General features: G+C 37.8%; 1 protein-coding gene across 4 annotated transcripts; it reads left to right on the forward strand.

Moving 5' to 3' along the window:
- The first annotated feature begins 20,894 nt into the window (after nt 1–20,894).
- Nucleotides 20,895–242,941, forward strand: PAG1 (phosphoprotein membrane anchor with glycosphingolipid microdomains 1). 4 transcript variants are annotated; one of them, XM_078153352.1, is made up of 11 exons: nt 20,895–20,981; nt 59,756–59,800; nt 89,747–89,805; nt 156,515–156,588; nt 161,256–161,294; nt 203,604–203,813; nt 205,695–205,746; nt 213,645–213,741; nt 215,235–215,842; nt 227,281–227,340; nt 237,330–242,941. In XM_078153352.1, exons 6-11 carry the CDS (start codon nt 203,689–203,691, stop codon nt 237,675–237,677), a joined length of 1,290 nt encoding a protein of 429 aa, XP_078009478.1. In that variant the 5' UTR covers nt 20,895–20,981; nt 59,756–59,800; nt 89,747–89,805; nt 156,515–156,588; nt 161,256–161,294; nt 203,604–203,688; the 3' UTR covers nt 237,678–242,941. The 4 variants fall into 4 exon arrangements, with proteins under 4 accessions (XP_078009478.1, XP_078009479.1, XP_020831859.1 ...); XM_078153353.1 differs by having other exon boundaries at nt 156,520–156,588; XM_020976200.2 differs by lacking the exon at nt 161,256–161,294.
- Nucleotides 242,942–263,667: the final 20,726 nt, after the last annotated feature.

A 263,667-nucleotide genomic window follows, 5' to 3' on the forward strand; every position in this document is an offset into this window, starting at 1 on the left:
GTGTGGGCTCCTCAAAAGAATGTACAGTCTTTGACAACAACTCCAGAAGAAAAGACCCAAAATTGTTTAAAGAATCCTTGCAATGAAGGGAAATCTTTCCAAGGTGTCTGCTCTGGAGGGGATGTCTGTGTTTGTACCTGCACACTGTGCATCCATGGAGGCCTACATGTAGGAATGAAGATGCAGATATAGATCCGTGTGTTCCTGTCGGAAGCAGGGAGACTGCAGTGGGACATGGGACTTTTCAAAGTGTGAATTCTGGTATAAGAAGCACTAAAACTTCAGCATAATATGCTAGTTGAAGGATCCAGAGGAATTAGAGGTTTAAGCAAAAGACTAACAAATCAGCAGTCATAAGTCTGCATTTGCCAGTAATGAGCAGTCTAAATAATCTTAGGAGGTATTTGGTCTCCCAATTCATTTTTCTCATCTATAAAAATGAGAAACTTGAAGTGGCCCAGGGGGCTAGGATAAAAGGAGTCACATTTTAATCTATGAACATTATATTTTGTTTTTCCTCAGCTGTCTGTAATTTCAATTCATTATCATAAATATTATTAATTATTATGAAATAATAATGTCAGTGTCTGATTGGTTAAATGAGTGGAACTAATGCAGCATGAGGAGACATCAATTGCATATGACGCCTAGGATGTCAGTAGAAGTCATAGCAGCTTTAGGGCTGAGGACAGATATAGGAGACAAATAAATCCCTGGGATCTGGGCCTCATCCCTCCATTTATCTCTCATGAGTAAGAATAGAACAGAAAAATGCTTTGGCTTCTACTTAGGAAAATGAGGTGGAGATGGGTGAGAAAGGGAACTAAAGAAGGAATTTGCAATGGACACAGAATCCCCTATTTCTGGCTACTTTTTCCTGCACAGAATATTTTTGTGCTGTGAATTGCTATGACACTATTCATCCCTAATCTGGAGGAGCCCTGCTCCTCTGACTTCTCCCCACTCTACCCCCATAAAATAATGTAAGCTCTAGGGACACCTTCAAAATTTAAGATAGTTCAAAAATGGTTGACAAAGTCCAGACCACCTGAGATCCATTGTTAGACAAAACAGATTTGATCTGAACTCTCAAGACAGCCCTAGAAGATACCACTACGTCTGGAAGTTAATTAGAGTTAGCCCAAGAACTCATTGGATCACTAAGGCCCAGAGCTGACAAAATCAGACAACCTAGAGGTACATGAATACAGACCTGCAAAACCAGAGGATTCTTTGGAACTGATGTGATCTCTGTGAGCCAGGGACAAAGTCCTACTTGTCCAGGGAGCCACTGAACACATATAGTGCTAAGGGTCCCAAGGATAGTGGCAGAGATCTTCCATTGACAAGGTCAAGACCAGAAATTACAAGAGGGATGATAAGAGCATATAAGCCAGAGATGGCTAGCACCTGATATCAGGGAATCTGAGCAGAAGGTTCATCTCTTGGTATGTGGTCTCTCTGAATCAAGTAGCAGCCTTTCATCTTAGTGTTTGCCAAGTTACTTAAACTACTGGAAGCCTGAATCAATCAATCAATTCCTTGGGGAATTCACTGCTGAGGAGAATGAAATAATCAATCTGCAGTTATTTATTGACCCTATTATATGCTCAGTACAAGGCTAAATAAGCTTTCATGTTTCCAATCAACATAGGAGAGGAAGATTTAAAGCACTTTAAAATTATTCCTGTGGCCCAGTACAAGTTATAGAAATAAGTAGTCTCTAAAATAAAGTATAGCAAGAGAAGCGCTTGTGAAAGCCTAGTCCTTATGAGCATGTACAGCATATAATGTCTGATACAACTCCTTTTGTGGACTTTAGGGTATGAATAGATATTCTGACTGTTTCCTCTCTACTTACCACGCGGGCAAAGAGGGACTTTTTTAATTGGCTGCTGAATCAGAAGTGGATGTACATACAAAAAATAACCAAACAAACAAGCATTAACCAGGACAAATTAAGCTCTTCATTGTGATCAAAGGGAAGACAAGCTATAAGCCTTTGAGTGAGGAAAGAGTCCTTGGGTCCTTATTTCCCTGGCTGTTACTTCTGTCTCTGTTATCTATTCTTTCCAGCTCTTAGGAGCAGGAGTATTGAAGATGAGACATTTGTGACCTTAGAAGTTTCAAACGCCAAGAAGTCATTACTAGAGTTTACTCACAGCCAAGTCTAATAAGGCATTAGTGACCTGCTTAACAAACACACCACCAGAGCTTCAGGAAATGGAGGCTATACCAGGATTTACTAGCAGCCAAACCTGGTGAAATGTCAAAGAGCTTCTTGGCCCAACTTAGCAGCAGGTAGAGAGCATCTAAGACAGTATGCCCTGTAATAAGGAAGTGACAGGTGGTGGCATTTGAAAGTGAATTTTGGAGACAGAAGCTTTATAGCAACTACTTTAACTTTGAGTCTAGTCTTCCCAGGGGCAGAGGTGATACAGAGAAGAAGGTGCCCCCCTATTGGATTTCTGTTCTTGATTTATCTTCTCAGTAATTATCTCTTTGTAAAAGCTAATAGTTTTTAATTGGTTAAATGATAATGGGGGACTAATCACTGGGTGAACCAATGATATGAAGATAACTATAACTGATAGTGGGGAAAACACACTGTAATGGGGCCTTGAGCCAGTGGCCTTAAATAAAGATACTCGGACCCTTCAAGTTTAATCCTAGAATGCTGAGGTGGGGAGATGCAGCCAGCCCTCTAGAGATGTGATGTGGTGGTGGTACAAGTCAGAATTGGGATAAGAACCCCCAGAGTCTAAACAGGTCTACAAAAGGTTACAGTATAATCAACAAAGCAAGCACTGTATCTATTTAGATACGCAACTAATAATTTCTGAAGCTCATCATTTAGAGGTAGCCGGGGTGAGGAGTGCTTGACATGGGGCTAGAGAGACCTAAGTTCAAATCCTGTCTCTGACACTGACTGTGTAACTATGGGTAAATCATTTAACTTCTCTGTGCTATAGTGTCCTTATCTGAAATATGTAAATCATATGACAAACTTTCAAATGCCAAATAAATGTCAGTTATTAAATTAGAGAAAGTATACTGAGCATCCTATCTGTTACCTTCATCTAAAATGATTTGTTACATAGGGTACTGAGTCAAATTTATAAAAAGTAAGAGCCATTCTCTAACTGATAAATGGTCAAAAGATGTGAATGGGCAGAATTCAGAAGAAGAAATCAAAGCTATCTATAGTCATAAGAAAAAATACTCTGAATTACTATTGATTAAAGAAACACAAATTAGAATAACTCTGAGGTACCACCTCATACCTATCAGAAATGACAAATGCTGGAGGGGATAAGGGAAAATAGATACATTAATAAACTGTTGGTAGAATTGTGAACTGGTCCAACCATTCTGGAGAACAATATAGTACTATGCCCAAAGGGCTATTAAACTGTGCATACTCTTTGATCCAGCAATATCACTACTAGCTCTGTACCCCAAAGAAATAAAAAATTGTGTACTCTAGGAGCTAACAGTCTAAACTTGATAACACATATTCATGGGCCTGTTTTCTAAAGCAAGTAGGATAAGATTTTATACATCTGGTGCCCTATACATATTCAACTATAACCAAAGATTAAAATTCCTTTCATTTATTCATACTTACTTACTGGGCTAGACATTCTGTGGGGATCTTAAAACCTAGTTGATATTTTTTTTAAATTACATAAATAGCTGCAACATAAAACAGTATGTATTAAGTGCAGACTGAGACTACAGGCAAGTGCACAAAGGGTGATCAGGAAAACCTTCATGGAAGAGGTGAGAATGGAACTGGACATTGAAAGATAGACATGGAAGACTGGGGTCATTCTAAATTTAGAGAATGGAATTAGAAAATTTAAGAAGGCAGGAAAAGATAAAATATGTTTAGACATCCTTGAGTAATCCACTTTGGCCAGAGCAAAAGTTTTATGTAGGAGTGTAATGAAAGACGGGACTCGCCTGTTTGTCATTAATTTCAGACTTTATAAAAATCTGTTTCTATTGAGAAGTCTAATTCTACGTTTTCCAAAAAATATTTGCATGATTCTATATTTTTTTTTAAATGTACACAAAACAACTTTTTGTGAATTTTCTTGTTAGTGGTTTTAATAACAGATATCCTACTCTCAGATGGAATGTCAGACAAATCTGAAAGCCAAGGTGGCAGTAAGGTGATATATCAGACAAAAGGTTGACCTGGGTGAAGAAGATCTGGGTTTGAAGCCCATCTCTCATTGGCTAGCTGTGTGACTATATCATGTCTTTAATATCTCTGAGTTTCAATTTCCTCATCTGTTAAGTTGGCACAGTAATACCTATAGTATTTTGAGGCTCAAATAAAATAGTCAACTAACATTTTGTTAAGTACCTGCCATTTAGCAGGAACTATAGCAAGTCCTGGGAATATAAAGAAGGATAAAAGGAAGTCCCTGATGTCAATGAGTTCACAGTCTAATAGAAGAGATAATATGTAAACTATGTACAAATAAGATACAGACAGAATAAATTGGGGGTAGTAAAGTGCTAAGATTAAGGAAAATTGGGCAAGGGTTCTTACAGAAGATAAAACTTTAGCTGAGACTTATAGGAAGCCACAGAAGCTAGGACAAAGAAAATTCCTGGGATGAGGAACAGCCAATGAAAATGCCAAGAACTAGGAAATGGAGTGTCATTTGTGAAATATAGCAAGTAGGCCAGTGCATCTGGATCACCAAGTTTGTGGAGAGGAGTAAGATATAAGATGACTAGAAAGGTGACAAAAGGCCAAGTTATGAAGGGCTATAAAAACCAAACAGAGGATTTAATCTTTGATCCCAGAGGTGATAGGGAGCCACTGGATTTTATTGCATAGGAGGGGTAACATGGTCAGATATGCATTTTAGGAAGATCAAATAGACTGCTGAATGGGGAGGACAGACTAAAGTGTGGAGAGATTTGAGGTAGGAAGATAAACCGGCATGCTATTATAATTAGTTCAGGTGTGAGGTGATGAGTCCTTGGGCCAAGATGATAGAAAGTCATAGGAGAGAAAGGGGCCTTATACTAGAGATGTTTCATAGGACTTGTTATCTGATTGCACATAGGGTAAATCTTTACCATATAGATATTGTTGTTGTTGTTGTTCAGTTGTGTCCAACTCTTTGTGACCCCATTTGAGGTTTTCCTGGCAAAGAAACTGGAGAGGTTTGCCATTTCCTTCTCTAGCTCATTTTACAGATGAGGCAAACAAGGTTAAGTGACTTGTTGAGGGTCACACATCTAGTAAGTGTCTAAGGCCACCTTTGAACTCAGGTCTTCCTGACTCCAGGACCCATGCTCTATCCACTGTACCACTTAGCTGCCCATATAGATGTCATCTATATTTATTATTGGGATCACACTTTGAGATACTGATTTGAAATATGTACCAGGGAAGATTGAAATTCTAAAGTGCTATTATTGGTTCCATCTACCAAAATGCTAATTTTCTGGCACTACCGCCATTTGTACATATAAACTAAAAGAATCATGCTTCTTTGTTCTTTTATAGCCAAGAGAAATTATGTTCCCATGACTTCAGACAGTTGTTATGCCTTTTTCTGACTTCTGCCTCTTACGTATTAGGCTCCTGCAGATCATTACCAATATCAACATCTGGCACTGCTTGCTTTCCTGTCAAATGAAGTGCTTCAATTTCCTCTATTTCTTCAGTAACAGGAAATACCATTTGTGCTTTGGTGGAATTTAGGATTAAACATTTCTAAAAGCAACTGTTGTTTTTATAAGACATCTTGAAGTGATGATTTATTTTGTGTACTCTTTTGCCTGTAAATTCTTCTCTCCATCTGAACTGAACCAAAACCTCTCTGCCTTTCTTTCTTCCATCCAGTCCTATTTCTTGATTATCTAATGCATATAAGGCATCCTGCTGGGTAAAAATCATCTCTAGCACCCAAATGCCAATGGCTTCTGGTTACTGTTCATCTGGGGCAGGAGGTACTGTCAAGTATACGGGAGGCTCAGCCAGCCCCTCACTCACATCATATTATCACTACTTCTTTCCGTAATAGTTATGCTCCACCTGTTAAGAATGACTCTTCTTACAACACCACTAATGTGAAAATACGTTTAATAGGAATGTAAACGTATAGCCTATATCAGATTGTGTTCCATTGCAGAGGATGGTGGGGAGGAAGGGGGAGAAAAATTTTAAACTCAAAAGCATATGGAAGTGATTATTGATAAATCAAAATAAATTAATAAAATTCTAAAAATAAATAAATAAAAAGAATGACTCTTGCCCATGTAAGAACTTAATAAATGTTTGTTGATTTGAATTGACTGTATTTCTATGTGAAGGCAAATGTCCAAAAAATAATGATTAGGTGACAGACAGTATAATATAGTGGAAAGAGTATGGGATCCAGGGTCATAGGAATTAGATTCAAATCCTGACTCTGCTACTTACTTAAACTTCTCTGGGCCTCAGTTTCCTCATCTATAAAATAGTTCAATCAATGAGTTAATAAACATTTATTAAATGACTTCTACGTACCAGCACAAGGCTAAGTGTTGAGGATACAAAAAGAGGCAAAAGACAGTCACTGCCCTCAAGAAGCTCACAGTCTAATGAGGGAGACAAACACATACATTCAAGCAAGCCATATATAGGATAAATAGGAAATAACTAACAGAAGGTAGACAATAGAATTAAAAGAGGCTGGAGAAGGCTTTCTGTAGAAGGTGGGAATTCAGTTGGGACTTAAAGGGAAGCCAGGAGGCAGAGATGAAGAGGGCAACCATTCCACTTGGCGGACAATCAGACGAAAATGTTTGGAGCTGAGAGAGATGGAGTGCCTTGTTCTTGGAACAGCCAAGAGATCAGCGTGTCACTGTATCTAGAGTATGTGGTGAGGAATAAAGTGTAAGAAGACTACAAAAGTAGGTGAAGGTTAGTTTATAAAGGGAATTGAACACGAAACAGAGCATGTTATATTTGTTCCTTGAGGTAATACAGAGCCATTGGAGTTTATTGTGTGGAGGCGATAGGAGGTGACATGATCAAATCCGCACTTTAGGAATTCTCTTTAGTGGCTGAATGGATGGATTGGAGCAGGGAGAGACTTGAGGCAGGCAGACCTACCCAGCAGGCTACTGGAACAGTCCAGGCAGGACATGATGAGAACCTGTACCTTAGTGGTAGCAGTGTCAGAGGAAAGAAGGGTATTTATTTGAGAGATGTTGCAAAAGTAATCTTTGGGAGGTTGCTTCCAAAAGAAAACTGGCTACTATTAATATGTAGAACACTCTTCCTTCTTAGAAGTACACAGTAGTGATGGATATCACAGATACTATTTCCACCCTTATGGTTACTAATATTCTAGTCACTAAATGAGATAGTTTATGTAAAGCAGGTGTTCTGTAAAATTTGGATTCAGTCAAAGACTGGACTTAAGGATCTAGATGGCCACATGTGGCCTCAAGGCCACAAGTTCCCCACCCTTGAAAAGCATTCTGAAGTTGAATATACCAATTATTGATATTATTATTACCATTAATACCACTAATATAGTGAGAAGACAATGCTCACTGCTGAATACAACCATAGAAATCCTGTTTCCCATTCTTTAATCCACCAATAAGCATTCATCAGGCATGTGTCAGGCACCATGTTAGGTGCTGGGGATACAAGTAGAAAGAATAAAACAATTTCCTACTCTCAAGGAGCTAACACTCTAATGGAGAAGGTTATACCAAGAAATGCCCTACTCTTCACATAGAAAGCAGTATTTTTTTCATAGAGTAATAGGATTTAGAACTGGAAGGAACCTTAGACATTATCGAATCCTCTTGTCCTTAGTCCACTCTGTCTCTAATATCAGGGAACATTTTCTGGTAGGTAATAAAAGGCAGGAGGCTCTAGACAACCATGACCAGCAAAATCTCTATTTAGAGGCATACCTCATTTTATTGTGCTTCGTTTTATTGCACTTTGCAGATATTGAGTTTGTTTGGTTTGGTTTTTTGTTTTTTGTTTTTACAAATTGAAGGTTTGTGGCAACCCTGCATGGAGCAAGTCTATTGGTACCATTTTTCCAGCATGTGCTCACATCATATCTCTGTTACATTTTGGTAATTCTCACAATATTTCAAACATTTTCCATCATTATTGTATCTTATGGTGATCTATGATCAGTGATCTTTGATGTTAAATTGTTTTGGGGTGCCCATATAAGATAGCAAACTTAATTGCTAAGTTGTGTGTGTGTGTGTTCTTACCGCTCCACAGACCAGTTATTCCTCATCTCTTTCCCTCTCCTGGAGTCTCCCTATTCCCTGAGACAAAACAATATTGAAATTAAGCCAATTAATAACCCTGCAATGGCCTCTAAGTGTTTCAGTAAAAAGAATCATCAATGGATGTGGTAGACTTCATCGTTGTCTTATTTTATGAAATTGCCACAGCCATCCCAACCTTTAGCAACCATCACCCTGATCAGTCAGCAGCCATCAACATCAAGGCAAGACCCTCCACCAGCAAAAAGATTACAACTTACTGAAGGCTCAGATGATGGTTAGCATGTTTTAGCAATAAAATATTTTAAAAATTAAGGTGTACTCATTTTTAGATGTAATACTGTTGCACACTTTAATAGTCTACAGCATACTATAAACATAACTTTTACATGGACTGGGAAACCAAAAAATTCATGTGACTGGCTTTATTGCAATATTCACAATTGTGCTGGTCTGAAACCAAACCTACAATATATCTGAGGTATGCCCTATGCTTTGGGGAGGCATAGAGGAGCAGAGATGGAAGAAAGAACTGAGTGAGGAATGTAGGAAAGCCACCACTGTCTTTATTGCTAAAGATCGTTGCCACAAAAGTAGCACATGTTACTGGAAGAATAGTGTCAATCATACTAATGCTTTAGAATGAACTAGGGTGGTGATGAAAACTATGAACAATAAAAAGGGGTTTTTAGCTATATTGGGAAAAGAGGAGATTCAAAGAATGGATAGAGCCATTGCTCAGGGTGGATCAGATGATGATAATGGATAATAGATAAATGAATTCAATCAACATTCATCCATTTATTTATTTGTTTGTTTGTTTTTTTAGGCAATTGGGGTTAAGTGACTTGCCGAGAGTCACACAGCTAGTAAGTGTCAAGTGTTTGGTCTGAGGCTGGATTTGAACTCAGGTCCTCCTGACTTCAGGGCCAGTGCTCTATCCACTGCGCCACCTAGCTGCCCCTCAATCAACATTTATTAAGCACCAACTGTGTACCAGCTATGAGCAGTTAGGTGGTGTAGTAGATAGAGCACTGGACTTGGAGCTGTGTGATCCTGTTTATATCACTTAACCCCTATTTGCTTCAGTTTCTCATCTGTAAAATGGGGACACACTGGAGAAGGAAATGGCAAATAACTCCAGTATCTTTGCCAAGAAAACCCCACGGAAAGAAGTCAATGAGGTCACATGGACATGACTCAACAAAAACAGCAACTCATGCCAGGCCCTGTGTTAAATAATGGGGATACAAATAAAATAAAGATAGTTCCTGCCCTCAAGGACCTTACCATCTATCAGGAGAACTACACACACAAAAGAAAGCTGAAAACAGGAAAGAGGGTAAGTTGTTATATGGCATCAAAACCCAGCAGAGATATTGATAGGGAGTGGAAGGTTTGGGGAGGCGTTTAATGTTCTACTCCCACCCCTACCCCCAATCAGAGGGGAGGGGCCACTGAGGAATTGACAAGCTGTTGAATATCAAAAACTGAGTCTATCAGCACGATGAGATTTCAGGTGATCAGCTTATCCTGAGTTAGACACAATGTTCCATGGATAAATAAACGGATAAAACTTTAGAGTTGATTCCATTTATTTGCAGTTTTCTTTTTCCCTGTCAAATAAAATTATGTTTGGAATGGAAAGTATAGAACAAAATGGCTAATAGCAATGTTAATATTCAAGGTAAATAAGGAGACACATAGCACCGGCTCTCCTTTATAAGCTCAAGTCATTGGTTCAGATGAACTCCATCCTAGGATAATGAAAGACCTTGAAGATATGCTGGCTGAGCCACTTTCAATTATCTCTGAAAAAGGATATAGAATGAAAGAAGTACTACAGAACTAAAGGAAGGCAGACACTCTACATCAATGAAAAAAAGAAGTTTCCAAAATATAGGTTGGTGTGCTTCTTTGATTCCTAGCAAAACTCCAGAATGAATTATTAATGAGCTAGTTAGTGAATATCTAAAAAAGGAAGTATTAATCACAAAGAGCAATGTGGCTTCATTAAAAATAAGTCATTGAAAGCTTGCAGGTCCCCTGCCTGAGCAGTCCCTGAGATCCTGGAATAAAATAATACTCACTATCCCAAGAAAGCAGTTAGAAGACCAACCCAGACATTCCCTGCAGAAGTATGCAGAACGCAGCCCTAACCTAAAGCTTGAAAGCAGCAAGTAACTTGGAAGAATGAGCAAACCAAAAAAGAACACCATAAAAAGCTATTATGATGACAGGGATATTCAAGACAAACCCAGAAGAATAGAATGATTTCCAAAATAGCCATAAGCAAAGCCTTAAAGAAAAACATGGTTTGGGTACAAGTTCAAGCACAATTCCTGAAACAAAGCAAGAGGTTAGGATGGGTTTTTTTTAGTTGAAAATTTTTTTTTTTTATGAATGAAATAAGAGTGCTAGAAGGGGGGAGATGGAAAAGAACTGAGAGTTATGGAAGAAAGAATTGGAAAGGGAATTAACATTTTCTGTTTTTAGGCAACTGGGGTTGTGACTTGCGTTAAGTGTTTGGTCTGAGGCTGGATTTGAACTCAGGTCCTCCTGACTTCAGGGCCAGTGCTTTATCCACTGTGCCAGCTAGCTGCCTTGGGAACTAACATTTTCAACCAAAAATTTCAAAACCTTGCACAAGCAATAAATTCTCTGAAAAATAGAATAGACTAAAGAGAAGAGAATGACAAGAAAAAACAAGAAAAACAAAGTCAAAAGACTTGAAAATAGGAGAAAATGTAAAGTACTTCATAGCAAATCAACCAACCTGGAAAACAGATTTAGGAAAGTCATTTAAGAGTCACTATATAGAGGCAGCTAGGGGGTGCAGTGGATAGAGCACTGACTCTGGAGTCAAAAGGACCTGGGTTCAAATCCTGCCTCAGACACATAACTCTTACTAGCTGTGTGACTTTGGGCAAGTCACTCAACCTCCATTGTCTTGCAAAAAAAAAAAAAGAACCACTGTACTGCCTTGAAGGCATAACCAAACAAAGGAGCCTAGATAGTTTAAGAAAAAATTGTCCAAATCTTTTTAGAATCAGAAGACAAAGTGGCAATAGAAAGAATTCACCAGACATCTCCTGAAAGAAACTAAAATGAAAACTCCCAGGAGGATTTAGCCAAATTCCAGGGTTTCCAGGACAAAGAAAAAAAAGTACTTAAAGCATCTCAAAACAAAGAATTCAAGTACCAAGGAACCACAGTTAGGATGATGCTATATTTAGTAGTGACCATCATGAAAGAGTGAAAAGTTTCGAATTCAGAAGGATATAGGCTTATTCAAATAGAACAACTTACCCAGAAAAATTGAATATAATCATGGTGGGGGTGGGGAGAGGAATAGACCTTTGATGAAATAGAAAAATTTTAAACCTTTTTGATGAAAAGACCAGAGATGCATAGAAAATTTGAAATTCAAAAACAAGAGTCAAAAGAAATAAAAAAGGAAAATATGAACAATCATAACAAGCTAAACAAAGGTAAACTGTTTATTTTCTAATATGAGGGAGATGATTAATATGTCCCCTCTGAACATTATCATCATCAAAGGTCATAAGAGTCTAATTAGACAGAAGACTTGGAAGTGGTTCTCTTATGTCTTGATGATCTTAAGACAGAAAAGGAGGGGAAGAGGAGAGTGAGAAGGAGAGAGTAAGGATGGAGAAAATTATTTCATATAGTGAGGGTGCTTACAAACAAGGAAGGAGTGAGTGGAGATGGTAGCCCTTGAACCTTATTTTCATCTGTTCCAGTCAAAGGAAGGAGGAATACACACACAGAGTTATGTCCAGAAATATACTTCACTAAACAAGGAAAAGGGAGAGAGAGGAGACAAAGGAAAGGGTAGGATAGATTAACAGAGGGGTTAGTCCTAGGCAAAACAAAGAATACATAAAAATATTTAGAGCAATATTTAGGTGGCAAGGAATTAAAAATGCAGAGGGTCCTCATTACTTGGGAAATGACTGAACAAGTTGTGGTATATAAATGTGATGAAATATTATTATGCTATAAAAATGATGAAGGAGACAATTTCAGAGAAATCTGAGATGACTTGTATTAACTGATACACAGTGAAGTGAGCAGAACCAGAAATTTATATAATGACAGTATTGTAAAGACAAACATATTTGAAATACTTTGGAATTTTAATCAGTGTAATTCCAGATGTCTCATGATGAATCATGCTACCCACCTCCTGATAGGACTTATAGTGCAGATGGAGCCATAGATAGGTAGATAGATAGATAGATAGATAGATAGATAGATAGATAGATAGATAGATTGATAGATTGATAGATATTTTGGACAGGGTGAAATGTGGGAATTTGTTTTCCTTGATTATATGTGTTCGTAAAAGCATTTTGTTTTTCTTTCTTACTTAATTAGAGAGGGGAGGTAGAAGGGAGATTTTTGCTGATTGAAAAAAAATTCATTAAAAAAAGTATGCCAGACTTTTAAAAACTGGATAAAAGACTGATAGATCTTATAACTCAGTTAAATAACATAGACTTTAATTTGATTTCAGTTAAGTATGTGACTAAATCTCTTCTGTTATTTTTGTGACTAAAATAGGGAGATCTTGACTAGGTAATAGTATAGCCAAAGAAATCATGACACTGGTTGGATGGCTAGACCCAAGAAATAGTCACTAATAGGGTGATGTCACCTTGGAAGTAGTCTCATATGAAGTACCCCAGGAATGTGTGCTTGGCCATATGCCAAGACAATATTTTTATCAGTGACTTGGATAAATGCACAGATGGTATGCTTGTCAAATTTTAAGATGACACAGAGCTGGAAAGAATAGCCAAAACATAGGATGACATAGTCAGCATTGAAAAAAATCTGGACTCTAACTCTTTTGAAAAAGATCTTCTGCATTCCCAGAATTATCTTACCCAACATTCTATGATGGTTCTTGTTGTTGTTGTTGTTTTGTTTTATTTTTAAGGAAGTCTTCAGGAATTGGTATGCAGTGCAGAACCATAATTGTCTTAGGAGATTCCCCATGCTTTGGAAGAACCTAAGAAGATCTCAGTCCTGGGGCCCCTCCCTTCCTCTGAATGGAGAGGGTAAAGGGTAGACATCAGACAGGTTCTCCCAGACCTTCTCTTTAAGGAGTGGGCCCAGGGCAGACACCTTGTCATTTCTCATCAGGCTAAAATGCTTCATCATGTTCTTTTATCGAGTACTCTCCCCTCCCTCTCCAACCTTTTCGGCTTCTTTTTTATTTATTGTCTTTCTTTGTATCCCAGTACTCAGAACAGTGCCTAGAACACATAGGCAGTTAATAAATGTTTATTGACCAGTGACTATTATTTATTGACTAATATGGGATTTAATAAGGATTAATGCAGAGTCTTACACGTCTTTAAAAAAAAAAGTCTTACACGGTCTTAAAAAAATTCACTTCACAAGTCCAAGATGGAGTAGTTGTGTGGGCAGCAATTTGTATGAAAGCAATTGTGGGGTTTTAGAGGACTGAAAGCTCAATAGAAGTGAAGAGCATGATAAGGCAATTTAAAAAGCTAATGGTATCTACTAGGTCTGTATCCCAATGTGAGCCAAAAAAAAAGGGGGGAAAGGACTTATTTGTACAAAAATATTTATAGTAGCTCTTTTTGTTGTGGCAAAGAATTGGAAATTGAGGGGACACCCATTAATCGGGGAATGGCTGAACAAGTTGTGGCATATAGCAGGATGATTTCAGAAAAACCCGGAAAGACTTACATGAATGGCTACAAAGTGAAGTGAGCAGAACCAGGACAACACTGTACAAAGTAACAGTAATATTGTGCCACAATCAACTGTGAATGACTTGGCTGTTGTCAGCATTACAATGATCTAAGACAATTCCAAAGGACTCACAATGAAAAATGTTATCCACCTCCAGAGAAAGAACTGTCAGAGTCTGAATGCCGATTGAAGCACAGTATTTTTCACTTTCTTTAGTGTATGTGTGTGTATGTATGTGAGTGTGTGTATTAGTCTGTTTTCTTTCATAACATGACTAACATGGAAACATGTTTTGCATGATTACACATCTATAACCTATATCAAATTGCTTGCTGTCTTAGGAAAGGAGAAAAGGAGGAAGGGAAAGATGGAGGGAGAGGATTTGGAACTCACAATTAAAAAAAATGAATGTTAAAATTTTTTTTACTTATAATTGGGAAAGAAATAAAATATCATCAGAAAAAGAAAGAGAAAGAAAGAAGGAGAAAAGCTAAGGGTAGCTACAGTAAGAGGGGCAAAGCTTCCAGGAACAAGAGGTGTAGTACTTCTGTGATTTGTCCTGATCTTGCATCTCCAACATCTCTATATCTCATGTCCATAGTACCACATTTTAGATAGCTAAAGAATGTCCAAAGGAGGGCATCTGGGATCATGAAAAGATTCTTGGTTGAGAGATTTGGAGCTGAAAGGGACGTGAGCTGCCATCTAGCCCATTTTACAGCTTCATTTTACAGATTAGATAACTGTGGTCCAAAGTGGCAAGATACTATGCCCAAGGGCACACACAGAGTAAGAAACAGAGCCAGAGTGTGACTCTATCCCCAATCTAGTGAATCTACATTACCACTCTACCTCTCCTTATGCTATCTCAGGATTAGTTGACCGTAAAGGGAATGTTTAACATCGAAGAAAGAAGACTATAGTTACATGACAGCTAACATCAAGTATTTGAAAGGCTGTGATGTGCAGGAGTATTAATTTGTTCTGTTTGGTCCCAGAGGGCAGAAGCAGTGGGTGGAATTTTGCAAGAAAAACTCCCTAACAGTTAATAGCTCTCCAAAAATGAAATGGGAGTAGCGGATTCCTCCTTCACAGAAGGTCTTCAGACAAAGGCTGAACGATCAATTGTTATGTATGTATGTTCAGGTATAGGTTGAACTGGATGACCTCTGAGGTCCCTTCTACCTCAGATTCTGCGATTCTCTGTCTACTGGTGATCCAGAGATGCTAGCACTCACTAGCGTTCTCACTCAAATCTCCTTTCTTCATCAGCTTCTTTACCTCAATCTCAGCACTTTTCTCACTCCCTGATCTTTTCCCATCTGCTGCTTAAGACTACAAATGGTGTTTGATTAACAGAGCATAGCATTTTCTCTGATTACCATTTAAAGGACAAGTTTATATTAATGATGTTATTGTGTGAAATAGCAAAGCTAGAAGAATTAAAACTGAATTTGAGAAGAGCTCTCCCAATAGCTCTAGTAGAAATATCTCCCTCTTTCCTTTTTTTTAAACTTCATATTTCAAGAATCCATGATTTTACTGACTGGTCATTCCCTCCATTGATGCAAATTGCCACCCTTCACTGCTTTATTGGCTATTCTTTTTGAGTTGTTATGGCCACAGATATTAATCCCCTATTGGCCAAGTTATTGACAAACCTCTCATCCCTAAGCTAGAATGACAGAGGGGTCGGTTTTAGGGCTCACAAAAATTCAGCATGCCCAGAAAAAAACTCCAGAGTATAGCTGGAATCGGGTTAACAATGGTCTACACAGCCATGTTAAACTCAACTAGTAACACATCCCTGCCAGTGGCATATTGACTTAGAAAATCACAATTTAACATTATGTTCTATTGTGTTTTTATTTATTTTGTTAAATGTTTCCCAATAACATTTTAATTTTGTTCCAGCTCTCAGAAAGAGAACTTGTTTGACATCTCTAGTCTATAAGAGATAAACCAGATACCAAAAACCTGTAGGATGTAACCTTTCAACTTTAGAACTGCCACCTTGGTAACCATGCTGTCTTGAATGATGAGTGCTTTAGTTCTAGCCAACCCCCAAACATAATTCACTTGCACCTTAGAGATATTCTTGCCTTCCAGCATATACTCATTTCCTTTCATCCTTGCTTTCCAGTTTTCAAACTATAATCAAATCAATATTGCAACTGCTTATGATTTCATTCACCACGCTGGCAAATTTTCAAACCAAGCTACTCATTCAAAGTGGTTTCCCTATTAGAATACAAACTCAGTGAAGGCAAGGACTTTCTTGTTTTTATATTTCTCTACCCAGTGCTTAACACAATGATCAAGCATATAGTGAGCTCTGGGTACTATTTCACTCTTCCATGTAGGCATGCATTTGTTGTAGGACCTATTCTCAAAACCTTCCAAAGCTTGGAATCTTCTGGTGTCTTTAAGAACCTAGGTCACCTACATGCCAAGATGAAATACTGACGTAGGGTTTTCATGAAAGAGTCCTTTTAAAATGGCTATGGAGGAGATCTTATCCTGAACATTCCTATCTTGAGTGATGTCAGGATGTGTGGGGTTAATAGGGCAATGGACAAGGGCAATTTTCATACTTTAATCTGTAGTACAAAGGTACCACCTCTTTCTACTTTTACAGCTGATCTACCCAGCTCCCATAATTCCTTTCTCTCGGTTGGAAGCTCCTAAACTGTCAGGTTCTAAAGCCCTGATTTTTCATTTCAGTGCACTATGTGGTCACAGGACATTAGGAAGCTTTACCTTGATCTCTCTGAAATGCCTTCTCTCAAGGGAATACTAACGACTGAGTTTTGACAGAGAAGGAAGGCTCCTTCCTGCCCTTTTAAAAACTAGATCCGAGTATGCTTTATACTAAAAACAATAGCAGACTTCAAGTTATAAATTTTAATTTTAAATAGCATCTTGATATACTGTTATTGCCAGATACCAACTAGAAAATCCCGGAAGGGATTATGAAACAAAAGTTAGAAGCCTATGGGGTTAGGGATAGTGCTGGGCCCTGTGATTTCATTAGTATGGAGAGCTCCAAAGTGAAGAAATTCCCTCCACTAATGTAGGTCAGCACCTTCCCTCCAACTTATAGTCTTAGAGAATTATTGAGAGTTTAAGTGACTTGCCCAGGATCAGACAGACATTAGAGTGGACTGCATTGGGTAGGTGAAACATTTACAATATTCTAGTTTTTTAAAATCCATATGAGTTTATTAGCTTCCGATGCATTATATTTTGGTACTGATAGATTTAATTCTCAATATACACATAGGGCAGCTATATGGTACAGTGGGTAGAGTTCAGGGCCTTGAGTCAGGAAGACCTGAGTTCAAATGTGGCCTTAGATTAGACACTTACTAGCTATGTGACCCTGGGCAAGTCACTTAAACCTGTTTGCCTCAGTTTCCTCATCTATAAAATGAACTAGAGAAGAAAATGGCAAATCACTTCGCTATCTTTGCCAAGAAAACACTAAGTGGACCCTCAGAGAGTCAGATACAACTGAAACAACTGAACAACAAGTAAACTGACCACTCCCAACTTAGAAATATTCAACCTAAGAATAATTTAAGAAAGGATGCTGCCAGAAGTCTTGCCCTCTTACTAGTGTTTTATTTTTTTTAGCTGCTGACAATGGAGTCCAAATCTAGCCCCACCCTCACCACCTACCAAGGCTGCTCTAACTAAAGGTGCTGCCGCCAGACTTCTCTTCACCTGACTCAAATTAATTTATCTACCTCCCTGACCCTGGAAGCCTCTTCCAACACTACCTTGGGAGCCAGAGCCAATATTTAGAGGGGTTCATCAGACTCAGGGTTGAGGAATAAAAAGGGTTTGATATTGAGAGATTAGGTTTAAAGTTTTTGTAGGCTAGTCTGGGAACCTAACCATCATTTATAACCCTGTTTCTATGGGAAACTACATTCCAATCAACCACTTTACTAGAACACAACCCATTCATAAGTTGTGGACTGTCTGTATTATTATAAGAGGAATTGTGTTTTCTGCCTATTTCAAAAAATTCTCTCCTAAAGATTAAAGATCAAATTTGTTGTATAGCTTTCACTCTGTACTTACATGAAAAGCAAACTTGAATAAATTTTCCCCACGAAACAAGTTGAAATTATAATTTTAAATATTTTTATTTGTGAATTTACTTTCCATGCCTTCTCCTCCCATCTCTGCTTTTGGGTCTCTGCATATATTAGCTGCTTACCCATAGTAGAAAATAGCCATAGAACTCATAGATTTTCAGAGGAAAGAAACTTTCTAAGTGAGAAGTCTGGACAAATTATAACTTACAATTCCAAAGAAAGAAACACCGGGTCAAATACTTTTAAATTTAGCAATAATTCTACCATTCTCTGCTGAAATAAAAAAGTTTAATATAATCCATCTTTTATTTGGTCTTTTTTGAGTAGGCAGGGAATAGTTTAAATGGAGACCTCAGCACATGGAGAATTGAAGACATCACAAACAAGAGCTTTAAAGAACTTGAATATGAGTAGAATCTCAACCGGAAATAAGTCTGCTTTTCTGGCCTATAAGGAATATAGGCCTTGGAAAAAACTGTGGCTATTATCCCTTCCTTTCGGTAGGGTAAGATTTTAATGATGGTAATAATAATATATTAATAATGACAGTTTTCACTATAAATCACTTTCATATACATTAGATACAATAGCATTGTAAGGCAGAAAGTACAAGTGTTAATACCCAAATTTTGCAGACAATGAAACTGAAGATCAGAGAGGTCATGGGAACATAGAGAGATTCAGAGCTGGAAAGGCCTTTTGAGGTCACTGAGTCCAACTACCTCATTTTTCAGATGAGGAAAGTGATTCTCACAGAAGTTAAATTACTTGCTCAAGGGTACATAGGCGGAAGACCTAGGATTATGAATCCAGGTCCTTAGGAACCAAATTCAAAACTCATTCTAATTCACAATGCTGCTTCTTATAGGATGAGATTCACTTGAAGGTCACATAGATAGCTGGGAGGTAGACAGGAGTTCTAGATGCAGAACTAGATAAGACTTTAATGATGCCCAAATGCCTCATTTGAGGCAGCTAGGTGGTACGGTGGACAAAGTGATGGGCCTGGAGTCAGGAAGACTCGTCTTCCTGAGTCCAAATATGACCTCAGACACTTATTAGCTGTGTGACTCTGGGTAAATCACTTAACCCTTTTTGCCTCAGTTTTTGTTGAGAAAACCCTACATAGGGTCACAGAGAGTCGGACATGACGACGACAACAACAATAACAAAATGCCTCATTTTACAAATGAAGAAATTGAGACCCAAAGGTGTTAGGTAACTTTCCCAGAAGAGAAGAGAGGTAGCCAAGACTGGGACTATTATAACATGAATAGCAATTTTTAGAGCTATCCCTTTTCTGAATGTGATCACATTTCAAAACTAGCTATTTTGTGAGTTTAGTGTCCATGATATTGGCTTAAAATACAATTACACTGGGTTGCCATAATTATGTTTTATATAATTTGAGCCTGGTACTCCTGAATTCAGTTTAATTTAATTCAACCAACATTTGTTAAATGCGATTATTTTAATGGCACTATGTTAGGTGCTGGGAACCATAAGAGGAGAAACTGTGGTGCAGAGGAAAGAGATCTACTTGGTATCAAGAGGTTTTAGGTTTAAATCCCAATTCTTCCATTTACTTTTCTGTTGGTGTGTCCTTGGGCAAGTCACTTGACTTCAGTTTCCTCATCTATAAAATGAGAGGGTTGCACTAGGTGGCTTCTAAATTCTCTTCCAGCTCTACCTTCCAGGAGTTTACATTCTACTTGGGGAGGTGATACTATGTAAACACCTGAGTTCTGCTGTGAATAGGTAAAGGGAGACTTTGAGGATGCAGAAAACATTTTCACTTGGGACTATAAGGGAAGACTTCATGGAGGAGGTTTTTAGCAGCAGGTTAAATGGAGATCTTGGACGTCTCTTACAGGTTCTGAAAAAGTAAATCTCTTGTAAACCTTAAAACACTATGTAAACGTGAGTTAATCTATTCGGTATCAGTCGTTTCTATATTATTTCTGCTAGATAATGGGCTTCAAATGTCTTTTTTGGTCTAGCCTGGGAACGTAGCCACCACTTTAAGCGTATTTTCCTTGGAAAATGTAAACAAAAGAACTTTGGGACACAGCCTTAGGTTGGAGGTCCCCCCCCCCCGCGCTGAGCAGAGGGCTCAGCTCTTCCACCGCACCCCGCCCTCCAGCCTCCTTTCCCTCCCTCCCTCCTGCACTCAGTGACGTGCCGCAATGGCCTCTATCACACAGGCTCTGGGGGAACATGCGCACTGCCGCCACTTGTTTCTCAGCTAGCTCGAGCTCGCCGCCGCTCTTGTCAGTCTCCGCTGTGCGGGTCAGCGAGCGGACTGCATGGGCTGTAGTGCCCCCTCGGGAATGTGACTGACCCGCGCCTGGGAGGCTTGGCGGTTTGGCTGTGCGTCTTCCACGCCTCTGCCTTTCCTCTTCTCCCTTTCCTTTAAAAAAAAAAAAGACAGAAAGAAAGAAAGAAAAGAAAACCCAGCAAGTTCCATCAGACTGGAAACACACTCCAGCGGCTCGCACGACCGTGCAGCTTCTTGGCAGGCGACGGCGGTGGCACCAGTAGGAGTCGCCGGGAGCTGCTCGGGGTCGCGTGTCGGTCCAGAGGAACCCCGCAGCCCTGGCCGCTGCTTGCTGCTCCACTGTAGGCTGTGGCTCCGGAACCCGTGCCCCGATCCGAGGCTGCGGACCGCGCCAGCCGCTTTCTTCCACCATCTACACTGCAACCACTGTCTCCTCCTGCGCTCCTGCTCCAGCTTCTGCTCCGACACAGCCGGGCTGGGCTGGAGCCAGGCTCTGCAATCCCAGCTGCCACCCTAGAGCCTAGGCTGGGGCCGCTGCTGCAGCCAAAGGCGTCAGGATCCCAGTAAGTTGAATACAGTTTTTCTGAAGTTGAATTAAGGGGGCGGGGGACAGGGGGAGGAGAAACTGAGAAGCAATGCTGGTTTTGCGTGTTTGTTTTTGTGGGGTGGGGGGGAGGACGGAGAGAATCGTTCTGGGTGCTTGGAGGAATTGGCTTATGGCCCCCCTCTTTCTCTTCAGCAGTGTTTCTGGGTTAGCTGCAGCTTGGGTTTGAGGGGTGGAAAGCGAGCCCCTACCTTCACCTGCACATAGAAAGGAGGAAGAGTGTCGGGTAACTGGTTGGGGTGGGTGGGCTACTTACTGGGTGACAACCCTTGAACCTCTGACGAAGGCACCAGTTGGAAGCGTGCTCCAAGAGGACAGGTGCTCTGATGGTATTTCGCCTCTTGCTAACTGCACATTCCAAACATCTTGAGTATATGTGTGTGTGTGTGTGTGTGTGTGTGTGTGTGTGTGTGTGTGTGTGTGTATGTATGTGTGTGTGTGTGTCCCCGTGTCCGTGTCCGTGTCCTAGGTTGATGTTGTGTCTCATGTCAAGTCTGCACTGGAGTTGATTTCTGTGGGTTTCGGTCAGGCTGGGACTGCAATGGACCCGTGTCTTTTGCGTGAAGAGAGCCAAGAGGAAAAGCTGTTTTTTCCAGGTCACTGGTCTGCATATTTTTACCTCAGCTCTCATTACTGAGGGGCAGAAGTTGTTAGCGTTTCTAGAATCGGAAACAGATCCCTTTAGGGGGAAAATAGATTTACATACAAATCCAACACTTCACTTTGGAGGTGGCAAGGGAAGAAATATTAAAAGAAGCAGCTATAGACACATGTTTATATGTAACTTTGGGCATTCAGGGGAAATTGACAAAGGGCAAGGATTCAAATTAAGAGGACTCAATGACTTTACCTTAGCTGTCATTTTTGATGTGAGGAAAAAAGTGAAGTCTGTCTCTGAGCGCGTGCAATAACTCCCTCTCTCACTGCAGTGTCTGCAGCTTTGGGGCTCCCTTCTATTTGGTTAACATCCAACTTCATCAGTATTTAATGCAAATGCTGACATGCTATAGGAGCCTGCAGTTTGAATCATAGTGCACTTTTCAAATTGAAAAGCCTTCTCTTAATAGAATAGCACGGAAGGAAGAGCTGAGTCTATTTTCAAAGCAGCACGAGGAATCAGATGCATAAATCACTTTTGAAAATCAGATAGACAGTGTACCCGCCTTCTAAGACTTTCTCTTATGTTTTTTACAAAAAGTGGAAAACATGCTTGCCAGACAGTTGTTGAGCCTGAAAGTTAAGTGTACTGATGGGCCTAATTAACTTAATAAACAGAGAGAATGATTTATAGGTAGCTGAACTGTAGTACTTTGAAGCATAGAACTCTTTAACCTTTCTTTCTCATCTGTCCCCCAGAGGATTCCTTTTAAACATAGCAATATATCATTATTGGTGTTTAATTCTTTAGTTGATTAAATTTATAAGAGAAGTCGATTTTGAAATTCAGCATTACTGAGAGACTATTAGACAGTGACAGTTGAAAAAGATTAAAGAAACCATTTTAGGGTGTATCTGATTTAGAAGTCATTGAAAACACTATGCAGAATTGATCTCATTCCAATGTCAGAATATTTTTCTTAATTTGGACTTAAGATAAAAGGAATTAATTCCATTATAAACCTACGCATGTGCTAACACACATAACTAGACATTCAAGTGAGAAAAAGGTACATTTTATTTAAGGTATTTTGTTACACAAAACTCTTGTTCTGAGTTCTATGTATGCATATGTTGTCTAATGGAGTAGATTTTTTTTTTACACCTTAAGGCAAATTATCAATTTTTAATTTTTTTTATAGTGTTATTTTTAAAAGTGCTATGGTTAGTCCCTGGCCACTTATTTGAAAATATCCTGGCTTCCCTCTTTTAAACAGCTACATATTTTAATTTCTTAGGATATTTAATATTAATGGAAAGCAAAAACTTACAATTTATGATAGTATAATATATCCTCTTTCAATTAAAATTTTTTTTATGTGTATCATTATGTTAGAAAATATGTTTGTAAATGGGATATGTTATGGGTCTTTGATGACTGGTAGAGGTAGCAAGAATTGTTCAGCAAATTGTTATTTTTCCTGTGTGGGCATAACACTACAGATCTTTTCCCTACCTTTGTAAATACAGCTGAAATGACTTGCTACAGATCCCAAGCCACAAAAATCCATCAAATTTACCCATTTATCTTTTTTAAAAAAAATCTTTATATCTTCAACGTCACCAGTTTTTTGTATCTTGCATCATAGTGTAAATTAAGAATATTTCTCCTTTACATAAAATAACGGTTAGTTTGCATTCCAAAGTCTCTTTAAGAATGTATAATTTTCTTGTGTTTTGCTTAAACACCTCCATGCTCTAGTAAACTTCATTAAGTAGTCTTCTAGAGATTGAAAATGGGTTGTGTGTACAGTGATTGTAACGCGTATCTTTTTACTATCTCCAGAATCCTGATATGCAGTTGGGTGGAGCAGTGGATTGGGCACTAGGCATGGACTCAGAAAGTTGTTGAGTTGTTTCAGTTGTGTTTGGCTTATCCATGACCCTATTTGGGCTTTTCTTGGCAAAGATGCTGGATTGGTTTGCCATTTCCTTCTCCAGCACATTTTTATAAATGAAGAACTGAGACAAACAATTGAGGAAACTGAGGCAAACAGGGTCAAGTGACTTGCCCACAGTCACACAGCTGGTAAGTGTCTCAGGCTAGATTTGAACTCAAGTCCTCCTGACTCCAGGGCCAGTGCTCTATCCACTGTCCCCATGGTATTCAAGAAAACCTGAGTTTAAATTCCACCTCAGACACTTATTAGCTGTGTTCCCCTGAGCAAGTCACTTTGCCTCTGTCTGCCTCAGTTTCCTCAACTATAAAACAGGGATAATAATGGCAAATACCTCATAGGGTTGTAAGGATCAAATGAGATATTTGTAAAGCACTTAGCACTTGTAGCTTTATAAATGCTTGTCTCTTCCTCCCACTGACGTATGAGGGACACAGGCAATTGAGTTCATGTAAACTCTGCCTTTTCATTAACTAAGATATTTTATAAAATATAATCAAGGCATCCAAGGCCTATGTTTATCCCCATGCTCCTGGAAACACCTGGCCCCTACCTTCAAGGAGCTTACTAGTTCAGGGAATAAAAGAAAAGTAAATGTCATCTGGGCAACTGGGTGGCATAGTGGATAGAGTGCAGCTGGGTCTGGAGGCAGGAAGAGTATTCCCCCCCACCACCACCACAATAGTATTTTATTTTTTCCAGTTATATGTAAAAATAGTTTTCATCCTTCACTTTTATAAGACTTTGAGTTTCAAATTTTTCCTCCCTCTCCAAGACAACAAGCAATCTGATATAGACTATACATGTACAATCATGTTAAACACTTCCACATTAATCATGTTGTGAAAGAAGAATCAGAAGGAGGAAAAACCATGAGAAAGAAAAAACAAAACAAAAAAAAGTGAAAATAGTATGCTTCGATCTGCATTCAGACTCCATAGTTCTTTCTCTGGATACGGATAGCATTTTCCATCGTGAGCCTTTTGGAATTGGCTTAGATCATTGTTTTGCTGAGAAAAGCCAAATCTGTCATAGCTGATCATCCTACAGTGTTGCTGTTACTGTGTACAGTGTTCTTCTGGTTCTGCTCACTTCACTCAGTATCAGTTCATGTAAATCTTTCCAGGTTTTTCTGAAATCCACCTGCTCATCATTTCTTATAGCACAGTAGTATTCCATTACACTGATATACCACAACTTGTTTTAAGCCATTCCCCAACTGATGGGCATCACCTCAATTTCTAATTCTTTGCCACCACAAAAAGCTGCTATAAATATTTTTGTGTATGTGGGTCATTTCCTGTTTTTTATGATCTCCTTGGGATACAGACCTAGTAGTGGTATTGTGGATCAAAGGGTATGTACAGTTTTATAGCCCTTTGGGCATAGTTCCAAATTGCTCTCCAGAATGGTTGGATCAGTTCATAACTCCACCAACAATGCATTAGTGGTCCAGTTTTCCCACATCTTCTCCAACATTTATCATTTCCTTTTCTGTTGTGTTAGCCAATCTGATAGGTATGAGGTGGTACCTCTGAGTTTTTTTAATTTGCATTTCTCTAATCAATAGTGATTTAGAGCATCTTTTCATATGACTGTAGATAGCTTTAATTTCTTCATCTGAAAACTGCCTGTTCATGTCCTTTGACCATTAATTAATTGGGAGGAAGACTCATTTTCCTCAATTCAAATCTAACCTCAGACACTAGTTGTGTGACCCTGGGCAAGTCACTTAATCCTGTTTGCCTCAGTTTCCTCTTCTGTAAAATCATCTGGAGAGGGAAATGGCAAACTATTCCAGTATCTCTGCCAAAACACCACTACCACCACAAATAGGGGTCAAGAACAGTTGGAAACAACTGAAAAAAACTTGACCAACAACAAAATAAATGTTATATCCTCTGTTTTGAAAGTGTCTGTCCTTTTGAAGGTAGGAGAGATCACCTTTAGTGGGTGGAAATCATCAAAGATTTTATAAAGGTAACATTTGACCTGGGCTTTAAGGACTGGCTATGGTTTTGTCAAGCAGAGGTGGGAAAGAGTGTCATGGGTGAGATGAATAGCATAAGTAATGTGCAGAGATAAGAAAATAGAAGGAGTATAATCTAATGTGATTGAAGGATAGGATACATATAGAAGATTAGAAAATAAATTATGCAACGTAAGTTTGAAGGGTCTTGAATACTAGGCCAAGGAATTAAATGTTTTTGTGAAAAAGAATGATCTGATCAGGCCTGTGCTTCAGAGGAGTCATCTGGACATAGTATAGTGGAGAGTATAGGGAAAGAAGGTAGATTTGATAAAAATCAAGGTAACACAGGGGCAACCAGGTGGCACAGTGGAGAGAGGGCCAGCCAGGGAGTCAGGAGGACTTGAATTAAAATTTGGTCTGAAACATATACTAGCTTTGTGACCCTGGGCAAGTCACTTAACCTCAGTTGACTCCAAAAAGGAAAAAAGGGAAAAAAATCAAGGCAATGTGGTGCCAGGGAAGCCTAAAGGAAAGAATTCCAAGGAGGGGATAGTTCATCATAGTGTCACTGAGAGGGTAAGAAGGATGAGGACTTAGCAAACGCGATTGGATTTAGGCCAACTTTAAGGTCTCAGTTTCAGTCAAATGGTGGAACAGAAGAAGCCAGAATGCAAGGGTTTAAAGTTTTAAGAAATTTGGTTAATGAAAGGAGGAAGAGTGATTGGTAGACATAGATGAATAAGTAGCATTAAAGAAAATTTGTTTTTCCTGGTTACAAATTATTTAGACCAGGTAGGATTATGTACCTGAAACCATGGGGCAGAGACCTGCCATCCAGGTCCCAGGCAAATTAGGAAAAAAAGAGCTATGGACAGTTTTCTTAGGGTAACTTGAGTATAAAGGAAGGCTAAAGTCATCCGGCCTCTAATGTCTTGAGATGCCTTAATTCTGTGAAACCATCACTTTTGGGGACTTTGCTGCCAAGGTAGATCTTTTAGCTACATAGCATTTTATAAATTTCAAAACAATTTTACTTTATTATTTCATCTGAACTTAATAATATAACCCTATAAGCTACTTAGAATGCAGCATTTTATCTTTATTTTATAGATTAAAAAATCTGGGCATAGTCACAGGTAGCATCTAGGCCGCAGGCTCCCCACCCGTGCGTAGATAAGTGGTGGTGTGTCTAAAGTGAAGCAGCTAGTTAAACACTGAGCTGGCCCTAAAATTTGAGACGGATGAGACCTGAGTGAAAATCCTGCCTCAGATACATACGAGTTGTATAAACTTGGGCGGGTCATTTACATTTCTCAGATGCATCTGTAAAATGGAGATAACAGCACTTATCTCCTGGTTATTGTGAGGATCAAATGATATAATTTATATAAAACACTCTGTAAAACTTAGAGCACTATATACATGTTAGCTACATTTTTGTTATTGTTAATTGTTAGTCAAGTGTTCATCCATTAGAATCTAGTGACTGGACAAACTGGAAGTGTCTGAGGATTAATTTTTGGCTGCTGCTACGTTGGCCAATGGAAGACAAGTTGATTAGAGAAGTCTAGTGATTGCAGAGCCTGAACTATGTATTCTCTGTGTCTTAGGCAAGATCTGAAAAAGCTCTTTTCTACTAACCTTCCCCATTTCTGCTGTATTTTAATAGGTGCAGTTTTAAAAATGGAAATTTTCATCCTTCTTTATAATACAGTTGACTAGATTTACAAGAAATGCCTAAGTACAATGAACAGTGGAATTTATTGCTGTTAAATTTTTGTTTACTCATCAATTTTTTTCTTGCCCTCTCCCCACCTCTTTACCTCCTTCTTTGTACATAGAGTGTCCTAAACTATTGCTCACTTTATGTACCACTAGATTCAACTGCAGATGGTGGCATGACAAGTTTCCTGTTCACAAACAGCAGTTGGTACCACTGTACAAAAACTTATTATCTACATCTTTTAGGGAAAGAAGATATCAAGATTAGGAGGCTCAACCAACTTAAAAAAGGAAACCACATACTAGTTTTGTGAAACAGGAAATATAAATCCTTCAAATGATAGTGGAGCCATGGGGTGTTTATCTCTATGAGGGTAAATGTATGCATCATAGTAACATGTTTATAAAGGAAATGAGAAGCACAGAAATCTGATTTTTCTTAGATGATTAAAAAATGAATTTTATTTTTAAAAGCTTAAAAAAAAGGCAACAGTAAATATTGAGAAAATCACTCATCCCCTCACCCTGTGCTCCCCTTTCCTCAGGGAATAGCACGTTATTAACAACAATGTCATCTGTCATTCCCAAGGAGAATCTTTTTTTTTTTAAGAAGATTTAATGCATAAATCTGAAAGAATGATCAATGATGATCATCTGTTTTGAATTGTGTTGTTCTGGAGTAAAAATGTTTCATTAAAACCCCCATCTCTCCCCACCCCCCATTTCCAATTCCCATCGTGACAGTGACAACTAGGGGATTTAAAGCCTTGTGGGGAACCTTTCCAAAATGTATGTTCTAATTTTTTTTCTCTTGATATCTGATCAGTGGCAAAATGTGTTGATTTTAGTGATGTTATATTTGGACTTGTCTTAATGGAATCTTCATTTTTCCCTGTGCTTATAAGATGTTGTTTTATGGAACTCTGGTATATTTGTTATAAGTAACCCATTGAGGTACATGGAATAAGCTCAGAGAATTGGGAGATGTTTTTTGTTGGCATAGACTCAAAATATATCCCATCTGAAACCCCTTCAGTGCTGTGAAGGGACCAATTCTTCACACACAAAAAAATTCTGAATATTAATTAGCAACATTTTATTTTCATTCTACCCTCTGGCCTTTCACCTTGTTTGGTGAACTGAGGACAGTCTATACTTGCCACACCCAGTGTTCTTTTGCATTTGACCAAGCACCTTCCTTTCAGTTTGCTTAAAATATTAAAGGATGAATCACCGCTGACGTTTGTAACATTTTAGTTCTGAGGAAGACCAATGTTTTTTTAAAATAAACTGCATGGATTTGTGTTGTGTGTAATACAAACTAACAAACATGACTTTATTCACTTTTTTGAATGCCCCAATGTAAAATATTTTGTTAAATGATCAATTTATCATTTAAAGAAAGCAAAAACATATGTCATAGGTAGGATTTTAACTTAGTTCTACATAAGAACATAAGAGCTAGAAGAAACGTCAGAGCTCATCTTTTTGAGTTGTACAAAGAAGGAAACAGACTTAGAAAAGCCATGTGAGCTGCCCAAGGCCACACAGCATGACCAAAGTGGTCAGATTCTCTCTTCATTATGTAACTTGAAGTCACCTTAACTCTCTGAGTTTTGGGTCCGAATGACTTTATTGATAAAATGAGGGAGTTGAATTTGATAAGGTAGATGATGCTGAGTCAGACACAGCATTCATATCCATATCGTCTTACTCCAAATCTATTACTCTTTCGGCCAACACATACTTAATATACAGAAATGCTTTCTAGCAATTAGAGCTCTCCAAAAATAGAATGAGTTGGCTGGGTAGGAGTCAGTTTACTTGTGTTGAAGTGGCAGCTAGATGAATGAATGCCCACTTGTGGGGTAGGTATTTATGCAGCAAGTAGGGTTGGACCACAAGTCCTTTCCAGTTCTGAGGCACTGGGCTTCCCTAGACTGTGAACTCTTTGAGAACAGGAATTGACTGTTTTTTATCTTTCTTTGTATCCCTAGCTCTTAGCACTGTGCCTTAGGCACTTAATAAGGGTTTATTGACTGACTATTTGACTGCCACTGGGTGAGGTCTTAGCAAAGGGAAAAAACAATTACAACCAAACTAAAACAGGTCATTAAGGTAGCTGGGTGACTGACATAGGAGACAGCTGATAGTTTACACAATTAATAGCTGTGGATTTGAGGTAGATGAGAGAGATCAGGAAATAATAGCTTTAAATGAAAATAAATTTACCGTAAAAATCCTTGAAAGCCAGTGAAAAGCAGAATATGATTATGAAGTAAATAGGAGCAGTTGGAGAGAGGTGAATTTGAAAGCTTGAAAGATAGCAAAAGAGAAATTTTAGAATTCATATTTCTGGTATCCACATAGATTATGTAGAAATTTTTTTAAAGTTATTTATCATTATACATGAAATTATAATTTATTAGGGAATGGGTTTTTGTTTTCTCCTTGATGGTGGTGGATATTACTAGAGCTCCTGGGAAAACAAGAAGACCACCTGGAACCTTGCTAGGCAACAGATGGCCCATAGCTTTTGAATATATTGAATAAAATCTTTAGTGTCATAGCATTTGTGTGGCATCTCTAAGATGGACTTCATGAATGATTGATTAAAAATGTGATTTTTATCATAATAAATGAATAAGCTTTGATTTTGCTACAGGGGCTTTACAAATAATCATAAAATAGAAATAAGACTGGGTTGGTTTTTTTTGTTTGTGTTTGTTTTTTCGGTGTATGTAACCAGTCATCACTTTATAGCTATACCATGTCTCTTTTAAGACAATGAAACTAAGATTATTTTTGTGGAATACACACATATACAAAGAGAGGGTGAAGGTAGATTAGTTGTGTGTGTGTGTTGTTTTTTTTCAATGGTCAAGTTAAAGTACCACACTGTAGAAATTAAGTGTTGGCAGGGATCCAAAAATCAGCATTATGCAACAAGTTATTTATGCAGATGTCAGTGATTACATTTCTATAGCCGTCATTTGCACAAGTAATTGCTGATAATTTTACAGTAGTCAGAAAAGTCTTAGGATTTCTGAAACTACCCCTTTTACTTATTTTCATAGCTAAAAAAAAAAAGAAATCCCTTTGATTTATGAGCCAAGTGAATAAAATAATGGTGAAAAAGTGTGATGGAATAACTTCTTCATGTCGTTTAGATGCATTATCTAGATTAATGAGTCTGGAAGGAGTGCAATAGAAGGAGTGGTGCATGATACCACTGACCCTGGAGGCAGTGTGGTTTGGAAATGGTTGGGAAGTGACATGGAGGTCTGGTTCTAGGGAAGACAGAGTAAAAGCTTTCAGACCCCAGGGACCCAGGGACAGAATCCGGGTGGTTAAGTTGGAGGGTGTTGAGGAGGACAGCTGGAGCAGAGGCAGTAGGGTCTGGAAATGGCAGAGTTTCTCATCAGTGTGGGTACTCTCTTCAGTGATGCTGATCCCTACCTATCCATGTTGTTTTATTCTGTGTAACTCTTATCCGTGTCCTATCACAAATCTGTCACGAAGGATCCAATCAATATGCCTCAGGCCTTTCTCTAGTTCTTTAGACATTGTAGGGATACCAATGGACACTCACAAGGCAGGCAAGCCATCCTAGCAGAAGCCAGGCACTGTATGGGAGAGATAGGAGGGAGCAGATGCCAGGCCAGACAAACCACCATTTCCATTACCACCACCTTGACCACTGTCTCCTCCTTAGATTCTGATGGAGACAGACCAGGGCCCTGTATTCAAGAGCCTTTGGAATAGTAATTCTTCCATCTCAGTGTCTGCAGCCATCATCTTGGGAAGCAACCCACTGGGAGACACAGCCTGGCAAATGCTCCTGCAGGTACTACAGCCTCATCTGTTGAAGACCAAGAAAAGAAAGCTCTTGTTACAGAAGTTTTTGGTTATTATCAAATAGTTCAATATCGGAAACTTGGATGATTTTATCAGTGGAAGTGACATTAAAGAAGAGGCATTAACATCTGGTTTGCTGATGAGCTATAAGGACTATGACATAATTTCCATTTGACTTGCAACTGAGAGTTTCCATATATGTTATCTCCCATCTAGAACATGGGCTCTCTGAGTGCAGGGACTGTTCTACTATATTGTTTATATCTTTAGGCTTGGCATAGTACTTTACATATAGTAAGCAATTAATACATGCTTTATTCATTCATTCATTTACTCAGTGGACTCTGTCGAGGTTACTTACTTGTTGGGACAGCTAGGTGTCAAAGTGGATAGAATGACAGGCCTTGAGTCAAGAATACTCATCTTCCTGAGTTCAAATGTAGCCTCGGACATTTACTAGTTGTATGACCCTGGGCAGATCACTTAACCTTGTTTGCTTCGGTTTTTTTAATTTGTAAAATGAGCTGGAGAAGGAAATAACAAATCATTCCAGTATCTTTACCAAGAAAACCCCAAAAAGGGTCATGAAGGGCTAGCCACAACTAAAATAACTAACCAACAACAAATTTACCTGTTATTCCTCCCTCTTAGCATATGACTGGTTAATCTTTCTTCTCATTTTAGTTTTCTTTCCAAAATATAAATCTTCAATATTTTACAAACTATATAAGCATTATCATCATAACTTTTGTGATATGTGGGACTTATCATCATAACTTTTATAATATGTGAGACTTTATCATATAATTCTTGGGATGGTTTTTGAATTACTGAAATGGGTGGTCAAATGAAGAATCTGTCATGTTGTCTCTTTTAAATTATTCTTCTCTGTAAGATTAATGATTTGGCTTTCTTTCTTATCTGTGTAATCAGCTGTGTCTATTTATCTGTCTATCCATCATGTTACCTATAAACCTACAAAATACATCGAGAAGCTAAAGAATTATGTTAAGTCGTGTAAAATAAGTGAGTTCCAAATCTCTCTATAGAAGCCGTATGTCATAATATTTGTATACGTATACATGGTATCTATACAGAGGGATGTAAAACCAATATAAAATTAGTTCTTCATAAGTCAAAGATCAGTTTCTTAATTGAACCAGTTTTTATCTTCTCAATTTTAATACCCTTGAAGTAGCCTGATTTCATTATATCTGAGGCTGTATATGAACAATATTAATAAATTAATGAAATTATGGCTATATTTATAGATACTCTAAAAATATGGTCCATACTAGTATATTCTAGCTCTCCAGAAGGTAACTAGGAAGCTTGTCAAATGAATATTTCCAGATGAAAGCAATTTCTAAGAAGTTGCATGTGCTAGTGCTTATCCCTAAATCTCAATTTCAGGCTTGACAAGGCCAATTTTGCATTTTACCTTCAGTAAGAATATTGAATATAGGTGTCTTTGGACATAGCTTGGCTCTGCCTGGCTTGGTCTTTTGTCCTGGTTGTTGCTTTTGTTTAGAAAAAAATAAATTCACAGAACAAATGAAGGGAATTTATCACTTGACTCACTCCTGGATTATTCCAATAGCTTGACAAAGTGCAGTCACCAGTGTGTAGTCAGTCCCTTTTTCCTTAGTCTGTTTTAGTCTGTTCTGCACACACCACCAGACTCCAGATCGCTCTTCCCTAAATGTCTCTTGCATTAGATGTCTACTAAGCAAAAATCTTCAGTTCCATCTTGTTGCCTACAGCCTCTTTAGGGTTGTATTCGAGGCCCTCCATGACCTGTTTCTTTTCCCAACTACATCTGTGACTTATCATCGCCAGCAAGAACCGTGTACTCCAGCTAAGACGATATGCTCACTCCTCACCCCAAGATGCATCAGAATGATCTTCCTAAAGCGCAGGTCTGACTGTGTCACCTCCCTACCCCAATGTCTGTCTTCCCTCTAGGAACAAATACAAAATCCTGTTTGGTGTCCAGAGCCCTACGTGACTCTCCCCTCTTCCCCCTTCCAGTCATCTTACTCCTTAACCTTGTCCATATACTCTGTGATCCAGGGACAATGGGCTCCTTGCTGTTCCTCAAACAAGACCATCCAGTTCCTGACAATGGATGTTTTCACTGCCTGTTCTCTCTCCTCATCTCTGCCTACTGGCTTCCCTGGCTTCCTCCAAGTCCTAGCCGAAATCCTACCTTCTACAAGAAACTTCCCAATACCCCTTCATTCTAGTGTCTCCTTTTTGTTAATTATTTCCAATTTATCCTGAATATAGTTTGTTTATACATATTTTTTTTGAATATATCATCTCTCCCATTAGACTGTGAGCTCCTTGAGAGCAGGGACTGACTGTCTTTTGTTTTTCTTTGTATTTTCTTTGTGTTCTCAGAACTTAGCGCAGTGCCTGGAATATAGTAGGGGCTTAATAAATGTTAATTGACTGATTACTATATTTATTCCTACTTGTGGACTTTTTATTAAATTGGTCCTCCCTTTTGGAAGACCCTTACTACTCAAATGCATATTCAGGGTCTACCCAACTGGAACTCCACCTCTTCCCTAAAGCCTTATAATGGAAAATTTTAGCTGGGATGATGCCTTAGAGTTCATCTTGGGTGGGGAACCTGTGGCCTCAAGGCCACATATGCCCCTTTAGGTCCTCAGGTGTGGCCCTTTGAATCCAAACTTCACAGAACAAATTCCCTTAATCCAATCTTCTTATTTTATTGGTCAAGACACTTGGGTCTTAGGAGGTTAAGACATTTAGGAGATTAAATGAGTTATCCAAAGTAACATAGCTAATGTGGAAAGAGCATAGGATTGGATGTCAGAGGACTGGGGTTCAAATCCTGGTGATTAAGTTTAACTACTTGTAAGTCACTTTCCCTTTCTGAGTCTGTTTGCTCATCAGTAATATGAGGGAGCCTGTCTTTCTCTAAATCCTATAATCTTGTTTTAGCAGAACTGGCTTTAGAATCTCTCCCAAACACACAATTCAGGACTGTCCCCTGCTATATCATTTCACTCCATATTTTTCTTTTTAGTCTATAGCATTTATTATTTGTTGTCACCAGACGTTTCCTCACATACTTACTTGACTTGTAAGTATGACTCAAGTTCAGATGTGGCCTTAGACACTTGCTGAGTGACTCTGGGTAAGTCCCTTAGTCCCTGTCTACCTCTGTCTCCTTATCTGTAATATGGGAATAATGATAACACCTGCCCATAGAGTTGTTGTGAGGATCAAATGAGATAGTACTTGTAAAACTCTTTGCACACGTTAAAGCACTATCAACATCATCATCATCATCATTAACATATGTTCTTGAGACATCTTTTTAACTTGACTACGGGCTCTCCCTAGACATGGGCAGGGACAGCTAGGGTGGCAGAGTTGATAGAGCACCAGTAGAACACCAGACTCTATTTCATGAGTTCAAATCTAGCCTCAGAAACTTACTAGCTGTGTGACCCTGGGCAAGTCACTTATCTCTGTTTGCCTCAATTTCTCATATGTAAAATGAAGTGAAGAAGGAAGTGGCAAAATCTGAAATGATTCAACAACAACAAAAGATATGGGCAGCCTTATTTAGTGTGGTTTAATGGAAGATGCCTGAAATTTGAAGTCAGAAGACTTTGATTTGAACCCCAGCTCTGAGACTAGCCCTGTGATTGAACAAGTCATGCTCTCTTTAACCCTTTATTTCCTCAACCTGTAAAATATCATTAATAATACTTGCACTGCTTTCCTTACAAGTTTGTTGTGAGGAAAGAGCTTTATAAAACCTTAAAGTACCGTTATTAATGAAAATTCTTATACTTGCTACCTCTCACAGCTTCTAGGACATTGCTGTACATACAAGTAGATGTTCAGTGAGTATTTGTTGAGTAAATAATAAGATTTTCCTATTTCTGTATAGGTCAGAAGAAGTAGGCAGAGCTGGGTCTAGGGTTTCATTGGTGAACATAATTCTGGGTAAAGAAACTCCCTTTATCCATGAGAATCAACTGTTCAACAGCACATAATCTACACAGTTGCCTTGGGGCATTTAGAAATTAAATGACTTGCCCAGGATTACCCAGCCAAACACTGGATCAATTAACTAGCATTAATTAATGCCTTTTATGGGCCAGGCACTTGCTAGGCACTGGAGACACATAGATAAAAGTGAAATAATTCCTGTCATCAAGTTTACAATCTATAGGACCATAGATCTATGGCTGGAAGGGACCTCAGAGGCCATCTGGTACAGCTCCATCTTTTTGCAGATGAGGAAACTGAAGCCCAGGCAAGATTTAAACCATTGGCCTGTGGCAGCTTAGTGGCACAATGGATAAGGCCCTGGAATCAGGAAGGCCTGAGTTTAAATCCAGCCACAGACGATAGCTTTGTAACCCTAATAAAGTCAATTAACCTCTGTCTTCCTCAGTTTTTTTTAATCTATAAAATAGGGTAACAATAGCACCTACTTCCCAGGGTTATTCTGAGAGTCAAATCAGATCAAATTTATAAAGCAGTTTGCAAAATCTCAAAGTTCTATATAAATGCTCCTCTTTATTTATTGGTTTGTTTGTTTGTTTGTTTATCCATCCCTTTATCTATCTATCTATCTATCTATCTATCTATCTATCTATCTATCTATCTATCTATTTATTTATTAATAGTAATAGTCCACTGTTAAGGATGACACAAGTTCAAATATAGCCTTAGACACTTACTTGCTCAACGACTGTGGGTAAGTCCCTTAGTCCCTGTCTACCTCAGTTTCCTTATCTGTAATATGGGATTAATAATAACACCTGCCCATAGAATTGTTGGGAGGATCAAATGAGATAGTACTTGTAAAACTCTTTGCATACTTTCAAGCACTATCGACATCATCATCATCATTAACATATGTTCTTGAGACATCTTTTTAAATTGACTACAAGCTCTCCCTAGACATGGGCAAGGACAGCTAGGTTGGCAGAGTAGATAGAGCACCAGGTCTGGAGTCAGGAAAACTCAGCTTCATGAGTTCAAATCTGACCTCAGATTTTCCAATGTTACAAGTCTAATAAAGACAACACTATATATACAGGTGTATAAAAAAAATAAATGAGATGATTTTATAAGATTAGGAAAGGTTTCATGTAGAAGGTGGGGTCTGAACTGAGCCTTATAAGAAACAATGGATTCTAAAAGGCAGGGGTAAGGAGAGATGAGTGCTATATGAGAGGAGTACTGAGAAAGCTAATTTAACTAGACCATGATACATGTGAAGGACAATAATATGTAATAAGGCTGGAATGTTAGGAATAGATTAGGTTGTAGAAAGAAAAAAGCCTTAATTGTCCAATAAAAACACTTGTATTTCATACTTGATGGTAATAGGGTGCCCCTGGAGTTTATTGAGTAAGGGAGCTGACAAGATTAGATCTGAGTTTGTATGTCAGAGACTAAACTTGAACTTGGGTTTTCCTGACTCTAAGGCAGCTGTTTCTCTCTGCTGTATATGTGTGTATATGAAGTATGCTAATAAAATAATAAGGCTGATTTCTTTCAAAAATAGCTCTCGTTTTAAAAAGTCTCTGATATCTCACTGTAGCAGCTAGATGGCTATTCAATCCAGAAAGACTCATCTTTTTGAGTACAAATCTGGCCTCAGACACTTGCTAGCTGTGTGACCCTGGACAAGTCACTTAACCATATTTGCCTCAGTTTCCTCATCTATAAAATAAGCTGGAGAAGGAAATGGCAAACCATTCCAGAATCTTTGCCAAGAAAACCCCAAATGGGATCATAGAGTCGGTAGACTGAAATGACTAAACAACAGCAATAAATAACTCCCTATTGTTAATAGGATAAATTGTATACTGATTAATGTCATTTAAAGTCTTCTGATACAACCTCAACCCAAAAATCTCAATTCTTTTCTTTTTTTTTTAAGTCTCATTTCCTTACAGTTACATTGTATATATAATGGTAAAGTAAAAACAGATTAATCATTCAACGTGCATTTCAGTGCCAATTGTGTGAATAAGAAAATTAAATAACATACGAAACAAGACAATATATGACATAAATTCATTGTGTGTTTTATAGACTTTTATGTATGCATTTATATGTTGGAGAAACTCATCCAATGAAGTGAAGATTTATTGGGCTGCCAGATGCCCCGTGCATCTTTGTTTCAGCCAAATGCAAATATGCTAATCCATGACATGTTGTTAGCATTCTGTTGACTTGATTTGACATTACTGCACTGCTTACTACCAAGGTGGATAATTAAACTGCATTTCACACTAATCTTTGCAAGAGAGGAGATTTCATTATCAGGTGCTATATTATCTTCATCCTTTTTTTTTTTAAAGCAAACCCCCAGGTTTGTTTTCCTTTTCTTGTTTACAATTCATATTCTTAAGATATTTTTAATTTCAGCAGAAAACATGATACAACTGGATAATCATCAGTAATTTTTGAATATTGAATTATGTTCCTGTATTTGAGAGGTGACTGAAAGTGCTATTAATGACTATTGTACATATTCTTTTTCTTTTCCTTTCAGTGAATTTTATATTTCCTGCTTCATATTTAGTCCTGAGCCTGTCAAAATTCAACGGCTTTGTTTTTTTTCTGGTTGATATGTACAAGACAGGCTCATGACTATACACATGTTATCATCCATGCAAATTCATTCACTGCTTTATTTTCATCTGTCAGTAAAGATTGTGACAGATATATAAATAGCAGCTTTTTCTCTAAGACACCAAATTTAAAATATTAAGAAAAAAATGAATTGATATTGCTTTTAGGTATTAATTATTTAGAGATTTGATGTTAGAGCAGTATGAGCAGAAGCTTCTCAAATGTATTTTCCTAAGGCAAGATCTAAAATGAAAAAAAATTCAGATGATCACAGAATCATGGAATTAGAACTGGAGGGGACCTTAGACATCATGTGGTGCAACTTCCTCATTTTTGTATTTGAGGAAACTAAGGCCACAGACCCTAGAGTTTTGCCTAATGTCACACAGGTATAGGATTCCAACCCATGCCCTCTGACTCAAATCAGTACATTATCCTTCCTTCACACTATTCTGCTGCCATTATCTCTCTTTAAAAAATCATATTTTTATTTATTTTGTTAAATATTTCCCAATTATATGTAAACAAATTTTTTAACATTCATTAAAAAAATTTTTTTGAGTTCCAAATTTTCTCCCTCTCTCTTGCCCCTCCCCCACCCATTATTATGGCAAGCAATATGGCATTAATTTTACATTCCACTGTCTCTTGAAGATGGTTTCTTTACGTGGCTCCCCCTTTTTCCCCCCACTAGATTTTAGAATAACTTTGCCCAGGGTCAACAATTATGGTTTTATTTTTGCATGGCTTATTTTTACATTACAGCCTGAATGATTCTATGGCTAATGTGCAATTGACATAAGGAATTTTGGTGCCCGGCTTAAAAGTGTTCACTCTGAATAGTTGAGTCGAAAATCGCCTTCAAGGAATTATGCTGGGTAGTTTAGAAAAGGACAGCAACCATGCCACAGTGACTGAGAATAAAACAAAGCACTGTAGCATAAAACTCCCATTTGGTTGAATGGTTTCTGTCTACCATAGTTCTTAACCTTTCAGACTGGCTGACTTATTTGTTAATAGTAGCATGTCAGCCCCTGGATTTATTATACAACTTTCCTTTTAATAAATAATAACATTTTCAAAATTGTTGTTCTCCATAGCATTTATAATAAACAGCTCTGGGCTGACAGTGAGCATTCTTATCTCATACTGTTTCGTAGCCACAGGCCATTTGGCATTTGGATACTCTTCTTATGTATTTTCACAGCATCACATATCCTGAAAACAGTCAGCCCTGGATTAGAATAAACTCTCTTCTTCCACATTAAGTATTGAGAGAATTTTTTTCCCCTTTCTGCTTTTCTCTTACCTTTCTCCCCTTTCCTCTAATGGAGTTGCTGGTTGTAAGGACCTCCAGTCTGATGTTCTGGGCAGCTAGTCATAGGCATTTCCTGTTATAGATGGTTGTGTTAGCTCCAGGGAGTAATAACTTCAGTAGCAATGTATGAAATGTGCCCATATCATTGTTGCCTGTATTAGATTGCAAATAATCACATGGCAAGAAGGGTATCTATTTCACTCAACTTGTGCCTTACCCAACATATAGTGGAGTGGGAGAGACAGATGAATTCTTGATAAGAGGTTTTGGTGATGATAAAACAAACATGGCTTTAGTTCTGATCTAACAGCCAAACTCTGACACAGGGATGGATTTGGAAAGGATAATTGCTCTCTGGCCAGATGTAAAACTGAGCTGTTTGTGGGTAAAATTAACCCAGTCCCTTGAGAACAAAAGGGATGAGTAGTTATTTATCTTTGTCCATTTCAGTTGGAAATTGTTATAATCTCAGAAAAGAAGCAAAGGAAGACACCTCTCATAAATTGTTCTTTGGAGGTTTGTAAAGAATACCAAAACTCTTGTGAAATTAAGAAGTCAACTTTTTAATGAGTTAAAATGTAACCAACTTTTTCATTCATTCTCTGCATACTTACTGAGCGTATAAAGTATTTGTACTGTTTGTTATTATGTAAAAGTGTAAAATATGCACAGGTATATTATACAATATACATGTATGTATACACATACATACTTATGGATATACATAGATATAGATAGAGAGAGATATGAAGCACCATCCAATTTTTGTCTTAACTGTACCATACACACAATATATCCTTGGTTATCTATGTCTTTTTTTTCTAAACTTCTGTATTACCTAAGATTTTAAAAATGTGAAAAAGTAGGTGTGGGGGAGGGAAGAGAAATCTATGTTAGACTTCTTTTTGAGTATTTTCTCTTTTATTTCAGTAAATATTGATTAAATACCTGCTATTGAAATAAATTCTGGAGATTTCAAAAACTAAGTTTAGCTAAGACAAGGTCTCCTTATGGATATTAGTTTTTCTTCATTCACCAGAATTGTTGTAGTCCTATGACTCAGTTTATCAGATTGAGAGATGGTATAGGAGAGCCTGGATTTGGACTTAGGAAGAACTATGTGAATCCTGCTTCTGGCAGTTATTAGCTGTCAGGTGCTTTTGGGGTTTCTCACTTCTTTCCTGGTGTTCATATTTGTGGAGGAAAGGAAAGGAAAGGAAAAGAAAGGAAATAAATATTTATATAGTGCCTGTTAGGTGCCAAGCACTGTGGTAAGCACTTTAAAGATATTATCTTATTTGATTGTCCCGTTAACAACCCTGGGATACAGGTATTATTATTAGTTTACAATTGATTAATAATTAAATTGTTAATTTAATTGACTAACAGATTAAAAGACTTGCCCAGAGTTACACAGGTAGTAAGTGTCTGAGGCTGGATTTAAACTCACGTTTTCCTGACTCCAGTCCCCATATGCCATCTAGCAGCCTACCATACATATATTTTATGTCACAAAATAATAGCTGCCATTTATATATTCCTTTACAGTTTGCAAAGTACTTTACAACCTCATAACAACCCTCAGAGGTAGGTACCCTAGGCATCATTCCCATTTTATAGGATAAGACAATTGAGGCTTAGAAGTCAAGTGACTGTCAAGGGTTGTTCAAACATTGAGTTTCTGAGGCAGCGTGTGGATGCTCAAGAGCATCCAGAGAAGTTTTGATCAAATTCCAGCAGAAGTGAAGAATGATAAATGGCTACTCATCTCTTTTGATCTCAAAGGACAAGGGTAGTTTTACCCATAAATAGCTAAGTTTTACCTCTGGCCAGAGAGCAATTTATCTTTTCCAGATCTCTCCTTGTCTCAAACTCAAAACCTTTATTTTTCCATCTATTGCCAAGTGCAGGGCTCTTTCCACTACAGCACCAACCCAAACCTAAACAGGAATCCCTTTGGTAAATATACTGGACAAGGGTCATCCAGTCTCTGTTTTAAGATCTCCAGTGAAGGTGAACCCACTCTCCACTGAGGCAGCCATCACACTACACACCACAGAAACATCAGACAGTCGTTCTTCGAGGATTCCTGTATCTTGCTATGGGCACTGCCAGTCACTGCCACTCTACCATCCTCCTACGTGTACCCCCAAATAACATACTCTTACTTAGAAGAGACCACAGAGGTCTCTTCTAATCCCCAGTCTAATCTCTACCAGAACAAGAATATCCTCTACTCCCTCTCTGACGAGGCAGCTAAGTTCAGCAAGACCAGAGTTCAAATCTGGCCTCAGACACTTACTAGCTCTGTGACCCTGGGCAAGTCACTTAGCCCTGTTTGCGTCAGTATCTTCATCTGGAAAATGAGCTGGAGAAAGAAATGGCAAACCACTCCAGTATCTTTGCCAAGAGTACCCCAAAATGGGGTCGTGAAGAGTTGGACATGACTGAAATGACTCAATAATGACACAAAAGCCTAAGTTTCCTTACCTTTAAAGATGGAATTAATAATGGTACCTATCTTGTCTGGTTTTTGTGAGGATCAAATGAGATAGCTCTGTGACAGTTAAAGGTTTATATAAAGGTTAACTGTTATGGCTATTATGTCAATTCTACTTGAAAAGCTCTAATAATGGAGGCCTTCTATCATGTTTTTGACAACTCTGATTGTTAGAAAATTTTCCCACTGCTCCTTGTTCGGCCCACAGGGGCCAAGTGTAAGTCTCCTCCCAATTCATGTTACATTACTTCGAATACTAGTTTTTGTCTCCCCTTGAGACTTCTTCAGCTTAAACGTTCTTTAATAGATCGTCATAAGGCATGGTCCCCAGGCCTCTCTCATCTTCCTCATCACCCTTCACTGGATGACCCTCCTTGCTGGCCTTCACATAAGCCATTACATCTGCATTCTCCATGCTTTGGAACATTCCTTCATCACTTCTGCTTCTTGGAATCTCTGATTTCCTTCAAAACTTAGCTTAAGTGCCACCTTCTACTTATAGCCTTTCCAGATCTCCCCAGCAGCTGGTGCCCCCAAACAATTTTGTATGGCAGTGATTAATAAATGCTTGTTGACTGTATAAAACTGCATGTGCACACATCTTCTTTGTTAGACCATTAGCTTTTTAAAGCAAGGGCAGATTCCATTTATCTTTGTATTCCTAGCACCTATTACAGTGCCTGGCATATAGTAGGTAATGAATAAATGCTTCTTCATTGGTTGGTTGGACAGGGTTACCGTACAGATGAGCTGGGTTAATAACGGAGGAGAGATAGTATTTAAGAATTAGTGGATGGGTAAGCGCTATATTCATATAACCAAGGCGTGCATGAGTTAGGGCTAATAATCCTGCATTATGATTTCAGAAAGCTTTCCTAGTGTTAATTTTGCAAACCCCTTTATTCTCTTACTCTAAATCTGTAGCTATAGCCCATAACTCCCCAGAGCTACCTGGAAAAATCACATTACACCCCCTTCACACACACACACACACACACACACACACACACACACACACACACACACACACACACACACACACACACACTCCCCATCCCCCGCAAAGTGCATTTTTGTCTCAGGTGCCACTCATCTTGGCTTCTCTGCCCATTCACCTACCTCTCTGGGTAGCCCCAATCCTTTTTGATACATAGATTCTTCTTTCCCAGGTTTTCTAACTGTTCTGATTTACTTTGATACACCCCACAATCACAGGACAGTTCCTTCTCTACAGTGTGCTTCCCACTTCCCTGCAATTCAGTTTTGGAAGACCAAATTTCTTGCTAGTGATTTAGGACTTCATGGGATAATAGATTTAGAACTGCAAGGCTTTTTAAGAATCATGTAGTCCAATACTTTAATTTTACAGTTGAAGCAACAGAGACTCATAGATGTTAAGTGACTTGACCATAGTCACATAGGAGCCAGAGCTGGGATTTGAACTCAGGTCCTCCAACTCCAAATTCATAATTCTTTCCACTGCATCACCCTGTTTTCTCTACTTTTCTTCTTTTAGAATGTATTTTCCCAAGTTTGTAAAACCTCTCTGTCCTTAGGAGTTTCTTAGTTCTGAAAAAGCTGACCTCTTAGGTATCTCAACCAGTCAGTCTTGACCATCTCCTCTTAACCTTTCATTGTCTTTGAAATTGTCTTTTGTCTCTTAGTACATAGCTACCTTGACCAAAAATTCGACTCCTGGACCTAGGCCTTCTCTTGGAGAATGAAGCAACACATGTTTCTCTAATTACTGAATATTTTAAAAATTAAATATTAAATTCAGTAAACCTTCTTAAAGCACCTATTGTCCTGGGTATTGTGTATCTACTGGAGATAGAGAAAAAAATGAAACCAGCCCTGACTACAAGGACTGTGTGTGTATTTGTCTGTTATGTGTATGTGTGTGTGTGTGTGTGTGTGTGTATTTTTTGTTGTTGTTGTTAGGGATGGGGTGGGGGGAGAATACAACAGGAACACAGATTAGTGGGCAGCTAGGTGGCAAAGGGAATAGTGTGCTGGGCCTGGGGTCAGAAAGACTTTTCTTCCTGAGTTCAAATCTGGTCTCAGATACTTACTAGCTGTGTGACCTTGGGTAAGTCACTTAACCCTGTTTGCTTCAGTTTTCTCATCTGTAAAAGGAGCCACTTTCACCTATGGTTCCAAGAAACTGTAGCATGCTCAGAGGCCACACGTTGGTAAAACCATCTCAGCAGGCAGGCTAAACCAGATTGAGAGTAATCCCTAACCTGTAGGCCTCAAACCCTTTGGTGAGTTGGGGGATGTCTATCCCAAGCATGTGAAGACTCGTCCTGGGAGAATGGGTGGACGAGAACAGTCTGTTTCGTGAAGGCAGGTGAAGCAGGCTCTGTGGAGCTAAGCTTAGGGCTTGGTGAGACAGTGAGGACACCAAGGTCACCCACTGCATCCCAGGTCATTGCCAGTCATCTTGACTTTTGTCTTACCACTGGACTTTGATGACTGTGGAAGAGAGCATGAAGCTGAGGACTTTGTGCAACTCTGCCTCACTAAAATACAATTCATGCATGAGTCAAGACATCACTCCATGATGTCATTGGTCCTCTTTGAAAACAAAGGATAAACAACAATGAAATGAGTTGGTGGAGAAGGAAATGGCAAACCACTCCAGTTATTTCTGCCAAGAAAACCCCAAATGCGGTAACAAAGAGCTGGTCATGACTGAAACGACTGGACAACAGCCACACACACATAAGTGAATAAAAGTGTACACAGAATAATACAAAGACATTTCAAGCAGCAGAGAGTGCCAATATTTGGGAGAATCTGGAAGGGCTTCCTGTGGGAGATGAACTGTGCTTTCATGGAAGTTAAGGATTCTTAGTGGCTGAGTAATGCATCCCAGACATGGAGTGTGAGGAAGGAGTAAGAGGGAAACCATCCATCTGCAAAGGCACCCAATCAGGAGAGGGAATATTGTGTACAAGATATAGCTAGTAAGTCTGTTTGAAGGAACATACAAATGGAATGTGAATGGTTATGGAAAGGACAGTTACAGAAATGTGAAACAGAGGACAGTATCCAGTCAGCTAGCATTCATTAAGCACCTACTGTGTACTATGCACTGTTCTAAGCATGGAAACTTTAAAAATTCCTTGCTTTTATTCTGTTACTTTGTTTGAGCTACTCAGCTGGTATGGCCTTTGTAGGTTCTGATTCATTCCCATTAAGTCCCTTTCCTCTGTGTATACCCAGCCCATGTCAGAAAACTTCACAATGGAGACACACTCATAGGACTAGCTAAAAGGTTATGATTTTTCTTCACAATTTAAATTTGATATGTTTTCTGCAGCCTAACATTTCCATACCTACCCCCACTACCCAATTTTTGGAGCACATTTTCAACAAAAGCCTTTTTTTCTTATCCCACTCATTAGCATTCTTTCATCAGCCATTCTAGAAATACATTTAAGGTTTCAAAGGAGAAGTTTTCAATAAAATGAAATATCCTCTGTCCCCAGGACAGGTGGGATAGTCGTCCTTGTACAAATGCTATGTAGGACAGAATTTTACAGCAGGAGTGGGGAGGAGTGATTAGGGACTCAAACTGAACTCTTAACAGATGTGTGGTTTTCTTTTATTCAAAATACATCTTACATGTCTCTGAATTCTTATCCTGAACATTAAAGAATTCAGGAGCTGGGCAAAGATTCATTTGGCTGGCCTCTTAACAAGGTTCTTTCCCTTAGTCTTTATGCAGTCAAAACTCCCTGTCACTTCAATGAGAGTTGTGCCTGCAGGCCTGTTGGATTGGATCCATTGTTAGACAGCTTCTGAAGGACCTGAAAAGAGGAATAATAACGGGAGTGATTTGAAAATAAGGTTTCTCAAGTCTAGAGAATCTGTTGCTTTAGTGCCTGGACAGATTTTGTTCTTAAAGACAATTGTTTTATTTTTATTGGTTGTTAGGAAACATATAACACAGATCTTTTTATTTAAAAAAAATTCCCTATGCGAACTGCTTTGGGTATTAATGTTAAGTAGTCATTCACCAAGCACTTAGGGTGTACAAGGTACACGGTGTACCTTATTGGGCACATGGGCGTTCCTTACTCTAAGGAAATCCAATAGGTGAGAATCTCAGTATGTAAAAAAGTTCTTTATAGCTATAAGGAAGTATGCTATGTAACTATGAGTCATTACACAAAAGATTTTAGGGACTGCTCTTGATTTTTCAAAAGGATTCACCACAGCAGTGCTTTTAATAGCAAATTTCCCTCTGTACACTTAAAATAGGATTCATTATCCAAAAATTCTGTTTAAGTGCCAGGCTTCCAGGAGTACAGCTTTGGCATAAATTAACCTTGCAACTTGCCAGGCTTGCACAGGTGACATACTGTCAGATCCAGGTTGTCATCCTGATGGGTCACGTTAGGGGTCGCCAGGAACTAGAGACCAGATAGAGGCCCAGAGACAGATAAGTCAGTCAGTGGGTGTCAGAGACCATTCGGTGGGTGGATCCAAAGAAGCAGGTCCTGGGCAATCAAGAGGTCTGGCCGTAGGCAAATGGAGGTCCCGGCAAGCTAGCTGACCATGGGTCAGTCCAGCCAATAGGCAGAGGTGCAGGTAAGGAGTGAAGTTGGTAACAGGAAAATTGAGAAGAAGGTAAAAGGGGACCCAGTCAGAAGGACTGAAATTCAGGAGTAGGATTTGCAATGTAGACCAGTTGTTTGGCTTAATAACCAAAATCATCACACTGATAAACTAACCTTCCTCATTAAGATACTGATTTAAGAGATGTACACCAAACATTCTCTGAAGATGAGCTCTTGAGACTCTTCCTTTTTCTGGAGAAGGAGATACCAGCTATGTATAAGACTGGCTAGAAATATGTTTCAGGCTGCGTCTCTGAAGAGAAACCAGTTGCTATGGTTTTTGAGAAAAGCTGAATTGATTCAAATAGCTGACTACTATGTTTTCAAAATAAGGAGTTGCTTAGCTGAATTCACCTACTTTTTGCTATTTCTTCTCAGATGCATGCATAGGTTTGACCACCTTACTATTGTTTGACCACCAAATTTACCTGTTGTGATCATAAAATGATAATGTGCAAAAAACATTCTAAACCCTTGATGCCCTAGATAAGTATAAGTAGTGGTTGTATTTATTCCTGTTGATACTCTGTGTTCATGATTCTCCTAGAATGTAAGCTTCTTGAGGGCAAAGGCTGTTTTTTGTTTGTTTTGGGTGTTCATATCGCCAGTGCTTGTCATAACACCTTGCGTGTGCGTGGTGTGAATGAATGCATGTTGAATTGAATTTAATTAACAACGAGGTGGGTAAGGTATGATTCAAAACTGAAATATCTGACAGACTCCTGCACAGGAGGTCAGGTTGCAGTTACTGGAACTAGGTTAAAGGGATGACTATTAATGCTGAATTGATACTGAGTCAGTAATGCAGTTATTAGCCTGATTACTTGAGGTAGGGGATGTCTTATTCCTCCTGCCTAAGTAAGTAGATTGGTCCCAGAATCCTTGGCAAAGCTGGACTTCTAAGTGGGGTTTAAGTGGTCCCAGTTTGGGAGGTTAGAGGAATGTAGGAAAAGGAAATTAAGCAATTTGTTATTCACACAAATTTGCTCGTTATTAAAGTTGTCCTTTTTTGTTTACTTATTTTTCAATTCTTGTCTTGTTTTGCAAGGCAATTGGGGTTAAGTGACTTGCCCAGGGTCACTTAGCTAGTCAGTGTCTGATGATGGATTTGAACTCAGGTCCTTTTGACTAAAGGGCCAGTGCTTCATCCACTGGTGCCACCTAACTGCCCCCTTATTTTTCAATTCTTAGCATAAATTGCTGTGTAGCCACGGCATAAGCAAGTAAGCTACGTTGAGTGCTTTAAACCAATGTCATCTAGTAGAAGAATTTCAAGTCAAAAGATCTGATCCTTCCATGCCCAAACTAGTAGTGCCCCCTTCCTCCCTATCATGTGCATATTCACATGTGTTTGTGTATGTATATGTATATGTGTATATGTATATATGTGTGTATATACATTACTTATATACATATAGTCCCCCCCCCAGACACTTGAGATAAAGAACCACTGATTTTTTTTTTGTATCCCCACCAGTGCCTAGCTGTTTCATGTGTAAATGGCCATGTTGGCGCTACCTAAATCCTGGAAACCATTCAGGTCCTTTCAAAATCCTTGAGCAAAACAGAAGTAACAAGACTGTACCACAGAAGGGACGAGTTCTGCTGCCTTTCAGATCATCAGAATAAAAGCCTCAAAACTAAATGTTTCACAAATGTGTTCTGATGCATTTGGGGCTTTTTTTTGTTCCACTTTCACAAGACATAGGTACTATATAAATTTGAATTGCTAAAAATAGCCTTCTTCTAGAGAATGTCTTATACTTAAGCTGATTTTGAATCATAAGAGGCGATTCTCTGGATGTGGGCAGTTTTGGCACATGGCCATTTCATTATTAATTCAAGTGCCTATCACAGTGCCTTACACAGACTTCAGTAACAAGGACCTGTGGTTTCAGCAGCGTGGGTATTTCCCCCACCCATAGAGTTGACAACTCTTCCATACTTTAGTTAGTGGATATTTGGTGTAGCCATAAACAATCATAACCTGTTGGCCAGCCTTCTCATGCTGAGCCTCTCCAAACTGTGATATGCTGATTCCTAGTACATTGTCAGTCCTTTTTTCAAGTCCTGTTAAGCTTGGTCCATACTTCTAGACATATATAGCCTTCGAGATCTCAGTCATCTCCACACTGAAGATTAGATTAGGTTTTAAATGCAATTTCACAAATATTTTCTTCTGTGAGCGAGGCACTTTCCTAATAATAGCTGGGTATAGAATAGGAAGGACAAAAACATAGATTTCCCCTGTATAAGCCCCTTGTTGAATTGAAACATAAAACAGAAGGGAGAATATTTTGACTTTTGTAGAAAATTCTTTAAAAAAGAAGCTTTTAAAAATCTTACCTCACAAAAAGGTGTCAAACTGAGACCGTAGCCAACCACAATAGAACATTTATTTAGCCCTTAATATGTGAAAAGCATTTGTATGTGTTTAATAGTAAAGTGTCTTAAATAACATTAATAGGTATTTTTAGTTCTCATCTTATTGCATCCAGTAACGTCTTTTAAAAAAGCAACACTGAACATATGGATGTTAGAATTGATAAATAGATAAACTGTTTATTAAGTGTAATTAAGTGCTAGGCACTCTGCTAAACCGTAAGGATACAAGTAGAAGCAAGCAAGACTGCCTTCCAGGAACTTACTTTCTAAGGGGAGGAAGGGAGAACATTTAAAGGGCAGGTAGAGACCTGGTTTCAGGCAGGATACGGTGAAAGCTCATCTATCAGCACCAAATGACTGAGAATCAGAGTCTGGGACTGGGGGAGTATAAAGGGAGGTGTTTTAAGGAGGAGCAGGGTGAGGGTGAGGCACAAGGGATGGAGAATTGCAGATGATGGCCCATGTGCAGGTAGAATGATGAAGAGATGATTAGGAAGAAGGATTGAAACTTCTGTGACTGGTAGATTTTTTCTAGGCTTCTTTCACTCTAGCCATGCAACTTTTAAAAGAACACTAGTGAGATACCATGACATCTTTTACTAATACCTATTCCAATGTTGTAGTGGAAAGTACACATGTCTGGGAGTCACAAAGACTTGGATTCAAGCCCTGGCTCTGCCCATAATAGCTGTGGCACCTTGAGCAGGTCACTCTACCTCTATGGGCTTCAGTTTCCTCATCTATAAAAAGTGGCAAATGTGATTATGTCTGGAAGGTCCCTCCAGTTCTACCATTCTGTGAGCTTGAACATTCTATAGAGTTGCTCCAAGGCAAGCCCGTTTTGAAAAATACTGATTTTTCTTTATTGTAGCTTTTCAATGGAGGCTTTTTTAACAAGAAGATTATAAATGATATTCTTGGTTAAGTGTAAGTTGAGCTAGAGGTGCCTTCTGATGTCTCTGAGACCCTGTGATAGTGAGTCTCATTTTGATCATCAGAAAATTTTTCCTTATAGTCAATTTAATTCCTTCATTTTGTATTTTAAGCCCATTTCTTCTTGGTCTGTCTTTAAAGAATGAGGAAGAGCTGATCACTTTATTCTGTGTAAAAAGCCCTTCGTGCCTTAAAGATATAAAACCACTTCCTCTGTCTTCTCTTTTCCATTTTTAGTAGTCTCAGTGAGATTTTTTTCTGACTCTTGTAACATGTTCCTGTCTTTCATCTAAATATGCTCTGAGTTTCCCAAATCCCTAGATTTTTGAGGTTGAAAGTTTTGATCCACCTATATTTACCACTGTGTTTCATGCCTGAAATGAATAAATGTTCAGGAATACGTACTTTAAATGAGGCAGCATCATGCCTTCATCATCTCTCACCTGGATTATTGCAACAGGCCTAATCCATCTCCCAGCCTCATGACTCTCACCATTCTACATCAACCTCAACATTGCTGCCAAAGTCATTTTCCTTAAGCACAAATCTGTCCGTGTGATTCCCCTGTGCAGTCAAGTCCAGTGGCTTTCTGTTGCCCCTTGTGATAAAATATAAACCCCTCTACTTTTTTTTTGGTGAGGCAATCAGGGTTAAGTGACTTGCCTAGGGTCACACAGGTAGTAAGTGCCAAGTGTGTGAGGTCAAATTTGAACTCAGGTTCTCCTGATTTCAGGGCTGATGCTCTATCCACTGGGCCACCTAGGTACCCCAAACCCCTCTACTTTTAAAGCCCTTCACAATCTGTCCTTGGCCTATCTTTCCAACCTCATTGGGTATTACTCCTCCTCCAAACTGGCCTATTTGTTCCTTACACAGGATGATCTATCACTCTCATTTCCATACCTTTGTCCCTGGCTGTCCTAGATTCCTACAATGATTTCCTCCTTACCTCTTCCATCTAGGATCCCTCTTTTTTTTTTTTTTTTTGGTGAGGCAATTGGGATTAAGTGACTTGCCCAGGGACACACAGCTGGTAAGTATCATGTGTCTGAGGCCAGATTTGAACTCAGGGTCTCTTGACTCAAGGGCCGGTGCTCTATCCACTGCGCCACCTAACTGTCCCAAGGGTCCTTCTTTTAAGATGCAACCCAAACACCATCTTCTTGAGAAGGCTTTCTAGTTCCCCTCAACTGTTAGCCCCCTGCCCCAACTTCCTTGTATTTGACTACTTTGTACATATTTGTATTTATTTCCTTTATTATTATTTTAGATAAATTTAAAAATGCATTTTTTTGTTTTCCTCATTAGAATGTAAGTTTCATTATATTGTTTCGTTCAGTCATACTTTCCCCCAGCACATAATTAGGTTCTTAATAAATGTTTGTCGATTGATTAGTTGTTGATTGATTAATTGTTGTTGGATAGTGCATATATGGCCAGTATGGCATAGCAGGAAGACCTGGAATTTAAGTACCTCCTTAGACACATAGTTGATTTGATAGTGATTTGTGACCCTAGAACATTGACTTAATTTTTCGGTGCTTGAGGTAACTCCCTGATTTTAAGTTGCAGAGATGACAATAATAATAATCATAATAATAACTAGCACTTAGTAGTAGCTGCTGTGTGCCAGGCACTGTGCTAAGTGCTATAAAATATTATCTCATTTGATCCTCATAGCCAACCTGGGAGGTAGGTACTATTATCCCCATTTTACACTTGAGGAAACTGAGGCAAACAAGTTAAGTGAGATGATGCTGACCTACATTGATAAAGGAAGTTTCCTTATCTTGGGGTTACCCTATTAGTGAAGTCATACTCCCAGTCCTTATCCTTGTCCCTATGTATTTTTTAATTGGCATGGTGGATAGAATGCTACAGTTGAAGACTAGAAGACCTAGGTTCAAATTCCGCCTTAGAAAGTTACTCTCTTTGTGACTTTTGGCAAATTATTTAACCTTTCCCAACACAAGGAGGCTAGTGACAAAAAGAGAGGATTCATATATACACAAATATTGATAAGCAGCAGTTTTTTGTAAGTAGCAATGTACTGGAAACAAAGTAGATATCCATCACTTAGGGGAATAACTAACAAATTGTGGAACCTAAATGTAATGGAATATTACTGTAGTATACAAAATGGTGAATATGATAAATTCAGAAGTATGGGAAGACCTATGTGAATTGGTGCAAAGTGAAGTAAGCAGAACCAAGAAAACCACATACATGATGACTACAAGAATGTAAATGAAAACAACAGAAGCATTGAAAGTGAATGTGGTGAAATTATAATGGCCAACCTTGGTTCCAAAGAAGTATGAGCCGGCATTCTCCCAGCCTTTTTGTAGAGGTGGAGGTCTATGATATGGAATGTTGCATTTAAAGTCAGATGGGTGTGTGTGTGGGGGGGTGAGATTTGTTATCTTTTCCCCTGCTTTTTTTTGTAATCTTTGTTTAAAAGGATAGCTTTTGGAGAGGAGGAAGGAAAATAAATACATTGGGAAATGTGCAAAAAGAAAGCATATCAGCAAAAATGAGGAAGGAGGAAAGGAGTGGGAAGGAAGGAAAGAAGAAAGGAAGGAAAGAAAAGAGGGAAAGGAGTGAGGGAGATCCTCTTTTAAAGTCTAATTCACTTCATTCTGCCATATGGTTTTCAGGTTTTTTCTTTAACAATTATGTGTCTTAATTTTCCTTTATATCTCTAGTAAATTCTTAAAAAGAGAAAGATCTTTCCGGTTCTCATCTTGCCCTTTTCCCAATTTAAGTTTAAGATCACCAGTAGACCTAGAAACCAAAGTTTTATTTCATGCAGAAAATTGGAATGCTTTCAAGTGCCATGAATCATTTATTTCTTAAGTGGTTCTTAAATTGTTGGTGGCTAACAGGATGTTAAAGTAGGGAAGGAGAGGAACTGAGTTGAAAAGTATCCCAGTAATCAGAAGATTTTATTTAAATCTTGGCTTAGAAACACATTGGCTTAGAATACCTACTCTCCTTAAATCTGAATGTAGTTTCTGCTAAGGTTATATCCTTTCTTTTTGGTTGTAGTTATTGCCATGATTTTTGACACCTCTCTAGGAATCTTCATTATAGATTGTATCCCCGTTGTCTAGCCAATGATGAAGTTACCATAATATCAAAAAGAGAAGCGAGGCTTTCTAAAAATTGTATGGGAAAGGAAGAGAAAGGGAAAAGGGCAAAACATTTCACACCCATCCACATGGTGTGCGGTGCTCTTCATTGTGACTACATATATAAAACTAGGTGGCTGTATGGATAGAATACTTGGCCTGGAGTCAAGAAGACTCCTCTTCCTGAGTTCAAATCCGGCTTCAGACACTTCCTAGCTGTGTGACCCTGGGCAAGTTACTTAACCCTGTTTGCCAAGAAAACTGCAAATGAGGTCACGAAGAGTCGGGCATGACTGAAAAACAACTGACTTTAAATCAATTCCAGGAGACCTGGCTTCTAGCTCTGGTTCTAACACTATCCGTGTGGCTTTGGGAAAGTCACTTACCCACTGTGGGTATCAGTAAAATGAAAGTGTTGGTAATCTTTCAGTTCCTTTTCAGGGCTAAATTTTTGTTACTCCGGTTAGGCATCTACTCTGACAGTTAATCACTAATGGAGGGATTCTGTGCTTGTCCAGAAGTATGAGTGAAGTGGAGAATCAGTGAAAAGAATGTTTTCTCTTCCCCATCCTTATTCTGGACACATTATCATACAGGCCGAGATGAAGCAGATCTTGGGTTTATATTACATACTTTGATTGTTACTGGCTTTTGTTGCTGTTCAGTCAGGTTGGATTCTATCGTGACCCCATTTGGGGTTTTCTTGGCAAAGATACTAGAGTGGTTTGCCATTTCCTTCACCAGTTCATTTTACAGATAAGGAAACTGAGGTAGAGTTAAGTGACTTGTCCCACAGCTTGTAAATGTCAGATCTTCTTCAACTCCAGAGCCAGCACTCCATCCACTGAGCCACCTAGCTGCCCTGCTGTCACTGGCTAGAGTGAAACAAAGTTTTCGTAGGGTCATAGAAGATGAGAGAGAATTAATTCTGAAATTGGTACCATTGGCAGATGTAGATTCTAGAGATTGCTATGATAGACTGCTTGTCCAGAAAGGCTATTTTATGTCATGCCTTCCTAGTGAAACATTTGCTTAGATTAGTGTCAGATGTTTTATTCATGGCTCATTAGAAATGTTTCGAAGTGGTCCTCAGCCTTGCCCTGGAGAGTCCTGAGGAGGAGTGATCATTCTCATATGATCTTACATGTAGAGATGGAAGGGACAGGCCTTCTGAGACAACTCCCTCATTCTGTAGATCAGAAAATTCAGAGCCAAAGTTTATTTGATTTGCCCAAGGTGACACAAATAATAACTATTAGACATCTACTTTTCTCCCTGATTTCAACTCCTGGGAACAAGACGCCCCTCCTAGGTTAAGCTGGTCACCTCTAATATCATCACCATGCTTCTTAACTCAGGCCTTGACTGATACTGCCTCCCCTCAGCCTCTTCTCCCTTCTGATTGTAAGGGTGGAGAGCAGAGTAACAAACTCCTACCAATGCCTTCCTTTCTAGAGGGCAGAAACTGGACTTTTGGGCTCACTCCACTCTGCCTATGCTGTTCTGCCTGGTTTCAACTCTAAGGAACAAAATTCCTTAGCATAGTGCCTGGCACATAATAGGCACTTAATACATGTTTATTGGATCTGATTTGTAGGACTTTTACCTAAATCTTCTGACTTGAAATCCAGTGCTCTTTTCCTTATGCTATGTGCGTCAGTCTTAGTAGTCTTAGGTGAAGAGTATATAGAAGAGGTGACACAGCTAAGTGTGCAGTGGATAGAGTTCTAGGCTTGGAGTCAGGAAGACCTGAGTTCAAATTTGACTCCGAGAGCTGTGTGACACTGGGCAAGTTACTTAACCCTGCTTGTCTCAGTTTCCTCATCTGTAAAATGAGCTGGACAAAGAAAAAGCAAACTACTCTAGTATCTTTGCTAAGAAAATCCCAAATGGGGTCATAAAGAGTTAAACATGACTGAACAACAACATATGGAAGAGAAAGACTTTGGTGTATATATGTGTATACGCACATACATACACATACACAGAGATATACCTTGAGATCAGAGTTTCTTAACCTGGAGTCCATGAACTTTTAAAAATTTTTTGTTAGGGGTATTTCAGTATAATTGGTTTCCTTTGTAAACTCAGCCTTTTTATTTTATTCATTTAAAAACAATATTCTGAGGAGATTATAGGCTTTATTAGGCTCCTCTTAAAGGGTTCCATAATACACAAAAAAGTTTAGGAACCCTTACACATTTTTTTTCTTTTAAAATAAATTCTAGCTAGCTCACTCCCTCCTTTGCACCAGCCAGCTGCCCTGTCACTGCCGATCTGCCCATAGCCCAGAAAAGTCACCTGTGGTCAGCTCTGAAGAGGGCTCTGCAATTAGCTCTGTTGTTTATCCACAGTTGCATCTGACAGTGCTATTAAGCCTTATCCTCTGCTGCTAGGTTTAGTTTCCTATTCTCTGGGGATGTTTTTCGTCAGTACACACCACTGAAACACTCATTCATGAACAGCAATTTGTTTATGGTGATAAAATAAAAAAAAACCCTACAAAAAGAAATTGGTAATGGAGAGTCTTACTGAATGATGAAAGCATTGCAGGATCACGTATCCCCTTGACCTAGCCAAACCCTGCACTCACCAACTAATGATGGCAAAACACAGAAAATCATCACTGCCAAATGGTGATCTAGTAGAATTAAAAAACTTAGTAAATAGGGCCTTATTTGTCAGAAGACTGGAGTTTGGTGTCAGAGCGTTAGATTTTGGCCAAACTAATAGTTACTATTGCATTTGTCAAGTTAGAGATTCAGGCTCGATATTGAAATGCTAGTCAGAAAAAATGAATATGCAAGATATGCATTATCTCAAAAGGCACAGTACCATTCTCCAAACTCCAGTGGAGAATGGAAAACATATAAAAATGGTTGTTCATCAGTTCTCTTTTTTGAAGTGATACCTTTTTTCGTCTACGGGCTTTTGGAACTGTCTTTGTGATCACTGTGTTGATTGGAGTAGCTAAGTCTTTCATAGTTAATTATCCCTACAATATTGCTGTTACTGTGTGCAGTGGTCTCCTGGTTCTGCTCACTTCACCTTGTATCAGTTCATATAAGTCTGCCCAGCTTTTTCTGAAACAATCCTGCTCCTCATTTCTTATAGCACAATACTATTCCATCACAATCATATGTCATCACTTGTTCAGTCATTCCGAATTGATGGGCATCCCCTCAATTTCCAATTCTTTGCCACTACAAAAAGAGCTGCTATAAATATTTTCGTACAAATAAGTCCTCCCCTCCTTTTTTAAAATCCCTTTGGGATACAGACCTAGTAGGTACCATTAACTTTTCAAATTGCCATATCATGCTGTTGACTTCATTGAACTTTCACTCCTCTAAAACTCCATAATTGCTTTCATACAAATTGCTGTCTATCCACACAGCTACTCCATTTTGGATTTGTGAAGTGGATTTTTTTTAAGACTGTATGAGATTTTGCATTTATTCTTTTTTTTTCATTTATTCTTATTAAGTCCCATAGTAGTCAATAAATAATAGCCAGTGGTCAATAAATATGTATTAAGTGCCTATTGTATTCCATCACAGTCATATATCACAACTCGTTCAGCCATTCCCCAATTGATGGGTATCCCCTCAATTTCCAATTCTTTGCCACTACAAAAAAAGAGTTGCTGTAAATATTTTTGTACATTTTCCCTTTTCTTTAATCTCTACCTAGTAGTGGTATTGCTGGGTCAAATGGTTTAAATAGTTTTATAGCCCTTCGGGCTATGTATATAGTTCCAAATTGTTCTCCAGAATGGTTGGACTAGTTCACCAACAGTGCATTAATGTCCCAATTTTTGCACATCCCCTCTGTTTGTGATTTTTTTCTGTCACGTGAGCCAATCTGACAGGTATAAGGTGATATCTCAGAGTTGTTTTAGTTTTCATTTCTCTAATCAGTGATTCAGAGCATTTTTATGTGACTATTGATAACTTTGATTTCTTCTTCTGAAAACTGTTTATATCTTTTGACCATTTATCAATGGGGGAATTTTTATAAATTTGGCTTATTTCCCCATGTATTTGAGAAATGAGGCTTTTATCAGAGAAATTTGCTGCAAAAATATTTTCCCCCAGTTTTCTGTTTCCCTCCTAATTTGGCTGTATTAGTTTTGTTTCTGCAAAAGCCTTTTAATTTCACATAATAGGAATAACCTATCTTATTTCTCATAATCCTCTCCATCTCTTATTTGGTCATAAACTCTTTCCTTATCCGTTGATCTGGCAGGTACGTTTTTCCATGTTCCCCTAATTTACTTGTAATATCACCCTTTATATCTAAATCAGTTATCCATTTTGATCTTATCTTGGTATATGGTATGAAATGTTAGTCTAAGCCTAGTTTCTGCCAAACTGCTTATTAGTTTTCCCAGCAGTTTTTGTCAGATGTTGAGTTCTTACTCCCAAAGCTTGGATCTTTGGGTTTATCACATGCTAGATTACTATGATCACTTACTACTATGTAAATTATATACCTAATATATTCCTCTGATCCCCTCTGTTTCTTAGCCAGCACCAAATTGCTTTGATGATTACCATTTTGTAATATAATTTGAAATCTGGAACTGCTAGGGCCGACTTCCTTCACATTTTTTTTCATCGATTCTCTTGATATTCTTCCAGATGAATTTTGTTACTATTTTTTCTAGCTCTACAAAATAATTCTTTGGTAGTTTAATTGGTATGGCATTGAAGAAGTAAATTAATTTAGGTAGAATTATGCTTTTTATTATATTGGCTAGGCCTACCATGTCCAATTAATATTTTTTCTAATTGTTTAGATCTATCTTTATTTGTGTTTAAAGTGTTTATATAGCCCCTGGGTTTTTCTTTGCAGATAAACTTCCAGGCATTTTATTTTGTCTACAGTTGTTTCGAATAGAATTTCTATTTTTTCCTGCTCGTTTTGTTGGTAGGATATAGAAATGCAAATGATTTATATGGGTCCTTATCTCATATTAAAGAAAAAAAAATGTTCTAATTAAGTGAATTAGCACAGATTGAATGAGTAAGACTGCATTCTTCAATTTCTGGAGTGAAAGATTGAGGCTGGAAGTTAAGCTGTACTTATTTTCACAAAGAGTAAATTTTGCAGAGAGGTTTTCATACATTCCAAAGAGCACAAAGCCTTATCAGTTACCGTAACATTACAGCTTGTAGAGTAAAGCCAGATGCAGAATATAGTCAAAGGAAGGGGACATCAAAGACGAAGCAGCTGGTTCACTCTGAATTAGTTTGGGCCTTCAAGGTCAAGCACATTCAATTAAAAACAAAAACAGAGAAGACCTCCTGGCTTAAAATAACATTAGGATTTCTCATAGTCGCTTGTCTCCTCAAAGTAAAACTTACTGCTCAATTAAGAATTAGAAATTTTTACGTCTTTATCATTTGTTGTGAAGTCGATACTTTGTATGTAAGTATGAGACTTTCTATTTTTCCCCTTTGAGTTTATTCTTATTAGATTAAGCCCAGTTCTCTGGCTTTTTAAAATCCTTTTGGATCCTGATTCCATTCTTTTTAAAGAAGGAAATCAGCCTGCACATTGAGAAACCATTTAATTGTGGCAAAAATATGAACATCACACATTCTATATAAGTCATTGCCCAATTATCTGTGTTCTCCACATGTACTGGAAGTGAAATCCTCAGAACTTCTGTGGCAGACTAGTTGTGGAGGTCTTAAACTCCTGAAATTGTCCCTCTCCTCACCTCCTTAGTGCCCCATTAGCATCCATACAGCCATACTCCTTTTTCTGTCCCTTGTGTTATTTACATCTTACCTTATCTCAGCAATTTGTCTTGTCTTATTTCCTTTGTCTTATTAACTACCTTTGCCTGTTCTATCTCTTCTGCTCCTTCTTTTTCTTCTCCTTCAGGTCCTTCTGGGTATCATTTGTGCCTTCCTGTTCTCTTCACATCCCTCTCCTTGTATTTTCTTTCTCCTCCTCAAGTCCGCTCATTTCTACCCCAAAATTCAATCTCAGATCTTTCTTTAAAATTCCAAAATCCTCCAAATCATCTTTCCAGTTATTTTTCCCATTCTCGTAACTTTAGCTCAAGCCTTCTCCTCCTGTTCCTTCTCACATATGATCTTCTCTGTAGGAAGCTAGAAGGAGACTTCTTTAATCATATATGTGTATGTATATATATATATATATATATATATATATATATATATATATATACACACACACACACATATACTTACATATGTATGTATGTATATATATTTATCTTGTTAACTAGTCATGTTTTTTTAAACCCATTTGATAAAGTATAGATTTTAAAAGTTACATTTACACCAAAAGACTTCTTTATGGGTCAGGGGAGGGGTCAGCCTAGATAATTACCTCATGATATTAAAAAGACTTCAATAAAAGGACTTCCAGGAAATGAGTTAGTCCTCTACCATGAGTACTCTAGAATTGAGTTCACTTTCCCCTAGACCCTCTATGTACTGGTAGACAAATATGTCAGAAACTTTGAGGGGAATGTTGGTATCAACTGAACCAACTACATCACTATAATAAATACCTTGTCCTAGTAGCTAATTAAGTCTGGCTTACTAATTGACATCAACTTGCAATTGTGGTGGTAAGCGTGCCAGTCGGGGCTCACGGGCTACTAGAAAGGACAACTCCAGCCCTTTAAGGTTAACTTGAGGATGCTAAGGGAACCTTGTAGCCAGCCTCCAGTGATCCAACCTGCCAGGGCAAATGGAAGTTTGGGATAGTTGCCTCAGAGCATGTGCTACACTCCTATTTTAGATAGTCAAGAATGGTTTTTGGCTTTATCGCTTCCTTAGTTTTCCTTTTACTTTGAATTGAGAATAGGCATTTGAAGAAAATTTTTCTAGCTATTTCACAGTTCTTGTTGTGAATTATTTATGACTTGGATCATGGATACTTCCTTCCCAGATTGCATCTAGTGTAATAGAATGGTATGATTTGCCTTAAATTGTCAGTCTTCTATTCACTGTTTCTCTTACTGTGATTTACCTTCTCCCCTCCCCTCCCCTCCCATCTTAGCTAAAAAAGAGAATACCAACATTATTTATTTTTTACTTACAGATGATCTGGATATGCAGCTTTTGAAAATGGCATACTACAACTGAGGTACAGTTTTCTTTGGGTTGGTTTCAATCGAACTCAGTAACTTGTCTCTTTCTCTTTTAAGTTAGAACTAAATTGAACATAAAATTCATCTTTATGACTTTTTTTAGGAACATATATATTGAATTTATTACTTGTAATAATATATTAAATTTTTAAAATTATACGTTTGAAAAGTAAGCTGTACAGTTTCATGTATAGTTCTCTTTTTTGTTCAATGTATGTGGAAATGCTTGTTTTATTTGGTGTTTGTGAAGTTCAGAATTTTTTAAATATTCCTCTTTTTAAAAGGTATTGATTGTACTCTCCTGTTCCTCTTACCACTTTAATGGTCTTTTTGTGCTTCTTCATCACCTTCTCTTCCTTCAGTCTCAAAACTTTATTCTCAGACTTCTTGTCTTTCCTCTCTATTATTTCTCATTTGGTTATAGCACTTAGCACAGTGCTGACCCATAGTAGGAGCTTAATAAGTGTTTATTGATTGATTGGTGCTATTTTCCAATCCCATCCAGTCAGTACTTTTAAGCAGATGACTCCCAAATCTACATTTCCAATTTATGACCCATTTTTGTGGAAGTCTTTACTTATGTTTTTATTTTAAGAGAACTTTTCCTTTTAAGTCTGTAAGGAAAATAAGGCATGGGAACATTTTCAATAAAGAAAACTAAATACAACTGCTCTCAGATATGACTTATCTGTTAAACATCTGATTTGCAAGAGATTTTATGTAATTTTAAACAAATCCATTTTGTAATTAGTAGGGATTATCTCTGTGCATTCCCTAGTGAAATGTCCCAAATGAATATCCATCTAGCTATTTGAATTATTATTGAACTTAACAGTATATAGACTTAAGATAATTATTTTTCAAATAAAGTAATAAATTTTGTACATGCTTAATATCAATTAAATGTGAATTTTGCCAGTATTTGTTTTGAATATTAATAAACAATCAAGTGATATTTAGCCATGTGTTAAACTGAAAACACTTATTAAAAACATTTTAAAGCTAACATATTCTCTTAAACTGTCAGTGTTGTTTTAGAAAATGAATTACAAGCTATATGGTATGTGTGATATACAAATGTTGACTAAATCATTCAGGATTATATAGATAGATATCCTTCAGCTGTCTATGTAGAGATATAATACATAGTTGATTTATCCAATGAGCAGCAGAGAGAAAAATTGCATGATGAACTAAAGTTTTGTGTTTAAAATCAAATTATCTCTTAAACTGTTTGCTCTTCTGTATAGTTTAATCTAGGGTCATGTTGGAATAGTGTTTAAATGAGAGATTCTTTTTGGGGGGGGGAGGCGGTCAGGCAGTGGGGTTAAGTGATTTGCCCAGGGTCACACAGCTAGTACGTGTTATGTGTCTGAGGCCGGATTTGAACTTTGATACTTCTGAATCCAGGGCTGGTGCTCGATAGAGTGGATACACTGAGCCACCTAGCTGCCCCTAAATGAGAGATTCTTAACCTGTGGTTGAAAAACTTTTAAAAAAATTTATAACTGTGTTTCAGTTTTGTTGATTTCTTTTGTAATCTTATGTATTTTATTTTATATATTTAAAAAACATTTTGAGAAGGGGTCCCTAAGTTTTACCAGACTGCAAAGGATTCCATGTCACCAAAAAGGCTAGGAATGGTTAGAAAGAACTACTTTCATATTCTCTTAATTTAAATGTCAAATTACTTTTGTTTCTGTGACTTTTTATTGCTTCAAGCCAGATGGTTTGACTTGGGCTCTTTTCCAAGGTCTGGTCTCAACCATTTCCCCCAAGCCTTTCCAATCATTCCACCTGAGAAATCCAATTAGTAGTCATAGCCATTGCCACTAACCTACTGAACATATTTAATTTAAATACTTGAAAGTCATAGTGGGAGAAGGACAGGATTTGAAGTAAGTCAATAAGCATTTAAGTGCTTAGTATATGCCAGATATTGTGCTAAACTCTGGGAATAAAAATAAAAACAGACAGTTCCTGTCCTGAAGGAGCATGCCCCCTGAAAAGGGGAAGAGGGCAATCTGGGGAGAAATGAATTCATACCTGACCTGGGAACTTTCCTTGAGATGGAGTTTCTGGGAAGAACCAAGTAATCAGAGGAAAAGGTATCAGAGTGGCCCAAATTACTTCACTGTGAGAAGGATGGGTCAGAGTGAACTTTCAGGGTGAGGACGCAGCTGCGTCCTGTGGAGAAAGGCCAGAGAGTCAGCAGTGGAGTCTGGAGAGAACCTGATTGAATCCCAGCTTTGCTCTTTGATGCCCTCTTGACTTTAAACAGATCACTTTGTCTTTTTGGGCCTGGGTTTCCTCATCACAAAATGAGTAAATTAAACTAGATAACCTTTCCAGCTCTGAATCTATGCTCCCATGATGTGGATCTAATAAATTAGTTGGTTTTGTTAAAAGATCTAATTTTACATTGGTATCTAATTTTGGAAAGTAGCTGGCCTTTGGGAATAAAAAAAATCATAAAAACAGTCCATCATCTTTATCATCATCATAACAACTAGAATTTTTATAGCGCTTTAAGGTTAGCAAAGTGCTTTACAAGTATTAGCTCATTTTATCCTCAGGAACCTTGGGAAGTAGGTGCTATTACCATCCCCATTTTACTGATGAGAACATTGAGGCAGACAAAGGTTAAGTGACTTGCATGGGGTCACACAGCTAGTAGAGGTCTGCGGTCAAATCTGAACTTAGATCTTCCCTTCTCCAGGTTATCAGCCTTCTATCCATTGCATGACCTAACGACCACCTAGTCTTTGAATAATTTTTGTGAACTGCTTCTGAGAAAGGCCACTTTAACATATGTAGTGTTAGTTGTAATGAGCTTTTAAAGTAAATGAAACAATCACACCACAATCTGAGGCTATCGTGTAGGAATATGCCAGGATGTTCTCTACCTAGCTCGTATCAGCTTGCAAGAGCAGATCACTAAATTTTCATTATAAACATTTACATCTCAGAAATTGGCAAATGTTGCAAATCATGGCTTTGTTTCTTTTGTTGATTGTCTAGACTTAAGAAAGTTAATGTTAAGAATGCAGATTAGACTTTAAAAATGTGTCATATATACTTTTTTCCCCCAGAGGCCTAGTTAAACATTTACCAGCACACCCCTGGAACTTGGGATTTGAGGAGGTGTTCCATAAGATGAATATAACATAATACTGAAGTATCTTCCAAGAAGTACATACTTCAAAGCAGTACACATGTTGCTAAAGTATTTGTTTACGTTAGGAATACAATAGGGAACCCTGTTTTCAGTCACAGACCAGAAACCAGCATTTCTTTCACTGACTTAGAATATACCACATTTGTGACTTTAAGGCATCAGGGAATGATACTCATTCCTTCTGTTGTTGTTGAGTCATTTTACTTACATCCAACTCTTTGTGACCCCATTTTGCAGTTTTCTTGGAATGTTTACCATTTCCTTCTCTAGGTCATTTTACAGATGAGGAAACTGAGGCAAAACAGGTTAAGTGATTTGCCTAAGGTCACACAGCTAGTAAGTATCTGAGGCCAAATTTGAACTCAGGACTTCTTGACTCTAGGGCTAGCACTCTACCCATTGTGCCATGCAACTGCCCCTTATTCCTTCTATTGACTCTAATAACTTTTTGACTTCTCTGCAGCCATTGACACTATTAGTCACTTTCTTCTGCATGCTTTCTCCTTTCTAATGTTTTCATGATATTGCTCTCTCCTGATTCTCTTCCTACCTGTCTGATCTCTGCTTAATCTCCTTTGGGAGAATCTTCATCTAGGTCCTACTTACTATGGTTATCCCCCAAGGCTCTGTTCTTGATCCTTCTCTTTCTCTATTCTGTTATTGATTCATGAGCTTTCATTGGTTCAGTTATCTCTATGCAGATGATTCACAGATCTGTTTAGTCCTAACCTCTCCCCTGGGTTCCAGTCTCACATCAACAACTTCCTCTTGTACATCTTGAACTAGATGTCCCACAGACATCTTTAAATTAACATGTCCAAAGTAAATTTTGTTATATCCTTCTCCGTTGCCCTCCCCTCTTTCTAATTTATTTCTAACCTCTAATTATTTATTAAATAATATTTTATTTTTCCCCCAATTATGTGTTAAAACCATTTAAAACTTTTTTTATAGTTTTGAGTTCCAAATTCTATCCCTACCTCCTTTCTTTCCCCCCTTCCTAAGATGGTAAGCAATCTAATGTAGGTTATACATGTACAATCATGTAAAATATTTTCATATTAGTCATTTTGTACAAGAAGACTTGAAAGAAAGAAACGAAGAAGAAAAAAAGTAGTATGCTTCAGTTTGTATTCAGACTATCAGTTCTTTGTCTGGAGGTGGACACCATCTTTCCTCATAATCTTTTGGATTTGTCTGAGATCATTTTATTGCTGAGAATGGCTAAGTCATTCACAGTTCTTCATAGTACAATATTGATATTATACTGTGTACAATGTTCTCCTGGTTCTGCTCACTTCACTTTGCATCAGTTCATTGTAAGTTCTTCTAGGTTTTTCTGAAATCATCCTACTTGTCATTTCTCATAGCACAATAATATTCTTTCACAATCGTATACCATAACTTGTTCAGCCATTCCCCAATTGATGGGCATCCCCTCAATTTCCAGTTCTTTGTCACCACAAAAAAGGCTGCTACAAATGTTTTTGTACACATACAAAATGTACACTACAGATATTTTGTAGGTATATTGGTATTTGCTTATTCTCCCCATTAGAATGTGAGATCCTTAAAAGCAGGGATAGTGTTCTTCCCTTCTGTGTATCTCCAGTGCTTAGCACAGTACTTGGCACTTGGTGAACACTTAATAAACAACTGCCTTAGTCACCCCCTCCAAAATCACGGTGGAGTGATTCCTACAGGCCAACACTGCAATCCAAATCCAACCAATGCAATGCAAATTCTAAAAAATGGTATTTCAACCCTTTAGGACCAACTGAAGTGAGAGCTGAATGGCCACCGTAAAAACCCTCACTCACACTTTTCTATTCTTTACTCTTACATCATTTAAGAGACACAACACATGTCTCCAGTCTCTCAGATAACTTGGGAAGACTTCTGGGCTCTTTTTTGGTGGGGAGGGGCTGAGAGAATATGTGCTAAGTGGCTGAACCCTCATTGCTGTGTACTCTAGCTCAGTTGCCCTTACCATTCAGTCACCAGAATTGCTAGACTCTTACTTTAAGGGAACTTATCTCCCAAGAATTATTCTTTTTTTTTTTTTGAGGTAATTGGGATTGAGTGACTTGCCCAGGGTCATACAGCTAGTAAGTATCATGTGTCTAAGGTCAAATTTGAACTTAGGTCCTCCTGACTCCAGGGCCAGTGCTCTATCCACTGAGCCACCTAGGTGCCCCCAAGAATTATTCTTATACCAGACCGAGGCAACATTGTCAATCCCTTAAGTATCTGGCACATTAATATTGACTGCATCTAAGAGCTAACTGTAGCTCCAACATTTGAGGATACAGATGAATGAAATGAAATGTGGAATTTTAAGATTCCATTTAGTATTACCCTTTCATTTTAATATGTTTGAGGGATTATCAAGGATTATTAAGGGGAATAACATGGATGATGAGCCAGCAGAGAGCTGGAGGAGGATCATAGATAAGAAAAGGAAAATGAGGGGAGAGTAGTGTCATGAAAATCTAGAGAAGAGAATATCTGGAGGTACAGGTGGTGAGCAGTATTAAGTTCAGCAGAGAAGTCACGAAGGATGAGGACTGAGAAAAGACTATGGCAATAAAGAGCCTATTGGTAACTGGAGCGAGTCGTTTTAGTTGAGTGATGATGTTAGAAGCCAAGTGACAAAAAGTTGAGCAGTGAGTGAGGAGAGCAAATAGAGGCAGCAAATGTTGTCAGCTTAGAAAGGGGAGAGATGTAGAGGATGATAGCTTGAGGCGGAGTGGTCAGTTCTAGTGAAGACTGATCCAAGGCAATCCCCAAGGTCTCATGATGTGAAATGCTGTCCATCTCCAGAAGATGAACTGATGGTGTCTGAATACAGACTGGACTATTTTTCTTTTTTTTTTTTTAGTTCAAGTTTTCTTCCACAAAATGACTAATATGGAAAGTTTTACATGATTGTACATGTATAAATAACCTAATATCTGATTGCTTACCATCTCAGGGTGGGAAGCATAGATTTTGAAAAAATCAAAACGTAACAATTTTAAACATTCTTTGGTTCTTTTTTTAAACCAACAAATGTTAAAAGTTGTTTTTACATGTAATTGGAGGGAAAATAAAATATTATTTAAAAAAAGATGGGTGAGACTTCAGTATGTTTGAAGGCAGTAGGGAACGAACCAGTAGATAGGAGGGGCTTCAAGATTCTGGAAGAGTGGAAGGATGATTGAAATTGCAACCTGCTGGAGAAGATAGAAGGGGGGTAGGATCGAGCTCCTGTGTAGAGGTTGGTGTTTGTAAGGAGAAAGTCCACCTTTGTAAGAGACTGAGGGAAAAGACTAAAGAATGGGGGGTAAAGTCAAAGGATGAAGAGAAAAGGAGCAAAGAAAGCACACACATCGGATAACTTAAATTTTCTCAGTAAAGTAAAAGGCAAGGTAAAAAGCTGAAAGACAGAGGAGAGCAAGATCTCTAGGATGCTTGAGGAGGAAAGAGAAGGTTTAGAATCATTTCTTTGGAGAATGAGATAGGGATTCAATTAGGGAGGAATAAAAAGAATGCCTTACAGCCATGAAGGCCCAATTGAAGTTGGATTATATGAATTTATAATGTGTACAGTCAGCCCAGTTGTGAACCTCGTTCAGCAGAATCCAAGTAGAAGCTGAGGGACTGATGAGAATAATCTAGGGCTCAAGTTTGGCAAGAGATGAATGGAAATAGGACAAGATGGCAAGGGGTTCAACATCATAGAACAGGGTAGAGTTGAAATGGCTAACAACAGTGTCTAGATTGGAAAGGGCAAGACTAATGCCTCAGTAACCTCAGGAAAAAAGGAATTAGAGGTCTCCTTAAGGGAAAAGTTAAGGAAGGGTGAGGCATAGAGAAAGGTGGAATGATAGGAAGTTATAGTCAGAGAATCTAGAGTTTCTAATTAAGGAAATGGAGCCCTGTGGGTATGGATGAGATCCAGCATGTAACCATCCCTATATGTGGTTGAAGTGGACTGAAGGAGTAGGTAATGGGATTTGAATTTGAGGAATCGGGGGTTTTAAAGAGTTATTAAAGAGAATTAGGGGATTAATGTGAAGTTCCCTAGTATAAAACTGGGAGCTGAGGAGGAGAGGAAGATGGTGATCTGGGTAACAGAACTCCTTGAAAAAGGAGGGATAATAACTAGGTGAGGGTATACAACAGCTATCATGATTTGAATTGGGTGGAGGTTTTTGATTGAATATACTTCGGAGAAGAAGAGATTGGTGAGAGATGGAGGAAAAGGGCAGTTGGAAACAACGAATATTTGGCTCTCCTTTCAGGACCAATGTATCTGGGTTGGATCAGAAGATACAGACAGTGATGGAGAACGTATTTGGGGAGGCAGCATCATTCACTCCGTGAGGGCTAGTAGTAGCAAATGCTGATTATGCTCCCTCTAGATTTTCTTAGAGGGGAAGAGCACTCACCAAATATCAGTAATTATTTCTTTACACAAAGCTGGTGAATTCCTGCATTGAGCTCAGGTCAAGATGGCAACATTAAGGTCACGTGTAATCTGAAAAGTAAATAGAGGGGCTGATCCATGTGAGAATAAAACAACAGCCTGACTGTTTCATGGGTATCCTCATGATAGTTAGGAATCAAGCAAAAGGCCTCCAGCGTGTGGAATAAATCTTTTATGGATGATTTGTGGAAGGAGTTAGTAGATAAGCATCACTTAAGCAGAGAATTCCTAGCTGAGTTCAGTGGAAGGGTGAGTACTCACAGCGAGATTATAGATCAAGCTGAGTAAAATGGCAACCAGTTCTAGCCTTGTTTGATCATTTAATATATTTAGACTGGGTTTCCATACAGAGAGAAAACTCATTTTTGGAGCCTGAGATGTAGGTTGAAGTTTGAGAGATCTAAATTTTTCATCTCAAGGTATGATGACAGTTTGGGTTCACTTTCCTATTCCATAAAATGAAGTTATTTATCCATTAGGATGGTCATGAAAAAATTGAGTTGAATTGTGCAATAGCAAGCAATATGGCGACTTTGTGTCACTAGAAAGAAGATTTGAGCATGGCTATAGAATGAGATGGATTTTCTTCAAAAGAAATTATGGGATAATGCAATCCCTTTTGGGAGTGTTAAAGACTATATCAAAGATAGGATTTAAATATGAGTGTAATTTAAATGGCATGTTTTCATACCATGGCAAGGTTTTGCTACTTTATGAAGTTTTTTGACAGTGAAATATTTATAATCTTAGAGTCTGTTTAGTCCTGCCTTGTCATTTTAAGGTGTTTTGAAGGTTATTATAACTGAAGAACAAAGAAGTCTGAAGGCCAATTTATTTGAAATGGGTAGTGCTCTTCTATTATAAATCATAAGCCAGAAGGCTTAAATTTTATAGGAAAACTGATGTGGGTTAGATATAAGGAAGAAATTACTGACAAGGAGCATTAAAGCTAATTCCTACCTTCTCAGATTGCTTTTAAAATGGTTCAGCCTGAGAACAGGAGGATGGACTAGATAATCTTTTAATTTCCCTTCCTACCAATGAGTTAAGTAGAAAGTATGCCCTAGTTCTGTTGCTAGATGGCTCATAAGAATCTGCGGGATTAAAATGCGATAGTGACTGGTTTGTTTTCTTTAATAAAAGCAGTTTATCATAGATAGGTCTAGAAAAGGTCCTGAAACAGTCAAGTAAGTCAGCCCAGTCCTATATTAAGGTTTAGGGTTTTTTTTCCCCAAGATTCAGAGATTCCAATCAAGCTCACCATACTGTCAGTGATTCCACCTTATTACTACAATATAATATTAACACAATCAGTACAAAATATTATAATATGACACAAATCATACAGAAGTCTTACTGCTGCCCAACAAAACAAAGTCTAGACTTTAAGGAGACTGCCTTTTCAGGCAGCCACAGCTGGGCCAGTGCCATGAGGGAGAAATAGGGCTGTTTGATCAATCTTTTTTTTTTTTCAAACAAAGGGAAAATATTGATATCCTCCTGTAATCTTGTGCAGTCTGCTTTTGTTTGCTGATTCCCTTGTGTCAAGATCTACTACTGAGTTTTTTGTTTTTATACCCAAATTAAAGGTGGTTTCTCAATAAGTTAAGAGATCATTTTTGTGTTTAGGAGTACAAAATGAACTGTCTTGTAATTCTAGTAATGGGTTTAGTTGATCCCATAATTCAATATATCTTTTCATTTTTGTAATACCTTTCTAAGTTGATATCTCATTTTCTATGCTTGCTTATCGCTGGGCTGGTAGTTTTCTTTCCAGGATTTTTTTTTTTTCCTGCTGAATTGACTGTGATTCAAGCTGTTTGATTAAACTGAATTCAGCTAAATCTCCAGAATGGTGTGTGAAGCCTTATTTTACATTTCATTGAGTACTGTACCATTCAGTTTCCTTCTGTACACCAGAGAACAAGAATGTGTGTATATAAACCAAATTAAATCTGTAGTGTTGAACTTACTTCTTATTAGAAAGTTTTTTGGAAAGCTGAACATTTTGAGCTCTGGGGTAATGGAATAGACTCCCTTGTATGAATAGTGAAGTGCATGTGATCATAGATTTAGAGGTAACAGGTCACTTTCTGTCACTTAGGACAGACCGTGAGAAGTTGGATGAATACATGCATGCTATAGAGAGGAAATAATAATAATAATAATATTAATAGATGATAGCTAGCATTTATAAAGTGCTTTAAAGTTTTCAAAGCTCCTTAACATATATTATTTCACTTGATCCTCAACCCAACGAAGTAGGTACTATTATTATCATCCCTATTTTACAGATAAAGAAACAGAGTCTGACTGGGGTCATACAACTAGTGTCTGAGGCAGAATTTGAGGATAGGCCTTCCTGATTCCAAGTCCAGCACTCTATCCACTGCTCCATTTAACTGCCTATTAGTTATCACTTTGGGGGATGGACTAGATGATAAGGGTCCCTTCCAGCTATAGCAACTTTTGATTCTATATATGCAATTTCAGATTGGTGGTAAATGTAAGCTATTTTTTTTTCTAGCCAACTCCTAACCATGTTAATGTTCCTTGTGTGTTGAAATGTGCCTTGCTCTTTATTCCTATTTACATACTTATTGGTTTCTACTATCCACTGGAAGATTCAATTGGAATTTCCTTTTTTTCTCTAATTAAAATCACTCTTATTTGACTATGTGACTGTGACACCACAGTCCACATTCATTTGGATCAAAGAAATTTTATTGAAAGCAGCTGACTTTATCAAATGATTTGGGATATGCTTTCATTTACTTTATTTCAATTACTCCTAGCTTAGGTCTTAGAGACCCCAATTTTCCATTTCCTTGAACATAAAAGGACTGACTGAAAATAGATTATGTAATAAGAGCATCATGTCTACCTGACGGAGTTTCTGAAATTGGTATCCTCTTAACTCTCCAGAGGGGGTAATTAAGTGGATAACACTTTTACAGATGTGCATGAACACAACACACACACATACACACACACACACACACACACACACACACACACACACACACGGACAATTCATTATCAAGATCTTGTCAAAGGAGTGTGCCTTGTTGTTCTTTTAAAATCTAAAACCTTACCTAGAAAGACAGCAGATGCCTTCAGGACAATGGGTGAAAAAGCTATAAACTGCAATCTAAGCCTCAAGCCCCAGAAGATGGTAGCAAAACATCCAACATAAACAGCATTTTAAAGCCCCCATTGTTTTTTCCATCCTTAAAATGTCTGGAACTAAGGAGCTAACTAACATTATTAAGTGGTTATTTTTGGCAAATAGATAAATCTGATTGTTTGCAAGACGGTGATTTCCTTGTGGACTGAATGTCACGAAGCGATTCTTGGGTTTATTCTCAAAGATTTGAAATTCATTTAGTGAAGAATTTTTGCTGATACCTTGGTGGTGTTCATGGGGAGAAAAAACAAAATGCGGCTTTCTTTTCATTCTTAGTTCTGTCACCACTTGTTGAAAAGGAGAGAAAAGTGGTATACTTATGAGTTTTTATCTTGGGGTTTAGCTAAGTAGCCTGAAAACATGGTTTCAGAGTCAAATGGTAGGACATTCAATGCCATTACAGCATGAAAATTCAGAAAGAGATGGAATAGAATTTGTCATAGTGGCATGACCTTAGCTGAATAATTAGTTCTACTCTATTTGAATGGGTTCTGTGATAGGAACAAAACTGATGGTGTCTGATGGTTAATTTTCCTAGCAGTAGTAAAATAAATAAAATACATGTATATATCACAACGTCATTATTTTAACGCCTCATCTCATTTAGTCCTCATAACAACCTTGTGTGTTATTCAAGTTATTTGACTTCTTCAAGACTCAGTTTCCTCATCTGCAAAACAAGGGCATTAATAGTACCTGCCTCACAGTGTTATTGTGAGGATCAAATGAGGCGATACAGATAAAAGTGCCTTAAAAATTTTTAAGTACAGTATAAATGTTAGCTATTTTTCTTAAGCCAAGTGTTGATGGGAAATTTTCTTTGGGAACTTTAAGGGTTTTTTGGTTTGTTTATTTTTTTGCAACTAGGTGGCACAGTAGATAGAGCACTGGACCTGGAGTCAAAAAGAACTCATTTGAAATCTGGCCTCATACGTGACTCTAGGCAAATCACTTAACCTTTGTCTGCCTCAGTTTCCTGATCTGTAGGTTGCAGATAATAATAGCACTTACCTTCCAAGGTTGTTTTGGGGTAAAATGGTATTGTATTTGTAAAGTGCTTTTTTAACTTTAAAATGCTGAATGTTTGTCAGCTATGGTCATCATCATTTGAATAATATGGGTATTTTTGTCTCTATTTTCTAAATAAGCAATTGAGATTTGCCTAGCTAGATTTTAGCTGGCTGAGATTCTAGCTAGCTAGAAAGTAACCATTTTAGTCATGTCCGACTCTTCTGTGACCCTATGGGTTTTTCTTGACAAAGACTCTGGAGTGGTTTGACATTTCCTTCTCCAGTTCATTTTACAAATGAGTAAACTGAGGCAAACAGAGTTACAGGTCCTAGACTGAATTTGAATTCAGGTCTTCTTGACTCCAGACCTGATGTTCTATCCAAGTGCCACCTACTGTCCAAAAGAAAGTAGTTTAGCTAGGTTGCAAATCCAGGTCTTTGGGCTCCACATCTGTGGCTCTAAATCCAAGCACTTCCACTTTGGAAAGGCCAGTATGGTTTACCTTAGTGATAGGAGCACGAATGCCCGGGAAGAAATTTGGATGGTCTTCAGGAAGACACTACAATAACACAAATCCTTTGTCTGTGGCTTCCTTTTTGATAGAGGGCTAGGGGTGGATTGCCTCCCTTTTTATTAAAACGTGGCTACCGAGTCCTGTACAACTGGACACCAGGTGATTGAACACTACCAAGGTCTTACCAGAATTGGGAGTTAGTACCTTAGCATGCCTACCAAAGGCCCAGGCAGTGAGGCCCTGGCCTCGGGCATGGAAAGGAAAGGGGAACATAGGAAATAGAAGGCATAAAAAGACAAAGCTGCATATAACTGCCAACCCCTCTCTTAGGGAGGTCTTTCCTCTTTCTCATCGGTTTTACTTGGTACAATAGCTAGCATTTATATAACACTTTGAGGTTACAAAGCACTTTGCAGATGTTACCTCATATGATCCTCAAAACCACCCTGTGGTCTAGGAACTACTCTTATCCCCATTTTACAGATGAAGAAACTGAAGGCGAGACATGTTAAGTGACTTATCTGAGGCAGGATTGAGCTTAGGTCTTCCTGACTCCAGGTCTGGCACACTGTCCAATGAGCCACCAGATTGCCTAGATATCTGTGTCAAAGCATAAGGACATTCTCTTACGTTGAGGAAGGTGCCTGAAAAGGCACCTGGAGCCTTGGGACGTAATTTAGGCACTTTGATTTGAGGCCTAAAAAAGGATAGCCACAGAGACTTAGGTATATGGGGTTTCATACATAAATATCAAGAAAGGAGGGCTTTTAGATAGTTAGCTTACAAAGCCCATTTTCTGTTAAAACATTTTTGTGACTCTCAAATGGTCTGCTTGCTTCAGGTTTAGTTTTCTTTCTTTCCATGTGAGATAGAAGGGAAAGCACAGCTTTGACCTATTCGACTCTTGGGGGAAGGGAACAACAAAGAGGTGTCTTGGCAACTTTTTTTTTTCCAGAGTAGAGAAAATAAGTAGTTTTCTTCTTGATTCTCACAAGGGTTGGTGAGCAAATAGTTTGATTTAAATTAAATTGAGTTTAAATTAAGTTTAAAATACTTATTTTACAAATGTGGCATCCTTAATAATAGATTTGAATATAATTGCAGTTGTGTACACTAATTAAATTTTTTCTTTAGTAGACATGAAATTAGGGCTTTCTGACCTCACTGTATAAATTCATTTATTTATCTATTTGTTTGTTTTTTTAGGCAATTGGGGTTAAGTGATTTGCCCAGGGTCACACAACTAAGTAAGTGTCAAATGTTTGGTCTGAGGCTGGATTTGAACTCAGGTCCTCCTGACTTCAGGGCTGGTGCTCTATCCACTGAACCACCTAGTTCCCCCGACTGCATAAATTTATGAAAAAATAATATACAAACCATGTTATGAACTGGAGGACACTGGTGCCTCAAAGTTTCCTCCAAACTGGCCATAGATGTACATTAGCCACTTTCACGTGTCATAGTTTATTAACTATGTATGCAGGCTCCATCCGTTATAGTCTAAAAGCTTTGTTTCTGAGTCAGCTATTGAAACTCAATGCATTTTCCTCACAAAAACAATGTAAATTGTGGTTGTTTCTTCTGTATAGTACTATAATAGCAAACTGTCATTTATAGCAGTGTTTCCATCACAGGGAAATGGATATTTAGGTTAGAAATGTTTAAAACCTAAAAGGTGGTTGGGAAGTGGGGGTGAGTTGGAGTGGGATGTGGGGGCAACTCCTGCAGTTACAAACACCTGGTGGCTACTCTGTAGGGAGAAGGGCTCTGCAGGGTGAAACCTGGTTAGGGAGGTTTGAGATAAGCAATAGGAATGGTGGAAGCAGGGTGGAGTATAGAAATTAAGATCAGTGAAAAGACAAGACTAGGGCTTTGATGTTTCTGACAAGTGGTGGTTGGAAGAGGATCTTTCTCCCCACCCTTAAATGGACTGAAGAAGTCAAAAGTGAAGTGGTGGAAAGAGGATGGGAGGATCAAGGCATGGATGGGATCAGAGCTGAGGTCTATAGAGACAAGAGAAGAGAATGTCAAGGAATAAGGGAGTAAAATCTCTATTGGGTGAGGCAAAGTGAATTCTCACCACCATTCCCAGTTGTTCCTTGGTATACAAGGACCATATATTGTCTGCCATTTAAGTTGGTTGACCATCTGTACTCTTTACTTTTCTGCTCTTTGTCAATGACTTAGATAAAGGCATAGTTGATGTGCTTGTCAAATTTACAGGTGGCGCAAAGTAGGAAGGATAGCTAGCACTCTGAATGACAAAATCCAAAAAGATTTCAATAGGCTAGAACAATGGACTGAATTTAATAAGATGAAAATTAATATGGGTAAAAACATGAAGTCCTAACAGGTTTTTTTTTTAAACCTTCCGTTTCTCAAGTATAACATAGAGGAGGCATAGCTAGACAGTATTTCAACAGAAAAAGGTATAAGGACTTCAGTGGATTTTAACCACTATGGATCACCCTTAGACTGCATGGACAGTCATAGTGTCCAGAGTGATGATGGTCCCACTTAATTCTGTCCTGGGTAGACCACATATTCAGCAACTTGAATGCATTTAAAATGACTAGAATGGTGAAAGGGCTGAGAATGATGACATGAGGATACCTTTAAAAATTGGAGCTGTTTAGTGTATTTCTATAGCTGTAGAGAGACATAGCAGCTATCTTCAAGTATCTAAAGATTTGTCACGTAGAAGAGGAATTTGTCTTACTATGCTTGGCCTCAGAAGGTGGAATTAGAAGTGACAGGAGAAAATTACAGAGGAGCAGATTTAGTACACCTAACTGCAATTATATTCAAATCCAGTATTAAGGGTACGACATTTGTAAAATAAATGTTCTAAGCCACTTAATTTCTTGACATAAGGAAAATTTATCCCAAAGTAGGACAAAATGCCCAGGGAAGATAGTGTTTCCTCCCTTACTTGGAATCTTCAAGACGTTCATCTTGTTGGGGATGCTGTCAAGGGAATTCTTAGTCAGGTGTGGGGTGAAATAGATGGTCTCTGAAGCACCTTCCAACTCTGCTATTATATGAATCTATTAGTGAAATTAAGATGTCTCACGTAGGAAGACATTCGTATAAGTAAATCTGCCCACTCTAGTTCCTCAAAACCTTAGCACCACCTTTTAACCAACCCACTATTACCTGCCTCTCATTTCTATCATCAGTCTAATCTTAATATCCTTCATGGTATGACAAGGTTACCTAGGTCTTCTCTTAATAATGCCCTCTTGTAGTAGAAAGAATATTGGATTTTGAGTCAGAAGGGCTTGGTTTACATCTTTGCTTTGCCACTTACTGTATGACTGTAGGAAAGTTGCAATCTTGTTAGGCACCTACTGTGCATATAACATGTCATAGGCACTGGGAAAACTACAAAATTTAGCTAATAGTCTCTGTTTTTGTGGAGCTCAAAATTGAATTGGAGACAAGAAATAAACAAGTATCTAATACTTAATCTGTCATGATAAGTGCATGAGAATTGATGTAAAGAATGTTTTGCAAGTTCTGAGGAAGGAAAGTAGCTATCAACAGTTGGGATGTGGCATAGTGGGAATGTGGCATTGGAGTTAGGCTCTGAAGGGTGGGTAGCAATTCAACAGGGCAAGGGGAGGAAATTCCAGGGTTTGAGAATAACATGCAAAAAGCCATAGTAGCCCCTAGTTTGTATTATAAAGTAGTATCAGACATAGGAAGGGGAGAAGGTTAACAAAAACATTTTTTAGAGCACCCCATACATCCAGTTCACCCCAATTACACCCCAAGTAATTGATTAATAAATACTTGTTGACTGACTAATAGCATATACCTTCCAGAGCTGTAAGGATCAAATGACACATGTGTACTATTTTGCAATTATTATCATTATTTATTATCCCATGTATCTAACTTTTCCAGGGAGTGATACATCATTCCATGCACCATATTTACGTTTCTTGGGTACTTACACAGCTTACTGTCATTTATAAGACTGGGAAGATAAGCTTTGGAAGCCATAACCCTGAACAGATAACATAACATGAGAATCAGAAAGGTAAAATGTTTTTAGGAACTCCTAAACTCTGGAAGCCAATGTAGACATTGTTTTTAAGTATATTAAAGCATGAGAAGACTTAAAACCATTTATTGCAGGAATTTTAGTAGCAGAATCCAGACAAAGACCTCAAGGAGTAGCTCTGATGGTGGGAGTTTTAGGCACTGCATCAGATCAGGCTGGTTGGTCCCTCTGCCTTTTTTTTTTTTAATCTTTTGTGTTGGAGGACATCACATAAATCGAATCATGTAGGCCACTGCCTTAAGCATTGAAGTAGCCCCCAGTTACTGTTTGATGCTGTTCAGACAACCTGGAAGTGTTGAAGCAAAGACTGGGTGACCATTAGTCTAGCACATTGAAGGGAAGAGTCTTATTGGGCAGTAGTCCTTTACCCGCCACCAGTTCTGCAACAGTGGATTATGGCCCTTTAAATGATTGCAAACTAATGTGAAAAATGGTTGTGACTTAGGCAATTACACTTGACAGCCAAATTTCCTAGACTGTGTATATATTCTAAATGTATTAAGGAATAGTTAGAAGTTGTCATCCATTGCTCTCTCCTATTAAAACGAACATACATTCTAAATGTATATCCAGTCATTTTGGAAAAGGGACAAGGGAGAATCATTTTGAAGGGTTATGGATATAATGAGTTGAAGTTCAAAATGATATTGCTCTTATTTCCAGTGTTAACTTTGAAAAAGATAAACAGATGTTCTGCATCATTACTGGTACCAATATAGGAGGTGAATTAATGTGTGTCTGTCACACTGGAATAAAAATAATGTGTGTGTATGCACCAAAAAAAAGGATTTTTTCTTAAAAGATTCAGATGTGTCATTAAAAATTCTTTGTTTCAAATGATATGTGGATCTGACTTTTTTTTGAACTCAGTATCCTGAAGGATATGAATTATATCTTTTTAATTTGACTTGTAATTGCTTGCAGCATAGTACCATCTGCACTTGGATGCTTAATACCTTTTATGTACCATTAATGATGTCAGGGAATAAAGTAAAATTCAGCCTGGCTTCCATTCACCGGACATCTGGTTTGCATTCTGCAGCTAAATATTTATTAATACTCCCATCTGCAAAGCATGTGTGAATTTTTCAGATCTCTTATACCATCAAGAGTAGCACTTATTTTTCACACATTTTTCAAGGTACAGAGGTGAAATACTCTTTTAATGGGATATATTATTATATATCATATAAAATATATATTATATATACACATATGTGTATATATATAGAATAATAAAGTGATAGAATTTTAGAGCTAAAAGGGAGATCATCTGGGTTTCACTTTTTCATCTTTCAGTACAAATAAATAAAATCTAGTGCCCAAGGTCCCACTGTTAGTAAGTATCAGAGCTGAGCTTTGAACTCAGGTCCTCTGGGTTAAATCCAGTGTTTTTTCTACATGCCACAAAAATAGTAATGGCTAACAAATATGTAGAGCTTCAAGACTTACACTGCATGTTGGGTATGCTATTTCCTTTGATCTGCATTTTAATTCTGAGTTAGGTTGTGTAGGTGTGGAAACTAGGACTCAAAGAAGTTAAGTGACTTGTCTAAGATCACACAGCTAGTGAGGGGGTAAATCCAGGACTCAGTCCCATTCCCTTTTGATGTTGTCATAGCTGCCCTTCCAATTGTGGCCACCATATATAAAGAGTTCCATGTTGTATGACTTAGAATTTCAGAAGCCTTGGTTTCAGCTTCATAGGACTTTGAACTAGACACAGTAAATCTTCAAAATTGCAGGCAGATGAGATGGCAAATCGTTGGATGATTAATGTTCATATACATCCAGAGCATTTTATTCAGTTAGAAATCAAAATAAAAATGTATTGTGCAGACACGTTATTTTGGGGAGTGTGTGTGTGTGTGTGTGTGTGTGTGTGTGTGTGTGTGACACACACATATAGGGAGATATATTTCTTTCACCATATTTAGGTCATCTTGCAAGAGTTGCTTCACATTTTGCTTGAACATAAGTGGTATTTAAAAACAAAACTAAACAGAAAACAGATGAGATTAGTGTTTGAAGTTTTTGTTGATGTTTCTTTATTTTGTTTTGGTTTTGCTCTCATCTGCCTATTAAGGGGGAAAAAATGTGACCTTGTCATAATATAACACACCTGTCTGAGTCATAGGCAAAGAATTTTAATGTCTTGCGGCACTCTTTGTCTCCTTTATTACTTGCCATAAAGTTATATCTCTAGACTATCTGCAGTGTACACATAATTCCAGAATGATTCATTGATTCTTCTCCATAGCACTTTGTTCTGAAAAGCTCTAAGGGTTTGTCACATTTACCTGGTTATTGTTATTATTATCAATAATTGCAATAGTAACAATTCACATTTTTATAGCATTTTAAGATTTTCAAAGTAGTTCTCTCCCCATAACCCTGTGAGAACGATAGGGCAAGTATTATTTTCTCCATTTTACAGATAAGGAAACTGATGATCTGGGAAGTAAAGTCACTTATTTGTAGTCACATAGCTAACAAGTTTTCTGAGGCAGAATTGAAACCCTGACAGGAAATTCAGTATCCTGACTCCAAGTCCTATAATTTATCTATTGTACCATATAGCCCTGAAATATATTTTGCAGGGATAAATACTGTTATTCCCAAATTCTAGCTGGTTAAGTTATATCTTAGGTTCTAAATTGATTGTACATAAAGGAAATCATTAGAAACCGTTTTGAGCAATTGTATGCTAATAACACCTACAACATAGAGGAAATAGATGAATGCTTACAAAAATGTAAACTCCAGATTAGTAGAAGAAATAGACTAAGCAACCAATATCAGAAAAATAAATTGAATAAGCCCTAAATGAACTGCCAAAGAAAAGAAGTACCAGGACCAGATGGATTCTATCAACACTCAAAGGAGGAATTAATTCAATAATACACAAACTATTTGCAATAAGAAAAGAAGGAACACTTCTAATTTCTATGCTATAAATGTGGTCTTAATACCTAAATCAAGGAGAGACAATGCAGAAAAAGAGAATTGTAGACCAATATCACTAATAAATATTAATTCAAAAGTTTTAAATAGAATATTAACAAATAATTAAAACAGCATATTAGAAAGATTGTACATTTTGACCAGTTTGGTTTATACCAAGAATTCCAGGTTAATTCAACATAGGGAAGAGTATGTGTATAATAAACCATGTTAATAATGTAAATAATAAAAACATGTAATTATATCAATAGATTATGAAGAGATTTTTGACAAAATCTAACACTTATTCCTATTAAAACTCAAGTAATCATAGGAATAAAAGAAATGTTCTCTTTGGACAAAATCTAACACTCATTTCTATTAAAAAAAAACAACTCTAGGAATTGTAGGAATAAATGGACTTTTCCTGTCAGTTTGGCATTCAGAGTTCTTCGTAACCACCCTCCCTACCACGTACTCTGATACAGTGACACTTGCCTCCTTGCTCTTTTTTGAAATGGACACTTTGTCTCTCAGCTTCAGGTATTTTCACTGGCTTCCCCTTGCCTAGAATGTTCTCCTTCCACTTCTCCACCTCTTGACTTCCTTGGCTTCCTTCAAGTTCCAGCTAAAAATCTCACTTTCTATGGGAAGCCTTCCCCAATCCTTTTTAATTCCATTACCTTTCCTCTGTTGATTATTTCCTATTTATCCTGTATATATCTTGTTTGGACATAGTTGTTTGTATGTTGTCTCCCCCATTAGGTTGTGAGCTCCTCAAGGTCAGAGTCTTTTGCCTTTTTTTATCCCCAGCACTGTGTCTGGCATATAGTAGGCACTTAATAAATTCTTATTGACTGACTTAGCTTTCTTTGATATTGTAAATAATATTTTATCAGTGCAAGAGTAAACATTAGTTGTAATGGAGAAAAGTAAGAAGACTTTCCAGTAAGATCAGAGGTAAAGCAAGGATGGCTCTTATCACCAGTACTGTTTAACATAGTACCAGAAATGCTCGATATAGCAGTAAGACAAGAAAAAGAAAACAAAGGAATAACAATAGGCAGAGAGAAAACAAAATTATCACTTTTTGTAGATTTTATGTTGGTGTGTTTAGAAAACTTTATAGAGTCAAATAAAACTAATTGAAATAATAACTTCAGCAAAATTGCAAGATATAAGATAAATCCACAGCATTCCTATATATGACCAACAAAACGCAGTCAAAAGAGCTAGAAAGATAAATTCCATTCAAAATAATTACAGAAATTACATAATGCTTGGGGATGTATCTTCCAAGAGAAAAATAGACATAAATAAGTGGAGAAACATTCATTACTGATGGGTAGGTTGATCCAATATAATAAAAATTACAGTACTATGAAAATTAATTTACTTATTTCATGCTGTACCAATCAGATTCCCAAAACTAGGGGGAATATTCATATGGAGGAACAAAAAGTCCAGAGTCTCAAAGGTAATGGGGGGGTAGAAAGGAAGGGAAGAGCTATCAGTACCAGATCTTACATTTTACTGTAAAACAATTATCATTAAAATGATTTGACCCTGTTTAAAAAAAAAAAGAAAAAAGTTTGATCAGTGGAATAGGTTACACTTAGAATATGTGGAAACAAACAAAGATGGTAATATAATGTCTGATAAACCCAAAGACTCCAGTTACTGGAGGAAAGACTTACTATTTGACAGAAACTACTATGAAAACTGTACAACAGTCCGGCAGAAACTAGATTTAAATCAACACCTTACATCACATTCTTAGATAACCTCCAAATGGATATATCATATATAAAAAGTTATATCATAAAGAAATTAGAGGAGCAAGGAAGAAATTACCTTTCAAATCTATGGATAGGGGAAAATCCATGAATAAACAAGTGATAAGGAGGATCACACAGGATAAAATACATAGTTTTGATCACATAAAATTTAAAAAGTTTTCCACACTCAAATCTAATATAGTAAAAATTAGAAGGAAAACTGTGAAAAAAAATCCTTGCAACAAGTTCCTTTGATAAAGATCTCATTTCCACAACACATAAAAAACAGATTCAAATTTAAGACTGAGAGCCATTCTCCCACAAACAAATGTCAACGGATATAATAAACAGAATTTTCAAAAAAAGAGATCCAGGCTATCAATTTTTAAAATCTCGTTAAAAGTTCTGAATTACTAATAATTAGACAAATACAAACAAACCTTGAGGTTCCACCTTATACCTATCAGACAAGCAAAGACTACAAAAAAGGAAAATGACGAATGTTAGGGGATTATAGGAAAACGGGTACACTGGTGGAGCCGTACATTGGCCCAACCATGTGGGAAAGCAGTTTGGAACCATGCCCAGAACATACCCTTTGATCCAGCTATACCACGACTAGGCCTGTATCCCAGAGAGATCAACGAGAGAGGAAAAGGATTTATACATACAATAATATTTTTAGGAGCTCTTTTCATAGTGGCCAAAAATTGAAACAGGATGTTACTCTCCCATGCGAAATGATGAAATGGACAATTTGAGAAGAAACTGGGCAGACCTTCATGAACTGATGCAGAGCAAAACAAGCAGAGCTAGGAGAATAATTTATATAATGATAACAACAATAAAGAGGGGGGAAAACGCCTTTGAAAGACTTTATAATTATCAGTATGAAACATGCCACTCATTTTCTGACAGAGAGATAATGAATTTAAAATACCAAAAGAGAGATACTGGTTTTTTTGGACATGGTTAATTGGGAATTAGTTTTGCCAGAATATGTGGATGCATTTTGAGATTTTTCAAAAAAAATTTGCTTAATAATAAAAATAGCCAATATTTATATAGTGCTTACTATGTGCAGGCACTATACTTAAGCATTGTATAATTATTATCTATGGAGAGAAGGTAGTGGGAGGAACAGATTAATTTTTTTTAAAGTTCTTATTAATAATAAAAAAAAGTTCTAAGCTGACTTCCTAAGTCATATGGTAAGGGTTGTCCCATTTATTGTCTGCTGTTTTATTATCGGAAGCAAACACAGGTCAATGGATTTTAGTTACTAGTTTTCATTAAACCAAGCCACCACTCATCTATTTATGGGTACTCATAATGACTTTCCAGGCTGTTTTTTCACAGTTGTCTCCCTGGTCAACTATTTAGCAAAATTATAGTGGAATATTTTTTCCAGATGGACTAAATGTGATTACTCATTCAAGTTCAGAATAGGAGTGGCAGTCACCAAATTATATATGCATCATTTCGAGCTACTGAAACCAATGTTTAAATATCAAATGACCTTCCACAATCTGTTAATATTTGTATGGATGATGTTTACAAAAGTGTTGTCTTGGGGCAGCTAGGTGGTGCGGTGTATAGAAGTCAGGAGGACCTGAGTTCAAATCCAGCCTCAGACCAAACACTTGACACTTACTAGCTGTGTGACCCTAGGCAAGTCACTTAACCCCAATTACCCAAAGGAAAAAAACAAACAAACAAAAGAATGTTCACAGAAAAGAGGCTAATAAACTTATTTTTTTAAAAAAGTGTTGTCATAGACACAACAAATATATTCTATTCCCTTCTCCATTAGCAGATTGCATATATGGTATATGGTAATATTTTCTTTATGTATTTGAGCAGAAATGATTTGGCATGCCTAATATTTCTATAAACTGTTTAGGGTAATGTAATAATAGAAGAAAAAACATCTAAATGTGCTGGTATTTCTATACAGTTTCACATGTGAGTGTTTGTGAAAGACTGTGCTAGGTGGTACTATGGATAGAGCACCAGACCTAGAGTCAGGAAGATTCATCTTCCTGAGTTTAAATCTGGCCTCAGACACTTACTATTTGTGTGACCCTGGGCAAGTCACTTAACTCTGTTTACCTCAGTTTCTTCATCTGTAAAATGAGCTGGAGAAGGAAATGGCAAACCACTCCAGTATCTTGTAAGAAAACCCCAAATAGGGTCACAAAGAGTCGACATACTGAACAACTATGTTGATGAGGCACTCTGCCATAGGTGATAAAAGATCTGGCTTCCAAGTCAGGAAAACCTTGATAAAATACTGTCTCTGACTCAATCTTGCTATGTGACCCAGAGCAAGTCATTTAATCTCTCATCTGCCCTAGGCAACTGTCTTAACACTGTTAGCAACAGACCTAGTGCTAACCTGCACATTGATAGGAGTTTTTCTGTACCAAGAAATCTAAGGGCCAGTTATTCTCCTATCCAATGATTATGTCTGCAGTAACAAAAAAATACACTTGATTTATTTAAAACGAAGCCCATTCCCAAGGCAAAGCCTAAATTCATTAAGTTCAGTTCCCTTTTTTTCACCATGCAGTGTCACAGAGAGCTGCCAATGTTTTCTTACTTTTATTAAGTTGACTGTGGAACAGAAGCAAAGACAATAAACAGACATACAAGCGTGTACTCCGTGGAGTGATTTGTAGATAATTTGGTGGGCAGTTAAACTTTAAATGTGTGACACCACTATAGATTTTTTATTTTTGCATCTGCATGCTATTATAGTTAAGTTAAACTTAAATGTGTGATACCACTATGAATTTTCTAAAAAATTTGCATCTGTATGCTATAATAGAAATTTATCTGTATGTAGTAATCTGCTTGCTGAATTTTGGGCACTGAATTATGTAAAAAAATTAATTTGTCACTGCACTCGGTGAAGGGATAGAAGAATTAAAAGAATTCTAACCTACTTTGTATTCCATCCATGCGGTTGTTTCAGGGAAGGTTAGAATGTGTTTTTAGAAAGCCATGTTGGATGCCCTTTGTGAAATATCTAGAGTTGTATTCAATGCCTTTTTGAACAGATGGGGCCAAAGAAGATTCCTGTTGTTCCTTGGGTCCTCAATGTGTACCCAGCTTATTTACAGTGTTACCAAGCCACCCAATCTTTTTCAGACACCAGTGGATAATATGGCTGCCATAAGTGAAACACATTTTGCACATGATCCCTCACATCATCCTGCTTCAGGGATGCTTGATTTTTAAAACTATATGAGCACATGGCACCTTTTTTTCTTTGCTTTTACCAAAACAGAAGTAACCTAAATTATTTTGGTTATTTGGTTTTCCAAATCTGCTCACTCCCAGCAAAGTGAATGAATGAATGCATGAGGTCTGGTATGGTTGACCCTGGGTTTGTTTGGAAATTAAGGTATCATCAGAGTTACTATACTGTACCTCTAAGCTTTTGGGGAAAAAGGTTTGAGGAGATATGAAACAAGCACACAGAGTGGGGAAGCTTCAATGGTGACTAAACTACTGCCTAGAAAATGGAGTTGTGATTTCTGAACTCCTGTCTCCAGGCTATCCCACCCCCAACTTGTAAGAGTGGCCTGCAATTGTGACAATGCTTGGGGCTTTTAAATAAACTGGGTTTAGAACTAGGGAAAGGGAAGGAAGTATAAAAAGCAGAAATAACTGAGAAATAGCCTTTTTACCCCAAACTATTTCATCACATACTACTATAAGACTAAAAATAAGTTTATACACTGCCTAAAATCCCACAAATTAGAGGCAAATTTCCTTTAACCATATATTCTCTTTTAAAAAGGCAAATTCTAGAAATGTAAACTTTGCGTCATTCCTACCACAGTGTGAATTAGTTTAGTTAGATTGCTTTTTTCCTAATACATAACAGATTAACTGAGTAGAAGGGAAGAAAAATTTTGATTTTTGGGTTGGCAGTTACTCAAGATGGGGTTTATGACAGCATAAGAACATTAGGTTTCTGAAATCTTGCTTCTGACAGTTGTTACCTTGAGCAGCACATTTAATTTCTGTGCCTCATTTTCCTCATCCAAGAGATGTTTGGGCTGTATGATCTTTAAGGTCCTTTCAGATTCTAAATCTTATCGTTCTGTGTAGTAACAGTAAATAGAAAGGGAGGTGGAAGGGTCTTAAAAGCAAATTTGGATTATTTTGAAATTCTATTGCAGGAAAGGCAGAACAGGAAAGTAAATATTTATGGCCACAGCTTCCTCCCCACCTCCACCTCCACTCCTGCTTTTGTTACTTCTCCATAGTTCCTTTTGTAGCTCCAAGGTTCCTTCCACATCCAGTACCCCTGGGCCCCATCTCTTCAAATCTCTCCCATTTCACCTCCTCCATCACCCCAAAGGTTTAATTGCTATTCAATGAAATGTACAGGCGATTGAGTGTTCCTTTCAAATGTAGGTGAATGTTACTTTAGTAGTTTTCGTAACCAAAGACCCATCATTTTCATCTTTATGTCTTTTCCTTTGGGTGCTTTTTTTTTTAAAGTTAAGGTGTAGGTGAAAGGAGGGATGGCTGCATTGAAAGGAAGACTTTCAACCACCTGTTTCTCATTGTTTCTAGAAGTAAAAATCCTCAGAAATCCTTAAAGGATAGAGGGGAGAGAAGCTGTCAAAATACATTCTGTCCTGTAATAGGTAAGGGAGTGGGTGAAGAAACCTGGGTCAGAAGTAACAGGTGGTGACAGCATAAGAAGAAGGCAGCAGGTTAACCCTTGAGTTACTCAGAAGAAAAGAGGAGTACCATGAAAGATTACGCTGACATTTTTCCTAGGAGGATCAAACTGGTAAGGAGACACAATGCCCTTCCTCCTCCCGATTGGGTTGATACCCTTTACGATAGAGGTTTTAACCATTTTTCCTATTGTGGATCCCTTTGGTAAAGCCTACAGACCCCTTCTTAGAATAAAATAAAATATATGGAATTTTAAAAGGAAATAAATTTTGATATACGTGTGTGTGTGTGTGTGTGTGTGTGTGTGTGTCCTATTCGAGTTGATGCATTCCCTGAAATCTATCAAGGGTGTGAGATTCATGGACCCCAGTATAATATCATACACATAATACTATAGAATCTACACTGTGTACAATAGTTTCTATGACAAAACGTATCAAAGTTCCCCTTTGGGATGCCAAAAGCTACATCTCTGTCCACTGCAGCCCTGTCAATAGAATGAGGGGCTATTCTACCTGTTCCACCTCCTCATTAATGGGAATAGAGACACCTCTTATTTCAACAATTCACATTTCTCCAGCTCTTTAAAGGATTCTTAGATCACTGGTGGTAATTCACAAGGCCTAGGTTCTAGATGAGCAGTCCCTGGGGAGAAGCAGGCATGAGGGTTCTCATTTAGAGTCAGCGTAAGCATTTATTGATAGCCTGCTGTGTGCCTGGCACCATGCTGGGAAATGATGATCCAAAGACAAAAAAATGAAAGTCTGTCCCCTCAAGGAGCTTATATTCAGTGAAGTTCTGAACAGTCATTTCAGAAACAGTCTTCTAGAGCACATCTCACATTGGTGTTAAAGACTGCCTATGTGGACATGTGTAAGTCAGCAGGTGTCTGTGCTAGGAAGCTTCTTGCTTGGGTACCACGTCAACTTTTCCTTAATTTTTTTTTAATGACAGTGTTTTCTCTTATTTCTCTTTCTAAGAAAAACTTTTCTGTCTGTACTTTTAAAATATTGACATTTAGAAACAGCAATGAAAACTGTTGATTTATAGTAGTATAAGAAAATCTATACCAGTTATTATGTGTTTTTGACCTATTTAGCTCTTTGTGTGTGGGTATAGGGGAGGGGGTGGAGGTATGTGGCATGTCTTTTATTTCATACAGTACAAGAATTAGCAGAATCACTACCATGGAATTGATGTTTGGGGATTATCTTTCCAAAACAATGAATTAGAGTTGCTATTGGAAAATTAAACCATTATAGATAATGTAACCTTTTTTTTAAAGTAGGAAACCCATTCAAAGGAAATCTAGTTAGTATGTCCCAAGATAGAGGGATAAAATAACAAATGAGTGGGATAAATGTATGAACAGACATAGAAGCTATTAATGTAGTTAGGGATGGACTTTCAAATCCACTGTAGCAGTTTGGGGACTTAAAGGATGTTTCACAAAGGAATCAGACCAGCCAGTCCTTATATGTAATGATACGTTTTAGCTATATAATGATATATAATGACCTATGTAACTATCTAATGACAAGTTTTAGCTCTCACAAGGGAAAGTTTAAAGCTTGATAAGACAGTCAGGGAGAGATAAGGATGGGGCAGCAATGTGTACACTATGTAGCAGGGCATCTCACACTCCCGCATCAGAACAAGAGAAAGGAAGCCATATAGTCATTTACCAACCAGGCAAAAATGTTGGATTTTAGAGGGAAGAAGAGGAACAGGAACAGGAGTATGATGGTAAATGTTTAATAACCAGCTCCTCCCAATAACTAAAAGTGAATGATGCACTTTAAGTTTAATCTATAATAGTAGCATTTTCTCCAATACTTTGTTAAGTCTAGACAATGAACAAGACAATAAATTAAGCCCTGATTGTAGTGTTTGCTGCAAGTTTCAGAGGTGTAAATGCTCATAATGAAAATTTAATAATTTACCAGTAGTTGGTTCCAACACATCCCTGGGTAGGAGTCGTGCTCAGGAAAGACTGATTGATTTTCCATCTCTGATATTACAGGAAGGAATATGCCAGGGATTAGCCCCCCCAAAAAGCATTAACTATGAAATGTTCCATCAGTTTTCAGAAAAGATCAAGGAAAAAAACACATTTAAATCTGAAACAGTCTGCCACAATTGAGATTTGGCCTAAAAAGCCAGAAGGGTTTTTTGAGCTACCATAGCCATATTTAATAACTGTAGCTCATATTTCCATTACACTTTCCCCAAGACAACCCCGACAGAGGGTGCTCAGATACTCAAATGGATCTGTGATCTCATTATTTGGAGGGCTCCTTCCAACAAGACACTGTAATCTATCCATGCCTCCCTGTGATTTTTGTCCAAGTATTCCCAAAAGTTTGCCACAGAGGAATACAACCAACATGTTAAAATCCTTCCATGATTTCTTTCAATATCACAAAGGTATCAGCGTATGGGGTGTTCAAGAAGGACTAGTACCTGTTTCAGGGCTGCTCATCCAACTTTGGAGTCTATCTGTCACCCAGCTCTCACTTGTGGCTCCAAGAAGTTGTAGCATGTGCAGAGGCCACACTCCAGTAAAGCCATCTTTAACCGGCTGAGGGTAACAGACAGGACTCAAACATGTTGGTGAATAAGAGAGATGCCTACCCCTCCCCCACACCCCACCCCCAGCATCTGGCAGAATGGGCGAATGAGAACAATTTGTTCCAGTGGCCATGAAAGTTGCTGAAGCAGGCACTGTGGAGCACTTAGAGCCTGGTCAATCATCAAAGTCACCAAGGTCACCCTCTGCACCCCCAGGCATTACCAGTCATCCTGACTTTTGTCTTGCCACTGGACTTCAATGACTCTGGAAGACAGAGTGAGGCTGATGACTCAGTGCAACTTTGCCTCACTTAAATCCAATTCATGCTCAAGTCGACACTACCCTGTGATGTCATTGGTCCTCTTCAGCAATGAAGGATGAACAACTACAATCCTTGACATTAAGGATGAACAGCATCGGTGGATCACTGTGGCTGTCTGTTATGTATCACTCACTGAGCAGCCCATCATATTTTATGGTCATCCAGTTAATTCTTTAACGAGTCATTTACTGTTATTCTTCAGAGTTCCTCATTGGTCATGGGTCGTAGTTGGGTCATATTCACCATGTACCTTCCTGTTGCCCTCTGTTTGATACACGTCTTTAGTTCTTTGGAGGCAGTGCTGTCCCACAGGTCACTTCCATATAACAATACTGATAAAACATTGGTGTTGGGAAGATGAGCCTTTGCTTTCACAGAAAGCTTGGGGTCAGTAAAATGTGCTCAGCAGTTTCTCAAAAGCAATCTGACAGAGCAACTAGGTGGCACAGTGAATAGAGCACTGGCCCTGGAGTCAGGAGGACCTGATTTCAAATCCAGATTTACTAGCTGTGTGGCCATGGGCAAGTCACTTTATCCTGATTGCCTGCTTCTCCCCTACCCCCTCTCCAAAAAAAAAAAAAGCAATCTCACCCTTGCTTCATTTTCTTTTCCATTCTAGACCTACCTGGCTCATTGCCCATCTACATTGTCCTGGACCTGCATACTATTGGACAAGCTCTATAGGGAGCCTATCCAAAAGCATGTTGAAACCTGGGCAGTAAATATTCTTCATTCACTTGCTGGGTAGACAGGTAGTACAAATATTATTATCCCCATTTCACAGATTAGAAGCTAAGTCTAAGAAGGGGAAATGACTTGCCCATGGATACACAGTTAAGTGTGAGAGCTAGGAATCAAACCCAGGACTGCTGACTCTGAAGTCCCCCCACTCTCAGTTGCCCAGTATTGCTTCTAAAATATTAATTATTGATATAGCATTTGGTTTTTGAAACTTCAGTGTTTATTTCTTTGACTATCTCAATATTAATATACGTACATATAGCTCTATGAATATAAGAAAATGTTTCTGTTTTTGTCCTTTAATGTTCCTACTTAAATTCCAAAAGTAACCATAGTTTTCTTTAATGTTGCTGTTAACTCTGTCAGAGTTTCAATCACTTTTTCCCATGTAGCATTTATCAGTTCCGCACATTCAGGATTGTGACAGATTTTTTCTTGTGTTTTTACTCCAGATGATGCCTTCCTTCTATTACAGATGAATACAATGTGAACTTGGCAAAGAGGCTTCCAGGTAATTAAGCAGCATTTTCTTTAAGGCTGGCTGGCTTTTAACCTAATTTTATATGCTGATATCAATAATTGATGCTGAGACATTGACCTGGGCTAGGTTGAGTTTTTTGTGATTAGAGGCAGTTCTAAAAGTCTTTGTGCAGTTTTAAACTTTAATAAAACTTTAATAGATTAAAATTACACTAAGACTTTAGGAATATCTTCTACAGGGAAAGTACTGCTCCTTATTCTCAACTAAATCATAAGTGTATCAAGAAAAATGGCACATGGCTTGAGATATCTCCGTTATACTTGTAGTAGGGGGGAAAAGTTCATTTCAAGGAAAAAAAAGTTCCCCAGCTTTTATAAACCAGAATTGGGTAAATGCATCTTCCAAAACTAAGGATCTTTTGCAGCTGCTTTAGGGCTCAGCTTCTCTAAGCCTATAATCTATTACTCTACAATCCATGCTTTTGTTCCAGCTCTGAGCCAGTAAATTTTCTAAATGCTCCATGATTTTTTTCCTGGTAGCCCCTGTGTCACTGGTAAGGGGTAGTGGGTGATGCAACAGAGGCAGCTGGTGCTGCAGTGCATAGAGTGTTGGGCCTGGAGTCAAGAAGACCAGAGCTCAGTTCTGACCTCAGACATTTAATAGCTATTTGCCTTTGGGCAAGTCATTTAACTTCTTTTTGCCTTAGGTAATAAGAGCAGTTACCTCCCAGGGTTGATGTGAGTACCAAATGAGATATATTGGTAAAAATTAGTTATCACAGTGCCTGGCACATAGTAAACATTATATAAATGTTAGCTGCAGTTGGTTTTATCATCATTATATTATTTATCAAGCCCTTATCATGTACTAGATCATTGTTAAGCACTGGGGACATAAAGAAAAGCAAAAAACACAATCCTCGTCCTCTCAATTTTGCTTCTTGGGAAAACTTGGAGTTACTGAAAATGATACAAGTATCTCTTTCCCCAGAAAGGTATTGATATGTCACCAATTGGCTACAAAATTAAAGGGGAATTTTGAGGGAGTTTTGTGGAAGCTGTGGAGGACACTCAAAGGCCAGGAGATGACACAAAAAAAAGTTTAGAAACTCAGAAATGCATAAGATATGTATTGTATAATATCAACACCCCCTAAAATAAAAAGAAAAAAATTCAAACTTCTCTGACATGAAGGGAGGGCCAAAAAATTTTAGGCGAATTTTCCATGAGGTGGGAGGGCACTGTGTCCTTAACCCCCACAATGCAGAAGGGATAACTGCTGTTTGCTTAGATATAGCTTATAGTAGACATTTCTGTAAGATTCAACTTTCTTTTTTTTCATGCAGTGAAATGCAGATTTTCTGTTAGGGAGGAGCTTGGCTTGGTGACAAATTACTTCTCCCCTCCCCCTCCCCCACCCCATTCCTCAGGGGGCAAGGATGATATTTATTTTCCAGAATCCTTTGGAAAATGAAGGATGAATAAGATCTATTCTACTGTTAGGACCTGTACTGTACTAACAAACATTTATCAATTAATGGCCTCACTTTTGTCAATATCTTCTTAGTAAGCCTTTCAGTTTTGTTACTCAAAACTCTTATTTCAACTGGAAAACAAAAATGTCCACTTAAAATTGGCCTGTCTCCAGCTACTTTGAAAGCACTGAGAAATGGATTAGTATTCCAGGGAGTTTCTCTCTCAAGTACTCCAAAGACTTAACTTGAGCTTGTGAGATCAGATAAGACTTTCTCAAACAGCTATGCACCTTGACTTTGGTTAATATGCACACGATAAAGCACTGTGGGAGTGCTTGGGGGATCGTAGCAGGTTGGCAGTTTCTTTGAAAGGTGGAAGACAAGGCCTGGGAAGGTGTGTGTCAGCTCTGTCATTTTACATAGTACTTTCAAACAGAGTTCCTCTGCCTTTCCCTCGTAGAGCCTCTGCATTTTCCTTTTTCTTTTGAGAGCAGCCTCATAACATGCAAAACAAACTCTGGCCAACATTGTTAGGCTTGGTTAAATTGTGGGAATGTTTTTATTCAGGCAAATGCACTTTGCCCTCTAAACGAAATTATGAAACCACTGTTTTGAGAAAGATTTTGAAGGTCACAATGTAATGTAATGTATGGTTTTGGGAATGTGACAATTCCCTCAACTAAGTTAAAGGAGAATAAGATTTTAGACAGGGAAGATTAAGCAGTGAAACAGCAACTGCTTACTCTAATAGGTTAGCTGTAGAAAGAAATGAATTCAGTTCTTGTAACTTGGCTTATACTTGTTTTTAAAGCCTGTGTTAAATGACTGAGTCTTCATTGTTAGATACACAAGTTGGGAATGGAGTGTATATTCAAATAATGTTGCTAGCAGACCAGGATCATTGAAAAAAATACAGTTTGAAAATACATGTATACTTATATTGGTTATACAGTTATCACATTTGACTAGCCCGATTTAATTCTGATGTGTATCAAGTCTGATTTGGACTAACACATGTATGGTTTCCTTCCCTTCAGTAGCCTGAAAAATCACAGTGTATATAGTAGGGAGAGAGGGTGGGTTGTTATTGGATGGGAGCAGGAGAGGTCTAATAAAATGAATTGAAAACATTGGACAAGGAAGAGGCTAAGATGGGGTTGATTCCTTCAGCATGATAGATGTTCGTATTCCAGCATCACAACAAAGGCCTCTATAAGGATCTCTTCCTGTATTGAGTGGGAGATTGAACTTGACCTCCAAGGTCCCTGTTAACTCTCTGTGATAGGGTCTATTGACACATTCTCAAAGAGGCTAACTGATGTCTCTTTGAAGATTTTTAGGACCTGTAGCTACTAATGTGGGGTACTCTTTCTATCTTCAAAGTTAATTATAATCACGGATATACCAAGCAAATTGCATCAAACTCTACAATATTATTTGGCCTGACCTTTTAAAAATTCTTTTACATTTTAAATTTTTGTTACATTTTGAATTCCAATCTGTCTCCCTTCCTCCTTCCCTCCAAACCCACACTAGAGAAGGCTAGCATTTGGCACAGATGTAGATGTGAAACCGTACGGTATACACATCCATATCAGTCACCACCTCCTATGGGAAACTGTTCTGACCTGACTTCCTCTAGTCAGACTTCCATCTCCTAAGTTATTTATTTATTTATTTTGCGAGGCAGTTGGGGTTTAGTGACTTGCCCAGGGTCACACAGCTAGTAAGTGTTATGTGTCTGAGGCTGGATTTGAACTCAGGTCCTCCTGAGTGCTCTATTTACTGCGCCACCTAGCTGCCCCCCTAAGTTATCTTGAATATATGTTCCTTGAAGGCAGAGACTGTTTTTCATTTTCTTTTTGTATCCCAAGCACCTAATAATGCCTTGAACACTGTTGCTGTTGAGTTGTTTCAGTAGTGTCCGACTTCATGATCCCATTTTGGTTTTGTTGTTGTTGTTGTTGTTTTGGCAGAGATACTGGAGCTCTTTACCATTTCCTTCTCCAGCTCATTTTACAGATGAGGAAACTGAGGCAAACAGGGTTAAGTGACTTGCCCAGAGTCACACAACTAGTAAGTAGCTGAGGCTAGATTTGAACTCAGGAAGATGAGTCTTCCTCTAGGCCAGTCACTCTGTGCACTATGGTGCCACTTAGCTGCCAAGAGTGATGTCATGAGATCATGATTATGATCTCATCTTCAAAAAAGAGGTGGAAAGGGAAGAATATGGATGCAGAAAGAGTAATTTGGAGGGCACCGGTGGGTTTTCTATTGTCTTACGCTCTTATTGTGTAGCGTCCTTTCGTTGCTACTACTTATCAAAAAATAGATACAAAACTGTAAGATTTCAGGGGCTTCTGCAATTAGGCTATAACATGTTAATTATACTTCCAAACCTTTAATGACTCCATTCTGCGTAAACTTGGTTCCCAGAAATAAAAGACTAGTTAACTCTCTCCAGTTATTCTCAGCACTAGATTTACTCCAAGAATACTGGCTCCATGATGAATCCAGACTGTGTGTATGTTACGTGCACCCATTTAAAAGATTTACAAACCTCAAATGTTCAAGACCCGAGTGACCCACACCTATTAAACTGCATCATCTAATTGCTTTTCCGGATTTGAAAGGAAGGAGTACATCTGGCATGAATTTTCACATTCTTTTTACAGAGAAAATCTTGTAAAATAGGGCACTGTCCTTTAATTAAACCTGCCCTCTGAGTTGTTAAGAAATTCTTTTTTCCTCTGCAGGAGTAACTCTTTCCTCTTGGGATCTCAGTGTACTCTTTCAGGCACATTCTTGCTTGCCCTTTGAGGTCACAGTTCTACTAAATTCAGCTGCTTATCCTCCCTTATCCTGCCTTTAAACAGCCTGCCTTTTGTTTGTCCCTTTAGGCAGAAGGACCAACTTTGTGTAAATCTAGAGAAGTCTACCTTCTGTTATTCTGTATTCCCTTCTCTGTTAGCAGTTTTTTTTTATATAGGAAGAAATGTTGTATGTTTCTAGCAATCAGAGATTAAAAAAAAATTTAGCTCAACTCCTCTGGTTTCAGAGATTGCTTTTGCTTTCATCTTAACTTTCTGAAAATTTGGTTCAATTCAATAAGCATTTTTTAAGCACCTACTGTTTGCAGAACGTTGAGCTATGTGCTAGATATACAAGGTATAAAATGAAATAGTCCCTGTCTCAAGAAGCATAATAACAACACTCAGTGGTTTTTCTGAGTTTCTGTGGCATGTTTATTATTTAACCCAGAGTCGTTCCTATTAAACAAAGAACCTAGAAAAGTTAATTTCAATTACTTTAAAGTAATTCAAAGTATGAAAAATTTTTTCCTACTTAATTGTGGCTATTTCCTTGAGCAGTGCCTACAAAAAGGCATAGTGACTAGATTTGGGGTAAGGAAGGCCCCGGGTCAAATCTTGTCTCTGGTACTTACTAGCTGTGTTACAATGGGCAAGTCATGACACCTCTCAGTTTCAGTTTTTCCACCTGTAAAATGAGAGTAATGGTACTTGCAACACCTACTCTATGAGATTATTGTGAGGCTAAAATTAGAATGTGTATAAAGCAAATTGCACATCTTAAAGCATTATATAAATTTCAGTTATTAAAATATTAACATTCCATATGGATTGCAGGAAAGCATAGCCATGCCCAAAAGTACATGACACCTTACTTCCTCTTGTTATTCGCTAATACTATTTTAAACTATGCTTTGTACCAATAGAGATTGTATTTGGTATTCATTGCCTGGTCTTAATTGAAAGTAATTCTGATTATACTACACAGTTAAGGACAGTCCATAATTTTTGTTTGACAGCTTAAACTTCTGTGATACCTTCCATATTAACCCAGCTCCAAGATTTTAAATTGGAGAGAAAATGCCAGTCTCCACTGGTGGAGAAATTCTCTCACTGGAAGTTCCCTCTGCTGATGAAATCAGAGATCCTGTTCCAAAGAAAAAAAATGTGTCAGGGGAAGGTGACCAAGATGAAGAGGACACTTAAAACTTCTCAGATCTTTAAAGGAGATCTCTCTACTTCTCCCAAGGAAGAACAAATATGACCTGTTATAGAATCAGGATGTCTAGTGAGATAGCATGTACATTCCAGATAGCTAAACCAAATTCAACAAATAAATGTATCTCTTGCAAAGATAATGGTAACAAAAATAGCAGAACTGAATTATCTGAATAGCTGGAAGAAAAGAGAATAAAATCCATTCTTAATTTTAACCAGCTCTAGAAAGAATTGCAAGAGTTCAGACCTTCTGGAGTGGTTTTGCAATAAGAAGGTTACTGCAGGGCATGTCAGAACTTAGCAACTGTGTTGATTGTGAAAATAGGTTTAGATTGCACCAAAGTCTAAGGTGATGGCAGAGCCTGCCGAAGTCATTCATTTACTCTGCTTTTTTCTCACTTTTGATCTCTGGCTCTCAAAGCACAGGGAGATAGTTTCAGAATAAGACAGTGGTTTTATTTTACAAGTCAGTCAGTTGTAATAGCCCCCAGCTTTACAGTCCAGATGTGCCCTGAAAGAAGTCCAAGAATAGCAAGTGAAAAATAGCTCATAGCATGTTTTCTGTGGTGCAGATATTATTTAGAAATTTCGTAAACAGTCATCAACTGAGTCCTGTGCACCCAGTCCAAGTCTTTATATTTCACAGAATAATGTGCACACACTGAAGACCCAGAGTGGCAAAGTAATAGAATGCTGAGCGCTCTCAGATACCTTAAGTTAGATTTATTGGGAAAACAAATAACTTAGTTTTGTACTTAAGATTGCTTAGTACTTAGGAGATAAGAAGTCACACAGTCAAAGTATAATGCATGCTGGATGTATATTGATTTTTTTTTCTTTTAGATCAATGTTTCCCTAGAGCATAGTATTACTTATTCATAAATCAGAGGTGGTGCCTGACAGGGAGTTACACCAGTGTAAATCTGTGGTCTAGATACAATAAGACCTTATGTGAGAATCCTAGAAATCGATGGTCTGATGCTAGAGAGCAACATCTTAATCCTGGACAAATGCATAAGCCTTGTCTCAGTATTAAAAAGGAGAATTTGCCAATGTATTGAACATTCAGTTTTTTTGGGGAGGTGGGGTAGTTTCCATTTTCTTTTTCAGATGGTTTGGAAGAATTGTTTAAATGGGAAGCTAATAAAACAAGATTGTCAGTAAAGGAGCAAGTTGGCTATAATAGCCACTGTGCGGACCATTAGCTCAGATCGCATGCTGATAACCACTCTGTCAACTTGTCTCCCAGAGGATATAGTAGACCTCTTATCTGTTTTCTATGTCTTTGCTGATTAGTGTGTCATTTGATAGTGTGTAGAGCTGAATGTAAAGTTGAAAGCTGTCACTACATGACTGTTGGAAGATCATACGCTATTTGTATAGACCCTCAGAATTGGAATAGACCTCAGAGTTCGTGTAGCCCAACCTGATAATCCTGTGCATAAATTCTTTCCTTAAGGCAGCTAGGTGGCACATTCGATGGAGCGCTCAGTCTGGAGTCAGGAAGACTTGAGTTCAAATGTGGCTTCAGACAGTTACCAGCTGTGTGATGCTGGGCACGTCACTTTACCTCCAACTTCCTCAATTGTAAAATGGGCATAAAAAGAGTACCTACTTGCCGGGATTATTGTGAACATCAAATAAGATAATTTTAATTTAAAAATTAAAATGTTTCATGTAGTACTTGGCACATAGTTTGTTTTGCTTGTTGGCCGTTCAGTTGTATCCAACTCTTTGTGACTCCATTTGGGGTTTTCTTGGCAAAGATATTGGAGTGGTTTGCCATTTCCTTCTCCAGCTCAAGGATTTCCCCAGAGATATTTCAGAGCTAGAACAATAGATTTTGGTTACTAATTTTTTGGATGTGCAAAGGAGAGAAGAAAGATGGAGTTGAAGAAGATATCCAAGAAACTGAAAATAGTTGTCAATAGGGGCCAGAAGTTGTCAAAGGAAAATTAAGAGAAATGAGTAGGTTTGCAAGGGGTGGTGATGAGTTCAGTTTTAGACATGCACAATCTGATGGGCTGGCAGGGCATCTGAGTGGAGATGTCCAGCAGCAAGTTGGGAATTCAGGTTGAAAGCCTGGCAGAGAAGTTCGGGTACACAAATGCAGATGCTGGACATAGAGATAATACCTGAAATTGTGTGAGGTTTTCTAGGGTGAATTTAGAGGGCCGTATAAAGCACCAAAATCAGGGCCTTAAGGAATAGAATTAGTTGGCAAACAAGAAGAGGAAGCCAAGTAGAGAAAATCAGAGGGCTAGTCAGAAGAAGAAAGAGAAGCAGAAGGTTACCACGTGACAAAAGCCAAGAGAAGACAGTGTGGAGAGGAAGAGTGGTAGTTCCCTTCTACCTTTCTAGTCTTCTTGTACTTTATCCTGCTTATTTGAATCCTACATTCCAACCACACTGGCCAAACACATGACTCTGGTCTCCATGCCTTGACAATGCCCCTCTCCTCCATCCCTGGAATGTACTCCCTCCTTACCCCTGCTCCTCCACATCTTTGTTTTCCCACCTTCTCTTCACACCCTGCTGCTGAGACTTCCTTTTCCCAAACGATCCCTACTCTGTATGTATTTTGTTTGCACTTAGTCGTTTACATGTTGTCACCCCCATGAGAATGTAAGGATCAGTTTTTGCCATTATTTGTATCTCTAATACTTGGCACAGGGCTAGCATAGAGTAAAGGCTTATTAAGGGCTTGGTTGATTAATGGCCAGGGGTGTCAAATGCTTCAGAGAAGTATTAGCTGACCTTGGAAAGGTGGTTTTAATAGGGTATTGGAATAGAAGCCACATTGCAAGGAGTCAGTGTGTATAAGAGTGCTAGAAAAGTGGAAATAGCAAAAGTAGAATACTTACTTTTATAAATGTTGCCTTTTTTATGCCACAGTCATTACTCGTAACCCCCTAATAAGATCTTTTCCACATGCCCCATATCAAAACAATCCCAGAGTATCACATTGGGCAGCATATCCCACGTTCTGCTCCCATACTATATCTAATAGGAGAAGGAATCTTTTTCAAAGGATCATAAATTCAAAGCAGAAAGAAAACTTAGGAGCATTGAGTCCAACTCCCTAATTTTACACAGAAAACTGAGGCACAGAGAAGTTAAATGGACCACATTGATAGTAAGTATGTGAGGCAGTATTTGAACCCACATCTTTTGACTTCATGTCCAGCACCATAACCAGGACACCACACTCTCCAGAACTAAGCTTGTTCATTGCAGTTGATCTGATTTCAACAGTCTTTAATAGTATTTTCATTTACAAAATCTTAGTCATTGTGTATATTGTTTAGACTAATCTTGATATGATATGGCTTAATGTGGAAATATGTTTTACATGATTTCACATGTATAATTGATATCATATTGCTTGCCTTCTCAGTGGGTGAAGGAGGGAGAAAATTTGGAACTCAAATGTTAAAAATAAATAATAAATTTTTGGAAAGGTAAAAAAAATTAAAATAAAAATTTGACATGGAAAGAACTAGAATGGTACCATGAAAAAGAACACCAAGTCTGTTGTCAGGGAACCTGGACTCAAATCCTTGCTCAACTATTTACTGTGTGACTTTGAGCAAGGATCAGTTTCCTCATCTGTAAAATGAAGGAATTGGACTCTCGTGACTTCCATAGTTCCTCCCTGTTTTAAATCTTTGATCCTTTGGAAGAAAAAGAGAGATGAAATGTCAGCTTGAGGAGGTAACAAAGCTGAGGGAAGGTTGTTGGTTTTGGGGTTTTTTTTTTAAGTATGTTTGTAGGTGATCAGGGAAGGAGAGAGAGAGAAAGGCTGCAGTTAGAAGAAAACAGGATGACTTCTAGGAATGGACACTTATAAGAAAGAACATTAATTAATAGCTGGCACTTGTATAGATACATATATTATCCTTATAACAAATCCATTTTGGGGTTGCTATATAAGTATTATCAGGGCAGATAGGTGGTGCAGTAGATATAGTGCCGAGCCTGGAGTCACATCTTCCTGACTTCATATCTAGCCTCAGACACTTAATAGCTGTGTGACCCTGGGCAAGTCACTTAACCCTGTTTTCCCCAGTTTCCTCATCTGCAAAATGAGTCAGAGAAGGAAATGGCAAACCACTCCAGCACCTTTGCCAAGAAAACACCAAAAGGGATCTCTAAGAGTCAGACATGACTGAAAAACGACTGAACAACAACATAAGTAATATCCTCGTTTTACAGGTGAGGAAACTGAAGCTCAAAGAAGTTACTTGACTTTACCCAAAGTCACACAGCCAGTAAATTATTTCAGCCTCAATCTCTTTTGGTTCCCAAGTTCAGTGTTCTTTTCCAGTTACACCATGTAATGATGGTGGATGGCCTTGGTGAAGAGGAGGTCATGTGTTCCTCTGAGAATTAAGAAAAGGATGGAGAAATATGGGAAGATACTGAGTAGTTTGGTGAGGAGAGGGTTGGAACCAAGAACCTTGATTTCAAATGCCCAAGGGTTGCAACAGCCACATATGTAGAACTCACTAAGAATTCAATAATAGGGTGATGGAATAGTAGGGGGCCTAGCCCCACACAGATCTGTGCTATCAGTTAGTAGTAGAGTCATTCACCACAGCTATGTCCAAAGTTTTCTATGACTTTGTCCACAGCAGTGTTCCATAGATCAGGGATAGGAATGTAATACCAAAGGTCAAAGGGGTGAGGAATTCAGTTTCTATGTTTCATATACAAATAGACACATACCTAAACACAACTAACATGCACATGCATCCTGTTCCTTACTAAACTTTTCATTATTCCACCCCTACCTTTGGATACAGGTGATTACACCAAAACAATTGTTATGCAGTAGAAAACACATTCTCAGCAACCTCAATTGAAGCCTGTTCACCAGAGGTGACATTACAGTCTTCAGCTCAACTCTTTTTTTTGTTTTCTTTTTAAAATTTTTCTTTTTTAAATTAATTTATTTTTAGTTTTTAGCATTCACTTTTATAACATTTTGAGTTCTAAAATTTTCCCCCTCCCCCCTCCCCAAGACAACATGCAATCTGATATAGGTTATACATGTGCAATCGTATTAAACATATTTCCACATTAGTCATGTTGTGAAAGAAGAATCAGAACAAAAGGGAAAAACCATGAGAAAGAAAAAAAAACAAAAAAAGAGAAAATAGTATGCTTTGATTGGCATTCAGACTCCATAGTTCTTTGTCTGGATGTGGATAGCATTTTCCATCATGAGTCTTTTGGAGTTGGCTTAGATCATTGCTGAGAAGAGCAAAGTCTATCCAAGTCGGTCATCAAACAGTGTTGTTACTATGTACAGTGTTCTCCTGGTTCTACTCACTTTACTCAGCATCAGTTCATGCATGTCTTTACAGATTATTCTGAAGTCCACTTGCTCATCATTTCTTATGGAACAATAGTATTTCATTACATTCATATACCACAATTTGCTCAGCCATTCCCCAGTTGATGGGCATCCCCTCAATTTCCAATTCTTTGCCACCACAAAAACAGCTGCTATAAATATTTTCGTACTTGTGGGCCCTTTTCCCTTTTTTATGATCTCTTTAGGAAAGACCTAGAAGTGGCATTGCTGGATCAAAGAGTATGCACAGTTTTATAGCCTTTTGTGCATAGTTCCAAATTGCTTTCCAGAATGGTTGGATCATTTCACACCTCCACCAACAATGCATTAGTGTTCCAATTTGTAGCTCAACTCTTGATCTGGGTATATCCAAAAACTGATGGCAGTGGGCCACTCAAAGCAAATACCCTGTGACAAGGTACAGTGTGATCACTGCAGTAGCACCACTCTTAGAAGTACACATTATATCTTTTCCTTGCCCTTTCTCATTAAGACCACAAGTTCCTTGGGGGCAGAGCCTATAGCTGGTCTATCCTTGGTGACCAACAACATAGCTTGCACACAATAAGTGCTTGATAAATATTTATTGAACGAATTGGAGCCATATGCCTACAGACTGGTGAGACTAACAGTTCCTGAGGGTTCCTTTACCCATCCTCATTGTATCCTCTTAGAAGTTGTGCTACTTCTCTATTTAGGGCAAGCATGTTTCATCCTTTGGGTTTTTGAGCCTTACGTGAGAAATCTGCAGTGAATGATTTTTAATACACCAGTGAAATAAATAAACACATAAATAAATAAATAAATATATAAAGTGAATTCCCTAACGAACAGGACATTATGATATTTATTCAGCAGGAACTTCCATACTGCTTGCATTTTATTTTTCAAATTTAGTACTTCAACTGTTTTTATATTTCAGAGTGTTGGGTGACATTTTCTATAAAGCAGACTATAAAATCATTTTTTTTTTAGTTTGACAAGTAATTGGGATGAGCAGCTCTTTTGCTCGTCTGATCAAAACACAGCTCTGAAAGTCTGTCGACAATGCAAAAAATCCAAGGAGTATATTTCAAGCTTGTTAATGTATTTCCAGACATAATTATTAACCAAAGAAGAATATCTGTTTTCAAGATCATTATTAACCATGGAGAAATGCTATTCTTGGGTTCATCATGTGTGAACAGGCAGAAATCATTATGCATTTTAGAGAGGTTCATGACAGTGCAAAGGATTAGAATTAAATTGTGACCTCTGCTTTTGACTTAAAACTGTAAACATCTTGGTTACTCTTGAGGAACATAAAGACAGTTAATAGTATCGTTTTCCAAATAGATTACTAGAGAATTAAAATTCCATTAAAAAAAACAACAACAACATTTGTGCTATAGTAAAACAAATGCCAAGATCAAAGACACTCAGCCACTGGGTAAATGTTATCTCTACTAATCCTTTTACATTTCAAAGCTAATTTATCAGTACTTCAGTCTTCTGTACTTATTAACAGCAGAATTCAAAATTAATGAGGAAAAAGGAATATTGAATTGTTGTTCTGAGCTTTAAAATTAAAATGAGAGAAACACCTGGACTTTGAGTCAAAGCATTCAGAAGACCACCCCTATCACTTTCTAGCTATGTCATTTTGGGTAAGTCACGTAGCCTCTACGGGCCTCAGTTCCCTTATCTATAAAACAAGGGCTTCGTATTAAACAATCTCTTAATTCTCCATCCAGCTCTAAGATTTTATTCTGAGTAAGAATGATAATGCATTTGTCATATATGTGATCTTTGAACAAAGCAGGAAGGATGGTAATTTTGTATTCTAGTTTGATCCTCAAATGAGGCCCTGACTGAAGAACATTGAATTTTAAAATGTTAATGATGAGTGGCTACAAACCGACGTCAGAAATCAGGTGTCTCCCCTCAAAATAGAACCATGTCATGAAAGCGCAGGGGTTTTTTGTATCCAGCCCTCCAGCATTCCTAAATTCTGCCTTCCAAGAGCTATTTCCAGGTAGATGAAACCCTTTAATTCTTGACCTATCTGATGGAGAGAGATAATGTTATATCTGCTGTGTTGATTACATTGATTCCTGGTGTGCAATAAAAGGGCTTTTTTTGTTTGGAGGGGAGTGAAAGAGAGCAGTCCGTTAGAGTTAAGCATGGTATAGCATAAAAAAGTCAGATTCAGAGTCAAAGGATCTGAGCTCAAATTCGGGCTATGCACTGGACAAGTTACTTATTTCTTCATCTGCAAATTAAAAGGTTTGGACTGGCTAGATAATCTTTAAGGGTCTTTCTACTTCCAAGTCCTTGATCCTGGGAATAGTGTTCCACAAGGGCACAGATGTGAGCAGTAATAGTAATTATTATTATTATTATTAGAACTGGCACTTATATAAGTGTATATTATCTAAGGTTTGCGAAGAACTTTGTATATAATATTTTGTTTGATCTTCACAAAAACCCTATTAGATTGGTGCTTTTATTACCCGTGGGGTAGCTAAGGGGTGCCTGGAGTCAGGAAAACCTGAGTTCAAATCCAGCTTCAGACACTTAGTAGTTGTGTGAGCCTGGGCAAGGCACTTGACCCTGTTTGCCTCAGTTTCCTCATCTGTAAAATGTGCTGAGGAGGGAAATGACAAATCACTTCAGTATCTTTACCGAGAAAACCCCAAATGGGGTTTTAAGCAACAACAACAGCAAATTACTCCATGTTACAGATGAAGAGACTGAGGCCTGAGGCTAAGCAACTTGCTCCACATCACACAGTACCTGTCTGAGGTGGGATTAGAATTCTAAACTCTCTGATTGAACACTCTGTCTACTATTCCTGGATGTTCTTTCAGTCCTTTATAAAACTCCTTTTGATTTGATTAAATAAGGCCAAAAATATGAGTTGTTTTACATACCTTTTTGAACTTTGTTGTATTCTCTTCAACATTAAGACTAAAATCTGACAGTCTTGGGAAAACATCCACAATTTATTAGCCTCCCTTTTTCGCCTGCCTTTCCTTCCTGCCTTCCTTTCTTCCTTTCTTCTTCATGGGGTATTATATTCTCACTGGCCAGTGCTCTCTCTGCCCAAAGGAATGTAAAATTTGATCACTGAAACTTTGCGAGATATCTTGGGGTTTACAAGGCTAGATTTTTTTCTTAAGCACCATGCTTTTAACCCAAATCTCTCTGGCTCTCATTGATTGGCCAACAACAGGTCCCAGGCCAAGCCCCACTTGGTCATTGTTTGGTCCCTGATTAGCTCAGAGTGAATATAAATAGCAATTGTTTTTGTTTTGGCCAGAAACCCTGAGAGTCTTCCCCTCCCAGATTGGTTTTGGGGTTTTATTTTTGACTAGGTAAAAGAGGCCATTCTTTGCCTCGTTTCTTACCTAGCCTTAATCACTGAATGGGTGTTGCCTCAGTCAAACTGAGACCTGTTAAAGACCTTAGCTTAAAAAGGCCAGTGTCTCCCACCGCATTTGGGGCCATTTCCAGTTGTCCTAATCTATATCTGGCCACTGGACCCAGATAGCTCAGGAGGAAAAAGTGAGGCTAGTGACTTTGCACAGCCCTCCCTCACTTAAATCCAATTCGCTTGCTTGTCAGTGGCATAACCTCCCTGATGTCGTGGTTCTCTTAGAGAATGAAAGACAAACAAGCCTACTGTTTCTCTCTAGGCAACTCAGTGGCACAGTGGATAGAGTACAAGTCCTGGAGTTGGGAGGACCTGAGTTCAAATATGGCCTCAGATACTTACTAGTTGTGTGACCCTGGGGAAGTCAATTAACCCTGTTTGCCTCAATTTCCTCATCTGTAAAATGAGCTGGAGAAGGAAATGGTAGGAAGAGTCTGAAGCTACTGAAAATGACTAAACAACAACTACACCTAAGAATTAGGGAGAGAATAGTAGATAATAGCTTATTGTCTCCCATTGATTCTCATTAAAACCAGTAGTCCTTTTTGAGGCTCCTTTAACAGCTTTTCAGAGGATTAGAGAGGGTTTTATTTTTGGTGGGATTTTTCAGATCCTCACTAATAATAGCCATAGACCCCTACTCTTTCCAAATTCATGGCAGAAAATCTTGTTTTAAATGCTGTTCTTTAATAGCATTTTTTTCCAATTACATGTAAAGACAATTTTTAACCTTCATTTTTAAAATTTTTGAGTTCCGTATTTTCTCCCTCCCTCCCCTACTAAGACGGTGAGCAATTTAATATGGGTTATATATGTACAAGCATGTAAAACATATTTCCATATTATTCATGTTGTGAAAGAAAAAGGCCAAAAGTAAAGAACCACACACAAAAAAGAAAATTAATATATTTTGATCTGCATTCAGCCTCTAACAGTTCTTTCTCTGCGTATGGCTAGTATTTTCCATCATGAGTCCTTTGAAATTGTCTTGGATCATGAGAAGTGCTAAGCTGTTCATAGTTGATTATCACACAGTGTTGCTGTTACTGTGTACTGTGTTCTGGTTCTACTCACTTCACTTTGCATCAGTTCCTGTAAGCCTTTCCAGGTTTTCTGAAATCTGCCTCCTCACCATTTCTTACATCGTAATAGTATTCTATCACCATCTTAAATCATGTGTTCAGCCATTCTACAATTGATGCGCATCCCCTCAGTTTCCAATTCTTTGCCACCACAGAAAGCTGCTATAAATATTTTTGTACATGGAGATCCTCGAAAACCCTTTTAATAATGAATTTAACTTCTATCAGGCATTAGAATTAGGATAATGAAACTTGTCTACCAGCCCTTGGTACGTTGGTATGTTTAAAATCAAGTAACAGCATCTGGATTATAGCAAGTTGCTAGTTTCCTAGATGTGACCTCAGTGTTGCCTTTTCATTATAAGGTGGTATACTGAAAGTGTTGGACTTGTCATCCAATGTCAAGTCCCAAATCCGCTGCTTACCAGATATGTTAACCTTGGTCAGGCTCTTTAACCACTCCTCCATGGTTGCTTAATCTCCAAAAATCTGTACTACCCATCTCATAGGAATTTTGAGGGGATCAAAAAAGCTCATGAATGTAATGGTTCCCACAGTTATTAGGGCACCTTCTCCTCAGACTACCTTGCATTTTTTTGGAATGCATTCTGTTTACCCCCATGTGTGGATATGTCTTCCAGTTTACCACATTTATTACTTTGTATAATTTTTTTTTCAACCAAAACTGTATCTGAGCAGTGTGGGTTTATTGGTGTGTTGTTCCATTAGTAATCAGTTCATGTTCCACTGCTCCCAGCCAGTGTTTATGAGCTTAAAAAAAAAAAAGCAGAGGTTTTTCAGTAAGCTATTAGGCCGTTCAGTAATGGAATTCAGCAACTTCAGTCCTTGCTCTCTTCATTCAACTTCACCTCCCTCTATTCATTTATGTTTCTAATTAGAAAACAAATTCTCTTCAATTTATATTTGTTTCTCATGGTCATAATGAGAGTGGATCAAATGGGGTTTATCCCAGGATTCTCCTCTTCCCCCCAAAACATCCCGGTTTTCTCTAAAGTGATTATCTTTTGATCCTTCTCTTTGGTGCTGCTCATGAATCTGGCATATGCAGCTTATTCCTTTGAAGATGAGAAAAATGTTTTCAGTGTTGTATACAATAAACATCAAGCTTTCATCAGTGTTTTATGATATCCTATGAGTTCTTATGAAGGAGCCCCCTCAGTGTTTAAATAGTTGCGTGAAATTCATAGCGTGGTACTTTTAAAACAGGTTTGTTTTTTAATATACAAGAATAAAAAGTTGATGTTGAAATAAGACCCTCTTTAATATTTTTATTACTGTTTCTATAGAAATTATAATAGATGAATGTTTTTGCTATTACCCATTATGAATAAGCAGAGATATTTTTGTTTGTGCAATTTTTTTTATTCACTTGATATTAAATATCATTTAAATTATTTAAAAATACCAATATTTTTTATTTAAACTTGGTTTCAAATAAAATGATATGTTTATTTTTGGTAATGGATGTTCACATTCACCCATTTGCTTAGTTTCTAAAATAGATACTAGATTACCGAGAGGTAGTATCTTGGTCTGCAAAGAGCATTGGCCTAATAGTCAGGAGATCTGGGTTCTAGTCTTCCCTCTGCCACTAAATCTGACTTTGGGTGAATCAGTTAGTTTGCTGACCCTTAGTTCCCTTAGTCTGCAAAGTAAAGGTACTATTCCCTAGCAGACTATTGTGAGGATTGAATGAGAATATTTCTACTCATGTAGGAGGAGGAAGGATTAGAATTACTCTGCTTGTCTAGGATGGATGATATTTAGAAGGCCCAAAAATCGGATTGTTCAACTTGGAAGAGATGTTAGAAATCACCTAGTTAAATACCTTCCTTTTCTGGATGTGGTGGAAGCAAGGTTTAAAAAAGCCAAATATATCCAGATTCATGTGGATAATAGAGTTGGGACTAAAGCTTTGAACCCAAAGTCTAATGCTCACTGCAGTAGGTCACACTTGGGCACAATTTCACACAACATATATAGTATTAATTAGAAGACAGAAGATTTTTAGCTCAATCTAAGGGAAAACTTTCTAGCAATTAGAGCTGTATGAAAATGAAATAAACTGCTCAAAGGAGTAGTGAGCTCTCAGTCACTGGAAAAGCCATAAGATGGGGCTGTGACTCAGTGTCCACTAGTTGGGTGTATTATAGATGGGTTTAATAATTTGGTTAGGGTTTGGATTAGAAAATCTCAGATATTCCATAGAACTCTGGAAGCTCACATTTATATGATACTTTACGATTTTCAAAAGTAAAATGCTTTGAGAATTGTAAAGTATAATGATGAATCTGTGTGGAGAGTTTCAACCCTAATTTGCTTTAATGGCGCAAAGAAGAAAGATATTTATAAATAAATGTTTTAAAAACCAAATAGAAAATAGAAACTATGTATTTTGTATACTGAATAAAAAAGCAGTGACAAATTTAACCCAAATCTCTCTCTCTCTCTCTCTCTCTCTCTCTCTCTCTCTCTCTCTCTCTCTCTCACACACACACACACACACACACACTCTCTCTCTCTCTCTCTGTCTGTCTCTCCTAGAAAGACCTACGATGAAATAGTATATCTAATTTTCCAGAATGTTGCTCCCTTTGTACAGTACATTTAATTTATTGTCATTTCAATTGAGAAAACTCAAAGAAAAATAAATATTAAAGTGCTTGTTTCCCAGAAATAATATACTTCAACAATTATGTATGAATATATACTTTTCAGTAAGAATGATAATAAAAGATAATTGCATATGTTGGAGGCAGCTCTAAATCCAGCACTCTCTTAGTTCAGGTTTGATGTTAGGAAGAAATAAGGTGCTCACAGGTCATTAAAGAGTTAACAAAAGGAGGTTTACTCTGCCCTAACACAACAAGAATCTGTGATAAGAATACAGTGGCACTTAGCTTTTTGGGACGCGCGCACACACACACACACACACACACACACACACACACACACACACACCCTCTTCATCTTCATATGGAAATGTATCTGGCCATAGTTTAGGTGAAGGACATGCTGATTTGAGTGATCTTTAGAAATCCACCAAGCAGGATCTCCAACTGCATGTGGGTAGGACTTTTAATGCCCTTAGGTTACCAAAAGCTATGCCAGGGAAACAAAGGCCAATTGGAGGACCCTGTCTCCTTTTAGAGAAAACTAAACCATGTGATAAGAAAGAAGGAGAAGGGGCACACCTGTCTAATGTTGTGGGGAAATACTGGTAAATATTAATCCTATCACACTATGCATATAATAATACATTTGCTGTATACAGATAAATGGAAATTTGGCTTATGACAGAAGGCTTTTGATATTAACTGCTTTGGAAATTGGATTGGAGTGTATATCACATAAAACACATGCTCAGATATGCTGTAAATTTAATGACAGGGCTCTGTTGAAATGAGTTCTTGTGGTTTGTGAGGAAGAAAATCAATCTGTTTATGCTGTTTCATTTTTTTCTGTCCTAACTCAATATGCAGTTAAATTTAGTCTGAAAGGTCACAGTGTATGGTGGGCATTAACCTCACCCTAATCCTGCTCATGATGGTACCACTAAGAATAGTTCATTAAGTCACACTCTTCAGTTATAATCCTAAATTGTTTAAGGGCTTATATTATCTCCACTCCATGGATATGATTATGTGTATACATATGATTACATTTAATAAGACATCATCAATGAACAGTGGAATTCTTTTGTGTTGTGTAATGCATTGTGATGGATGATTAAGAATCCTTCCTCTGAGGAGGGCTTAGACTAGGTGAAGAAATAAACTGCAGGCTAAAGCCTCAGAATTTTAGAGATCACCCAACCTTTGGTCTCAAACCCAAATACCTATTTGTTTTTAGTTGATAGCACTAAAGCACCTTATGATTTCCCAAATGTTATGTAATCTACTTTTCTTCCTGCTGTTCATTTTCCAGCTTAGATTCATGACTGTTCTTAGTGTCTCTCCAAGGGATATGGGCTGATCTGACTAGCTCTGTGAGCTGAATATCATAAACTACATATCATAGTTTACACAGTGGGCATTCTTCATCCACATGGTTTTTCCTTTATGAATAGTTATATTAAACTTCTGCAAGTGATTATGAATCTCATTTAAGAGGCCCTACAGTAATCTGATGGTTGTTGTTCATTTGTTTTGGGGTCTGACTCTTCCTGACCCCATTTTTTGTTGTTTTTGGCAAAGATAATGGAGTGGTTTGCTCATTTTACAGATGAGGAAACTGAGGCAAACAGAGTTAAGTGATTTGCCTAGGACCTGAGTAAATGTCTGAGGCCGGATTTGAACTTAGGTCTTCCCAACTCCAGGCCTAGTATTCTACCCACTGTACCACCAAGCTGCCCACAGATAGTCTGGGGTTAGATATATGAGTGTTCTTCACAAACAAGATTCTTTGAAGTATTTTAATATATATTAGAAATCCCTTTTCAATTTTGATTCTGTATAGCACATCCTTTATGACAGGGAAAACACCTTTCGAGAATTTATGTCTTTTTTATGCCAGGGGCTTGATGTTAATAATCAGAGGATTATAAAACAAAATTTGTTGTCTTTCAAGGAGCCTTGTATGACTTAACATGAATAGAGAATACCTTGTGGGAAGAAAGCATTTAAGCATTTTTCTCTGCTAAAATATAGGTGTTGGGATTTTTTAATAGTCAGCAGATAACAAGCTGAGTGGGACCTTGTGTTTTCCAAGCCTTTCAGTCATTTGACTATAAATATATGGTGTGCAGCAAAATAATATTTTCAGAAGTCTTCATGTTCCCTTCTCATACCTTCATCAAAGACGCCTCCAATTACACGTGTAGGTTATTCTTAAAGATTTGGTAGACGGGAATGTAGGCAAACAGCTTATCTGCATAAAACAAACCCATCTTTTAAATACCAATATTCCTCTGATGATACTATGATTCACAAGAGATGACAATCTGCAAGTATCAGAATTGCAGATCATTCAAGGGCAATGGAGATAAACATGGCAAGTATGACTGCAGCATGTTACCAGGGAAGCATTGTGCACAAGTGTAAAAGATATCATCAAAGTATGACCAGAAAAGGCGATGGAGTCATCATGGAAGAGGAGCCAAAGTCCCAGATGGAACCTATGTGCTTAATTGGTACCCACCCCTATTATGTCAAGATTATGCCTCAGGCATAAAGAGTATAGACTTACTATGGAGGACTTAAAACAGAGGTTCCCAAACTTATTTGGCCTACCACCCCCCTTAAACAAAAAAATTACTCAGCACCCCCCTTTATAGTTTTTTTTGAAAATTGCCATCATTTAAAAAATACAAGATAGATATAGATATATATATATATATACATATATATATGTGAAATTATGAATCTTAAATTTAATAATTTACTCTAAATTTGTGGGGTTTTTCCTGCATTGAAATTTTGATGATGCAGTCGTGACATGTAACCATACAGTATCATATTGTAAATAAGTCATTACATGCACATATTCCTGCCAGTTCATGCTGGACTTCCGACAGTGCATAGCACACTCACCTGCCAACACTCACTTGTTAAGACAGTCAGTAATCTTGACCACTAATTGGTTATAATTTGCATTTTGTGTGTTTATTTGGAAGATAATGTAATCACTACGACTTTAACTCTGTTACACAACAGATGAAACATGTATGAATGGTTTTTCAGAATTTTCTTATCTTCTCTTCCTTATGCACTGCCCCCTTATTTGTATTCAATGTCTCCCAATTGTACCTGTGGCTACTACTGCCCCCGCCCTGGATCATTCCAGCCCCCACCCTGCCCTGGGGGCAGTATCACCCACTTTAGAAACATAGGAGGGTGACATAGGTAAGAGTAATTGTGAGGTGAGAGGTATGGGTGGATGGTGCTCGCTGCACTGTTGAAAGGGCTGCCCCCACATCAGTGATGTTCCATATAAATCCAGGTGTTTTGTAACTAATTGTTCCCACTTTGTTGTTCAGTTGTTTTACAATTGTGGCTGACTCTTCTTGACCCCATTTGGGATTTTTTTGGCAAAGATACTGGAATGGTTTGCTATTTCCTTCTCCAGTGCATTTTATAGGTGAGGAAACTGAGGCAAACAGGGTTAAGTGACTTGTCCAGGGTGATACAGTTGTCTGAGGTGAGATTTGAACTCAGGAAGATGAGCCTTCCTGACTCCAGGCCCAGCACTCTATGCACTGAGCGACTTAACTGTCCCTACTTCCCACTGTTCCCACTACTACTGTTTAAATCTTTGCTTCTCACAGATACTTTAAATGTAAATTTTGGCCTAACAAAGGAACAGAGTGTCATCTGGTCTACCTTGAAGCCCTATGTGACCTTCAGATTCTAGGTTTCTACCTAGTAGAAACTACCTAGGTATCTCTACCTAGTATTTGGCACAAAGTAAACATTAAATAATGCTCACTGACTGACTCACTGCTTTATTCCATATGGAGAAAAAGGTGAATACTGGGACAAAAGAATAGGCTAAGGGCCCAATGTATAGTTAACTACCATGAATGTTACGGGAGTTAGAAAAAGAAAGAATACCACGAACTGAAGTAGGATTTTTCACTAACTACATAAAACTGTAGCTGGGCCTGAAAATATTGTACTTTAAAATTCAAACTCAACAAATGTGTATTAAGCTCTCACTATGCATAAGGCTCTGTGCTAGATGCTGGCAGTATAAAGATAAAGTTTTACTTTAAACTCCTTATGGGGAGGAACTAGTACAAGGATGATACTGGGCAGGACACAAGGGCAAGGAAAGGACAGATCAATTCAATTCAGCTTAACAAATAACTTAGTAAGTACCTATAGTCAAGGCATGTTCTATGCTAAATAATGGGGATACCAAAAAAAAAAAAGTCTTCCCACAAGAAGCTTACGTTCTACTGGGTGGGTGGGTGGGGGGTTGGTTACAATATGTTCTTAGTCAGTTAAATGCAACATATATAAAAAATAAATAGAAAGTAATTTTAGGAGGAGCAGTGTATGGTATGACCAGGAAAGGGCTCTATAACAGGTCTTTTCATGTAATTTAAGAAAGGAGAGATTTCTTTGAGCAGAATGAGGTAAGACATGTAGCAGCCAGAGTTGTTCCTTGTATTTAAGAGGACTTCAATGGGGAGAGATATAAAGATGTCCAGGGAAGGTCACTGTGGTCCAGGCAGGGCAGGAATAGCCTTTGTGAAAGCATGGAAGTGGAGAGAGCAGAATGAAATGTGGTCATTTGAATGGAACATAGAATGAAAAGAATGAGAGTGAAATGAAAGTGAAGAAATCGGTTGGAACTAGATTGTAGATGATCTTGCTTTCTAGGCTAGGACTTCATGATTTATCCTATAAGCAATAAGAATCTAATGAAGGTTTTTGAGCAGTAGAATAAATCACCCAATTGTACCTAATATATTCCAATGTACCTAATAATATTCCTAATACATTCCCTTTACCTCAAGGATCAATTATACACTCCTTTGTTTGACATTGAAACTCTTTACAACATGGTCTCATCCTCCTTTTACAACCTTATTATGTATTATTCTCCTCCACATCATCCATGCAAAATAGTTTACATTTATAATATCCCATATTATCATTTCTTATTTTTCCTAATATCAACTCAAGGAGATTCCCTCTAGGAATTTGTAATTTAAGTCTTACATTATATGTTATCTCTCACAGTGGGTGGCATAATATTGGCCACACAGTAGGTATTTAATCAACACTTGTTGAATGGATTTTGAAAGTATATCTGGAGACCATGGACCTAAATCAGAAATTTTGTATGTGCCAGAGTCATTATATATGCTTTATTGCATTTTAGAAACATAACACTCTAATACACCAATGGATTTATGGTCTCACTGATGTGGGTGTTCTTTCAAATGATGCAGGTCACAGTCTGTCCACACATATCCACATTGAGTGACTCTTGTCCATGTTTTCGTTCTAATTCATCATAATGGGTTCACCCACCTTTCTCATGTTCTCTTCATTTTGTGCAGATACCTGTGTAGCATGCAGGCTGTCTATGGGTCGTCAGCCTTTAGTCTCGCTACATGGAGAGGCTATCATTTTTCCAGGTCATACATTTAGGCCACTTTTCCTGTATAAGTCCTCATTTGCAGTGGGTTACAGCTTGCTTATGCCCACTCTGCAATTCTCCATCATTATTTGAGGGAGCTTCAATTTCAGTTCTTTGGAACCTGCAGTAAGTACTCAATGACTCAACCTATATAACATGACTGTTTCAGAGGGGGAATATGATTAAGAACAACACTAATTCTGCATGTTTGTTTTCCCTTCTACCAACAATAATCTTTCTCATCTACCGTCCGTTTTCCGTAATGTTTCACAAATGAGTTTATATTCTAAAGCACTTCTGGCCTTAGCTGCTTGGCAAGGAGATGAAGTATCTGCTGGCTAAGGAGGTTTCTGGGCCCCTATCCTTCCCTAGCTTTGCAGTATCTTCTTTAGGAAATGGTGATCATTTTAGTCAATGTCCTGAACTTTCTCCACATCCAATTTTTTAGTATTAACAGCTTGTCCAACTTATAGCTAACATTTATATGATGTCATAAGGTTTTAAAGTACTTCACATGTATAATCATCTCATTTGAGCTTCACACTGATGTGTGGTGGTACTGTTAATATCTTCATTTTATAGATGAGGAAGCTGAGGCTGAGAGAAAGTTAATCATTTGACCAGGGTAACACAGTAAGGAATTTGAACTCAGGTCTTTCTGACTCTAGCATTCTGTCCATTACACCGCCTGACTGTCTGCTGCTGTAGTGGATGGAGAGCTGGCCCCAGAGGCAGGAAGTCCTAGGTTCAAGTCCCACAGATAGTAATTGTGTGACTCTGGGTGAGTCATTTAATTTCTTAGGCCCCAGGCACCTCTCTAGGACTAGAATATGCCAATCTGCCTTGATGGAGAAAGCATCTTACCCATAGGTCCCTATGTCAATGAAATTACAGATTCACTCCCATGCTTTTCCCATGTTTCTTCTATCCCACCATCAAATCCTACCTTGGAACACTCCTTCCATCTGATCTCTTCATTGGCTGAATGATGACATGGAAGGCAGCTTAAGTGAGGCAGATTTGGATTCCTTATAAAACTAAAAGTAAAAAAAAAGGCCTAGTGATTATAGCAATCCAAAAACTGAATGAGTAACCTCAGGAAGCAGGGACATCTGTCACTGGCACCGTTTTAACAGAGAGGGAGACAGTGTGGTATAATGGAAAGAGCCCTGGCTCCTGAGTCAGGTGACCTGGGTTCAAATCCCACCTTTGATACTTAACTACCTGTGTGGCTTTAGGTGAGTCATTCCCCTCCCTGGGCTTCTGTTTGCTCATCTATAAAATGAGAGGGTTGGAATAGATGATTTCTGAGGTCCCTTCCAGCTCTAGAGCCAGAACCCTATTGGGTATTTTTGAATTAGATGGTCTTTAACATCTTTTCCCATTCTGAGTGAGAGTCTGGTCTGATAGTAGTAGGGTTTGGGTATAACATAATGATGAAGCTATGGCCATGGGTAAGCAGAGTTTTCCTCTATTTCCATCTGTTGGCATCTCCTCTCTTGCTCGCTGTTCTATAGTGAGTGTGTATTAGATGGGTGAGAGAGTTTAAGAACTGACCTAAATTGTCTCCTATTCCTTGAATTCCTTATGCACCTTATCTTCAGGTTTTGACAGTCAGGTGAATGACAAGAATAGTCTACTATGAGACCATCGCCATTCCCCTTTCCCTGCATCCTTTCACTTGGCCTCATCATGGGACTAACCTGCCATACCTCTTATGTCTTCTAGCCTAAGTCTCCTATCCATACAGTCTGCTTCTTCTTGTATTTGGTTATTTTCCCCCAGAGCTATTTATGGCCACTTCCTTTAAGGTCAGCACTGCTTCTGCCAGTAGAGGCCACTTCAAACCCAATCTTTGCATCCAACGGCATGACTACTCTGGATTATATAGAGCAGGGTGGAAAAAAAAAATACAGGTGCCTGACAGCAGTGTACATTTATCCTATTTGGTTAATGAGAGTTTCTTAGAGTCTTTTTATTATTATTATTTCTTTATTTTATTTTTAATTTATGGAATAAAGCAAACATTTTCGTAACATAATATAATAAAAATGATGATTGCACATGAAACTACAGATCTGCAATATACAACTTGCTATTCCTTTTAAAATATAATAAAGCTATCATGTAAATTTTTTTTCCTCTTTTTTTCTCCTCCCCCACCCCTCTCTCCCCCAGACTTTTTAGAGTCTTTTAAAAACCCATGATATGGCAAATAATATTTCAAAAACCCACTTCACTATAAGGTTAAGTAGAATTTTATTTGGGTTCAATATTAAATTTCCTGGACCAATTCACTATGCATTGAAACTAGCTTTGAAGCTCCTGTGTGTGAGCAAGCTGAAACTCTAGCAGGTAGGATTAGAATTAAGGTCTTTTTAACTCCAAGTCCAGCAATCTACTTACTATGCCACCTCATTCTCTAATCAGGTCAGTCAGTATGCTGCTACTGTACTTAGAAGTACTGTCACTTATTTATCTTTTCCTTTATAATGTGGTATTGATTCTGACCTTTAACTACCTGATGGTTGCATACAGACAGATGATTCATGAATGACTTCCATTTTAGCAACCAATTGTTTTAAAGACTTCAGGACTCAATGTGTGAATAGAGGTACCAGACCCAAAGAAAACTATCTTAGAAAGGGCATTGAAGTGAAAATGTTGAGGGATTACTTTTCAAAATCTCCAAGAAGGAGAGATAAATTACTGGACAAAATCATGGATGATATCATTAGGGGGAAAAAGCAATTGAGAAATTTTAGCAACTGTCAACCCACAAGCCTATTTTCTTATCTTTATGAAATGTTTGTAAAAATGATCTACACTATCTATCCATCACAGGTATCCTTGATAAAAATGAGAAGGGAGAACAGGGTGATTTTCTATAGCAAATAACATCTTTATAACCACACCATCATGCACCACAAAACTACTAGGTCTCCTCAGCAAGATCCATGACCACTCTAGAACAAAGGAAAAAATCCATAGAGATAAAAACAAATGAATAATGAATGTCTGTTGTCAAAATTATGAGATGTAATTGGATGAGAGGTCCTTCAGTTCATATATCTTGATTAGGAACTACAAATGGACAACAAGCTGGTTTTGAAATTTAATAGGAGGGAGATAGTGGGCTGTATTCGAATCAAGGAATTTATTGCAGCACTTCCAGTGGTGCCAAACAACTCCCTGACACACACCAAAAACATCCTTTTAACACTGAAGTACTTAATGCATATTATATTATTTGACATATCCAAAGCTATGCAATAATAGGTCTCTGTTGTACCTTGAATCTGAATTTCTAAGGATTTCAGTTTTGTTTTTCAGGGGGGAAATGGCACAGTTTTATTCAAATTAGAGGGGGAAAAAATCTTTGAAAGATCAATAGGCACTTTACTTATTAACCAATATGTGAGTAGATAGAGTAGGATTCCATTGTGTCTGCTGCTATTGATGTAGTATAAATTGCTTGTGAAAAGTGGCCTCTTTTCCCCAGAATGAAATTGCATTTATAAAGTAGCTATTAATGTAGGAATAAATAAAATTTTGTCCTGGAAAGGGAGGTAGTACTATCTTTCTGCAGCATACTTATGTATGTCATACATTTTAAAAAATTATAGGTTCTCTGCTTATTGAAATCTGATTATCGCTACATGTGGAGTTCAGTATAGACCATACTTCTGTAAAACTGATAGTTAAGTGTAATTAGCCAAGACAAATTACAGTGAGAACGCTGCAAACATATCCAAAATCTCTGAAGCCAGTGTACCAAGGTACAATTAGAAAACAGCCTGTTTCTCATATAAACACACATATAAATTATGACACCCTTAAACTGGCTTCCCACTGCTTACAAAATAAAGTCTAAGCTCCTTAAGCATGGCATTGAAGGCCCTCCAGAATTTACTCTTTATGTCTCTCTGCAGCCTTATTTCCCAAAAAAAGTGGATTGTAAATTATAAAGCTATTATTGCTACCTCTATTCTATAGAAGTTCTGCTCCAGCCAAATTGTTCACCAACTGACCTCTGAATTTGCTTTGAAGATTCATCCCTCCCAGTCTTTCTTGACACCTTTCAACTTTCCTAATAAAAAGTCCAACCTTGAAAGTCCAACTCAGATGCTTGTTGCATCCATCAAACCTTTCTTGGTTTCATTCCCCTTCTTTCCCACTCTCACATTCCTCATAGCACTGATTTTGTTTGTCCTTCATTCTCAAAGAGCACCATGGCATCAAAGAGGTGAAGCTATGACACAAGCAAGTGAATTGGATTTAAGTGAGGGAGGGCTGTGCAAAGTCACCAGCTTTACTTTCTCCTCCTGAGCCATCTGGGTCCAGTGGCAAGATATAGATCAGGGCAACTGGAGATGGCCCTGGATGCAGTGGGAGACCTAGACCTTTTTAATTCAAGGTCTTTAACAGTCCTCAGTTTGTCTGAGGCAACACTCATTCAGTGATTAAGGCTAGGTAAGAAATGAGGCAGAGAACGGCCTCTTTTACCTAGTCAAAACAATATCAGTCTGGGAGGGGAAGAGCCTCAGGGTTTCTGGTTAAAACAAACAATTATTATTTACATTCACTCTGAGCCAAGCAGGGCCCTGACCAAATGGGGCTTGGCCTGGAACCTATTACTACTTGAAAGTACTTATCACATAATTATATAGTATGTAGTCATTTGTGTTTCTGTCTTAGCTCTCTACTAGACGGTAAGTTCCATAAAGATGGAGATTTTATTCTCTCCAATTGTAATTCCTGCAGCATGTAGCACACAGTAGGCTTCTCTTTACCGTTGATTAATTTTGGATACTTTCCTCTAGAATCCCAAGTTCTCCTTCAAAGATCAGCTCACAGTTCTACAAAAAGACTTGGCCGATTTCCCAGCTCCCAGGGCTTTTTCTCCTCAACTTCCCCCAAAGTGTCTTGTGCCTACTTTGATTCTATTTTGTATCTATCTATATGGGTACATGCTGTTTCTACTTCTTGACCATCTTCTCAACAACTTGGCTGCCTCTACTGGAAGTTTTAACCTTTTCCTCTTCAAACTCCCCTACTCCCAAGGCCCTCTGTTCTGGTTGGTGTGTCTGCCTCACATCACCCCATTTCAGGCAGGCCCCAGCCATATTTACTTCTTTCCCTGCTTCCTGGCCATCTGCCTGATAAACTGACTGGTTTAACTTGGCTACTTAGAACTTATCTCTCCCTCCCCATTCTTCCCCCTCACCCCCAAATATCCAGTCTTCCTTAATGTATATTGTTTCCACCTATTACAACATAATCTCATTGAGGGCTAGGACTCTCACTTTTGTATTTGTAGCCCCTATGCTGAGCACAATCAGTTAACACACATGTACTTAGCATGTGCCAGGCACTGTGCTACACAGTAGAGATTAAAAGACAAAAGTCTTTGTGTTCAGAAAACTTATGTTCTTTTTTTTTCTTTTTTCCTTTTTTTTTTTTTTTTGGTTAGGCAATGGGGTTAAGTGACTTGCCCAGGGTCACGCAGCTAGTAAGTATTATGTGTCTGAGGCCAGATTTGAACTCAGGTCCTCCTGAATCCAGGGTCGGTGCTCTATCCATTGCCACCTAGCTGCCCCTGAAAACTTATATTCTTAAGAAAGGAAACTATATGGCATTACAAGATACATACAGTTTAGAAAGAAGGTAATCTGAGAAGGAATGTTAATAGCTTCTTCTTCTTGTTCAGTACTTTTCAGAAGTAGTTTTCAGTAGTGTTCATTTCATAAGCACATTTGGGGTTTTCTTGGCAAAGATGCTGGAGTGGTTTGCCATTTCCTTCTCCAGTTCATTTTACAGATGAGAAACTGAGGCAAACAGGATTAAGTGAATTTCCCCGAGTCATATAGCTAGTAACTGAAGCCAGATTTGAACTCAGGGAGATGAGTCTTTTTGACTCCAGGCCTAGTACTCCATCCACTGCAACACGCAGCTGTTCCATGACACGCACTTAGCTTGTACTGAAATCCAGGTCTCCTGTGTCTCCAGGATTCCTTCTGTACTGCCAGTTTAGTAACCCTGTCAGAAAAGGAAATGAAGTTAATCTTGCAAGACTTATTCTTAATGAACCTCCATTAAGTTTTTAATGAACTTCCATTAGCAGTTCATTAGGTTAGAAGTACTTTGAAAGGTGTAGTGAATTTAATTCTGATGAAGGTAGGGATCAGTAAGCTCCAGGTGCTGTATGTAGGGTCTCTAAACACTCATTTGTAGCCATGGTCTGGCATGCCACCATGTCTACCAGTGCCTTTGGAGAAGACAGAAGTTTGTATTTATGACAAGGAAAAAGTAAGACTTGCTCTAGAAAACAGCCTTTATAGAGTATGCAAAGAACTGGCCCAGCATTGTTCTTCTCAGCCACATACTTGACACCATCAACAGTGAACTCCATTAGCATTGGAAAAAAAAAAGTGGATTTGGGGATTGTTAAAATTCAAATAAAGGAAACTACCCCATTTGTTGCTAGAGAAACTTTCCACTGGGGACTAGTTTCATCTAATTCCATTGCATCTGACAAATTAGCAATATAAAGTTTTAAGTGGCCAATTTCTTTTTTTTAATTTTAATTGTATTTTTCCAAATTAACAGGCATTATTTTCTCTTTTGCCCCTTTTCACTTCCTCCCCACTCCCTTAACCCACAACAATTAAAAAAGAAGAGAAAAGAAAAGAAAACCTTCATAGCAGGCATACATAGTACATATAGTATATATAGTAAAAACAAAATAAATTCCTACACTGGCCATGTCCAAAAAAAGTATACCTCATTCTGCATCTCACATCTATCACCTTTGACAGGAGGTAGGTGATATGCTTTCCTCTTTTTTGTTGTTGTTCACTCCTGTTCAACTTTTCATGATTCAAAGGAGAAACTATAGGGTTTTCTTGGCAAAGATACTGGTTTGGTTTGCCAGTTCCTCCTCCAGTTTTACGCAGGTAGGGGGTAAATGACTTGCCGAAGGTCACACGGCTAGTCAGTGTTCGAGGTCACATTTGAACTCAGGTCTTCCTGATTCCAGGCCCACTGCTCTATCTACTGTGCCAGGTAGCTGTCCCATGCTTTCCTCTTAGTTCTCTGGGATCATGAATTGTCATTGCATAAATTGTCCTTCTAGTTTTACTCACTTCACTCTGCATCAATTCATAGAAGTCTTTCCAGCTTCCTTTGAAACTGTCCTCTTCATCATTTCTTTTGACACTAACATTCCATTTTATTCACTTACCATGATTTGTTTAGCCATTCCTTTAGTTTCCATTTTTTTCTCACAATGAATAGAACTACTATAAATATTTTTTTACATATAGGTCCTTTGATCTCTTTGGTATGTAGGTCTCATAGTAGTATAGTTGGATCAAAGAGTATATACAATTTAGTGATTTTTTGAGTTACTTACTGTTTCTTTTTTTAATGTATTTTTTAAAATGTAGTGCATTTTATTAAGTATTTCCCAATTACGTCTTAAAAAAATTTAACATTCTTTTTTTAAAATTTTGAGTTCTATTTTATCTCCCTCTGGCCTGCCCTTCCTCCACCCTCTTGAGAAGGCAAGTAATATATTGATTGTGCATGTGAAGTCATGCAATATTAGCTGTTTTGCAAAAGAAAACACTCACACACACATACACACACACAAAAGTGAAAAAAGCATGCTTTCAGTCTGCACTCACAGTTCATCAGATCTCTCTCTAGAGGTAGAAAGCATTTTTCATCATGGGTCCTTTGGAATTGCTTGGATTGTTGTCTTGGTCAGAGTAGCCAGGTCTTTCACAGATGACCATTGTAGTTGCTTACTGTTTCCAAGTGCTTGTTTCACTACCTCTTCTACTTGCCTCTCTGAGCCTCAGTTTTCTTATCTGCAAAATAAGCATAATAGTTCTCATATTACCCAAATCATAGGTTTGTTTTCAGGAGAACATTTTGTGAATTATAAAACATATTGTAGAACATAAACATATAAAAATAATATATGTGAGCTGTTTTCAAAAATTATCCCTAGTTGTACATTGCACATGTCCTCTTTGACCTTGTGAAACTTTTATTTAGTATGTCCAGAGGAACATAAGAAAAATGATGAAGGGCCTGGAAGTTGTGCCCTATCAGGATCCATTCGAGGATTTGAATATTTAGTCTGATGAAGAGCAAACCAATAAATATTGATTGGGGGAAGGGAGGGAGGCATGATAAGTATCTTCAACCATTTGAAGCATTGGCTTGTCGAAATGGGATTAAACATATTTTGCTGAGCTCCTGGGGGAAGAACTAGGACCACTAGGTGGAAATTAACAGAAAAATGGATCAGAAGGACTGTGTAAGACCTGCTTCTGTCACTAACTATTTGACCTTGGGCAAATCATTTAATATCTTTAAGGATAGTTTCTTCACCTGTAACCTGAAAAAGTTGAACCGGAACAGAGAGTTGCAACTCTGTGTGTGTGTGTGTGTGTGTGTGTGTGTGTGTGTGTGTGTGTGTGTGTGTGAGAGAGAGAGAGAGAGAGAGAGAGAGAGAGAGAGAGAGAGAGAGGCCCTTATGGAAACATTGAGAAGCCTATTGACACTTTCTGATGATAATATGTTTAGATTCATAAAATAAGATACATAGGATTGCAAAGGAAACCAATAATGTTGAAATGCAATTATCAAATTAAAAAATAACAACTAAGTTATGGAGCCTGTGTTAAGAACCCCTAGACCAGAGGTCTTTCCAGTTCTGAATCTATAATCCTGTGATTTTAACACAAGAGAAAATATCCAAATAATTAGAGCTGTTCAAAACTAGAATGACCTCTAATGAAGCTCTGATGTTTTCTATGTATATGTTGTTGTTGTTCAGTCATGTCCGATTCTTTGTGACCCTGTGGACCATAGCACACCAATACTGTCCATGGGGTTTTCTGGGCAAAGATACTGGGGTGACTTGCCATTTCCTTCTCCAGTGGATTAAGGCAAACAAAGGTTTGCAGCAAAATTTGCCCAAGGTCACATAGCTGAAAGCCAGATTTGAATTCAGGTCTTCCTCAGTCTATCCACTGAGCCCATCTAGCTGTCCCTATTTATCTATGTATTTGTTTATGTATAACTGATTCAATTTTATAATAATGACAGCTATTCTACAATAAATGGTCAAAGAATATGAGTAGAAATTCAAGCTATCAAAGGCCATTAAAAATACTTAGTGATTTGCAAATAGTGAAATGTAAATTAAAACAATTCTGAGCTTCCCTATTCTGGGCAATGAGTTTCCCTGCATTGAAGGGCTTCAAGCAGAGCCCATATGGTCACTTTTAGGGTATGAGGCAAATGGCATAGTAGATTACTAAGATTCCTTCCAGTTCTGAGTTTATGGTTCTCAGTGGACTAAATGAGAGGATGTAATAATAATAAAGCACTTTGTAATGCTAACCGGCTATATAAATGCAAATTATGCATTAGAACTGTCATTCAGAAAGTTTCTGACAACTCAGTTGTTCAGCAATGCTATTTCATATTTCTACATTTGAACTATAGCATGTGTGTATATGGAAACTTTTCACCTTCAACTGGATAAGTGTAGTGTGCTGTGAGTTGAAAAACAAATAATCTCCTTCTTTTGTTGTTGCAAAATTTATATCATGCTTGGTAACAAGTTTGCCAATAATCAAGATCGATTATTAAAGACATCAAAAGAAGTTTGAATAGCATTTATGCCTGTAACTCCAACAGTGGGTTGGAGAAGATACACTTTCTGGAGCCAGGAATTCAAGAGAACCCAGACTAAGCCACAATACTATTAATTACTGTGTGGCAAAACGCTAAGATTAAATTGTAGATTGCATCCAACGGAAAGTTGTTTGCTACCACTATGGTTCAGCTCCTACGAGTAGAACCAATTCTTCCTCTTTACTCTTTTTCTCTTTTTTTTAACTCCTTTCTCCCCTTATTCAATAAAAAAAATAGACCAAGGCATGTGGACTAAACTTGTAATAGAGTTTATTTTTTTTTAAATGATCTATTTGGTGACTTTACTATTGAAGAAATAGGAGTTAAGTTCATTACTGGCCTGTTCACACATTTCTTGAAATCATTTTGGTCCATTTAAAACCCGATGGAATCAAAATATCAACTAGATTACACCAACTCAGAAGTTGATGAATAATCTACAATGTGGATTTCAGTTTCAGAAATGTTTGTGTGATGATTCATGAGATTATATCTGTGTGGTGCAATGGTATGTGTGTGTGACAGCACATACCTTCAAAGATCTGAATTGGATAGGGCCAAAGAATAGATCCCTGTGGCCTAGGTGAAGACCTTTCAATTTTTGTTGAAGCATCACCTTCCATGTAAAGTCTTTCCTAATCTGCACCATCCCTAACTGCTAGTACCCTACCTCCAAACTATCATGAAAGCATTTAACTATGTTGTGTTTATTCTGTTATATGCCATTTTCTCCCCCATTAGAACATAAGCTCCTTGAAAATAGAAATTGTTTCCTTTCTAATTTGTACCACTAGTGCCTAGTATAGTGCCTGGCACATAGTTGGCCCTTAATTAAATGTTTGTTGATTGACTGATTGATTGTTCAAATATGTATGTACTAATTCCAGAAAAATTATTTACAGATAACAGCTTCACTAGTTCATTCATATGAAAGTTGTGTCTATTATATAATGAGATTTTAACCCATAAATATAATTATCTTTTTGAGGAGAGGAAGCATGTCTTGCCTCTGACATATACAATTATCCCTTCCACATCGTGACTTTCCCCATCCCAGTTTAAATATATTAGGAGTCAGCATAAGAAATTTGGGAATTTAGGGGGAATTTTGCAGAAGCAATAGACCATACAGAGCCTATGACCAAATAGTTAACCAAAATTTTACAATAAGGTACTGTAAACACCCCATAAAAGAAAAAAAAAATCTGACTTCTCTGGTGTGAAGGGAGGCGAAAAAATTTTATGCAGATTTTCCATATTGGGGGGGGACACACACCTTTAATCTGGCAATGTGGAAGGAATAGCTGTATTGGCTGTGACCTGGGACACTTAACCTCTCCATGCTCTGGGTAATACTCTAAGACTACAACTTGCAGAGAAGCTGCCTACTGTTAAAGGGACTTTTTTCATTGGGGAGTTCCTTATACCAACCAAATCACAGGTTCAGTCTCTATTTCCTTTTTTTTTTTTTTGTACATTGAAAACTTCTTAATTGTCTTAAGGGAAAGAGCAAAGAAACCGTCACCATAGCTGTTACCTGCAAAAGGTGCTAATGCTATAAAGATATGCAAGAGTGATTTCATTACTGGATGCCCAGAGTACTAAATACACAAATTCTCTTAAGGAAAAAAAATCAGTTATTAAAAATGGATATATGAAGTCAGATTAACATGGGCATATGTAGTGACATGCCTGGCGCAACAGCTCCCAAGCTATCTCGCTAATTTTCCTCTCTCATTACCAATACAAATAGGGTTTTCTCTTCCAAAGATTGTATCTTTAGAATTGAACCTTACTGCCAAGTTATACCCTGTGACAAAGTTAGTTGTTGAAATACGTACACAATTTTATTACAAGACAAGGGATTCAGTGCATTCCAAGTGATATGAAGACTAAGTCGATTACGTGTATGCACAATCTGGCCCAGGTTCACAAATGATTTTGCCAATTGTTTCCTGTCTTACTTCCTAGTTCAAATCAGAGCTTGCTCTTGTAATTTTTCTGGCCCCTGAGAAAATCCTTCCTGATTGGGTCACAGGTCTGTGTTTTAGTTTCGGGTTGAAACAATTCTGCCCAATTTAGGGACTTGACTGAATTTTTTGGAAAGAAATTCTCTCAATCAGGTTCCTGTCCAGGCAGACAGTCCTCAGGCTTGCATTGTCACCATTTTCACTGCTGTTCTAAAGCTTCTTATGTTTTCTGAACCCACAGTGTTTTTTTTTTAAAGCCTCCAAATTGAACTTAACTTTATTCTTCGTATCGCCATCAGTCACTCTGTCTTGCATTCCAACTCCACATGTGCCTGTATGGTATATTATACCTCCCCACATGCCTTTTCAGAATCAGTATTAATATATCTAAAACTTAATTACCTGTTGATCACTCCAATGCAGTTAGATTAGGACTACTCAATTCATACATTATTTGTGGGGTAAGAGGAATTTTGCCACAGCATTGCCTGTCTTGCTTTTTACCACCCCCCTGAGGGTTTTATGCAGATTTTCTTACCTTGACTGCTTCTTAACCCCAGTATTAGTTACCATAGCAACACCTGTTGACTTCAGGAAAAAGAAAATGTTATAGAAACTGATGCTACCCCTGTTGTTCCCAGTGTATAATAGTCCAGTGGGGATTCAGGGGACCCTTCAGTGCTTTTTCTTTCTAGTTCTGAAATTGTCAATTCTGAAATCCATTTTCCCTGTTCACAGGGACTGATGCAGAAACTGCTTAATGATGTTGCAAGCTTACCATGACTCAATGTCATAAATTCACCTCTTTCTGGATTGCTCATTTGTAACAGTTTAAACAAAAATTATCTTTTGTCCATAGAGTCCAAAGTCTTTTTGCTTTCTTCTTTCCGTGTCTCCATCTCTCCATACTTCATTTCATCCTTTCTTTTTGTCCCTTCCTCCATCCCCTCCTAGCCTAGATTTTCCTTCTCTCATTATCCCTAGGAATTTGATAGGTTTTATTTTATACTCTTTTACGGATGGGAAGATAGAGGCAGAGAGTAGACCACGTGATAAATAGCTAAGGCTTTACCAGTTGCAGATTCAGATCTAGCCCTGAGTACCTTGTTACTGACCCTACAAAAAAGGACCTGAAGTCAGAGGATTAGAGTTTGAACTTTAGCTCTGTGAGTTACTATTTGTGACTCTGAGCAAGTTACTTTTCTCTGAGCCTCAGAAATGAGGAAACTGGACAAGATAGTCTCCCAATGACCCTTCCTCTGTAGACACTATGAGCATGACTAGTTAGTTAGCTTACTAGTGAGATAGAATGAATCTGAAGGAAAGTGTAAACCGATCAGCATAAATCTGTCTCTATCACTTCAAAAGGAGCTCAGGCCATATGTCCTATTGATAGAGGATCAGTATTATCAACTTTATTCCAAAGGACAACAAACTGATAGTAGCAGGGCATGCATTCCAAAGGACTGAACTGGCTCCCTGATTAGTTACTATGTTGAGGCTACTGTAGATGCCAAGATCTGTCTTTTAAAAAATTTTAAGATTACTAAGTTTTCAAAAGGCTTTGGGCATTGTGTTCTAGGGTTTCTTACTTTTAGTGCTTAAAATTCTGTTTATTTCAAAAGTTTTTTAACTGGCCTAAGGATATGATAAATCTAGATCCTTCAAAAACCTTCCAGCAAATCTGTTATTCCTCCCCCTTCCCCAATTAGACTATTTAAAGTCCTGTATTTCTTGTGTTCTGCTGCATGATAATTTGATATTCTTCTCTGGACATTGGTATTAAAATATGTTACAGACAATACCCATTCTCTAGAATTCTGGATTCTCTGAAATTCTAGAAAGAATTTTGTGCTTAATTAAATGATAGTGTCCATTATAAATTCCTCTGATTATCATCTAATTAAGTGATGACTATAGACTTTCATCATTTAATTGAGCAAAGATGTGTTGAATTCATATTATATGCAGGGTACGGGGTCAGGTTCTACAGATACAAAAATGAAGTAGTCTCTGACCTTGAAAAATTTATCTTCTAAAGGAAGAAGGAATGCAACATAAGCAGATATAAGCATAACACGAAGTAGGGGATGAAGGGAGCAAAGGATAGATCAAAGTTCTCTAGGAACATTTAAGGAGAAGAACACTTGCTTCTGGGAGGATAAAGACTACACAGAGGAGCCAGCACTTGAATTGGTCCTTGATACCCAAAGGAGTCATCTGCATAATGATAATTGAATACATGGGATTTGATGAGACCACCTAGGAAAACAATAGAGAAGAGATGAAAAATGAGAAAAGCAATTAGCCCAGGACTGAGTCTTGAGAGATGTTTAGGTGAAGTGAAGGGTGATTCCTCTGAAAAGAATAGTAGTGCAAGAAAAGGTAAAACAAGAAGAAATTGATGTCATGGAAACCAAGGCAGAAGCAACTTTCCAGGAAGTAAATAGGATTACCCATGCAAGGCTGCCAAAAGGTTAAGAAAAAAGAATACTGAGAAAAGCAATTAGCCCCACTGATTGAGGTGAAAGACTCAACAAATAATCACTACTATAAAGAAATATTAATGCTTTGTTAAAAAAAACACATGAGGAGAATAACATGGGAAGACTCATATGAATTGATGCTACTGGTATTCAGTCATTTCAGTCATGTCCAACTCTTTTTGACCTTATTTTGGGAGGTTTTCTTGGCAAGGATACTGCAGTGGTTTGCCATTTCCTTCTCCAGCTCATTTTACAGATGGGGAGCTGAGGCAAACAGAGTTAAGTGACTTGCCCAGGCTTACATAGCTAGTACGGTCTGAGGCTGGATTTGAACTCATGAAAATGTCTGCTTGATTCCAAGCCAAAGGCTCTATCCATTGTGCCACCTAGCTGCACTTGAATTGATGCAGATTGAGATAAACAGAATGCAGAAAAAACAATAACTACAACACTATAAAGAACAGCAAAAAGAAAATGTGAACACTGTATAATTATAGTGACCAAGCTAGAGAATTGAGAAAAACATACCTTCTTTTTTTTCTTTTTTCTTTTTCTTTTTTTTAGAGTCAGGGAGATTGTGGGTATGGAATATTAACATATACTTGTCAGAAATGGTTGATGTGTTATGATGGTTTTGCTAACCTGTTTTTTTTTTTTTGCTTTTATGTTCTTTGTTATAAAGAATGACTGGTTGGGCTGAGGAACAGGAATAGATGTGTTCAGTAAAACAAAAGATACCAATAATAATTTAAAAAAAGCAATTCAGAGATGATCAGCAGCCTTTGCGAGAACAATTTCAGTTTGAGAAGCCTATTTGAAAGCCAGATTGCAAGAGGTTAAGCAGTGATTGAATGGTGAGGAAATGAAGGCAGCCATTAGAGACTCTTCTTTTTAGGAAATTAGTAGTAAAAAGAAGTGGAAATTTATTACTGTAGTTGTATCATAGGTTTAGAGCTAGAAGGAAGCTCAGAGGTTACCTAGTTCCTATTTTACAATTGAAGGAAATAAGGTCCTGAGAGTGCGGGATTTGGTAAAAATCACACAAGCAATAGGCAACAGAGCCTTGTTTCAAATGCTGGAACTTTGACTCTAAATCAGTGTCTGTTCTGCTTTACCCCAGGAGTGAGAAAGCATAGTCAAACTAAGGATTTTTGTTTGCTTATTAGTTTGGTTTTTTAAGGGTGACAAAGACCTGAGCAGATATATAGGAAGTGGCAGAAGAGCCATTAGGTGTTAAGATGGGGGGAAAGTTTTGAGGTTTAGAGTAGTGATGAGGAAGAAGGATGACCTTAATTTATTTGGCAGCTATTATTATCTACCCTCATGTCCCCTACCATATACCACAGAGGACCCTGCCTGGAGAATATCATTAGCAAATACCTTCACACCAGTATTCTAGTTTCCTTGGCACCTCCCCTAACCTACCTGTTGTTTAGTCATTTTTCAGTCATGTCCAACTTTTCATGACCTTTTTGGGGTTTTTTTTGGCAAAGATACTGGAGTGGTTTGCCATTTCCTTCTCTAGCTCATTTTACAGATGAGGAACTGAGCAAACAGGGTTAAGTGACTTGCCCAGGGTCACACAGCTATTAAGTGTCTGAGGCCAGATTGGAACTCAGGAACAGGAGACTTCCTGAGGCCTCGCTCTCTATCCACTGTGCCACTAGTCTCTCTCTACTCTTACCTATTGTTATGCCTTGTAGACTACTCACAGTATTGTGAACTTTGTGATTATGCCCCTTGCCTTCCCTGCAACCTACCTCATTACCTCCCCCAGGAACCTCTGAAAGCAAAAACCCCATCCAACAGCCAGGGTGGGAAGAAGAAGAGCCATCATTTATATAAGGCTTTTTAAGGTTTGCAAGGCATTTTACATATTGATCTTCCTGGGGGATGGTCCTCCTCCTTTCCATCTCCACCCCCCAACAAATCTCCAGCAACCCTGGAATCTGGGTAGTTGAGTGGAAACTGTGACATGACTGTTCTTTTCATTTGGTGAGCTAAGAATCACCAGTTACAATCATTCCAGTGAGATGGACGCCTACCAGGCCTTACCATCTGTCCTACCACTGTGCCCTAAAGTCCTCCTAATCTTAACCACATTCACTGCCATGTACCCTTTAGACCCCTGGGCACTGCTGTCTCACCTGCTCCAACATCCTAAAGACCCTTGGGTCTTAGCTATGTGCCCTTCAAGCTGAATACTTTCATATTTGTTATGAGCTTCTTTTTTCATTTTTTTCTTCTGTTTGTATTTTTAGCACTTAGCACAGTACTTCTCACATAGTAAACACTTAATAAATGACTATTCATTCACTCATACATTCGTGTCTATAAACACAAAGGGTAATTATCATAGGCCAGGGGTAGAAGAGCCTGTACTGCTGGTGACTCTGCTCTTTTCATCCCTCTGCATGGGGGGGGGACCTCATCAGCAACATCCTCTTTGAATACATAGCTAAGTACCTGAAAAAAATGCCCTACTTATTACATCTGGTTCATCTGTCTGCCTTGCCTAAAGGAGAGAAGTTTTCTCATTTTCTCCTTTACTGCCAATTCATTCCCAGTTAATTATGCTAGTCAATTTAAATGTTTCCTGCTTTCTCTACTAAGGAGATGTTTTAAACATGGAGGCCTAGCCTTTCTGAGATTTCTATCTATAGTTCCCTGCTTTAAATTTGTCCAGACCCAACTAAGAAGGCCAGTACGGTCACTTGTTTTAACAAAATAAGCCTGCATCATGTTAAGAAGTGTCGTGTTACTCCTGGCTGACAAAGATGATTTTGATGTTTCTGCTCTGAGAGGTTTGATACATGTGGCTGAACATTTATCTGCTAGAATTAGGATTTTAAGGCTACTTGAGCCTGCTGCTTACGGTCTCTAGGGACTACTCTCCTTCTATTCTACTTTCCCTCAAGACTATATATCCTTGACTGTGCTACTTTAAGAACAGTTAAGAAAAAGCAAATAGTGTTGAAGCTCAGAGAAAGATACTTAAGTGTGTTATGTATCAGAAAAAGTGTCAATACACTTTTCTCCTTGCCTTAGACAAATCTCTAATATGTGGTCATGACAGTTTGGGATTTTTTTTTTTTATCAACACCTTAGATTCTGAAGAAAAAAAATTTTTTATATAAAGGATTATTTTTATCACACTTAATAATTTGGAAGAGGAATTTCAAAAGGAATTGTTTTCCTAGTGCCATAGAAATGATGTCCTTGGCTTGATACTTTAAAAAAAATCCAGTTTCATTTTTATTTACTTATCTTTATTTCAGCTTTCTCTTCTATTGCTTCTCTCTGGCACCAGGGTAAACTAATCTCTCTTGTCTGCTCCTTCCTCCCATTTTCTGTCTTTCTCTGTGCTTAGTGGGGAAAATGAAAATCCAGAAAATGCCATTCTCTTAATGGACTATTGCTTTGGCAGGCATCCGGGAGTTCAGCTGTTAGATTCAGTGAAAAATGAAGCAGAAGACATCAGATGGTGTGAAGACTAGTACTGTTAATACAGAAAATCCCAGGAAGGCTGAGAGTGAGAGTCAAGGCAGCTGGGGTTAGAAAAGATGAGGCACAGCTGGAAGAAATGTAGAGCTGAAGTTAAAGGCAGACAGCAAACGAGAGATGGTCCCAGAAGGGGTTTATCAAGGGGAGAAATATAGCCATAGAAAAAAGCAAGACTGGGGGTGGGGGTGGGGAATTGATTAAAAATTTTTTCTTTATATATTATACAAAATTCCTTTAACTGTGGAGCGAATATGGTGTAGTGGAAAGAGCATTAGACTGGACTCAGATTCTAGTCTCCACTCTGCCATTACAGGGGGGGAATCTGTGGCCTCAAGGCCACATGTGGCCCTCTGGCTCCAGCACTTGAGGACCTACAGGGTCCTGTTTGATCCTGGCCAATTCACTAAACCACATCTGTAGACTAGAGATAATAATACCAAGTCTGCCAATGTCACATAGTTATTGGAAGACCAACAAACATGAATGTGAATTGCAACTATAAAATAGATCTGTGATCTTATCAATGAGCACTCTTCTTCTTCTGTAGTATATATGGCAGCTTGTGCACAATTGTGTGTTTAGAGGGACTTGTCTGTGGCCTTCTCTGACAAAGTCAGGGTGACCTTGTATCAGATATGTCCTGGTAGACATCCTTTTCAGGTATGCATTGGGCTAGATAACAATGGAGGTCTCTTTCATTCTCATTCTATGATTATCTGGTTCTGTAAATACCACAGGAGGTCCATGCAATGTGCTAGGGGACTCCCTCTGGATCTCTTGACATTGCCTGGGTAGATATGGCCGGTGGATCACATGGGCCATCAAATCATTTATCCTTCCCCTCTTACTTTCTCACTAGTTCACTCACCTTCTTTCTTTCATAGATCTCTTTGATATCTTTTATTCACTTCTTAACTGGAAAATGTTGCTTTTCCTGCAGCCTTCTCACTCTGGAAGATCTCTCTGCCCCTGCAGAGAGACCAATCTCTTCTGATAAGTCAGTTTCTTCCAGAACCTCCATTTGGAAGAAGTGCCTAAGCAAGCCATGCTGGTTCCGCCTCCTCTCCTGACTCCTCTTCTGACTGTCCAGACCTCTCCACCCCGACTCATTATGAACACCTTCCCCTGACCTTTTTCAGCTTACTTTCTTGTATAATCTTCTCTCATTTAAATGTAAGCTCCTTGAAAGCAGATACTATCTTCCTTTTTGCTTGAATTTGTATTCCTAGCACTTTGCACAGTGCCTGGCACATAGTAAACTCTTAATAAGTACTTGTTGATATGTTCATTTGACTTCTCTAAAGTAATGTGTGATAATTAAATATCATATTATTACATCACAATTATAAAAATATAATTAGGTATTATATATCATTAATTATTATTAATATTATTTGTTATAATTAATTAATATTTTAATATGGTTTTATTGCATGATTGTGATAAGGGAGCTTTTTTACATATGAAATTTTGACATTTTGAGGTTAATCTCTACCATATAGATTTTTTTAAAAAATTAAATCCAAAATGGAAAATATGAGTATAACATTACAGCTAGAAGGGATACTGGCTATGGAGTCAAAATCTGGGTTCAAATACCACCACCCCAAGTTACTTAACCTCTCTGGGCCTTGGTTTCCTCATCTGTAAGCTGAGGTCACTGGGCCAGATTGCCTCCAAGGTCCCTACCAGCTCTGCCCCTTTGTACCCATGTTCCTGTCCAGAATTGTGGAAAGAGTACTGGATTTGAAGTCAGATGATAGCTAGGTTTGAGCGTCATCTCTGGTTTACTATCTGTGTGCATGTGGGCAAGTATTTAAACCTTCTCAGTGTTCTCATCTGTAATATAATAATTTCTCTGGTACCAAACTCAGGGTTTTATGAGGAACAAACGGGATAACGCATGTAAAGCATTTTGTAAAATTTTAAAAGCTATCTAAATGTTTTTATCATATATGTTAGCCTATTAATATGTTAAAAGACTGGGGAAAGATCTGAAATGGGTAATTTCCAATGATAAAATATTCATTGCATTTTCATCATGAAATACCAATTTAATATCATGTATTATGCTATTTCAGTAATCCAATAATATATTACATCTATGTAATACCTTAATACCTTACAAAAGACTTTTCCTTTGGGTAAATTGCCTCGTCTCTCTGGATCTCAGTTTGTCTATACAATTAGGCATTTGACTCAGTGTCTTAGGTCGCTTCCAGCAACCTCTGAGGAAGGGAGGAAGGAAAGAGAATAAATATTTCCATAGTACCTGCTGTGTGCCAGGTACTGCACAAAAGCACTTTTTACAAATATTATCTCATCTGATCCTCCCGAACCACCCTCCAAGGAGTTGCTATTTTTATTCCCATTCTACAATTAAAGAAGCTGAGGCCAGCAGAAGTTGAGTAATGAGGTCATACGGCTAGTAAGATTCTGAGGCCAGGTTTGAATTCAAGTATTTCTACACTCCACCTGGAGATACATTAACACTCCAGGCAGCTCCAGAGGAGAAAGTGAGGCTGGTGACTTTGCACAGCCCTCCCTCACTTATATGCAATCACTTACATGTCATGGCATCACCTCCCTGATGTTATGGTCCTCTTCAAGAATGAGGGACAAACAACAACGCTCCACCTTCTCTACCAACAAGGATTGTGAAATTTCAGAGATGGGATTGTGGAGCAGAAAGGGTTTGTCCTTGGAGTCAGGATCCCTGAATTTGAATACTGGCTTTGACACTTAACCTTGCTGCATTTTTTTAAACCTCAGTTCTTTCTTTCTTTCTTTCTTTCTTTCTTTCTTTCTTTCTTTCTTTCTTTCTTTCTTTCTTTCTCTCTCTCTCTCTCTTCTCTCTCTCTCTCTCTCTCTCTCTCTCTCTCTCTCTCTCTCTCTTTCTTTCTTTCTTTCTTTCTTTCTTGGCAATCAGGGTTAAGTGACTTGCCAGGGTCACACAGCTAGTAAGTATCATGTGTCTGAGGTCACATTTGAATTCAGGTCCTCCTGACTCTAGGGGTACTGCTTTATCAACTGTACCACCTAGCTGCCCCTTAATCTCAGTTTTGTATTGTGTATAATGAGGTTAAGATAATTTTTGTGTTTCCTGTCTCATAGGTTTGTTGTGAAGCAAGTGCTTTATAAACCGTAGGGAGTTGGGGCAGCTAGGTGGCGCAGTGGATAGAGCACTGGCCCTAAAGTCAGGAGGACCTGAGTTCAAATCAGGCCTCAGACAAGACACTTGGCACTTAACTAGCTGTGTAACCCTGGGCAAGTCACTTAACCCCAATTGCCTTACCCTCCCCTGCACCCAAAAAAAAGGATAGGGAATGGGACCTATGATTTCATTCATATAGGGAAGTCTTGGTGAGGAAACTTTATCTGCTCCTGCAGGTTGGCATCTTCTCTTCAACTTAACATCTTAGATTAGAGAATTGCTAGAACTCTGAAAATGAAATGAGCTGCCAAGGGTCACACAGCCCATGTGTCAGAGACTGGATCTGAACCCAGCTGTTCCTGGCTTGGAGACCACTTGGAGGCCACTCACACTCCTTCCCGAATTGGAAAGCGTCATCTAAATGTAAAATCTGTGCTTTAGAGCCTACTGACTGGCATTAACCAGTAAAAGAGAAAAAAGAAAAACACCAAACCGTTTCAGCATTCTATGCTCCATGATTAAAAAAAAATGACTTCTCCTAATGCTCCTGATTTTTGGTAAATATGCACATTGGGGACAAATCTCCCATTTCTCACAGAATTCACTTCTGGGAGAATTTTTATGAAGCTCACCATTAATATGAAGACCTTATTAATACTGATTTTGAAGACAATGTAGTGGGTTGTAGAAAATAGGGGGGATTTAACAGTGTGCTTATGTGGTGAATGAAAAAGAGACACCTTCTGTTTCAGCAAATGTCCCGTGCTCAGTATCTCACCTGTTCAGAAAAGACCCTGAGATAACAGCTTGAGGGAAAATATTACAACTGTTGCCTCCTAGAATGGGCTTATAAGCCACTATGATGACAATATGTCAGACTGGCATAACAATGGAGAATCACAGATCTGAAAGACGAACTTGGAAAGGCCATTCAGTATAATATGATGAGGTCCAAACAGCATTGGACATGGAGTCAGGGAACTGGGGTTTTAACCCTGGCTCTGACATTAATCGGTATGATTTGGAGCAAGTCACAACTTACATGAACTGACATTTCCTCATATGTAGAATGGGGATGGTAGTACTTTTCATACCTGCCTGTAGAAGCATGATATAGTGAATAGAATAATCCTGCCTGGAAGTCAGGATTACCTGGTCTCATTCCACCTCTGACATTTATGGGCAGTGTTAGTTAAACCTGGGGAAGTCATTTAACCACTAGTGCCTTAGGTCATTCTATAAGACTCTTAAGTTGCAGAACAATTGCTGATCTGTACTGAAAAGTTTTTTCACCAGAAGTTTCCTGCACCAAGTCCAGACTCCCTACCCCATCCTCCTACCTCCAGTCTCTACCTTCCCATGGGTAGTGATAAGAGTCTAAAAGCAGGAAAACACTGTGGATATAGGAGCTATTTGTTATTTCCCGTAACTCTCAACAGGACTATAGTTGAACCATTCCAAAAAGCATAGTTAGTTGAGGTGGTGATAGGTGGTCCCATTTAGAATGTGAGCACTCAGATGATGTTTTAGCACTCAGCTCAAGCATCTTCTTCTGTATAGGAAGACTTTCCTGATCTTTTCACCTTCTATTGCTTTTTGTAATGACTGACCTAGGGGCAGCCAGATGACACAGTAGTTAGAGTACCTGGCCTGAGTTCAAATCCTACCTCATACACTGTATGATCCTGAGCAAGTCACTTAGCCTCTTTTTGTCTCAGTTTCCTCATCTGTAAAAACAGGATAATAATAACACCTGTATTCCAGGGTTGTTGTTATGATCAAATGGGATAATAACTATAAAGCACTTAGCACAGTGCCTGGCACATGTTCGGTAGCAGAAGTAGTAGTAGTAGTAATAGTAGTAGTAGTAGTAGTAGTAGTAGTAGTAGCAGCAGCAGCAGCAGTAGTAGCAGTAGTAGCAGTAGTAGTAGTAGTAGTAGTAGTAGTAGTAGTAGTAGTAGTAGTAGTAGATGACATCTTTCTGAGTTCAAATCCAGACTCAGACACTTACTGTGTCACCCTGAGCAAGTCACTTAAGCCTGTTTGCCTCAGTTCTTCATTTGTAAAATGAGCTAGAGAAGGAAATGGCAAATTACTCCAGTATCTTTGCCAAGAAAACTTCAAAAAGGCTACAAAGAGTTCGACACAGCTGAAACAACTGAACAATAACAATAGTAGTAGTTGTAGTTATAGTAATAGTAGTAGTAGTAGACCTATGTGTGCATATGCTGTTTCTTCTGATAAAATGTAAGCCCCCTGAGAACAGGAACTTTTTTATCTTTTGTGTTTCTATCCCCAATGCTTAACACAGTGCCTGGTATGTAGTATTAGGCATTTAATAAATATTTATTGAATGACTCACAATAACTAAAATAAACATGTATTTATAGAGTAACTTTCCTCCTCCTCTAAAAAGTACATTAAAATGTGTGTCCCAATTTTCATTGCTGGTATTTGCAGAATTACAGAAACTTACAAAATTGTTTCCCTGGAATTCCAAATAATTGGACTCAACACTCCTTTGATGCTATGAAATTCATTACTAAGTTGTGTTCAGTTTTCATGCCATGATCACTACTCAGATGGACAGTATGCACAGGATCCAAACATTTATTTTTTAACACCAACTAATCAGGTTTGATATTTCAAAAGAAATATGTGTCTTTTCAATTCTCTTGTGCTTTTTTAGTATAACAATTTGATTTAGGTAATCAAATCTTGTTCATATTTCTAACTAATTCACAAGAGCTCTTTATAGTTGGTTATGACAATATAGGGAAAATGACAAAGTGGTAGGGGCTACAGTTTTAATCCTTACCTAAATGCATTTGAATATCAAGGGTTCAGAAAAAAGGTTTGATTTGAAATCTAATGAAAGGGTAGGAAATAGCCTGAAAAAGGCTCTTGTCTGCTAAGCCCTTCACCTAGTGAAAATGAAACTCTACTCAGTTTGTAATGATTGACAGCTGAAGGATCAGGAGAGTAGTGAGTAGAGGATAGCCCATGATTGCATGTCTCGTTCAGATCATTTTTCTGATTTATTAAAAAATGAAAATAATAACAGAGCCAAATACAGTGCAAACCAAAGGTAGCAGTTCCCACTTGAAGAGTGTCAGAGATAAAGTCGATGAGCCTTCAGACAATGGAAGGAATATGTTCACTCCACTGTGTGAAAAATAGTCTTATAAATGACACTCTTGATGCTTAATAGGTATCTATGTATTTAATAGTTTCACTTTAATGTATTCATAATTTCACAAATATGGGTCTTCCCTACCCTAGTACATATCACAGCCCATTCTCAGCTTATGTACACAATTCTTCACATCATCTGTATGTTCTCTTTGCTCTGTCTTTCCGGTGTGCTGGAGGTTTGCTCTGGTTCTTTTAATGTTTCATCTACGCTAGGGATCCTCAACTCTTTTCAGAATCTTGTTCTTCAATGCATAAAATAAAATACACAGGATTACAGAAGGAACCAAGTATATTGAAATACCCTCAACAAACTTTTTTTTTTCTTTTTGGTGAGGCAGTTGGGGTTAAGTGACTTGCCCATAGCTAATAAATATTGAGTGTCTGAGGCTGGATTTGAACTCCGGTCCTCCTGACTTCAGGGCCAGAGCTCTATTCACTTTGCCACCTAGCTGCCCCACAAACTATTTTAAAAGATCACAAATCTCCACTTCCAATCTCTGTATTGAATACTTACAAAAGTGAAAATCAGTAAATGGGTTTTTTTGTAATTCCACCTTGTTAGCAACAATTTAGGAAGGATTTTAATTTAAATAAATTACAATTATGAGACAGCAATGTTTTTCAAAGATAAAAGTTAACTCCTTCACTCTCTCGTGGGAAAAGTTATGTTAACCTTTTATCTGTGTACCTCTGTGTACTGTCTCCAGCCACGATAGTCTTTAGAATGACAAATTAATTTAATTACATAAATATATATGTATATATATATATGTGTGTTTATACATATATACATATATATGTATACATACACATATTAATTCATTCCTTCATACACAAGACAGCTAGATGGCACAGTGGATAGAGTACCAGGCCTAGAGTCAAGAAGACTTATTTTTATGAGTTCAAATCTGGACTCAGATACTTACTAGCTATGTGACCCTGGGCGAGTCACTTCACTCTGCTTGCCTCAGTTTCCTCATCTGTAAAATGAGCTGGAGAGGGAAATAGCAAACCACTCCAGTATCTTTGCCAAGAAAACCCCAAATGGGGTCATAAAGAGTCGGACACAACTGAAATGACTGAACAACAAATTTATACATAAGATATTCAAATTAGGATATAAGATCCTTCAGAGCATAGATTGTTTCTCATACATCTTTGTATTTCCTCCATGACAGCCAGGCCAATATACACATCATGTGCTCAATAAATGTTTGAATGAACAATGTAGTAAAAATGTTTAGCAAGGGTGATAATGGTGACAATGTGGTATGAAATTCTCTCCCACAGGGAGAAGAGGAGGGTTAGTGTAGTGACTGATGGCTGTGCTATACAGGATGAAAAGTAAAAGGAGAATCTAATTTCTTTTTCTACCCTCCTCTACTTTTCAGACTTAAGAGGTTAGTTGGGGAGTGACTTAGGAAATGATATAATTAATCCTAAAGACACAGCTGAGAGGGCCTGTATTCTCTAAAGTCAGGGATATGTTGTTTAATGTTTATTAATACATTTTGTTTTGTTTCACATTGAAGCTACTTCCTAAAAATGTCTTTAGTAATGTCCTTTTTTTAAAGACATTGGCTAATAATTGTAACTTATTAACTTTCTGCAGCCATAGTCCCCAACTATCAGGCCTTTCCTGAGAGCCATCTGAAACCAATATTGATCATTGCCTTTGATCTAAGTTCTGTCATCTTTTGTTTTATTCTTGTAAACATGGTGTACTATCCTTCTGGTTCTATTTTCTTTGTTCTGTAAGTTCTTATGGTTTTTATATTTAAATTAATATGTAAAACAGAACTATAGCTGCCTATACTAAATGCCTAATATGCTGTTTTCAAATTTGTATTTCTAAGCAATTCCAAAAAAACAAAAACAAAAAAAAGCCCATTTTGTGTTCTACCTCAGAACCTAATTTCAAATATTTATAGAATTGTTTTAGGTCTATCCCTCTCATACGTCATACATTCACCACACAATTGTAAATATCAGGTCTAAATGAAATACAATTAAGACTTTTGTTGTTAAGTTATTTTCCAGTTGTCTCTGACTCTTCATGGCATTTTCTTTTCTCGCTCATTTTAATGAGGAAACTGAGGCAAACAGGGTTAAGTGACTTGTCAAGGGTCACACAGCTATTAAGTGTCTGAGGCCAGATTTGAACTCATGAAGAGGAGTCTTCCTGACCCAGGCCCAGCACTCTATCCAATGTGCCACCTGCCTGCCCAATTAAGAATTAGTTTAGTTCAATTTTTTGATTTGCAAGTGTGTATATTTTTGAGTTGCTATACTACATTGTAATTTTTCTTACTTTGGGAGAAAAAGCACCCTATCTAGTACTTAGCACAGACTTACGTATACTTCTAGTGATAAAAGATGTCTTCCACAGTTTTTCTTCTTTCCTCTGGTCTTACTTGCCCCTCTAAAGTTCCTCCTTTCTCAAAAGGAAGACAATCTTTCTCCTGATAATATTTTTATAGGTCTTAATTTGAGGATTTTGGACTAGTTTTCCAGTATGTTAAATATTTTCATCATATTCCTTTAAAATAAATTTGATTTTCCTTTTGCCACTGAAGGAGCTGAGATTGTATTACAACATTCTGATCAGGCAGAGCAGAAGAATTAGAAGCCCAGGTTTCCCATTCCTAATTGTATTTCTATCTGGCCAGATCAAGGTGAGATGGATAGAGGTAGGCATGAAAGTCCTGAGGGACTCACTCTTCTCTCCCACTTTTTCACTTTCATAGATATGATTGGAAGCTAAAAACAGGGGCTCTGGAGTGCAGGCGATGTTGTGTTGTTGATGCAAGCTAGCATAATGCCAAATTGGAGTCTTCAGCAGTCGCCGTAACCTCTCCATCCAGTGCTGCCAGGAGAAACACAGAGAGCACCTGGGAGCCAGCTGGGCTTTAGTGAGAACAGTGGCAAATCAGTTAGAATTCCTTGTTTGCAACTGCATGCCTTCAACAGATACTCATTGAAAGGGAGAGCAGTGTTTGGTATTATCATAAAAATAGCATTTATCCTACTTCTCTCTTTTTCTTCACTCATTTTGTAATATACCATCATATTTCATTTCTGAGGATTCAAAGTGACATGTACATGATAAACAACCAAATTATCTATTAAGTTTCCTTCCTAAATTCCCATTTTTCTGATACTTCTTTTTTTAGATGAGATACAAATTAAATGTTTATTTTTTGATTTGTCTTGTTTTGGTTTTGTTCTAGGCGATTGGGGTTAAGTGACTTGCCCAGGGTCACAGAGCTTGTACGTGTCAAGTGCTTGGTCTGAGGCCAGAATTTGAACTCAAGGTCATCCTGGCTTCAGAGCCGGTGCTCTATCCACTGCACCACCTAGCTGCCCCCAAATTAAATGTTTATTTTGCACCCTTTCTTATGCTGATCTCTTATACTTCCATGTGCAATATTGAAGTTCCATGGAGTTGGAAGGGGTTTCACAGATTATCTCATCCAGTTTTTCAGCCCTGACCCCACCACCAATTCTTTTACAACATCCTTGACAAGAGGTCAGTAAGCCTCTGAGCACTTCCGGGTGGGGAACTCATTACGTTACAAACCTTATTCTAATTTTAGATAGCTCTAGAGGTAGTCTTCCTTTTTAGAGCTGAAATCTGTTTCCCTGTAATTTTCACCAAATAGACCTCTGAAGCCACATAGCTAAGTCTTCTCCCTTTTCCACATGAGAACCCTTCATATATTTGACAACTATAATCATGCTCCCTGTTATGAGATAATGTGTGTTTTTAAAAAGGGTTTTATAAACCTTAAGGCATTGTACAAATGTCAGATACTCTCACATGTACCAAGGGAAGTGTGATATAATGGAAATGTTTACTTTCAGTTCCTTAAAATTCTGTCCTTTTGAGAAAGATTTCTGTAATAATTTTTGCAGTAATAAAGTTCAGTCATGTTGAATGCCTTTTTGTTAACCTGAAGTCTTCTCCAAGAAAAACGTAGCTACTTTATTCCATTTTTCCCTATGTGGCATAGTCCTTGGTCTCCTTCCCTCTAGAAGTTTGCCAGGTAGACTGGCAATGTAAAAATGGCAAAAATAGATAGATTTGTAGTCAGGAAGGATGTAGCTTCAGATTCCATCTCTCACACTAGCTCTATGACCACAGGTAAGTCACTTCCACTTATCTAAGCCTCAGTTTTCTCATCTGTAGATGGAGATGAGAATACCTCTAGAATTTACCTCACAGTCTGGCATGAGGTTCAAATGAGAAAATGTGTATAAGGTGCTTTCCAAAATTTGAAATACTGTATAAATTATTAACCAATGTTCCTCTTAAAAGTGACTTTGAGGAGCAGCTAGGTAGCGCAGTGGATAGAGCACTGGCCCTGGAGTCAGGAAGACCTGAGTTCAAATGCAGCCTCAGACACTTGACACTTACTAGCAGTGTGACCCTGGGCAAGTCATGAAACCCCATTGCCTAGCCAAAAAAAAAGAAAGAAAGAAAAAGTGACTCTGAGAACTTTATTACATTTGATCCGACAAGTGGAATTTCAGTGCAAAGTAGCTTTTTAATACTCTGATTTTGAAAGTTGTCTCTGGTCCACCTGCCTATCCCTGAATAGGGCAGGTGAGCCTGTTTATCATAGGATTATGGATGATGAGACTATAGATTTAAATTTAGAGGGTGTCTTAGAAGTCATCTAGGCCAGAAATGTCAAACAAGGGGGCAACACAGGAGTACAGCCAGAACCAGATTAAAATGTAATTGGAAAATATTTAACAAAATAATTAAAAATATAATAGAATAGAGATCATGTTAATATGTGGCTTTCTAAATCAATATGCAGCTACCAGGATCCTTGTGTATAGTTTAGTGTCTCCCATTTCTGTTTGAGCTCATTGCCACTACTCCAGGCCAACACTGTTTTTTATAGATGAAGAAATTAAGGCCCAGAGTGTTTTAAGTATCTTGCCACAAAACACAGGTCACAGGTAGCAGAACCAAGATTTAAATCCATATCCTCTTATTCCAAAGTCATTTTCCCTCCTGCTCTATGACATGTCCCTGAAGGTATTGTGGAATAGGGGGGAGAGCTGTGGCTCTGAAGTTAGAAGCAGGACTTGAAATCGAGGCTTTCAAACTCAAAGGGCAGCCTTTTCCCCACCAGGCCACGTGGCCTCTCAAAAATCATTCAGTCAGTCTATATTTATTAAGTGTCTGCTGTGTGCTGGCCACATTTTAGAATGCTAATGCCTTGGTGATGCCTATTAGAATAATAGGGAATAGATTTGAGGGATATTGGGGTTGGTGTAGAAGTGTGATTTTATTGGCATAAAGAATTCCTTGTATTGAAATTCTACCTGCTGATGCAGATCAACAATTCCTCTCTAAATTATAGAGTTAGTTGTCTGGAGCTCTGAAAGTTTTCAATAACATACACATGGTCAAACAACTAGTATGTGTCAGAGATAGGACCCAGGACTTCTTGACTTCAAGCTGAACTTTCTATTGGGAAAGGATTATTGCCTTTTAAAAAGTCATTCTTTGTAATTTGTCCTGTCCAATAATGAATTTAATTACATTTAGCAACCACTCCAACTTATTAGCCAAATTAAGATTTCCTTAAGTCTTTTCTTATACATTTATATAGTTAGTGCAATTTATATTTTCATTCATTTCTTGATACGTAAAGGCAAGGTCTCTTCCTCTTGTATCAGGGAAATAAAAGAGATGACTTCCCCAGGGCAGAGCCTTCAAAAACTCAGCAACAATCCCACATACTTGATTGAGAACATTTGAATTGTCCACGTTAGCCTGAGAGAGGATGGTGTCACACTAGGGAAACCTAAGGAGGCAGAACTCTGAGAAAGACACTGTTGTAAAAATGTGGACAAGTGATGCACATTCTTCCATGTTTAGGCTGTCAGAATAGACATTGTTTCTGTTAAAAATGAAGTTAGACCTTCTAAATTTAGTGGCTAAAATAAAGAAAAAGTACGCACTGTGTCCAGGTCATCAAGAACAGAAGAGCCTTGGTTAATGATATCCAACACCATAAAAAGATTCACGAATCTGTGAGACATTTTTAAAAATTCAATTTTCTTTTTCCATGAAAAGATCAGTTAAGAAAGCCTTCTATTGTCTTCTGGAAAATGTTCCATGAAATATTTATTCTGAAAGATCATGACCATGATTTCCTGTTGGGAAAAATAATTATACATGACATAATATGCATGTATGTATATGTGTTTATCATATGGATATGTAAACATGTATAAATAATCTGGAAAGAAACAAAACCACAGGCAAAGCTGTCAGCCTTGTTTGCTGAGTTTCAGATGTGTGTCTTCAGGCATTTTCTGTATATGAATCATGAGCTTTAGTGCAAAAGGAAGCTCAGGAAAAGCAGCTGAATTTATAGTCAACCTCAAAAAATAATGAATTTGCTGCCAATATTTTAAAACAGGTTGCTGTGTCATTTCTCAGAAGTTTCCCTGTTGGTTGGTGTTCAGTTTGTTGCTGGAAGCTGTTTTGGTTTTTTTTTTAAGCCTTGAAATAGCATCTGATGAAACTCCTCCTTTCTTCTCTGTTGGTAGATGTTTGTTCACATACCCACGCACACACTGGAACACAAAAATTTATGAGCCAATTTAAAAGAAAATATACTTGTCAACTTTTTATGTTTAGAACTCAATGTATATTTATTATTACTTATTCTTTAGATTTCCAGAATGGGATTTCAATTTGGCAGAAGCAAAGTGGTGTTTTTTCAATCACTCTTCATCCTAGTTAGACTGTTGGGTGGGGGGGTTGTTTGGGGAGGACTGTACATTAGAGGAGCATTTTGTGATACTATTCATTCTCCATTCTGACAGAGAAGACATTGTTTGCTCACTGTAATGGACTTGGCAGGAATCTGTGCTGTGCATACAGAATCAGAAACTGTTAGACTAGAGAAGAATCTCCAAATTCCAAGCAGTGAGATTTTAAAAATATGTTTAATGGCTTCTTACTTCTGTAGATAGAAGTCGTAATTAGGTGGTGAAACATTTTTCCTTTTAAGTAATATTTTCCCCTACCCTGCATTATGTATGTCTTACATGAAAACTATGACTGTGATATAGTTATCTGAAAATGGCAATTAGAAATCCAAAGTCTCAGAGTTTGTAATGAAGACTTGGTACTACTGAAACTGCTAAAATTAGGCCATTTAATTTGACATGTGAATCTCTCATCCCATTATTTTCTGTCTCAGACAGTTACTAGCTCTTTGTCCCTAGACTAGTTACTTCATCTCTGCTGTAGTTTCCTCATCTATATAATGGTACATATTTCACAGAGTTGTTGTGAAAGTCAGTGAGATCATGTTGAGTCAGCTGGGTGCCAGGGACTATGTTAAGGCAAAACAAACCCTACTTTGAAGCAGCTCACAGCCTGATGGGGGAAACAACATGGAAATAACTATGTACAAGCAAAATATAGATAGATAGATAGATAGATAGATAGATAGATAGATAGATAGATAGATAGATAGATAGATAGATAGATAGATAGATATAGATACAGATAGATGGATAGATATATACATATATATATTATATATATAAGATACATTTGAGATAATAAACAGAGAAAAGGCACTAGCATTAAGGGGAATCAGGAAAGGCTTCTTATAGAGGGTAAGATTTTAGCTAATTCTTGAAGGAAACCAGGAAGCAGAGATGGATAGTGAGAGAATTTCATGCATGGGGGACAGCTAATAAAAATGGTTATAGTCTGGTGATGGAGTCTATTGTACAAAGAACAGAAAGGAGACCAATGTCACTGGATCGCAGAGTACGTGGGGATAAGTAAGATGTAAGAATACTAGATAGAGAGAAAGGGGCTAGGTTTTAAAGGACTTTTAAAAGCCAAACAGAGGGTTTCATGTTTGATCCTGGATGCAGTAGGGAAACACTAGAGTTGATTGAATAGAGGGGTGACACGGTCAGGCTTGAACTTTAAGGAAATCAGTTTGACTGCTAAGTGTGGAAGATGGACTGGAATAGAGATTTGAGGCAAGGAGACTAACCCAGCAAAGTCCTGGCCTGATGTGGTAAGGGCCTGCACTGAGGTGGTGGCAGTGTCAGAGTAGAGAAGGAGGTGTGTGTGTGTGTGTGTGTGTGTGTGTGTGTATATGTGAGAGATGTTACAAAGGTAGAAATGATAGAACTTGGCAACAGAATGAATGGGTGTGGAATGTGTGAGAGAGAATAAGGAGTCAAGGATAGCACCAAGGTTGTGAGCCTGGCTGATTGGAAAGATGATGGTACCCATAGTAGTAAGGAAGATAGGAAGAGGGGAGGGTTTGGGAGAAGATAGTGAGTTCAGTTTTGGACATGTTGAGTTTAAACTGTCTATGGGACATCCAGTTCAAGATGTCCAGTAGACCATTGGAGATGTGCGACTGGCAGTCAGGAAAGAGGTTAGAGCTGAACAAATAAATCTGAAAACTATCTATCTGCATAGAAGTGGTAAATAGGAGCTGATGGGATCACCAAGCAAAAATAGTCTAGAGGGAGAAGAGAACATGGCCCAGAACACTTAACTTTCGAGATACTTACCTTGAGCAGATGAAGAGCCCAGAGAAGACCAAGAAGAAGCAGGTAACATAAGTAGGAGGAGGATTAGGAGTGAACAGTGCCAGAAAAAACTTGAGAGAGCAGCATCCAGGAGAAGAGGGTTAATCAGCAGTGTCAACAGATACAGAAGGATATGGACTGAGAAAAGGTCGTTAGATTTGATAACGAAGAGATCATTGGCAACTTGGGAGTGAGCAGTTACAGTTGAATGGTGAGGTCAGAAGCCAAACTGCAGAGAATTAAGAATTGAAGAAAAGGAAAATAAGTGGAAGTACCTATTTTAGACAGCCTTCTCAAAGAATTTAACCATGAAAGGGAGTAGAGATATAGGACAACAGGTATTGGGGATGGACATACCAAGTGAGACTTTTTGAGGATGGCAGAGACATAGGCATGTTTTAGGCAGGAGAGAGGGAAAATTTGAAGGTTAGTGAGAGGGGGTAGTCTGCTGGAGAAGACAAGATGGAATAAGATCACTTGTCCAAAGAGAAGGGTTTTTCTTGGCAAGGAGAAGTATCACCTCTTCTTGTGAGATGGATCAATAAATGATGTAAGATGGGGAGAGAAGAAGGCGCTCTAGGTGAATACCCTCAATTTTTCCAGTGAAATACGAGGCAAAGTTCTCGGCTAAGAGGATGGGGGAGTGTGAGCGATAGAAGGTTTGAGCAAGGATGGAATGGTTTAAAATAACCACTGTGGTGACAGCATGAAAGGGTACCATGGCCTATTGCTTCGACAACTCTAAAATGAATGGTTAGCCCAATTCTCAAACTCATAAGGTTGAGATAAAAATTGTCTGGACTGGACTGGAGTGGAGGATGCAAAGAAAGTTTGTCACCTTCTGTGTTCTTGTTGTCTCATTAATAAAGTGTAAGTTTATCCGGCATAGGGATTGTTTCAGCATTCATATTTGTAGCCTCAGTACTTAATACAATGCCTGGAACGTAGTAGGCACTTAATATATTTGTTGATTGATTGAGTTGGGAAGTCTACATGTATGTCCCTTGCCACAGAGTCATGTTGGTGAGGCAGTTAATTTATTAACTGCCTGCTGTGTTCAGGTACTGTTTTAAGGTTTAAGGATGTAAAGAAAGGCAAAAGACAGTCGCTGTCCTTGAGGAGTTCACAATCTAATAGGATCCATGTGTAACTGGAATCCTTCCCAAGTGAAAGAATTGTACCCAGGATCTCCAAAGTCCCCATGACTGGTAATGTCAAATTCAGATCATGTGGTGGTTGGTTTTTTTTAGAGTTTACATCTATTTGCACTGTTACTTTATAAATCTTTTTTAGTTTATTTGTAAAGAGATGTGCTGATCTTATTAGATTGGAGAAGAAGAGCAAATGTGATATTCATCTAAACAGAAGCAACAGACTACATAATACCATGGGGCTGTGGTTGCAAAGAGCTCTAAGGACCCTTGCCTTAGTCTACTACTCTGTTTCTTTCCTATGTAAAAGCAATTCCCAATTCAATAAGGTTCCTATGTGAGTTGTTTGTCTTTATCTTTGCAACACATTTTCTTGTTGAAACAATGTTGTGTAGTGAGTACATTCACAGACCAGCCCATGGCAGCCTATTTAAACCACAAGGTAGCTAAAATATAGGGGCATACCACTGGACATGATGTTATTAGTTGGTTCTATGAAAACTTAACTTTAGGAGAGACCACACAGTCATATTAGTTATAATTGGGAGCTATATCCCTGTGTTGCTTATAAAACTGGGCTGTAAGAAATGAAAATGAGTCTTTACAAAGACCCAACACTGTGGTGAGAGGAATTGTAAAGGGTGTGTTAAGCTAGACTGCAACAGACAGGGTTGGGTTACTTAGACACAGTAACAGATCCAAGGCATGGAGATTTGAGATACATAATACTTGTACTGCCTACCAGACAAGATTGTTATGAGCAAGATCCTTTTAAGCTTATAGAGTGATGTATAAAAATGAGGAGTTTGTTTGTTTTATTCAGTAGAGGGGACCTTGCAATTTCTATAGTGATAAATGAGTAGGGAAGAATCAGGGATTTTTTTCCTCTGGACGTCAGGTCCCAGAAGAAGGTAGGGACACAAGGGACCATTGAGCATATAGGGGATCCATCAAGAGTTGGCCATTTCAGGGAAAAGAAGCAGATGTGATGGGACCTCCTCTGGGGCCGGGGAAAGGCATTTCTAAAAAATGAATGGTAGATCTAAAGAATTCAGAAGCGTCCTAGAAGGGCATCCTAGAAAGACGTCCTTGTCAGGAATCTCATAAGCTCTAGCTTAAGACGATGGTCAACTGGTTGTTGTCCTTTGTTCTCGAACAGGACCAAAATGACATCACTATGTTAGAGGCAAGGTACAGTGTGTTTGACTGTGGCTGATCAGAGCAATACAGGCTCAGAAGGCACTGTCAAAAACCAGGCTTAAATAGTCCACATGGACATGTGGAGTGGAGACGTCTCTAAATTTGTGTATCTTACACTTCTTTTGAGCTACTTAAATCCTGCTTTGCTCATAGAGCACAGTACTTTCTTTGATGTGGGCATGCCATGATGAGCAGTCTTCTGCCAGTGTCTCCCATGACATGCAGTTGATTCCACAGTTCTTCAGAGAGACCTTGAGAGTGAGGTAGAGATGAAGACTTATGAATTTGGATGTTGTTTCTCCAAGTAGAAAATATATTGGCTATAGCTGGACAGGGTGTGACCTGTTGCCCCAGAGCAGTGGTGTCAAACTCAGATAGAAATGGGGGCTACTAAACTATACATAAGGATCCCTACAGTCTGCGTATCAACTTAGAAAATCGCATATATTTATATATTCCTTTTAAGATTAATTTATTTATATTGCTAAATATTTCCCAATTGCATTTTAATCTGGTTCAGGCCTCATGTTGTGGCTGCGTGCTGCCCATAGGCTGAGCGTTTGAAACCTCTGCTCCAGAGGACCCAGAAGAATGTGAGAGTGCTGAGCCCCAGTGAACAATTTCTAAGGAGAAGGGTGATAGATCATATATCAATAACACCTATCATAAATCAATCTACTTCCTTCTTCAAGATATTAGAGGGACTACTATAAACAATAGGTCAGTAACTGAATTTATAGAAATTGAACTAAACCCAAAGACCTAGAAGCCAAGAATCTGGGATTCTCACCCAAAATGTACCAAGTACAGTACTCATTTTTCTTTTCTTTTCCTTTGGTCTTGGAAACAGTTGAGTGGGAGGAGGTATCTTGATGCCTGTTTTTTTGTGAATGGAGCTGTTTGTTACAGACAGGCTAGGCTGATATGAACTTTTGTATAATTTATTTGGGAATTAACATTGTGTAGGCTCATAGATTAGAGAGGGACCTTTGGGGTCACTTAATCCACCCCACACATTTTACCAGTAAAACTGAGACCAAAAGAGTTTTAAGTGACTTGCCTAGTCACTGAGATAGGCAGCGTCAGAGCTGAAATTCGAAACCCAGTCTTCTGACTCCACGTTCAGTGTTTTATCCACAGAACCATGCTGCTTCATTCTCTGATGTTTCATCTGCTAAGGTGACCCAGGGCCCCCAGGGGCTATGCCAGTGGACTGTAAGCATAATGATGTTTATAGTAGACTGGAAGCATAATAATGTAGTGTTGTGACTTTTAGCTCCAGCTTCTCTATCTAAAAGAGAGATCAGCTACTGCCCTTAACCTGAGGTCTAGTGGATACATCTTGGGCTGAATTGAGCTGGTTTCAGAAGGTTGAGCAAAGGAGTAGAGAACCCCCTATTTAGGGGGGAGTATGACACTATAATGCATAGATACTTAATGTATAGTCTACAATTAGATTTCTGGGAATCTGTTAATTTAGAGGGGGAAAAAATGACATCTGTTTTGTTATTATTGGTTTTCTTTGTAATTCTATGCGTTTTATTTTATGCATTTGAAAATGGGATCCTTAGACTTCACTTAAATGCCACAGGGATCCATGACACAAAATGGTCCTGCTTTAAAAGACATATTTTGTGTGCCAGTAGTACTAATGCTCCTTCAATAACATGTTTAGAGTGAAGAAATGCATTTGGAGCTCCAACTCAGACTACCAGGGACACAGCTGACCCTGATGCAGTCCTGAAAACAACATTAGAAACTCCTCTCTCCCTTCAACTTTCCTCCTCAAGGGAGCATCACCAAGGACCCACCTCACTCTGAGTCATTGTTGATTTGTGATTCCAGGCATGGTATCCAGAAAAATATGGCCTGGAAAAAGGAGAATGAAAACTGGGATGAGATTGATATGAAGAGCTCTAGGGGCCAGTACCTGCTGCCATTATAACCATCCCAGTGCCAGACCAAGGACTGGCCTTTCTGAGTGACTGTCTACTCTCCCTACCCTTTTGCTTTTTACTAGAGTTTCTCCCCTTTAACCTACTGGACGAGAAGAATTGCACTTTTTTCCCCCTTACCATTTAGACTTTGTATGGAAAGAAAAAGGAATACACAAATGATGATGAATTTCTAAATATGCAGAGAATAAATTTCCTCCATGTTTCAGAGGAATAAAAATCAATAAATTTCCTGTGCCTTTTGTTACAGAAATGGGGGTATATAATTTGTTTTGAGAAAGCAGGATGGGCCTCTTTTTGAAAGGTGAGGATGGGAGAGGTTCTAGTTCTTTCTCTGCCATCAGTTAACTATGTGACTTTGTCTCTTTCTCCCCAAGCCAACTGCTCCTGGTCGACTTCATTATTTCTGTCAATGGAACCACCCACTATGTACTCAGATACCGAAGTTCAACAACCTCTGTTATCTTTAAAAACTCTTCCTTTTCCTAGTCCTCCCTTGTCTTGTCAATTAAGTCCTTTCAGCTATCTTTCAGATCCATCCCCTTATTTCTATTCTTACTGCTACCATCTTGGTACAGGTTCCTACTACTACCCACTTGGACTAATGTATCAGCCACCTAACTAGGCTCTCTGTCTGATCATGTTATTCCTCTGCTCAAAACCTTTCAGGGGTTTTTTCAGTAGTCCTCTGTTGCTTACTGAATGAGGTCCAAACTCAACCTGGAAGACTGGCACTTTACATGGATCCAACAAAAACTGAAAAGATTCAATGTTCAGTTCAAAATCAGGGCAAGTGAATGGTCCAGATGACTTGAGGAACTAATTTACATGGTTCCAGCACCCTTCCCAATCTCCAGTTGTCCCACATCTACCATCAACAGCTTTTCTTCTCACCCATTTCCAAGACCATCATTAATTGGAAGCCCTTATACCATGACTGCTTTATGCCACTCCCTTCCCTGTGGCCTATAACCCAGCCAAACCAGCAATGTCCTTGTTCTGATGTCCTGCTTTTGTATCTTTGTTCATTCTGTCCCCTGCGTTGCCCTTTCCACTTGTCCTGGCCCTTTAAAATTCTTCCTATCCTTTAAGACCCACCTAAATATCCCCTTCCCCATGAAACCCATCCTGTTCTACCAGTCAGGAATGATTGATTTTTCCCTCCTCAGACCTTGCATCTCACATCTTTGTACCCTCTATGAATAGAGTCTATTGATTCCATTCATCATTTATTACATACTTTAAAGGAAAAGCTAGTTGTATATAATAGAGATTTGTATTTTCATATACAATCCTCTTTTTCTGTTTTACTTTGTATGCTGAAATGCTTATTTTCTTTAGTGTTAAGTTCAGGATTTTTTTAAAAAAAATTAACTTTCTTTTCATTATTATAGTTGTCATAGCTACTGTACAGCCATTGCATGTTTGCATATTTCCTGTGCCCTAAACTGCAATTAGATTGTAAACTTCATGACTGTGGAGAAAATGCCTTAATTATCACTGTAACTTACCCATTGCCTTGCCAAATGTTTTGCACGTACTTTAGTATTTTAAGAATATATGATTTCAGTATTGACAGGAGAAATTTGTGCGCTTCTGAAACTGCAGAAGTTTGTGCTAATTATGACTGCAATAGCATTGTGTCAATTGCAACAAACCAGATGATGACAGAACTTCAGCATGCTGGGCTGTCCCATTTTCTCTACAGTTTACAGATAGGATATCTGCAAAAATATCTCTATTTCCTGCAGTATCAATACAAATGAAACACAAAGGACCATGAAGATTTCTCAAGAGTTCATTTTTACCATAGAGGACAAGACAGGAACAAAATTGTTTTCCCTATTGTCTTCTGCCCTAATACAACATTTATAAAGAGTTTATCTAATATGGAATTGTTTTCATCCTGATAATGAATTGTCATAGGCATCCTTCCACTGATGCAGATTACATCCATGCCATGACTTAGTAGAAGGCAGCTAGATGGTGCAGGGGATAGAGCATTGGGCTTAGAATCTGGAAGACTCGTCTTCCTGTATTCAAATCTGGCCTCAGACACTTAGTATCCATGTTACCTTAGGCAAGCCACTTGACCATGTTTGCCTCAGTTTTCTGTCTATTAAATGAGCTGGAGAAGGAAATGGCAAACTATTCCAGAATCTTTGCCAAGAAAACCCAAAAAAAGGGAGTCATGAAGAGTCGGACATAACTGAAACAAGCCAACAACTGCATGAATTAGATGGTCTTCAAAAATCACTGTCACCAAAAAACAAAACAAAACAAAACAAAAACAAACCTACAGTCAGACAACAAAGGCCTCACCAAATGTAACTGAACTGGTCCTGGAGCCTTAGCTGTATGGTTGTCCCACACTTTGTAAGTAGTAGATATGTAATGAGAGGCAGTGTATGCAGTGAATAAAGAGTTGGTCTTGGAGTCAGGACCACTGAAATCAAGGTCCAATTCAGATATATACACACACACACACACACACACACACACACACACACACACACACACGCACACACCATCATGGTGACCCTAGGCAAGTAACATAACATTCAGTTCCTCAGTCAGTACTGTAAGACCTAAGTTGCAGAAGACCTAGATGTTCTGCATTGCTAGAGGAAATTTCCTCCCTAATGTAGTCACATTTGGATCCAAAAACAGTCTGGTATAAATGATGGCTGAATGTCCTCACATATAGAGTGAAAGAATTGGACTGGAGCCAGACTTAACAGAACAAGTTTGGATTCAGTAGAAGGGCCTTTCTTGAGGACCTAGAGGGCCATGTGTGGCCTCAAGGCCGCAGGTTCCCCATCCCTGGACCAGACAATCTCTTGGCTCCCTGAGAGCCAGAAGCTCTATTAGAGCAAGAAATCCTAATGAGAATGTTACATCTAGGATGAGGACCAGGTTAGGCACAGGAGAGATGAAAGACCAACAGGGCTCTGAGATCTGCTCTCCCATTTTGCTTTGCTATGACTGTACACCCTGCCCTAGCCCACCACTGGCTCAGGGGGAGAAATGGAGTCCAGGAAGCCAAAGTCAGAAGCAGCAATTTGGTCTTCAGAGAAAAGAGTTGACATGGGGCCTAATATATTGCGAAATAGGTAATATTGAGGACAAATAATATTTGAGCAGATTACAAAATGGTAAACCACCCTTCTTCACTGAGTCAACATCATCCTCACATCCACTGTACATAGTTTCCTGTCCTTAGACAGCAAATCTATGAAAAGCGATGATGTGTCAGATTCTCCTCAAACATGCCTACCTTGCAGTTTGTCATAAGAATTTCAGTGCAACTTATATTCTCTTTCTGTCATGTCAGATATGATTAGAAAAGTTTTTCTTTCTTAAGGTCCATTACATAAACTAGTGGCAGTTATACACTAAGCACTGCCCTATTTTATAATGATAATAAGACTTGTAAGCAAGAGAACCCATTTTTCTTATTCTATTCAATTTTCTTAGGACTTTCCACTCATTGTGTGCATAGACACTGGGGCATTAATCATGTCATCTTCACTGATACATTTGTTAAGTTATGCCTGCTGACTTTACTGTTTGCCATTCCTGGAAGCAAACAAAAATTTATTTTTATTTTTCTCATATTGATTATATTTAATCCTAACAATCCTAATCTGGTTTTTGGTTATTTAAATCAGCATGGCATTTCCCAGTGATATTGCTTTGCTTTTCCGCACCTTTCACTACCTTAAGCCCATCAGCCATCAATGCTGACTAAGTTGCACAGTGAAAAAGAAGATCATAAAGTAATTTCTGCTTGCAGCTTTTAGGGAAAGTATATCCAGATAGATGAAGAATTCTTCCATCTAGCTAATTGTATATGATAAACTAAAAATTTTCCAGGTGAATTATTCCTGGCTTTGACATTAAAATTTGGGGGGGAGGTGGGAACAACCTTTTGTACTAGGTTATGAATACCAAAGAACTGTTTGACAACTTGTACAGCATTGCTAGTGTTTGGATTTTGTTATTTATCATAGAGCATGAATCAGAATAAAGTATTTGGTGCCTCTTGAAGAAATGCAACTGCTTAACATTCCCTTTTCTAACCTAACAATTCATTCAGAATAAAAATGAGTCAGCCTTATTACAAATGTATTTTGTACAAATATTGGCAAGGAGCCAATATTTGCACTTGTAAAAATAAATAATAAAACTATTTTCCAACATTATTGAGTTTCTCTAGGCAACTGTCTTCTAGATTTTGTCTTCCACTTTCCCACACACGGCTGTGCTTTCTTGCTTCAGAGCCTTACTGAAATTAGATAGCTGATTGATTGCTCCTTTTTCTTCCATTAGCGTTCTCTTCTTCACACATCTTTCACTGATCGACAGCACTAGTTTTATAACCTACACTCTGCATTAGGCTGTTGACTAATGATGGAAGTCACAGAGTTATACTGTGTGAGAATTGATAGGCTTTTTTTCCTTATATTGTCTGAATTCTAGAGGAAGGAATCGCTCTACTACTACCAAAGCAGTCTTATTTTACTTTGTTAGCAGTGAAGAACAACACACAGACATTCGTTTGAGTTATATGGTATAGTCAGTACTTTTCTGATGTGATAAATATATACAGTTGACTCCTATTCTGTTGGTTACTATAAATCCACTAATAAGAATATTAGAGGATTGACTGTTATTCCTCTAAATCTACACTAAAATTATATGTATATATATACATATATACACATATATATGTGCATATATATGTATATATACATATATGTGTATATATGTATATATAACATATACATATATGTGTATATACACACACTCACACACACACATATATATGTATATATATATATATATATGTGTATATACACACACACTCACACACACACACACATATATATATGTATACGTATATATATGTATATATGTGTATATATATGTATATGTGTGTGTGTGTATATATATATATATATATATATATATATATACTTTCTTTTTGGCAGTTGGGGTTAAGTGACTTGCCCAGGGTCACACAGCTAGTAAGTGTCAAGTGTTTGGTCTGAGGCCAAATTTGAACTCAGGTCCTCCAGACTCCAGGGACAGTGTTCTATCCACTGCGCCACCTAGCTGCCCCCTAAAATAATATTATGTTGTAAAATAATGCTAAAATAATACTTTTAAGAAATGTCCTCATTTATGTGACTAAGAAAAAAACCACCTGTAGCCTGTAAACCTGCCTGTCACTTCCCAGAACTTCTTTGGAACACATAAGCATATAAGACTTTGTAGAATTTTTAAATACATCTTAACACCTGCAATTACTATTGGTAGTGGCTACCAAGTGCCATGATAGGACACCACCACTCTGGCCATAATTGATTTCCTTGTCATTTATACATTTATGGGTCATTTATGGTTCACATCCTAGTACACAAAGTTAGGATTTTTTTTCCTCAAAATTTAATGCCAAAGCCAGGAATAATTCACCTGGAAATTTTGCGGCTACATATACAGTTAGCTAGATGGAAAGAATTCTTGTGCCTGGTATATTTTCCCTTAAAATCACAAGCGGAAATTACTTTATGCTTTTCTTCTTCACTTTGTAACTTAGTCAACGCTGATGGTCAAGAGTAGCATCTTTAACCTAAGGCCAAACTTTGCAAATAGGAGGTGATTGTCAAAGAAATTATTGACACACCGTATTGACTAGTATATTATTATCTTTTAAACATTGTTAAAGGCATCCCATGGCATAACTAAAAGGACAGATGTAAGACATATGCATAAACAAATTCCCCAAACCATCTGAAACTTTGGATTGGTGTAGTTTGCTAATTGGTCAGGATTTTTTTCACTCTAAATCCCCAGGTATTCTCCAGTCATCCTTCTTCAACAGCATGCTCACAGAATTTGTGACATATTGAAGGTACACATTTCAATATCAACCTTCAGTTTTACCCATTCCAGGGTCTGGAATATTCTTCATAGAAACTAGGGTAGAAATATAGATTTGCTGACACCATTTATCCCAAGCTGTCCTAGAATTGGTTGGAATTGCTAGCTTGAAATGTGTCAAACTAGCTTTTCCTTAGCTGGAGTTACTAAAACCATTCCATGTGTTTTTCAGAAAAGTAGCATTTCTAGAAAGACATCCTAGATAAATTAAGACCAAGTTTCTTACCTGTCAGAATTTGTACTTTAGGGGGAAAAGTCTGGCTTCAGATCAATAGACTGCTATCATTTGTAAAGAAGGTGAATGAGAATATACAGAAATGTTTTGGTGTTGTAATGAATGGTATACATCATGTAATTTTTAACATTAAAAAATTATTCCTTTTTTTTCAGTACAGTTGAATGATTGAATTCTATCAAAGGAAGAATTACATGAATTCAGCTTCCCAAAACAACACTGGTGACAGGTGAGAGTCACTTATATGTTAATAAAAATAAAACGATAGCAGTTGTTACACTGTCATCTGTGGTAAATATGATCTTATAAATAATAGTCTAATGATATGTATGACAAGTCAAGTCAACAAACATTTATTAAGTATCTGCTATGTGCCAGGCACTGTTCTAAATTTTGGGAACACAGAAAAAAGGACCCAAAAATATCTCACACACACACACACACACACACACACACACACAAACAGTCCTTGCCATCAGAGAGCTTATAGTCCAATAAGGGAGATAACATGTAAACAATTATTACAAGTAAGATATATACTGAATAAACTAAAGATAATCTCAGAGGGAAAGAACTAAGGCAAAGGAAGCCTGGGAAAGGCTTCTTGATTTATGTATACCTATGTAATAAAATGTTATTTCTAGTAAATTAGCCTTTAAAAATAAGTATTTCATGCTAATGAGCTTTTTATACCATATGATACATTGTACTAACAAATGTAGTGCTTTTATTAATAGTTAATAGAGTCTATAGTAATTTAAGTGATATTTTAATTTTGCCCCTAGTAAAAGTTTATATGTTTCATTATACTTCATGATTATTAGGACTTACCAAATGCTGCTAATGGGAGCGAAATGTTGACTTTATGTTTGTGTATAATTAGAGAATCATTCATCTGATTGTGTTTTCTCAATTTATCTTAAGCCTGTCATTGTCCAGTAGAAGAGGTAATCCACATAGATTATTTCATCCCTGGGTTTTGATTAAAGACATATAGCAAAGAAGAAAGTATGTGATATGAAAACCTGTCCTTTACATTCAGCTTAATAATGATGACCATTCCTGACAGAGTTCTGAAGCAGAATAATGGGAGAGTGATATGTGTTAATGGGGGATGAGGATGGGGATGTTTTAGGGCATGAACTATTTATAGTTCTGTCTAATTATCTGTCTAATATTATAAAAGAGAGAAAAGGACTTACATGTGCAAAAATATTTGTAGCAGACCTTTTCATTATGGCAAAATATTGGAAATTGAGGGGACTGTCTAACTCTTCTAATTTTTAGTAATTAGGAAGCAAACTCTGAGAAGAAAAAAGATTGTAGGCATGGTGAAGTCAAGAGGAAACTGTATTTCTAACAGCATGGTAGAAAGTTCTTTGCCCTAAATGTCCATCTCACAAATGCTGAGTTAGAATTAGGTAGTTATTCGAAAAGAAGTTGAAGGGGAAAAAAATCATCCTCCATGTAGTAATGCTCAGCCTTAATTTGCTATGAGCCATGCTTTTCACCTATTTAAATCCTTGGATGGATCCATGAGTTCAGTGGTATTGGTATTTCCTCCACCATGCAGATGGTGTGCAGACTTCTAATCCTGTGCAGTTCTTATACACATATTTCTGTCAATCCTCAGAAGAGAATCTACTGAATATTTTTTTGAAGGCCATTCATTGGTCCTTTTAATAACTTTATGGCACTGGTGTAGCACTTGGGACTTGTACCATTTTAGAGTTTTGCTTTTGTTTTGCCAAGGTAATTGGGGTTAAGTGACTTGCCCAGAGTCACACAGCTAGTGAGAGTCAAGTGTCTGAGACCAGATTTGGACTCAGGTGCTCCTGACTCCATGGTTGGTGCTTTATTCATTGCACCACCTAGCTGCCCCGACTTATACCATTTTAGAAGTAGCTTGGTGCAATGGATAGAGCACTGGGCCTGGAGTCAGGATTCTCAGTGGACCTCCTGATCTGATCAGTTATCAACACTGTCTCACTCTCTAAATTATCTTATACTTTGCATTTACTTACTTGTATATATGTACACAAATTCTGTCACCTCCCATAGAATGTAAGCTCGAATGCTAGAGATTTTTTTTTGTCTTTTTAATAGTATTTTATTTTTTCCCCAATTATATATCAAGACAATTTTCAGCATTCATTTTTATAAGAGTTAGAGTTTCAAATTTTTCTCCCTCCCCTCCTCCACTCCTCTCTTCTTATAATGGTAGGCAATTTGATATACATGTGCTATCATGTAAAACATATTTCCATGTTAGTCCAGTTGTGAAAGAAGAAACAGATTAAAATTTAAAAAAAAAAACAAGAAAAGAAATAGTAAGTATGCTTCTATCTGCATTCAGAGTCCATCAGTTCTTTATCTGGATGTAGATAGCATTTTCCTTCATTAGTCCTTTGTACTTATCTTGGATCATTGTGTTGCTGAGAAGAACAGCTGAGTCATTCATATTGATCATCACACAATGTTGGTGTTACTGTGTACAGTGTTTTCCTGGTTCTGCTCATTTCACTTTGCATCAGTTTATACAAATCTTTCCAGGTTTTTCTGAAATCTGTCTGTTCATCATTTTTTATTGCACAATAGTATTCTATTGCACTCATATACCACAGCTTGTTCAGCCATTCCCCAATTGATGGGCATCCCCTCAATTTCCAATATTTTGCCACAACAAAAAGGGCTGCTATAAATATTTTTGCACATATAGGTCCTTTTCCATTTTTTATGATCTCTTTGGGATACAGACCTAGTAGTGCTATTGCTGGATCAAAGGGTATGTGCAGGTTGGTTATCCTTTGGGCATAGTTCCAAATTGCCCTCAGAATGGTTCAATCAGTTCACAACTCCATCAACAATGCATTAGTGTCCCAGTTTTCCCACATTTTCTCCATTTATCAGTTTCCTTTTTTGTCATATTAGCCAATCTGATAGATGTGAGATAGTACCTCAGAGTTCTTTCAATTTGCATTTCTCAAATGAAAAGTGATTTAGAACACTTCTTCATATGCCTATAGATAGCTTTGATTTCTTCATCTGAAAACTGCCTGTTCATATCCTTTGACCATTTATCAATTGGAAATGGCTTGTTTTCTTATAATTGGTCTCTGTATATTTGAGGAATTGGGCCTTTATCAGAGACACTTGCTGTAAAGATTGTTTCCCAGCTTTCTGCTTTCCTTCTAATCTAGGTTGCATTGGTTTTGTTTGTGCAAAAGATTTTTGATTTAATATAATGAAAATTATCTATTTTATATTTTGTAGTGCTCTCTATCTTTTGTTTGGTCATGAACCCATAACTTACTTAACTTCTCCTTTAAGAATTTGGATGCTCTACCACTTGTGCATATATGTTTAGCATGGATACTGCTTCATTGTCTATGGTACCTTTTAGCAAGATACAGTTTCCTTCCTTATCTCTTTCAATTAGATCTATTTTTGCTTTTGCTTTGTTTGAGATCAGGATTGCTGCCCCTGCTTTTGTTTTACTTTAGCTGAAGCATAATAGATTTTGCTCTAGCCCATTACTTTACTGTGTGTGTCTCTCTGCTTCAGGTGTATTTCTTGTAAACAACATATTTGTAGGATTCTAGTTTTTGATCCACTGCCATCTGCTTCCATTTTGTGGGAAAGTTCATCCCCTTCACATTCACAGTCATAATTACTGTGTATTTCTCTGCATCCTCTTTTTCCTCCTGTTTGGCCACTTTCTTCTTTCGCTCTTTCCCTCCAGGACAGTGTTTTGCTGCTGTTTACCATCTTCCTTGGTCTGCCCTCTTTTCTATCAGCACCCCCTCCCTTTTACTTAACTTTCTCTCCTCCTACTTTCCTGTTGGGTGAGATAGATTTCTATATTCAATGGGTTGTGTATAGTGTTCCCTCTTTCAGCCAGTACTGAAGAGAGTAAGGTTCAAGTTATGCCCATCGCCCTCTGATTCTTCCCTCCACTATAATAGGTTTCGTGAGCCTCTTCATGTGAAATAATTTAGCCTATTCTACCTCTCCCTTCCTTCTGCACCCAGTGTACTCCTCTTCCTCATCCCTTACTTTTTTTTATGTCATTCTCTCAAATTATACCTGTACCACCTGTTTATGTATATTCCTTCTAACTGTATTGTTAGTGGCACAATTTTTAAGAATTACAAGTGTCATCTTTCCCATGTAGGGATGCAAATAGTTCAGCTCCATGGGATCCCTTATGTTTTCTTTTCCCTTTTTAGGCTTTTCTTGGGTCTTGATATTAGAGATTGAATTTTTTGTTCAATTCTGGTCTTATGAAAGCTTGAAATCCTTCTATTTCATTGATTGACCATTTTTTTCCTTTGAAGTATTATGCTTAATTTTGCCCAGTAAGTGATTCTTGGTTGCGGTCCTAGCTCCTTTGCCTTCAAGAATATCATGTTCCATGATCTTCAGTCCTTTAATGTTGCACCTACTGTCTTGTGTGATCCTGATTGTGGCTCCCTGATATTTGAATTGTTTCTTTTTGGCCACTTGCAGTATTTTTTCCTTGACCTGATAGTTCTGAAATCTGGCTATAATGTTCCTTGGAGTTTTTATTTTGGGACATCTTTCCTGAGGTGAACAGTGGATTCTTTTAATATCTGTTTTGTCCTCTAGTTCCAGGACACCAGGGCAGTTTTCCTTGATAATTTCTTGAAAGATACTGGCCAGGTTCTCGTTTTGATTATGGCTTTCAGGTAGTCCATTGATTCTGCTATTGTCTCTCCTAGATCTATTTTCCAGGTCAGTTATTTTTCCAATGAGGTATTTTACATTTTCTTCTACTTCTTCATTCTTTTGAATTTGTTTGATTGATTCTTGATGTCTCATAGAGTCATTAGTTTCCACTTGCCCAATTGTAACCTTTTTTTTTTTTTTTGCTAGGCAATGGGGTTACATGACTTGCCCGAGGTCACTCAGCTAGTAAGTGTTATGTGTCTGAGGCCGGAATTGAACTCAGCTCCTCCTGAATCCAGGGCCAGTGCTCTATCCACTGTGCCGCCTAGCTGCCCCTCATTTCTAACTTTTAAGGAGTTGTTTTCATCAGTTAGCTTCATACATCCTTTTCCATTTGGCCAATTGTACTTTTTAAGGGGTTATATACTTCAGTGGATTTTTGTATCTCCTTTTCCATTTGGCCAATTCTACTTTTTAAGCAGTTGTTTTCTTTTTCCACGATATTGATTCTTTTTTTCATAATTCTCTTGCATCACTCTCATTTCTTTTCCCAGTTTTTCTTCTGCCTCTCTCATATGATTTTTAAGCTCCTTTTTGAGCTCTTCTGTGAGTTCTTTCTGGCCTTGAGACCACTTCCCGTTTTTCTTTGGGGTTTTGCCCACAGGTGTTTTGGCATTGTTGTCCTCTTCTGAGTTTGTGTCTTGAGCTTTCCTGTCACCATAATCACTTTCTGTGGTCATATTCTTTTTTTTTTGCTGGTTTTTGTTCATCATTTTTGACCTTTTTCCTTTGTTTTCAATTTGAGCTCTTCTCCCAGAGTGGAAGGGGCGCTGTCTCGGGCTTCTTGTGCCAGGGGCTGTTGGCCCTGGCTCTTTACCTGGTGCTGCGCTGATGTTGCCCTGAGGCCCACAGGGGACCCTACCTTCTGGTGCTATGCTGAGGGGCTGTGGTAGGGGTTGGCTGCCACTGCTGGAGGCCGTAGGGGTCTGGCAGTTTATCTGGTGCTGAGCTGGGGTCCTAGTGCTGGTGGCTGGCATATGCTGAGGCTGGTGGAGTGTTTCTGCATTTTCCCCAAGCTGTGTTAAAACACTTGGGGGTATAGCCACTGGCAAATGTATTTTTGCCTGGGGCTATCCTAAAGCATATGGCGGTTTTTGGTGCTGGAGTCTGTGCTGAGGCCCTTAGGGGTCCTGCAGTTGGCCTTTGCCTGCTCTACCACACTGGGACTCAGGCTTTCCTGCTGGTCTGCTGAAGTGGGGCTTGCTGCTGTCCTACTGGGACACTTCCTGTCCTGGACTGCATTCCTTGTTTACTTAAGTAAGACAGACCTTTCTTGCTATTTGCCCAAGTTTGTTTCACCCTTTTTGCTGGTTCTCCTGTTCCAGATTTTGTTTTGAGGTGCTATTTTATGGTTGTTTGGAGGTGAATATGGGAGAGTTTCCTTACTTTACTTCTTGCTTCCTTTACTTCTTACTCTGCCTTATTTTTGTTTTTGTAACCCCAATACCTAGGATAGCATATCACTAAGAAGAGCAGAGTAAAAGATTGTTCAATTAAATTGAATTGTATTATTGAAATACTTTCAATAAATCTATTTCCTGGACTCATATATCTCATCTAAAACCTCAAACAAGAAGCCGTTCCTGAACCCCCTTAATGCTAGTGCCTATCCTGAATATTTCTTATTTGTACATAGTTGTTTTCATGTTGCTTCTCCTATTAAACTATAAGCTTCCTGAGGGCAGATACTGTTTTTGCCTTTCTTTGTATCCTTTGCACTTAGCACAGTGCCTGGCACATAGTAGCTGCATAGTAGCAAAGTAAATGCTCATTTATTTTACAGCAGAGCAGGATCTCTGGCAAGACCTCTCAAGGTGTCATGGCTTCATGTCTGAGGCTGAGGCTGACAGATAATATTTCTGTCATTTGAATACCAGCCCAGCCAAGTTTAAAGACATCTATCACGATAGGTTTGGCTACCAAGTGATGAATTTGTTTGGCCACATTTTTACATGAGGACTTTTTACTATTGGGATCTTCCTCAATGATAGAAGTAACTACAATGATAAATTCACATACATTTTTAAGATAATTAAAGTATTTTATCCTACATTGTAATTTAGAATATATGCAATGTAAAGCTTCTAGAGCTTACATTAGTAATGATGGCTTCTTGTGGGAGATTTTAATATCCTAACATAAAAAGTTGACAAGAATGTGCACACCAACCATTGGGGGAAAGAAAAAACAGAAATATCACATCTTTTTGAAAAAATTCCACATAGATTTGCTATCATCACAACAACTCATAAAATAATTACTTAGTTTTATTATCCAAAGTAGGAAACAAGGTGCAATTTTCTCCAAACTTCTCAGTTGCAAATTCTCTGAAAATTAGTGTTGCTGTTCAAAATCTGTTCTCAGAGTTTGCTAAATATTTTATGTCCTTCGCCTATTGAACAGAGAGGTAAAGTAAGGATGGAGAAAGTGTGTAGAAGCTTACATTTTATGGCATTTATTTTGGCATAGGATCAAAGTGTGTAATTTGTTAGAGCTGACTAGGTTTGGCAGCAGTTACTGTGATGACTTTCTTTGCTCCAGAGAAAACCAAAATATATCTATATCTATATATGTATTTCAATTTAAATGTCAAAGGCTCTTTTAGTGGACAAGAATTATTTTTAAAGATTTTTACATGCATATGAGGAATGAAAATATTTATAAATTCTCATTTATTTCATTCAATGCCCTGCCATCACTATTCTCTGAGAATTAACCAAACTGTCCTGAGAATTATCTGTATAAAGTAATAATTGACATATAAATTTCTGAGGGTACCTTTAATTGCATTTTAAAAAGACCATATTTTCTTTCCTTTGGGAAATATGGCTACTTAGATATATCTGAGTAGTAATGTCAACTAAAGGAAAATATCTAGCTCCTTGCAAACCAAATTTCATCAGTATTTCTTTACAAAGGAATTTGCTAAAACTGCTTTGAGTTTATAAAACACTGAATGATATTTTAAAGACAGACTTGAAAGATTGAAATGAACTAAAGAATTCCTTTAGAATCTAATTAGGGTGACAGTGCTTGTTACAGTCATGGGATTCTAGGCCTATAATGGGATCTCAGAAACTTATCTCATCCAACTGTTTGCTGTGTTAGAGTATATCATATTTTATCCTACTTCACACCCTCACCATGATCTCAAAGCTGGCATGAAAGCATACATTGTTCAAATACTTGCCGTGGTCCTTTGCTAGGTATCATAGCACATCACTGGATTTAAAGTTCAAAGAGAACTTAGAAGTCCCTTAGTCTTAATTCTTTGTTTTAGATAAAACTGAGACCCAGAGGGTTTATACAATGGACCCTAATAACTTACAAAATGAGATAATGATTACATAAAGCTATTTAAAGATACATAGTAGTCTACTTTGATATTCATGGGAGTTATGTTTCTGGAAAATGATGTGTATATAGTCTAGTACTTTACCAAATTTAAAAAAAAATGAGTTAGAAGGATGAATATAGGCATTGGTCAAGGGGCAGAGCCAAGATGGTGGAAAACAGGCAGCAACCCAGCTGAATTTTCCCTGTATTCCCCTCCAAAAACTTTAAAATAACTCCTCAAATCTAATTTTGGAGGAGCAGAACTAATGAAAGGTCAGGGTGAAATATTTTTCCAGCCTAAGACAACTTAAGAGGTTAGCAGGAGAGGTCTGTGACACTGGGGTAAGAGTGGGCCAAGAGTGGGGCAGGAACACCAGCATGGGCCTTGGAGGCTGCTATGATAGCAGTGGTAACAGCAATAACTTTAAGAGCCCTCAGCTCAGAAACAGTAAAGGGGTTAGACAGCTGGTCAGAAAGAGATTCCAGGGTACCCTTTTTTAGAACTGGGTATAGCTGGTATTATTTGGCAACTCTATTACTCATAAGTGGTCCTGAGATGTAGTTCACTGGAGGAGAGGAGGACTTATGAGCAGTCACTGTTCCAGAGCCCTGAGGAGAGCTAGCACTTACAGCTCCAGGAGATCAGGGATCCTTCTTGGGTAGAGATCAGAGTACAGATGAGAAGAGCAGTGACCCCACCTCTCCCTAGATCACATCACCTTGGAAGCACCTAAAACTTGCAGACTCCAAGAACTAGCTCTTAAAAGAGCAGCACAAAAAAAGCCTAAACCTTAGGATAGTGCCTCGCCATCCCTAGTTGAGCGGAGTCCAACTGAACATAAAGTTCAAAGTGAAGAAATAGGGTGGGAAAATGAGCAACAACAACAACAACAACAAGAAGAACTCGACCATAAAAAGCTACTCCAGTGGAAGGGAAGATCGGGACTTAAACTCAGAACAAGTCAACTACACAAAAACAGATATAAACAAAGCCTCAAAGAAAAATGCTAATTGGACTCAATTCTTTTTTTTCAATTTTATTAATTTATCGATTTATCAACAATCACTTCCATATGCTTTTGAGTTGAAAATTTTTCTCCCCCTTCCTCCCCCCCCCTCAAGACGGTGCACAATCTGATATAGGCTTTACATTTATATTCCTATTAAACATATTTTCACATTAGTGAAGTTGTAAGTACAAATTAAAACCAATAGGAGGAACCATCAGAAAGATGAAACAAAACTCAACAGAAGGTAAAAATAAGTGATAGCAATTCGACTTCCATAGTTCTTTCTTGGGATGTGGACAGCATTTTCCATCCTGAGGCTTCTGGAGATGTCTTAGATCCTCGTAATGCTGAGAAGGGTTCAGTTTAACATTCTTAGTCATTGCATAACGTGCTGTTATTGTGTACAAAGTCCTCTTGGTTCTGCTCACTTCACTCAGCATCAGACCATATAGGTCTTTCCAAGTTTTTCTGAAGTCAGCCTGTTCATCATTTCTTATAGCACAATAGTATTCCATTACATTCATATACCACAACTTGCTCAGCCATTCCCCATTTGATGGGCATCCTCTCAATTTCCAATTCTTTGCCACCACAAAAAGAGGTGCTATGAATATTTTTGTACATGTGGGTCCTTTTCCCATTTGTTTGATCTCTTTGGGATATAGCCCTAGGAGTGCTACTGCTGGATCAAAGGGTATGCACATTTTTGTAGCCCTTTGGGCATAGTTCCAAATTGTTCTCCAAAATGGTTGGATCATTTCACAACTCCACCAACAATGTATTAGTGTTGATTGGACTCAGTTCTTGAAAGAGTTAAAGAAAGAGATAAGAATGATAGAGGAAAAATTGCAAAAAGAAATGAAAGTGATACAAGAAAATTATGAGAAGATAATTAAATATGAAAAGAGATAAAAGAGAAACCAAAAAAAATGCTGATGAAAATGACACCTTAAAAAGCAGAATTGACCTAATGGTAAAAGAGATGCAAAAATTCACTGAAGAAAAGCCCTCCTTAAAAATCAGAATTTGCCAAATAGAGAAACACCTACAAAAGCTCAGAAGAAAATAATTCCTTAAAAATTAGAATTGGGCAAATGGAAACTAATGACTCCATGAGGCATCAACAATAAAACAAGTCAAAAGAATGAAAATATAATAGAAAATGTGAGATAACTCATCAGAAAAACAACTCACCTAAAAAATAGGTCAAAAAGATAATTTAAGAATTATTGGACTACCTTAAAACCATGATCAAAAAAAGAGCCTAGACGTCATCTTTCAAGAAATTATCAAGGAAAACTGCTCCAATATCTTAGATCCAAAGGATAAAATAGAAATTGAAAGAATTCACTGTTCCTAAAATGAAAACTCCCAGGAATATTGTAGGCAAATTCCACAGCTCCCAGGATAAGAAGAAAACATTGCAGGTAACCAGAAAGAAACAATTCAAATATCATGGAGCCATAGTCAGGATCACAGAAGACTTAGCACCCACCACATTAAAGGAATGGAGGGCTTGGAATGTGATATCCCAGAAGGCAAAGGAGCTAGAATTATAGCCAAGAATAACCTACCCAGCAAAACTTGAGTATAATCCTTCAGGGGAAAAAATTAATATTTAATGAAAAAGAGGACTTTCAAGCATTCCTGATGAAAACACCAGAGCCGAATAGAAAATTTGACATTCAAACATAAGACTGAAGAGAAGCATCAAGAGGTAAACATGAAAGAGTAATCATAAGAGATTTAGTAGAGTTAAATTGATTACATTCCTATATGGGAAGATGATGTATACAACTTCTAAGATCTTTAGTATTATTAGGGCAGTTAGGAGTCCACATAGACAGAAGGCATGTGTGTGAGTCAATTATGTTGGGATGATCTCAAAAAAAAATTAAAGGATGAGAAAGAGGGACCTTATCCAACAGGGAAATAAGTGTGGAAGGGAATACAAGATATGGGGTTGAGGGTGGGGTTGATAACAGAAAGGAGGGTGTTTAAGGGAAGCAGTGGTCAAAAGCAAAACACACTTTTGAGGAGGGGCAGGATAAAAGGAGTGAATGATAATAAAAAAAATAGGATGAAGGGAAAGACACAGCAATTTCAGCAATCATAACTGTGAGTGTGAATGAAATGAGCTCATAGACCAGAGCATAGGCCAGGAGAGGAGTAAACACCTCCTGGTGGTTTGGAGGCAGGGTGAAGCAGATAGAATAGATTAGAAACAAGAATTTGTTTCAATTTGTGTCAGAGACGCACTTGAAACAGTTGACAAACTTGAAAACAAACTTGAAACAGAAAGATACAACAGTTAAAATAAAGGGCCTAGAACAGAATCTATTATACTTCAGCTAACATAAAAAAGGCAGGGCTCGCAGTCATGAGGTTAGAGAAAGCAAAAGCAAAAGTAGACAATTTAAAAAGATAAACAGGGAAAATAAATGTTGCTAAAAAGGTGCCATAGACAATGGAGTAATATTAAAAAATTTTACAAGTTTCTCTTAATAAAGGCCTCATTTCTCAACTATAAAGGGAGCTGAGTCAAATTTATAAAAATAAGAGCCATTTTGCAATTGATAAATGGTCAAAAGATATGAACAGGCAGTTTTTAGAAGAAGAAATCAAAGCTAATTATGGTTATATGAAAAAATGCTCTAAATCACTATTGATTAGAGAAGTGAAAATTAAAACAGTTTCTGAGGTACCATCTCATACTTCTTAGAAATGACAGATGCCAGAAAGGATGATTCCAAATGACTCATGATGAAACAATTCTGATTAACTTTAAGTGCAAATTGAAGTATAATTTTCTCGCTTAATTTTGTTTTTGCTCCTTTTTTGCACTATGGCTAATATGGAAATATCTTTTGCATGTTTTTATATGTATAGTTAATACCATTTTACTTGCCTTCTCAGTGGGTTCAGGAGGCATTAGAAGATGGGAGAGAATTTGGAATTCAAAATGTAAAGAGAAAAAATGCTAGAAATTAAAAAAAATAAAATAAAATTTTTAAAAGGATGAACATATTACATTAGTATTAAGCTACATCTGATTGGTGGCCACATTGTTACTAGTCTAGAAAACTACAAGTCACATTTCCATTTCTAATAACTGCCCTGTCAGATTTTAATAAATTGAAGAACAATTAAATCTTTCCCCAAAATGTCAGGACATTTATTGTAAAAATATGTTATACATTTTAGACTGCTGTTACATAGAGCAGATCCCAAAGATCTTAGTGAAGTTGTGAGCTTTAATAACATCATAAGTATAACTGCTACAAACATAAAAAGTATTTGAAAGGTTGATTATTAAAATTTTAAAATATGTTCTTATTAAAATTCTTCATAACCACTATCTTGTGCTATACATCACTCTAGCTGATTTTCAGACTTTCTAAAAACTTTCATCAGCTGCTGCTCAGTGACTAAAGAGATTGCATTTATAATCCAAGCTTAAGATCATACGGAGAATGAGTTTTTGAAACATGCATGACAGTTCTGATATTACCCCACAAGAAAAAATTTAATGGAAATAGATCAAGTAACTAAGGTGGCCAAGCGAGAAGACCTCCTATTGATTTGAGAAAGCATCATGAAAAAACTGTTGGCCAGGCGATGCAAAATGACAGGGTACTCTGTCTTGTTAAAATTCATATTCAAAATTTATAATTCCAAATTCACAAATCTAAATAAATGCAAAGATTTAAAGAATTAACCTTTCAGATGTTGTTTTTTGTAAGTTTGTAATCGTTATACTTCTGAAGTTATTAAAGCTTAAAAATATTACTTTGTGGGACGCCTTGTATATACAATGTGCTATTTATTGTCTATAAAATGAATGCTGTAATAAGATATAGTTTATCTTTTTAAAAATATATTTTTGGAGAATGATACATTTTATTCTATAAATGGTAGTGGTTCTCCAAGTGTGGACCAGGGACCCCTGGGGATCCCTGAGATCCTTAGAAGGCATCAGTGAGGTCAGAACTATTTTCAGTCAGTCTGTCTACAACATTTATTAAACTCTATTGTGTGCCAGACATTTTGCTAAGTGCTGAGAATAGAAATAGAATCAGAAACAAAGGCAGTCCCTGCCCTCGAGAAGCTTACATTCTAATGGGGAAGATAACCCACAAAAAAGAGCTAAAAGTTTAGGCCAGTACAAGAAAGTAGGTACTGGGGCAGCCAGGTAGAGAAAGTCCTGTGGAGATGAATCAGCTGTGCAGCCTGGAGAGAGATAAAGATAATACCAGGTCATAATACTAAGTCATTTTGATTTCTAATGTGGCAAATATTAATAGATATAACCCACATAAACAAAAGCTCTTTGGTGGTTACTGAATTTTTAAGATTGTAAAGGAGTCCTGGAGACCAAAAAGTGCGAGGCCACAGTGATGATAGGGCAAATAATAGACTTTGACTATAGCATTGGGTGGAAACTTGGCATTGTCAGTCTTGGTATCTTTATGAATTGTTTCAGATTTGAGGCACACATTTTGAAAGGTGATGGATGGGTCTGTATGGGGTATAACATTTGCCATTTGGGTTAGGCTATTTTTTAAGGTGTTATTTTCTTTGGTATTTTTTTGGGTCTCCTTTAGCAAGCTATTGACTTGCTTTTCATGATTTTCTTGCATCACTTTCATTTCTCTTCCCATTTTTTCCTCTACTTCTCTTTCTTGCTTCTCAAAATCCTTACCAAGAAAACTCCAAATGGGATTGCAAAGTGTTGGACATTACTGAAAAAATGACTGAACTGAAAAATTATTGTATTGCTTAGAATAAAAGTTTTGTCAAAGTGCAAATAAATGGTGTCTATCATTTAGAGGGACAGCATGATTTAGCCGAAAGACCACTGGTCTTGAAGTCATTTAGAGATACTTGGGTTAAAATCCTTGCTCTGTGTTAGCTGTGTTGCACAGTATCTGTGATAGTGTTATCTGGGTAACAAGGAGCCATTTACTCTCTTGGAGACTCAGCTTGTTCATCTTAAAATGGGGACAATGAGACTAATTTTATCTTTTTAACAGGGTTGTTGGGAGGAAAATGCTTTACCAATTATAAAGTGTCATAAATGTGGATTACTGTTATAATTTCCTTACAGTCATGCTTATGTCACTCTGTTATCAAGAGAAATTAAATTGCTTTCTAATAGTAGTAGCAACCACAAATTACATTTACATAGGACCTTATGCAAAGTCTTATTGGTGATTGCTGCATTTTGTGACTTTCAAAATATATGAATTTAAGACTTGTAACTCCCTGAATTAACAAATGGACCATTAATAACTACTGAGAAAAATAACTGTGGCTTATTGACAATACTTAAATTTTGTCTTATATCTAGCACCTCCTCCTTATTTCTACCATATTTCACCATAGGTCAGTTATTCATTTCATGACAATAAATATTAATATGTTAATAAATATAATGCTAATAAACAAGCAACAAAAATAGCTAGCTTTTATATAATGCTTTAAGCTTTGCAAAGTACTTTGCATATGTTATCTTATTTGATCTTCACAAAAATCCTGGGAAGTAGATGGTAGTATTTTCCCCATTTTACAGATGAGGAAACTGAGGCCTAGAGAGGCTAAATGACTTCCCCAAAGTCAATGTAGCTAGTAAGTGTCTGAGGCCAGATTCAAACTCAGGTCTTCCTGACTAAAAGCTGCCTCTAATTATTCTGATATTCTCCTAATAAGTATTTCTGCTGCTTTTCTACTCCTTGCTAATCCACTGTACCATAGTGTTGCATGAGTCATCTTTCTAACAATATACTGCTCTGAACATGTAACACCATGACTTCAAAGCCTTAGCTGGTTCTTCTTTCTGATGTTATCTCATATTACTTCCCTTCACATATCCTCTTACAAACAATCTGGATCACTTTCATTCAGCCCTCTCCCTTTTCTGAGTTTTTGCTCATGCATATCACCCACCCCCAAGCTTAGAATAGATGCCTCTGTTTTTTGTCTATTTCTCTCTACACTTCACAGCTCAACTCAGAGGCTACCTCCTCCATGAAGCCTTCCCTGCACCTATAATTTAAAATGATCTTTCCTTCATCAGATTTCTTCTACACTCAAACCAGCTACCCCCCATGCTGGGAAAGCTCTCGCTCCTGACCTCTTAGACTCCATGGCTTCCTTCAAGGCTCAGCTCATTCTACCTAATGCTGGAGATCTTTCCTAGTATCTCTCCCATCTCCTTCTCACCCCTTTCTATCCCTTGCTTCCCCACTAAAATTCCCTTCCACAGACTGTATCTTATATGTTCCTAGATAGATAGATAGATAGATAGATAGATAGATAGATAGATAGATGTGTGTGTATGTGAATGTATGTATGTATGTGTGTATAAAATCTTGTCTCCCCCATTGGAATGTAAGCTTCTTGAAGGTAGGGGCTGTTTTTTTCCACTTTTCTTATCTCTAGCTCTTGACACACTGCCTAGCTTATAGTAAGCATTTAACAGATACTTTTTGATTGATTATTATTGCCTGGACTGATCAAATATTCATCTCGATTTCAGAATTTTTTTTCCATAGTTTTTTCCATGTTTATATCAGTGGAAATTATACCAGTATACTAGTAAACAAAGACTTGTATTATTAATAGTCCTACAATTCTTTTGTTTCAGGAGTTATTCTACCCTTGTTTAAAATAACTTTTAAAAATAGACACAAAATGAATGTAAGTGGTTGACATACTAAAAGTCTAGTGGGAATGATTTTTTTTTAAATCCTGTGACATTGTTAGGAAAATGTTCATAGATCTGATGAAATTAATGATAGGGTTACTTTCTCACCTGTGAAGTATTCATTCACCCAAATACCTGATCTGGCTCCTTGACAAGCATTTAATCCTTCTATGACCTTCTCCCATCTGAAGAGCCCTTTGTAACCTCTATCTTCCTGCAGCTCCACCCTGTGAATGTCAAACTAACAGTCTTATCTCCCTTCCTGTCTGCTGCATCATCTTAGACTGTCTCCTTCCTGAACAGGATTCTCAGAAAAAACTCTTGTTAAGAGGCTGGGTTGTAGGTCTTTCCCCCATGGCATCACAAAAAGATATTACAGGACAGAAGTGGAGAACAGGGATTTAAAATACAGGTTTGTATATAATGCTACCTTCTTAGAGAATGAACCTATGGTTGAAACATGAAAAGAGGGAGTTTCCAAAAAAAGGGCAAAAACTGCTAAAAACCAGATCCTTTCTTCTTTTAACAGTCAAATGTAGTAACACGTAGTGTCAAAAACATCCAAATGCCAGTAGACATATTTGACACAAAGAACCAAATATCAAATATGCCAGCATTAACAGTGAGGTTCAGGATGCACCTTGCTTCATTGTCCAGACCTTATCCGTTTCTTTGTTCATTTCCAAATATTCTAATAATGGGATCATCATCAGTTGTGTGTGTGTGTGTGTGTGTGTGTGTGCGCCACTCTATTTGTGTTCTTGCCTATTGTCTCAGTCTTAGAGACTCTCATACTGGATCTGTTCCATCTTACACAGATGGGCAAAATTCCATACTTAGCATTTAGTGCCACTTAAATGTTAAGAGGACACAAATATCACTATTGTATTAGCATCATTAGCTTCTTTTTCTTGGGATGGTTTAAGTAATAGCATGATATATTGGCCTTAGAGTCATCATAGGTAGGTTTTACCACTAACTAGGATATCACTTAACCTTTTGAATCTCTGCTTCCTTATCTGTAAAATGAGGCTGTGCAACTAGATTTTTTTCCTAGCCTCCATTTCAGATAATAAATTTCATGGCTTAAAGGTGTTATGAGCTTTACCCATATATCATACTGTATAAAAAATGTTTTTGTACCCCCAAAATTTAAGTAAATCTAATTTTTGAAATTAAATCTGATCTTATGTGGAATAAGAAAATTCATTAAAGGCTCCTTGTGATGAATGCTTTAGTTAATCAAATAACCATCTCCCATTTGTCCTGTTTTGTGGAAACATAATTTCCTATGTTGAATTTGTTTGTAACAAGGTACATTTCTATCCTCCAACTCTTAGAGCTTTGTGCTTCAGTGAAAGTTGTCATGTGCTATTATAATCATGATACTGATCTCTATCACTTAAATTTAATAAAACTCTAATTAGCTGTTTAGTTAAAGAAAAAGGACTGAACCAGATGTCAGAGCATAAATGTATATGTTTGTGGCAGAATACATCTAACAGATCCTTGAAAGCTTTATTTATGAGTCTAATTTACATACAAATACATAACTTTACAGCCTCCTGTTTTGAATGGTACATTTATGTGTGGCACCAAAACTCCAAAACAAACTAATGCTTGACCTCCAACACATTACTGTATTGGTTATGTGATTTACTCCAGTGAATATCTTATACCATATAAGCACATAATTACAGACCCATCATTTGTTAGTATGGTTGAAAGATGAGAGAAGGGCCATGGAAAGATTAAATATTTGTGAAGGAACTGGATTAGATGTTTAGGGGAATATTCATTCACTTAACGGGTGATGGAGTAAGCTTATCATTAATTCCATTAGATATCAGGATATTTTCCTAACTGTGTCACAGGCAGCGATGGTTATTGTATATGACTTTTGGCTATTTGGCTATTCCAATAATCTTACACTTGAAGGTAAGGATTAGGAGTAAGAGATCCTAGAATGTACAGGCAGCTAGGTGGCGCAGTGGATAGAGCACTACCTCTGGAGTCAGGAGGATCTGAGTTCCAATCCAGCTTCAGACACATAATACTTTCTAGCTGTGTTATTGTGGGCAAGTCACTTAACTCCAGTTGCCTCACTAAGAAAAAAAAAAGAGTGCTAGAATGTAAATAAACACATGGATGTTCATTGCAAGTACAATATGAGACTGAACATGTGTCCCAGATGGATGACGACGCAATGGCCAAAGAGTTTTGTGTGTGTGGTATGGCAAGCTGACCAGAAGCTGCCTAAAATAACGAAGGCAGAAGAAACATCTCCAGATGAATTTAAACACAAATGAGAGTTCTTTCTGAGCTGTGACAATGGCCCAATTACAAGTCTGAGAGGCAGCCACAATTGTAAATCAAACCAAAAACTTCAACATGTCAACAATGCAGAGAGAACTGTTAACATCAAGTTTTGGGCCACAATATCGCACAGACGCAAATTTACCATCAGTAGCTTTAGTCTCATCCACAAGAAACAACATATACTGTTTTACATCTTCCATCTTTCTTACTAAGGCAAATATTTCTGTCGTAAGCAACAAATAAAAAAAAATTGGAAATGCAAAATAGCCTGAAGGGTAAAGGTAAATTATTATTGCCATAATGTTGTATTGATTTCTATTGTATCTTTTTCCCTTGGGAATTCTGGAGCATTTGGCAAATAGGTATCTAGCAAATATGCCTTCCTTGAGCACTGACGTCCACATTAAAAACATTGGAATTATGAGGCTATATCCAATAAAATGTCGTATTATTTTACTCTTTTATACAACTAGATGTATGTTCTGGTCAATCATGAAAATATATATTAATTGTTTAGCATTTTATATTTGAAAGCATCTTGAAAATATTTTATAAGACATCTCAGCAATGATGTAGTCATCTGTTTTTTGTAGACAATTTTATGAGGCATTCAGAAATTAAGACAAATTTAGATGTTATCTCTGACTTCATCAGTGTGGGTACTTTCTCCATTGACACAGATGCTTTCTTATCCTGTTTTCTTCTCCTTCATGTCTTCCATAAATCTTCCAAAGAGGATCCACCCAACATGTGGGTGCTTCCTTTGATTCTTTTAATATCTCAAGTGCTACTAATATAATGCTTGACCATCTGTCGCTTCTAATTCTTGATGCATGACCAGCCCACATAATTTTCTCTTCACACATGTCTTGGATGTTTAAAAAGTATTTTTACTAAAGAGCACCTTTTCATACCTAGAAAATTCAAGAGAAAGTCAAGGCAGAATAGAAATCATATTTGAGAAGGAATACTAGCAAAAACATGAGCTCCAGCACAAAGAAAAATGGATTATTGATATTTGAAAGAAGTCATATATATATGTGTGTATGTGTGTGTGTGTGTACATATACACACACACACACACACACACACACCATGAAGTGAAGTGTCTGTTTCTGAAAGGAAGAGGGGAGAAAAGTGTTCTGGAATTGTGTGACCAAGAATGTGAATAGGTGAAATAATTATTTGGTCATGGGCATGTAGTAGAGGTAAGGATGGCTCCAACATGTGAAATGTTTAGATAAAGAGAATCACAGGACATGTTTCTAAATATCACATAAGTTTACAAATCTTTTCCCTTTTTCTCCTCCAAGCCTAGAGACAGCTAGGTGGCACAGTGAATAGAGCACTGAGTCTGGAGTCAGGAATATCTGAGTTCAAATCTAGCCTCAGACATTTAATAGCTGTGTGACCCTGGACAAGTTACTTAACCTCTGCCTCAGTTTCTTCAACTGCAAAATGGGAGAAATAATAGCACTTACTTCTCAAAGTCATGAGGATCAAATGAGAACACAGTGCCTCGCACATAGTGGGTGTTATATAAATTCTCATTCCTTTCTCCTTCATCCCCATCTAGTCTTACATGCTCTCACTATTAAGTTCCTCAAAAAATCAACTTAACAAGATATGGAAAGATAGTTAGATATTAGTTTGAAAAAAAAGTGGAATATTTTAGTAGGCTCCATGTTTAAAATGCATCAGCAGTGTAATATGGAAGCTGAAAAATACTTATGTCTGCTTGTTGTTGTTAAGTTGTTTTCAGTCATATCTGACTCTCCATGACCACTTTTGAGGTTTTCTGGACAAAGATGCTGAAGTGGTTTGCCGTTTCCTTCTTTAGCTCATTTTACAGAGGAGGAAACTGAGGCAAACAGGGTTAAGTGACTTGCCCAGCATCACATTGCTAGGAAGTGTCTCAGGCCAGATATGAACTCGGGTCAACCTGACTCTAAGCCCATCACTCTATCTATTTACTGTGCCACCGAGCTGCCGTTAGGTGTGCTTAGGACTCTCCAAAATGAGAGAAGTAATAGTCCTACTGTCCTCTGCTCCCATCAGCCCATGTCTAGGGTATTATGTTTAGTTCAAGGTGCCACATTTTAGGAAAAATGTCTTTAATCTGCGGGGCAGCCAGGATGGCAAAGGGCCTCCAGGTCGTGGTATATGAAGATAAGCTAAAAGCCCTAGAAATACATTAACCTGAAGGAGAGAAAACTTGAAGTGAGGACAGGAATGGTATGCTTGTCTTCAAAATATTTGAAGAAAATCTCATGTGAAAGAGACACATTCCATTGGTCTCAGAGGGCAAGTACTAGGACCAATGGGGTCAAGTTTCAGAAAAGGAAATTCAAGTCTGATGTAAGGAAAAACTTCCTAACACCTGGGGTTGTGTAAAATGGAATGGATTTCTTCCATATCTAGTGGTTTGCTTTCATTAGACGCCTTCTAGCAAAAAATAGTTAACAACTTGTCAGGGACATTTCAGAGGGTACTATACTTCTCAGTCATCTTTTTGGTTTGGTTAAAAAAAATACCATTTGTAAACTTTTCCATTCTTTGGAATCTGCTCCTTCTTTGAAAGACCATGAAAAGTGGTATCTAGGTGCCTTTAAAATCACTTCTCATGGAGATTTCTTCTTTGTGCATTTGGTCACATCCAACCATGTTAGTGGCTTCATTTTCCTCAAATGTCATTGCTACTTCCTTATTTAGTACATCATGTACTAAAGTAGTGGTTATCTACTACCACTACCAATGAAAATGGGTCCCTATAAAAGCATCTGAAGATGCTTCATTTTCCTTCCTAGCTGTTCCCCTTCCAGTGCCATCTAAAATGCCCCTGATCTTGGTCACAGGTTAAGCTTGTTCTCTTGTCAACTGTTGTTCAGTATTTGAAGTATCAGTGTTACTCTCATAATCACAGGTCATCTTCCTCTCATTTTTGGCAGAGAAGCTGGCACTCAATGTTGACATTGGTTGCCATGTCCTTTCACTAGTCAAGGAGATTGTGTTTACTGATTAAGGTGATTTTGTGGACTCTTTCTTTCAGCCTCCTTGTTGTGGTAATTGTTTTACATCTAGTTAAACTCCTCTAAGAAATTATGATAGCCTTGTGTCCAGTTCCCATTTTTTAGAATAAACAACATATTTAAACAGGTAGGGCTGGAATTACAATAATCAAACTTAGTGTCTTTTTTCCCCCACCTTTATCTTTTATCCTTTCTTCTGATTTGGTATTCATTATTTTCTCTGACCTTTTCCCTGACCTGAGGATCATCTAACTACACACAGCTTACTCTGAAAATAGAGTTGAATTTGATCTTGTCTGTTAAGTCAATGCAATTTTTTAATGGGATCATTTGGTGCTCACTGTGTGCAGTGTCATTCTGACTTTCTTTTTCAGGTAATCATGATATACAGACACAGAACTTCTGAATAATACACAGGCCCTTTGTCTGCTTTTATTTCTTGATCCATACCATGTTTTTCAATATAATTTTCATCATCTTTCCTTTTCATCATCTTTTCTTTGTATTGAGGTCACAACACTTAGACTTTGGGGATATCATCAAATGTTTCAAAAGTGGAAAGAGACCACACAGTACCGAGTGCATAAATATACTGACATATTTTGTGGTGTTGTCTGTTTCATTGACTACTGTGACCAATTAAATAGGCTTTCATTAAGTCCCTTCTCAAAGCCCTTCTATTTCTAATCGTTTTTTTGCCTGGCCTTTTGACCAAAACAAATAAATAACCTGATTTCAACATTTATGAAATTTTTAAAACCTGGAAGGATATCCCTGATTATTTAGAAAGATCTTTTAAAAGTCATGTAAAAAAAAAGTTGGAAAGCATTTTATTACTAAGTTTAAGAATTTGATTGTTGAGAAGAAATAATTACATAACCACCATAAATAATTGCTTACAGAAAGAATTGGAATGAAGCCATTTGCTATGTATTATTTAAACCAGTGAGCAGAGAACAAAGACTAATCTTTCTCTTCCCAGTGGCAGTTAGATTAGAGAGCTGGATTTACTGGTTGTCACTGACTTGATATTCAAAATATGATTTTCTTTTCTTCTGCAAAAAATCTCCTCTTAAATAATTAGCAGAACTACTTGTTTCACATTGATTTTAGAAGGGTTTTTTTTTTCCTTGAGGTCTCTCTTAATAGTTACATGAGAAATAATTAAATGGTTAACCTCACAGGATTCGACTCTGCTGTTATATTTTCCACATTATTCATTAGGGATGTTTAATGGATGTCTAGACAGTATATTAATAACATTTTAAGCAAATTAATGTCTAGTTTCCTGCATGAAATGAGAAGTGTTCATTTTTGTTAGGAGTATTTAGAATATGTTGTTTTCCTTTTTGGAAACTGGTAGAAATGTTACTTTTCTCTAAAAACAGCCATCTCATACACTATTAAACACAATTACAGTGGCATGAAAGGAGGAATTTTCTGCACTAATGGGCATAATAATTTTGATCTAAAATGTTGGGCTTTTTAAATGCTGGATTGCTTTATCCTTCAAATTTTTTTTTCTCATGTGATAAAAGTTTTAAAGTATTACTGTAGTATAGCTAATGTAACTAAGAATAACTAATTGTTTAAGTGCTGGTATCTATAATATTCAGTAAATGTTAGTTGCTGATAATGGATTACTCACAATCACAGAATCATGGAATTTGAGAATTAAAATTATTTAAAAATAAATTAAAAAAATTTTTAATTTAAAAACTAAAAAATAAAAACCTAAACATAGGTTACCTAGTCCAAACTTTAAAAAGAAATTTTACAAAAGACTTTCCTTAAAGACTCCTGGAGAAAGATATTAGAAACTTCTTCCAATTAGAAGAAATACTATACCAATACTGTACCCAAAACATTCTGCCCAGTACCCCACAGAGTTTGTATGAGATGTATATTGATATTAAACATTGAATTCTTAGCATCAAAAGGAGTTTTAGAGAATAAATCTACTGTAATCTGTACCAGAATATATGTGTCCTCCCTCTCTTCAACATCTCATCCAAATCACCAGCTATAGTTCGTGTTTGGACATTACCAGAGAAGTGAGCTCATTACTTATCAAGTATTAGGCTTCATCTTTCTTCAGTATTAATTATTAGGATTTTCTTCTTTTGAGGTAGAGCCAGTGACAAGCTGGAGCCTGTCCAAAAGAGGTTGACCAGACGAATTGGAAAACTTAAAACTTAAATTTAAAATTTAAAACTTAAAATTGTCCAAAGGTGAATTGGAGGAACTAGAAAAGCTTACCTTTGAGAAGAGATGGCATAGAGGTTAGTCATTTTGAACCATCACCTCCTCTACAACCAACTTCTGTCTTTTTCAGAGTTCACAAATGGGAAAAACAAAAACATTGTTTAAACCCAAGAAAGAATCTAGAGGGAGAACACCTGATATTCATAAGCTGTGAAAATTTTCCAAATTGCTCATTAGCATTCAGCTTATAAGGTCTTATCTGATTTACTGACTGGCCATTGTAAGGAAAAAAAAACCATAGTTCTTGAAGATTCCTTCCTAAGGGCCGTAGATTGACTTTTACTGCCCTTAGCCACAGGAATAGAACATAGAATTATATTTCTTTGTTGCAGGATAGAATCAAGGTAATAAAATGTAGCTACTATGACTTCAGCAAATTTTAAAATTTGAAAGAGCTGAAGTTGAATTTAGTTTGATATTTGTCCTGAGTTATCTGTTGAAAAGACATAAATGGATATAAAGTCTTTGAGTCTGTATTCCAGTAAACTAGGTTTTACATAGAGCTAGGGAGTGGACTAATGATTTTCCTATTATAAGGAACTCTAAGGTGAAGAAGCTCCCTCTCCAAGTGCAAGTTGGCACCTTTTCTTCTACTTATAGTCTTAAAGATTTGCCTTGGAATCTGAGAAGTTAATGACTTGCCCACCATCACACAGCCAATATGTGTCAGACAGGACTTGAATCCAGGTCTTTTTCAAAGTCCATCACTATCTTCTATGCTACATTACCTCTCAAATTCTCTATGTAGATGTAATAATATTCCAATATTTTCCTAAGGAAAAATAGAACCCAGAATATGAGTGATGAAGTAGATGAAATTTAAAAGTTATGCACTAGTTCAGACATAGAAACGAAGGTGAAATTTACCAAAAATTGTAACCATAGTCATTGCTACAATGGTAATACACAGAGGGCTGTTAGGTTTTCAACTAAAAGGATGTAAATGGTAAACTGTCATGTGCTATACAAAGAAAACCAATTTTTTTCTAAACTAAATGTGTATTAATATTAGCTGACAATTAAGTATTGCTTTAAGGTTTACGTAAGTACTACATGATCCTCCCAACAATATTCTGAGATTAGTCCTATAGATGTCCCAAATTTACAGATGAGGAAACTGAGGCTCACAGAAGTCACGATGTGTTCAGCATCACACAGTTAGCAATTGTCAGTAGCAGGATTTGAATCCAGGACTCTGCTATCTCCAAGTTTATCATTTTTCCACTATGTCACAATGATGGTGGATGACTCTGTAAACAGTCTGATTTCATTGATGTTCAAGTGTGGAAACTACCTTCCATCAACTCAGAAGACATTTAGTCTATAATGTTGTAAAAACAACAACAGCATGTTAAAGAGTTGTTTGAGGCTCAGGGCTTCTCCCATCCTTAAAATAATTGATATTGATATCATTACTGTCATTTCCTCAAGCTATTATGCTATATTTCTTCTTTTCATAGCCAAATTTCTTTTTTTTAATTAATTTATTTTGATTTATCAACAATCACTTCCATAAGCTTTGATTTTTAAATTTTTGTATCCCCCCAAGATGGTGCGCAATCTGATATAGGCTATACATATCCATTCCTAGTAAACATATTTTCACATTAGTGATGTTGTAAGTAAGAATTAGAACCAATAGGAGGAACCACCAGAAAGAGGAAACAAAACACAACAGAAGAAAAAAAATAGCAAATAGTATGCTTTGATATGCATTCAAACAGCCAAATTTTTTGAAACAGTCATCTGTACCATATGCTTTTATTTCCTCACCTCTCATTCACTTCTCAATCCCATGTAATCTGAAAGATGTTACTGAAAGACTCCAAGAATCCCAACAAAAGGCAGTAATAGGTATGGTGGAAAGAGGACAGGATTTGGAGAGAATGGACCAGAGTTCAAATTCTATGTCTGCCACTTTTTAGTCAGTGTGACCTTGGGCAAGTCACTTAACCCCTCAGGCCCTATTTATCTGTATGTAAAATGAAGAAATTGGAGTAGAGGATCTCTAAGATCCTTTCTCATTCTAAGTCTTCTATTCTGTGATCCCTTAAATGCTAAATCACATGGCCTTTGTTCATTCCTCATTCTACTTTTCTGTTCTGCAATTTTGGACATTTCCGCTCCCTTCTCCTCTTCCTTGATTGGATAACATTGCTTTCTCTTGGTTCTGCTCCCAACTTTCTGCCTATAACTTTTCAGTCTCCTCACCTGCAGCATTCCACTGAGTGGAGGCATTCCATTCTGGCTCTCTTAAACTCTCTTCTTTCTGTGCTCATGTCTTTGGTGATTTCTCTAGCTCCTTTGGGTTTAATTATCTTCTCTATGTTGGTGTTGGTGTTGTTAAGTTGTTTTGGTCATGTCCAACTCCCTGTGACCTCATTTGGGGTTGTCTTGGCAAAGATACTAGGATGGTTTGCCATGTCCTTCTCCAGCTCATTTCACAGATGAGGAAATGAGTTAAGTGCCTGAGGTCAGATTTGAACTCAAGTCCTCCTGACTCCAGAGCAGGTGCTTTATCCACTGTACCACTTAACTGCCCTATCCTCTATTTGTAGACAAACCCAGAAGTTGTACATCAACCGTAATCTCTCTCTTGAATCCAAGTCCCATGTTACTAATTGTGTTTTGGACATCTAGACCCACCTTTCCATTAGATGTCTCAAACTCAGCTCATTTTGTCCAATACCCATCATTCCTCTAAACGCTCTATTTTTGACGGTACCACCATTCTTCTGGTCACCCAGGTTCACAACTTTGGAGTGAGTCATCATTGATTTTTCCTTTTCCTTCAACCCTCACATCTATCAGTTGCCAAGTCTTATCGATCCTACCTCCACAACATCCCACACCCATCCCTTCCCTTTTCTTTACTCACATAGCCTCTATTTTAATGTTTTCTTAATTTGTCCTTATTCTTTTCTCCACCTCATCCTCCACATTTCTGTAAAATGGATATTACTTAAACACAGTTCCTCCTCAAAAGTCTCGAATAACTTCTTATTGTCTTTATGGCAAAATATAAATCTTCAACTTTTCCAGTCTTATTTTACATTAACCTCCATTCCAGTCTAACTGGCCTCATAGGTCCCTGATGCATGACATTTCAACACCTGTCTTTGCATAAGTATTCCCAAACATCTGGAAAATACTCCCTTTTCCCTTCTCCCTGATAGAATTCCTAGCTTCCCTCAAAGCACGGTAAGTGTGCATTTCCTATAACAGGCCTTTCCTGATTCCCTACCCATCCCCAGTTGTTAGCACTCTCTTCCCTCCAATATTGCTCTATATTACTTTGTTATTCTTGCTATAGCCATATTCTTGTTATATCCACCTCCACCCCTATACTGTGAGCTCCTCGTGGGCAGAGTCTGTCCAGCTTTTTGTCTTTGTATCATATCCCTAGGGCCTCGTACAGTGTCTGACACATTGTAGGTACTTAACAAATGCTTATTGATTAATTAAAAATCAAATTAATATCAGTGTTATGGTTTTTTTTCCCTTTAGTATTGCTATGTGACATTTTAGGGGCCAGATTCAGAAAAAGGGAATAGCAAGAAGGAGGAAAGGACAGTTGTATGTATGTGTTTCATTTTTTTTTCTATAGAAAATCTGTACATGTTCAATTAATCTTTAAAAAAAAACAAACCTACCTATCTCTGGGGCTAAATAGATAGGCTAAACTGGATGACCTCCAGCTACAAAACTCTGAGTCTACACTTCTAAGTTTAGGCAAATTATTAATTATTAAGCAATATAAACATGTCACACAAGGAGCAGCATCTCTTTAGAGGAGAGAGCATAGGACTTGGAGACAGGAAACAAGTTCAGATCCCAAGATGCTAGAATGTAAATTCCATGAGAGTAAGGATTATTTCATCTTTCTTTTCTGTATCCCCAGCACCTAGTACCTTGTACATATGTATAAGTAACTTAGCTCCCCGGGGCCTCAGTTTCCTCATCTATAAAATAAGGAGTTTCAACCAGATGGCTTCTAAGGGCCTTTCCAGTTCTAGATCCTATGAGCTAAGGTGATTTATAAATGCTAGTTGATAGATTAATTACTTGGGCAAGTCACTTAAATTCTGTCTCATATACAGAAAAAAAGAGGGATTTTCATTTTCTCTTAAGATAGCATCAACAAGGTAGTAAATATATTTGGGGGCAGGGAGTGGTCATCCTGATATTCCTGACATCATGTCAGTGGATGAGCCCTTATGGTGACCCCAAGGCTGTGTGAATATGGCTGAAGAGAAAAATTTGCAACAACAGCCATTTCCACTGTGCACATGGAAAAAGATTCTTTGAATTCATTAGACACATTCAGGACAGTACTCAGCTTGAAACAATATCATTCCAAGGACATTTCTCTTATATAAAACCCATTTAGCTTCTGCATCCAGCCATGCATCATATCTAAGTCTAATGAAAAGTATTTTGAACAGTGACTGTTTTTAATGCAATATAATATCCAACAAAATGTGGAAGATTTACTTTGATTTTTAGATACTTGAGATTCAAGTAGAAATGGTCTTCTTTTGGCTTGAAGAATATGTGGATGGGGAAACTCATTCTAAATGTCATTTATAAACTTGTTTAATTTTAATAGTCAAAGTTCAGGTTAATCCAAAATTTTAAATATAACAGTGGAAAACTAGAAAGTATATGATCTCATACTGGATAAGCAGTAGAGGGGACTTAATATAAGTAGGTGATGAAAATGATATAAATCGTATATAAAAGATCTAGAGTAATTACAAAAGAAAAAAATTGTATTCTAAACCAGGCTTCCCTTAAATCATGAAATCATCAAGGAGTATCGATCATGTTTCATAAGTTTGGAAGGTTCTGAGTTTAAAAATGAAATTATCCTTCTTTATGATTGTCTTCTAGAATTAGTTTCATAAATTCACAAACTTGAAAAGGACCTCAAAGACCTTATAGTCTAAACCTCACCCAAAACATAAATCCCCTCTATTTGCTTATCCAGCATGTAAGCATATTTTTCCTGGTTCTCAATTATGTTATATTTTAACTTTACAGAAATTCCTCCAGAGAAAAGGATGGTTCATGATATTTACATATATGAGGTCTATATATTATGGCAACATAATTAAATGATTATTGTAAGCTCGAACATAAATATGTAATGAGGCATACTGCCCTCAAAGCATTCATTTGTTCTGTGAAAATAATTTTTTGTTTAAGAACACCACAAGGAAGGATTAGTTTTATAAGAAAAATGTATAAATGGGAAAGAAGTGCTTGCATGGCCAGAATTTGGACTATGAAAGCACAAAATAGGGTTGCCTATCCTTCTGCCACTCCCCCTGTCCCTCTTCTTCATCTTTCTCACCTTGAAGGATGAATAGACAGGGAACCCCTCACCTGGGGTTGCCTAGCAAACAATATCCAATTGACCAGACTCCCTGCTATCTGGCATTCATGACTTTTGGGCAACTCATTTAACCTCTCTGCATCTCAGTTTTGTCATCTATAAAGTGGAAGACAAGTGGACTAAATGGGAACATTGTATAAGTCATTCTCTTGGCTCTCTGCATTAATTCATACAACTCTTCCCAGGTTTTTCCGAAACAATACCCTTCATAATTTCTTATAGCACAATAGTATTTCATCACAAGTATCTAATTGCTTTCCACCACAAAAAAAAAAGCTCTAGATATTTTTATAGTCTTAGGACTAGTCCCTTCCTTAATCCATCCTCCCTCTTATTCCCCTTCTACCTTCTCCCCTTTCCCTTTCCATGTTCAGTGAAATGTATTTCTGTATCCAATTGCGTATATGCATATTTTTTTCTCCTTTGACCAGTTCAGATGAGAGTGAGGTTCAAGTATCACTCACTCTCCCATTCCTTCCTTCTTGTTTGTATACAGCTTCTGCTTGTACATATCAATTATGTGAGATAATTTTCCCCAGCTTGCTAATCTCTTCCCCTCTTCCCTCCAAAGTATATTCCTTTTGCCCTCCTCTTCCATTCCTTATCCAGACATAACAGAACCACTCCCAGGTCTTCTCATTAATAAGACTCTCTCTGTGACCCCTGAGGATAATAGCATATTATCTCTCCATATTAGAATGTAAAGTCAATCCTTGTTTAGTCCCTTTGGGTTATTTATTCATGTTTGCCTTTTTGTGTTTCCCTTGCCTCCTTTGTTTACACACTTCAAAGTTTATAAGTAGCTCTACTCTTTTCATCAGAAATGGTTGGAAATCCTCTATTTCATTAAATGTTCATGCCCCCCTCCCCCCATGGGATTATACTCAGTTTTGCTGCTGACGTTATTCTTAACTACAAGCCTGTATCCTTTGCCTTCTGGAATATCATTCCGAACTCTCCAGTCCTGGATAGCAGTGGTTGCTAAGTCATGTGTGATCTTAACTGTGGTTCCTCAGTACTTGAGTTCTTTCTTTCTGAACACTTTCGGTATTTTTCTGTGATCTGGAAACTCTGGATTTTGACTGATGTTCCTGGGTGTTTTCATTTTGGGGTTTATTTCAGGAGATTTCTTTCAGGGGGATTCCTTATTTCTACTTTGGCTTCTGGTTCTAAAAGATACAGGCAATTTTCTTTTGTGCTTTCTTGAAGTATGATGTCTAAACTCTTTTTTTAATTTTGGTGTGACTTTCAGTAGCCTAACAATTTATAAATTATCTCTCCTCAATCTGTTTGCATTGTGAAGTATATTAAATTCTAGTTTTACAATCTTTTGACTTCAGTTTGGTATTTCTTATTGTCTCATAGAATCATTAGCTTCTATTTAGTACATTCTAATTTTCAGGAAGTTTGTTATTTGAGCAAGGTTTTGTATTTCTTGATACAAGCTCTTAATTGCCTTTCTAATTATTTTCTTTATGTCTTTCATTTCTTTTCCAATTTTTCATTTCCTTTCATTTATAAAAACCATTATAACTTTTTTTTAAAAAAAACTCTTCCTTCATCTCTAGTTGAATTTATACCCAATCTATGTTTTTCCTTGAGGCTTTGCTTGTAGGTGTTTTAGAAGTATTTTCTTCTGCATTTGTGCCTTGAACTTCCCTGTCATCATGATAGCTTTTTATGGTGGGATTTTTTGTTTGTTTGCTTGTTTGCTCATTCTTCCAGCCTACTTAAAACTTGTAGTACTTGCCTCACAAAGTAGTTAATGAGGAAAGTACTTTGTAAAAATGAAAATGCTCAAGAAAGTTGAGAATGTTTAAGGGTGTAATACTTTTTTTTAAAAAAGTTTCATTAGAAAAAGCATTGTGTCAAAACACACATCTACACTAGCTTAGTAACTACCTACATTTAAGTTAATTTCAATGCATAGATGATCCAAGTATTCATTTAGTTCTAGTTGTCCTCAACTTAAGAAATCATTGTAATCTGAGGTTAAGTGATTTGGCCAAGTTCAGACAGGTGGTAAGTTAGCAGGTCTGGGATTCAAATCCAGGGCTTCTGACTTCAATTCCAATGATCTTCACAATGCATTACAGTCTAAATTGCACACTAGGCTTGCTGCCCTGTATGGTACAGTGGTGAAAGTGGCCAGACCCACAATACTCATGACATCATGGTGGTATTTAGTCTGTCTGGGTCAAGAGCAGAAAGGTGAGATCAAGCAGCAATCTCGTCTTTATCCCAATATTAACTATCTGCCTTAGCAGACAGATGACTTTGACATCTTGGTGTTTTCTGGCACCAGCAAATAATGTTGAAAGAAGAATGTTTACTGTCTTCTGGCTATCTCTCCATAAATAAGACCACTGTACATTTTTAAGAGATACTCAAGAAAATGTTCTCCTAGAATCCACTTGTGTCTCTTTTCTTCATGGTATCACAGGATTTTGTGGGAAAAGGTTAAACTTGTTCTGCCTGGTAGAATCAGTGGGTGGAAATTAGTGGGAGATAGATTTCAGTTTAATATAAGAAAATATTCTCTATCCATAAGAATAGTCTGAACATGGAATGGATGGCCTCAGGGGTAGTGAGTTCCAAGTAACTGGAAGCCTTCAAGCAGGATTTGCATATTGTTTTTGATCCGGCATGCATTGGACTAGATGATCTCTAATTTCCCTTCTACCTCTTCTATTCCACAATTTAATGTAGAAATAAAGAGGCTAGGTTTAATTTCTCTCTAGCCAATATGCAACTGCCAGGAATGCAATTGATTTTTTTTTTAAGTTATCAGAACTGATTACTGTTACTGCACTCTGATGTCAAAGGGTCGGCCACTGTTCTTCTTGACAGATATCGCACTGGTGTGTCCTCATCAGATTTCCCATTGAATTAAGAAATTCCTCTTCTTGTAATACAAATCTATTGCTCACATGGTGAATTTAAGGTTTCTGTTTGATCAGTATCTGTTGTATAGAAAGCTGTGAGCTATTTCCTTTTGTAATTATATGAGTCTACCTGAAAGATTGCAAGTTAGCCATTTTATTAAGCTCCAGGCAGGGAGATGAAACTGAAATTTACTTAGAGGAAGAATCCCACAGTGAGAGACTAGACTCACTTAAGTATGTATCAGAGACAAGACTTGAACCCAGGTCTTCTGACTCCAAAACCAACTGTCATTCATCCATGCCAAGTTGTACTTCCAAAACTGCATTCTTCATTCTTTTAGGGCACTGAATAGAGATATGCTTAAAAGATACTCTAGAAGTCCCACCCCCCAAAAAAGCCCCCAGTTTTTTATGCCATTTAACATCTCTTTCTGCCTCCCCCTCCCTGAGCATACTTGCCATAAGACTGTTACTACAAGTTTAGGAAATCTCTGGCTGATATTTCCCCATTATTTATATTGTGTCATCATGTTTTTTTTGTTTTGTTTTGTTCTGTTTTTCAAAAATTGCTTCTCTTCATTTTAAGTGTCTTTTTTCCCCAAAAACCAAATTGGCAAAGTAAAATTGTTTAAGGTTATTTTGAGTATTGTTCAAAGCCTAGCTGATATGCTACAGACAATAGAATGCTTGTAGTTCATCTATAGTTCAATAAAGCAATAAAATAAGATTTTTATTTTTTGTCTCTAGGCAATAAGTGGGAGTTGGGAGGCATTAACATCCAGTAGTAAATCTCTGGAGCTGTTATGAAAAAAAAAACACCTACATTCTGCATTTAATTCTTTTATTGACAATTTTAAAAAACACCTGCTTAACCCCTGTGGCTCAGTTTCTCTTCCTGCAAGAGCAAAGCAAAGATTAGGGTTGTACTTTATATGTAGTACAATTTAAAAGGAATTTGATTTAAATAAACTGTCCTGAACTTAACCACCTATTTCACAGCGATACTATGGAGGTTGTGATGATGCCTGTAAAACATTCTTAATTCGTTTGAAGGAAAGCATGTGGTAATAATACATTATTAATATGTTATTGTAAATGTACAGTGGTGTTATTTATGGATAGATAGCCAGAAGGTACTAAACATTCTTCTTTCAACTTTATTTTCTGGTGCCAGAAGACACCAAGGTGTCTAAGTCATCTGTTTGCTAAGGCAGATAATTAATATTAGAATAAAGACATTATGGCTGCTGAAAATCTCCGAAAGATACCTGGGCCTATAATATGATGTCACCTTTCTGCTCTTGACCCAGACAGACTAAACAGCACCATGATGTCCATTAGTACTGTGGGTTCGGCCACTTTCACTACTGTGCCATATAGGGCAGATGCCTAGTGTGCAAATTAGACTGTAGAACATTAGAAGGAGAATTGGAGTTGAAGTCAGAGCCCTGGATGAGAATCCCAGACCTGCTCCTTGTTACTTGTATGAACTTGGGCATATCACTTAGCCTCAGATTACAATGCTTTCGTAAATTGAGGACAGCTTGAACTAAGTGAATGTTATAATGTTGTGTAGTCATTTCAGTCGTGTCTTGCTCCTCATGATTCTATTTGGGGTTTTCTTAGCAAAGTTACTGGAGTGGTTTGCCATTTCCTTCTCCTCTATTTACAGAGGCAAAGAGGGTTAAGTGACTTGCCCAGGGTCACACAGCTAATATGTATTTGAGGCTAAATTTGAACTCAGGTCTTCCTGACTCCAGGCCCACTGCTATATAAACTATGCTACCTAGTTGCCCTGGAACTGAATGAATATGTGGATTCTTTGTGCATTGAAATAACTTAAATGTAAATAGTTGCCAAGCAAGTGGAGATGTCTGTTTTGATATTCAATACTTTTTCTTTTAATGAAACATTTATTTTTTTAAAAAAGCATTACACCCTTAAACATTCTCAACTTTCTAGAGCATTTTCACTTTACAAAGCCTCGTTAACTGCCTTGTGAGGCAGTTAATACTACAAGTATTAAGATATCTATTTTACAAAAAATAATAAGCGTAGTCTAAGTAATAAAAACAATGGCTAGCACTTTAAGTTTTGCAAAGTGCTTTACTTTGTTAGCTGATTTAATCTTCACAACTACCGGGAAGACTACCTTCTACACATACTGGCTTTGTGACCCTACATAACCTCTTTAACCTCTCAATTACTATCTCTGAGACTCTTTACTTGCAGAACAGTTGTATCTGTGGAGGGAATTTCCTCACTGGAAATTCCCCACACCCAAAACAAACCAACCCTAAAACATTAACAGTATAATTCCAATGGAAACTTACTATGTCTTTGGTGATGTAAATCCTAAACAGAGTGCTAGGGGTTGGAGGAGGAAGGATGGAGGAAAGAACTGAGCCTTTTGCTTTCAAGTTAATGATATACAAATAGATCTGTGATCTCATTGATTGGGATGTTCCCTCTAGTGATACTGATCACAAATCCATCCATTCCCACCCATCCTGTGTCACTCTAGTCTATATTCTCCCACAGATTTGCCACAGGTGTTCCATCCTGTGTGCTGGGGGCCTTCCTCTCCTTCTCCTGTTCTCTTGAGGATATCAATGGAATACCCAACCCCCCCCCCAATTATTCCTTAATTTTGTATTTGGCCAGACCGTATTCTTTTTTCAATCATAAATTTCATTAATGGCATTCTTTACTCCGGTTCTTCTCTGAAAGTCCTTAATTATCATATCTTGTTGCCAGCTCATACTCATTATGTACCTCTTCATTGCTCTCTGGGTGAACCAGTCAGTAATGTTTATTAAACGCCTCTTGTGTTCCAGGCACTGTATTAAGCTCTGATACCAATTTTTTATTTCTTTGGATACTGTAATATGACATAACTTAAATCCATAAGACCTTACTATTAGAATATTGTTGGTGATAAGAAGTACTTTTGTTCCTTAAAGGTCTGGGGCCATTAAAGGAACTTTGCAACTTCTCAAAAGTGATTTAGCCCATCATCTTCCTTCTTTTTAATTCTGGGTCTGTGTCATCTTTTTGTACAGTCAGTTAAAGATACTCATACACACACATACACACATGTACACACACACATGAATGAGCTCTGTAGGTTGTCCATCTAACTGCATGTCATAATCAAGACAGGAAACACTCTTTGTCCGTGGGGTTGTTACTGTGTGGTTAATCGCCATTTTATTGCATGGCTATAGAGCACTTTCGTGAGGATCCGTGTAGGGTTCCAAGGCTTAATACAACCACCACAAAGTAACTGGAACACAGGAACATTGGGAGCAATTCGCTGTGTGTGGGGAATCCCTCTTCAACTTCGATTCTCTTATCAGTCTCCATGACAACGGCAGACACCTCTAGAAAACTCGTCATATACAGAAATGAGAGTCATGATGGAGGTGACAAAATTTTGAACGCAACGAAGGATCAATTTGACTCATTGAAGAAAGGAAGATAATGAAGGCATAAAGAAAAAGAAGACTCAGACCTTACCAAGGGTGAGAAAAGATGACCAAGAGAACATCAGCCCTGACTGCCAGTATAAAATAGATTAGCTTCAGGTGCATCCTCAGGAAAGCTATTAGTAGGAAACAGGCAGGTTTTCATAAGCAAGGTGCCATAGTAGACCACATCTTTAGCATCGAGAGAGAGAAGACTGGGGGGGGGGGAGAATACAAGGCCCTCATTATGCTTGCTTGTTGATTTTTTTTTTAAGACTAATTTGGAATGGCAAAACACTGCCTTTAAAAGCATTATTCTAGGGGCAGCTAGGTAACACAGAGGATAGAGCACTGGCCCTGTATCAGGAAGAACTGAGTTCAGATGTGACCTCAGACCCATAACACTTACTAGCTGTGTGACCCTGGATAAGTCACTTAAACCCATTGCCTAACCCCACCCGTCCAAAAAAAGCACTATTCTAATAAGGTGTCTCCCATCTATGCATCAAAATTATTTAAGATCTTCCAAATGACTTAACAAAGGAGAGAACCTTTTCAGTGACCCCTTGATCATAAATATCAAGCAGGGCATAAACCAGGTAGTTGTATACTTGCCAAAGGTATTTGCCATTGTCAAGTCAAGGATGAAAGGGAAATTAGTCAGAATACTAAAATAAGGCAACTTTACATGTTTAGGCTGTTTGCCTTTGATTTTTAAAACAGACAAAAAGCAAAATGTCAGATGGATCCAATGTGTTCCTAATGAACTTATTTATAAGCAATAAACCAAAAGAAGACAATTTAATCCCTTTCTCTGATGTGGTTTAGAAGTTTTTTTAAAAGAGGAAAACAAAAAGAATCTACTTTTGCATTTCCCTACAGTAGATCAATAGGTTTGGAATGGTGTGTACAAAATGTAATCAGGTTACACTGACAGACTGAGCTGAGGATTTATGACTTGCTCCTTGCTCCATGGCTCCTTTCTTCTTCCCTAGCAGCAAATCATGCTTCTGAATTCTCTCTCATTTTATCCTCATGGTCCTGGTGCTTTCCAGATCTTCACTTCATCAGAGTAAAACTATTCCAGGTGAAAATGTCAAACTGTGTCTGCAGTGGTAAGGGATAAGGAGGACTGGACCAGTGATTTTATTAGTATAGGGAACTCCAAGGTGAGGAAACTCCATCCTTCAATGCAGTTCAGCACCTTCTATGCAAGTTATAGTCTTGTGCCTAGCACATGAGAGGATAAGTGACTTGCCCAGGGTCACACAGCTGATTCTCCCTGACTTTGAGGCTTGCTTACTATTCACCATGCACACTCCCTTTCTAGAGTGATAGCATACAGTTATTTCAATAGCTGTTAAAAAGAGAATTTCATCTTAGTGTCTGTCCATTACCTTTTTGGATCCCTTCGTGTTCCAGATTTAGGGTCTGTCTTGATAATAACCTGTAATTTCTAAGTAGGCAATAAAGGTGAACTTTATCTTTACTTTCTAACAATAAATGTTGAACCATCTGTCTTGGCAATGTGCCGGATTATCCTTTATGCAGTTACAAAAAGTCAATTAAATAGTATTAATTTGTATGATGCTTTTTAATATAAGGAACAGCAGCATGAATATAGGAAGCATTGGACTTGCAGGCAGGATTGGGGTTTAAGTCCTGCCTCTGACTCTTACTCATGTGATCATGAACAAGTCTTTTAATCTCACTGAGCCTCAGTTCCCCCATCTCTAAAATCTGTGTGATCCCCAGATACTGTGCTTGTAGTCCCATCAGGTTTTATGGGCCAAATGAGATAATGTATATGAAGTGCTTTATAAGCCTTGCAAGATTATATACATTTCTGCTATTATTCAGCAGGGAAAATCAAAACCAAAAATTGTCTCTAATGCCTTCAGTGTAAGAAGAGTGAGGATTTCTCCTGTAATGCTGAAACTACTGGCAAAAATCAGTTAAAGTTCTGGACATCAATTATAGGTCTTCAGTAGGTGGAGATAATTTTGTTTCAGCTGTTCTAGAATGCTGAAAAGAATCCGGAAACACCCCCAAAAGGCAGCGCCCTCTGTAAAATGACTAGTGCACTAGGGAACTGGGGAGAAGTTGATGTACTTCCTGGGTTATTACACTTATTTTGTGTAGTAAATGGGTTGAGAGTTTAATGTGGATTTCCCACCCCTTGCAGACGATCTTAGGGTGTTTGGACAAACCTGTCAGCCATTAGGTCTGCAAAGCCAGTGACCGACCCTGCTAAAACCCCCCGGGCTAGGTCGTTCTGGCATGGTGGTGGTTTTAATCCTGTTCAATTAGAAGTGGAATCTGACAGCTGTCGTGAGGGAAGGACAGTCATTCTCAACCCTAACACTGATTCAGAAGGGTTGAAGTGCTAGTGTCTGTCTCTGAAGCCTCTATCTAGTTTGCACCAGATTGTGCTTTGCAAAAGTGGCCCAAATAATATCTGTAATGTCTATTATTGGAAAATGAAGCCACTCACCTGCTCTTTCATTCTTTTTTCTTCCTTGTTTTATCTTTTCCCCCTTCTCTTTGGTGTGGATCTTGATTGCTGATAGTTTAAAGTAATGAAGGAAATTAAAATGCCAGCTGTAAGGGAAAAGAATAAATCATCTCTTGTTACCTGGCTCGCTGACTTGCAGCAAGGGAAAGTGGGCTTATGCTGACACCGTGTGGTCAAAGTGGATACATTCACCTTAGAGTAGAATGCCCACATTTAATCTCTTGTATGAATTCTTTATTGGGTGGGATCGTGAAATAGATGGAAGGCACTTCCTGGCAGTCTAGTATTCCAGTCCCCTACCCTCCATCCAAGCAATTTTCTGCCTAAATTACTTCAAATACATGTTTACTCTAACCAGAAAAATTCCCTAGGGAAGTAATCAATCCATGAACATTTATTAAGGGCCAACAATGGCTAAAATCTGTGACTATAAAGACCAAAAAAAAAAAAATCCCTTCCTTCAAGGAGCTCACATTCTATAAGGGGAGCCAACATGTGCATATAAAATATAAAAACCTTAGAAATCAGCTCATCCAAGCCTATTATTTTACAAATGAGAAAACTGAGTTCATTGTTATTATAGCTGAGATTTGAATTCCTGATGTTCTCCCTATCAACTCCCTATCAAGTGATCTTTTCCAACTGTCCCTCAGACCCCAGTGGAGACAACCCAGGGGCCTCGAGCCCCCAAGTTCTGCAGTAGCAATGCCACTTCTTCAGACCATTGGCCCTGCTTCCAGCCCACTCCCCCTCCACCTGCCATGATTCAGGGAAGCCACCCTTGTAGCTTTGTGACCTGACAACTCTCCACAGGTGCTAAAATCTCCAACTCCTTGGCAGCCAGAGCCACTGAAGAGCCAGAAAGTTTTTAGCACCGTCAAATGGCTCCAATGTCAGAAAAGAATAGGATTTTATTATTGGAAATAACATGAAAGAAGGTGCATGACTATTCTGCTTTGCTTCTACATCTTAAGAAGAACGGGACCTTTCTATCTGACGGGAAATTAAAACCTTCTACATGACTTTAAACATAGAAATGTGGTTCAGCAGAGATCTTTACAAATAGTAAGCATTTAATAAGTGCTTTTTAATTCATTTATAAAGAATAATAACGGTATATATTTTCTTTCTTTTATGGGTGTTACCACCGAAAGAGACCAAGCTGTTATATGTATTCCTAAACTGTCCTATATAGTTCATAAATATATTTATGAAAGTGAGAATATTATTTTTTAAAAAATAAATTTAAAAAATAAATAAGTTTAATCTGCAGGAAAACAACATGGGATTATGGATAGAGAACTGTCCTGAGAGTCGGGAAGACCTGGTTCAAATCTTGCCTCTGATACATTCTGGGCTGTGTGACCCTAAGCAAGTCACTTAACCTCAATGAGCCAGGCCACTGTCTCAAGAGTATAATTTATAAAGAAGGTATTGATCATCGTTGCTAGAAGAAGTGCATCCCCAAGAGCTTCCAATACTGGTGAAATCAAAGGTTATGTTTTTTAAAAATTATAGTAAAAGAGGAAACTAGGACTTTAAAGTGATATTGTTTTAATCAAATAGTGTTTATTGAACTCTCAAGAACCAAAGTAAGTACTATGTGAAGCTAATGACCCTTGTGAATTTCTGTGTGTATGTTTGTAAAAACCAGCTCATCTTTACAATCCATCTTACTCTTATGGGACCAATTCATGATGTTGGAGGATTTAACACAAAGGTTCTAACCATCCTTTTGTGTCATGGAGCCCTTTGGCAGTCTGGTGAAGCCCAAGAATAAGGGATATTCCTCTCAGAATAACGGCTTATGGGTAATGACAACAAATTAGAGGTAATTTTTTGTTCCCATCCAAATTGATGGACCTCTTAAAATCTACCCCATTGCTTAAAAACTCTTGCTTTAGAGGAATGTATGAGAAGAGAGGTTCAAAGTGCTGTGTTGGACATCATAAGGCTATGTCACAGGATCTAGATTTAGAGTCAACGGGAGGAGGGAACCTTAGGGGTCATTTAATTCATCCCCCTCATTGTAGGGAAGAGGAAATTCTGAGGCCCCAGAGAAATGAAATGACAGAGACAGGGTTAATGCAGATCCTTTCTCTAAGTGTAGCATATTTTCAGATGTACTACATTGCTTTCACAATCATCATAGACTAGTTCCGATTCAGCAAACATGTATTAATTGCCTTCTCCACTACAGTCACCATACTAATTGCTAAGGATACAAATATTTAAAAATAGATCTCCTGCCTTAAAGAATTTGCAGTCTAATTGCATCTAGTTGGCTCAATGGATAGTGGCAGGCTTGGAAGGAAGGGCATGCTCGCTATGTGGCTCTGTGAAATTCTCAGCCTCAGTTTCCTCATCTGTCAAATAGGTATAATCATGCCACCAATCTCACAGGTTTGTTGTGAATAATATGTGTTAAGTACTTTGCAAACCTTAAGGAGGAAAGAGTGAATAAGCATGTATTAAAACACCTGCAGTGTTCCAGGCACTATGCTAAGCTCTTTACAAATATATCTCATTGGATCCTTACAATGACTCTAAGAGATAGGGGTTATCATTATTCTCATTTTACAGTTGAGGAAAATGAGGCAGACAGAGTTTAAGTGACTTGCTCATGGTCACACAACTAGGAAGTATATGAAACCAGACTTAAAGTTATGTAAATGATAGCCATTATTAATTGGGCAGTGCAAGTACACAAATAAATATGATGCCAGATAGAATGGGGAATTGAATAAAAAAGATCAAGACAAAGTGTTCTAGAACAATTTGAGGAGGAAGAAACCAATTTCTGCCAGGGTTGGGAGTGTAGAGCCTGGAAGTCTCCTTTTCAGATGTGACCTTGAAAGATTAGAAACAAAATAAGACTCCACAGTGTTTCTTCTCATGAATGGGAGTCATGCCACCTGTTTGAGCCAGGAAGAACAGCTGTTGGAATGTCGCTGGCCCTACTCTGTCAGGAATAAAAAATGCTAAATTCACATTGATATATGTTAAAACTTAAATTCTCTTCCTCTTTCTGTTAGAGTCCATCTTTTTTTTTTTAAAAAAAGAAGACATTAAATAGGAAGATACAGTTTTTAAAAACCCAAAAACTTTTTCTTTTAGGCTACACTAGTATCCAGCATTTAATAAGGTGACTGTCACATAGGAGGCACTTAATAAATGCTAGTTGACTGACTGATTGATGAGGATACTCAGGAAAGCATCCTGAATAACCTGAAAGAAACAGATCTTCCAAAATACCCAGCTCACCAGGGAACTGGGACTGGACTCGTCAGATACTATTAAACCTGATCTATAGTAAGCATGTCCCCGAGACTCCCCAAAGGCCCATAGTCTTAATTTTTATTAATTTTCCTTTCTTATCTCTTTCAATTCAATCCTATAATTTTTTTTAATTAAACACTCACTAGGTGCCAAGGACAGTGATTCAGAACCGAAAACCAAACAGTTCCTGCCCTCAAAGAGCTTACATTCTCCCAAATACATTTCTTTCCACTTGTTATATTACCGCCAGGAAGTAAATTAGAATAGAAGAATATCTGGGAGAGTAGGGATCGCATGATTTTTTTGTATTTATATCCCCAGAAGTTAGCACAGAACTTGGTGTGTGTGGCCGGGAGGGGGTGGGGGGAGGGTGGTAGGCCTTTAATAAATGTTGATGGATCAGTTCATTGAATTTGGGTCGCCTTGGCAAGAGAAGATTCTCAAGAAGAGCCATAACCTTAGAACCTGTCTTGGGCACACCACACTCTGCTGAAACACTCCAGTATTAGATTCTAAATAGGTGTTTAATTTGATTCCAAAACTGTCCTGTTGCTAGGTAACTTGATTAAAACTAATAGCCCCCCAATGACTGGTGGTGATGCAGATCAAACATTCATTCAAGCAGTCAGCAGAGTACCTGCATCCCACAACAGTTAGAAGCCTAAAGTTTTCCTCTGGGATTTTTCCAGTAAGCCAAACAGTTCCAGTAGGCTTCTTTCCTAGTACTTTGTAGTCCCCTGTCTCTGGTTATTGCTTTCTGATTCTTCCAACAGCTAATAAGAGCTATATTTTTCACTTGATTTCCCACACTTTACTGTGTGTGATGGAGGTATCCATAAGCACTCAATATTTATTGATTAGAGCTCACATAATAATAATTCATATTTGCACAATTTGGGGGGTTTATAAAGCTCTTTTCTCACAACAGTGCTGTTTGGGCATTGGCACAAGTGTTATACCCATTTTACAGATGCAAAAACTTAGGCTTGAATGTAGTAGCAGCTTTCCCCAGCCCCATAGGTAGCAGGGACTCTTCCAGTTGTACAGACTGCAGGTTCATTCACTCCACTGAACTGTTGTGGATTCTTATTTTATCCTGTTTCCAATGTCAAAGTAAATTAATCTCTCCAACAGAATAATAAAAGTTATGGTGGATTGATACATGTATATATGCATATCTGTAGGATTATATGCATATGTATTTTCACATACACACACAGGTTGGTACAGTGTGAACAGTGAGAGAAAGATCCTGTCCTTCATCGCTAGAAAGAAAGAGGGGCAGTGTACTGTATTAACAACCACAAGACATAGTCATCGAGAATTGAGGTCAGTTGTAACAGAGAAGATTGTTCAATTACATAATTTATAGGCCCTTAAAGGAAAGTAGTAATGTTGATTCAAAGACCTGTATGAAAAAACTGAACTGCCTATAAAAAGGTAATATTTAAAGTTTTTTTGGTTTTGTTTTGTTTTTTGGTCCTTAGCCCCAAGTATCTAAATACCAGTGATAGTGTTTCACCTAGAAAAAACTGGGCCTAATTTAAATCCCTTGGGAGGAAAATGCTTTTTCTTCTTTCATTTTGGGGACCACATAACATTGGCAGATAGGGATGACTAGATTGAGGTGGGGCTTACTTTCTATCAACCATTCAATTGATTCCTGCAGATTGTGGCTACCTTTCTGAAGCAAAATTTCAGTAGTGAGGTTTTTGATCCTTATCCTAAAACTAGAATTCATATATGCTCTTCTTTGTTTTATTCAGCAGTTATACTTAAATTCTAATACTGTCTAAAAAAAAAATCATCAAATGAGCAACCCGAATATTTCTAAATGAAGTGCTCACACAGCATGATAACCAAAAAGGTTCAATTTTATTTTATTATTATTATTATTATTATTATTATTATTATTATTATTATTATTATTATTATTATCAGTTTCCATTACCTTTTAAAAATACCCATAACTATTAAGATACTTGGGCAGGTAAGTGGTGCAATGGATAAGGCACCCAGCCTGGAGTCAGGAAACTCCTCTTCCTTAGTTCGGATCTGGCCTCAGACACTTACTAGCCACGTGACCCTGGGCAAGTCAACCCTCTTTGCCCCAGTTTCTTCATCTGTAAAATGAGCTGGAGAAGAAAATGGTGAACCATTCCAGTATCTTTGCCAAAAAAAAAAAAACTCCAAATGGGGTCACAAAGAGTCAGTTGCTACTGAAAAATGACTGAACAACAAATTGATATATTTGGCCATGAGAATTTTTAGTTTTATAGCAGAGATACTGCTTTTTAATTATTTCTTTTAATTAATTAAAAATGCATTTCAATTTGTGGTTGTGTCAGATTAATATATTTTAAGAAGACGTTACATCATATGCTAGTCTCTTAGACTGCTGACCTCTTCATGGGCACAGGAGATATGAAAAATGTCATTCCCTTTCATGCCTGTCTCCTAGGCTGGCCTCTTCCTCCTTGCAGAGGACCTCCCCCATCCTTGCCTTCAGTGGACACAGAGACTTTATTCTATTCTACTCTCACCCTCTGTTTCCTGGACTGACCTGCCTATGGGAAAAGAAGAGAAGCACCATTGCATCAGCTCTGTCCACTAGCTCCCTCTCCTGAGCTGCCTAACACTGTGACAGGATTCCACCCTGAGACCCAGTGATGTTGATATTCTACCCTAACCCATTCATCAAAGATTAACAAACTCCTACAAAGCCATACCCTCCCAATTGCAGTGATTCTGAATCCACAGCTGTCATTAATCAGATCTCAATCTCCATCCCCCTTCCCTTAGTACAACCTCTCACTCCCAGTGTCCCACTCTAAAGCTTCCTGCCTCTTCCATTGGGCTCTCTAGAATACTTGTTCCATGGGCAACAAACTTGCTTTCATCTTAAATCTCTTCTTTTCCCACTTCTTTCGTCTTCCGGCTTTGAGTCTGGACACCTCCTGATGACACAGTCTCCTTGGTCAAACTTTCCAGCATAAGTTGGTCATCCTCTTCTCCTTGATACACTCTTCCCTGTAGGTTTTCTCTGGTTCTTCTCCTACCTGTCTGATTATTCTTTTCCAGTCTTCTTTGTTGGATCTTCATCCAAGTCACACTCACTAATTGTGGGGATCCTACAGGATTCCATCCTCTCCTATCCTTCAGTGCTGTTTCACATGGTGATTTCATCAGCTCACATGGATTCAGTTATCATCTCTATGCTGACAATTTTCAGATGTACTTATCTAGTTCAAACCTCCCTCCTGACTCAGTCTCATATCTTCAGTTGACTTTATGACATCCCAAACTGAATATCCCAGAGAAGTCTTAAACTCAACATGTCCATTCTTCTCTCCGCTGTCAAAGTGCTCTTCCTAAAATGATCTGACCTGGTCACCTCCCTGCTGAACAAATTGTAGTGGCTCCCTATCACCTCCAAGATCAGATGTAAGATTCTTTGTTTGGTGTTCAAAGCCATTCATAAATTGTCCCTCTCCTTCCAATATTTTTTCACCTCATTTGCCCCATATACAATGCAGTGACACAGTCTCTCACTGTTCCTTACACATGACACTCTATCTCATAACCCTGAATACGTTTATTGTCTGTCCCCCATGTCTGGAATTCTCTCCTTCCTCATATCTATTCCCTAGCTTCCCTGGAGTCCTTCAAGTCCTACCTAAAATCCTACCTTCTAGAAGCTTTTCCTAATTCCTCTTAGTGCTAGTAATTTCCTTCCATTGATATTAGCCAATTTGTCCTGTACAAATCATGTTTATACATAGTTATTTGCAAATTGTCTCGTATTAAATTGTGAACTCCTTGAGAGCTGTGCTGTCTTTTGCCTTTCTTTTTATCCCTGGACTTAGCACAGTGCCTGTAAAGTAGTAAGCACTTAATAAATATTGACTCCCTAAGAAGTTTCATTCATTCACTAAATATTAAGCTTCTGATATGGAAAGTAGACTAAACTAGAAGACAGTTCCAGGGGTGGGGAACCTGTGGCCTCAAAGCCACGTGTGGCCCTCTAGGCCCTCAAGTGAAGCCCTTTGACTGAATCCAAACTTCCCAGAACAAACCTCAAAGCCACATGTGGCCTTTCCCCACCCATGGTTTAGACTATATAACCTTGGACAAATCACTGTAACTTTTTTGGCCTCAGTTTCTTCAATTGTAAAGTGGAGAAAATAGTTCCTGTCCTGACGCAGGATTTTTATGAGGACTAAATGAGTTGCTGTATATAAAATGCCTTATCTTTTTCCTTTTCTGACACAAAGGAAATTTGGAATTGTCTTTAGTGCAACTGTCGATTTGCCAGCATTAATATTTGCATAAAATACTATATAGAATACTAAGACCATTGGTTTAGAGTTGGATAGAATTTCTGTGAGTCCAACCTCCTTATTTTATAGGTGAAGAAATTAAGTCAAAAAAGGTAAAGTGACTTCACAGGGTCTAAGAAATTGAATTGGATGTGGGACTTCAACAGCCATAAAGTGAAAATGACATAAGAAAGGAAATCCCACTACGACATCCCTAACAAGTGGTCACCCAGCTCGTTTGAAGACATACAAAGTGGGGGAACCCATGACCTTTCAAAGCACAGCCCATTCCATTTTTGGATAGCTCTAATCGTTAGGAAATCTTTGCTGACATCTAGCCTAAATGACTGCTATAATTTCCATCAAGCTCCTGGTTCTGCCCTCTGGAGCCAAACTAAACAAATCATGTAGTGCCTTTTACCCGTGAAAACCCTTCAGATACTTGAAGACAGCTTACATGTTCTCCCTGCACTGATTCTTCCGTCCTCTGAGCTGAACATCCCAACACTAGATGAATTGCCCAAAGTCACACGGATGATAAAAAATAAAGCCAGTACTATTTGAATTCAGGTCCCCAGACTCCAAATCCAATGCTGTTTCTAACATACCATATTGTGTATTTCAGGGCATGATTTTCTTTGGTTTATTTTGGGGGTAACAAGGATTCCATCAGTATAGTCCACTGATAGGGGTCATAAGAGGTCATAAGCGCCTCCATCCAGTTCTTATTGCTTCTTGTCTTTTTTTCGATAAACCCTTCATAAATGATCCACTTACTATGCTCTTGTTCTTTTAATGTAACAGAACTCCAGTGTGCATTCAGCTCCTGATACATTGCTCCTTATTCAAGATCTGCCCAGCTGTTTCCTATCGTACAGCTAACTCCTCCTCAGTGCCTTCTTTTATACCATTTTGGTCTTAGGCATCTTTCTTTGGTCATTGGTAACATTGCTGCAGCCAGCTTATGCCCAGCACACATCTTTCTACTACCCTTAGATTAGTCAGTTTGATTCCTCCGAGATCATGGTGTTCTGTGATTCACACTTTTATAGTCTGAGCAGAATATTGATGTTAAAGAGATTGAACATTGTAGCAGTGAGCAAGGAATAGTGCTTTCTATGAGGCCATGTCATTTCCCAAATGTAATCCAATCCATTTTTATTATCCTACTCAATTCTGCATTGCCCACAGTGCATGCTCAAGGGGTAGGTACTGGTGGATTAAATCAGTGGGCTGTTCATCCTGCTGGACATCATCTGTTTTTATCCATTCTGTTTCGTCAATGTAGAAGATTAACACAAACTTCCCCACTGCTGTGGATTTTATTGAAGAGGGTTTCTACTTTTCTGAACTTAATGCAATTAATATGACATGAGAGAGACTTAGGTAGGACCTTTTGGAGAACCTGATAATAAATATGGAGGCCTTTTTTCTTTTACTTTTTAAATGTTTACATGGGAATAATTATCCAGTATTCCTTCTAGTAGCAAATTATTCTATTCTGATAGATGTGATACATACTATCTTCATATGGACAAAAGATTTATGCAAGTGAATGAAAATTAAAAAGAAATTAATTTATTTCACTGCCTATAAGTCTTCATGGGGATGGGGGAGGAGGAAAGTCAAGATCATTGAAGGCAATATTGGGGGAAAGTAAATTGTACATATTAGAAAAGCTGTATTGAATGTTTCCTTCTCTGAATCAAGGAAAATTTGAAACTTTACCATGAATAAAACTATTGACTTGCCAATATTAATTTTTATAGTAGACTTAAAGAATTAGTTTGCTGTGTAATATTCACCTTCAAATGAAATCTTATTCTGTAGTGAATACCAAAGTTACTACATTTCCATTCCCCAAAGCAGATTATTCTCAAGGGTGTTTTAACCAGGCATGAACTGTAATTGCTTGATTCTAGAGCTACATTTAATGTCAGGTTTCCCCAAAAAACTTCTCATTCCAGAAGGATCGATCATTTCTGCTACTGATGTCTGAATGCTTGGAGGACTAACCTCTCAACCGTGCTGGTACCAGTTCCTGAGACCATCATGGGACCTGAAGGTAGCCTTCTACATAGTGGTCAGGTGCACATCATCATCTGGGGGAGTTTGGCAGCTGTCGCAACTTTCCTACTCATTACCTTCCTCATCTTTCTGTGCTCCAGTTGTGAAAGGTAATTCTTAGATGAGCAAACTTACTGGAACCTAAACATATCATTGTTTGTTTTAGCTACTGCTGCATAACTCAAACAGCAGAGCTCCTGTGTATTCAAATTAATCCCATTTTCTCTCAGCTGTAATGATGATGAGCCCATTTTCTTTTTCAGTGAATATTGAGCTGTTATTTTAACACTCTTTTGATAACAGTTCACACACCTGTGTGTTTGAGTCCTTTCTGAATGCAATTATTTGCTATTCATTTAACCTGTGTAGATATCTTATTCTCTTCAAGTAGGTGTGGATATTTCGAAATCTGGGTATTATATGAATAGAGATGACAACCTTACAGAGTCATAGTTCATTGAACACTTTGGTGTTTAATAACTTTTTTTTTACTTTTGAATTTTTACTTCTTACAGAAGCATTCATATTACTAGTCAGAACAATCACCTTAAAGACAGAATAGATTTTGGAATGCCAGAACTTCAGTTAGTGAATAGATTTCCCAGAGATAATTTTTTTTAATGAAAAGAAAGCCATCCTCACGTCAATGTAGATAACACAATTACTTCATTGAGAAATTTTGTATTACTGATACCATGGAAATCAAAGCCATTCTGCATACATCATCTCCTCTAGAAAGAGATTCACTGACTCAAAATGAGGGGAAATCTTGTCTCATTCAATCTTGGGCAGAATCTAATAAATGGCATCAAAGTGCTACCTTTCTATCTCTAAACAGAGCTGGTAAGAACTGCAGAACTGGACTTCTCTAGACTAGAGAAGAATTACAGTTTCTTCCCCATCTGTATCGAGTCCTTTGGGATTAGAGGCTGGAACCAGACTTCTTTGTGAGTCTGGAGTAGAAGAAGCTTGCGGGCATGTTTGCCTCTGTCTGGAAGAGTAGGTTTTTGTAATAAGGTTACCTCCCATTAGATGTCACTCTTCCCTTATAGATTGTCTGTGGTAATCCTGCTTCTCAAAGACTCAGGACATCATGATTCAAACCGATGCGAGGGAATCCCATTGCCCTTCATCTGTGGCCACCATAGTTTGAAACATCCTGAGTGCGCGAAGCATTCCCTAATAGCCCTTAGATTTGGGTTACATTTACTTATGCAAATTCCCATACAGTGCTTGACTTTTCCAACAAAGGCTTTCTCTCTTGAAGCAAATTGGAGGGGTAAGGAAATCATCTGCATACTTCAGACCAAATATCTGTATGGAAGATTATAAGTTACAGAGAATTTGCTGATTTGTACTGGTAGGAGTTCCCTTATACTGGTATTCCCTATACCAGTGAAATCATAGGTCTAATGCTAACCTATACCAATGAAATCACAGGTCTGATGCCTTACCCTATCCCTATATGACATATACACACATGCCCATATATTGCCATATGTATGTACACATATAGGTACATGAGTGTATATATATATAAATAAATATGTATATATATATAACAAATGTACGTATATATATCTATTCATGCTCATACACTTTGGCTTAAATTACCTATGTATTTCAGGCAGCACCTTTTTCTTAAGGCATGAGCCAAGAAGGTATTCTGTTGGCACCACCACTACTGTTCACTTCCTCTGTAAAAGCTAACCAAAATATTTGCATGGGCTTATGGTGCTCTTTTATTGTCTCATTGAATTTCTTTCCAGCAAATGAGTTGAAAAGACTTATGGCATGATTACCTGGCTGTCCCTTCTTTCTTATGAAGCAGTCATTTTTTTTTAAATGAAAGAAAAAGATTTTATCAAGAATTAAAGAAAGATTTTCTAAATCCTGGGGAACCGAGTATATGAAGCACTATGTGTTTCATTTTTAGATCTATGTCTATATAAATATGGAACGTCACTAAAAGTTCATATTTTAAATTTCAGAGAAAAGAAGCCAACACAACAAAGTGGTGACCATGAGAACCTAATGAATGTGGTAAGACTCATTTGTGTACATTTCAGTATGTTTCCACCTGCCTGGGGCCAGAAGGAAGCCAGGCAGGAAGCCTAAAATCAACTCTGCCTCAGCCATTCTTTCTTCTTTGGGTTAGGTTTCATGGGAATATGTGTTTCTGAAAAAGCTCAGTACCTATTAACTACAATTAAATGCCTGTATTGTTAACCTAGTAATGTGGAAATCAGTAATAGAATTTCCCATAACCATATGAATTTCATTGTTGATGCCCAGCTGAGGAGGTGTTTAAATATTCCTGAATTTATGGCAGCACCGTATTCTTTAGAGTTTCTGCTAACCCTACTGCCATCATCAGTAAGCACCAATAAGCAAATAGCACAAGGGACTTGCCTTCTAACAAAGTTTATAGGACCATGCCCTCTTGCAAGAACTTTGCCTGCCCCTCCAAGCCCTCAGCCCTAGAGGCCCATTGTTCTGATTGGCCTCCAGAGACTGGCATATGTCATTTGAATAGTAGCAGCTCTAGGGAGTTTGAAACCTTGCTTTAGGTTATCCCTGCCTCCAGAAATTTCCCTCAAGAGAACGTACCAAAGGATAGCTCCAGAGAATTAGGGATCATCCGAGAGGAAATTTGAACTCTCACGTTAGTGGCAGTAGAAGATAATATTCTTCTCACAATGGTATGCTGGAGAATACCTCCCATAATCTTCCTGCTTTAGATCTACTTTCTCCAGAGTTGGCCCAGAACAAGGCTTGTATGAAAGGCTGGAGAGTTAGAGATACTGCTTTTGAGAGTATTCTCCCTGGTAGAAGTAAGTACTTGAAGTGGGGAAGGAGGCTGAAGAGGTTTGGTAAATAAAAATAAATACAAATATTGTGTTTATTAGCAAAAGTTTTTGTGAAGTCAAGTCAACAAGCATTTATTAAGTGCCTACTGTGTGCCAGGCACTGTCCTAAGCACTGGAGACACAAAGGCAAAAACAGAACCCACCCTCAGGGAGCTCATAGTCTAATGGAGGAGGCAACCTACAAACAAGATCTACAGAGGATAAATTGGACCCCTAAATCCTTCAGAACTTACCCAAAAGACCATTTAGTAGAATGCATTTTTTCCAACTAGAGGCAGTCCCCAACTTAGAGAAATACAGAAGATTGTTGGAAGGACCAGAGAGTACATCTAGTCTCACCAGTAGCTATAAATAGGAATCACTTCTGAAGGGGAAATGTCAGCCTCAGCCAGAATCAGATCAAATGTAATTGGCAACAGTTGAACAAAACAAATAAAAATACAGTACAACATAGATAACGTTAATTTGTGATTTTCTAAGCCATTATGTGACCAGCAGGGATGCTGTTCTACAGCATCTCTAACAAAGTGATCATCCAGTATTTCCTTGAAAGGCCTCCCCTTCTTAAGAAAAAAATCTGCTACTTTTCCAGACAGCCCTTTTCTTTTCTGGATAACTCTAAATGTCAAGAAGTTCAGGGTCAGGTTTTGGTTTTTTTTATTTTGTTTTTCCCTTTATGTCCAACATAAAGCCATCCCTATGAAACTAGCTCCCGTTGTCATTAGCTCCAACTGCCTTTTCAGGTCAAGCAGACAATTCCAAATCTTGTTCCACAGGACAGCCTTTTAAATACTAGAAGACAGTTGTCACGTCCCCCAACCCCAAGACACACAAATACACACACTCTTCCTTAGGCGAGAACTGTAATTAAAGCAGGATGACTGGACCTTTGCCTTCCTTCTGTTGATGATCTCCAATTTATCTTGTATATATCTTCTTCGCACAGAGTTGTTTGCATGCTGTCTTCCCCTTTAGATGGTGGGGTTTATCATGTGGAAATAGTCATGTGCCCAAATACATCTGCAGTTCCATGCCTTTTACAATAGACCATTTGGAAAGGACTTAATGGGTTATACCAGGATTTTCTCTTATCTTATATGGCATATACTATAAAATTGGGAATGGGGGAAAGAGGAGAATTAAATAATTCACATCATTCACAGTAGTACCACAAATTATCATGTGGGTAAATTAGAATATGGGATTTTCAGTTCTGATCATTTTATACTGATATTTGGAATGTGGAGCAGAAGGGAAACAGCATGGTTTTTTAAGGAAATGCTTTCAGTGTTGACAGCTTTGTTTTGACTTGTAAATTGCTTAACTTTACCATGGAGGTAATTTAAACATAGATACACTACTGCCAATTAGTTACCTTCCTGATTATAATCATATACTGTAGCTAAATTCTTTGTAACTACAATTTTAAACAAAATTTGCTCACAGTAGCCACATATTATAATATTATACTTAAATTTGCTATATATTATAATTTTTGAGGAGGCCAACTAACCTGAGTAAAAGAGCAAAGTGATCCTGAAAGGTCGTTCTTACTTCCAGATATCCCTTTTACCTTTATTTGTATATGTTCTTGAAAATAAGTAAGATTTAGAATGCAAGTTCTTTGTCATCAGGGACTGGTTTTGCTTTTTGTTTGTATCCTGAGCACTTATCAAAGTGTCTGGCATGTGAATGCATGAATGAAATGAGCACTCTTTAAGCACTTACAGTGTGCCAAACACTGTGGTAAGGGCTAGGAATCTAAAGAGAAAATTTGAGACAAGCTCTCCTCTCAAAAAACTGACACCCTGATTGGAGAAGACAACGTATAAAAGGAAGTGCAGTTGCAGAATAGACAGAAAATCCTGTTAAGTCGTAAGGTGCAGTGGCTGAGCAAGTCAAGTCCCAGGGATCCTTAAGTTGCATGATAGGTCAAACAATTGTAGAAGATGGATGAATGGTAAAGCTCAGTGGTCTTCTGTCTCTTAGGATGGAATAGAGTAAGTGACTCCTGTCTTGTATAAGAACTATAAATAACCAGCAGCCTAAATGGGTTCTTAGGCTGGGGGAGGGGGGCAGCAAAGGAGGAAATGGTTCCCCATCTCTCTCACACTCTTCTTCTACCCTCTTAGCCTAACACCCTCTGCCCCTCAACCCCTGGGACTTGTTTCCTCTAGAAGGCTCAGGTAGATTCTGGGCGGTCTTCTGGGAAAGGGATGAAGCCTAAGTGATAAATAAATGCTTGTTGATTGGTTAGTGAGCTAAATTTTAGCATATAGTTTTATTTATTTTAATACTGGTTTAGATGAGATCATGGATTCTTCTATAAGAATCTTTTAGACTATAATAGAGCTAGTCTGATATGGATGTTCCCACCTAGAGGCAAAGGGAATTAATCAGATACTTTGAAAGATACCCTATAGTTAACTCAGTTAATATTGAAGAATTTGTATAGGACAGAAGTTTCTATCTTCCTTCCTTCCTTCCTTCTTTCTTTCTTTCTCTCTTTCTTTCTTTCTTTCTTTCTTTCTTTCTTTCTTTCTTTCTTTCTTTCTTTCTTTCTTTCTTTCTTTCTTTGTAGCACTGCCCTCAGCAATTTTTATTTACTTTTAACATTCTTTTATTTTTAAATTTTGGTTCTCCTGATTTCAGGGCCAGTGCTGTACCCACTGCGCCACCTAGCTGCCCTCCCTCCCGCATAATTTCTTATAGCAACAGTAGTATTTCATCGCAATCATATGCCACAACTTGTTAAGCCATTCCCCAAATATAAATATTTTGTACATATAGGTCCTTTTCCTTTTTCTTTGATCTTTTTGAGATATAAACCTGGTAATGCTATTGCTGAATCAAAGGGTATGCACAGTTTTATAGCCTTTTGGGCATAGTTCCAGATTGTTCTCCAGAATGGTTGGACCAGTTCACTTCTCCATCAGCAATTCATTGACGTACCTATTTTCTCTCTTCCCCTCTAGCATATGACATTTCTGACAGGTGTGAACTGGTACCTCAGAGCTGTTTTAATTTGCCATTCTCTAATCAATACTAATTTAGAGCATTTTCCATATGACTTTGGTAGCTTTGATTTCTCCTTCTGAAAACTGCATGTTCATATCCTTTGAGCATTTATCAATTAGGGAATGGTTATTTTGTAAATTTGACTCAGTCCGCTATGTATTTGAGAAATGAGGCCTTATTTCATTGCCTATAGTGCCTTTTAGCAAAATGTAGTTTCCCTGATTATCTTTTTTTTTTAAATTAAGTCTATTTTTCCTTTTACTACATCTGAGATCATGATTTCTAACCTTGCCTTTTTTTATGTCAGCTAAAGCATAACAGATTCTGCTCCAGCCCTTTATTTTAGCCCTGTATGTCTCTTTCTATGTCAAGTGTGTCTCCTGTACACAAAATATTGTTGGATTCTGGTTTCTAATCCATTCTGCTATCTGCTTTTGTTTTATGGGTGAGCTTATCCCATTCGTATTCACAGTTATGATTACTAACTTTGTATTTCCCTCCATCCTGTTTATCCTTTATCTATTTATCTTTCTCTTTCTTTTTACCCTGTGCCTCCTCAAGTGTCTTACTTCTGACCACTGCCTCCCTTCATCTGCCCTCCCTTTTATCCTCTCCCTCCCTACCCCCAAACTCTTATCTCCTTCCACTCCTATTTCCCTATTAAGATAGATCTCTATCGCTGAGTATGTTTATATATTCTTCCCTCTTTGAACCAGTATGCTGTTAGAGCAAGGTTCAAGCACTGCTTGCTGTCACCACCATTCCATATATGAAGGTGGTAGTGGTGGTGGCAGGCAGTGCTTGAAGAATAAAACTTTATGAGTTCTTTTTTTTCAATGTAAAAATGTTTAAGTGCTTATTATGTGACAAGCACTGGGCAAAGTGTAGGGATATAAATAGAAAATCAAGACAATCTCTGCTCACATTCTGATTAGGGGACATAACACACACATCTTCACCTGGAAATTAGGTGGAAAGCCCCAGGAGCTCAGAGGGAGAAAGTTAAATGGCATGCTCCCTGGGATGCCATTGGGAAAACAGAAGGCCCCTAAATAGTGTCTGTTGGGAAGGAGGCAGTGGACAAGGGATGGAGGGTGTATTACCTTTGGGTTATTTTAGGAACAGATAGAAAGTGGGGGGTCCAACTGGGAGATACCATCTAGCAAATGATAAGAATTGGGTAACAGAGGCTGGAGCAGGGGAGGGGAAGGTCCCCAGCTCCCCAGGAAGTGGTTACTACTGTTGGTTTCTCTGGCTGCCTGTTTGCTTCTCCAAAGAAATGTAGTTAAGTAAAGCAAATCTACACTGTGGCTGTATCTGAAAATGTGTCTCATATTGCACCTCTAGCCGGCTACTTCTCTGCTAAGAAGTAGGAAGCATGCTTCATCCTGAGTTCTCTAAACTAGTCATTGGGCATTGCATTGATCAGAGTTCTTAAGGTTTTTGAAGTTGTTTTCTTTATTAGTGTTGTAGTGATTGGGTATTGTTTTTCTGGTTCTATACATTTCAGTCCACATCAGTTCATAGAAGTCTTCCCAGGTTTCTCTGAATCCGTAATTTTTCTCTTTTCTTATTGCACAATAATATTCCATTTCCTTCATATACCATAATTTTTCAACCATTCCTCAAATGATGGGTACCAATTTCGTTTCCATTTCCCTGCAACAAAAAAGTGCTGCTAGAAATATTTTTGTATACACAATTCTTTTCCCTCTGTCTTTTACCTCTTTGGAGGTGTTTTTAGTATTGGTATTGTTAGGTCAGTATTGTATGTCAGTTTCATGATGGCATGCTTGCATAGGTTCTGGATAATGGACAATGCTCTCAAGCTTTCCTAGTTACTGATGAAGTGAAGCAGGGCTGAGTTTTTGCTCCTATGCTTTTTAGCATGATGTTTTCAGCAATGCTGTCAGATGCCTTGGCAGTACACTTTCCAGGGATGTACACATAGATGAGGTTGATGCAGATATTGCTCAGTAGTGTTCAAGAGTCTATGAAACCTGGACAGTATACCAACACCATGCTGGGAAATGGAATTACTTCCATTTGAATTGTCTTGGGAGGATTCTGAAAATCACTTTCTGCTCTGTACCCTCTGGTCCAGTGACATTGGCTTTTCTGTTCCACAAACAACACACTCCATTTTTCTGCTTCGGACATTTTTTTTGACTGTCCTTTATGCTTGGAACACTCTCCTCTGCTTTGACTACTGACTTCGCTGGCTTCCTTTAAGTCACAACTGAAATCTCTTCTTTTACAGGAAGCTGTGTGGTACAGCGACTCTAAATCAATTAAACTCAAAGACTTCTCAAGGTGGAAGCAAAAGTTACTTTTTATTACAAGCTTGCTAGAAGGGGTATCTGCTCCCCTGGTACACTTCCAGGAGGAGAGAGGCCATGAGTTCTTTAAATATGATGTGTAGGCTCTTTTTTTGATAGTGGCTTTCAGGTACTCCAATAATTATTAAATTTTCTCTCCTCAATCTGTTTTCCAGGTCAGTTGTTTTTCCTATGAGATATTTCACTTTTCTTCTATATTTTCATTAATTTTACGTTGTTTTATTGTTTCTTGATGTCTCATGGAGTCATTTGCTTCCTAATTCTAATTTTTCAGGAATTGTTTTCTTCAGTGAGCTTTTGTACCTCATTTTCCATTTGGCCAATTCTTCTTTTTAAGGAGTGCTTCCCCTCAGTGAATTTTTTAAATTTTCTTTAGTGAGCTTTTGTACCTCTTTTACCATTAGGCCAGTTCTGTTTTTTAAGGTGTTATTTTCTTCAGTATTTTTTTTGTGTGCCTCTTTTACTAAGCTATTAATTCTCTTTTTGTAATTTTCTTGCATCATTCTTATTTCTTTTCCCAATTTTTCCTCTACCACTTATTTCCCTTTAACTCTACCAGGAATTCTTGCTGGCCTTGGGTCCAATGATTAGTCATCTTTGAGGCCTTTTTGTAGCTGTTTTCACTTTGTTGTCTTATTCAGAGTTTATGTCTTGATCTTCACTGCTACTGTGGTAGCTCTTTACTATTAAGCTCTTTTGGTGTTGTTGGTTGCTCATTTTCCCATCTTATTTGAACTTTGAACTTTATGTTAAAGTTGGACTCGGCTCAGCTGGGCTTGGAAGGCACTGTACCAAGGTTTAGGCTTTTTGTGTGACTGTCTTCAGAGCTAGTTCTGGGGGTATGCCGGTTTTCAGTGCTTCCAAGGTTATATTATCTTGGAGAGGTGTCCTCCCCACTCTCCTGGTCTGCACTCTGGTTTTTACCCTGGAAGGGCCCTGTTCCTCTGCAGCTGCAAGTACTAGTGTTCCCCTTAGCCCTGGAATTATGACCAGGTCCCCTGCTCCCTTGTGACTGATTACAAGTGCTCTTCTCCATCTTGGAGCTGCAACCCAGAACTGCTTACAGAGTTGCCAATCAACGCCAGCTGCACCCCGTACCAGCAAAGAGTCCCCTGTAATCTCTTTCTGACCAGCTGTCTGACTAACCCCTTTACCGTCTCTGGGCAGAGAGCTCCTGAAGCTTCTGTCAGTCATGGCCACCTCCAAGGCCCACCACTGGTGCTCCTGACTCACTCCAGGTTTGTGTCCACCTCAGTGTCACAGACTTTTCATCTGGACCTCCTAAGTTGTCTGGCTAGAAAAATGTCTCCCTCTGATCTTTTGGTAAACCCTGACACTCTAAAATTTGATTTGAGGCATTTTTAAATAGTATTTTATTTTTTTTCTAATTACATATAAAGATAGTTTTCAACATTCATTTTTTATAAGATTTTGAGTTCCAAATTTTTCTCCCTTTGTCTCTTCCTTCTCCCCCTCCCCTAGACAGCAAGCAATCTGATATAGATTATACGTGTTTGAGGCATTATTTTAAACTTGTTTGAAGGGTAATATTGGCTGCCTCCCAGCCTGTACTTTACCATCTTCAGGACATAATTTTCTATTGCTACATCTTTTACATAGGTTGTTGAGGGTTTTTTTAATCACTTTGTTTTAATTCCTTTGTTACAACGCAGAATACATTTCTTAGCTATGTAATATGTTCATTTTTTTACAGCCTTCAGATAAGGAGATGTTCAGCCATTCAGTTACTAGTTTGGGTACTGAACTTCCTGCCAGCAGTGAACAAAATGGGGGCCTTACCAATGGAGACAGTAAGTTCTGCTGAGTTTTCCAATATGTACAAATCTTATCATACATACTTCATCATATTCTGAACTTCATAGATGTACAGAAACTTTAAGTAATATAGTTTAAACTTAACTTCTATCAGTTTACTCACTTTTAGAACCAGTTTTACAAATCTCATTGAGTTGCAGATACCAAATTTTCTTCTGGCTCTGATATTTCCTGGTTCTATGGCTCTTAGTTATAATTTACTTTCTCTGACGATATAATCTGAATTAGCTGTATCTTACAGCTCTCGGCAGCTAACACAGTGCTTATCATATGGAAGGTCAATAAATGTTTGTTGAACTGAATTAGGTACATAATGATCATCACTGAAGTTCTTTTAGAGCTAGAAGATAAACATGTGAAACATCTTCCAACTTTTGTGAAGTCTAAGCTCTTAGAATACAGATGGTATTTTATATTTTTTAAAACTTGAGTTACTGGTCCATAGCATCAAACTTTGTAAGGACATTCCCAATGAAATGAAAAACATTGATTTAATAGCTTGCATAAGGCCTTTATAACATTAACAATTCATTGGCAAACTGAAAATTTAGAATTCAGGCTTCAGACCTTCTTATCAGGATTGGCATGCAGGGTGGGAAAAAAACCTAAAAAAAAAAAAAGAGAAAAAATATGCCCAGCCACTGGCTCATGGGTGATATCACTTCTAGCAAAGGTGAGTTGGCTATGTTGACTGCTTGGTCACAAACATGCCTCCAGAAATGTGGAGATGATCACAAGTAATGCCATAATTTTTGTACGAAAAAATCTGGTGTTCTGCCTATGTAATATGGAGGAAACAACCTTTATTTTCTACCCCACCCCCACCCCCAAAGGGTCTTTTGTCCCCAAACTAGCATTGGTTGTCATGTCTTACATAACCTGAAGGGACCAGTAGAATCAGTGAATATGGAAAGATATGACTTCTCATTAGGAATTAGAATAAGTATCATTATTTTTCCCACAAGTGACACAAAAGGTGATTTTTTTTTTGTCGGGGGGTCTCTGGTAAAACAGTGTTATACACACTTTGAAGTATGGTAACAGATAGGTACCATATTTAGAACAAAAGGCGTGTAAGGCTATTTGTAATAAAGTGAAGGAATATTCTTCTGAGACAAATTGTGTCCCTCATTCAATGGAGTAGCTATGGAGATAAAAATTAAGTCTTGTTGAAATTAATTTAAAACCTAAAGTTATCATGAATGAAGTTATTACAACTAAGTAGATTTATTGAAGTGCTACAGTTTAAATTTGAGAGATATGCTAGTTCATTTCCTTCCAAATTATGAGAATAATTTGAATCCTTAGTCCATAGTCATGTCTCTATAATTTTCTTCTTAAAGTCAAAGAAGAAGAAGCATTACGATTTTCCTCACTATACTGTATGGTAAATTGCACAGTGTAATGCTTTAGGGGTGTTTGAATCTCTTACCTTAATTCTTTCTTTCTTCTGCTGCTGCTATTTCAGTTCTTTCAGAAGACAGTGCTATGACATGCATGCAACATTATGAAGAAGTACAGACTTCTATTTCTGACCTGTTGGATTCCCAGGACAGTACAGGAAAGTCAGCGAAATGTCATCAAAGCCGAGAATTACCTAGAATTCCTCCTAATGATTCCTTGGATACTATTCTTACCACAAGAAATGTGGACAGTGACCAGGGTCTTGGGATGGAAGGGCCATATGAAGTTCTCAAAGATAGCTCCTCCCAGGAAAATATGGTGGAAGATTGTCTGTATGAAACTGTGAAGGAAATAAAGGAAGTGGGAACAGCAACCAACCTAGAAAAAAGCCGGAATGGAAGACCAAATTCTGTAACTGCCTTTAAAGAGATTCAGGGCCATCACCCTTTGAACAAAGTTGAGTCTGCAGAATATGCTTCTGTGGACCGAAATAAAAAAAGTCGACACAGCGTCAATGCAGAGAGTGTGCTTGGAAATTCTTTGGATGTAGAGGAAGAAGCCCCACCACCTGTCCCTGTAAAACTTCTTGATGAGAATGAAAATGTGCAGGATAAAGCAGATGGGGAGGCAGTAAATGAAGGGGCCACAGAGAGTTCTAGTCAAATCAACAAGGTAAGCTAATTCTTTCCTCATGTTCTTATAGAACAAAAAGGGCAAAAATTATTTAGGTGTACAAAGTTGACCCCCAACTTCGGTGTGAGCCTTTTTAAAATTTTATTCCAGGTAAGTGCTATGTAACACTCATGGGGGCTTCCAATCTACATATTCTTCTGGGAAATTGTTCCATAAATTTTCATGCTACTTGAATGATGAGGGCTTTTACTGAATGCTAGAGTTAGGATTTTTTTCTTCTCTCATTACCAGAGTTACAGCTGATGTTTATAAAGCACCTCTCTCAGAACTTTTTTGATTCTTAACAAATTTCACATGATATCTGGTTAGGGGCAAATATAATTTTTCCCATTATAGAGATGAGGGAACAGAAGTGAAGAAGTTAATTTGCCCAAGATTAAAAGGCCACAGAACATCACATAATCACCTCTGAGCTGCATGTGTGTCATGCTTTGTCCCTGCAGATTATTTATGTAAGTAAACCGTATGTGCTATGAAAATATGTTAACAATCACAATAGATGAAATTATTATAAAACATGAAGTTTTACAAAGCACAGAATCTTAAAGTATCATAGTTGGATGGGAGCCCAAAAGTCCAATTCAGGCTTAAAGCAAGAATCACTGCTACATTCTCTCCAATAAGCAGTTGTCTAGATCTGCTGGATGAGATGTAAGTCAGTTATAACTAGTAGCACAAGAAATAAAAATAGAAAAATTCAAAAATGTCAGTCCCAAATATAGACGTAATCAAAGTCCCTGAGCAGGCATGGTGCCACAGAGGAGCTCACACATTTTTGTCAACACATATATTCTTATTTTAAATAACCAATTAAAGCAAATCCTAGTAGAAACTATCACCAGGCCATAAAAGTACTAGTTTGGATTCGTAACATTATAATTTAGTGAAGAGAGGACTAGATTCCAACACTCACCAGCTGAGCGGCCTTAGCCAAATCAATAATTTTATCTCTGAGGCCCCGCTTCCTCGTTTGTAAAGAGAATGATCATTGTAATCATACTACCTTCCTCACAGGTTTGCCATGAGTAAGGAATAAATAAATAAAAACCACGTTATGAAATGCTGTATGTGGGTACTGCTATTACTCTTTTACTACAAATAAAAAGTAAACTTGATTCTCTGCTTCATGAACAATAAAAGCTTGTTAACAGAAGGACCAGCATTTAAGAGAAATAATTTTAACTTCATTGTTAAAAACTCATATTTATGGGAAGATTAGTCATAAAATTGTGGCGGTAAAAAGGACTTCAGAAGTTATCCAATACAACCCATACCTGAATAAAAATACTCTGGCACACTATGATATCAAATTTGCATTCATTTATTTGTCATTTATGATATATAATAAGACATTAGGCTAGGTACTATGAAATATAAAGGCCTAAATGACTGACTGAAATAAAAGTCACTGCCCTCCAAGAACCTATATTTGATTAGGGAGACACAACATGTACACAATTAAATGTAGTGCAAGGAAAACTGAGGGAGAGCCCTGACAACTGGGGAAATTAAATAAGGCTTCATAAGGGAGACCAGTCAGGTGGTGTATGACTTGAAATTTTGAAAGAAAATAAGGATTCTGAGAGGAAGAGATGAAGAGAGGATGTATTCCAGGCATGTGGAGTGGCTTGTATAAATGGATGAAGGTTAGAAATGAACGAGGAAGTTCAGGCAACAACTATTAGTCCAATTTGGCTAGAACGCAGAGTTCATAAAGGGGTGTAGTATGAGATAAGGCTGGAGAGGTAGGCTAGGAGCCAGATTGTGTAGGTATTTAAATGCCAGGCTGAGGAAGCCAGTTAGCAGGGGAGGTGACATGTTCAGACCTGTGATTTAGGCAGCTACATCAAGGGTAGATTGAAGACAGACTGGAAGAAAGGAGACCAGTTTAGAGGCTATTATGCTAGTCTAAGTGATGAAAGCCTGAATCATAATGTTGGCAGTAAGAGTGGAGAGAAAGAGGCAAATTTGAGAGATGCTGGGGAGCTGGAATTGATAAGACGTGGCAACTTATTAGATAAGAAGTATGAGTGAGAGGGAAGGGTTAAGGGTGATTCTAAGGTTACAAACCAGGATGACTGCCCTTAACAGAAACAGGCAAGTTGGAACTGGTAGCAGATTTAAGGGGGGAATTCATGAATTCTCTTTTGGATATATTGAGTTTAAAATGCCTCATAAATGTGGTTTATCTAGTAGGATAATTGACAATGTATGACTGAAGCTTAGAGGATATATTAGGGTTAGATGTGGAGATCTGGAAGTCATCTGTAAAGAGATAACTTGATCCAGTAGCTGCTGAGATGTCCAAGAGATTGACTGTTGAGAGATGTAAAAAAAGGGAAGCCAACAAAAGCCCTGGGAACACCCTCAGTGGGCAGGAGGCAGCAAGGTGGCACAGTGGGTAGAGTGCCAGGCCTCAAGTCAGGAAGACTCGTCTTCCTGAGTTCAAATCTGGCCTCAGACACTTACTAGCTGTGTGACCCTGGGCAAGTCATTTAATCCTGTTTGCCTCAGTTTCCTCATCTGTAAAATGGGCTGTAAAATAAGGAAATGGCACACCACTCTAGTATCTTTGCCAAGAAAACCCCAAGTGGGGTCATGAAGAATTAGACACAACTGAACAATAACAGAGTATATGTCTTGATGTTATCTGTAAAGAGATGACCTGATTTGGGAGCTGATGAGATGTCCAAGAGAATGAGTGTTAAGAAAGATTGAAAAAGTGGGGGTAGGGGTGGGTCACAAAGCACAAAGCCCTAGAAACACTCTCAGTGGCAGAAGGTTGACATATTCCATCATGGAAGAATAAGGAGAGCGAGATTGACAATATTCCATCATGGAAGAATAAAGAGAAGTTAGGAAAAGAAACAAAAGAGAACCAAGTCACAGAAGCCAAGGAAGGACAGAGTGTCCAGGAAGCAGGGGGGAGTGGTAAATAGTATCAGAAGCTTAGAGGGGTCAGTGATAATGAGCATTCCCAGATGTAGCACTTATGATCACTGATAACTTTGCCATCCATAAGAAGTACCCACTCAGCCTTCCCTTGAAGATCTCCAGTGATGGGGAATTCACTATCTTATGAGGCCACCCACTCCACTTTTATACAACTCTAATGGCGAGGGAGTTTTTCCTTATATTGTCAAAATTTGCCTCCCAGGGGCTTCCATTCTTTAATATAAATTCTGCCGTGAGGCCAAGCAGACCAATTCTATTCCTTCTACCATGTGACACCTAATTTCCTTCCATGTACTCTGCCCTCCTTGCTGTTCCTTGCACATGACACTCCCATCTTCTAGTTCAGAGAATTTTCTCTGGTTGTCCCCCATTTCTGGAGCACTGTCTCTCTCTCTTCATTACCAACTCCTAGCATTGTTGGCTTCCTCCACGTCTCAGCTGAAGTCTCACCTTCTGCAAGAAGACTTCCACAGTCTTCCTTAATTTTAGTGCCTTCCCTCTGAGACTAATTCATCTTCCGTGTGTGAGATGTGTGTGTGTGTGTGTGTGTGTATAAATATATATGAGAGAGAGTTTGTACATAGTTGTTTGCATGTTGTCTCCTCCATTGGACTGTGAGATCCTTTACAGCAGGGATTGTTTTGTTTTGTTTTGTTTTTGTTTTGTTTTTACCTTTCTTTGCATCCCAAGAACTTAGCACATTGCCTAGTACATTCCAGTTGTTTTTCAGTCATGTCCAATTTGTCATGATCCTATTTGGGGTTTTCTTGGCAAAGATACTGGAGTGGTTTGCCATTTCCTTCTCCAGCTCATTTTACAGGTAAGGAAACTCAGGCAAACAAGGTTAAGTGACTTGGCCAGGGTTACAGCTAGTCAGTGTCTGAGGCAGGATTTGAACTCAGAAGATAAGCCTCCTAGCAGGCCACTTAGCACAAGGAGGCACTTAATAAATGTTAGTTGATTGACTGATTTACAGCGGTTCACATACTGGTCCCTCAGAGACTCTTCTTCTCCAAGCTAAATAGTCTCACTTCGTTCAGCCTATGTAAGTTAAATGTCTTGCCTTGGGTCTTACCTATATAGAGCTCGCAGTTCACTAAAGACTCAGTCAATCAATAAGCATGTATCAGCTCCTGTTCTAAAACTTTTTCCATTATCAATTGCTTTCTAGCCCCTTATCCTCATCTTTTACTTCTGTAACTGAATTTTTTTTTCAACCAAGTGTAGTACTTTGCATTTAGGGAGAAAGCAGGGTGAAAATATGAAGGCATCGCCATCTTTTCCTATTTTAATATAAGGCACTCATCAGAAGTTACCACGGTAAGAATTGGTGGGAGGTAAAGTCAGGCTGCAGCCAAACGAAGGCATGAGGTTCCAGCAAAGCCCTTTATCTCTCACTTTGCTTGGCCCTCTGGAAAATTGCTTTGTTTACTTGTTTGGAAAAATTACAGTATGAATATCAATTTTGAAGCAAAAAGTTTCTTCCCATGTAAAAATAATGGAGTTTGGTTTTCCACCCCTTCATATCACCCCAAGGTAAAAAGCAAAAACAATACTAAAACCCCACAATCCTAATAAATAGAGCATCCTGCCTGAGGCAGCTAATGCTTTTTACTGATAGTGTCTAACAGGTAAAAGGGTTAATGGGCTAATTGCTAATAAACAGTAGCCTAAATTTCACTTCATATATGTAGATTAGAATAATAAACCTTGTAATCCAAGTTAGTTTTGTGTAGAAATATATAATATTAGTGGGCAGCTAGGTGTAATATCGCCACAGTGTAACAATTCATACTTTAAATAATTCTAATATAAAAAATTAAATGCTACATATGTTCTAGCAATACACACGCACACACATACACACACATATTCTTTCCTCCTCTGAGTGGTACTGCTGTAATTTGATATGCATTCCTAAAAATCATTGAGCTATGCAAAATCACTCAATAAAACCACAGGGCTTATGAGGGAAATGGAGTTAGGAGTACAACACTCAAAAACTTCACTATTGACACATTTAAAAAAAGGTAGGAATCTAATAAAAATGACACCACAATGTTATACATGTTAAATGGTTAAGAAATACATAAATACTGTAGTAAATGATGGCAATGTCCTCAGGCTGCTGGTCAGCCTGCCCCCAGGTTTCCATGAACTTCAGGTCCAGAAGTTAACGGCTTACTAGCAAGAGGAATGGCAATGGACTGTGGGAGTGAGGAGCAGTCCTCCTACCCCCCACAAATCATACTGTACCAGAAGATACACAGTATATGTGACACTTTAGTTATTAGATGTCTGATGGACCCCACCATCCGCTAGAAATGCTTCCTCAACCTGAACTCTGTGCTGGATCTTCTCCATTCCGGTGATGAATACCTTTGGCCAGCATCTTCATGTTCCATGCCTTGCCTGATGTTTATTATGAGGGTATCACTGAACAGGGTTATTTCTTTCGTTATAACTTCCAGGGAATCTTATGTAATTTTGATGTATGGGTGAGAGACATTTTGCTGTAGAACTGACTGTAAGTTTTGTTCTACCAAATCAATAAGAACCCTAGGATTCTAGGATGCTTAGGATTTAAGCATCCTTAAATCCTCTTTATTTTCTGGTTAATTTTGAAATGGTAATGATATGGTCCATTATTGAATATCATCTACAAAAGACTTTTTGTTCCCTACTAATACTTTTTCAAGGATGCTCTTGATTTGTGTATCTATTACATCAGAAAGATATGGTATTTATTGGAGAGTAGGCAGATAGCTGAGTAATTATTCATGTTCTCTCAATTACCTTTTTTTTTGGGGGGATGGGAAGGGCGCAGTGGAATTTTTCCACTCTGGCAATGCCCGATGGCTAAATATCCTATGAAATAATGTTTCTTGCTGCCTGTTGGCATACAATAAATCCCATTTAGCCAATTCGTTTCTTCGCTTCTCCAAGGAGTACCTGTGAGCCAGACTTCCATTTACCTACAACTTCATCCTTTCTTCTGGCTTTGTTTACAGCAAGAATGTCAAGATTGATATGACAGCTGCTTTAACAATATGCCCACTTCTTGGTCATTGGATAAGGATCTTACATTTGGAGTACCAACCGTCAAATTAAATTCTATCAATGTGTGATTCTTAGCACCTGCTACTCTCTTTCCTGTTAACTTTGCCTGTGTTAGTGCAGAACAAGTAATGGAACACATATGATTGGGCCATTCTTTTTCTTTGTTTCAGGGGTTGCTATGGCCAAAAAATATCATTACCAAGCAGCCTGTCTATTACTGCAGCTCCTCTCCCTGTTATTAATTATTATTAATGAGGCTGGTCCCAGAAAAAAGACTTGGTCTATTACTGAAGTCACACTCAAAGCCTTTCTAACATGGTAGAACTTAACAAGGCTTATGCTCCACTGATTTAATCAATAATCAAAACACATTTATTAGGTGCCTGCTATGTCAGTCACTATGCTAAGCACTGGGGATCCAAAAAGATTCGGAAAATCCATCACTCCCCTCAAGAAGCTTCTACTCTAATGAGGAAGACAGCAAACAAATAAATATATACAAAGTAAGCTATATACAGAATAAATAGGAAAGGGTTAGGGAATAGGGAAATAGAGGAGTTAGGGAAAGCTCCCTATAGGAAGTAGGATTTTAGTTGGGGTGTAAAGGAAGCCAGGAAGGTCAGCAGTCAGAGCAGATGGGCATTCCAGGCATGGGAGACAGCCAGAGAAAATGCCCAAAGTCAAGAGATGGAATATCTTATTCATGAAACAGCTAAGGGACCACTGTCATTGGACAGATTGGGGAGTAAGAAGAATAGGAAGGGTCAAGGTTATGAAGGTCTTTGAATGCCAAATAGAACATTTTGTATTTGCTTCTGAAGGCTATAGAAAGCATCTGGAGTTTATTGAGTGGGGAGGTGGATGATATAATTGGACTTATACTTTAGTGAAATCACTTTGGTGGCTGAATGGAGAACAGATTGGAGTGGGGAAAGACAAGACAGGTAGATTTACCAGCAGGCTCTTGCAATAGTCCAGGTATGAGGTGATGAGGGCCTGTCCTAGAGTCATGGCAGTGTCATAGAAAAAACTGGGTATATTTGAGAGATGTTGCAAAGGTGAAATTGACAACAGATTGGATATGGGGCATGGGGAAAAGGGGTTTGATAGTGAGGAGTCCAGGATGACGCCTAGATTGTGAACCTGAGAGACTGGGAAGAGGGTGTTACCCTCTACAGTAGTAAGGAAGGTAGTGGTGGGGTGGTGGGAGAGGAGAGAGAGGGGGGTTTGGGGTGAAAGATAACAAGTTCTGTTTTGGACATACTAAGTTTAAGATGTCTACTGGATATCCAGATGTCTGAAAGGCAGTTGGAGATGTGAGATTGGAGGTCAGCAAAGAGATTGGCCCAAGAAAGGTAGATTTGAGAATCATCAGCCTGGAGATGATCATTCAATCCATGGAAGCCGATGAGATCGCCAAATGAAGTAGCATAGAAGGATAAGAAAAGAGGGCTCAGGAAAGAGCCTAAAGGACGCCTACAGTCAGAGGGCATGATTTTGAGAACCTAGGATGATGTCGAAGTTGATATGAGGCAACAAAGTAGAACTAGGATTTTAAATGTGTAACATTCATATTTATTTACTTATTTAAATAAATTTGGGGGGCCGTAGACATTTTCCCAAAATGTAGATTAAGAACTTTTTCCATGAAAACCTGGCAAGACTTACATAAATTTATGCAAAGTGAAGTGATCAGAACCAGGAGAACAGTGTACACAGGAACAGCAATATTGCATGATGATCAACTGTGAATAACTTAGCTTTTCTCAGCAATAGAATGATGCAAGACAATTCCAAAAGACTCCTAATGAAAAATGCTATCCACTTCTAGAGAAAGACTGATGAAGACTGAATGCAGATTGAAGCATACTATTTTTCACTTTTTTTTTCTTTTTTTGGTGGGCAGGGGATGATCCTGTGTTTTTACAACATGACTAACATGGAGATGTGTTTTGCATGATTGCACATATATAGCCTTTGCCAGATTGCTTACCATCTCATGGAGGAGAAAGAGAGGGAGAGACTTTGGAACTCAAAATTTTTTTTTTAAATTGTTTAAAAAATTATTTTTACACGCAATTGGGAAAAAAATAAAATATTATTAAAAAAAAACAACTTCCCATGATACACAGAATCTTAAGAGTTTGAGAGGAACTCAAAAGAAAGATGTACCTGAACCATAATCCTTTCTACAACATACCAACCAGCTGGTGATTCAGTCTCTCGAAATCTTCCAGTGAAAGAGAACCTACCACAAGGCTTCTTTACAATTTGCACCCATTGCTCCTGGTTCTGCAAAGTAGGGACAAACAGATTAAGGCTAATCTCTCTTCAGTATGAGAGCTCTTCACTTTCTTAAAGACGGCTCTCCTATCTGCCCTCATTCTTCTCTTCTCCAAGCTAACCATCCCCAGTTCCTTCAAAACCATTCCTTGTATAGTCTCCAGCCCTCTCACTGTCCTGTCATTCATTATTGCCCTCTTCTGAACATGCCTCGGCTGGTCTATCTCTGTCTTAAATATGGTGCCCAGAAATGGACAGTGGATTCCAGAGGCAGTCCGACAAGAACAGAGGCCCATTGTGCCTCTTTTTGTGTTGTATAGGGCAGCATTACCTTATATGACGTTCCTACTGCTACTTTGATTCATATTAAGTTTGCAATCCCCTAAAATCAAACAATAATCAATATTTATTAAGCACCATACTGGGCCAGGTACTAAAGCCTCCCATTATATTTTCCCAAAGAATTGCTGCACCTCATCTTGTACTTGTGAAAGTAGATTTTTTTAACCCAAGTGTTTAACTTTATATTTTTTCATTTTAAATTTCATTTTATTTGATTCACCCCATAATTCTTCCTGTTGAGATCTTTTTGGCTTTTGACCCAGGCATCCAGTGCATCACCTGTCCTCTGCCATTTGATGTCATTTGAAGATATTACAAGCATACCATCTCTTTGTCCAAGTTATTGATAAAAATGTTGAACATCCCAGAGCCAGGGATAGTGTCTTTAAAGGCAGTGAAAAAACAGCATGTAATCACAATTGGCCCTTTCCAGGAGAGAGGAAAGAAGGGAGAGCGAGTATACTCATAAGTGTAAACACAAACTCAAGTGCACTGTCTTCTTGCTTGTTGTAAGAAAGCTTAAAAAAATCTTTCCTAATCATTGGTACCAAGAAATTTATTCCTTTGTGTTTAACTCTCCACATATCTGTCTAATAGACACACATGATATGAAACTCTGTCTTCAGGGACTGTGAATTGACAGAAATGGTTAAGGCTCTGAAGAATTAATCAGATGATGACAGATGCAGTCCCCCAAGTGCCACAGAAAAGGTGTTCATCTAATTAAAATGTCTTCAGAATCAAAGTCTTTCCAAGCTACAGCTTTATCCTATCTTCCCAATGTTTATTTCTAAGTACATGCATAATGCATTGAAACACAGGCCTGACCTGTTCTGAAGCCCTGTACCCACATTGTAGTCAAAAATAGTCATTGATTTTTAGGCTAAATCTTTTGAAAATCATGAAGTGCTATACATTGTCAGCCATTATCTGATAAATTTTATTTTTCTAGCCAATACAAACTGCAGTTCATTAAATAACTGATTTTAACTGTACAAATCAAAAAGTCCTCTACTGTGACAGGCCCTAATTTTTGTTACAAGTATGTGGCTTTTTAGTCACTTCTTGAAATAACATAAAAGTCATTTTTCTTTCATCTATTTATTCATCTAGATATTTTTACCCCAACCTCATGAAATTCATTAGATGGTGTCCTTTGACAAAAATCCCATGAAATATATGAACCTCCCATTCTTGCTTTGCTTCTGTCCTCACATCAACCTGGTATGTCCATACACATACACGTGCTGGATAATATTGCACCAAACAATGTCCTTTAATACATTCTCATTTAGCCTTGAGACAACCTGCCAAGGTAGGTAGCATTGAAAACTATTCACCCCATTTAAAGGTAAGAAAACTGAGGCTCAGGTTTAGTTATTGCTTTGCCCAAGATGATATTGTCCCTATAGCACTAACAGCCCCCTGTAACCCAGAATCCTCTAATATCTCTTGTCTTCCCCTACATGATTGATCTCATATTTATGGTCTTTGATCCTCTCTGCCTCGATATCCTTATCAGCTAAATGAGGATAATAATACTTGTACTACATAAAACAGGGGATTGTCATGAGAATGATTTGATATAATATCTATAGAGTACTTTGTAGACTGAAATATGCAATATAAATGTCAACTATTATTAAAATAAAACTGTCATGTAGTGGTATTCTCTTCTACAGTAAGACACATGGATAGAGATCAGACAAAAACAGTCTGGAAAATCCAGTAGTGTTTTCTACCCTGTAAACAGAAACAGTTCTGCTTTTAGTTACAATTGTTACTTTTTTTTAATGTTTGTTTTACTTAAAGCCTCTGTTTAATACCTGGCCCATTCCTCTTACCTTATCATTGTTCAGTCTTTTCAGTCATATCCAACTCTTTGTGATCCCATTTGGGGTTTTCTGGGCAAAGATACTAGAGTGGTTTGCCATTTCCTTCTCCAGCTCATTTTACAGATGAGAAACTGAGGCAAACAGGGTTAAGTGACTTGCCCAGGGTAACACAGCTAGTTAAGTGTCCAAGGCCAGATTTGAACTCAGGAAGATGAGTCTTCTTAGCTCCAGGCCTGGCACTCTATCCATTGTGCCACCTAGTTGTCCCAGGTTTCATCTGTATTCTGGTCTTCACTATAAAGGAATGAAGTTATCTATCCAGTCCTTCCAGATGAGACTTGTGATGCCTGGTTGTCTTTCGAGAACAGTCCAACCATACTTATGAGTCAAGGATTCCTAATAGGTCAGCATGTGGTCCCTTACAGTGCGGTCACAGACACAGATAAGATGATTTCTGTATCCATGGGTTTAGGAAAAGATTCCAAATGGCTTAATAATTTTCCTGAATTGTAGAAGCTGATATGCAAATTCTGTAAGATTATTAAAGAAATACTGCATTTTTAGAAGATTATTCCCTTCAGCAACACTTACCACGATGTAATTGAAACAATATCCTCTTTAATTTATTGGATTATTTTAGCTCATTATCATATAAAAGCATGAACAAAATTTTGCTAGCTATCACCTGAGCAGATTAATTAAGAGGCCAGATAGTTACTGAAGTGCTCAATTTCTTTACATCCCTTTATATTAGAAGTTATTGCTCAGCATCAAGTTATCAAACCCAATCCCAAAGCCCTTATGGTAGCTTATCTGAAAAGCTGTTGTAATAATGTGAAAGGAATTTTTATGAGCAAGATATCCTGCTGCTTATGCAAAGGGAAGACTGAAGTGTAGGTTTCACAGTATTTCATGCTGATATGTATCTTTTCTCTCTAACAGAGACTTAGTTCGCTGTCTTACAGATCTCGAGAGGAAGACCCAACTCTTACAGAAGAAGAGGTAGGTTTCTGCAACCATTCACTCCACAAACATGTTAGATAACTGAGAGGAGCCAGGCACTGTTTGAAGCTTTGAACAACTAAAAGCCCTAGATATTCCCCTACACCCCCATGAGAGATTAGCATAATACAGCCTCACTAATTATAAATCCCTGGGATAGACAAGTGCCTACTCTCTCCAAGTGCATGCCTTGTCATTTTTTTTTTAATCTACTATAGGCAAAATGTCATCTTAAGGATGTTAATAGTAAGATGGCTTTGGGGTTGAACATCTTACCATGACCGAGAGTGACCGACAAGTGACAAGACAAGAAAGAATCAGGGAAATAGGGATCAGATTCCTAGCTGGAACAGGGTTAGTGACATAAAAGAATCAGCCTGGAAGGCAGGCATTGGAAAGGATCAATAGAATCAAATATAAAATATAGCCAAGGTGTCAAACATACTGCCCACATTGTGGCCCAGCAAGTCAGTACCAGATTAAAATGTAATTGGGAAATATTTAACAAAATAAATAAAATGCAGTAGAACATAGATTATGTTAATATATGGTTTTCTCTGTTAATATATGGTTTTCTTCATCAATATGTGTCCTGCACGGATCCTTATGTACAGTTTAGTGACCATTTCCATCAGAGTTTGACACCGCTGCTCTAAAGCATAGGCTGGAAGAGGTCAGGGAGAAAAGTAGAGGTCATCATTAATTTCATGGCCGCATATTTTGATGTTATACAGAGCATATTTGTTTCATGGAAGACTAGGTGACCGCTAAGATTTTTCACTCATTTTTCTGACAATGAAACTTAGGCCCCAAAAGACTAAATGATGTGTTAGGTATTAGCAGAGTCAGGGTTTAAACCCTGATCCTCTGACTCAGAATCACTAAATCCCAGAGTTAGAAGGGACTGTAGGGATGGTCCAGAACAAACATCCCTTCTATAACATACCCTAAAAGTGGTCATCAAATTTTTCCTTGAAGATGTCCAAGAAAAGGGTCTTCATGACCTCCAGAGGCAGCTCTAATTGTTCGGACATTTTTCTTTATAACAAAACTTAATTTCCTTCCTTGCAACTTCTAACCATTTTTAGTTCTGCCATCTGGGGTCCAACAAACAAGTATAATCCTCTTGCAAATGATAAAACATATAGGTGATAACTGAATCATGGGAGTGGATGAAGTCATCATGGAAGAGAATGCAGAGAGAGTAAAGAAAAGGAATAAATGAATGTCTTAGAGGAATACCCAAGCTTATGAGAAGGATGAATAACTTGCAGATCACATCAAGGAGTAGTCAGTCAGTCAGTAAGCACTTATTAAGCACCTACTGTGTGTCAGCCGTGGTTTTCTCCTCTGGGTGTTGTCCCCTCAGTTGATAGCATTACAACAAGAGGGCTAGAAAGGCACCTTCATCACAGTGAGGTCTTGCTGTAACCCAGACTTTATAGACATCTTTGGCAACCTTTATCCACATATGCCCTTGACCTACTTCCATTCACTGAGTTCCACTTTCAAATCAGTCATTGGCACAGCTTCTAGGGAGAGAGAACAGGCTTAGCAGTCTTGAGTTTGGGAGAGGAGGTGGTAGAAGGACAGTAAGAGCTGCTGCTTCCCACTCCCCACTTGATGCTCAGTGACACAACACCAGATGAACCAGAGGAGAAGAGACCTGGGGATGGAATTGTCTACATTGCAGAAGGTGCAGGGCAGGAGTCATTGAGGTCAGGGAGAGAGGTTTCCACTGGCAAAGGACTGAAAAAGTAAAGGAGCTGGCTCCCTCACTCCCCTGAGCCTTTTAGATCTTGGTGCTGCAGCTTTTATTTCCTTTTTGTCACTCAGCACTCATTATAACTTTTTATAATTGCTTTTGTTGTTTTTTCTGAGACTGCTTTGTCCCCAACCACCAGTAATCAATTCCCCAGAATGTTGCAATAGCCCCAACCAAGCAAGGGTTGGTCAAAAGCCTTTTAGGTGAAGGTGTAACAAGAAAGAGTCTTGGACCTTGGAGTCAGGAAGACCTGGATTTGACCCTGGCTTAAATAACCATAAGAAAGTCACTTAACATCTCAGAGCCTCAGTTTTCTTAGGGGATTGTTAAAAAAGATCAAATTTGATTTATAAAAAATAAAGTGCTTTACAAATATTAAAACACTAAAGAAATATAAAATATCATTATTACAAAAATCCAAACTAATGCTCCCTGTTGAGCACATTATGAGCACAGCTTTCTCCTGTTTTCCATTGCTGCATTGTGTGTGCTTAGGTGTTATTGGGAGGCAGATGTTAAACCAAGAAATAATGTTAGCATTTTTGGATGCTTATTGGATTATGTCCGATTATTGTCACTGAAATCTCAAAATTACATAGAAAAAAGGGACAGGTCAGAAGTTAACAACAATGATCCTCTTTGTGTGTATTTTGTTTTCTAATGAGAACACAGAAACATTTTTCTCCTGGAAAGTGGAAAAACTAAACCAAAAAATATGGATTTAGATTAAAGCAGGAGCAATCTCACTTAGACATCAAAATCATATTGTCATTATGACAAAGCATTAGGAAAGTTGACTATAGAGAAAAAAATAAAGATATAAAGCTAAATAGTAACTCATAATATAACAAGGAATGTACTTATCAGAAACGTGGCTAAAATGAACTCAGGCAACAAATGAAAGGAAAGGAGGGGGAAGGAAGTATATTGGAGATTTCTCCCTATAAAATGTGTTCTAACAGGCAAGCAAAATGCTTTCCTCCTGGCTTGGCTAAGCCAATGACATTTGGACCCAACCTGTGCCAGTGGAAGTTTGACATGCTAGAAAACCTGATCCAGATCCCTTTGTCCAAGAAAGGCAGAAGAACCAGCAGGTGCTCTAAAGAGCATCCATAGAGATCTGATGATCTTAGCTGCCAAAATGATTTTCTTAAAGCTTAGAATACTCCATTGGCTTCCTCGTTTCACTCAACAACCCGTCATGCATCTAACCCATGAATTCATCTAAAAAAATTTTTTGATGTATGACATAATTGCAGAATCTCATATATCCAGTCTCACCCATACCTGCCAGTATTCCCCTCTAAGCCAAACCCCAAAAGTGGTCATCCAGACTTCACTCCAGAATGTCCAGTGAGGAGAAATCCACTCCCTCTGAAGGCTGCCGCTTGCACTTTTTGATCATTCTGACTGTTAGAAGGTTTTTTCTTTACATTAAGCCTAATTTTGCTTCTCTGCAACTTCCTTCCCATTGTTGCTCATTCTCCCCTTTAGGGCCAGACAGAACATACGACTGTCATTCAAATACATGAGGGCAGTTATCATGCCCCACTAAATTTTCTTTTCTCCAAGTTAAATATCTCCTGTTTCTTCAGTTGATCCTCATAGGTCTTGAACCATCTTCTCTTCTGGCTGCTTTCTCATTTAACAGTGACCTTCCTAAAATGTGGTGGCCATATTACTTTTTACCTCCATGTTCCTGGACACTATGCTTCTTTTTTTTTCTTTTTGCTAACCTGTCACAATCTTAAGTTATACAGAGCTTGTAGACCAATAAAACCTCCATGCATTTGTCAGATGAACTGTTGTCTAGCAGTTCAGATGAACTCTATATTTTCATCTGTAAAATGAGAATACTACTACTTGCACTACCCAAATCACAGGGTTGTTGTAAAGAAAATACCTTGTAAGTAGTAGCACTTTCTTCCAAGATTCCCAAAGATATTATTACATTATAATTCTTACCCTTCAGAAAAACATAGTAAATGTAAAGCATTTGCCAACTTTAAGATATAGATATCATTTTATATATCAGGGATATATAAATTTCAGTTGTTATTTTAAGAGCAAAATATTCTACAGATATGCCGTGTTAATTTTTTTTGTGGGGGTGGGGTTAGAGGTGGAGAAAATGATATCAAATCATAGGATTTGGGGAATGTAAGGGCCATTAGAGTTCATCTGATACAGGCCCTGCATTTTACAGATGAAGCAACAGACCCCAGAGACATAAAAAGAATTGCCAGGTCACACATATAGTTATGAATTTTATAGGTGCATTCCCAGATTTCTCTGACGCTTATACACTGGGTAGACAAGGAGTATAGAGGCAACACTGCCGATAGAAATTAACTGTGCTTATGCCAATGACCAATAAACAAATAGCAAGCCCACATTAAGAAGGCTCTTAGACCAGCTGGAAATTTTATCCACAGTATGTGAGATATGTGGAGGGGAAGAAAATATCCCTTGGCAGTTGGGAAGCTGAGCATCTGTCAGAAAAACATGCTCATTTCTTTTCTAGATTTTTTTGAAATGGATGAATTACTATGTCAAAAAAGAATGCCAGGTAATCAAGGATATTTTGACTTCCGTCCAACCATGACTCATAATACCTGAAGCAATTTTTAATCAGTACAGAGCTTCTATTCCCTTGTTACCAAAGGAAATTAAGTTACTGTTGATATTCATGGTAGACAATTCTAAGGATGTGATTGACTATATTTCGTTGGATGGCAGCTTGCTATTACCATAGGGAATTTCCTGGATATGTATATCTTTCTAAGAGTGCCAGAGACAGACAGATAATTCTTTAAACTGTATAGCATACGACTTTTGAAATCAAATTAAAAGGAACTAACACAGAATAATAATAATAATTATTATTATAATAGCTAACATTTACATAGTGCTTATAATGTGCCAGGCACAGTGCTAATTTCTTTGCAATTATAATCACATTTGATCCTCAAAACAACCTGGGGGGGAGGGGTAGGCACCATTTTTATCCCATTTCACAGTTGGAAAACTGAGGCAAAGAGAGGTTAAATGACTTGCCTGTAATTACAGAGCTAAATAAGTGTCTGAGGCTGAATTTGAACTCACCTTCTTGACTCCTGGCCCAGCACTCTGTGCCACCTAGCTGCTTTCCAGAATGGCATAAGATACGCAATAGTGGATATTGTTTGCTCTTTCTTGTCTATAACTTAATAATACTGTTATGCTTGGTTTTCTTAGAATCATAAGATTTTTAGAACTGAAACTGTAAAGATCATTTAGATGATGCTGTTTTGTTGTTCAGTTATATCAGCCGTGTCTGATCCTTCCTGACCCCATTGGGAGTTTTGTTGGCAAAGATACTGAAATAGTTTGCTATTTCCTTCTCCAGCTCATTTTACAGATGTGGAAACTGAGGTAAACAGGGTTAAGTAACTTGCCCAGGGTCACACAGCTAGTAAGTGTCTGAGGTCAGATTTGAACTCAGGTCTTCTGATTCCAGGCCTGACACTCTATCTACTGCACCACCTAGCTGTCCTAGAGATCATTTAGAGTAATGCCATAATTTTACAAATGAAGAAACAGAGCACAGAGAAGTGAAATGTCTTGCCCAAGTCATATAGTGTTGTAACCACCATTAAATCCCAAGTCTAGTTAAAGCTCCATAGATGTAGCTACATATAATTTACCTGTAATGATTCTCTGTAAAGATTACACTGTCTTGGGCAGTTTTCAAATAAGCATTTTATTACTGTTGATGAATATCTCTTGGTTTTTCTAATGCTTTCTTATTTACTCATTATCACAGATCCTCTACATCAAAAAGGAGACACAAAAAGAGATAGGGGCAATCAGATATTTCAAACATGGGTCAGGTTTCTGAAGGCCCAGAGCCACACATAATACAATAATCAAGATGCATTTACATATAAATGAATCTCAGGGAAGTTCCCTCAGCAACATAGGCTTCTATATCTCTCCAAGCCAGTCACAGAATATAAATATATAGATGTCTAGATATATACACACATACACCATACACACACTCACATAATGTATGCATATGTTTTATAGACACATATCTATAGATATAAAATACATCTATCACATGTATAGATGTAATATGATATATGCATATATATTAGACATAATATACAATTTGTGTATATATACATACCTAGATGGAGGCAAACAGGTGATTCAGTGGATAGAGCATTGGTTCTGGAGTCAGGAAGACCTGAGTTCAAATCTAGCCTCAGACACTTACTAGCTGTGTGACCCTCGGCAAGTCACTTAACCTCTGTTTACCTTAATCCCCTGGAGAAGGAAATGGAAAACCACTCTAGTATCTTTGCCAACAAAATTCCGTGGACAGTATGGTCCACAGGGTTACAAAGAGTCAGATATAAACGATAGAAATGAATGACTGAACAACAACAACACAAATGTGTGTGTGCATGTATGTGTGTATGTATGTATGTATATGTAATATGCATGTATCTCCATATAGATATGTAGAAGGTTTCTATACCATATTACTTTTTTAAATGTACTGGAAGAAGAAATTGTATTTGTTAAATAGGTTTACTTGTTTAAAGATGGACTTTTTTAGTTAGGTCCCATACCTGAAGTAATCAATTTTAGAAGCATTTTCTCATTCTGGACATTGGCAGTCTGTCGTCATAAAGAATAAAGTAGTGAAAAGAACACCAGACTTGTGAGCTATTGGCCTGGGTCCTGCCATTACCAGCTCTGTGGCCTTGGATATCACTTAATCTCTTTAAACCTTAATTTCATCTTCTATATAAAGCAGCATTAACTCAGTGCCTGCCTCACAGTATTATGAGGCTGTAACAAGATTTGAAACATTTGGTAATCATAAATCACTACATATTTGTAAGCAGATATTGTTATGATTTTAGACCTCTTACAAATAATTGTGGGAGGAAGTATATTGGAGTGGAAAGGGTGATTGATTTGAAGACAAAGAAACTGGGTTCAAATCCCAGCTCTGCTACTTTCTGCGTGTCTGATCCTAATTCACTTAACATCTCTGGGCCTCAGTTTGCTTATCTGTAAGATTGGGAGGTTGACCTAGACAGCTTCTAAGGTCTCTTCCAATTCCAAATCTGTTAGATCAATGATCTAATGTTACAGTATCCCTCACAGTATAAATCCCCCTGTTAACTTAAGGAAACCTGTAATTTAGTTAGTTAATTATTTTCCTGCTGGAAAAATTGATAAACTATATTGTCCATAAATATTTAGATTTTTTTTCTTTTGTGAAAATAACTGTCTACATGCATGTAAAAACCTTATTTTTTTTTAATGGAATGATGTCTAAATAAGAGAGGATTTCTCACTATGGTAAAATAGAACAGGCATGAGAAAGGGAGCCTGGAATCTGGATTTCAGGCTCTTCTCTGGTATATTTTTGCTGTGTGAACTAGGGAAAATCATTTTATCTCTCTGGGCCTGAAGTTGGGCTACATGATTTCCAAAGTCCTTTCCAGCTCTAACATTCTGTGATTTTATGATTCTATAGACACTTGGACCATTAACATCTCGTACATATATACATGCATGCATCCCATATATACTACACCAATATAATTATGGTTCCTAACACCACCACCACTACCCCTCCCCCCAAAAAAAAATTGAAAAGAATCCCACTGCACTAAACTTAGATTTCATATAAAGCCACAGCGAACAAGAGGTATCATAAGAACCATTCTCTGCCCTTATTGCTACATCCTAGGCAGACCAGCAGCGCAAATTTCCAGTGCCTCTAAATTCCCTTCTTTTGACAGCCATGATAGTGGGGACAGGAGAAGTATTCTTGTCCATTTTACATTTTCTCCTTAACAAAGTCATAAAAACCCCCAGGTTAGCCCACCAAATTCTATTTAGTCCATAATACAGTCAAAACACTTTGACATTTGATATAGTGCTTTATCCTGCTACTTCCCATTCATTATGGGTTAAATAGAATCTTGTGGGTTGAGCCAGGAACCCAATATTCACCATTTATGACATTCTGTCTATGGGAAAATGCATTCTGAATTTCAAACAGCTGACTTAAAAATGAAGTTTGGGGACATGACCTCTTTCTGAGGCAGGGCTTGCCTGCTTTAATTGCCCAAAATATATTTTCTACTTATTCCAACAATTATCTTTCCAAGAAAATGCTTTTCTATCATTGTTTAACATTTTTGCCTACAGTAGAAATAATTATGTATCACTTTATACCAAATATATGACACATGGAAGCGCTGGATGTGGAGTTACAAAGACCTGGGTTCAAGTGCTCTCTGTTCACTCGCTAGCCACATGACCACAGGCAAATCACTCAGAGGCTCAGTTTCTACATCTGTAAAATGAAGATAGAAATACCCATTGTGCCAAACTCACAAGGGGCTAGAAATATAATTTCAGAAATATAAAATGACTTAATATTCCATAAAACAGTTATAAAGTATTAAAGTATTTTATTAAGGACAGCTACCATTACTACATTAGCTTCTGCATTTTAGGTTCTCAATTGGGATGGGCCAGTCTTCAAGTCAGTTTGGTAACAGTTTTGAAAATGGCTTTAGAACTCATTGAAACATTAACCGCTGTTCCCTAGACCTAGAGTCATAGCAATATCAAAAGTACATGCGTTATGTGGGATCATAGGAACCTTCAATTATATACTATAGTAATCCACTCACTTTACAGACCTGAAAACTGAGGCCAGGAGAAGTAAAGGTCACATAGCTCTTTAGTGGCCAAGCTGGGGCTGTAATCCTGCTCTTGATCACAGTTCAGTGTTCTTTTTCCCTACATCATGGATGTGTGCATACCTACACACTCACACTCGTTCTGTTATTCAGTTAACAATAGGATGTCAGACATGTCTGGCTTTAATTTTCAGTATAAGCCCCAACCCCAGAAACACTTCCACAAGGCCTTTAAAATAGTTGAATAGTACAATAGGAGTGCAGTAGAGGTAACAATACAGTCAGAAGTGTTCTAGTTATGGTTTTCTATTATGTGCTAGGTACTGAGGACACAAAACAAAAATTAAGCATTCCCTACCTCCGAGGGGCTTACATTCTTGCTAGGAAGAAGGGATGGATACAGCTTATTAACACAACGTAATATAAAGTCATTTTAAGATGGAGCAAACACTAACATCAGGGATTAGAAAAGGTGGCACCTGAATTGAGCCTTGATGGGTCTCCAGGATTGGGTGAATAGGGATTGGACTTGTCAAGACCATCTTTGCAAAGGCACAAAGATAGGAAATGGGATATTTTCTTTTTTCTTTTTTTTTTTTTTTGTCTAGGCGATGGGGTTAAGTGACTTGCCCAGGGTCACACAGCTGGTAAGTGTCAAGTGTCTGAGGCCAGATTTGAACTCAGGTCCTCCTGATTCCAGGGCCAGTGCTCTATCCACTGTGCCATCTAACTTCCTCCAAACGGGATATTTTCTGTGGGGAACACCTAGCAGGCTAGTTTGACTGGAACAGAAGAGAAAAGGAGTAATAGGAAATAATAATAGAAGGTCATTGAAAGATAGGTTGTATGGATGGCTTTAAATGCCAGGCTAGGGAGTTTTAATCTTATGCCGTCATCAATAGCTTGTTGTGAAGATTAAATGAGATATTTATAAAGCATTTTAGCACAGGGCCTGGCACATAGTAGGTGATTAATAAAGGCTTATTCCTTCCCTCCTTCCCTCCCTCTTCAGGAATCACATGAGCTACTTTATTCCTTTGTTAGCAAAATTAAGGACAAACCAAAATGAAAAAAAAAATAGACCCAATAGAAGAAGCATATCTTCAAAATATGTAAATAATAATAATAATCAAAGCTAACATTTGTATCACACTCACGATGTGCCGAGCACTGTGCTAAGCACCTTACAATTATTATCTCATTTGATTCTCACAATCTCCCCTTGAGATAGATGCTATTATTATCCCCATTTTACAGTTGAGGAAACTGAGGCAAACAAGTTAAGTGGCTTGCCCACAATCACACAGTAAGTTTCTGAGGCTATATTTGAACTTGGGCTTTTCTGACTCCAGGCCCAGAGCTCTGTCCACTGCACCCAAGTTGTGCTTAAGCACCCATACACGTCAGGTATCCAACAATTCACTTAAAGGGACCATGAGGGGGGACTGGAAGGAGAGACATACAAAAACAGTTGATGATTCAACTAATGATTTCTTTTCTAGATTTCTGCAATGTACTCATCTGTAAGTAAGCCAGGACAGACTCTTAAAGTGCCAGAATCCACATACTCCTGTATTCAAGATGTAGCTCCAAAGAGATCTCCATCTTCTGGTAATGATCTCTATGCTACAGTACGGGACTTTGAGAAAAACCCAAACATCACCATGCCTCCACCAGTAGTCAATTCAAATGGGGAGCCAGAGCCTGATTATGAAGCGATCCAGTCATTGATCAAAGATGAAGAAAAGACCATCTCAGTGGCTAATGGTAACCACATCACTTTTCCAAAAGAAAATGACTATGAAAGTATTGGAGATTTACAACACAGCAAAGATATCACCAGACTTTAATGCCAAGACTTTTTTTAACATTATACTGTCAGTAGTTTGGACATGTTTCTCTATCTGAAGAAAAACAGAAGTTCATAATAAATTACAAATTGTGCATTGCTTTAGAGAATTGAAAACAATGGAGGGGCAGTGACCATTTTCCAACCTTCCCAAGCAATAAGGTACCCACAGATATGCACTCACACATATATAATAATAATAATAAACAAACATTTCATCCCCCTCCCTAAAATGGTTCATTTCCTCTCACAGTGAAGATAAAAATGTTGGTGGTTCCCAAGGATGTCCAATATTTTAAAATGAACCATATTCACTATAATGTACATCACTTGCCTAAAATACTGCCTTTCAGAAGAGCCAGTTGTTCATTGTATTTTGCTGCCTGCTGAAAAATTTTAAATGAGTGGCTGTTTTCCTTCTCACCTTCAAACTGAACAACTCACCCCAAGGATTTTCTCCTCCAAGGTTCAGGATTTATACTCCAACATGGACCTGTTGGGATGGTGGGGAACTTGGCTAATGTGTTTGCCATCCCAATCTTTGCTGTTCTTCAGAAAGCTGCTTATTCAGCAGCTGAGGATTCCAACTCCAGCCTACGAATAGGATTGGAGACCTTCTGTGAGTCTCTTCAGAGTTTTGTCACTTCTTAGGTTGGCACTCCACTAGTGGCCTACAACAAAAGTACTTGAATTCAGTTTCAGATGCTTTATTTTATTTTTCTAGTCAAGAACTTTTTTCAGTATTTTAAGAAGATTCAGAATTTTTTCAGTATTTTAAGAATGTTATGGTACTTATAGAATTCTTTTTAATTAGCCGGGAACTCATTATTTCAAACAGAGAGCCTTAATCTTTGTGTTTGGACACAGATCACATATTTGGACAGTGGCCACACTGTCTGGCTCTGAAGGGCTGGGAACATGAATGTGTTTTTCAAAGTATCTCTCCTGTCCACATTATAAGAGTCTCGACTGGCTTGTATAAGCCATTCTCAGAAATTAATCTAGATTCAGTAGAGCATTTGTAAGCGTTTATTTTTAGTATGTAAATATCTACAGCATTTTGTTTTGTGCCTAGGTCCAAAAGAATATCAGAAATTATGTAAATTAACTATTTTCATTTTATGATTCATTTATAATCTTGAAAAAAGAGAACAAAAACTCAAAAAGCACATAAGCTAGTTAATTACAGCTAGTTGGTTGATTTTTTTAACCTTTCTCTAACTACATATGTAAGTCTTTAAAGATTAAACTTTTCAAATGGTACATGGAGCTCCTGATCAGAATCACCTGGGTAAATGAATAAATAAAATAAGTGTATGTTGCTCATCGGTACTAGTACTTTAGGGTACAAAATTTTAGAAATGCTTGGTTGAAACAGTTGCACAGAGAAGGACAAGGAATCTTCCTCCAGGCTGTCACTATCCCTAGTAGGTGCTTATCTGTCATTTCTTTCAGGTCATTACAATCCAGTGATTATTCAGTCTACATAAACAAATTTTGATGAGCAGTTAGCAATTTTCCTGCCTTTTTATACTAACCTGTGGCCAGTTATCAGAATTCAAGGAAGAATGTGTTCTGGTCTAGGCTGACCTTCCATGTACCCACTCAGATCTTACAAAATGACCATTCGAAGATTTGTCCACCATTCCTAATTCAAAAAAAAGAAACCTCATTATTGGTATCATTGTGAATGGTGGTTTACAGTCATTGGAAAACTACAGGTTCTTCTGACCACTAGAAAGGGAGGCAGTTATTCTGTATTGCTATTGATAGCTGTCACCTCTTTGGTTTCCTGACTTGTGCTGTTTTCCTTCTCTGTAACAAGGAAGGTGATTTGGGAGGCTAAAGCTGCTTGAAAAATACATGGAGTTCCATGGATGTGCTTTCCAGCAGGTGTAATCATTGCTTTGATTCTATGGCTGCTCTATACATTTAATTAAATTTACAATTCTGAAATAACAAGATTAGCTTAGTAGGAAGATTAGCTGATTAGCTATCAAGCATAGATTTTATTTCTTCAGAGACCTGATCTCCTGCTAAGACATTAGGGGTACAACAATAGTCTTAGCAATAGAATGTAAACTAGACTAAATTACGTTTCCATAGTACAAGAAAAATGGCAGCATTCCTGGAGATCTCATGCTGCTGAGTAGTTGAAAATCTCTTGTTTAGGGTATCCAGACATCCATGAGCACAAGTGATTGTTAAGCACTTTCTAGTCAATGAATTAGGAACTTAAGAGGGTACAATCAATTCTTTTATAGGCCATAGGGTCTCCATTCAATGTCTGTTAATAGTAATTATCACATATTCATGGCCATCTAGGCTGTTCTGTAAATAATGGACTAAATTATCACCTCTTGGTCTCAAGAGGTTATTATTCATCTCTAAATGCATTTCCTAACTACAAGAAGAGTAACTTGGTACTGAGGATGACAGAACTTTCTAGAGATAAACCCTCTTTTTTTGCATATAGTCATCATTTTTCCCCTAACAGCTTTCAGATGTGGATTCTGTGTGCCAGATTTATAAGATATGCATTGCACATCTCTCTTGATTTTGAGGACCCCTGACAGGGGGAGATGTGAGGTCTGTCAGTTAATTAACAGGTTGTAAAAGAATATTCAAAGAACCTGATTAAAAGTACTACCCCCCGCAACACACATTTTCTTTCTCTCTCTCTCTCTCTCTCTCTCTCTCTCTCTCTCTCTCTCTCTCTCTCTCTCTCTCTCTCTCTCTCTCTCTCTCTCTCTCTCTCTCTCTCTCTCTCTCTCTGACTCTCACTCTTATTCTCTCTCTTGCAAAGATTGGATAATAGCACAATCATTTCTATTGAGGACAGGGTATAGAGAAGAGTTTTCCAAGATACTAGGCAGGGCATTATATGCTTTTTCAAAGAAAATTACTGTTTTCCTTTATGGTTCTTGTTGGACATTAAACAACAAATGAATCATTCGTACAATTTTCCATACTTCTACCACAGTTGAAAGAAAATCTGAAGAGAGAAGTTAGTCACATCTACCAAACCCTAGGCTGTTAAAATTCAAATATACATGAAGGATACCTTTTATGAATCAGTTGTGTTCTTTTTATGAATTATATGAGAGTTCTTTAGATATGTGAAAGATCTGTTTAGTTCTTCCATACATCCAAATTACAACTTTGCCTGAAATGAGCTGCTTATATTCTTTTGACATTGTTATTGTTTTAAACTAGAGATGCTTTAAAATTGCAGTTTAATTTTTTATGCCCATTATATTTTTTAACAGAAATTTTATCAGAAAATGTGTTTGAAGAATTTGCAGGAACAAGTTACAGCCTAGGGAAAAAAATAGCAAATTTCCCCAAAAATTAATCTAATGTTTATTATTGCATCTCCTGTCCTAATATAAATTATATCACTAGTTCTTTTAAAACATTTTAAGGTATAGCTCTTCCTTAGGCAAAAGTTGATGATCATTGTTTCAACTGCCTCAAAGTCGCAAGAATCTAAGGAACTGTGTTTAATTAGGTGCTAAAATTAATGGCTGATTGTCAACACAAAGCAATATTGTCGTTTTTCTTCACTGTGTGACAGAATCTATTTATTCAAGAGAACATGTTTTCTTAATTTTTGTAATTCTGTGTATTTATTCTTTTTTTAACTGGTATTTTACAAAGTGAAAGCACCAAGCACCTGGTTATCACTTACACATATCCCTGGCACTCATTGAATGAGAAGCAGTCAGTTATGTGCCATCTGAATGTTCATCTGAGAGATCAGCTGAACTGTTGTCAGAGAAGCAAGTCTGTAACATATTCTCTAACATATGGTGATTTAAAGGAAAAACTTTCTGAGGAATTCTGACTCCTTAAGCTTTTCTTATATGAAAACATTCAAATTCTTCATTATCACTTAGATCTTCATAATTTTCCCTGCTGCAGCATAATCCCCATTGAGAAGTTTTCATCACTAACTTAAGAAAGTTTATCTTGTTTTTTTGACTCATGGAGAGGATAATGGAAATGTAAATGTGCGTACTCCTCAAATATGTGTGTGGTAGGACATTTGGCCTAAAGCTTTAAAAAAGGGGGAAAAACATGTAAACATGAGAGACAACAATGGAGCCAATGCATGGTGACTCCCCAGACAGCAATAGCCAATGAAAACATGGTGGTTATCTTATTTCATTCTTTTTAGTTATTTCCGCGGTTCTAGGCATGGAATCAGTGGGCAGTAAAGTAGTGTGGTTTCTTTCTTTCAAAAGAATGTACTCCATGGATGGCAGCATGGCTATAATTTCAAGACTTCTGCTATTCCAAAAGTCATTCACATCAAGACTGAATTGCAATTTTGTAAATGAGTAAATGCCAAGATTTCCTTTCAGTCCTTCATGTAATAGTCAGTCTCATTCAGTGTGTTATAGTGATACTGTTCTTCTCAAACTGTTGATGTGTGCTGCTCCACCAGATTAGCATTGGCTGCTGAGAGCCCAGTAGGTACTGATGGTTATTTCCTGGATATCTTGACAAGTTTATTGTACAATGCTTTTGGGGAATTGGGGGTTGTAGGGTTAAAATATAATGTTCAGTGTTAAGTGACTTATGTGAAAATAGGAACACGTCTATAAATATAGTATGGCCTTTATTTATGGTGAAACCCTAATTTTGCTGTAATATCTTCTTGTTTTGTACTGTAACTTTCTGTAAATGCTTTAAACCTCACTGTGCCATTAGATGGTTTGAACAAAATCTAGCCAATAGAATAACCCAAAGTGCTAAGATTAGAATGATGAGAGAACAGTCCAGAAAATCATGATAAACTGGAGTTAACCAGTCAGTATTATCAGAATACACTAGGGGAAAAAAAGGATGAAGAGAAGAATATTCACATTTTGTAAATGTGCAAATGAAGCTTCATTATCCCTGTCCTTCATTTTATCCAGGCACAGAGATTTGTAAAGTGTTTGATGGCTTTTCCTAATGTTGCTTTTTTTTTAAACCAGTCTCCCAGATCCCTTCAAAATGTCACAGGAAAAGAGATCTGCAGTCATGTGGTACTTCTCAGTTATCAGCCAACTTGGTACTATCTTCTCTTAGTACAATTAGATTAGATTTTGCTTGGCAGTATGCTGCTTGTGCACCGTGGGTATTTGTCAAAGATGTATTATGCTCTACTTGTCTCATCACACAATGTAATGTGTTCAAAAGGCTGGTAATTACCATTCCTCAGACTCCTGTGTTTCAAATCTACAGAAATAAAATGCTTCTGTGTTACCTTTTAAATGATTGTATAGGTTTTACATGTTTTATGTTTTTGTGGGCCATAAGATGCAAGTAGAACAAAATATAGTGATAGCGACAGAAATATAAGTAAGAATGCCTCTGCATTCCTTATTCATGCAGTTTTCCTTGTGAAAGTTGATCACTAGAAAGTTATGCTGTCTTCTATATAATCCCCACTGATTTTTAAGGATTTTTCTTGTGCAAACGTAACTTGGGGTGCTTATGGAGTTCTTTCCTGAATGTCTAAGAAAGTATTTATAATGTTAAAATTATGAGATTCATAAAATAGTGAGAAACTATATCACTAATCCCACACCTAAATTTTATGGTGAAAGATAACTATATCTGCTCCAATGTTTTTATTATTCTTTTTGCCTCAGCTTACAGTGGCAGCCCTCTTTTGCTTTGTACAGCGTGACTCACATGGCTCTTCTCAATCCTTCCACCATAATGAGGACTGCCAAACACTTATGGTTCCACTCAAAAATTTTCAGCATCAGTCACAGCTCCAAAATGTAAGGTCTTCACAAGCCAATGGTGAGACATTCCTTAGAGAACTTGGAAGAGTAAAGCACCTGTATAGCACTTGTTTCACTGAACCATGTGACATCTGCTGTTTAAAATGATGATAGCACTAGCCCATCATCTGTAGAATGAGTTTTGAGTTGCTTTTCCTATATCATTCAGCCAGTCAGGCTTCTTTACCTACACTTCCTTATGGGAGATTGGTTGTCTATGGTCTTGAAAGAGGTTTATTGGGATTGCTTATATTGCCACCTAAACAATTGATAAAAGCTTGTTGACTGACCAACCCATTGAGAGATCAGACTCCCAATCTTTACTTCATTGGCACTGTGAGCTGTCCTAGGTATCTAACTGGCACCAGCACTACACCAGGAAATCCTTTTTGCTCTCCAAAGTTCCATAAGAAGCTGCCGTACTGACTGATCTGTTGAAGACATCATTCTTGTTAAGAATACATTTGAATAACAGAATAGCATCCAGCATTAGTACTCAAAACTTGGTTTGTATTGTCAACTAATTCCCTTCCAGGTCTGGTAATTTCTAATCCTAAACTTCATGGCAAATGTGCCCAGAAGCACACCAACTTTAGCAGTATAAACATAATCCTTTTGTTCCTTTAAAATATTCACACGGGTTTACCAGGAAAAGAACACATTCTCAAGAAAAGAGTGATTTACCAAGCTGCTGTATTTATAATTAATTGGGCTTTATCCCCTCCTCCCTGCACCCACCTGTGCCAGAAGCTTGAAATTGTTATTGTGTCTAACTAGGGAACGAGTGAGGCATTGGAGGAAACTTGACTGATTATGTGTGAGCTACCTGACCTTGAAAATCAAATTCCAGACACTTCTAATTAGTGATTCAGATGAGTCGATAACATAGTACTAATGACTGCAATTTTCAACATGTATAATACTACAGTTTGCCTTTGATTCTCATGAGATTTTTTTTGCCTTTTTTATACCATAATAACTGATTATAATTCATAATTCAACTTGATACAGTAAGCATTATTAAACCCCTACTACATACATGAAAGACTGTCAAGATGTAGAAGAAAATTTCAGATGGAAAAAAAAGTGTTCCAATTTATTACATTACATCCATTTCCTTTAAAAAAAACCTCACCTATATAGTAATTATATAATCTAATATGCTCTAAAGGATAATTAATGCTCAAAGGAAGAAACTTTTTGACCCCTCAAGAATGCAAGTTAAAACTATAGGAGCCCTACCTATCTTAATGACTTGGTTTTCTTTTGTTAACGCCCCACCGTCTCACACACACACTTACAACATAGATTACAGAACTGAGTATATATAAAAATAATACCTAGTGCTTTTTAGTATGAAGTGATTCTTTTATCCTAAGTTGTCCCTCCTGGTAAATGGCATTGCAGTAAAAAAGACCTCCCTTGAGAGATGGCAACTCCATTCACTAGATGAAAATAGTGAAAAACCAAAAGGAATTTGAACATTTCTTGGACAAGTCTCCACATATTTATTAAATACCTAAGCTATTTAGGATATTTATCACCCATCCCTAAAGTTTTCCTTCTTAAAACTACCAAAAAAAAATTTTTTTTAATCTTCTCTAGCGTTACACAGGCAGGTGGCATAGTTATCTATTCTACAAAAACAATGGCAGGTGATTCTTATGGGTATATTTTTCTATAGGAAAATAAAAATAGGTTCTAGAAACACAAAAGGTTTCTTAGGCTCTTATTAGGTTCTTGGATTCTAGGTTCGAATTCCTGGGCCCATTACTAATTATTTTAAATTTAGTCATTATTTAAAATTTGATCAACAAGCATTCATTGAGCACCACATGTTTCAGGGACTGCACTGGAAACTGAAGATACAAACCCAAGAGTGGAAATAGTCCCAGCCTTCAAAGAGGTTACATTCTATCAAGATCTAATAAGTATTGAGTTTTTCACTTTGCATTTAGCACATTTAGACATTTTTTTCAAAATGGTAACTTTTTTAACTAACTTTTTATTTAGTAACTAATTTTTAAATTAGTAACTAATTTTTTTTTCAAATTAGTAACTTTGTCAAGTAGCTATTATGTGTTTAGCCTCCTGAAAAAGAAAAAGATGATTTCAATTATATGCCTCTGTTTACCCATCAGGAAAATGGAACAATCTTCCCAATTCCCTTTCTACCTTTCCAAGATTTTGTAATGCATAAATGTGTATGAGGTAATTAAAACTATAGACTAAGTCACTAAATCAATAATTTTATAAATAAAATTAGTCATTTCCATTTCTTTTTACCCTGGGGAAAGACTGGTTTATGAATGGCATAATGTCACAATAAGTTGTGAGTGGCTAGAAACATCCTTTCAAGGAATTCCTAGGGCTAAGTCATTTCAACATTCTTTACTTAAAAAAACAAAAAGAATAAACTCAAATCTTTACCAAAAAAAAGGTACTTCCCTGATCAGTTTCTGCATGAGTGTAATATCAGTCTGAAATATGCAGTGAAAAGAGGAAAATGCATAGTTTTTTTTCTATTTTTCTAGTAATGTAAAATAGCATCTTTCATCAATTTCAAAGAGGAGGCAACAGCTCTGTAGTTGATAAAGTATTGGTTTTGGAGTCATGAGTCCAGGACATCACTGACAACTCTTGACTTGCTTGGACAAACCAATTAACTTATGTGCCTCAGTTCCTCCATGTGCAAAATGGAGATAATAATACTTAACACTGCCTACCTCACCAGGATATGATGAGGGCAAGTGAGATAAATGTGAAATGCTTTGAATATTTTGAAAGAAAGGTGCTATACAAATTGAAGGCATATTTTGTTTTTAATGAACCAATTATTGATTCTATTTAGGGTGTTAATACTGCTGCTCATTGTGAGGATAATTTTAACATTGATGCATATTGTTCACTTCTTTGCTCAGACCTCGATATATCATTCAACAGTGGTACCCAATAAAGTGAAATATGTATTTTTCAGCTTATTTCTACTAAAAACATTTAAATTGTGACTTCACAAATTGCTGGAGTTTGCCATGTAACTTTAAAAGTTACATGTAATGAACCTCTATTCATGCCTGTACATAAGTATAATTATGTGTAAATAGCTGGTACGTTATAATTACAGACATTATTATCAAATTGTCTTTGTCTTTTTTTAATTGCAATAAAGTTCCATTTTCTACAAAAGTTGTTCAAAAAATTATTGAGTATTCGGGCAATGTTTAAAAATTCTACCTAACAAATATTTGAGCTTCCCAAAAGATAGTTCCCTTTTAGGGATGAAAAACAAATGTAGATTATCTTCACAAAACAGAGACCAATGTGACAGGCCACATTTGCTTCTCTCCTTCTTCCTCATTGAAATATATAAAAAGTGCCCATCATCACAGGGGACTTCGGGAAAATATCCTATTGCAGTTAGAATGGAGTATGCTGACCCTAGAAGAAAATCACAGATTGGCTTCCACAAGAAAACCTGGATCATTTTTTCCCCCTATATGCTTAACTCCAGTTTGTTCCTAATCCTATTCCTCAATGCCATCCTTGATAAAATGGTAAAGAAAGGCAAACTTCTTATTTGGTAGTATCCCTCTTCCATTTTATGTGACCTAACCCATTTTGCTCCCCTTCTCATTCCACTCCTTGTCATCTACTATTCTCATGTTACCCCCTGGCTACCCAAAGCCCCTCAGCCTCATCCCAGCCTGCCCTTCCCGGGTCATACCTCATACTACAGCCAAACCTTCCCCTCCTCCCCCCATCAAAATTGTCTAGAATTAGAGTTCTCATCTCTAACAAAAATTCAAACAAATATTAATGGTGTCTAGTAGCTTAATAGATTATCCCCTCCCCCTATCCCAACACCTCACTTGGCAAAGACTTCTTCCAGAACACTCCAGAAGTAGCAATGTTTCACACTGAATTCAATTCAGTAAACATTAAATACTGTCACTAGGATTGTAGGGCTTTGTGTCTGAGAGGGACCTCGGAGATTCAACCCGCACCTGAAACACTAAATTATTTTTACAATATTACCAGAAGTCATTCAACCCCCATTTGAGTGCTTACAATGACAGGAAACCTGTGAAGCAACTCAATTCATTTTTTGACTGACTCCACCGAATCTAGTGCTCTATCCACCTCAAGTTTTGCATTTTATAGTCACTCTAGTAATTGCCTTCTCTGAACTTCTATTATAATTACAATTAACAGCAAGAGGCAGGGTAGCATAATGGAAAGTGCCCTAGGCTTGGAAACAGGAAGGCATGGGCTATGGATATAGATACATGTATGTGTATATATGGAGATACACATACACATACACATACAAGTGTTTATATGTATATATACATATACAGATATGCGTTAAACATGTTTCCTATTTTTCATAGAAAAAGACATTGGGTACAATTTGGACAAGTAACGGGTTCAGCAAGACAATGCAAGAAAGAGAATATTCATAAAATATTCTAACATAAAGATTTCATTCACCTGAGAATAAATGAATAACTAAAAAAATCCTAATGAGGACTTGGTGGGGGAGGACTGAAAAGTTGTGATCCGTTATGAATTGAAATGAATTAATTTGAATGTAAATAGTTGCCAATCAATTCTAATTGTGCTAATGTTCAGTGTTAAACTTTTAATAAAATATTTATGTATCAAGATCCACACAATACCCTCTCATCTATTTGAATTATTGTTATTTTCCCCATAGGCCCAGAGGAAGTTAACTATAATCCAAACAGAGGAAAGGACCATGAATAGGACCCAGTTACATTTTAAATAAAATTTTAAAAATTCATTCAACTTCAATACTTTTCCGAATTTATTGTCAGTACCTCAAGTTCTTTGGAAAGCATAAACTACACAACATGCAGCAATATGTCCAGGACATGTTCTAATTTCAGTGTATCCTTCCACATGAGGTCCTTCAAACCATGGGTTTCCAGAAAGAGCATATATGAGCTGACAGCTTGTGGCCCTAGCCATAAGACAAAAAAAAATGAAAGGATGATCATAGCCAAGAATGGAAAAATGCAGACACCTTAAATAATTCTGCAATCAGTAGGAAGATGACTATCACAGTAACTGAGAAGAGATTCAGTAATCTGGAAAATTGCCAAGCAGTTGAGTAGTGGGGGTGGGGAGTGAGAAAGAGAGAAGGAAGAGAATAGAAAGGGAATTAAGTGGTTTCCACCAATCAAACGAGACTCAATTAACATAAAAACAATGAGGCAAAAAATGATCTGCCAAAAAAAAAAGAAAGAAAAAGCTGCACATCCCCTCCCCAATCTCTCTTTAAATTGCCTCCTCCCATCACCCTCTAATTAGTTCGTCAGTGTTGGCCGCGGATTGCTTGGGCCTCATTCTCTTTGATGAGGTGATGGAGCTGTTTTTTTACCTCATCAGGCAATTCTTAGTTCCAAATAGAGATTTTTCACCTCCTTCATTTTTTCACAACTTCTTACAATCTTGTACTAAGACTCATTCTTTTCCTTTGTTTCTTATCTAAAATCTTGAAATCTAGGCAAGTTTAATGCTCACAGAATCACTGGAACTTTGCTCAAATGTGAGACCTTGCAATGAAGGTTTCTCACTAAGCTCTGACAGTTAAGTAGTCATAGGATTTCAGGCCCATCCCTAAATTGTGCTCTGTCTCTCTGGTAATAAGTGAAGGAGGTAATCAACTCCTTGGATGTCCTAAAAGTTCCCAGTTTCACTTCTGGATTAAAACATTTTTAGAAAAAAATTTTTTTTCACTAAACAACCAGCATAAACTTGCATGGTCATTTCTACCTCGTGGCCATCAACATGTTGTTATTGTGTGTCCTCCATTGCCAAAGAGGAACAATGACGTCGCAAGAGTGTGTTTTGACTTGCCTGTGAACTGGATTCAGGGGAGTAGCAAATCACTCTAGTATCTTTGCCAAGAAAACCCCATGGACCATGTGGCCCATGGCCATCAACATAAGCCATTTAAACAACCTAATAAGATGTAATCTTTAATTTTAAAAACATTCAGATCTAATTCCCCTATTGTTTAGAACTAATGTTATTTTTATTTCTATTACTCCTGGATCCCTTTTTCCTTAGGGAAACACACACATTTGGCATTGTTGTGAAGAAACAGATATGTGTGTATGTGTATATGTACATATGTTTGTATATGTATACTAGGAGCGGGTAAGTGGAAGTAAGGTGGAGGGAAGAACAAGAGAATACTCACAAAAGTATTGTAACATGAAGACTTAATCATCTGAGAATGAATGGGCAACTATAAAATCCTCATGAGGATTAGGAATTCAACAGAATTCTCATCATAGGGATTCTCCTCTCACACTGCCCCATGCCCACTCCTACACACACACACACACACACACACACACACACACACACACACACTGCGTGGATTAGCTGACCACAAAACTGTTGAACTTCCATTAAAGATGGAAAAGCAGAGAAACAGTTGGAGGAAATAAAAGAATTAAAATCACCCAGTATCCACTTAGAAACTGGATAGCATGTAACTCAAGCTTAAGTGAAGAAGTAAACACCCCCTCATAAATTCTCACATAGTCCTCAAGATTATGAATAGAACTTTAGAAATCATTTTTCCAATCTATTCCTTTTACAAGTGAAGTGATTGCACCCCAGAAATGTTCAATAATGTGCTCAGAGATCACATGGGTAGTCAGTCTCAAAGCCAAAGTCTGAATTCAGGTATTTTTGACTTCAACTCTAGTGCTCTTTCATCATCATCATCATCATCATCATCATCAACATCTACCATTTGAAGAGTGCTTTCAAATTTGTAAAACACTTTGCAGTTGACATCTCATTTGATCTTCTCAAAAGCCCTATAAGGTAGATATTATTATCATTATTATTATTATCATTATTATTATATACTCTAGGGATTGTCTGTGAACTTGGTTTTTTAAAAAATATTTTGATAACTGTAATTCAATATAATTGGTTTCCTTTGTAATTCTATGTTGTTGTTATTCAGTCATATCTTCATGACACCATTTGTAGTTTTCTTGGCAAAAATACTGAAATAGTTTGCCATTTGCTTCTCCAGTTCATTTTATAGATGAGGAAACTATGGCAAAGAAGGTTAAGTGACTTGCCTAGGGTCATACAGCTAGGAAGTATTGAGGCTGGATTTGAACTCAGGAAGATGTATCTTCCTGACCCAGGCCCAGCACTCTGTCCTCTGTACCACCTAGCTGCCTTTATGTATTTTATTTTAAAACATCAAATTTCCTTTTGCTCTATGCCAGTGGTGTCAAACTCAAACAGAAATGGGGCACTAAATGTACATAAGGATCCCTGAGGGCTGCATGTTGATTTAGAAAACTACATATTAACATTCTGTGTATTCTATTGTATTTTTATTTATTTTAGGTTTTTTTATTTTTATTCATTTTGAACTTAAATATGAAAAGATAAAAAAAATTTCCATGTACACAGTACAACATAAAAAGATGATTCAATATAAAACCATGGATTTCCATTTCATACTGTTTATTTTTTTAAAAATTATGTAATAAGTACTACATATCATTTTTAAAGCTACTCTGCTTTTCTGTGCTCCCTTCTAAGTTTTATTTTATTCTCTGCTGTGCACCTTTCTTTCTCTCTCCCTCCCTGCTCAACCCTAGAGAAGGCTACCATTAGACACAGTGTGTGTGTGTGTGTGTGTGTAAAACCATACTATATATGCTTTTATTTATAAGTTCTTTCTCTTGAAATGGATAGTGTCTTCCTTCATAAGTGCTTTGTAGCTGATTAGAGTATTTATAATATTCAGAATGACTTAATGGTTCAGAGTTGTTCTTAGAATAATATTGTTCTAAGAATGTTCTCTTGGTTCCACTAATTCCGATGTATAATCTTTATAATACATTGTTGTAGTCTCCTAGCTAGTATTTTATTTAGGATTTTTGCATCCTTATTGATTAATGAAATCAGTCTATAATATTCTTTCTCTATTTTGGCTCTTCCTGGTTTAGGTATCAGCACCATATTTGTTTCATAAAAGGAGTTTGGTAGAACTCCTTTGCCTATTATTCTAAACAATTTCTTTAATATTGGAATTAGTTGATCTTTAGGTGTTTGGTGGAATTCACTTGTAAATACATCTGTTCCTGATGCTTTTTTCTTAGGAAGCCTGTTTATGGCCTGTTCAATTTCTTTTTCTAATATAGGTTTATTTAGGTATATTTCCTCTTCTGTTAATCTAGGCAGATTGTAGTTTTTAAAATATTCTTCCATTTCACTTAAATTGTTAAATTTATTGGCATATAATTGGGCTACTTATTTTGTTAAACATTTCTCAGTAACATTTTAATCTGGTTCTGCCTGACTCAGGAGTTCCTCACACTCCTCCCTGCATTTGACACCTCTTCTCTATACTATCTCATAGGGTGATATAGGTTTGTTTATCATTTCATTATGCATTGAAATGAATTAATTTAAATGTAAATAGTTACTAAGGTTATCTCATCAATTTCCATAAATCATTTCTATGCAGATGACTTCCAAATCTATATATGCCACCCAAGTTTCTGTCCTGAGCTCCAGTCCCACATCACCAACTGCCTTTTGGACATTTTAAACTGGTGTCCCATGCGCATCCCAGACTCAACATGTCCAAAGCAGAACTCTTATTTTTCTTCTAAATCCTACCCTCTTCCCAACTTTCCTATTATTGTCAAGGACACCACCATCCTCCTAGTCACTAGGCTGCCACCTTTGATGTCACCCTCAACTCCTCAGTCTCCTTTAAGCCACATATCTATCTCTCATATAAAGACTCCCATAGCCACAACCTACTTCAGGCCTTCATTACCTCTTGCCTGGACTATTGCAATAGCTTTCTTTCTTTCTTTCTTTCTTTCTTTCTTTCTTTCTTTCTTTCTTTCTTTCTTTCTCTTTTTTTTTTAAGGCAGTTGGGGTTAAGTAACTTGCCCAGGGTCACACAACTAATAAGTGACAAGTGTTTTGGTCTGAGGTTGGATTTGAACTCAGGTCCTCCTGATTTCAGGGCCAGTGCTCTATCCACTGTGCCACCTAGCTGCCCCTTGCAATAGCTTTCTAATCAGTTTCTCTGTATCATCTCTCCCCACTTCAATCCATCCTCAACTCAGCTGCCAAAGTTATTTTTCTAAAACATTGATCCCTCAATGTTGCCCATCATCAGTGACCTCTAGTGTCTCCTCATTTACTTCTAGGATCAAAAATGAATTCCTCTGTTTGGCATTTAAAGCTTGTCATAACCTTGTCCCTTCCTAGCTTTGCAGTCTTCTTACACTTTAATCCCCTCCACACACTCTGCAATCTAGCTATACTAGCCTACTTATATTTTCTTGAATGTGACATTCCTTTGCCCATGCCTGGAGCGCTCTCCCTTTTCTCTTCTATTTTCTTTTCCTGGCTTCCTTCAATATTCATTTTAAGTCTTTCCTTTTTCAGGAGGCCTTTCTAGGTTCCCCAGCTTCTAGTGTCTGTCTTTCTCTTTAAGTTTACGTTCCGTATCTCTCTCTGTCTCTCTGTCTGTGTCTCTGTCTCTGTCTCTCTCTCCTCTTTTTCCTTCCCTCCCCCTCTTTTTCTCCCTCTCTGTGTTTACACACACATACACACATATGTACACATATATATGTGTGCATATGTATATGTGTAAAGTTGTTCTTGTTTACATGTTCTCTCCCTCCTCTTAGAATATGTATTCCTTTGAATTCAGAGACTGTTTTTTGCCTTTCTTTCTATCCCCTAGAACATTGATTGACACATAGAAAAGTCTTAATAAATGCTTGTGGATTGATTCAATCTACAGAGAGAAGCACATTGGTAAAAAGTGAAGCCTTAGAAGGTAAGATGATGAATTTAGTTTTTGGAAACATTGAGACATCAATGTTTCCAACATCATGAGATATCAGGTAGAGATGTCCAGCAGTCAGAGATGTGGGATACATGTTTAGGAAAGACATCTGGGCTAGAAAAACTTGTGAAATAATAAATATTTACTGCAGACCCATGCCATTTCCTAGAGATGAAGCTGGAAAGCACTAAGCTATGCACTTTGGGAAGCTGTGTTCACTCTTTTGAGACCCTGCAGTAAATTACTTCTCAAGTGTGTGCTGTAGAGGGACAGATTTCCCAGAGGGAAGGCAAGACAGGTCACAAGTGTGATGTCAAGGAAAAGAGAGGTGAACTTGAAGCACCATTCACACTTCTGTCATTTACTGGTTTATGACTGCATCCAACACCTCTGAGCATTGCTTTCTTCATCTGGAAAACTAGAATACCAACACTTGTACAATACAACTTTGATGTCATCCTCAACTCCTCTATATAATACTTGCTGCCTTTTAGGGCTGATTTTGAGGATCAAATGAAGTGCTTTTCAAATTATCTTACAATGCTACACAAATTTCAGGTGTTAGGAGGAGAATGCTGGAGGAGAAGGGGTCAGAAGACGTAGGTATGAGTCATAGCTGTGACCCTTTACTAACAATGGAACTTTGGAAAAGTCACCCAAATTCTCTGAACTTCAGTTTCCTCATCTGTAAAAGAAGTTTAACTAAGTTCCTTCCAACCCTAAAATCCTATGTGTGACGACTATTGTTTATGTCCTTTGGAGAGTTGGTCCATCACATAGTAGAGGCAAAAGGTTGTGTTTTTTTTAATTGAGCAAAAATGATTTTATTTTCCCAGGTATCTATAGAATCAAACAGAGGTCTGAGCTGAAGAGAAAATAGCTCTTTTCTGACCATTCTATTCTCACCAACTAATTTGAAGACATAAAGTTTAATGCTACAAGGCCTCCATCCCTGGTCATGTTGAATTAGTTTGAAGCAGAGGTTAAAGAGGAATCACTTTTTTTTTCAGTAGCCATTTCCCTCATCCCCTTTCTAATCTGTTAGCACCACCACCAGGAGTGTGCTGACACCAGATTAAAGAGCTGGTTGTTAAATTTTCAGAGTGAGCATTTACATTTCTAAAAGTGGCAACACTACAAATCAGGGTATGATTGGTCTCTTGATCATCTAGACTTAAGAATGTTAACAACACAGATTAAACTTAAGTGTGTCTTGCTTATATTTTTTTTTCTAGAGAGATGGTTATTAAAACATTTACCAGCACACCCCTTAACACCAATTACAAACATTGACCCAATCAGCCCTCATCCAACTGAGTAGGAATTGGTCATGCCCAATCCTGTTAAGAACCCTGAAGTCATTTCTAGGTTGCTTTAATCACCACCAGCAACCTTCTGCTTTGGGCACAACCAACCCTTGTAATAGCCCTGGAAAGATTATAGGACCAGGGTTGTGCTGCTGACATTTCCTTCTTCACCTGAACATCCTTGTTTTACTTGAAAAGAAGAAATCTTTTGTTGTCTGATCCATACGGGGTTTTTGGTCAAAGTACAAGGCTCAAGTCTCAGCTGGAGAGAGTGGCTGGGTTCTCATTTAGTGACAGAGAGATGAGAGAATGGGACACCTTATGTCACCATTTGTGGGATTTAAAATAAGTACAGAGAGGTAAATGTTCTAGGGTAGCTGAAAGTCTGAGGAGCTTGTTGCCAGCCACATATATATAATAAAGACACAAATTTGGAACAAAGGATTGAGATGTCAGGTGATATCTCCTTAAAACACAGATCCGTATAGGCGTGTTTATTGTTGTTGTTGTTTCTCCTTGCATTTCTCTCTCCCTTTCATTTGCATAAGACTCAAAGACTCATGCTAGGAGAAAACTGAAGTATCCAAGACTCATATTACCCCTATCAGGCTTCTTCGGCAGAGTCTTCCTACTGAAAAGAGTTTGAGGGTACAGGATCTTCATAAGGAAAAGAGAAAGGAGGTGTAAGGACTTCCTAGCCCTAAGTCAAATGAAGGCTTGGACCAAAGAACTTGCCTCCTTGCATGCAGGGGAAGGAAATTCAAAGACAGGTTAAATTACTTTGAACTCTGTTCTTAGCTAGCTGGCTCATTGTTTTGTGTTCCAAAACAGCTTGGCCCCTGGAGGTAAAGAAAAAAAAAACCACCTTGTGAAAGGGACAAAGTCAACTGATAATTGTCTATCTCATAGGAAGAAAAAAACTCAGTGTTTTTCCATAATATGAGCCTGGGATTTTGAAAGTCCTAACTTCGAAAGAAAGAAAGAAAGAAAGAAAGAAAGAAAGAAAGAAAGAAAGAAAGAAAGAAAGAAAGAAAGAAAGAAAGAAAGAAAGAAGGGAGGGAGGGAGGGAGGGAGGGAAGAAAGAAAGAAAGAAAGAAAAAAAGAAAGAAAGAAAGAAAGAAAGGAAGGAAGGAAGGAAGGAAGGAAGGAAGGAAGGAAGGAAGGAAGAAGGAAGGAAGAAAGAAGAAAGAAAGAAAGAAAGAAAAGAAAGAAAGAAAGAAAGAAAGAAAGAAAGAAAGAAAGAAAGAAAGAAAGAAAGAAAGAAAGAAAGAAAGAAAGAAAATTTAAGTCTTTGGGCAATATACTGAAAGATGGGAGCACTGATTCTTCCTGTTATTGAGATATTTCTATAGGGATACCAACTGAAACCAGAATCTAGAAGTACAGAAGCTACACAGCCACATGTACAGGAAAGTAAGGCTTGTTTAAAAGAATGTCAGGGTCGCTAATCCTCAGAATGAACTGAGAGGCTGGCTAAGGACAACAGAAAGGTGGTTTTTTGGGAGGGGATTTTAAGCTTTTATTTGGAAAATGGAACAGGGACAGGGACAGGATCTTTGCTTGGGGTGTATGACGTGAGAATAACTGACAAGAGAGAGAAGACAGCTATTCCATTCTATTGTTTTTTCTCTCTTCTCCACTGAAGAAAATGACCTGCACAAAAAATAACAACAAAAATAACTAACAGGGAGTTGATTCTTAAGACTAGTAAGAACCTATTAAGAGAACACCTGGGACATCTAGGTGGCACAGTGGATAGAGCACCGGCTCTGAAGTCAGGAGGACCTGAGTTCAAATCCGGCCTCAGACCAAACACTTGACACTTACTAACTGTGTGACCCTGGGCAAGTCATTTAACCCCAATTGCCTAAAAGCAAAAAAAAGAGAGAGAGAGAGAGAGAGAGAAAGAACACCTACATGCTTTTGATAAGAACTGGTAGACATGATTTCTAGGCTATATTTGAAAGATCATGGGAAAGAGGAGAGAGAGAGCAGAAGATCAAAGAAAGGCAAATATTGTCAAGGAAGAAGGAAGGAAGGAAGAACAGCATCTATAGGCCAATTAAACTTGACTTTTATTCCTAGGAAAATTCTGGAAAGGAACATAAAAGACATAGTGAATAGCTACCAAAGGAAGCAGTGATTATAAAGAGCCAGCAGGACTTCAACAAGGATAGATCATGCCAAATTCCCCTCATTTCATTTTCGGACAGGGTGAATAATCTCTGACAGATGTCAAACTCACAGCTTGAGGATTCCTAGAGGCCTGCAAAACCCCTGAGTGAAGTCCAAACCAAATTAAAATGTAATTGGGAAATGTTTAACAAAATATGTAAAACTACAATACAACATAGATAATGTCAATTTGTGGTCTTCTAATTCACCATGACTTGTGAGTCAGTAGTATGATGTGGCTATCTAAAAAAAAGCTAATAGCATCTAGGGTTTCTTTAAGATAGGCAGAGGTTCCAGGATCACGTTTACTCTCACGTGCTAACATTTAAGAAGTACTATAATAAGATACAGTGTCTAGTGGAGGACAGCCAGGCTGGTAACAAGTTTTAAATCTATGTCATTTTAGGATTTGTTGAAGGACCTGGAAATGTTTAGACTGGAGAACAGAAGACTCTGAAGGGTCATGATCACTGTCCTCAAATTTTTGAAGGGCTGTAATGTGGAGATAGAATGAGATTTTGTCAATATGGCCTCAGAGGACAGAACCAGGAGCAGTGAGAACCTGGGGGCTAATTTCAGCATGACATCAGGCAAAAATCTTTGTAACGATGGAAGCTGTCCCAAAATGTAGCTGTTGTTGTCTTTTGTGCTTCAAGAGGACCCAAGTAACTATGTATAATACAAACTCATGGTCTTGACTAATGAATCAGAGACCTCAGTTTGGGGCAGGAGATCAAAAGGTCATCTAATCCAACCCAAGCGTGAACAAGTATCTCCTTTGCCTGAACACTCCCGTTGATGAGTAACTCATTACCTCCTAAGGCAGACTGTTCACTTTCAGATAGTTCTAAATATTAGAAGGTTTTCTTCCTTTGTTTTTTGTTCAGTCATTCAGTCATGTCCGACTCTATGATCCCACTGGGAGTTTTCTTGGCAAAGATATTGGAGTGGTTTGCCATTTCCTTCTCCAGCTCATTTGAAAGATGAGAAAAGTGAGGCAAACAGGGCTAAGTGACTTGCCCAGTGTCACACAGCTAGGAAGTCTCTAAGGCCAGATTTGAACTCAGGTCTTCCTGACTCTAAACCCAGTACTCTATCTACTGTGCCACCTAGCTGCCTCTAAAACCTACATCATTGCAACTTGTACCCACCGTTTCTCATTCTGGCCTCTCAGGCCAAGTCAAATAACCATGATCCCTCTTGCCCAGGACAACCTATCAATAAAGACCAGCTATTATATCCCTCAGGATTTTTCTTCTTTAGACTAAACATCACAAGTCCCTTTAGTCAGACCAATTCTCATATGGTAAGGTCTCCACCACACTCGGCATCCTGGTAGCCCTGATCTGGATAAATTACAGCTTGTCAGTTACCTTCCTAGAATGTGTATCCCAAAACCAAACATGATACTCCAGATGTAGTTGGGCCAAGGTAGAGTACAGTGGGACAACCACCTCACTGTCAAAAATTCCTAAGCTATATAATAAATAGCTTCTATCCCCTAAACCCTTATTTCTCAGCTAGTATTCTGTAACAAGCTGGCCCAAGAGGAAGAGATCTTTAATATGTCAAAACTTCCTGAATTTACTCATTTCTTTTTTTTTTTAACAACTTCTTGATAATGTGTGGTGGGAAGGGAGTGAGGGTAGTAGGGGTAAACTGGGTAAACTGTGGTGAAAAAGACAAATAGGCTCATTTTATATGTGTGTGCAAAATGTGACTGGCTGATGGGTATAGACAGATAGACCTCAAGACCTGAGTCTAGATGTTACATCTTCGTAACAGTAGTAATAACTCACGTTTATACAGCACTTTAAAATTTACAATGTTTGGGGCATCTAGGTGATGAGGTGGATAGAGCATGTGCTCTATAATCAGGAGGACCTGAATTCAAATCTGCCCTCAGACACTTACTAGCTGTATGATCCTGGGCAAGTGACTGAACCCTGTATGCCTCCAAAAAGAGAAAAACCAATTATGTTTTCTCCTACCTACCCTATGAGGTAGGTAATGCAAGGATTATCCTCATTTTACAAATGAAGAAACTAAGGCTCAGTAAGTTTGGCTTACTCACAGTCATACAAGTGATAAGTACTGGAGTCAGAATTTGAAACCAGTTCTCCTGATTCCAAATCCTTCATTCTTTTTGCTATACCACTGACTCTTATAAATTCATGTGAAAAACTGAATAAGATTTTATAAATCATGTGCTAATTTTTCTTCATTTATCATGAATTCAAAGTGCAATATATGAAACATTTTCTGAGACACCATTTGCATTATTTTTCAAAGTTAGGCATTTCTTAAAGATTACAACCAGTGTATATCCCTTTTTTTAGGTAAAGACCTTTTTTTTTTACTTGAGAGCTAAACTTTTATATGTCTGTCCATGTAGATGAGGAATAGAGAGGGATGCTCAACTTGTATAGGCTTTTCATGTCTATCTTTGTATGTGTGGAATAGAGAGGGACTGGATAGGGCCCAGACTATTATTTCATTAATCTGGGAAACTCTTCCACTGCACCCTCCCTAAAGTTTAAGGTCTTAGAATTGCCAATGGTGTCAAACTCAAAGAGAAATGAGGCCACTAATTTATACCTAGGTATCCCTGAGGCTGTATGTTGATTTCATTTTTAAATGTAATTATCTACATTTTATTGTCTTTTATTTAGTTTGTTAAATATATACCAATTGCATTTTAATCTGGCTTGGCCATACTGGCTTTCTGTGGGATACATATTTGACACTTCTGGTCTGGAGCACTGAGAGGTAAGGGACTTGCTCAGGGTCACACAGCAGGTATGTATCAGAGTCAGAACTTAATCCCAAGTCTTCCTTGTTTTCAGGCCAGTTCCTTATACATTACACTATGCTGTATCATATATAATATATATTTTATTGAATTATATCACACGGACCCCAATATAGGAGCCATTAATTGTGTGGCTTGATCAGTTATTCTCTGGCAAGCATCAGCTGTTCTCTGAAATTGATTATATTTACCAGAGAGCATTTTCCTAAGAGACTACAATATCCTTGCTAACCATAACAGAGGAGTAGTCAGCCTGTAAATGCTTAGGGTACTTCATTTCCTTCCCAAAACCCATGGTGCAGCAATGAAGGATCTCTGATTGGTCCCTGTATGGCCACACTCCAACTAAACCTAGGGAAAGAGGAGGAATATTGCTCAAAGTATCAACATATTGAATCTTGTATCTATACATAACTTTGTGCCCCCAATCTTTAGTGGGTTCCACTCTCTCAGGTCACTTCCCAATATATTCACAGATTTAAATGCATAAAGTAAAAGGAAAATTAGACCAAACACTCTTGACAAAGACTGTCACCTTTAATCATCTCCTTCCCCTAGCTTTTCTCCCTTTTCTTTCCTGGATCTTTAGGTTCAAATGGGGAAAATCTGCCCTCACATATTTATAGTTTATGGAAAGCAATGAATGTAAGGGGTATACACTTCCCATCTCAAACACATGGACTAAAAATGGAAAGCAGCTACTTCAAGCTGACCCACCAAATGGAATACATAATAGAAGTATCAGCAACTCAAGATGGCTTTCCTTCTCATAAATCCTAGTCACCATCTCTGCTCGAAGATCAGAAACTCACCTGATTGCACTGGCTTATCCCCAGTCACCTTGTTCTTAATGACATCTATGGGAACACAGGAGTTAGGGTAGCTGAGAGACTTTGGTTTTTTCTTTTGTGTTCATGCTATCTGTGCCTCTCTGTGTGGTCCCTACTCACAAAACCTACTGCTCTCTCCCTCCTGTAAGTCTAAATTAAAAAGTAAGAGTAAGGAAGAAAGGAAGTAGAAAGAGGGCCCCGCAAAGAATTGAGAATGTCCCTTTTTTCTGTCAAGTAACTTCTGTCTCATGCGTACGTGTGTAAATGGTTCACTAAGACCCCAGAGGAGGTGAAGAGGAAAATCATCCTCTCATGCCAGGATCAATAGAAATTGTTCCACCAGTTTCTCTCTCTCTCCTCAGGCTGAAAGAAAAATAATTTAGTGAGATAACAAGACAAGCAGGGCATCAGGCTACATATGTATTTTATAAAACCAACCTATTCCCATTTGGTAATGAATTTTTTGACCATGGCACCCCATGAAACAAAGAGAAATGCAAAATGGCCTTCAGTTCAGCGTGACTCCATTTCACTTCTGTTAGAGATTATGACAGAGTGGTAGGAAAAGGTGCAAAGCATGCTAAGAATCACATCATCTTTAGACCATCTGTAAACATTAACTTACTTGGTCTTCTAAAAATGAGCTCCTTTTGCATTGAACAATGAGTGAATATATTGCTGGAGGAGCTGAATCACATCAATCTTGATGTTCTCCCTATAAATGACATCAGAAGATAAGAAGGGAAAATAGAAGTCAAAGTACAATTCTAAAGTTCTCCTTAGAGAAGTAGTGGAGTTGGTGTTATCATGCAACCAAAGGCAGCAAAAAAAAAAATGAATAAAAGAAAACCCCATAATTTCCTAAGGATATTTAAGCATCTAATATTGCAATGTTGATGATAAGTATTTGCAAAAAAAAAAAAAAAGACTAACATGAAGTTAATTGTGGCATCTCTACCGAAATCTATCGCAAAGGATGAAGAGGGGAAAAGAAGTATGAGGATCTTGATAAGACTTTCCAAATTAAATCTATATGTATGTACTTTGCCACCCAATGACTTAAATGCAGGAAGAAATCAGTGGGGAATGAGAAAGACCAAAGATTTATAGACCACACAGAAGCTTCATGCCTATACATCTTTTTTTTTAAATTTCATTTATTTAGTATTTTATTTTTCATACTTATACATCTTAACACTTTCTCTTAGCAAAGAATTGGAAGGCAACAGACATAACATTCCGTAATATCACAAAAAAAAATTAATTAATTAAACTTTACCAGATAGGTAACAACTCAACTGTGTGGAAATTGTTCCTGTGTCTGCTAGATCCTGAGTGAGCAGGCTATAACATATTGCAAATGAGGAATTATGCAGGAAAAGGGATGTGAAGGATGTCACCGTAGCAATGTATGATTGGTCACAAAGTGAAACTAAGGGATAACCAATAATTAGTCCATGTGATTCAGACAGAATGTGACTGTGTTCATGTGATGTCAAGAGAACTCAAGGAGGGTGTCCAGCACATTAAGTCTTGTTTTCCTCATATGCAAAAAAATAAAAATAAAAAGAATTGTGCTAGTTATCCCTGAAGTCCCTTCGATCTTTAAACCTGTGAGCCTATGAGGAAACCAGGATTTGAAACCCCCTCTCCTGTAATGGCATTAGTCAGTTAAGGGATGGACTAGTCTGTAGATCATAATATAGAGAAGCAACATGAAGTTTTAGTTCATATCTTCTCTCATATTCAACTTAACAGTGCTATGTGTTCAACATCTGAACAGGTTCTGAGGTTTTCTTCCTTTATGCTCCTTTGTTCTGTTCAACGCCTGACATTCAAAGGGAAAACAGCAATGGCTACTTTCCAGTCCAAGCAATTCATCCTCCACCTCGGGGTTTAACAAGTCTTTATATATATTATAAGACAATGATGAGCTCATGGTTTATAGAGAGTCCTCTTGGTCAGTGGAGATGTTTCTTCTCATCCCCTAAGCCATCGCTTTGAGTTTCCCTGAAAGGTTTGAGCCATTCAGGAAAATTGGTCACCCCATGGCACCAGCAACAGCATCAAAGGCTCGTGGGTTATCAAAAGCAGAGCACTGGTTCCTTTCTGGGGTAACAAAGACAACCCTGCACACGATCAGCTTGTTATACAAACACAGACAAAAAAAAAAGAACCATCTTTTACAGCCCAGACTTTATTGTTCAAAGAACAGATTGATAGACAACTGGTTTCCCTGCTTTCTCTCTCTCTCTTCTCTCTGGACCAAAATGATTGTGAAATTTGCCATCAGTCAATATTCCTTTCTGGTCATTGTCCTATTAACTGAAAGTCAGCATCCCATTCAGTATGAAGGCTGTCACTTTAGCTAATCCCTTTCATTGAGGGTCACAGGAAAAATTACTAAATAGATACAAGAATTGGACCCAAATCAGCCATGTGTAGTGTGTTTTGTTGACAAACATCTCTGCTATAAATGTATTCACCTAAGAGAGCAATCTTTCCCTATAGGCCATTTTCATCTAGTGGAGTGTGTCTGTCCACATTGACTTGTCTAGGAAATGGTCAGCAGCTGTGTGTTTATGTACCTTGGGAAGATCATCAAGGCTCCAAAAAAATTCAGTTCCTCTAAGTCTGCAGTGAAACAGGCATGAGGCCAAGAGCTGAAAGCAAAGGTTTTAGCTACCCCAAACAAGAAGACTTCATGTTAGCATAAGGGGAAAAAAAACTTCCCAATAACTAGAGCTATTAAAAATATTTTGTTGGTGAAGGGGAGAGGGAAGGAGAGCAAAGGGCAATAATGAATAAGCTGTCACTGAAGGTCTTTAAGTTGAAGCTGAGAAAGTTGTTAATGGCACTTATAGTTCATGGGAGGGTTGGATTCCATGGACTGTGAGGTCCTATCATGCTCTGAGAGATTCTAAAATCAGTAATCTGTGCAGATGGCATTATAATTTACATCCAGTTCACCTTAGTAGTATAAATCGGTGGTGCCAAATAAATAGAAAGGGGGTGAGGGTGGGGCATTATTCCCTGCAAAAAGATCCCTGCAGGCCACATATTGACTTAGTTTTAAATGTTAATGTTATCTGTGTTTTATTGTATATTTATTTATTTTGTCAAATATTTTCCATTTTAATTTGGTTCCAGTGGGCACTCAGGAGTGTTGTGCAACATATAAGGTTCTCTGGTGTATGA

The sequence above is a fragment of the Phascolarctos cinereus genome, unplaced genomic scaffold (assembly GCF_003287225.1).
Source record: "Phascolarctos cinereus isolate Bilbo 61053 unplaced genomic scaffold, phaCin_HiC Scaffold_4;HRSCAF=312, whole genome shotgun sequence".
NCBI classification, from domain to species: domain Eukaryota; kingdom Metazoa; phylum Chordata; class Mammalia; order Diprotodontia; family Phascolarctidae; genus Phascolarctos; species Phascolarctos cinereus.

Bases quoted from the DNA above. Each gene is read 5' to 3' on its own strand.
- PAG1 (XM_078153352.1), top strand. From the start codon at position 203,689: ATGGGACCTGAAGGTAGCCTTCTACATAGTGGTCAGGTGCACATCATC. The intron at 205,747-213,644 runs GTAAGACTCATT...ATTTTTTTACAG, and splicing joins ATGAGAACCTAATGAATGTG to CCTTCAGATAAGGAGATGTT. The intron at 227,341-237,329 runs GTAGGTTTCTGC...TTTCTTTTCTAG, and splicing joins CAACTCTTACAGAAGAAGAG to ATTTCTGCAATGTACTCATC.